At 45.3% G+C, this 288358-nt stretch overlaps 1 protein-coding gene across 1 annotated transcript; it reads left to right on the forward strand.

Moving 5' to 3' along the window:
• The first annotated feature begins 902 nt into the window (after nt 1-902).
• On the forward strand, nt 903-192999 carry DAW1 (dynein assembly factor with WD repeats 1). Its single transcript, XM_078665688.1, has 13 exons — nt 903-1045; nt 36344-36416; nt 65953-66097; nt 103308-103366; nt 104723-104845; nt 114535-114634; nt 118729-118836; nt 130420-130526; nt 133575-133677; nt 153586-153700; nt 175042-175118; nt 186522-186684; nt 192616-192999. Exons 1-13 carry the CDS (start codon nt 1006-1008, stop codon nt 192648-192650), a joined length of 1248 nt encoding a protein of 415 aa, XP_078521814.1. The 5' UTR covers nt 903-1005; the 3' UTR covers nt 192651-192999.
• The last annotated feature ends 95359 nt before the right edge of the window (nt 193000-288358 follow it).

Raw genomic sequence — 288358 nt, forward strand, 5'->3', positions numbered from 1 at the left:
GCCCCTGAAAGAGGGCACACACACAGCCGCCCCGAGTACTTCACAGGTCTTTAAAAGACCATGCGCTTGTTAATGAGGCTTAATAGTTTTTTTCACCCCTCCTAGCCCCTGCATCGCCCCTCTGACCTTTTCTGGAAGAATTAGCCCGTTACACAATACTAAGCCCTGTCAGCTGAAACCCCCGAGGAATCGGGGTTTTGCTTGCAGGAATCGGGAGGCGGGAGGCGGGAGACTAGCCCTGAAATCGGTAGTCTCACGCCCGAATCGGGAGGGTTGGCATGTCTGGTATACTTGTTTAGATAAATGTTTTATAATGTCGATAGATACATTTTTTATTGTTATTCTGGATAATGCACTGCAATTCTGCAAAAATTTTAAGTAATTATGCAAAAAATAAAATTCATTCATTCATTCATTGTTCAACTGTGCTAGGATGTCGCGTAATGCGTGGCATTTGGCAGAGTTCTTAAAGGATCATGGGAAATGTAGTTTTTTAATATGTTTACTACGATTGGCTGCTGTGAAAATTCAAATAAATAGCGAAGAAAGAGAAGCAGGATCCAAGCCTCCAGCTGGGACATAGTATCGCTGTTGGTTCACCTTCAAATAGGGAATGCTGAAAAAGAAAACACATGGACTTCAACGAGAATGATAATACGTCCTAATAGCTTCCGCAAACAAAGTGGACATCTTGCAGTGTGCTTAACCAATTATTACGTCGTAGAGGAGAACATTTGATATGAAAATGTTCGTAGTAATGATATTTCAAAACAAGATGTAGTCTTACGAATCAACCCCCAACTCGCAGCATATTGAGAAACATTTCTGTACGTGAATATTTCGAAAACGTCAGCCGTCAGAAGACGTGGACTGTCCCTTTTCTGTTTTCGGTATAAAATAATGAAACGGGGCGGGGCTAAGTATTACTTTCGCTTCTGCGCATTGTCTCGTCGTGTGTTTGCTGGTCTCCATGGTTACGGTCGATCAGCGTGTTACTGCGGGAGGATGAAACTCAAGCGGTTCTTGCTGCGCTATTACCCACCAGGTCAGTGCCGTTCCAGAAACTTCTTTGGCCTCACGTTACACTCTTGTTATAATTTTGTGTGCAATAACTTGGACAGCGTGCATTTTAGAGTTATTTTGATGGGCATGATTACTTTACTCCATGTATGGATCTAGTATTTAACTTGTCTTGAGCATCATCTTGGGTCCTGGGGAACGAATATAGAAGGCAGCTTGCTGCAGCTTTCTCTATTTACGCTAAAAGGAACGGGTAGTGCACAAATCTCTAACCTGCCTACTAGGCTCTGTGAATACAGACATTTGACCTTAAAGAGGATTTTGCAAATTACTCACTGATATCATTAAGGGGGTCCTTGTTTGGAAGCGATGGAGCGTTTACGCATCATCTTAATGCCCAACCGCCATTTATGGGTCCCGCCGAGTATGTTGGTGAAACATCATCATTTCATGGAAATTGTTTATCAGCAGGTAATCGCCTGCCCTCGTTTATGCGGTGAGGGCTGAGCATATGTCTTACTTTGCATATTTGCGCTTCAGGGCGTGCTTCTGCTGTGGTGTTATGCATCCAAGATAGTGCATGGAAGAGTTGCTTCCGTACAGTTACATACAGAATTGTAGAGCAAAACAGCATGAAATGTGTCTGTGTCCCTCGGACGCCTAATTCGCAGTTACAGTGTTATGGAAAGTGCTTGTTGATGGACCATTTTTTACATTTGATGAAACCGGCAGAGTTACTTACTAATCTGTACTTATTGTAAATACTTCTCTCTCTCTTTTTTAAAACACTTTTTATTAAACCGTTGCTCTGTACGTATTTGCTCTTATAATACTAGGAATAGACATACATCGCTTTTGTGTTGCCATACTACTAAAAAAGACCCTTGTTTCAAGGAGCTCGCAAAGCTCAGTATCCCCCCTAATCCACCATTACACACAGTCCTATTTCTGTTTTCCCCTCCCTCTCTTTCAGTATCCCCTATATTTACTCAACCTACCCCAAACTTTCCTCCATTTTTGTGGGCATCCTCTGGCTCTGTAGATTACCTTATTTGCCCCTGAACACCAGTCCAAGTCAGTTTCCCATTTCCGCAGGACTGGTGTCTGGCTCACTCCCCATCTTTTGGCTATATTCCTTTTTGCCACCACCATTGCTCCTACTTTCAGCCATATTAATGTGTACTTGGGCCATTTTTCTTTTCCCGTAACGCATAGCTATTAACCATCTCGGTTCTGTTGGGATTTTCCATTCAGTGACTTCGGTCATAACTCTTGTCACCCCCTTCCAGAAAACTTGAATATATATACATTCCCATATGATGTGAAAGAAGGAACCAGTTTCACTACATCCTCTCACTCAATATCTAGAAACATCACGCCGCCCCATTTGATGCAGCAGTGTTCTAGATGCATGGGACCAATGGAGTATACATAGCTGGACTAGATGAAATCGGGCCCTTATAGCTACTTCATGTGGGCTCTGCACTGCCTCCTCCTAGTCATCCTTCTCCAAAAGTCCCAGCGCTACCTGCCCTCAAGGTGTCCACCGGATTGGATGAGTTGTACATTATTTTCCTGTATGTTAATGAAGTGGCCTGTGCAAGCATTGGGACCATCAATAACCTATCCTCTAATGGCGAGTAGTCAGGAAGAGTCTCCCCCTCTCTGATATAGTGGCGAATGGCATGGCCTAGTTGCATATATCGGTATCTTTCTGTCTCAGCCATTTCATATTCACGTTTTAATTCCTCAAAGGAGAGCTGTCCTTGTCCCCTCCTTACACCCTCTAACCTTTCAATTCCCAGCATTTCCCAATTTTTAAAGAATTCTCTTAGGGCTCCCACTTCCGCCAGCTGGTCACTGTCCCACAATGGAGTTCTCCCAGTCAATTTCCCTTCCCAGCCTTTATGCTTTAACACATCTCTTCAAGCTTGCACTACCCTCTGAGTTTGTGGGGGAGCTGCTTTTCCTTCCGTCTGCTGGATATGGCTGCCAGGTATCCCCTTTCACCCATAGCCCAGTGATCTACTCTGAAGCTGGATCCCCACGATATGTAAATGCCCAGTCATTCACTATTATCAACTGTGAGGCCCAGTAGTATCTGCATATGTCCGGGACTGCAAGCCCTCCCTCGTATACTCCCCTCTGAAGCTTACAGGGAGCGATTCTAAAGCTACCTCCATCCCAGAGGAGTTTTCGCAATTCAATATTAATTTCTCAAAACACCTTCTTAGGTATATTGTACGGGGTGTTCTGTAATATGTATAGCAACATAGGCTTGGCCATCATTTTAAAAACGACTGCCCTGCCCATTAAGAACACCAGCAATTTCCACCAATGTTCCACATCGTTCCCTAGTCGCTGCATTTGGGGATATATATTATTTTCTAGAAAGTCTTTGTTGGACTTGGCCCTTCTGGCAGGTTCACCCCTAAACTTTTTGCTTTTAATGGTGACCTGGTGATGGTGATTTTTGGGTTCTGCGCACTTTCACTGTGTCCCAGTGGAAAGTGCGTGTGCACTTTGAGTGCATGTGGTGAGATAGGCTTGCCCTCCCATAGGAATGCATGGGGAATGTATGTGTCCCTGGTAGTTCCTGATGCGTGGGGTGTACAGGCTCGAGTCTGGTATGTGCGGACTCGTGTGATTGAATTCTGCAAAATGATGTATGCGGCGTGTGTGTCTAGTATGGAAGTGCCACTTCTAGACATGTGCCTGTCTGTGCAGTGAGTATGCTGGCGCGTGATTGGCTGAAGCTGGCTGGGGAGCCTGGCTCCAGGAAGTCTGGATGGGTCTGCCCAGGAGTGAGTGGAGAGACCAGCATGAGTGATGTGAGGGAGGGCTGCACCTGGCTCCGGAATGGGGCTGGGCTTTCCCCACACAATGCTGGCTCCGCCCCCTGTGGTGCGTCTAACGACCCTAGCCTCCCTAGTGAATGAAAGGGGTGGTTGAGCCATCAAGGGTGATCCCAAAACCTGCTGCGACTGGTTTCTCCCCCACCCTGCACCTACAGACAAAGGATTTAGTAGTATAAGAAGGGGCTGTGTCCCCTTACAATTTGTTCTCCTCCAGGATCTTATCTGAGGGGGCTGCTGCTGTTGCTGGGCAGGACGACCGCCACTTGCATTGCCTCCCGGCCTGGCGGCCCAGTGAGCTGGCTCTGGGCCCAGCCTTGCCCCCCCTATCTGCCTAGGGAGCTTTTGTGCTGGTCCCTGGGCTTTTGATACCCCCAGCGCCTGGAAGCGCTTGCATTTTCCTCCTAGGGCCTGGGAGCGCTTTGTTCTGCTTCTAGCGCATAAGAGCGCTTTATTTTGGCTTGTAGCGCTGGGGAGCGCTTTATTTGTAAAAGCCGGTGCCGACCCGGCATTGGACCCGTTTTGCCGATTTTCGGCGCATTGCCCCTCTTTGGCTGCGTTCGTTATTTATTTACGAGTGCCCACCTCGCTTTATATTTAATTAACACAGGAGCTCACCCCGTGTTGAAATCACCGCCGCAGCCCAGGAGACCATGCCAGGCCGCCGGGCTGCCTACGGCGACCCGGAAGTCCCGCCTCCATTCCCCCAGTGCCGCGCTGCTATTGGCTGCAGCGCGACCCGGAAGTGTTGCCCCCGTAACCGGAAGCGGACGGGAGCCCACCCCGCGCTCCGGTGGAAAGAGAGAGCCGGCGCCTGGTCTTCCCCCCCGGGCCTCTCAAGAGCGAGGGAGAGCCCCGGAGAGAGAGGGAGAAGTGTGGAGAGAGCCCCCGAGGAGCGGGAGCCCTCGTGCAGAGCTGCCGCCGCACAGAGAAGCCGCCGCTGCACGGAGACCCGGTGAGTGGGACCCGAAGTGCAGTGTCGGGGAGGAGGGCGTCGGGGCACATTGCCGGTGCCCGCCCCTCCCCTCCAGTGTGTAGAACCTGTTGAGGCTCCGGGGGCAGTTGGTTCTTTTCGAGTCCCCCAGAGCGGGACTCCAACGTCACAGGGGCGCCCTTGTGTTAGGGCCCCAGAGGCTCCCGGGCGCAGCGTGCATCTGGAGCCCCGAGAGGCTCAGCGCGCCCCTTCGTATTTACGAGCCTACGAGGCTCGAGGGGGCATCATTGTTTGCAAGCCCTGAGAGGCTTTTGGGTGCCATTTGTTCTTCAAGTCCCGAGAGGCTCACGGCGCCCCATTGTTGTTTAAGAGCCCAGAGAGGCTCACAGCCCATATTTAGTTGCGAGCCCTGAGAGGCTCTTGAGTGCCATTCTGTTTGTGATGAGCCCAGCGAGGCTCCAAGGGGACAGTTGGTTAGGCAGAGCCTGCAAGGCTCCAGCGTTGGCCCCATCCTTGTCTTCACAGCTGCCCAGCACTTAGTGGGCAGCTGACTTTGGGACACAGGGCGTCCTAGCCCCAACAAGGCCAGTTGGCCTAGGGACAGTCACAGGTGGTGACTAATGTGATTTTTGCGCAATTGTGTTCTTTGATACACCTCTGAATGTTTTACGGCATCATGTGTTTTCCTTCCCTGCACCTCTGAATGTGTTTTAATGCGTCATGTGCCATGTTCTTACACCTCTGAATGTATGTTATGCATCATGTGTTATGTGCCTATACCCCTACAGGTATTGTGATACTTAGGTGGTTGTTCTCCTAGTACAGGTGGTGCTAGTGAGGTCCTGGTTACCAGTAGTTACTGGTTGTGTGCTACAGTGATTAATATTTTATGTTCTAAGTACTAATTCTACCAAGTGCTAAGTTCTAAAAGTGCTGATTCCTGACAGTGGTCCAGGTGGCCCTGTCTTGTACATATCCCCTGTAAATTCTGCCCGTGCCTGTTGGCACATTGTAAAGTGTGTGTTTTTTATCTAATGTGTTTTGGTATAATACAAAGGCTATTTTTATATATAACCTTGTGTGGAGTTTCCTTTGTTGTGGGCCTTGGGTGTTGTTGCTGGGGGTGCATGCGCAAACACTTAACTCACATTGCCTCCGAGTTTAGCCATACTGCTCGTGCTACGTTACCAAGGGGGTGAGCAGGGGTTATCTTGGCGTGTAACTCCCTTGCCCTGACGTGGAAGTGGTGGTCTCTGACTGACTTTGGCGCAAGTCCTGGCCAGCCAGGGATCCCATGTCTAACAGTCTTCTTCTTTCGTGGATATCTGGATACCCAGGTACGTGAATCTCGTCTTGACTACCAGCTGAGTGGAGCCTACCAGTCTCAGAGCTACTTCCCCCCCCATCAACGGGAAAAGGAGTTATTTATTCCAGCCCTAGCCCTAGAAGCAATAAGCATCAATGGGGGTTATCAGGTCACGCTGGATTGGGGCAAAGTCAATAGTTCAAGCCGACTGCGATGAAACGCAGGCTGGCTACAGGACCAACTGAAGCCCCAGCAAACAAAGTACCTAATCCTGGTCGCAACAGCAAGATGCTGGGCACATTCGAGCAATGCATCGATGTCAATCCCGCAGTGGTGAGGATGAGTCCGTTTCGTAGAAAAAGCACAGAGCCGAGTTGTGCTAGTTCCAATTGCGATGCGCCGGGTTTCTACGCTCAGTCGAGGGGATTGTTAGACCTGTCAGCCCTTAGGGTGGTCCCTCCTTATTTTTCTCCCCTTTTTGCCTTCTAATTTTGTGTCCACTGTAATTTTTGGGTGTTGACCATAGGACTCTGGGTGCCTCATTATTACCAATTAGTAATGAGGTGCAGGTGCCCCTCTAAAATGGAGGAAGAGTAGGTGTTCCTTCTCAAAATTGTGGCCTGCCAACTGTCAAAGTTTTACCTCAGAGCCTGGCCCATTGGTTAGCATTAGAGGGATCTAGAACCTTCCGGCCCATTCTAGTGACCTGGGCCTAGGCTATATAAGGAAGGGTGCTGGGCGGCCATTTTGAGCATCGTGAGGCTGGCTGGAGTGCAGGTTGTGGCGTCAGGGGGATAGGGCACTGAGTGGGTTGACTACTTCTGAGGGTTGCTTCCTTGCCGCTATCATCGCCCCTCTACCCATAGACCTGACCCTGCCTAGGGGTTAACTAGATGAACCTCGCCCTGGTGTCTCCACACTAAGGAAGAAGCTGTCATTTTTCACTGTATTGTCCCAAAGTAACTGTAGGGACTCGGGCTGTTTAAAAAGTACTGTCTCGTTGTCCTGTGGGTGTGAGAGTTGTCCTGTGAGCACTGGATAACTATGAGTAACAAAAAGGGTCTTTGAGAACTGCCCTCCCTCCTCGCTAGCGACACCGCTTCTGCGGAATTGTAGATGGTGAGTGCCTGTCCAACCTTCTTGTGCTGAGGAGCGCTGAGAAGAGACACCACCACTAACCCCCTCCCCCCCCTCCCCCCTCCTTCCACCTTGAGACGATCTTGCTGGGGCCCTGTAAAGCTTTGGTGGGGCAGTGAGTTTAGGTGTGCTCACCTTTGGGCAACGTGATTTCCGTCCCCGGGGAGAGGAACTGGAAATCGATCCGACGCTGGTGCAGCTGCTCCTCGCTGAGGAGATCTTCCCTGAGGGGGCGGCGCGGCATTGAGACGTCTTTCCCTTGGCGCAGGCTCAATGGAGGGCTCGACGGCTTCTCTGAGGGGGCGGCGCCGCGTTGAAGACACCTCGATCCCGCGCAGGCCCAGTAGAGCGCGGCTGTTCAGCGGAGAGGAGTGGCTGCCTGTGTAGGTGGCTAAGGCACGGTAAACTCACTTGGGCATTGTAGCGGAAACGTCCTCTCCCCAGCGCAGGCCCGGTGTGTAAGCGGGCCTTGCCTGCGAGGGAGCGGACGTTTGAATAAGAGACTGCCGGTGAGGGGGTAAGCTCCCCCAGCTGCCTGTGACGGCGATAACTGTCATCAATAACTGCAAGCCACAAGTAAGCAGGGATTTGGGGGCTGGTGCGGGACACAAAGCCGGAGAAATCTCTGCGGGGCCTAGTGAATGGCCTATTCTCCTGAACCCTGATAGCAGATGTAATGTAAGCCAAGGGAGCTTGAACTGATAAAAACTACCCTACTGGATCTAGGGATCTGCCATCCGTAGAACTGCTGCTGGCTCAAGACTAAAGCTAAACAGAAGCCAGGGCATTGCAGGACCAGATCAAGTGCATGGTTACTGACTGAATTTAATGCACGTTCTTGTCTTTCCGGGAGTATATAACTCTGGAACCTGCTTCATTAACGAATCTACCAATCTTACAAAAAGAGATATGCAACATGGTTTCCTTACTGTAGTAATGCCCAATCTTGCTTCACTGAGTAGATGCATTTTGTTTTCTTGCTGCTTATTTTTATTTAAACTGCAAAGTAATTGCCTGAAATCTAGAGTACTAAATGGATTTGTTGAACTCATTTCCTCTGGGGAAAAGGTTCTTTAACTAAATGCAATGTTGGGCTCTTATTGATTCAGGTAATCAAATGTGGAAGTGCTTAATGTGATACATTGCTAACGAAGTAAGCTAAATTAAGGAACTTTTATAAAGCACTCTATTCTTTTCTAACAAAAGGTGTAGTGTCATTTTTCAAGTCGAGGGTCGCTGGGTTACTGGGTGCGTGTGACGCAAGCATAACACTTTTGCCTTGAAGTTAGGCCTTCCCACTCGAGCCAAGCTACCCCAGGTGGACTGGTGACCCCGGGTCCAACAGGGATGCAATGATCTCTCCACACTGCTGCGGTGATGATGCATGGTTCTGATGCGTCGGGGCTCTTAAGGTGATGTCTTGGTGCCGAGTGCTATATGCCGATTCTACTTCTGCAACAGGGTCGATGCACTGGTTCTGCTACACATAGATTGGACATGCATCGATTTCTCTGGGCCAAGTATCTGGGTCCACTTCCAGTGAACCAGGCACAGGTGTAGGGCTAGAGACTTTGATATCCCTGACTCTCAAGCAACGGTAGTCACTTTGGTGTAAGGCAGAGTCCAGCTGTCCTCAGCAAGGTCAGAGAGCAGCAGGGCAGCACATTATAAAAGCAGGCCTTCCAGGTCAGCAGTTCAGCAGAGTGTCAGTCCTCGATGCAGCACAGCAGTTCTTCTGACAGAGTCCAGTTGTAAGTCTAGAAGTGTCTGATTTGGTGGTGTCAGAGACCCAGTACTTATACCCAGTTATGCCTTTGAAACGGGGGTAACTTCAAAGAAGGGTCTTTAAAGTGCACAGTGGTCCTTTCTTCCCAGCCCTGGCTCCAGACTATCAGTAGGGGGTACTCAGCCCTTTTTCTCTGGGAACAGGACACTAGCAATTCAGGTGCAAGTATCAGCTCCTCCCTCTCTTCGTTCTCAGGATGAGCCATCAGAATGCTGATGGGTGCTCAGACAGACCTAACCTTCCTGTGTTTGTGGCTGTCTATGGCAGGTGTCTCCAACCAGTCAATCACAAGCTACCAGTAGCTTGCAGAACCCTTCATAGTAGCTCCCAGCCTTTAGTACAGTTTTAACTAAGAATTACAATAAATAAGTGTTGTGTTTTTTCTTTTAATGGCTATGTTGATTTTACATTATTATCAGTGTTAGACCTGGCATCATTGGCATGAGTCTCTCCTCCATTTTGTCTGTTTGCCTCCTCTGTTTACGATGTTTTTGCTGGTAAATGCTTTGGGCACTGTGCCACTGCTGATCAGTGCCACAGTGCAAGTGCTCCCTATATGAAATTGCTGTATTGATTGAATTCCATGTTTGGCTTATTTGGTTTACTGTCAGTCCCTAGTAGAGTGCACCAGGAGTGCCAGGGCTTGTAAATACAAATGCTGCTAGTGGGCCTGCAGCACGTGTTGTGCCACCCACAAGAGCGGCCTAGTAAAAGTATGTCTGAAGGTCTACCATTGCTAGACCACGTGCAGTCTGGTACTGTCACGCAGACTGCGCAAGTACACCTACTTGCCAGTCCCTAAACCTTCCCATAACTTCATGTTAGTCACCCCTATGGTAGGCACACGGGCAGGGTGCATTGTAAGCATAAGGTAGGACAAGCCTGACAAGGTTGGCATGTCCTAATAGTGAATTACAGCCATATTAGTTTTTCACTAGTGTAAGGTAACCTGCTCTCCATCAGTTAGAATGGGCTGCCAGGATTATTAATGCTATAATCCTAGCGGGCTCGGGGAGCATGGTGCAATGTCAAGTTTGGTATCCTTGAACTCAGGGTTTAATAACGCATCCGTTTGTGTGGATGGTTTTTGGACTCTGTGTTTGAAAATAGCACTTTTAGAAAGTAGCTATTTTCTTGTCCAACTGTCTACCGGTCTCTGCTGGTTCTGGTGTGCGTGTGACAGGAGCTGGGTGGCTCCAGAGGTCTGAATGAGTCAGTGTGGGGTGAGTGGGGCATTTGCATTGAGAGTAGGGGAAGAGTAGCTCCCGATAGCCTGCCCTGCCTGATACAATGCTGGCTCTGCCCCCCTGCCAGGCAACTGATGACTCTGTGCCTGCCTGGGACTTTCCTGGCCCACCTCCTGCCGGGCAACTGATGGCCCTGCCCCTGCCAGTGACAATGCTGGCTCCGCTCCTGCTGGGCGGCTGAGGACTCTGCCCTGCACAGTGAATAGGCCAGGTGCTTCGGCCTGGCAACACCCACAACAAACCCAAGATGGGGGGAAATTCCCCTGCATGGACAAAGGGATCAAAGCCAAAAAGGGGTATAAGAGAAGGACCCCTGAACCAAGAATTTAGATCACTTCTGACAAGGAAACCTGAACCAAGGACAAGAAGCCTGCTGATCTAAGGACTGCCTACCCCTTCTGCAAGAGTGCTGTTTGTTGGGGGAATCCTGCATTGCTTCTTTATTTTTGCCAAGGAACCAGGAGAGAGGAACTGTGTGTGTACTCTCAATCTTTGCTAAGAAAATCTCCAAGGGCTGGAAGAGTGCCAGTCTCCTGTTGAAGTCACAGGGCTAAAGGACTTCATCTGCTTAAAGTGCTGTTTGCTGGAACTTGTGAATCCAGCACCTCTGAAAGAATCCAGCAATCTAGACGCCGACGGACGCCGCCGAATCCAGCTTGACATCGTGAGTAACGGCTCCAGTGTCCCGCTTCCTCGACGCCGGCCGCCGGGCCCGATCGACGCCAGCAACAACGCCAGTGAGTAGTGAGTTCGGCTCCAGCTCCAAGTGACCTCGTGTCTGCACCGCTGCTGATTGCATCGTCTTCGAGCCCTCTCGACGCCGTGAGCGTTGCTCGCTCTTGCAACATCGACATTGACGACGCCGTATCCTGCTTCATCTCGTGAGCGCTGCTCCTGCCTGACTTCGGTCGATGCCGCTGCAGATCGCCCCGACTCCGAGGCCCGATCGACGCCGAAGACGCGACGCCGGACATCTCGACGCCGCTGATCATCGAGTGCTTCACTTTTCCAAGGTACTGTGTGGTTGGGGTCTGTGCGACTCCGGGCTCGACGTAGCGCTCCTCGCGGTCGACGCCGAACCTTTGGATTAACTTTGCCTCGACGTCGTGTGACTCCCGTGTGGGTTACATTGTTGCCAAGAACTGTGTTTTAAAGAAGAAGAGTTGCTTTTGATACTAAAGACTGTGTGCTAAGAAGAAACTACGCTTGAACTATTATTTTTCCTTCCAAGAGTATTTATTAAGATTGTGGTATATTTTTGTCGTTATTTGGTCTTGTGCTAAGCCTTATATAAAAATTCTTATTTTTATAATACTACTGTGTCGTGTCCATTTGTAGTGTATTCACTTTATTACTGTATGTGGTCATAAATGCTTAACGCACTGCCTCTGAGATAAGCCTGTCTGCTTTGCCAAGCTACCAAGGGGGTGAGCAGGGGTTATCTAAGTGTGTGATCCCCTTGCCCTGACTAGAGAAGGTGTGTCCCTATTTGTCAGAAGTGTATACCTCTGCCAACTAGAGACAGCCGCTTCTAACATTGGTGGGTCAGCGGTGAGGATTTGAACTTTGCATTTATGACCCATGTGCAGTGATTAGTGTGCGCTACATAGTGAAAGCAGACCATAGCGCAGCCACAATCTGTTTTGGTTGGATATTCTATTTTTGTTCTCCGCTTTTCCTGAAGCTTGATTTTTGGAACTGCCAGTTTTAACCATGAGTGATACCGGAGTCACTCCCCTTGTTGTTGTTGTGGAGGAATTTGATAGAGCCAAGATAGGGACATACGAAAAGAAGCAACTGCAATACTTTTGCAAGCAGTTTCAAGTTCCTACCAAAGGCATCTCCCGGAAAGGAGACTATTCCAAAGCATTGGAGGCCTGGTTAGAGGCCAGAGACCCCTCTGCCCCGGTGGTGGTACCGACAGAGGAAGGGGAGGAGGAAGTGCCCGTGACTGGGCCTGTATCCCCTCCTGGCAGCAGTGTTTCCTCCAAAGGTCTTTCCCCTGAAGAAAGAGAAGAAAGGGCGAAGGAGCGAGCCTACAACGTGGAAATGGCAAAACTTAAGATAAATGGGCAGTTGGAGATAGAGAATGCAAGAGGCAGGAGAGAAGCTGATTTGGAGATCAAGAGATTAGAGTTTGAAAGAGAGAAGTTAGCTTTTGAGCGTGAGAGAATGGTGAGGGACATGGAGCTCAAAGCTAAGGAGTTAGAATTGAATCCCTCTGGTGGCAGCGTCCCATCTGTGCCTGCAGAAAGTAGGTTTTATTTTCCCAAAGATGTGATCAAAGATTTTCAGAAGAATGAGGATATTGGTCAGTGGTTTAAAGCATATGAGTTAGCATTGTTGGCCCACCGGGTCCCTGAGAAGGATTGGGGAGCGGGGTTGTGGGGTCGCTTTGTGAATGAGGGAAGAGATACCCTGTTAGACATGCCTGTTGAGAATAGGACGTCTTATGCTCATATGAAGGATGCTTTAATGTTAAGGTATGGCCTAACCCCAGAAAAGTACAGACAGGCCTTTAGAGAATGTAAGAAGTTGCCTGGTACTACGTGGGTTGAATATGTGTCATTTTTTTGCAGAGCCATGGATGGTTGGGTAAAGGGCAGCAAAGTGGAAAGTTATGATGCTCTTTATGATTTGTTTGCTTGGGAGCACTTGTCTAATAACTGTTTTCCAGAGCTGCGCCAGCACCTTATTGATAGCAAGATATCTAACCCTAGAAAACTTGCTGAAGAGGCGGACCGCTGGGTCAGTACCAGGGTCCACAAGGGTCCAGTGGGAGACTCAGCCAAAGGTGGGCAGGGTCCCCAGCAGAAGAGTGGGGGGGACAAGGGTAAACAGAGGGAGTTCCAGAAAGGGCCCCAAAGTAATTCCCAAGGGAACCAAGGGAAGGGTTCCCAGCCTCCCCCTGTGAAGAAATCAGAGGTCCCGCCAGGTAAACCTGGTCATAGGGGCCCCCTGACCTGCTTCGTTTGTAAGCAGGTGGGACACCGTTTTTATGACCCTCAGTGTCCCTTGAAGAAGTCTGGTGCACTACCCAGTGCACCACCCCGTCAGTTGGCTAGTGTAGCTCTGGGAGGGGAGGAGATGGTTGCCCATGGTGGGGAGGGTCCCGCGGAGATGTCCCTGGTCTCTCTAGGAGACATGGAATTGGTCCCTCCACCCCCTCTGCCTAGTAACACTAAAAAATATAGGCAGTGGGTGACCATTAATGGCCATAGAGTGGAAGCTCTCAGAGACACCGGAGCGAGTGTGACAGCTGTCAAGTGTCACTTGGTGTCCAGAGAGCAGGTTGTTCCCCACGCATTCTACCCTGTGATAGCTGCTGACAACTCCCAGAAAGAGTGTGAGGTAGCTCAAGTTTCCTTTGAATGGGGGGGAGTTTCGGGTACTCTTCAGGTTGCTGTGAGGCCCGCCATGCCTGTTGATTGTCTCCTGGGCAACGATTTAGAAGACTCCCCTTGGGCTAAGGTGGAGAGGGAGACCCATTTGAAAATGTTGGGTGTGCCAGAGTGGGTGTGTGCAACCACTCGATCCATGACAGCAAGTAAGGGTGTTGATGGGGTTCTGGAGCCTGAAAGTATGGCCCAGGACCCAGCTGTAAAGAGAAGAGGCAGGGGGCGCGGGAAACCGTCCCCCGTAGTTCCCGTGGTCCAGGAGGAGGCAGACCTCGAGGGGGATGCCCTGGAACCCACAGGTGAACAAGTTGCCGAACTGGGAGACCTGCCCGAGCTGACCCATTGGCAGCAGGATGGTGGTCCCTCCAGGGAGGAATTCTGTGCAGAACAGAAAGTGTGCCCTTCTCTTGTGGGTATGAGGCAGCAGGCCTCAGCCCAAACCTCAGGTGATCAGTCAGGGTCACATTTTGTGTACTGGGAGAACGACCTCCTGTATAGCGAGCCTAAGGCTGCTGAGCCTGGGTCAGCCCGTGTGCTGGTGGTACCCCAGCGCTTCAGAGCCTTCCTACTGGGTTTGGCTCATGACGTTCCTTTAGCTGGACATCTGGGGCAGGACAAGACCTATGACCGGCTTGTCACCCATTTCTATTGGCCTCAGATGCGAAGGGATGTGGACATCCAGTGCAAGACCTGTCAGACTTGCCAGGCAAGTGGGAAAAGCGGGCGGAAGCAGAAGGCTCCCCTCCAACCTTTTCCCGTGGTCAGTACCCCCTTTGACCGGGTGGGGATTGACATTGTTGGGCCACTGGACCCCAAGACAGCCCTGGGCAACAGGTTCATCCTGGTCTTGGTGGACCATGCCACACGGTACCCGGAAGCCATCCCTCTCAGGACAGTGACTGCCCCCGTGGTGGGACGGGCACTAATGGGTGTTTTCTCCCGAATGGGGTTCCCCAGAGAGGTGGTGTCAGACCGGGGCACCAACTTCATTTCCAACTATATGAAGTCTCTGTGGAAGGAGTGTGGGGTAACTTATAAGTTCACCACTCCTTACCACCCTCAAGGTAATGGGTTGGTTAAAAGATTCAACCGTACCCTTAAAGGCATGATTATGGGTCTTGAAGAACCAATGAGGCGTAAATGGGACGTCCTCTTGCCATGCCTGTTGTTTGCTTACCGTGAGGTGCCACAGAAGTCTCTAGGGTTCAGCCCCTTTGAGCTTTTGTATGGTCACCCGGTAAGAGGACCTTTAAGTCTGGTCAAAGAAGGCTGGGAGCAATCTCCCAGGAAACCTCCCCAGGATGTATATAGTTACATGCTGGCCTTTAGGAACCAGACTAGGCGCTTCAGGGATCTTGCTCAGGCAAATCTGGAGGCCAGCCAGGAGGAGATGAAGCGGTGGTACGACCAGAGGGCCACTCTGGTAGAGCTTCAGCCTGGACAGAAAGTTTGGGTCATGTCCCCTGTGGAACCTTGTGCGCTCAAGGACAGGTGGACTGGACCATTCGAGGTTGTGGAGAAGAAGAGCGATGTCACCTACCTGGTGGATTTGAAGTCTCCCAGGAACCCCTTGCGGGTCCTGCATGTCAACCGTTTGAAGCCCCACTTAGAAAGGTCCGAAGTGGGCATGCTCCTAGCTACAGATGCTGGAATGGAGGAGGAGAGTGAGCCTCTTCCTGACCTCCTGTATGCAAAAGAGCAAGATGGGTCAGTGGATGGTGTTGTCCTCTCTGACACACTGACCCCTGAACAGCAGCAGGATTGTCGCCATTTGTTGGGACAATTCCCTGATCTGTTTTCCTTGATTCCTGGTGTCACTCAGTGGTGTGTCCATGATGTGGACACCGGGGACAGCACTCCTGTGAAGCACAAGGCTTACAGAGTGACTGACAAGGTCAGAGCATACATCAAGGAGGAGGTCTCCAAAATGTTTGCCTTAGGGGTGGTTGAGTCCTCTAGCAGTCCTTGGGCCAGCCCAGTGGTCTTGGTCCCAAAGGCTGCAGCGCCTGGTGCTTCACCGGAACTTCGGTTCTGTGTGGATTACCGAGGACTCAATTCAGTCACCAAGACTGACGCGCACCCCATCCCCAGAGCTGATGAGCTCATAGATCGGTTGGGGGCTGCCCGGTACCTTAGTACGTTTGATCTAACGTCTGGGTACTGGCAGATCGCCTTGACTGATGGGGCAAAAGAGAGGTCAGCATTCTCCACACCAGATGGGCACTACCAGTTCCGGGTTATGCCCTTTGGGATGAAGAATGCCCCTGCCACCTTCCAGAGGTTGGTCAACCAGGTCTTGGCTGGACTGGAGGATTTCAGTGCCGCCTACCTGGACGACTTCGCAGTGTTCAGCGCCAGCTGGGAGGAACACTTGCTCCACCTCCAGGAAGTGTTGTTGGCCCTGCGCAGAGCAGGCCTCACAATCAAAGCCAGTAAGTGCCAGATTGGGCAGGGTTCAGTGGTGTACTTGGGGCACCAAGTAGGGAGCGGCAAGGTGGCCCCCCTGCAACCCAAGATTGATACCATCCTGGCATGGGCACCGCCCAAAACCCAGACTCAGGTGAGAGCCTTCTTGGGTCTCACGGGTTATTACAGGAGGTTCGTCAAGGATTATGGTAACATTGTGCACCCCTTGACTTTGCTGACTTCCAGGAAGCAGCCACGACTTGTAATCTGGACTGACGCCTGTCAGACGGCCTTTGACACCCTGAAAACTGCAATGTGCACAGCACCCATACTCCAGGCACCCGACTTTTCTAAAGAATTTGTTGTCCAGACGGACGCTTCAGAGCATGGCGTGGGGGCTGTTCTAGCTCAGGTGAATGAAGAGGGCCGAGACTTACCTGTAGCCTTCATCAGTAGGAGGTTACTTCCCAGGGAACAGAGGTGGAGTGCGATAGAGAGAGAAGCATTTGCTGTGGTCTGGGCGCTGAAGAAGCTAAGACCCTACCTGTTTGGGACTCACTTCCGGGTTCAGACAGACCACAGGCCCCTCAGATGGTTGATGCAGATGAGGGGTGAGAATCCAAAGCTGTTGAGGTGGTCCATTTCCCTACAGGGGATGGACTTCACGGTGGAACACCGCCCTGGCACAGATCACGCCAATGCTGATGGTCTGTCCAGATTTTTCCGCCTTAGTGATGAGGACTCCCTAGGGTAAGGGTAGTTCTGCCCACATTTCAGCTGGAGGGGACACGTGTTAGACCTGGCATCATTGGCATGAGTCTCTCCTCCATTTTGTCTGTTTGCCTCCTCTGTTTACGATGTTTTTGCTGGTAAATGCTTTGGGCACTGTGCCACTGCTGATCAGTGCCACAGTGCAAGTGCTCCCTATATGAAATTGCTGTATTGATTGAATTCCATGTTTGGCTTATTTGGTTTACTGTCAGTCCCTAGTAGAGTGCACCAGGAGTGCCAGGGCTTGTAAATACAAATGCTGCTAGTGGGCCTGCAGCACGTGTTGTGCCACCCACAAGAGCGGCCTAGTAAAAGTATGTCTGAAGGTCTACCATTGCTAGACCACGTGCAGTCTGGTACTGTCACGCAGACTGCGCAAGTACACCTACTTGCCAGTCCCTAAACCTTCCCATAACTTCATGTTAGTCACCCCTATGGTAGGCACACGGGCAGGGTGCATTGTAAGCATAAGGTAGGACAAGCCTGACAAGGTTGGCATGTCCTAATAGTGAATTACAGCCATATTAGTTTTTCACTAGTGTAAGGTAACCTGCTCTCCATCAGTTAGAATGGGCTGCCAGGATTATTAATGCTATAATCCTAGCGGGCTCGGGGAGCATGGTGCAATGTCAAGTTTGGTATCCTTGAACTCAGGGTTTAATAACGCATCCGTTTGTGTGGATGGTTTTTGGACTCTGTGTTTGAAAATAGCACTTTTAGAAAGTAGCTATTTTCTTGTCCAACTGTCTACCGGTCTCTGCTGGTTCTGGTGTGCGTGTGACAGGAGCTGGGTGGCTCCAGAGGTCTGAATGAGTCAGTGTGGGGTGAGTGGGGCATTTGCATTGAGAGTAGGGGAAGAGTAGCTCCCGATAGCCTGCCCTGCCTGATACAATGCTGGCTCTGCCCCCCTGCCAGGCAACTGATGACTCTGTGCCTGCCTGGGACTTTCCTGGCCCACCTCCTGCCGGGCAACTGATGGCCCTGCCCCTGCCAGTGACAATGCTGGCTCCGCTCCTGCTGGGCGGCTGAGGACTCTGCCCTGCACAGTGAATAGGCCAGGTGCTTCGGCCTGGCAACACCCACAACAAACCCAAGATGGGGGGAAATTCCCCTGCATGGACAAAGGGATCAAAGCCAAAAAGGGGTATAAGAGAAGGACCCCTGAACCAAGAATTTAGATCACTTCTGACAAGGAAACCTGAACCAAGGACAAGAAGCCTGCTGATCTAAGGACTGCCTACCCCTTCTGCAAGAGTGCTGTTTGTTGGGGGAATCCTGCATTGCTTCTTTATTTTTGCCAAGGAACCAGGAGAGAGGAACTGTGTGTGTACTCTCAATCTTTGCTAAGAAAATCTCCAAGGGCTGGAAGAGTGCCAGTCTCCTGTTGAAGTCACAGGGCTAAAGGACTTCATCTGCTTAAAGTGCTGTTTGCTGGAACTTGTGAATCCAGCACCTCTGAAAGAATCCAGCAATCTAGACGCCGACGGACGCCGCCGAATCCAGCTTGACATCGTGAGTAACGGCTCCAGTGTCCCGCTTCCTCGACGCCGGCCGCCGGGCCCGATCGACGCCAGCAACAACGCCAGTGAGTAGTGAGTTCGGCTCCAGCTCCAAGTGACCTCGTGTCTGCACCGCTGCTGATTGCATCGTCTTCGAGCCCTCTCGACGCCGTGAGCGTTGCTCGCTCTTGCAACATCGACATCGACGACGCCGTATCCTGCTTCATCTCGTGAGCGCTGCTCCTGCCTGACTTCGGTCGATGCCGCTGCAGATCGCCCCGACTCCGAGGCCCGATCGACGCCGAAGACGCGACGCCGGACATCTCGACGCCGCTGATCATCGAGTGCTTCACTTTTCCAAGGTACTGTGTGGTTGGGGTCTGTGCGACTCCGGGCTCGACGTAGCGCTCCTCGCGGTCGACGCCGAACCTTTGGATTAACTTTGCCTCGACGTCGTGTGACTCCCGTGTGGGTTACATTGTTGCCAAGAACTGTGTTTTAAAGAAGAAGAGTTGCTTTTGATACTAAAGACTGTGTGCTAAGAAGAAACTACGCTTGAACTATTATTTTTCCTTCCAAGAGTATTTATTAAGATTGTGGTATATTTTTGTCGTTATTTGGTCTTGTGCTAAGCCTTATATAAAAATTCTTATTTTTATAATACTACTGTGTCGTGTCCATTTGTAGTGTATTCACTTTATTACTGTATGTGGTCATAAATGCTTAACGCACTGCCTCTGAGATAAGCCTGTCTGCTTTGCCAAGCTACCAAGGGGGTGAGCAGGGGTTATCTAAGTGTGTGATCCCCTTGCCCTGACTAGAGAAGGTGTGTCCCTATTTGTCAGAAGTGTATACCTCTGCCAACTAGAGACAGCCGCTTCTAACAATCAGGCTGCAGATAGCAGAGCCTGACAATGAGCAATGCTCTGCTCAGATGTATGACCTAGGTGGGCCACAGAGGTTCAGAATTGAAATACTGAGGTATTTAACTCTTAAATAAAAGTTGTTCTCTACTTAATATTAGAGCATGAGAACAAAATGATGTTTCTAAATGCTTTTAAATGAGAGAAACATGAAATGAAGAGTTAACTTAATCAGTGAGTTAACTCTTCATTTTAATTTCTTCCCCTTTTAAAGTGTTGGATTTACAGACATCAGGCATCTTGCTCCCAGTGGCTGATAGACACAGTGACATATTTATAACTGAAAGTTTACAGTAATTTTCTTTTAAATTATAGTAATTTATAGTGAAGTCAAATGTTTCTATGATGAAACATGTCTTAATGTTTTTCTCTACTTTAAATTTAGCCAATTAAATCCTAATGTTTTGTGAGTATTGTTTCTTCACTTTAAATTCCTTGCATTCATGCACATGACTGTATTTTCCTGTTAGAAATATGGCCTCATATTTACAGGTCACTGTAAAATGCCCACTGTTTGTAAAGACACTTTGACGTGGGAGAAAATTGAATTAGTTTTATATAATGCATAAAAATATAAAGTTAACTCTTCATTTGAATTTTACCCCATTTCAAAGTGTTGCATTTACACACAGCAAACATCTTGCTGCCAGTGGCTGGTAGACACCCAGTCATATTTATAACTGAAAAATACAGCCATTTTTTTTAAATGGGAGACATTTAAAGTGCAGAAAAACTTTCCATCAAGCGCAGGAGCATTTTTGCTTAACATTTTTCTGCAACTTATATTTCTCCCATACATTTTTTTTCTTCATGTTTTACATGTAATAGTGCCACATATGGCAAAAGGTGTGCCCTGTGCCACAAGTACACATGACACAGACTCTTTCACCCCTACACTTATATCTCATTCATTCACACACATGTTCATACATCCCCACAGTGGTGTCTGCTAACAATGCACAAGTCATTAGGCCTTCAGTAGCTCACAACAATTTTACTGATCTGTAGTAGCTCTCACTGCAGAAAAGGTTAGATATCCCTGGTGTAGAGGTAAAAAGTGTGGCTGTCACCCACCCCAGACGTGTATTGGAGACAGGCTGCAGGCACTCAGAGCTGTAAGAGCAGAGAATTGTCCACTTTCTACAAGTGGCATTTCTAAAATAGTAATGTTAAATCCAACTTTACCAGTAAAGATGATGTATTAATACCATTCCAAAGATATAAAACATGACACAGCTACCCTTTTTTAGAAATAAGGAATTGCAGCTTAACAGTGTAATAAGGAATTCACAATTTTAACTTATGAGAGGACTAGGTCTCACAGTAGTGAAAAACGAATGTAGGTGTTTTTTAAAACTAGGACAGACAAAACGTAAAAGTACATGTCCTACCTTTTACTTCCACAGCATCCTGCCCTATGGACTGCCTAGGGCCTACCTTGGGGGTGACTTAGGTGTAATAAAAGGGGAGTTTAAGGCTTGGCAAAAAGGTTTTAGATGCCAAGCAGAAGAGGCAGTAAACTGCATGCATAGGCCTTGCAGTGGCAGGCCTGAGACAGGTTTAAAAGGCTACTTGTGTAGGTGGCACAATCAGTGCTGCAGGCTCACTAGTAGCACTTAATTTTCAGGCCCCGGGTATATGGTATACTACTTCATAAGGGAAATACAAGTAAATTAAGTCTGCCAATTGTGTATACACCAATGTTACCATGTTTAGGGGAGAAGCACATGTACTTTAGCACTAATCCGCAGTGATAAAGTGCTCAGGGTCCTAAGGCTAGCAAAAAGAATCAGCAAAAAGAGATAAGCAAGCAGAAAGTGAGGGGGAAGACCACTCTAAGTATGACAGGTCTAACACATGTCCCCCCTCAGCTGAAAGTGGGGAGAGCGACCCAACCTCTAGGGAGCTCTCTTCACTAAGGTGGAAAAACCTGGATAGATCATTAGCATTGGAGTGGCCGACCCCTGGTCTGTGTTTCACCCTGAAGTCCATGCCCTTTAGGGAAATGGACCACTTCAACAATTTTTGGATTTTCTCCACTCATTTGCATGAGCCACCTGAAGGACCTGTGGTCAGTCTGAAACAGGAAGTCAGTAGCAAACAGGTATGGCCTCAACTTCATCAGTACTTAGGCCACAGCAAAAGCTTCTATTTCTATAGCACTCCACCTTTGTTCCCTGGGAAGTAACCTCCTAGAGATAAAGGCTACAGCTTAGTCTAGGCACTCTTCCTCAAGCTGCGATAGTACTGCCCTGATGCCATGTTCGGAGGTATCTGTTTGAACGATAAACTCCTTGGAGAAGTCAGGGGCTTTGAGAGCACAGGAGCTGTGCACACGGCCTGCTTAAGGGAGTCAAATACTTTTTGGCATACCTCTGTCTAAATCACATTTCTGGGCTGCTCCTTAGAAGTCAGCTCTGTCAAGAGGGCAACGATTGTGCCATATCCCTTGACAAACCTCCTATTGTGCCCAGTGAGGCCCAAGAATGCGCAGACTTCAGTCTGGGTTTTTTAGGGGCTTCCGGGCCATGTTAGTTTCTATCTGGACCTGGAGGGGGCTACACCTTAGCCCTGCCCACCAGGTGTACCAAGTACACAACAAACCCCTGCACTATCTGACACTTGCCTTGATAATCAGGCCTGCCTGTCACAGAGCCCAACGCACTTCCTTGAGGTGAAAAAGGTGGTCCTTACAGCTGCTATTGTAGACAGCTATGTCATCCAGATAGGCAGCCCTGAAGACCTCCATACCAGGAAGGTCCTGGTTCACCAAGCTCTGGAAGGTGGCGGGCATTTTTGTGTCCAGATGGCATCACTCTAAACTGATATTGGTCTCCAGAGCAGAGAAGTCTGATCTCCTCTGCTTCCTCTGTTAGGGTGATCTGCCAGTACCCTGATATAAGATCAAAGGTACTTAAGTACTGGGCATCCCCTAACCAGTCAATCAGCTCATCAACCCAGGAAATGGGACAAGCGCATGTCTTTGTGACTGAGTTGAGCCCTCTATATTCCACACAGAACCTGAGTTTAGGAGTGGTGCCCGGTAGGGCAGCTGTTGGTACCAGAACTGCAGGACTAGACCAGGGACTACTGGAGGCTTTCTTTCACCCCCAATTCCAGCAAGTTGTAGACCTCTCCATTAATGCTGGCTCTCCTCTTGACAGCCACCCTCTAAGAATTGTTCTTGACAGGTAGGTTGTCTCCTGTGTCCACATCATGGGTACCCAGGTGTGTGGCCCAGGGATGAGGGAGAACAGCGAGGAGTACTTCCCAAACACTTGGTGGCAGTCCCTCTGCTTTTCAGGAGTCAGACTAGGGGAAAGGATGACTTCTTCCACTGATGCATATTTCTTCTTGGAGTCTAAGAGGTCAGGGAGAGGTTCACTCTCCTCTTCCTCCTCTCTATATGTCACCAACAGCATGGTGACCTCAGACCTCTTAAAATGGTTTCTGAGGTGATTGACATGGAGAAAGCCTGTGAGGTGCCTAGGGGAATTAAGGTCCACCAGGTAGGTGGCCTCACCCTTCTTTTAATACACATCATAGGGTCCAGTCCAACGGTCTTGGAGGCCCCTGTGCTCCACAGGTGCCACAACCTACACTTTCTGCCCAGGTTGCAAGTACACAGTGGTAGAACCTTGGTCATACCATTGTTTTATTACATCCTGACTGGCTTCTAAGTTGTTTAAAGCTTGCTTCTACAACTTAGCCATTTGACTTCTGATGGCCAGCATGTAGCTCAATACATCTTGGGGAATCTTCCAGGTAGCTTGCTCCCACCCTTCTTTCACTAAACTCAGAGGTCCCCTGACACAGTGTTCATATATAAGCTTGAAGGGGCGGAATCCCACTCCCTTCTGTGTTACCTCATATAGTGCAACATTCCACTAGGTACCCAGAGGCAATCCCTCTGAGAACTGACACTGCACCTACAGTGGCTCCCTCCAGAACAGGATAAACCTGTTGCCTGAGGCAGTCTGGGGATTCATAGGACCAACAATGCAGATGCCCACCCTCTCAAAGGTTGTGCCAATGACTGGCAAAGGATTAGGGGGCTTCAAGCCTCTGCCTTGTCGTCCCACTGGTCTGGTAGTTCACACAAGTTCTACAGAAGTCATGATCCTAGGCCTATAAAAGTGGCGAGCAAGCCTTGCAAAGGTCTTGTCTTGACAGGAGGTGTCCTTACAGGAGAAATTCGAGCTGAAGGAAGGCACAGTATTTGATAGTGCACCACAGCATGCTTGCAATCTTTTGAATTGAATTATACTGACTTTGCTATTTGGAACGTCGTGGCCGGTCCCTGGCTGCTGCCTCTTTTTTCGCCACCGTCAACCCTCTACGGCTCGCCGGACCCGCTGCGCGGGTCCCACAGCGCCTTGCCATCAGTGGGAGCTGTTAATGGGGCTGCACACCTGAGGAGGAACTTTGCGGGCTGTGTTGCGGCGGAGCAGGGCTGCGAGTGTTGAAGCAGGGACTCCATCTCCCAGGAGTCCCTGTGCGCCCAATTTCTTCCACCTGGGCTGCTCTCCCTGCTGTACACGCCCCCCGGACATCTCCCTCCCTATTTTAGCCGACCTCTAAACCCGCTGCGCGGGAGTGCGCCGGGCAAAGCCCGGGCAAAGGGCGGGCCCTCCTAGGCCCTCAGAGGACATCAGAGGTCGGGCGGGCCACCTCTCTAAGAGCTGCATTCAGAGGTGAGCCGGGGTAAAGTGATTATGGGAAAACGTAATATAATCTCCACAACGCCCGCCCCTGTAAGCCCCTCTGCCTCACCCTCCTCCTTTGAACATTTACTGGAAAACGCCCTTACTATGGTCCAGGAGGAAATTGCTAATACCGAAAGGAGGATGTCTTTGGGCTGTGGTACCAGTCACCTGCAGTCTCCCCAAGCTAGTCCATCTAACAATCTACCGCTATCACCAGCAATAACCATCTTGAAACCCATTACCAAGGTAACCTCGCTGGAAATACTGCCTGGGGTTAGCAGTCTTAGCAGTTCTGTCATAACCATCGATTCTCAGCCCGACTGTGTTGTACAGACTGTCATTTTATCCCTGTCTCCGAGCAACAAAACTGGTGAAGGTAAAAGGAATAGGGGTCCCCTGAAATCTACAATAAACAAAAGGAAGCAACCTGCCGCAATACGAACCAACCAACTCCACAGAGTATGTGGACTAGAGGGAAACAGCAGCAATCTGAGGGTAACTTTGTTAACTCTGAAATCCTTCAACCTGCTCAGATGGCTGTCCCCATCGTTGATGAACATAACTCCCTGGGCACACAAACTGACTTTTTAACTGAAAGCATTATTCAATCCAAGCCCAATGGGAATTTCATCGAGACAATTGTGGACACTATTTTTAAACAATTGGAAAGTCAATTGATCAAACAATTTAATACTGTTTTTAAAAGATTAGATAAATTAGAAACTTTAGTCGAAAAGGAAGAGGTAAAAAGGAAAGGGGCGATTAGCCTTGATCAGATGAGGGGTGACCGTCTTTTGAAAGACCTAGAGTCTGCCAGCAAGGTTATTCTGTGTGGTGGGCCCAGTACCAGTAGCAATTCAAAGGGTGGGCCCAAAGCTATTAGTAGCACCCCAATAGTCAACACTACATCTAGACGTGATAATACAGAGCAAATCAAACCTGCCACGAAAGCCAAGCCCACTCCTCCCGCAGCAGTTGGTTCTTCTCACACTACCACCACAACCAACAGCACCCGGCAGGAGGGCCCTATTATAACCACTGCAAAACCTGTGGCACAAAGCAGTAATGACGCCAGGAAGGGACAACCGGCCGTTAGCAACCAACAAAATCTCCGGAACTTGCCCTGCACTTACCACCTGACGCCTGCCCATACGTCTTAGTACTGGCAGGCGTGCCACCCCTTAAGGATGGACAAGGCGAATCTTGGGTCCAGCTGAACAATAAGTGCATCGATTGGCTGACCAAGCATAAGGGGGTAGGTCATGACATTTCAAATGAAATTTTGTCTGCCCGTCGAGTGAGCCGGGTCGGTCCCCTACGTAAAGACTTTAATGGGGACTGCATTGTTGTAAACTTCAGGTGCCCTGGCACTGCTAAATACATACTCAACCACAACAGCATCTATCCGGGTCCATCCACTGTTGTTACTCCCTTGCCTTTAGCCTACTTTTATAGGCCCCCACCTAGGCAACTTTATCCAGCCCCACCGTCTTTTCCACTTTTTAATAGATACACCGCACTAGCAGAAACATGTAGCTTGGACTGACCATTAGGCACTCCACCTAATACTTCTGTCAGTGACCATATTAATAGGCATGTCCTTGCAGGAAATCCGTCTACTTGTTCCATTGTGCCACCATCCAATTCAGTAGGCAGGTGTAGGGTGTCATTCAATACCTTAAAAGGTGCCCAGGGCCACATCCCCGCCACAGCTTCCGAGGATTTAACAATCTTGAGTTGGAATATCGCAGGCCTTAGTGCTAAAATGAATATAAAGTCTTGGACTGATTGGGTAACCAGCTTTGATGTTCTAATATTGCAGGAAACCTGGTGCACGAGACCTCTACTCCTCGAAGGTTATAGCTGCCATAATTTGATCGTCCCTTCCCCTCCCATTGGTCGTGCCAGTGGGGGTCTATCCATTTGGGTCAAAATCACTGCGGGAGTTAATATTGAACCACTCCCAACAAATAACAATAATTTTATGGCGTTGAGATATACCGGCAGGTTGAAGTTATGTCTCATTAACTTTTACAATAATGACTTTACAACCCATCCTATCACCAATTTCCTAAAATTGTTTAATTTATTGATGAAGTTGTGGATGGCCAAAAATATGGCAGATTCGATGGCATCTGTTTAGGAGGTGATTTTAACGCACACATTCACCTTAGAACCCCACCCTGCAAGAGAGGAGAATTACTAGACCTGCTAGATACACGTGACCTAGTTGATGCAATGGAGAAATTAGACACTGGTATGGACAACGCACCCGTCCCCACCTATATTGGGCGTGGGAGTTCAACCACCATAGATTACGTATTTATTTCCTCCCTCCTTGAGGATCTTTTATTAAAATCAGAGGTTATTAGGTCCACGTATAGTGACCATTACCCAATACTAATCTGTCTTAAATCAATTAAAAACCCGGGGAAGAGAATAGAAATTGGGGCCAAAAACTTAACGTCCTCGACAGACCGGCTAAGGGTAGCCTGGAAGGGGATAGACAACCAGGGTGTTTTGGCTAGAGTCATTAAAAAACATCCTACCCTAGCCTCGATTTGTCTATCTACTGCCAGCCCCGGGCCTGATATTGTTAATTCATTTTGTGAGCTCTGCAAGGCTATAAAAATGGAAATTTCTAAACCTGTCTCAGCCCATAACAATAGCAATCCCAGGTGCTTTGATACCTCATGCTCTAAAGCCAACCGGGAACTTAGGGCCACCCTTATTGCTGTGCCACGTGATTTGTCCCTGGTAAGGACTCTGAGATCTAGATACAAACACACTCTAAAAATCCGATCTGAAGAGTTAATAAAAGACCACTGGGACTCTCTTGTCCGCACAGCTACCTTAAGAGATGTAGCGGGTTCTGGAGGGCGGTTAAGAATCTTAGATCATTGGGTTCTAATATTTCTCCTATCAACTGTAACATAACAGGGGATGCGTGGGTTGACCATTTCTCTAAGATCTATGATGCTTCTGCGTCTGGCAACCCAATAGAAATTGTCTCAGCAGTAATGCCCTTGAATATTTTATTGTCGGAGGTGGAGGACGCCATCATTGAAAGTGCTGGGAATAAAGCCCCCGGCCCTGATGGCCTATCCATCGAACAAATCAAATCTGAACCCGACTTTTGGGCACCGTTGTTATGCAACGTTTTTAATAATTTATCCCACACCCCCGTCCCGGAAACATGGTCTAGCAGCACTATCGTACCAATTTTCAAAAAATGGGGATAGACTTGACCCTGGTTGCTACCGCCCCATATCTTTAATTGACAACACGTTAAAAGTTTTAGGCAGGGTCCTTTTTAACAGAATTAGAACCTGGGCGGAAGAAAACACCATCTTACACCCATGCCAGTTAGGCTTCAGAAGCAAAGTGGGCACGGTGGAGCAGTGCTTAAACCTAAACCTGCTTATGGCCAAATACACGATCGCCAAAAAATCACCTTTATATTTTGGGTTTATGGATTTGAGTCCTGCTTTTGATTTTGCTAACGGTTCCCGCTTATGGTTAGTCCTGCTGAATTATGGTTTAGACAAATCCTTAGTTTATTTTTTGGCACATCTCCATAGCGACCTGAAAGCCCGTGTTCGTATTAACAACGATGGTGAAGTTTCAAATGACTTTTTAATCAGCAGGGTGGTCAGACAGGGTTGTGTTCTGCCCCCCCTGCTTTTTATTTTGTATAAAAATGAATTGAGTGATTCTTTGAGCAAATTAACTAATGATGTTCCGCAAGTCAATGGGAAACCTGTCCCCGCACTCCTCTATGCGGACGATGCGGTCCTTATGGGCCGCACACCCAATGCATTGCGAATCCTAATTTCGGGTTTTGTTAAATATATGGCAGATTTGGGCCTCTGCACCAATTTTAAGAAGTCATTCATAATGGCAAGTGGCCCAAAATGTCACAAAATAAGCCAGATCCTGTCAGGGGACAATATTTTAAAAAGCACTTGCACTTTCCCCTATCTTGGTTTGTTATTCTCCAATACCGGATCTTTGCAGCCCCACGTTGCTCAGGGAAGGAACAAAATGAGCAAAGCTATAAACTCTTTAACCTCCCTCCGCCAACCTATCCAGGCAGATGTGATTATATCACTGTTACAAATCTATAGAACGCAATGTTTACCTGTAGGAACCTATGGTGCTGAGGTGTGGGGTTATTCGAACTGTACCCAACTACAGACCGAAGAAAACCGATTCTGCCGGAAGGTTTTGGGGGGGGGTTATTACTGCACCAACTTATGTTTGCCATAGGGAATTAAACCTCCACTATATAGAGGACTTCATAAGATCCAGACCTGCACTTTTCTGGATAAAAATTTGGTGTAATCCTGCTGCCTCCCTGTTGCGTGACATCATTATGGACTGCCGAAATTGTGAGAGGGCTAACTTCATACCCTGGTTTAAGGCCGTGGAAAACAGTCTATCGAGTGTGGGGCAAGGACATCTTTTTAAATCCCCGCAAATGATTGACTGTACACATAAGAACTTAATAAAAAAGGCTCTGTGTGATTCTTACCGAAAAGAGAGGTTAAGGTGCGACTTGCAAAGCCATCCACATCCAGGTATATTTCTCTTGGGGAGCCAAGCGACAAACCTTATGCCCTGTCCCAGGGCTATCTTCGCATAAAGTTAAGCAGGTGGAACAGGAGTTTGTTGTTTCGGTTCAGGGATGGAAGCATTATAAATTTACTTAGCTTCCCGTTAGGCTTTAACAAACATGTGGAAAATCTAAGCTGTCCCTGTAACCATGGCGACAAACAAAGTTTGCTCCATTTTACTTTCTTTTGTGGTTTTTATAGAATGCATACTTTGCACTTTTTAATGCCGTATTGTAGAAAAAATGCCTTGACTGATTTTAAATTAGCTTTTAAAGATTTGCTATTGTTAAAGACGGATGAGGTCATTTTAAGAGTGAGCTGCTTTTTTAAAGCAGCTGTACGGTCTCGCGCCTCTTTGCTCATTGACTGAAATATTTGCACTATGCATATTTTGCACATTGTACATTTTGCACCAATGATTGCCTCTTTGCACATGATAAAGCTGTACATTACTATGAATTTGTAATTATGTGGGTGTTACTTATGTCTTATTTCTGCCGGGTTTTATATGTACTTTTATGGATGTTCTACAATCCGAATAAAGATCTTTTGACTTGACTTGACTTTAGTTTTGTACACTGAACTGGAATGAACAATGACATTAATGCAGTATTTTTATTAAGGGATTTCAAATGCTGCAGGAGATATTAGAGTGCTGATTTGTGTTCTCTGCACATGCTTATGTAAATTACCTTTAAACTCTGTGAACCATCCAATTAAGGAGCCTTTTAAACAGATGGTCATTTCTGAGAGCAAGACATTTTTATTCTCCTTTGAGCAAGGCTCCGAAGCAGAGCTGAAATGCATTGGGACAGATATTTATGCTGGCTGCCAAATTATTTAATGTGTTTAAGAAAGCGCCTGAATTCCCTGGAATTTGGCTTCCATGTTCTTCTTTGCCGAAGGGTGTTTGTGTACATGTATGTATGTGTGTGTGTGTGTGTGTATATATATATATATATATATATATATATATATATAATTTACTGGGTACTTTAGGGTCTGTGCATACATTTCCCCCAGCATTATAGGGATTAAACTCAGTACTGTTGTTTATGCAGATAACATTATTATCTTTGAGTTAACCCCTGTAGGACTTAAGAGAATGCCCTAAATTAGTCTGTAGGTTCATATGTACTAAAGGTTAATATAGAGAAACACGTAAGAGCCTTTCCTTCATTAAACACCATAGGAGCTTCAAATTTTGTTGGCATTTGAATGGAGTGTGGTTGAAGTCAATGACTCACTATACTATTATTGGAATCATATTAACGCATTATGTGAAATTTACACCACACTAAGGGCCTAATTACGACTTTGGCGGTGTGGGAGCAGGCCGCCACGCCACCATCCCGCTCCCACACCACAAAAGTCAACCGCCGCCTGCCTGCCAGATGACCAGATTCCCCCTTGGCTGGCAGGTGGTGCTTTGGCGGTGCAGTTCTATGGTCCATATGTGAGTATTAGAACTGCAGCGTCTAGGGAGCTCCAAAGCCTGTTCCTGCATGGCATGGACTGTGCAATCCATGAAGTGCAGGAATAGGGGTGCGTGCACACGGAGGAGGGGGCACAACATTGGCCCCCTGCATGTAAACCCTATGCACAGGAGCACCAGGGGGCCCTGTAGGGCCTCCTTACTTTCCTGACCGCTACACTATTCATGAAAAGCGTGGAGGTCTGGAAACTGCCACCATATTGTTGACTCAGACCGACGCCCCACCATCGAGGGATAGTGGATCCCTACCAGTTGCGACGGTCCCTTGGTGGTCTACCTGCCAAAGTCGTAATATGGCGGTCAGAGTGCCGGTGCGGTGGTGACCGCACTGCCATCGTAGGTTTAGTTGGTCCATTGGACTGGCAAAATCATAATCCGGCCCTAAATATCTTACTGTAGAGCAGAGGTCTTTAATCTGAGGGTCGTGACCCCTGGGGGGGGGCATGGAATCCTGGGAATGGGGCGTGCATTTTTCTGCCTCACTTCTGCCTGCATTCCAAAGCGTTTGCTCTTCATTTTGGACAAAAACAACCGTCCCAGACGGTTCATTCCGATGGCTTAATGCTTCAGCTAGAGTGTCATTCAGGGAGTGTCCTGTGCTGTGAAACCAAAGCCAGGCATTTAGCTGAACATGCCTTTCTGCCAGTGTGTTGCTACCCTGAAAGAAATGCAAATGTGTGCAACGAGTTAATCTGCAGATGTAAAGGATGCTTGGGAGCCGATCGATTAACTTGAAGCTTTTTGATAATGAACATTTATTCTTTTTTAGAGGTAATGCAAAGAGTTAACAACTGAACTGTGAAGTGCGTGCTTTTGTCATCGTATATACATAGCGCTTACTATCCCTGAAGAGGTGTTGAAGGGATAATTATGTAAAGCATTTGAAGTACATTTGGTCTGTGAATTACTAGAATCTATGGGCCTCATTCACAATGAATTGGCGTAGGGCAGTACCACAAGTACTTCTGCTGCGCTGCCCTACGCCAATTCGAAAGGCAGGAATGCACCGGATTTCCAAGGTATGGGGGCATGTCTGTTTTTTTTACCATCAAACAATTTGGTGCCTAGCACCAATGCAGGCACCCTTGCTCCAAGGGTGTCTGCATTGTTGGCAGGAATATTTTTGTGCAGGAAGGGACACCTTTCTGCACAAATACAATCCATTGAGGCCATTTTCTCTTTCTATGTATGCAGCACACATAGCAAGAGGAAAAAGTGAAGGGAAATAAAGATATTTCTCCTTGTTACACCTCACCTGGGGAGGCACACAGTTTTGACACATTCCCAGGTTTACAGAGCTCTGTGAATGTGTCAAAACCCATGGGAGTTGCGTGGAAAAACCTAATGCAACACCCATGGAACATCCTCCTGACGCAGTGTAAGGTAACACAGCAACCTGCACTGAGTTGCCTTACACCATATAGACAAGGCCGTGAAAAGCCATGCAAACTGGCTTTGTGTGGCCTTGTAGATATGGCTCTGAATTCTGCGCCACTAGAGTGCCACTATTATCCACTGCACCGACCAGGATTTAATTCTGTGGCTCTCTGGTTACACAGACCTTTGCAGTGCATTAACTAATAGAGGTTTCATAATGTAGTATAGTGCAGCTCCCACAGAGTAACAACTATATTTATGTATTACTCATTGAAGCTGCCTGTTATTATATGTAGCTATCTGACAGTAAAAGACACAAAAAATGTACAAAATGGTGTTGATTGTCAACGTGTATGTTTGTTACAAAACAAAAAATAATAGACCTATAGGTTAACCGGAACACAAACTGATTGATCTATGTACACTTTATTTTACCACGCCGCCGGACCCCAGGGGTGTGGGCAGAAGGGCTGTGTTAATCCGCGAGTGATGAAAGGACATTATGAACAACGTGGCCGGCAGAAACCACAGCAATGGAGCGCACACCGCTAGCCCCTCCTCCGGATCGCCCCTCGGGACTCTGGTACTTGTAGTTCAATAGTGGATCACCCAGGTGGGTGCAAGTCGGTACTTGTTGGACTGATGAATCTCTAGACCCGATACATGTCCCGGGTTTTTGGGTATCGCCCGAGACATGGCTTGGGTTTCGGGATAACTTCCCTCATCAGTAGAGAAAATGGTTAGGGGTGGAGGAGAAGGCCGCCAAACAACCGTCAATGGCTTCGATGCCCGAACCGGCACGCAGGGCAGCATCCAGGAGCCCGTCGGCTCAACGCTCAAGGGAGCCAATTAGTAGAAACCACAGCAATGGAGCGCACACCGCTAGCCCCTCCTCCGGATCGCCCCTCGGGACTCTGGTACTTGTAGTTCAATAGTGGATCACCCAGGTGGGTGCAAGTCGGTACTTGTTTGACTGATGAATCTCTAGACCCGATACATGTCCCGGGTTTTTGCGTATCGCCCGAGACATGGCTCGGGTTTCGGGATAACTTCCCTCATCAGTAGAGAAAATGGTTAGGGGTGGAGGAGAAGGCCGCCAAACAACCGTCAATGGCTTCGATGCCCGAACCGGCACGCAGGGCAGCATCCAGGAGCCCGTCGGCTCAACGCTCAAGGGAGCCAATTAGTAGAAACCACAGCAATGGAGCGCACACCGCTAGCCCCTCCTCCGGATCGCCCCTCGGGACTCTGGTACTTGTAGTTCAATAGTGGATCACCCAGGTGGGTGCAAGTCGGTACTTGTTGGACTGATGAATCTCTAGACCCGATACATGTCCCGGGTTTTTGGGTATCGCCCGAGACATGGCTCAGGTTTCGGGATAACTTCCCTCATCAGTAGAGAAAATGGTTAGGGGTGGAGGAGAAGGCCGCCAAACAACCGTCAATGGCTTTGATGCCCGAACCGGCACGCAGGGCAGCATCCAGGAGCCCGTCGGCTCAACGCTCAAGGGAGCCAATTAGTAGAAACCACAGCAATGGAGCGCACACCGCTAGCCCCTCCTCCATCCAAAAAACCCGGGACATGTATCGGGTCTAGAGATTCATCAGTCTAACAAGTACCGACTTGCACCCACCTGGGTGATCCACTATTGAACTACAAGTACCAGAATCTCGAGGGGCGATTTGGAGGAGGGGCTAGCGGTGTGCGCTCCATTGCAGTGGTTTCTAACAACGTGGCCGGCCCTTGGGGTTGTAGGCTGTATGCTGTGTCGTTCAAGAATTATACAATAAAGGTCTGTAAAAAAAAAAATAGAAATGTACAAAATGTTTGGTTTTTTAGCCACACCTTTGACCCAACCCCCATGTTCAGACACTCAGGGCCCTCCACCCCCTCAAACATGACTGAAGTGATCAACATCAGCAAATTAATATAGCCAGGAGTCAGTTTTTGCTAAAATATAAGCACCTGTTTTCATAATGTTAAAAACCTTTATAGAAAAACGGTATGAAAGAAGATTAAAGGATCACTTCCTCCCCATGAATTATAGAAAGCATACTACTTGGACCCTACAGTTCATCATTAACAACTGTAAATTGTATGCTTTAAATAATATGAATGGTGTTCAGCAACCTCCAGTTCCATGCAGCTGTAAAAGCATCCCATGAAATAATGTATGGTTCACCTCGGATGCAGTGCACTAAATTTGCAGCCCGTGCATTACAGCCGTTCTACCCAGAGACACTGGAATTATGTGATGGTGTGGCAGTGTGTCATATTTGCATCATAATCTATCTGCCACATAATCTGCTGATTTTCACAAAAAAAACTTTTTTATTAATCAAACGGTTCCAAAGTTACTAAAAATCAGCAACACATGTTTGCCGCACAGTAAAAGGCACTTTGCAAACCTTGACTGGTCACATTTTTGTTGCTTATTGCTATATTGCTATATTTGGGTGTTAAACTGGTACTAATGAGGTGCAACCACTGATTGAATGTTTCTTTAGAGAAAAACGGGCACACCCATCACATTAGTTCAGAAAGGAGTTATCATCCAAATTAGTTTTGTCAAATTGTGTTTTGTTTGTGAAAAATAAAGTACCGTTGTGCATTTTTGGGTAATTCTTTTTCGAGACTTTTTGTTTGAACTGTGTGGTAAGCCTCTGACACCGAACCACAGTCGCCCCCTTTGGTTTGCTAAACACTGTTTAATATTATTTCCCCACCATAAAAAATCCTTTGCCATGGGAATTTTAGCGGGGGTCTCGTCCAAAAGGTTTGAAGACCTCTGCTGTAGAGCATCATCCAACCTTGTGTCAGTACTAAAAGCACTAGGTTAGAACAGCTAACCCATTCAATTGAAGTATATAATTTAAAGATTATGGCAACAACTTTATATGGAATTGAATGTGTTCCTCTAAATTCTCTGTTTATATACAAGTTAAAGAGTGTATTAAGGGCCTGTTTAGGAGTTTGGTGGTCTGCCAAACTCCAGACGGCGCAACGGTGACATTGCCACACCAGCGTTCCGACCTCCATATTATGACTTTGGTGGTCGAACCACCCTGGACTGCCTCAACTGCCGGAAATCTGTGATCCCTCAGCGGTGGCACGGCGGTCTGGGGCAGCAATATGCTGATGATGCAGTTGCTGCACCATCAAGCATATTACGACTTTCTAGATCTCCAAACTTTTCATGGCGGGGAGCCTGCCATGAAAATTGTGGTAGTCAGAAAAGTAAGGGGGCTCTACAGGACTTCCTGCTGCCCCTGTGCATGGGGGTGTATGTAGAGGGACACATTTTGAGCCCCACTGTGTGCATGCACTCCTGTTCATGCAGGGCATGGACCGCTCAATCCATGCCATGCAGGAACAGGCTTTGGCGCTCCCTCGGCGCTGAAGTTCCAAGGCTTACATATGGACCTTAGAACTGCACTGCCGAGGGGCCGTCAAAGCATCGCCAGCCAGACCACGAGGAAACCCGTAATCTGGCAGGCGGGCGGCGGTTGACTTTGGTGGTGTGGGAGCATGGTGATGTCGTGGGGACCCACTCCCACACCTCCAATTTCGTAAGGGGGCCCAAAGTTTCTACTGAATCTAAGGAACAGTTTATCTATCTAAGCACTTTATTTAGAATGAATACTCTCTGGCTGTGAGTATAAAGCATGTGGGGCTGGTTTGAGATGGGGTTTCAAGATTTATAATGCAGGCCCTTTAGGTATTGCAATTTGCTATTAGTGACAAACTTTGAAATCGGACAAAAGATTATGCCATTCTTCAAAATGTTTCATATGCGTTGCACAGAACTACCACTGAGCTTAGAGCCCCTCGCTGCTTCTGCCACCTTTGTAACGCAAGGATAATCAGGTGGTTATTTATAGTGGTGTCTATTCAAATTTGATGCAACATTATTCATCCTTTTTAAAAGATCATATTTCACATAGATGTATTTTTAAATGTGAGTGCAGGTGGTCTTTCCCCAACCAAATTATTATTATGTTAAATGGTCTCTAGGCACTTTTCGGACTTCACTTCTTAATTTATTGTACACAAACATCACTATCTGCTTAGGATCTTTTGTTGTGAATATTATCACCACTGCTTCCCGGGCTCTTAATTTTGTGTTAAATCCAAACTTGGCATCAGTGGTCTATCAGATGTATATGTATTTTAAAAATTTTTAATTCGGTAAAGAGATCATCACAGTAATGGAGGTCACGATGTCTGTTATCACATTTTAATAAAGAAAGCATTTTTTTTTAATCCAATCCAGACGTTTTTTCCATAAATGAAAAAAGACTGCATTTAACAAAGAACGTTTGTTACTTTTTTAAAGTTTGTTTGAGATTTGGAAGTGGCCTCCTGGTGGACAGGGAATGGAAAAGGGTCACAGGGAGTCCCCTTTTCTTTTTTGAATGTGTTACACTCCAACTTTGCAGTCAATAACTTTTCAGGATTTTTAAACAAGATTACAGTCACAAAACATTGATACATTCCTTAACCCTCCTTCCAAGTAACAATTCTCTATGGGATTCTCAACCCATTTTGTGATTCGGTAACCTGTTACCGATTCACAAAATGAGTTAAGTGCATAACAAATACCCATTGTACAGTTGCACACCGTGTGATTTTGGGAACTGCAGGCTTTGCAACTGCTAAACTGCTTTGAACAACAGGCCCATAGTCTGTAAACAAAATGTTTTTTGTTGTTGCTCTGAATGTTTGTACACTTATTTGATTGTATAATGATGTTATTATGGCTTTCATAAGACCTGGTTGATTAATTGGTTACAAAATTGATTTCATGCTTCACAAACTCATTATTTGATTGAAATTCCAAATATGTTTCCATTCCACCTTCTACAGGTATTATTTTGGAATATGAGAAAGGAGGTGAAGTGAGAACCAAGTCTATTGATTTACTTGATCTGACTCCCAGGTATGTAATTCTTAACACTCCCCTTATTTAATTAAAATTACATGAACAACTAGGCATGGATGAACACTTTTGTTACATAGGACAGGGACCAGCACATAATCTGAGGTCCACTCTTATTACAGTTGTTCAAGATCTTGCACCTTACATTGAGTTGCAGCCGATCATTAGTGCTGATTGTGCGTCAGGCCACAAGCGCATATGAGCTCTATGGAGGATCACTATTGTCAAATGCAATATTTATTATTTATAACTTTGAGAGCTGTTCAAGTAGCTCATTTATAATGTAAACTCTGTCCACTGCAGCATGGAAAGACTGTTGTAAAAGGTATCCCAAATATTCTTTTCAGTAACCTCTGAAGGCAGTGTGCACCAAATCTCTTTGCTTTTCCACATGATACACCTAAACAGTCTTTAAATATTAAGAGTTTCAAATCAGGCATCTTCAACAAGTATCTTGTTAGCTACTGTTGGCTTTCCAGCTACCTGTAAGCAGCGCTCCTGTGTGCAGCCCAGCCTTTTCAATTAGAAGATATTGCTTGGTTGCCTTAATATATGTATCCCATCAGAGAAAAATTTATATTGAAGATGAAAATGTGTCTATGTTCAGAACTCGTAACCTAATAGTTAGAGGAAAAATGGTTGGATTTCCAAAATAGATATTCAAGTCTGATATTTGAGTGATAAATCATGAGGCAGTGGGGAGACGTATTATTAAAATCTTTACCTTGATGCCATGGGCATTGTATCTTTGGTTGTCCTGTGCTAATCATGAAGAGGCATTCCCATATGATAAAGCCTTTTTCATATTACTGCTGGCAATCCTGTGATGTACTGATGTTATCACAGTTGTAATCTTGCATGTGAAAGCAACTACTGTGATCTTGTCTGACATGATCACTATTACCACACTAAAAATATTACTAGATCAGTCAGAATTTCATTGAACGTTAGTAGCTCTTATTACAGAAAAGGTTGGAGACACTTGTTTTAAACTAACACCTAACTTTTCCATGAATGCTTAATTCCAAATCTCAACAACAACCTTGGCAGAAAAAGTTTAATCCTTCGTGTAAATATTTTTTAAATTAAGTTTTCAGTGCACGTTATTACTTCACTTTAAATGAAAAGGACACACCAGACCTACATCATGGACTTCACAGATAAAAACTGTACAAATGGAGTCTGTTTCCTCTCTGTTACTTCTGCTTTAAACCTCTCTGCTTGGGAAAAGCAATCCGCATCTTTCCTTTTATCCTGGTACATGCTTCTTGAACCATCTAGCAAGTCCTATTAATTGCTCCTATAGCTGTGGAAACTGACTTTAAAGTTTGAGTCCTTTTTTAAATGTTGTTTTCACATTTTAGAGTACTAAATCATTTCCTTTATTTACAATGTATTACACTCGCTATTGCAAGACAATTTTAAATAGACTAATAATGCTAATATTGAGAGAAAATCATATCTAGTCAACCAGTTGATTATTCACAGGATACATACACATTATAGCATGTGGATGAGTTCATATCTTATCAAGTATAAAAGGCAGCTAAACATAAATTCATCAGCGATTAATAACCAAGTGTACTGTAAGATATACGCAGTCTTCTGTCATGGATAGTTCATGGTTCACAGAAACGAATTAGTTAATAAATTAAAGCTAAGTATGACCAGAATGTCCTTGGCTGTAGGCATACCCGAAGCATGGAATTGATGATGATATTAATCTTTATTCGATTATACAGAATAATCATAAAAGATACAAATACATGTTAAAAAGGAGTACATAAACACATGTTAAAAGGGAGCACGTAAAACATTTATAACCATTTTTAGACACATACCATTTCAATTCATCCAATTTAAAAAGTTCATAAACGCATAAAATCTGTTTACGATCAGGACCCCGGCCTACCAAATACATAGTTATTACTATGCACACATTATTTTGTTCCAGTATAAGGTGCCTTTTAACTAGCGGATGACCGCCGTCATCACCACCTGGTCCTGAAGTAGTTGTAAGAAAAAAAAAATCAGGTCGAAATTGAGTGAAGCCCCTTTCTTTTAAAAGTGGTAATAGCAGAAGATATCTAGGAAATTCATAGTATTTACAGAATAGGACCAAATGTATTAAAGTCTGGGGGGAACGGTCATCACAAGGACACATTAAAAGGGAATGGGGATCAATCTGACCCAGAGGGAAGCAAATCATCGCGCGGATAGTGCTTAAACAAAATTTAGTAAGTAAGGATCTATCCATGGGGTGCTTAATTGCAGTGAGATAATTTTCGGGGCCACTAACTGATTTCAACAACATGAAAGGATCTAGTAGAGTGTTTCATCAGCACCCGAGCTTCCCTTTCCTCATTGACCTTATTTAAAAGAAAATCCATAAGGACTCTACGATCACCCTTTTTAAGGAGGTGTGGCCTATCAAAAATAACTGTGTGATCGAGGGAGTGGGCTACTTATTTAATGTAATTTAACCACAGTATCTTTAGACCATACGTACATTCTATGCTGTCCTCAATCACACTCCTGTTGAACCACAGGCTCTCATTAGACCAAACAGAAATCCATAGTGACAATGGAGCCAGTTTAACCTGGTCCTCCACGTAGTTTAAACCCAATTCCTCATGGGTGACAAATGAGGAACAATTTGGACGGATCTATGACGTTACAACGCATACTTTTACAACGCATACCATTACAACGAAATTTTTACAACGCAAAAACCATTACAACGCATGTATTTACAACGCATGTTTTTACAACGCAGGTACCTTTACAACGCATACCATTACAACGTAAATATTGGTAAGTATATATTAATTTTTTTAATGTAAATTAATTGAAATTAATATAATTTAATTTAATTTATTTTCATTTAATTAATTTAATTTAAATTTAATTTTACTTTATTTTAACCCTGTACCCCTGTACCCCTGTACCCCAAAAACCCAAAATTGACCCTGAACCCTAAAAATACCCCTTTACCCAAAAACCCAAAACTGACCCTGAACCCTAAAAATACCCCTTTATCCAAAAACCCAAAACTGACCCTGAACACTTAAAATACCCCTTTACCCAAAAACTAAAAACTGACCCTGAACCCTAAAAATACCCCTTTACCCAAAAACTAAAAACTGACCCTGAACCCTAAAAATGCCCCTTTACCCAAAAACTAAAAACTGACCCTGAACCCTAAAAATACCCTTTTACCCAAAAACCCCAAACTGACCCTGAATCCTAAAAATACCCCTTTACCCAAAAACCCAAAACTGACCCTGAACCCTAAAAATACCCCTTAAAAAAACCCAAACATATAACATTTTAAATATAATTATATACTTACCAATACTTACGTTGTAATGGTATGCGTTGTAAAGGTACCTACGTTGTAAAAACATGCGTTGTAAATACATGCGTTGTAATGGTTTTTGCGTTGTAAAAGTTTTGTTGTAATGGTAGTGCGTTGTAAAAGTTGCGTTGTAAAGGTTGTTTCCCATTTGGACCCGTCCTGAGGAGTTTCCTACAAAATCTGTCCTCCTCCAACTGGATTCCTTTGCACTTACGGTACCCCCAAATAGCAGCTCCGTAAGTCAGAACTGGGAGACACTTTATTCTAAATATTTGTAACTGGGGCAGAGCAGGCTTGTTACCTACTGACAATGAAAATCTAAAGAAGGCACAACAGGCTTGGGTGAAATTAGAGCAGCGACTGGAAATACAGGGAAGCCAGTTATTCTGGTGGTCAAAAGAGATCCCCAGGTAAGGTAATGTGGAAACTCTGGTGATGTGTTGTTGTTTAATATCAATCAGCCGCGTCATGGCTGTCCTCCTACCACAGACCATATAATGTGTCTTAGAGATGTTAGTATCTAGGTTTAAGTCATCCATGAACTTCACAAAAAGATCCACCAGGAGTTTTAGCCTGTTAGCCATCCGGGCCATCAACACAGCGTCATCGGCGTATAACAAGGACAGGACCCTGCTTGTCTTTACCCTTGGCAGATCCGCACCGTTTTTACTCAAACATGTTTTAGGCTATTAATATATAGTGAAAACAGTAATCGGGCCAAAACGCATCCCTACCTAACCCCTTGCGGAAAGCCAAAAGGTTCAATAGTTACGCCCTCTGTGCCCTATCTAACATGTGCATTTACAATCATATGCAGAGCTCTATGGAAGTTGATCAGGTCGGCAAGCAGCCCCATCTCCCCAAGAATATCCCAAAGTTTGGACCTGTTTACCCGATCAAAGGCGCTACTAAAGTCCATAAATGATAGGAAGATAGATCCCTGCATCGCCACAACGTATATTTCCCTATGATAAGTTTGAGGTTCAGGCATTGTTCTACAGTGCCCATCCGTTCCCTGAATCCATATTGGACAGGACAAATGACGTCTTTAGCCCGAGCCCAAACTTCCACTCGCTGAAAGACAATACGCCCTACCACCTTTACCACTGAACATAACAGAGAAATTGGTCATTAACAGGAAGGGTCCAGTTGATTCCCCTTTTTAAATACAGGGACTATGGTGGCTGATTTCCAAATCGGAGGAAGACCAAGTTGGGTTGCGGTGTTAAGAACATTAACCAGCACTGAAGCCCAAAGATGAGGTTTGCCCGGGCCAACCTTGATTCCTAGCACAATTTCTATGGGGTTATGGTCGCAGAAAGTGGTTTTGTGGACCACTCCTGGGCTAACCAAACTATCAAGGGATCTTGAAATAAAGATGTAGTCTATATTGGTCCATTTTCCCCACCTCACAAAGGTAGGCAATTCCCTGGAAAGACTGGAACCCCCCAGGCCTTACGTTTCTTAGCCCAGCCTGACCAAGAGCCCCGGAAAGCTTCTGGCCCTCTGGTCCGAGTTGGGATTGCTAATCACAGGGTCTTCTAGCGCAAAAGGGTTACCCTCATAATGGTATTGACCGAGCTTAGCGTTAAAATCCCCACCTATTATTATATTGAAGGACTTAAGATAAGTGAACGATCTGAGCTCAAGGCATGATAGTACTTTAAAGAGCACCTCCAGCTGGCACCCGGGGTCCCCAACAGAATTATAAAATTTCACAAGAAAAAAGTTTAAATCTTTAGAACTAAGAACCCAAAGGATCTAGATGCCGCTATATTTGACAGGGATTGGATATGCTCTCAGATTAGCAGCAAATCTTACTAGGGTGATTAGACCTCCATAAGTCTGTCGACCAAGAGAAGGAATTTCTACCACACAATAGCTTTTGTAACCATCTCGACCAACCGGGTCAGGAGCCCAAGTCTCCTGTAACAGAATTATATCATACTCAGAAGTAAAATCAAGCCAATTAGGGTCTGTTAACTTGTCCCTAATACCTGCTATGTTCCAGCTCAAGATTTTTAATGCGGTACAAAAGGAGGTGGTGATGGACGGAGCATCTGAATCAATTAAACACTCACACCCAGTCAAAAGATCTGGGTTTAATCCATCACCGTGTGAGTGTTTGATTGATTCAGATGCTCCATCCATCACCACCCCCTTTTGTACCGCATTAAAAATCTTGAGCTGGAACATAGCAGGTATTAGGGACAAGTTAACAGACCCTAATTGGCTTGATTTTACTTCTGAGTATGATATAATTCTGTTACAGGAGACTTGGGCTCCTGACCCGGTTGGTCGAGATGGTTACCCCCTTTTGTACCGCAAGATTTTTAATGGGCGCTTTTGAACACTTGATGGTATTGGCTCTGCCGGTAATTAGTTTGGGAGACCCTTCATTGAGCTTAAGGGATGAATCCCAAAGGTGCATAAAGATAAGTCCTGGAGTCAATCGTTTTGGCCCCAGATACTTAGGGGATCAAATATATTACTCACAGGGATGGATAGCTATTTGTGTAGGTGGGATGGCTGGGAGCCTAAAAGGACGATGGATCTTCCTGTCCATGGGAGGGGGGTGGGACTGCAAGCACCGATAGAAAAAGGCAAGCAGAAGAATGTTAATACAGGCTTCCTTATGGTCAGTGCAGCAGAGCTGTAGAGTAATCGCTTGGCCAAGTCGGGTGACCTACAGTTGATTACGACACAGTCCCCCTCTAAAAACGTAGGCATTGGCCCAACCCACCCTACACTCCTAACAAACCAGATATCATCGTAATACTTATAATTAAAGTCAGCATTGTTTGCCAGCCAATAGCATACTTTGTTTTGCAATTGGGTGAAGTTTTCTGTAGCATTAGCATTTAAACTCGGAACCCCTGCCAAGATGGCTGTTTAGGAACAACAGTCCGGCGGCAGATTTAAACTTGGGAGCTGTGCACCTGACTTAAGTCTGCCCGCCGACTCCCCAGGGACAGGTTGGTCCACGCGAGTCATTTGGAAACTATCCGCTGTTCCTGGATTTCTTGCAGCTTGTGTAACTGGGGGAGCCAAAGGCTGGAGGAGCAGCTGGGGTGGGTTGAAAGTGGAGGTATCTGCCCTGTCTGCAACTTGACCTCTGGGCAAAGAGTCTCGCAAGGTATCCTGTACGTGCGTAGTAAGCAGGCAGCCCCCGTAATCCTCCCTCCCAAGGAACAGATTGAGTTCATAGTGTCCTTAATTGGATCGAACCAATCTGCTAGTTTTGTAATGGCTGTCTCCAGTGCAGATATTCTTTCAATCAGAGGAGCAATACTTAGCTGGATCACGTCTTTGAGCTTGCCAAACAAATCTGCCTAGTCCGTAGCAGCAAGATTCAGTCAGACCGAACAAATGGCGCTGGGCTGAAGTAGGCTGAGCAGTGGATATGTTAGAAAGTCCTTTTGCAACCCTCGCTTTAGGTGGTTGTTTGGTTTGCCTCTTCCTTTTAGACTGGGGTGAACATAGATTGTTGTTAGGGGTTACCATGACGAGGTTTACAGGGAGTTGAACCACAGGAGGTGAGCAAGGATGGCTGTTATTAGGCTGGGGTACTGAATGATCTTGTAAGGCAAGCTACAAGGCATGCATAACCAGCCACCCAAGGGAAGGACCAGGCCCCCCAAACTCTCCCCACCCCCAGTGATAACCTGCTCTCTGCCAGGTCATTTTCAGTAGTGATGACCCCCACTACTCTTACCAAAAAGAGTCCAAGGTGGTGCTGTTAGTGAGTTTAGGGCTTGGCCCGGGGTTTTACGTTTTCCATTTATGAGCCTGTGACTATTTTTTTTGTTAAAGGTAAAAAACCGGAAGATAAGACTGAGTTTAGGCCCGACTTGCCCAAGGAACAAGATACACAGTTTAAGCAGTATAAGAGCAGTAGGTGGGAGACTCATCACCGGGCCTCAGGCTTCCAGATTCCTCACAGGAATCCACGTGGGGGGGCCAAGCCCAGTCTCCTCCAGGCGATGACGGCCGCAGACCCATGCCGGACCCCGGTCATGCTTAAATGCACCTCCTGGCGTGGTCTGAGCTCATTGGCTCCTCCAGCCGCTGGGCAAGATGGGGGAAGACGTCCCCAGACAGAGCAGCTAAGTGACTTGTGCAGGAAAGGGCTCTTTTCAAGTTATTAAGTATAGTGCAAAGAGTTTGCTGGAAAGATCCCTGGTTAAATAGATTTTTTAAAGCAGACTCCCTCTGTTGCTGTGCTGCCTCCTAACACACCCTCAGCACACCAGGGTGCCCGCAGGAACTGGAGACCGTCCCGAGCAGCCTTGAAAAGCCAGCTTCTAATTCTCCAACATCCGCAATCTCCACAACGCCCTCCGAAGTGCACGGAGCCTGGAAAGTCGACCTCCGAGCCGGAGGTAAACAAAAGCAGCTGGCCGATTGAATCACGGCTCCATTCGGTGAAGAAATCTCTGCTCGTGCTGCTCGGTGCCCGAGTGCCCGCATTGCCAATCCGCTCCTGTGTGGAGCTTAGCGTCCCGACCGGTGTGTGAGCGTCGGACGCGGTGGGGAGCCGCAGTGCTCAGCTTTCAAGCATGGAATTATCTTTGTAAAAGGTATCCTAAACATGCTTTTCAATTACCTGTGAAGACAATATGAACCAGATATCTTTATTACTTTGCCACATTATATACCTGAAAGGTCTTGAAAAGTTCAGGATAGAGGTCCTTTAAATTGTGTAACCGGGTCCTATAACCAGTATATTCAAATGTAGGCTTCTTAAGCAACCCAGTGCACTTTTACACCAAATCCTGATTGTACAAAGCCAAACAAACATTGTGGCATATTTAGTCACCCTTTTAACCCCGCCGCTGCGCCGAACGTTCCGCGCTGGTGCGGAACATTCTATTGCGTGGGCGGAGCCGGAACGTTCAGCGGACTTGCGCAGCACTACCGAGGTAGTGCACGCGACGTCCGCTGAACGTGGGCCGCAATGAAGGGGTTAAATGGCCACAATAAACATATTTTGGCTTGGAACAAACATTGTCTCCAAGAAACTCACTTATTGACATCATCACTGTACATAGTGTGGTGTTTTTTAGCATTTATGGTCATTGTCTAAAGGGACCTGTCTCGAATCCCTAGGACCATAACCATTGGCTCACTTCGTAATGAGTTACATCAAAATTCTTTATGATTGACAAGTGGTTCCTACAATTGTGTTTTTATTAAGGGCATTCCCTTATATCAGTAAAGGCGTACTAGAGCTTGGATTTATATTCTTTCTGGCTATAAAGTTTGCTTTGTGGTTCCCCACAGCAACATTAACCTTGTCCATACTTAACGATGTTTCATAATACCTGAATAACCTATACATTTGTTTCATAACTGCTTTCTGCCATGGATTCTTTCTCTAGGAACAACATGGACTCTGCAGCAACAAATTGTTATACGAAAACCGAGAACACTTTTTCAGTTTGCTGGAGGCAGAGGACCAGCTTAATCATATTCCGAGTAGCTCTATACATGTTGGGGTTTACTCTTCGGCAAATGTCATTATTGAGGTCTATGACTAGCACAAATATGTTTAATAAGGGCATTTGTGGTTTCCTACTTAATTGGATAATGCACATCATTTACACACATAAGTGCTAGCACGCTCCTTTTGTAAACGCTCACATATTGGCATCTCCTGTATTTTTTTGTGCCATCTCTACAGTTTTATTTTCCAAATGTGCCACATTATGGATTACAATGAACAGTTTGTCCATAAAGAAGAATGTTGCTGGTTATGTTTTGACATTTTTTATTTGGTAAGTTTCTTCTGGTTTTTGGTCTTTGATGGCCATTTTGGTTTTTGCTCTACAATGCCATGGGATGAGATGTAAAAGGCACATTCATTTAACATTATTCTTTTATGATTTCACTATGTTACTAATATATGTAGTTGCAGAATATGTTTAAACTGTTATTGCTTCAGTATGCTATATTACACCAAAAATCCATCTTAAATAGCAATCAGAAACAGGCGTTGTATATGTACATGAGCTGTTACTAGGCATTGTTGACACTAATTTTGGTAGTTAGATAAGTTGTTCTTGCTCCTCATTGTTGTTAGCTTTCTCATGCAGGGGCCAAGCCACAAAATAACTTGTGGAATATGCTATGTAAATTTAAATCAGGGATCAGCTCTTCCCCCGCAGCTCTGCCTGACTGACCCACAGCTTCAGTCCCACGCAGGCAGGGTTCAAGTCCTCTACCTGCTGGGTGCCGAGCTCCGTTTTTTCTGTACTTTTTGTACTTTCTTTTTAAATCTTAAACTTTGTTGTGTCTTGTTTTGCCTTCTGCCCACTGCTTGATTTTCAGTGGCTTGTCCCCCAGCTTCTCCTTCAGCCCATAACTCTGCCTTAGCGTTCACCTTCCCGCCTCAACTCGCCCCGCTCCCGTCTCCCAGCCGCTCGCCCCTCACTCTTCCCCTTCTTAAAAGGCGACCGCTGTGGGGAGCGCGAGCTAGACCCCTGACACTGGCAGCTCCGCCTGACTGACCAACAGCTTCAGTCCCATACAGGCAGGGTTCGAGTACCCTACCTGCTGGGTGCCGCGCTACGTTTTTTCTTTACTTTCTGTACTTTCTTTTCAAATCTTAAACTTTATTGTGTCTTGTTTTGCCTTCTGCCCACTGCTTCATTTTCAGTCGCCTGTCCCCCGCTTCCACCTCATCCCATAATGCTGCCTTAGCGTTCGCCTTCCCTCCTCCCTGTCGCTCGCCCCTCCCCCCTCCCCTACATAAATGGCGACCGCTACGCCGTCGCGCCAATGGTGCGCCTAAGGCAAGCCCGTCTGCGCCCGTCCGTGCCTGGACGGCGCCCAGCGCCAGACCCACTGGCCTCTGCGAGCATCACAATGCAAGACGCTCTTATGACATCATCTTCCTCCACGCACTCAACGCCGTCCGAGGTACCGCCTGCTTCCAAGCCACCCCGAAGCACACCCACGGACCATTCACCTGCTGAAACTGCAGCTTCACCAGCCATGAAACAATAGAACCTTATGTCAGCACTCTCTTTAGTAAACCCAATGGACTATTAGGTCCTCGGATAACATTCAAACAGTATATGTAGATATTTAGATACTCCGACTACTCCAAATTTGAAAACCTCTCCTCTTCTTAGTGGAAATCCACAGTAAAAAAGGTTCATGGACAATAATCATTCCACTACTATTTTATTGATTTCTTTAAGTACACTGTTTTATTGATTTCTTTTTTCTGTTTTATAACACACAGCCGACTTGTGTTTGTCTTATTAAAAAAAAAAAATTCCAAGGCTGTAATACAAAAATACACATTTGTCTTAAATTATACATATTGTTGGACCAGATAAAAACAATAAACGGTGCAAACAAGTAATTTTCCAATTAGGAGGGTGTAGGGCATAATAAGTATTGGAATACATAGAAGCTGTCATTTGAAAACCCAGAGGAGGAATTTCAAGAAAAGTTCCGAAGCAGAAAGAGATCCCGAAAAAAGGAATAGAAAAAGCACACCAAGAACCAAGATGTGTGAAAAGTAAAAATAAATATAAAAATTGAAGTCAACATTAAATGAAGAAAAAAGAGTGTTTCTGAGAAACAGAACTAAAACCAATAAAAAGAATAAATTCAATAGAGAGATATTTTCTCTAAATGGAACACCCACCCTAACAAACGGATTACAAACCGGATAGCACTGTTCCATCTGTACACTTCAACATGATATTCAGATCACCGATGAAGTCCTCAACTCGATAATTTTTGTCATTAGAAGTTGTTTTAACAGAAGATTTCTGTAACAAGGAACAGATGGAATAAATAAAACATCTTATAACACCATTAAAGAATATATCGCGATGAACCGTATCACGCACTACTGTACAAAATGGGGCATTTCTAACAAATAACTAACTAGTCTGCAAAATACACATGAAAATAACCCTGTATTCGAGAGCTTAAAATGTCAGTTTCTTGATATAGAAGCAAGGAGGACAAGGTTCTACGTAGGACCCTTCATTTCTTACGGTTCCTCTTCTACAAATTATACATGAGACTAACCCTATATAAAGAAGTCAATTTCTTGATGTAGAAACAATGAGGATGAAGTTCTAAATAGAACATTACATGTATACCGGCCTCTAGTCCCAGAATTGGGGAGAAAACACCTTCCTCTATCTACTAATTGACATATTTCCCAAAATTTCAAATGTTAACTATAGATGTTGTTGCTCTGGAACCAAGGATTTTATATCAAAATGGTATATCATATATTAAATGGAAAGAGTAGTATTAAGACAGGAGTTGTGTTTTGAAGAGAAGAAACAAGTATCTTTATATTTTGTACTGCCACACAAAAATCCTCAACTAAATGTCAATGCGCCTCTTGTGCACGATAACCAATCCTCCAATAATAAGTCTGAAACACGAAGTATAATCCGAGTGAGGTTGTATAGTGTAAAGGGCAAATCTGCACAATCGTTCTAAAATCAGTTTTCAAACTACAAATGTAGATAAGCTACGTGAGCCTCAAGAGCATCATTAGTCCATATACCTTTAAAAAAGCGATACTGATAGAGATCGCAGGTCACCCGACCAATAATTTCACCACTTAGGTTTTGGGCCCATATACTTTAATTCACTATATACATTGATCAGATGACCTTACAATCTACTACCAATAACCATGAGTCCTTTCGAATGTTTCTAGTGTACCCGACTTACCATCCACCGTTACGGGTACCTATGACCACGATGGGTCAGGGAGCTAGCTGTAAAAGGAAAGGCAGGAAAAATACAAACCCAACTTAAATAACTTTGATATTTTATCAAATGACCACGGACAACTGGGAAGTTTTAAGATTTTATCTTAGTAATCAGTTTCGGAAATCATGAGGTTTACAGTTAAAAGACAATCAATAATCAAGATAATGAAAATCACATAACCATAAAGGAATAATGTAAGGGCAAACATTTGAGGTTTCTAAAATGGTGAGAACATAAAATATGCTAAGCAGATTCCAGAAATGAAATTCGAGAATGGATATTTATAAAGGGCAAACTTATGCATGTATTAGAAATTTATTACTGGGAAACACCTCAGGGGTAGGGAGAGGATTTAGATTAATTCTATACACCTATAGCCATATAATGGAACATGCCAATTTATAGCAACATTTACTTCAGGTCAGTTTGCAGGAGAAGATTTAAACCACTTCTATAATTCAAAGTAGTACAGAGAGTGTGTACTAAAAGGAAGGGTAACATAGGAACATGCTATGAAAAATAAAATGCAAATGACTTTAGGATATGCAATGGTTGCGGAAAGCATGGAAATTTAACATATGCAAAGGTATGTCTTTATTGAAGCAAAGACAGAAAAATAGAAAGATGCGGTTTAGAGTTTCAGCAAGATATTTACCTAGACTGGTGTGAAAACCAACCCTGGCCACGGGTCAGTTAAGGACAGGAAATACCCCAAGAAAGGACAGTCATCAACGGGACAGCAGGTGCAGACTGGACACCCCAGGACCGGACAGGAAACCCAGATTAGGATCAGGACAGGACCACCAGGATACGACCAGCACCCGCAGTTTGGAAGCAACGCCTGCGCTCCACCCTCTCTGCAGCTATCAGTCAGAACCCCGAATGAGTTAGCGAACTCCCCAGCAAAGTGCTCCGCCAGCACTTAAGGTTTAGTAAAACCTTTGAGTCTATGGTCAAAATTCGGACAGAGTGCTCCGCAGCGCTCTGTAAATTCAGTCACCTATTGAGTGCGTTGGGTCAGTGACAGGTCAGCTATTCAGACAAGTCGGACAAATTCCCTAGGTGAACCTAGGCTAGTTATACTGTTTTCGGGTCAGTGTACCACCCCCCAATGTTGCAAAGTGTCAGAATCCCCAATTTCAATTGGTCCTAAGGTAGGATGGGTTAACACACCAATCAGAACAGACTTTTCTAAGGCCTAATTTACATTCTAGGGTACCGCCTAGCAAGATTGGGGTTCCCATGAGAAGTCGCACAGAATACAATGGAAAGAAATACATTGTTAATAATGTAACACATTTCAGTTTCTCTGGCTGGGTGAAGGTGCATCTTCCCAGGCACGTCTTGGCAGCGACTTTCTCTTGGCGCTGTTTCAATGCCTCCTCGCCACTTCTGGTCCTGCGCAGTACTGCACTCCAAAATGGACTCCCAAGCACCCCATCACCCCTCCATGCCGAGGATACATGAAAAGTAAGCGAAAACAAATTAAAACATAGAAATAAATGGATGTACTACATATCATGATTTTGTACTTCAGGTATATCATTTTAAAAATATACTATGCAGTTATAGATTAGAGCAACACACAATAACACGAGAGCAACTGCACGAGCTTCACCACGTTAATACAGAAGCGGCCATTTTTTGGCTATTACGCATGCGCACCCTTTCCCTCCAGAATTTCAATTACGTCACATCACGTGAGTATGACTAACGCATGCGCAGAAGCAAATTTCTAAACTGCGGCCATTTTATTATACAAGGGTTATTCGTATTAATAAAACACATAGGCAAGCGTCACTAATATACACGCATATCAAAATAAAGGGAATTAGTAAACATACAAATGGTATTATAGGATTATAACAGATTCGAGGTTCTTGACTCGAGCAAGTCGCAATGCGAAATCTTGCTCTACCAATCCCCTCTTTGATGATATTTACTATCATCACAAAATAATGGAACCAGATGCCAACTTTTCTTTCACACCTTGTACAACTCTATCTCTTCCAACAGGCGATTCAGTTTTTCTTTCGCATCTTTGGTAGGGTGAGAATTTTTTACCCTTTTGTAAATCTGATTATTCATTTCTTCCAATTCAAGTTCATCCACACTTCTTTTCACTCCTCTCGCATTCATTTGGTACTTCTTTGTGTGTTTGCGACATTTGCAACAGACGAATATGAGAAATAGGATAAAACCTATCACTCCAATTGGCATCAGTACCTTAAACAATAAGCTTCTACCTAAGCTAGCAAGCCAATGACCTACATTGGAGAGACCATCAACCAGTCTCTTCCAGGCACTGTCAACCTCCAGTGGTTTGAGTTTATTTTCCAAATTAGTAATGTTTTTCACATATCTTTTAAGCTGTACACTTTTGTCCGGAATGTAAGTGCAACAATGTTGCGCCTTCAGCATCCGGCAGACTCCGCCCTCTTTTGCTAATAAGGTATCAAGCGCAAGTCTGTTCTGCAAAACCATTGATCTGATCGCAACCATTTCGGTATTGACCAACAGAAATCCATGAGCCTTGTCAGTAGACAACACATCCACTATTGTGGATAATTTGCAAATTCTGTGTGTGTTCAGAACCACTCCCACTCCAAGTATCAGTGCACTAAAAATACTACCCATTATTTCGCCTACGCTTTCTCTTTTGCTACGCACTAAGCCATTAGTGTTTTCATTGCTTCCAGCAATTTCATTCACATGGTATATTTTCGGGAAGACAATGCCAAAATAGCAGCTTCCATACCAGTGATCCGGCAATTTGAAATAAGCCTTGTTTCCACATATATAATAAATTCCGGGAAACACAGGTTCTGACCCATTTTTGAATCCCCAACCTCCAATTACCTTGTAATTGTGTTCACATTGACTGGAACCAATGAAAATGTTATTATAATAACTAGTCTTCTCGCGATGAAGACAAAGTTTCCCTTTCCTTTCGAAATCCAGCAACAGAGCAGGACCACTCCCACCATCTGAGGTGCTTTCCATGTTCTCAGCCCATTTAGGAGTTTTCTGTCCCTTATCATTTGCCTTTCTTTGGAAACTCTCCCTTCTTTTCTCTGCCATGTTTAGAAACATTTTCTCTTGTTCATGTAATGAACAGGTCAAGTTGTCCCTGTGTGCGTCATTTAGGTCTATGGTACCTATAGTCAGAAAGTATTCTCCCATATAACGTGTAAGGTAATTTTTAGTATGTACAGGATTCAGATTTCCACGTATTGGAAGTTCAGAAAATATCACATCTGAGTTAGAGTAATAGTACTGTAACGGTCCTCTTTTGTAAAATAAGCTTGCTAAAATACTACAGGAAATTCCGTAAGTCAAAGGTAGGTGGTGATAAGTCATGCCTTCAGCTACAGAAGTAGGTAGCTTCATGCAGACATAGAAATCTTCTATCTCCATAGTTTCTACATAATGTACTAGCAGGTTTGCGAAAACATTTAAGTGAGTCTGGTTCTTAACTCCATGATAATGTAGTCCTTCCTCATCTGATGCTTCTAAGTCTCGTTTTGTTTGTCTGAGTGCTTTTTCACGTCTTTCTACACTTCGTGTTGTCAGTTCTTCAGTGTCGGTAGTCTGTGTAGGGTCAATATTAGTATTTTTGCTTACCATAAAAGGAATGAAAACTGTTAATCCTATCCAAACTATTATCACTATAGCTATACTACATATACATACTTTGCAGCATGTTTTGCAACAACTGCGACTAGGTCTACCATTCACTCTTGAATCAGACATTTTGCTCAGAAGAAGTTTTCAACCCCTCTTTGTAACTTTGCACAGGTAGCTTACTCTGAGCAACTTTTCAGGTTAGTTCGTCTTCTTCGGCAGATAGATCGGCAATCTGTTCTCCGTCACTATCGTCAGAGATATCAAGATCCTCAAATTCTTCCAAAACTAAGTATGTCCATTCAGGATCCTGGTATTTTTCGTTTAGTCTTTTTATTCGATCACTCCTTCTTTTGGAGCTTTCTCCAGCTTGTTCTGTAATTCGTGGACTTTTCCTTCTGTCTGCAAGTTTCTCTTCTACTGTTTTTATTCTCAGTCTTAGTCTCTTAATATATCTTGGCTCGATATTTTTCTTTTTCTTGAGTCTTTTAGCTGGCACTGTGTTTGGGCTTTCTTCTAATGCTCTTTTATTTTCGTTTGTTTGTGGCACTTCTGCTTCTGTTTCTTCCCTTCCTGTCTGACTAGTCCCAGGTCTTGTATCTATTTCCTCTGCCTGGTTACTAAGCTGGCCTGGTTCAGGTGAATTTTGGTTTTGGCTTTCGAATGTCTCTGTTTCTATGTCCTGAACACGTTCTTCTAGTTCTATCTGATCCTGTTCAAGCGCTTCGATCCCTTGATTTTCTTCTGCTCGAACTTTTATACTAGTTCTAGACTGTCCCTTTTCAATATCTGGAGTTAGCGGAGGAGTGTCGATCACTCGTTCTGTCCCTGTCTGACCTTCTTCTTCGTCCTCAGACTTGACGTGAATCTCAATAATCTGAGGGTCTTCGCCTGTGCCTATCTCGTCCTCTCTATTCCACTCTCTATCTTCGTAGTTTCGCTCTCTTGTTCTGATTGGGTCTTCAGTGAGATCGATTATAGGTATCCAATCATCTTGGCTGGTGCTCGGCTGTTCGTCATCAGCTACTTCAGGACCGACGTCTGCAGACCCCTCAGCTGGACAACCTTCAGCTCCAGGCTCCTTGTCTGGAATTACCTTTTGTGTATGGCTGGCATGGATCCACTTGGGAACGCCTGCACACTTCACTGCTGTCGTGGTTACCAGTATTATCTGGCGCTTTTCTCCCCAGCTCGGTGCAAGGCAACTCGAACGAGTATGCTTCTTGATTCTAACCCAGTCACCAGGAACCAACTTGTGAACTGGAGTTGTCGGGTTGGCGACGGCGTCTTCCCCAATCTGGCGAGAGATAGAACGCACTTGGTCACCCAGTTGCTTGCAGTACTCAAGTACCAAATCATCAGTAATGCTTAACAGTTTGTATCCTGGTACCCATGCTTGTCTCATCACTCTTCCCATTAGGATTTCATGGGGGCTCAGGCCTGTTTTCCAGTCTGGAATACTTCTGAGTCCCATCAGAACAAGAGGCAAGGCAGTAATCCAATTCATTCCAGTTGAGTCACACATTTTTGCCAACCTCGATTTTAAAGTGCCATTTATTTGCTCTACTACTCCAGAAGCCTCTGGACGATGTGCACAGTGCAGCTTTTGTGTGATTCCAAATGCTTTACAGAGCTGATCAATTACCTCATTCTGAAAATGTCCGCCTCTATCTGATTCAATAGTGACTGGAACCCCGAACCTGGGTATCAATTCTCGTAGTAACAATTTGGCTACGGTTATGGCGTCATTCTGATTGGCAGGGTAAGCTTCCACCCATTTTGAAAATAGGCAGACAATGACAAGGACATATCTTTTTCCCTCACAACGAGGCATGGTGATGAAGTCAATCTGAATTCTTACAAAGGGACCCCCTGATTTCCCAATTTTTCCCAGTTCAACTACTGTTCTTTTGCCAGCGTTGAACTGTTGACACGTCAAGCACCTTTGGCAGAGTGATTCTGCTACCTTCCTGAACTTCGGGTTATACCAGGTCTGTTGAAACACCAGAACCATGGCATCCCTACCAGTGTGTGAATTTCCATGTATCAGTCTGGCCATAGTGGCAAGTAGATGCCTAGGTAACACAGGCATACCATTTGGGCCCACAATGACACCATCCTCCCGTCTTTGTCGACAACCAAGTTTCCTCTACTTCTCTCTCTCTCTTCCGATGGCACAGCATGCTGCCACTCTCTCACTTCATCCCAGGTAGGCACTTCTTCAAACACCATAAGTTGGCAGCTGTTTCCTGTCCCTCCCAGTTTGATATTTATTGACATGCAATCCCTAGCACACTGTTTTGCCACTTGATCAGCAAAATCATTTTCCAAAGATACAGGGTCAAGGCCCTTTTTATGAGCAACACATTTGACCACTGCCAATTTTTTTGGTAATTGGATTGCCTCTAAAAGGTCTTGTTCAACCTTTCCATTTCGAATGGGGGTACCTGATGAAGTCAGGAATTCTCTTTGTAGCCATAATTGGCCAAAGTCATGCACAACCCCATAACAGTACTGACTGTCAGTGTACACTGTTATTCTTTGGTTTTTCCCAATTTTACAAGCTCTTATCAATTCTATCAATTCGGCTACTTGTGCAGACTTTATTCCAAATAAACATGATGCTTCTTTAATGCTGTCTAAGGTGACTACAGCATAAGCAGCACTTAGGCCTCCAAGTTCGTGTCTCATGCATGAGCCATCCACAAAGAACTCCTCATCATGTACAGGCAAAGGTGTTTCCTTAATGTCTGGGCGGGGTTTAGTACTGAATTCTGTCAGATTAATGCAGTCATGCTCGTTTTCTCCCCCATCTTCTATAATCATTGAGTCCGGGAGTAGGGTGGCTGGGTTCAAGATATTACACCGAGTTATGGCTACATTTGCAGCACCCACGAGAATCCTCTCGTATTTAGTCAGCCGACTAGGGGTGAGATACTGAGTCTTAGTTCGGGTCAGTAAGATCACAACTGCGTGTGGAACATACACAGTTACAGGATGTCCCATAACAATGGATTCACTCTGTTCTAAACTTGTGCAGGTTGCAGCTACTGCTTTCAAACACCCAGGTAATCCAGCAGCTACTGGATCCAAAGTGGCTGAGAAATATGCCACCGGACGTCTAGTCAACCCATGCTCCTGAGTTAAGACCGACAATGCACAATTGTCTCGTGTGTCACAGAATAGGGCAAACTCTTTAGAATAGTCAGGCATCCCTAAAGCAGGGGCTGTATACAGACAATCTCGTAATTTAGTGAATGCTGTTAAGCTTTCATCATCCCATTCCACTGGGTCCTCTGCGCCTTTCTTTGTCATCTTTATTAAAGGCTTGGCTAGGACTGCGAATCCCACAATCCATTGCCTGCAGTAACCTACAACTCCAAGGAACATTCTGACTTCTTTCTGAGTACGGGGTAACTGCATCTTTTGAATTATTCTGACTCTCTCTGAGGTGACTTTTCTGATTCCCTTTTCTATCTGGTGCCCCAGATATTTCACTGATTTTGAACAGAACTGCAATTTTTCGGGGGCCACTTTATGTCCCTTTTCACCTAGGTGATTTAGTAGGGCAATGGTGTCAATCACGCAATCCCTAGGACTTCTGGACGCCTCTAAGAGATCGTCAATATATTGTACCAGCACAGACTTTCCAGGTAAGACTAAAGATTCAAGGCATTTTTTCAAGATCTGATTAAAGATAGAGGGGCTTTCTGTGTACCCCTGGGGGACATGATTCCAAACATACACGTGACTGTTGAAAGCAAATGAGAAAAGAAATTTGCTGTCTGGGTGCAATGGGATCGAAAAGAATGCGTGACATAGGTCTATCACAGTGAACCACTCAGCATCCCAGGGAATCTGATACAGGAGCACTGCGGGGTTCGGGACAATAGGACAGCAAGGAACCACAATCTTGTTTACCTTTCTCAGGTCCTGCACTACTCTGTACTTGCCACTAGGTTTCTTGATTCCAATTATGGGGGAATTACACGGGCTGCTCATCACTTCTTGTATGATGTTTGCTTCTAGCAATTTCTGTATTTCAATGGCAACTCCTGCTCTTACTTCGGCACTCATCCTGTAGGGCTTTGTATTGGGGTAAACTGCATTTTCTTTCATGGCTATTTATATGGGATCTACATTTCCCATTAATCCTACATCCTTTCCAGTAAAGTCCCATACTTCTGGCTTCACTGTCTGTTGAAGTTCTTCAGGTAAGTCTTGTATAGTCATTCGTTTAATTTCTGAGTCAGGTCTGATTAACATTAATTTGTAGATGCCATCTTCATCTGGTGTCTGAATTTCGACGCCTTTTGGTGTGCAAAAGATGGTACAGTTCATTTTGCACAGCAAATCACGTCCCAGTAAGTTCACTGGGCTGGTGTCACAGACGACAAATCTGTGCATTTCTTTAAAGTTCCCTATTGAGATCTCCATGGGTTCAGTAACTGGGGTACTAATCAATTGATTAGACACACCTACTACCTGGATTGTTTCTCCCGAGAGGGGTAGGTTTGGAACGTCTGCTGTTCTCACAGTAGAACGGGTAGCACCAGTGTCCAACAGAAAGGTGACATCATTTCCATCAACCTTTCCTTCAATGTATGGCCCTGACTGGTCTACCGGCAAGGAGGCGCCAAGTACACACTCCTTGTCCTCCCCTCTCAGGCCCGTCAGTACTGGTCGTCACAGAAAAAGGTGTCATTTAACAAATACTGCGAAGTTGCTGTATTTCTGTTCTCATTGCCTCCCCAGATTTCTACGTTGTCACCCTGCGGTGATTTTTCCCTTAAAATTTGGTTTTGGCGCTCGGGGCAATTTTACCTGTTGCTGGGTCTTTCTTGGTTTTTCATTCTGCGTCTGTGGAATTAAATCAGGGGTTTGGGTATTATCATGCTGTAAATACGGACACTCGTCTCGCCAATGTCCAATTTCTCCGCACTGGTGGCAGGGAAATTTCTTTTTAGCTTCCTCTCTGCTCATTTTTGCTCGGGGCTTTCCCCCACCCCCAGGGTCTTGGTTCGGAGTAGTCTTATTTAACTTATTCAATTGCTTTTCCTGCTGTTCTGCGAGCTTTACTTGTGCCCACATCACCTTTTCCTTCAACGCCTTTCGTTTTTCTGCCATCTCGTCCTCACATTACTTTGCGTACCGTAGGACCTCATCCATTTTCTTGGACTGCCTACAAATTTTATTATCTTTTATCCACTGACAAATTTCGGGTCTTAAACCGTTTACAAACCTGTAAATAAAATGGGTCATGTCCTTCATCTCGATATTATCTATGCCACTGTATGTTTTGAACACCTGCAACAGTCTTTCATAAAAGGAGTGTACAGTTTCGTCCCTTTCCTGCGTGGTTCTATCTATCTTGGTCCAATCAGTTTCCTTTGCAGGCACCTTTTGCTTCAGATGTTGAATTACCTGATCATATTTTTTCATCACTTCCTTAGAGGGTTCTCCTGTTTTAGAGTCCCTCGGGTATTCCTCACTAGGCCAAGCTATGGCTATTTTACACTCGGTCCATAAATCTACAGGGACCACAATGTCAAAGAACCCATCCAGGTCCTTCCGTAAGCATTTTTGCACTTTTACAAATCTTTCCACCTGCCTGTACCAGTCCACGGGTTTTTCTCGCAACTTTGGGAAATCATTTGTAAAGGACACAATATCCTGTCTGGACCACGGAACGTGCACGTATTTTCCACCTGGCACTTCACGCATAGGGTATAACTGCTCTGGCTTGTCAGCTTCCTTTAGAACAAACTCTGGGGTCGCCTGTTTAGATCTAGCCTCATCTTTCTTTTTGGCCCACCTGGCTTTCCATCTTTCTACATCTCCCCATTTCTGCAACACTGTCAATAATTCCTTGACCTGTGCCTTCTTCCCTGACACATTCAGGTTTTCCAAATCTTTGTCTGAAAAATCTGCTCTGTACGGTTTCTGCAAGGGTTTCGATTTAGAAATATCTATTCCCATGCTAGCAGCAGTGTCTGTCAATTTCTGATGGAGTACTCGGGCATTGCGGGTAAGACTTTTGCAAATAAACAACAGTTCTTCCTCAGAGTAGGTATTTAATCTGTCTAGTCCTACATTCCCTGCCATTAATTCTTCTATTTCTACTCTCAATTTGTAGAGATCTAAAGGTTTCGTCTGCGGAGTTTGTTTTTCTAATTCTTGACTCCATCTTTCGATTTCCTCCGGAGTCATCGGCGTGACACTCTTAGTACCCGAAGTCGATTCCATTTGAATCTCCCTCGTATTGAAAGGATTATGTCTTTTCTGCATCCTTTTCCCTGTATTCCTAATGGGCAGATCCAATAGTGAGACTTCAGACTCGCACTCGCTCGTCTGTTCATCTACGATTAAGGGTTCTGGTCTGGGCTGAGCTATGACTGGGGTAATGACTGGAGTTTTTGGACTTCCTTGTCGGTCCCCATACAACGGAACCACTGGTCCAATAGTTACTGGGATTGTCAAGGCTTCAGGGCTTGTATTTAACTGGGAGATTTTCTGAACTATCTCTGCTCTTTGTTTTGCTAGAGCTTCTCGCTCTTTTTCTTCCAATAATCTCTCTAATGATTTGTCATGTAACACCTGCGGGGTTAGAGTGGGAGCATAACTCGGGGCAGTGGGATGTGTCTCACTTGGTCCTTCACCATAATTAGGTCTTGGGAACAAACTTCCTGTACATAGGGATCTTGGTTCCTTTTCATATAGAGGTTGTAAGAACGGCATTCCTGAACCTGATGGTCTTGCCTCACCTTCGTAGGGAGGTCTCGAGAAAAAATCGCTTTCACGGGAGTATCTTGCATCCCCACTAGCTGGTAATCATGGATAAAGATCTCTTGTATCTACGGGTCCTAAACTCTCGGTATAGGGAGGTATGAGGCAACCCCCTCCTACACTGGTAGATCTGGCCTCATCCTGGCGATGAAGTCTTCGAGAATTATCCCCTTCACTGCAAGGTCTATTTCTTTCATTGTAAGGAGGCGGACTTCTCATAAACATATCGTCTAACAATTCATCATCCGATTCTCCAATAGGCACCCAATGTTTGCACTTCTCTGTCTTCTTTTCCCCCCCAGGAGGATCACCCACTGGCATCATTGGAAACAGCCCTTCTACAATCATATTCTGTCTCCACTGTTTCATCTTTTTAGCTCTGGTTTCCTGCTTCAACTTTGGATAAAATTTAGTTAACCCTTTATCCATTCGGGGCTTATCCCTTTCAAAAGCCTCAATCTCCCATTCCTCTAGCGCTTCGTACTGCGTTAATCTAGGTCTGGGATGTAAATCATTCATTCGGGTTCTCAAATTGAATAGAATCCTGCTGTTAAATGTTCCTTCTAACGGAAAAGCCAATACTCCGTCATCTTTCGTGTATTCCGCCCAATTTTCCAACCATACACATGTGTTGTACCCTTTATCAAACATCATGAAAGATGCGGGAGTGTTGGGTGGCGGTATGACAACACCTTCTCTAGTTTTAATCGGCTTGTCCTTTTTGAAGTAATTCTTTACCTTATTTACAAGAGACAATTTTCTTTTGTTTCCGTACATAATGTCGTTTTTAACACCTTTCCACTGATCGTTCTCAAATCCCATATACCGAGGATCAGGTCTGATATGCGGTCTATACGAATGCCACATACGATTTTTACGAGTGACTTTGTTTACAAAATCACTTCCAATCCAAGTGCGTCTTTTATTTTCGTGCGACCAATGAAGTGCACGGATTCAAATATTCTCGACCAATGGGTGCGCGGCCCTTTCGCGAGACAGTTCTCACGCCTCGGCACTCACCCCCCCTTTACGATTCCAGCTCCGCTACCCACCCGCTGCGTCTACCAATCCCAGCGCGGCACAGAGTGACGTCAGAGCAGCTTCGCGACTGACTCCCTCCTTCACAAGGTAACGGAAACTTTCTTTCTTTCTAAAGTGCTAGTGCTTGGTTATTTAACAACAAATACACATTCGCCACTGTGCTCAAGTGTCTAGATAGGAAAGAATTTTGTTTCACTGCAAGTAAACTACTTCCATTTACTTTTCACACACTACGGATAGATCTCTTCTGCCTATCCTTCACACAAGCATTGGAGAACCTGCTACTCGCCTAGACTCATCCACCTTTCGGGGATATATCCAAGGCTAAAGTTTCACCAGTGAGCCCCTTTGCTTTCACCCAAGCTCCGATGAACCTGCTACTTTTCCGGTGTGACCCTTACTAGGTTATGCCACAATAGGAATTTTGCCAATGAACCTCGTTGCTAACATTTACTCAAACATATATTCAGAAAAAAAAACCCTAGTTAGTGCTTCCAGTTCTGCCTAACCTGCACCAACTTTCCTGGAACCAGTGACCTCAAAGCAAGTGGATTCTCTTCACCACTTGCTATTCAATTCCCCGGGGATTTCCAACAACACAGAAGACGTTTTACGAACGAATGGATTAGTACATATATCAATATATTAACAAGAATAACAAATGTAAAACATTTCATAATATTACAAAGCAAACATTCCAAGTGAGTGATCAATTCACCTGAACTGCCTACCCTCGTAGCAGCACTAAGGTTCGTTATTTAGCAGCATCCAACTTAGCTAGTTTAACTAGTCCTACCTAACCTTTAGCTATTCCCTAACCATCCTCTGTGCTACCAGTTAATTACTGATAGAGATCGCAGGTCACCCGACCAATAATTTCACCACTTAGGTTTTGGGCCCATATACTTTAATTCACTATATACATTGATCAGATGACCTTACAATCTACTACCAATAACCATGAGTCCTTTCGAATGTTTCTAGTGTACCCGACTTACCATCCACCGTTACGGGTACCTATGACCACGATGGGTCAGGGAGCTAGCTGTAAAAGGAAAGGCAGGAAAAATACAAACCCAACTTAAATAACTTTGATATTTTATCAAATGACCACGGACAACTAGGAAGTTTTAAGATTTTATCTTAGTAATCAGTTTCGGAAATCATGAGGTTTACAGTTAAAAGACAATCAATAATCAAGATAATGAAAATCACATAACCATAAAGGAATAATGTAAGGGCAAACATTTGAGGTTTCTAAAATGGTGAGAACATAAAATATGCTAAGCAGATTCCAGAAATGAAATTCGAGAATGGATATTTATAAAGGGCAAACTTATGCATGTATTAGAAATTTATTACTGGGAAACACCTCAGGGGTAGGGAGAGGATTTAGATTAATTCTATACACCTATAGACAGGGGAAATAATGGAACATGCCAATTTATAGCAACATTTACTTCAGGTCAGTTTGCAGGAGAAGATTTAAACCACTTCTATAATTCAAAGTAGTACAGAGAGTGTGTACTAAAAGGAAGGGTAACATAGGAACATGCTATGAAAAATAAAATGCAAATGACTTTAGGATATGCAATGGTTGCGGAAAGCATGGAAATTTAACATATGCAAAGGTATGTCTTTATTGAAGCAAAGACAGAAAAATAGAAAGATGCGGTTTAGAGTTTCAGCAAGATATTTACCTAGACTGGTGTGAAAACCAACCCTGGCCACGGGTCAGTTAAGGACAGGAAATACCCCAAGGAAGGACAGTCATCAACGGGACAGCAGGTGCAGACTGGACACCCCAGGACCGGACAGGAAACCCAGATTAGGATCAGGACAGGACCACCAGGATACGACCAGCACCCGCAGTTTGGAAGCAACGCCTGCGCCCCACCCTCTCTGCAGCTATCAGTCAGAACCCCGATTGGGTTAGCGAACTCCCCAGCAAAGTGCTCCGCCAGCACTTAAGGTTCAGTAAAACCTTTGAGTCTATGGTCAAAATTCGGACAGAGTGCTCCGCAGCGCTCTGTAAATTCAGTCACTTATTGAGTGCGTTGGGTCAGTGACAGGTCAGCTATTCAGTCGGACAAATTCCGTAGGTGAACCTAGGCTAGTTATACTGTTTTCGGGTCAGTGTACCACCCCCCAATGTTGCAAAGTGTCAGAATCCCCAATTTCAATTGGTCCTAAGGTAGGATGGGTTAACACACCAATCAGAACAGACTTTTCTAAGGCCTAATTTACATTCTAGGGTACCGCCTAGCAAGATTGGGGTTCCCATGAGAAGTCGCACAGAATACAATGGAAAGAAATACATTGTTAATAATGTAACACATTTCAGTTTCTCTGGCTGGGTGAAGGTGCATCTTCCCAGGCACGTCTTGGCAGCGACTTTCTCTTGGCGCTGTGTCAATACCACCTCGCCACTTCTGGTCCTGCGCAGTACTGCACTCCAAAATGGACTCCCAAGCACCCCATCACCCCTCCATGCCGAGGATACATGAAAAGTAAGCGAAAACAAATTAAAACATAGAAATAAATGGATGTACAACATATCATGATTTTGTACTTCAGGTATATCATTTTAAAAATATACTATGCAGTTATAGATTAGAGCAACACACAATAACACGAGAGCAACTGCACGAGCTTCACCACGTTAATACAGAAGCGGCCATTTTATGGCTATTACGCATGCGCACCCTTTCCCTCCAGAATTTCAATTACGTCACATCACGTGAGTATGACTAACGCATGCGCAGAAGCAAATTTCTAAACTGCGGCCATTTTATTATACAAGGGTTATTCGTATTAATAAAACACATAGGCAAGCGTCACTAATATACACGCATATCAAAATAAAGGGAATTCGTAAACATACAAATGGTATTATAGGATTATAACAGATTCGAGGTTCTTGACTCGAGCAAGTCGCAATGCGAAATCTTGCTCTATCAATACGTCCCGTTAATAGATCAATTATGTATTCTCCTTTCCTTTTTAAATCGTTTAAAACACCATCTGCCTTTATAAGTGTAAGTCAAAATAGTCCAGGTTTGGTTTTCTTCTATATGAAATATAAAGTAAAAGGTATTTTTTAAAAGCTATTAGATTGTGCTACATCACTCAAAATCTAGCAAAGCAAGCTGATGGATACACTCACCCAACCCGAGCGTGGTAACCAGGGTAGATTGAAACCACAACAAACAAAAAATAATAGGTCTCCGTAATATTATTATGACCACACAACATCCCAATTACTTCTCAGCAGTCACCGAAATTCAAACAGACGTGGCACCTTTACTCAAATACAGCTCCATAACAATCATTTTCCAGTTCGCGGTTCCCTTTTTTAAAAGTCCACCGGTGAAAGTCACGTGTCCACATTAAGCTATCCTTCGCAGGACAACACAAATTTATTTTTTAAAGGTAGCGCCATTTTGTAGTATAGCGAACCATATTCTTTGAAACTCAGACCGTGTAACCTTGTATCCGCTTTGGTATATAATTACCATAACGCTTACCCAATCATGCGTTATTAGCACCAAAGTCTCACTCTTATCAAAATGCAGTCATAGTGCGATGCCTCTTTAAAATTCTAATCTTTAACATATTGTTTACTAATTCAAATGTTAAAAAACAAGGCCTCTCATATATTAGCCCCATGTGAAAAGTATTATTCATGTTTTTAAAATCAAGCTACAAATATACAATTTATATTGGCACTCGTGTCCCAAGTGAAGTCCATCTTCACTTTCTATGAAGTCTCTATACTTTTTAAAGTGCAGTTCTTGTGTGCTAAATCTAGATAGTTTGTTTCCAAGGCAGGCAACAACCACCTCAGATGCATACTACTCAACACCCGCTCCGTCCACAGGCACGCCGCCGAACTCTGGGACCTGCTTGACGCATCTTCCCCGGATGTCGTCTTCCTGACGGAGACCTGGATGAACTCCTCATCGGCACCCGACGTTGCCATAGCCAGTCAGGAACTTTCTAGGATCTTATGGCCCGAGTTCATTTAAAAACGTTTGTCCACTCTCAGGTGGAATTAAGCTTGGGAAGTGATTTTTATGATCATCATCATTCATCATCATCATCATAATTATAACCATAACTATTTGCCGGATTCATCCTTGAGGTTCTCCACGGTGTGACCATTTGCCGAATTCTAGGCTCCACTTGCTACCTTGGCTATCATCTTATGGCTGCCCCACTGTACCGGAGAACAACTCCGGTACACACAGTGAATGTCCTTGCTCTGTCCCTGCCATTCTGCATTCCAAGGCCCACGGATAAGGGATGACTGCATTGTCTGGCTGCTTGCAACCTTTGTCCATTTTCTTGTTGGAAAATTGGCGTTCTTTTAACGGGGTGATAGGGTATACAAATAAGAAGTCATCCAGGTAGTTTCCTGGAGGGTTTTGTGCACTGTCCTTTTGATGTAAATACATAATATTTTAGAGTATGAACAAGACACTGAGCAGCCCATTGGGAGACTTCTGTTATAGTGATATTGTCCTTCAAAATCGAAACTCAAGTGTAAAACCCAGTAATAGGCGAAAAGGTATTTGTGCTTGTGATGCTAGCTCCTTGCCCAGCCCCATCCTACACAGAATATTAGTTGATGTCGCCTGCAGCTCCTTATTGCCCTGCCTAGTTGCTTCCCCATGCTGCCGCAGGGTCACTCCGCCTTGTGTGCTGACCCGCTCCTAATGCACGTGATCCTGCACCTACCACCATCATTCACATCTATCATAGCACCTCTTTTGCATCTTCCTGCTCCAGCATACCGCCCTGACTCAGTGCCACTGTCTTTGTCACAAGCGCTGGTCTGAGTTCCTTTACTTTCGTACTGGTTTGCATTTGTCCCTGGTTTTGTCCCCTCTGCTCTCTTTTCCTGCTCTATGTGCATCACACTCAGTCTCCTGGACATTGTCTTCTTTGTGTGAGCCTGGCTCTGCATCTTGTAGCAGCTGTTTTACTAACCATTCTTTTCCTCTGCAGGCTGCTGCCCCCATATGAGCCCCAGGATACTCCGGAGGTCTTCATCCCCTTCTGTTTGCTTTTGGTCTGGCCACCTAACCCCCTCTTCTTCGTAACATAACTTGTAGTCGCTGGCTCCAGCGAGTCTTTCCCTTGCTTTTGTCTTGGGTCTTAATCCCCAAATTGCGAGCTGCTTAGCTGGTGTCCTTCCTTTCCAGCTCAGCCACTGGCCCAGTCTTATAGCTGTGTAAGGGGCATCTGCCCATTAACTACTAATGCCTTTTCTTGATTGGGCTGCTGGAATGGTGCATTGGTCCGTGATTGGCCCTACTTCAAGCCCCACTTGGTTCCTTCTGGCTTTGAATGCCCCCTTCACAGGCTTTACTCCTTTGTTGCCCATTTCTGCACTCCTTTTCCTCTACCCCAAGGAAGGAGCGGGGGACCCTGCTCCTGTGGCCTTACGGACCCTCAGCGGGGTTATTCCTCTGTTCTTTCCATGTCCCTTTGTCCCCAATTTCAATTAGCCTTCACCTAAACCTTCTCACTCCCCTATTACTGCCTCTTTTATTTGGCCAACATGAAATCTGTACTGGTTTGCTACTTGGCAGAAGACTCCTGCCAAGTTTGAATTGGATGTCCATTTGCTAGGGGACATTAGCTCGTAACATTGGCTGCCACCTATGTATGCATGTGGTATTTGTATAGCAGAAACCTAGCACAATTGTTAGATTCGTCAAATGCTGATTGACCGTAATCTGTTTTCAGTTCGCATATTTCTTATCTAAAACTTTCAAACGCCAGTTAAAAAAGATCCTAACATTTGTAAAAGCTTTAGCCTGTAGACACCACACCATTTTGCATTGTTAGCACAATCTCATGATTTTTCGCTGAAAGATAATTTGAAGTCTTCACAACTCTCTTTCGTCATGGATTATCAAAGTTTATAACTATTTTGCGTATTTGTACACTTTTGTTCAACAGCACAGATGTGGAAACATTGGTGGAAGATATCCGTAAAGCTGAGCCGCTCGTCACTGCTTCCCGCACACAACAAGTGAAGCATTTGATTCTCAGGTTGCAGGAGAAGCTTGGTCAACACGACAGTCACAAGTTTTACCTATTTAAGGTAAGCGGTCAGCGTCTGTCAATGCTCATTGCTTTATGCAAAAGAAACTGTGGATTACTTTGAGAGAACCATCATGAGTTTTGGTGTTCTAAGGCTTGCAACTTTACATTTGTTTATTTGCAGAAGCCCACTGCCAGGTTGAAGTCTTATATGTACCTGAGCAGTTTAGATGCCATTTTCTCTGTGTTTTTATTTTAACAGTGTCTTTTTCTTTCTAAAAGCAGCTATGGTATTGTCTCAGTTTCAAAATGTTTGGCTTATTGTGTGCTCTCAATACAATGTTTGGGCCTGGCGGCTAATATTAAAGGTCTTTGTTATCGTGATTTGAAGGTTTTGATGATACATTTCTGTGCCTTTTACACTTTGTGGTGAGTCAGTACAAAAACACTTTTCACTCTATAGCTCTCATTACGAGTGGCCCCGTAATTGGTGTGATATTTATTGTGCCTTGTAAAATGCAGATTTTCCACAGTGTTAATGGGAAGAAAATCATGATTTTATCAAAGTCACGTAGGCTAATATTAGGCATAATCATTTATTGCTCCTCAAACACAGCAGCAACATCAAACTTAGAATTAGAACACAATAGAAACCTAGAACACTGAACATGCATATAGCACAAGAACAGTCAGCCATCTTCCTCTTTTAACTGCTGCGAATAAAACAAAGTCCTATTAGATGAACCAAAAAATCAACTCCATTGACTGTAACCTCCACGAAAACGTCCTTGATATCCATCTTCTTAACTTTGACCTAAACCATACGAATATGAAACAGAAAAAAAAAATAAGTCAAATGGGTTGGGTACAAAGCAGAGGGATAATATTAGCCTCCATGCCTTTAATAAAACAATGATTTTCTTCCCATTAAAACTGTGGAAAATCTGCATTTTATGGTAAGGCCCAGTGGACAATATTATGCATGTTCAACGTTCCTCTAAAACTCTCTGTAGCCCATTTCCCACAGGTTTAAAATATAATTTTTTTTAAATTTGAATCATTTGACCATTCAACCGCCTTAATAATTCCACTCAAACTGGAACCTCTCATAAATGCTTTACTAGCCATAGCACCCCATACAAAATGTGCCCAAAAAACACACACATCCACACCGGCCTTACTCATCACCTGCTTAACCCATCTTGCTAAGGTCAGAGCAAAAAACGCCCCATACGGTTTCCTGAAAGAAATCAACAATTGCGAACAACCAAACTCCTTCAAAGCAACCGTTCTCTTCTTATACTCTCTCAAACAACGTACCACACACACTTTACTATGACCCTCCATATTATGATAAAAAATCGTCCTAGACATTGTCTTTGTCCTTTTCCGCAATTCAAAACACACCCCTTCAGGTTGGTCACTCCTAGAAGTCACTTCCAAAGCTCTAGTATCGGAAACTCTCCTAAAAGAGACCAAACACAAGAGTACTGCTAATTTCCAAGACAAGAACTTGAGACTCAAACCAGAATTTGGACCCCAAACATCCAACTCCTTCAAAACAACTGAAACATACCAAAGAACAGCATACTTGGCCCTAGGCGGCAACTCCAAACAAACACTCTTAACCAACCTTCCAACCAAAGCATGGTGACCAACTGGCACACCTTCAACTAAAACATGCCCGGCTGAAATAGCAGACCTACTCAAATTCACTGTATTGTCAGCCAAAATTCTTATATACAAACTTGATAAATAATTCATGATCTCCACTATAGGTGCTAATAACGGATCCAAACACCCTCAATACACCAACCACACCATATGCTCCAAGCAGACCTATAGACCCTTGTTGTACCTGTCGCCCAGGAATATACAAAGCCTGTTTGATAATCCACACACTTGCCAAACTCTCCTAAAATCAGCCATGCCATTAGCCTCAATTGGCCCGTCATCACTAGCTTGTGTACTTTCCCCTGAAATGAAAGCATTTCAGACTGAAAGCATTTTGACCATGTCTCATTTCATGTTTTCACTTGCCATGTATTTCCCCTTGCACCAAAATCTGCGTGACATTTTAAAATGCAGTCTGTCTAAAACACAAAAATAAAGCAATTCCTGAATCTAGATGAAATTTGAGCTACATCAATGCCACCACACTATGGCATCTCTTTTGTGCCTTTATAGCACCACTCTTTTCCTTTATAGCAACCTGATTAGCCTGAACCTTACGTTCGGACACCTTCTCCATCTTATTTCTCTCCACATTCGTTTTCTTTTGCGTTCTGTTTACTCCTCCTTGACTTGACCACTGGCTACAACCTACACTTACTCTGTAGTCCAAAATGCCCGCTGCACGTTGCATGAGTACGGCGGCCTCTACATGTCAAAGGGAATCCATTTCCAATCTAAATTGAGCCGCTCGCGCTCCACTTGAAAGGAGACGCAACGCGACCCAGACAAAGCAAAGCTCATGCCGGGCATCAGCTTCAGAATGCTGAAGCCCGCTCTTGCGCAGCACAAAAATCCTTTACGCACCTGGACTTCTCAAGAGCTGCGCGTTCCTCTCCCATGTGCCTTGCTTTAAGCAAAAACCCCCAATGGTAAGACCAAACCATTGCTCACAACCTGATCTATTTAAAAAACCAAAGTATTTTCTACACTGAAACACCCGGATAGCTTCTGATTAACTAAAATATACCACACATTAAAACAACGTGATTTAAACAGTTAATAACTTAAAAAAAAACTTTTAATTCATTTAAACCATTCAGACATACCGTATTTTCCGGCGTATAAGACGACCCCCTACTTTGCTTGATAAAATTTAGGTTTTGTGCTATACTCGCCCTATAAGACTACCCCCACTTCCAGCGCAGTCCAACGCAGTCCTGCATAGCCATTTTGAGAATTTATTTTGGGCTTACTAGTGATGCTAGTCCTCCTCCGTGTGTGTGAGCAGTAAGGCTTTATCAGAGGACAGTGTTAAGCGTTTATTAGTCACACTCAAAGACTGAACTCAAACAAATTGGTTGTATAAAACATATTGCTTTAGTCACAATATTTTTATTTAGAACCATATGAAAAACAGTCACTTGTAAAACATAAGGCTGTTTGTCATCAAACATGTACGGTAAACATAAAACAGTGCAAGTGGATTAAACTTTTCATAACTCCAAGCGATTTTTACAGGATTTGCTGACGTTCCCTTTAAAAGCCTTCAAAATCCTCCTCTTCGTCATCTGATATCATAAGTAAGTCAATGAGATCTTGTGGTACATCTGTAAAGCAGTCATCGTATGGATCTGGTAATTCCGTATCAGATGGTGTGGTCTCGGCTTCGGCTTCCTCTTCATCTTGCCACAAGTAGTCGTCCTCCATACCATCTAATGAATTTGATATGTCACACTTCTTGAAAAACTTTATGACTGTTTCTGCATCAATATCATTCCAGGCTTTTATGACAAACTTGCACAAAACATCCAACTGTGGTGCACGCATGTTTCCTCCTTTTGTGAATGTTTTTTCACCGCTAACCATCCACTCATTCCACTGTTCTTGAATGCAATCTTTAAATGGCTTGTTTAGGCACACATCCAGTGGCTGTACCAACGATGTCAATCCTCCAGGAATAACTGCAGCATCTGTTTTTATTCTTGCCAGCCTTTGCTTGGTGCTGGGAGTTAAATGAGCCCTGAACATATCCCACACCAGTAGACTACGTTTTTGAAGAAGTCCACCTGGTCGCCTGCTCCATACATTATCAAGCCATAGCTTTACCCCTTCTTCATCCATCCAGCCTTTTTCATTAACATGTACAAAACAACCAACAGGAAACTTGAGTTTCGGCATTGTTTTTCTTTTAAAAATAACCATTGGTCTCAGTTTGGCGCCATCAGCTGTGCATGCTAGTACCACTGTAAAACTGGACTTCTCATGTCCTGTTGTTTTTATTAAAATTGTTTTTTCACCTTTTGGATGGACAGTTTTGTTTGCAACCATATCAAAATTCATTGGAGTTTCATCCATATTTCCGATACTACTTAGCGCATAGCCGTGTTCATTGCGCAGCTTAATAACGTAGCGATGGAAACTTTGCATTTTGGCATCAAGATCTGCAGGTAATTTTTGTGCAATTTTCATCTTTTGCCTCAATACCAGATTATGCCTTCCCAAGAATCTAGTACACCAGGAGACAGTGGCCTTAAATCTGTTGCTGAGATCTGGGTTAGATTTGGCCCACTGAAGTGCAAACAAACGTATTTTATTTCGTGTCACTACATAACCGCTTTGGTGGTGCTCATTCACCATGTCTGCTACATGTTCTTCGAGTTCTGGCCAATGTGGGGTGCCTCTTCTTAATGCACACTTACCCCTTGGCATACTCCTTAATGCTTTTTCATTTGCTTTCCAGGCCCGAACCATCTTTTCAGTTACTCCATATTGTCTTGCAGCAGCACAGTTATTATGTTCCATGGCAAAATTTACCACTTTAAGTTTGTAACTGGCTTCATATTTCTTTCTTCTTGCTGCTGCTGGAGCCATGATGGGTTCTTGACTGTCAGCCATTTGCATACTGTATGTACTGCTGCTATACTGTATGAACAGGTACAGGGACTGGTACTGTACTGTCTTCACCACCACATGTAAATATCTGCTCACCAGACTGCCTTTCCTGTTTGCAACAACCAGCCAATCACGGCAAGTGCTCTACTGGTACTGGTACCGGTACTTCCTGTGCACTCCTGTGCACTGCATACAAACTCTGTGCTCACACTGCTGGCCCTCTCCAAGCATCTCCTTTCTTTATTAAACTGTACAGTGCAGTTGAGGTGTGTATCAAAAGAAGGTACCTACCTTATGTTAGATTTCAACATAATACGGTAATAAAGATTATATAACTATCAGTCATATTAAAACCTTAAAAAGAAGGGTAGTGTGTTTTTGTCCCTTTCTATCTCCATGGACTGAGGAGATCATGTGGTACTGACACTCCCCTCCTTCCGATGAGCATGAGATTTCTGGAAGGAGAGAGAGATCAGCACATGTGGAACACAGTGGGGGCCGCCATCTTCAGAGCTGCCTGTTATATTTCAGGACCTCCTGCTGCCTCATCCTGCTGCCTCATCTGCCTGGGGATTTGGAGGCGCGTGTGCAGGTCAGTCTAGGCAGGAGTGTTTGAGTGCCCTGTCTTTAGAGCAATCGTGCAGTGTCTGCCATTTATTGCAGTATTATACCTCTACTCGTACCTTGTACGCTTTTATAACCTGCACACTTATCACGTTTTTCTCTTGTAATGTACCGATTGCTACATCATGTATTTTGGTTGCTCGCTATTGTCACTTTTGAACCATGTAACTTAACGTTTGCTTTTTAATTGTTCCTATTACCGGTTCCGCTCCACTGTGAAATACGGTTTGTGTCAGAGCGCTTTACGGTACGGTAACCGTATTGATGCCAAATGAGGTTCCAATATCCCCCCAGCCCCCGCGGTGCGAGGGGAGGGGGAGCTCTGGCACTGGGCACTGGGCACGGACGGCGGATTAGAGCCCCCCCCGCTGGGTCGGAAGCGTGGGCGGGAAATGGTGCTCGAACTCGCAGCTCGAACTCGCATCCAAGATCAGCCCCTCGCTGATTTTGGGTCGGAAGCGTGGGCGGGAAATGGTGCAGCTCGAACTCGAACTCGCATCCAGATCGCCCCTCGCTGATTTTGTTGGGGCAGTGGCATACCGTAGTTTTCTAATCCGAGGATGGATGTAGAAGTAGTCTGACACCTTCAGGAGTAGGCCGCGCTATTGAAAAACACATAAAAACAGACAGTCTAATTTGGCATCCGGCGTATAAGACGACACCCGACTTTCCAAAACATTTTCAGGTGTTCAAAAGTCGTCTTATACGCCGGAAAATACGGTACTCATTTTAAATAAACATATTGAAATAGACTCTCTAATCATTAATTACTATTACAGATCAAAACTATCATGCCTCATACAAACACAAACTTCATTTAAAAAAAATGTACTTTTCTGTGAATAAGCATCAACAAAAGAGGAAGATGGCTGACTGTTTTTGAGTTACATGCATGTTCAGTGTTCTAGAGTTCTATTGTATTCTAATTCTAAGTTTGATGTTGCTGCTGTGTTTGGGGAGCAATAAAGGATTATGCCTAATATTGGTCTCCGGGCCTTGCCATAAAATCTGACTCAATAAATACCACCCATTTATGAGTTTTGGGGGATTAACATGCAGATTTTTGTAGTTATCTCCTCAAAATCTGCATGTTTCCCAAATACGAGATGAACTTTCTTTTGGTCCCATGTTCTTTTTAGTTTACTTGTTTTTTAGATTACTCAAAAATGAAAATAAAAAATATATGCTAATTTTTGTATCTTCTTTAGCCAGCCAACGCATGTTTCGTCATGTAGGTAATAACCTGCAACTTCTTCAAGGCTTTCTTAATTCTTGCAATCTGTATTGACAGTCCTTTACACCGTTTTTACTTCCGTCCCGGTATGACATTAGATTTATTTCTTGTCCATCTTTCTGTCCTTATCAGGTAAGGTTAGAAATAAACCAATGCTTCTAAAATCTAGGTCTTGTGTGCTCCCGTTTCCGCATACATCCAATGTGTGTCTGTTGAGTTTCCCTCCTACAGTTGCTTTTCAGCAATGTACAACGCTTGTACGTTCACAGCGGTGTGGATCGGTCGCGTTATCCTGATTCAACTAACGCGAAAGAGGGAGACTCACCAAGTAAAACCGGTGTAAAGGACTGACAATACAGATTGCAAGAATTGAGAAAGCCCTGAAGAAGTCATGAGTTATTCCCTACATGACGACACACGTGTTGGCTGGCTAAAGAAGACAGAAAATAAAAGATTGCACAAATATTTATTGTATTTTGATTTACATGTAATTGGGGTTGTTATTGGTGTGTGCTCAGCGATATAGTTTAAGTTTTGATAAGTTTCATTTTTTATAACATTTGGAGGGTGCAGGGTGAATCCCTCTTCCTTTAGAGCGACGTAACAGACCGACAGGTGTATTACCCAAGCGCCACTTTTTCACCCTACATACATTCACCCCTTACTATTAACACAATATTTTTGTTTGTCAATATTCTGTCAGTGGTCCTGATTGTGTTTTACAACTAATGGTAACAGACTCTAGAGATTGATGCTTCTTATAGCACTACATCAAATTAAGAGTAGTAAGTCTTTTCCCCTAAGATGATGAATTTGTATGGAGTGAAGAGTCGAGGGTCAGATGAGATCTAATGTTGGCAGGCAGGAATGCTTTGTCTGCTAACCACGTAAGAAGGTTCCTTTTGTTGTATTTGTGGTTTATAAAGCACAACTTAAACTCATATCTGGTTGGGTAATAAATTGGCACAAAGGGGGATAGGAACTAAAGCTACAGTAGAACATGGGCGCCAGGTGAGAGCAATAGAAAAAGGCTGTAACTAGAGCCTGCCTGTTTCTTCGTGGGGTTGTCCTCCGTTACATAAGAAATAAGATTTGGGTACATCCATGCTGCAGTGAGTATAGATATTTAACCTTGAATGGAGACATGCAATGAACTTGAGATAATGTAATCTCATTCTGCCTTGAATTGACAGTGAATCAGATATGTGCTGTACAGATGCACACCCACTGCTTATGGCTTCAGCACCAGGATATCCAGTTGATCACGCATAATAAAAATTACATTGTCTGCAATAGAAATATTTGTGTCTCCAATCTAAGTGCGTGTGTAGTAGCCACTCATTTTCCTTCCACTTGTACGTTGCTCCCGTTAGTGCTTACTCCTTTTGTTCTACTTCATCATCAATGTCTTCTAAAAAAGAACCAAAGTTTCCTCGTCAGATGGAACTTGAAAGAAAAAAAAAGGTTTATCACCAATAAGACATTGCCCTTCACACAGAAGATCTGAGATGACATTAAAATAAAACATTGGTATCTTAGGTTCACGTTGTACCTCCTGAATAGTCAAAAACAATAGTAGCAGATAAGGTCTTTTACAAATAAATGTACCGCTGGAAAGTTCAGTGGTGCTTCAAAATCGTATTTTTGTGACTGTAGGCCGTTAATGTTTTCCGAGATACCCTGTACTATCTACAATAATTTGTAAGAAGACTGAGCTATTTTCGGCCCTGTTGTTAGAAATCCCCCATAGATTATGTTTTTGAGGGGGGTTGGGGGGGGGGGCATGCTTGATTAATTTAAACTGGAATGTCGATTAGACCTCTTTTGAGAAAAAAAAAACTGCTTTCTAGTTGTGGTGGTTTGGTTTGTAGTGCCAACAAAATGTGGTGACCAAATAAACTTGATCAATAGCTTGCGTTGATGGATGTTAAAGGAGTGTGTGTGTGTGTGTGTGCGTGTGTGTGGATGTGTGTGTGTGTGTGTGTGTGTGTGTGTTAGTAGCTGAGGATCGGTATCGGATCTCTGTGTCATGTGGTTATATGTTGGATCTCTCTGTCTTTCATGCATGCCATCGACCAAACCAGGGTTTTGGAAAGTTTAAAAACAGTAAAGAAAATGTGTGATTGCTATTAAATGTCCAGGGATTGGTGGTGATGAAGTCACCAAAGGCAGTAATTCCACCCACCGAATGTTTGGTGGTGTGAAGCAGTGGAGCAGACGTGTACATACAGCGGATTTTCTACCACGCTCTAAGTGGAGGTGCAGATTCTGATGAGGAGAGGGATGAAAGTGGCATCAGTCAGACTGACATAGACTTGAAAGTAGACCACGTGATCTGCTGCCCCGTTTACAAACAGTATCATAAATGTAACGTTTTTGTGGGCAACCCTCTGATTTGCACGTCACACACCTATATTTATTGTGACGTAACGCGCGTTATCAGCTGCTCTTCATTGCCTCTTATTTTAACCTCTGTGTAGGAAGATTATGTTTAATGTGAACTAACGGTACGAGTTGTTCTATTTTGTTAATCCAGGTGTAGATGAATGTTTGGTTAATCTATTGAGATGTAATATTAGTGTTCACTTACTTCAACCCTCTTTGCGCATCTTCATAACGTGGCTTGTTTTAAGCCTTATCTCTTGTTGGCTCAAGGGTATTTCACTCCTTTTTAGGTCTCGGCCTGATCCAGCGCATGCGCTGGTCTGGCCGAGATATCTAGTAGGTGCTCTGGGAAATGCTCCTTTGCCGGCGATCAGCGTACTATCACGCGCACAAGCGCGCGCAACCTGCACTGATCATTTTCACAGCCGCACCGGCAATGCTTGTTTATTATAGCATGTATCTGTGCGCCTCCCCCAGCCCCTTTGACTCCGTGAGTCTGCGGTGCCGTCATGATCTCTTGCTCTGGTAAATTATCTTCCATTCTCGCTGCTCTCTTGTACCTGCAGCCCCAGTGTGCACATTTTATTGGACGTTCGCGAATTTAGCATTTTAAATTATTGTTAGTGAGTAGACATAGCCCACCTTCGCCGCCAGATGCCCCTGGAGTGCGATGTGTGGGAAGTCTGTCGCCCCCCGCCCTCCTACTCACACCTAGCCACCCTACACACCCCCACCTCACACTCCCTCCCATCACCCGCATCTGTCTCACGCTGGAAGTGACAGGCTCACACAATACATGTTAAGAACCAGCGCACGCTGAAGTGACAGGGGGGGCGTGCTGCACAATCACAAACACTCGGCGCATGCCTGTTTGTCACTGTTCCACACGGGGTCGAATACACACCCTCTTTTCATCTGACCGGCCACTTTTCACTGCTTGGTGAGCTTCGGATAAAATATCAGCATCTACCGTTTATTGACTGGCATGTATGGTCTTTTATATGTAGGCACCAGAAATCCTGTGCAGGGTGCTAACATTAACGTGCTGAATTTATAGATCAGACTGCGTTTTACTAACGACAGGGTAAAACACATCCCTGACTTAGGGATGACATCCGGACTACTGTCACTTTCCCTCCTCCTCCACGCCGATAATACTCTTCTAAGCGCAGACCTCATGGCCCACTCTTTTTATTAATGGGTTTATGTCACTTTCTGCGTCTCGTGCCCTGCCTTGTTTAATGAGTATCTTGCATCTCAAATTCCACCTCTGTCAGAGATATATTCCCATGGAGCAACACACCTCAGGGAAACCCTTCATTAGACAGCAATAAACTATATGTTTATTATAGAAACATATAGAGAAGAGAGAATTTCAGAAATGGCGTTGCAGGCAATGAAACCTGGATTGAGAGTACAAAAAGAATCAGATACTTTCTATACAAGCGGATCGTGAACAAAAAGTGGCCATAAACTTACTATACGCTATATGTGTGCATAAGCGAGTTGTGATTGTAACACCCTGCAACGCAAGAGCTTAGGCTAGGACATGTAGTCATGCGTTTTTTTTTGTTCCCTTTATTTTTAGTAACCTGTAATTCTATAGATTTCTTCACATCATTGATATTTAATTGCATTGTACTTTTGTTCATGTTTCCATTGCGAGAGGACCTCTTCTTCCTGCAGTGTAAAACCGTTATCTTCATCTTTAACCCTTTCAAATCCTTGATTCGTTTTTCCTAGAAAGCGGCTGAGGGTTCTCTCCTAGGGTCGGGGAAAGTGAATCCGTCCGCTGCACACATTGACATTGATGTGAAATATGGAAATCCATCCTGAAGTGTGCAGTCCCCGGAATCTGTGTGTTACAAACATAAATAAGTGTTTCTAACTGTAGTGTCCAAACCACACAGGACACAGACTCAGGTGCAAGAGTCACTATGTTAGTTTTAATCACGTCTTCTCCTTTTGACTCTCAGCCTACAACTGCCCTTTCCAGGGCATGACTCCACCTCTTCCCTTTTCCCTCCCTCATCCCGCCTCCTCAGCCGAGGAGGTCCTACTGCCCACAGCTTAATGCACACATTACATCCCCCCTTTCTTAACAAAATGAACTTAGTCCACGCTTCTTTCAAGATCTAACTAGAAGAAAAAATGTCACATAGTTACAGTTCTTCAATCAGACGACTCGGTCTCTTGATGACTCGGCGGGGACGGGTCCAGACCGTCAGATTCTCATCCATCAGAGATCACTCTCGACATCTGGTCACTGGTTTCAGTCTCACTAGGTCTCGTTTCTCCAGGGCCAGTAAGCAGTTCTTTAACTTGAGGAATGCATTTCTGAAAGTGCGCCACATTCCGGGTGATTCTCTTCGCATCCGATTCAGCAGTGATCATGGTTCCTTTTTGCTTGGTGACTACTAGAGGAGTTGCATGATAACAACAGTCTGTTTCCTTTTGCTTTCTTGTTTTACTAGTACCCAGTCACCTTCTTGAATCAGGGAGGGTGCCGCTCGCCGACGGCGATCCGCATAAGTCTTCATCTTTTCCTTCTTGAGTCGGTCATTGACAGATATGTCATCTAGATCAGAGTCTTGTGACCCTGCTCCTTCCTTCCAGTCAATCATGGGTATTCTGGTGCGCACCGGCCAGCCCAACATTAAGGTCGTGGGGCACTTGCTGGTAGTGGAATGTGGCGTGTTCCTGTAAGGTCGCAAAAATTCATTTAACACCATTTGAGTGTCTTTCCGCGACAGTTTGGCCTGTTGAATGGCTTTCTTTAATGTAGACATAAATCTCTCTACCATTCCATTGGCCTGAGGCCATGAAGGTGTAATTTTGCGATGCTTGAAGTTGAGATGTTTGGCAAAGTCAGTGAAATCTTGACTGTTGAATGGAGGCCCATTATCTGTTTCCACTACTACCAGGCGGCGAACACTTCATCCAAGACAGGTATTGTGCTGGTAATGCTTTTGTAGATGCAATGAGTTGGGCAATAGGAAAACGTGAATACTCATCCATGATAACCAGGATGTATTGTCCAGATTTAAATGGCCCAAAACAGCAACATGCTGCCACACACCCTCCGGCAATCGGGACATTTGCAGTGGTGCGGGAGGATCAGGTCGACTTCCACGTGAGCTCTACCATTTGGTCTAATACGGGGAACCAGACCCGTTCCCTCAGTGCTCTCTTGGTGGCCATGATACCTCTGTGGCCTTCATGTGCCAGATTAATAATGCCTCGCCATAAGTGTCTTGGGATAACTATTCGATTGTCTCGTAAGAGCAGGCCATTGGTGGCTACCGACAGTTCCTCTTTCACGTGCTTGAAAGCGGCAAGTTCACGTCTGTCAATTGAACTGTTAGGGGCATTGACATCTAAGTGCCTCCAGTCATTGTTATGTATGCAACACTTGACGTCTTGTAGAGTGACATCTTCAAGAGTGGCATCCAGGATGGCTTCCAGCGGGACGGCTGGTGGCCGGGCCTGATCTACCACAAAACATACATATTCCTCGGCCACAGACGGTCTACACTTGGTTGTCTCTTTGGGGTGCCTTGACATGTAATCAGCAGGGTTTTCTGCTTTTCCGGGCTTGTGCACAATCGTATAAGTGTATTCTTGGAGACGAAGACCCCAGCGTTCTATTCTTGGTGGCATCTTAGCTCTGGGGTTGCCAAAGATAGTAATGCGGGCCTGATGATCGGTGATCAGTGTGAAATGTTTTCCATATATAAAAATGTGGAAATGCTCACAAGCCCACACAACAGCTAAGCTTTCTTTCTCTGGCTGTGAATATGCTTTCTCCGTCTCAGTCAGGCTTCTGCTAGCATAGGCAATTATATACCTTTGCTCATTTTCTGAGTCATATTGAGCTAGAATAGCTCCCAGCCCCACGGGACTGGCGTCAACAGTGATTTCTGTCTTCTTCTTCGGATCAAAATAAGCCATATTGTCAGCTGACTCCACCGCCGCTTTATTTTTGTTGAATGCCTGTTCACAGCCTGCCGACCATTTGAATAGGTGACCTTGTTTTGTGAGTTTTCTCAGGGGATAGCTGATGGTTGCATAGTCCTGGATATACCAGGCACAGTAGCTGGCCATCCCTAAAAAGGAGCGAACATCTCCTGCATCACGAGGACTGGGAGTATCATTCAAAACAGCCACTTTGTCTGGATCCGGTCTCATCCCCGCCTGTGAGAATATATGGCCAAAGAACTTCAACGTAGACTTATGTAACTCACACTTTGCTTTATTTAACGTGAGGTTGGCTTCCATTAATGCATGACAGACTCGTTCTAGGGCGGTGTCGTGTTCTTGTGTCGTGGACCCATACACCAGGATATCAGCACTGTAATTTAGGGCATTAGGGATGTGATGAATTGTTTTTGGAATGGCTTCTCGAAAAATTTCAGCGGCAGAGGACACGCCAAAGGCTGAGTCTCTTGTACCTGAAGAGACCAATATGCGTTGAGAAAGTTGTGATGTAACGCGACTGCTCGTGTAACTCTAGTTGGTGGTAACCTTTATTAAGATCCAGTTTGGAGAATATCTTTGCTCCGTTAAGAGATGCAATCATGTCACTGATATGTGGCCCGGGGTGTCTTTCCCTTTCAATGGCAGTGTTGGGCGCCCTCATATCAACACACAGACGAACTTTGTCAGGTTCGCCCTTCTTCGGCACGACTACCACAGGAGAGACCCAGGGTGTAGGTCCATCCGTCCTTTCAATGATGTTAGCTTGGAGCAGATCCTGTTCGACCGCTTGTTGGAGATGAAAAGGGATCCGTCTATGGTGTTGGGCTACTGGAGTTATTTGTTCGTTAATGTGTAATCGAATCTGACAATGCGCCATCTTTCCCAGGCCAGCAAATAATTTTGGACATTTCTGAACCACATCAAGTTTGTCATCCACCTTGTACAAAATGTCCACTAGTCTCAACCGCTCAGCAGCCCTCTGGCCCTTTAATAACATGGATTTAGGCAGGAATGGTGCGATCTTGATACGTGAGATGCGTTGAAAATTTTCCTAAGGAGGGGAGTGGCTTTTTGGACATCCAGGTGTAAACTCTCACATGAGCATGGCTTATTTGAGGTGGTGACTTCATCCTCTGATATTCCGCCACTGGTATGTAGTTGAGAGAGGCCCCACTGTCCATCACAAACTTGGTCCAGTGCGTGCCAATTTGAATGCTGAGTCGAGGATATTTCTTCAGTCGGTCGGGGTCAGCAACCATACATATATATTCATCACTGGCCTGCGAGATGGGAGACAGTTACCTTGATTCTTGAGAAGAGGTGCGTCGGGATCGGTAGTTCCGACGAGACTGGCAGCTGTAGCCGGATGATCCCGTTGACGAGTCAGTCAGTCAAAATACACTTTATTCGATTTGTTTTAAAATCATAAAAGCCATAAAAACAGCAACAATGTATATACAATTTAAAACATCCAAATTCATTGTATATAGTTCATGAAAACAGTCATTATATACATAGTGTGCAAAAATAGGCAATGCAAATAATTTTAACTGATCATACTACACATTGTTTCCTAAGTTTGATCTACAACAACAACAGTGGCAGACAAAGTCCTTGTTTTAATTCTATATGCTGCCACTAAAAAACTGGCCACAGAGTATGTAATACGAATACTGCCAAGGGACTGTAGGTACATCAAAGCTGGCCTTACTTGAGTAAACCCTGCTTTTTTTAAAATCGGTAACAAATATTTGATCCTCGGATCCCTATATATAAAGTGCAAAACATCATAAAGTGCATAGTGTCCTGAGTGGAAAATTCATCGCATTTACATGGAGGTCCTTTTTCCGGTGAACTCCAAGACTGAAAACAACCCAACACGTATGGGATTAAATTAAATCTAAGTTTAATTAACAAATGTCTATGGAAGGGTTTAGTTACAGAAACGAGGTAGGGCTCCAGAAAAGGGGAGGATAACAGCATATAATGTAATCTAACTGTTGATTTTTTTAATTCTAGTTCCTTCCGAGCCAAACTCATTTTTTCCAACAAGTGTTTTTTAACCCAAGAAATATCCTCCATTCTAATAGAGGATGGCGAATAGAATACGTTTGGGCGACTAAGCTGTTCAAAAGTCTGTCTCACATATTCCAGCCAAGGAATTCTCTTCCTGTGGTCAAGGGACATGAGGTCTTTCAGAATGGCGTGGTTAAGAGTTAGTTCGTTGTTTAGCCATGTCTTTAACCAAGATGTTAGGGGGGCCAATCTGAGCTTGTCTGTTACATACTCTATGCCCAGCACCCTGTGAATCGAATAAGTCGGAGTAGATTGAGGGACAGAAAGAAGTTGTCTTATTGTGGTATTTCAAAACCTGCTTCTCAGGGTAGTAAGAAATTGGCAGACAAATCTGGAATATCAAAGAACAAGTTTATTAAACTTACATGAGGTGAGGCTGCGTCACACAATAGCCGCAGCCATTGTAGGAGACAGTCTGCCGATTTCAGAAAGCTTCAGCGTTATATACATTTCAGAGTTACATAGGAACACAAAGAAAGGGGCAGTCCTGGCTCATGTGAACACACAAAACTACCTAATATGGACATGTAAGATCTGCTTGCTCAGCCAAGTGGGAGGAACTAACAGCTTCAGCATGAAGTGAACACATTCCTATTTGAAGCTAATTAGTAACAGATGCAGACCCTACTGGGCATTTCTGAGCATGCGTTAAAGTGGAGGAGGCTAAATATATCCTGTTACTGGGCAGACTTCAGGCGCAGCTAACAGAAAGGTAGGACAAAGCACATGGTAAGCACATGGCAGCTAAGATGGCTGCCAGAAATACAAAATGGCTTCTATAAAGCGGACAAGATAACTTCTAAATCCAAGATGGCTTCTGCTAACGCTAACCCATTACTGCCAAAATACAACATTATGAACTTGCTTTCTGCCCTTTGGAGCGTTTCATGCGACAAATACCCCCATAGAGGCGCACCATACATGGCTATGGATATGCACTTAGCGTTATATATCTTTATAATAGCCTCCATAGGCCTCGCTCCCATCCTGCTAGCAAATCCCATAATGGCTGAAGCAGCTCTTGCCATGGCAAGCTTCTTTAACTTAATCTGGGGGCCCCGGGTACCTTTCTCATCAAAAGTCACACCCAAATAGGGAAAGTGTGTGACTCTGGTCATTACCTCCCCCTTACAAAACAAAGAAATAGATTTTTCCTACCTTCTGTTGTGGGTTACCACCATCGTGTGGGACTTAGTAGTATTAATTTTCAAGTCCAACTGATCCATAAATGAACCAAATGAATCTAACAGGCGATGTAGGCCCACCCCTGTACGTGCTATCAGGACTGCATCGTCTGCGTATAGGAGAGCAGGTATTCTTATCTCTCCTACACGTGGTACATCCCCCCCACATCTTCCAGGTGTTTTTCAAGACCATTTATATAGATGGAGGGGGGCCAGGATGCAGCCCTGCCGCACTCCTCTCTCTGATTTAAAATGGGTGGTGCACCTACCCTCTCTTGTAACTCTTACTTTAGCAAAGAGTTCCTGATGTAGGGAGGCTATAAAGTTCACAAGTGAATCATCAACCTCCATCTCCAATAAAACAGCCCACAGTTTTGCCCTATTTACTAAATCGAAGGCCGAGGAGAGGTCCATGAATGCCAGAAACAAGGACCCCTCCTTGGCAACTGTGTATTTTGATATTAACAGTTGGAGGTTTAGGCATTGGGCCACAGTCCCTCTTTTCTCCCTAAATCCATACTGCAAGTTCGACAATCCACCCCTCCTCTCGATGTTTTCTCTCAGTTGATACAATAAGACTCTGCCTAGGATCTTAATAGCAGAGTCTAGGAGGGAGATGGGCCTATAGCACCCCGGGTCATCGCGCTGGCCCTTCTTAAAAATTGGCACGATGACTGATGTAACCCAACTATTAGGGAAGATATTGCTGTTAGCAGCTGTGAAAACTTTACTCAGGACCCCCGCCCAAAGTTTTGGTGAGTGCATATAAAAATCACCGGGCACCCCGTCAGGCCCCGGGGCCTTCTTTTTAGATGTTTCTAGAATGGCCTTCTCCACCACGGCTGGGGTAAAGACCAGTGGTGCACACTCCAGAGGCTCCCAGCATTTGGACAGACTATCCGGATCGCTATTGCCATACACTGTACTAAAGTGGTTAAGCCACTTTTCATCTGGTATGACACAATCCATTATCCTGTTATCATTGTCTGAGAAAAAGGGTTGGGTAACGGTAGCCCAAAATTGGGAGCTATCCCGCAGGACCTCTGTGGATGTTAAATTATCCCACGCTGCCTGTTTTATCGCTTGCTTTCTATCCTTAATAGTGGCCTTATACACCCTTCTTGCCTCCGCAATTCCAGCCCTGTCTCTCGGGGTGTTTTTCAGCGCCGTTATTAGCAACCTATGTGCTTTAGAACACTTAGCATCGAACCATCTAAATTTCTTTTCCGCCCCCCGGGTGCATTTAACCGTTAAGGCCTCAGAGACTTCCGCGCAAATGCGCTCGAAGGCTCCCATGACTTCACATGCAGTGGAGCCTTCCTCCTGACAGATCCCCATTTGACCCACAATTTTAGGTAATATTTCCTGCATAAAATTCCCAGGGACTACATTTGAGCCTTCTCCCCTGGTCTGTAGGACATAGGGTTGGACCCGGGATGTCAGATAGTGGGTTAGTGTCCAATCGTTCCCCCCACGCGACCACAAGCAAAACTGGGTTATGGTCACTGTGGGCAGAAACAATTGCGTTATAGGTCTTGACTCTGGATAAGAAGCCCGGCGATCAAAAGATGTAATCGACTACAGAACCAGAAGTCGAACCTTTGTAAGTTACAGTTCTAGCCCCATCCTCCGTAATATTTGCTTCATACAAATTATGGTTAGCTAGCAACTCCTCCAGGGCCCCCCCCCTTAGAATGTTCGAAGTGGGGTGCCTGACTGCTCCGCATGTGTACCTCTTCTTCTACCACACACAAGTCACTGCATAAGTGCACGTTAAAATCACCTAATAAAACCAAATCGAAGTTCGTGTGATTATTCTGACTGAACGTAGATAGGAAATTATCCAAACAATCTAAGTGTTCTGTTTCCTTATCTCTATCCCAAGCATTATAAAAAATAATTAAAAGAACCATACAATTGGGTGAAACTTTCCATTCAACAACAAGAAGATTTAAAGAGTCACAATTGATCTGCCTGAATTTACCTTTCAGGTTCAATGAAAAAAGGAACATAAGACCACCCTTGGCCCTACCAGACCTGCTAGGGACTGCTGGTGTAGTGAAAGTGATAAAACCGTCTAGCCAGAACTCAGAGGTAGTCTCCCAGGTTTCCTGGCAAGCTATAATGTCATGGGCGCTAATGAACTCCAACCATGTTACATCTTTCCTCTTTGCTCCAGCTAATCAGCTTGCATACACCCAATTCTCTCATGATAGGGGGCCTCGTACGAGTAACTTGTACGGGAACTGGATGTCAATCGATTTCCTCGATGTCCGAGAGGGGTGAAAATCGATTGACCAAGGTCAGTGCCTCCCCCTCCTTTGCTTTGTGCGCTGAGCTTGAAAACAACACAGGTCCAGCGCCTGGGTCTCTCCCGGAATTATGTTGTTTCTGTGTTACTGGTCTTGGCCCACCTGCTATTGGGTGCATTCTCCATCTCATTCGCCCTACATGACTGTCCCGGAAACCAGTGACTAAAGGTAGGGGTGGGTAAAAATACCCCAGGGGAATGGGTCTCAAATATTCATCCCCGAGATATCTGACCCATCCCAGAATAGTCTATATGCCACATCTGGGCAGTCAAAATTAACAATAATGCAGTCACCCTGTATTTGCTTGGATCGTTTCCCTATCCACCCTACCCTGCGGGCGAATATTACTTTGCTGGCAATTTCCGTCCCGCCGCTACATGCCCCCACACACCATGTCTTTGCCTTGTTGATTAGGGCAGAGGCTGATTCAACCGTCCCTTCTACCAGAGGGGGTACCCCCACAAAGACTGCAACTAAGGGGGCTGCTTCTGGGGATAGTTCTGCATTTAACTGTCAAACCTTTTGCCCTTTAAGTGGTGGTGTTATATTAGTGATGCTGCCCCTCACGTGTTCTACTTGCTTAGTGCCCCCTGAGCCTGGGCTCGGACTGGTTGTAATTCTTATTTGACATTCTACCCTATCCGTATCGGGGACCCTCCCACAACTCGGTGGGCTAGAGTCGGCTATTTCCATATCATTATTGGGTACAACATCACAAGGCAATTTTCCCCCTGCCAGCTGGGAGGAAATAGTAGCAAAATCTTTAACCAATTTGTCAATTAGGGTGCATTTTATAAGTAACCCACTGAGGCAAGTGTTCAAAGTCTCAACAATGTCCTTTGCAATACCCAGCACTAGGGGTTCGATGCGTGCAATTAACAGGGACTCAAGTTGGTCTCCGAGGGTGACATCATGCTGTGTTTGTGTGGGAACCTTCCCCTCAGTCTTCCTCCTCCGTTTGGAAGTGGTTTTCGAAACTTTGGCCCGCGGTAAAGCAGGCTCCGGCAAGACAGTCACCTGGTTACCCTCTGTAGAAGGGGACCCCACAGGAATTGCGGTTGGATTTACCTTTAGAATGTGCACCTCTGGCTCCAAAGGGACCAATGGGACAATGTCAGTGGAATGTGTGGGCGATAATGGTAAGGTGGAAGGTAGGCCCAGTTCAGATTCGGCATTAGCAATTTCCTTGGTGAGTGCCCCCATAGCTGAAGAGAGGTAAGATATGATGGACTCAGAATGTTTGGATATTTTTGCTTTCTTACCTCCCTGGTCTGTTAGCGCGGGGCATTCCCGCTTGCCCATTGTGTATTCTTAGGGGGGGGGGGGGGGCCCAGCCCTGCCTCCTGCCAAAGACTGTCCCGACCTTGTCCCGGGCTTCTCCCGGGCGGCTCCCGCGCGCGACTCGCGGGGCGAGAGGAGCGTGAGCCTCTTGAAGCGCCTCCGGGCGCGCTGATCGTGTGTCAGGTGTGCGCCGGCCCCGGGTGGTGCTAGGTGGTGTAGTTCCCTTGATGGAAACTACTGCTGTTGCCCTCACGGCGTTCGCGGTCAGCCAGCCGTTCCCTTCACGGCGTGTGGCTGTAGGATGTCAAGCCACTGCCCCCGCAAGCAGCAGAGCAGCAAATGTTGGTCCGTTGTTCCCCCGAGGACTCGTGGAGCGTGAGCCTCTTGAAGCGCCTCTGGGCGCGCTGATCGCGTGTCAGGTGTGGGCCGGCCCCGGGTGGTGCTGGGTGGTGTAGTTCCCTTGATGGAAACTACTGCCGTTGCCCTCACGGCGTTCGCGGTCAGCCAGCCGTTCCCCTCACGGCGTGTGGCTGTAGGATGTCAAGCCACTGCCCCCGCAAGTAGCAGAGCAGCAAATGTTGGTCCGTTGTTCCCCCCGTCTCTGTGATCACGTACTGCTTTTACATGGTGACGCGTGCTCGATGATTGAGAGGACCTTTCCTGATCTCTGTTTGTTCTTCCTGTAAGTTCCACATACGTTCTCGAAGTGGTTCTCCCCACTACACCCTGCATTTTTGACCCATGGCAGGGCACCCGTCTGTGTGGGGAAAATCATAGCCACAGCGGTAGCATTTGAGATGGCGCTCACGCTGTCTGTTGTTTCGACTGGAGCTACGACGTCGTCTGTTCACAGTATGCTGTTGCGTTTTGGACCGGGATGACCTCGGTTTCGCCGGGGAGTACCTGCGTGTGTTGCGAGATTCAAGCCTAAAAGCGTGTTCACGCTTTTCACTTCTCCCGGCTTCCATCTTCTTGGCATGCTCTTCAGCCTGATCATGCACCCATGTCATCTCCTCGATTTCGTCCAGCGAGTAGCTTTTCTTTAACAGCTTCCGCCGCAGTGATTCAGACTGACAGCCTTCGATGACCCTCAGACGAAGGGCATCCTCAGTCGAGAAAGAATCATATGCGCAATAGCGTGCCAATCGTCTGAGACGTGTGATGAAGGAGCACATGGGCTCTTCTTTTTCTTGAGCAGCCAGGTTAAGCGTGTATCTCTCATAGTCAATGTTCCTTTTGTGCAAGAATTTTCGGTTCAGCGCTTCACACACATCAGCATAAGATGCTGCATCGACGGCAGATAATCCTTTATAATTTGGCCGACATCTTTTCCTATTAAATTCCGTAATGCTATCAGCTGTTGACCGGCTTCCGTCGCGTGCGAACCCTTCATGAAATCTTCAAGCCACTCCTTCCAACGAAGACCCATACCTCCTCCTGTTCCGGTGGACGCAGAAACGACATTCCAAACACCCCCATCTGTCCAGCATTGGCTTGCGCCGGACCCGCTTGACGATGTGGTGAGTTAGACCTGCGAGTGCTTCCAGCGCTTGCATAACAATCTCTTTCTCTTGAACTGTTGTTCCTTAGTGCATTCATTTATATCGCCGGTTCTAAAGTATTTTGTATTAAGTTTTACATTAGGATAAAACCAAAGCGAAAACAAAAACTCGCTCTGGTGATTAGCGACTCAGGTGTTCAACGTGCTTTTTAGCTAGTTTGTCTGGGTGGAACACTTTAGCGTGTACAAAACGGAAGGTTTTAACTATTTCAATATTTTATATTGTGCTTGGATTGTTGTGCTTTGAATGCTGAAGGGGACAGTCTCCTGAGCATCAAGTCTGCATATGCAGATTTATTCTCATTTGTAACTCGTAGGGTGAAAACACAACGTTTTATGCAAGGTGGAACGTCAGCCAAGAACGTGGGGCTACATTTCTAAAAAAAAGTAAATAAATCGAAAAAAAAGCAGGAAGATTTGAATTTAATTTTGAATTTAAAAACACTTATAAAGCGCACTTTTACCTAACGGTTTCATGGCGCTAGGACTACTAAAAACCTCAGATGGCAACTGGGAAAGGACTAGACAGAAAAGGCTTGCAGAAAAAGATGAGTTTTTAGTGATTTACGGAAGTCTAGATAGAGTGAGATGGAACGAACATTGGGGGGGAGAGAGTTCCAGAAAGTAGGGCCGAGCACCGCGAACTTTTGCCCCCCCCATCCTCATTTTCCTGAAGCGTGGGACAGAGAGAAGGGATTGGGAAGAGGAGCTAAGCTCTCTGGCGGGTATATACCTGGAAATTGCCGAGTTTATAAAGGCTGGGGCAGTTCCTGCTTGAGCCTGAAACACAGTGCAACCCAATTTAAAAAGAGCCCTCTCCCTAATGGGTAGCCAGTGCAAGTTCTTAAGTAAGGCAGTGGCATGATGGAATTTAGGGAGGCCAAAGATAAGGCGTGCCGCTTGGTTTTGTACCAGCTGTAGGCGTCGAAGAGCATAGGCTGGGACGCCATTGTAGAGGATGTTACCGTAGTCCAGCCGGGACAGAACCGTAGCCATCATGATGAGTTTAAGAGCAGGAACTGAAAAGAATCTTGAAATTTTCCTAATAGTGCGAAGGGTAAAGAAACAGGAAGACACCACCGTGCTGATCTGGGAGTGCAAGGTTAAATTACAGTTTAACGTAATCCCAAGTGTCTTAACAGAAAACGAGGGTAAAGGAGGAGAACCAAGTGCCGGGGGCCAAAACGTGGGGGACCAGGGACTGGATGCTCCACCCGTCAAGACCAACTCGGTCTTGTCTGGGTTGAGTTTAAGATGGTTAGAATTCATCCAGTCCCTGATGAAAATCATAACTGACAGAAAATTAGAAATAGATTTAGGAGAATCAGAAAGATGGAAAATCAACTGAAGGTCATCCGCATAGTTATAAACGGTGACCTCCAGCTGTTGAAGAGAAAAAATGAGAGGGAAAATATAAAGGTTAAATAAAAGAGGAGATAGAGAAGAACCCTGGGGGACACCGCAGTGCATCTTAAGTGGAGAAGAAGAAAACCCATCAAGATGGACGGCCTGGGTTTGGTCCCTCAGGAAGGAATTTAGCCAAGTCAGGGGAGGCCCCCTGATGCCCGCTGCCCTGACACGGGAAAGAAGGATGGAATGGTCAACCGTGTCAAAAGCAGCGGACAAATCAAGGAGGACCAAAGCCTGAGGTTGGCCTTTGTCCATTCCTTCCCTTAAACTATCCAGGACCAAAACCACCACCCTCTCAGTAGAGTGGCGGGGGCGGAATCCGGCCTGACGAGGGGCCAAGTAGCCACTGTCCTCAATAAAAGAGCTGAGGACAGTGGGAACGTGGCACTCCAAAATTCTTCCCAAATAAGGGGGAAGGGAAATTGGTCGATAGTTCATTGGGGAGGTAGGGTCAGCACCGGGTTTTTTTAGGATGGGGATGATTATGGCAGATTTGTGAAGTTTAGGAACTACACCCGTCACCAAAGAGTTATTTAAGAATGTCAAAGGGGGGGCCGGGCAGGCTCGAAAGATTTCTTTCAGAATGGGTGCTGGACAAATGTCTGAGGGGGAACCTGATTTAACTTTCGCTGCCAGAAGAGACAGTGAATCTTCGGTCAGCAGAGGGATATGGTCCAGATAAAGCCGGTTGGGGGGAGGGTCCGGGGCCGGGGGGAGTGAAGGGGGGGGAGGTATATTAGCTTTAATGGTTTCAATTTTCTCCACGAAGAAGTTGTTCAAAGAGTCGCAGAGAGCTTGGGAGGGCAGAGGTTTTAATGTAGTTCTGTCTGAGAGTGCCAGCTCATGTACAGTAGAGAAAATTTCTCTAGACTGACTTCCTGCTGAGAGTATTTTCTCAGAGAAATAGTCGATCTTGGCTGATAAAATAGACTTTTTATAAACATTAAGTAAGAGTGAGTACTGGGTTTTTAGAATAGGACAATAGGAGCGCCTCCATGCGCGTTCGGCTTGGCGAGCAGCAAGCTTCTTACCCTTTAGTTCAGCAGAAAACCAACGGTTAACATTATGGGCGCGCTTCACCGCAACGCGTTTCAGGGGGGCAGCCTGATTACAAGACCTGGATAACCAGGTATTAATCGCATCAACCTGCGATGATGGAGAAAGTGCCTCCAGAATTGGGTTGGAGTTTTGCAAAGAGGAACACAAGGCAGGAATGTCAGCCTTGCTCCAATTGCGAGCCCAGATGTTTTTAGGGAGAGCTAGGCGTTTGGAACGGTGCAAATTTAGGGTAAACCAAATTAAAAAGTGGTCTGACCACAAACAAGGAGTAATAGTGAGGGGGGGACACAGGGATGTTCAGGGACCAGATTTGATCCAACATATGGCCCTTACAATGAGTGGGTGCGGATACATGGGGGGTGAAATTTAGGCTAAGAAGGGAATCTGTAAAGTTCCTGGATGCAGTGTCTTCAGCCGGGTCTAAGGGCCAAAAATTAAAATCCCCAAGAATTAATACAGAAGAATTGTTGACTATTAGTGTGGCCAACAGCTCCTCGAATTCGGCTAAAAAGTGAGGGGTGGAGCCGGGGGGCGGTAGACGAGGACACAGGTTACAGGGATTTGGAAGGACGCAGACCGAATCACTAAACATTCGGTTCCCTTAATGGCCGGGCAGGGGAGGGGTTGAAAATGAAAGTCCGAACGGACGATCAAGGCGACCCCTCCACCTGCCCTGCCCGATGGTCGATCCGCCCGTAGTGCGTAGTAATTGGAGGGAAGTAGTGCAAGAATATTGGGGAGGGAGTCGGGACAGAACCAGGTTTCCGTTAAAAATAACAGATCAGGTTTATGGCTATCTAGAAAATCAGAGAGTTCTAGTTGGTGCTTTACGGCTGATCTGGTGTTTAATAGAGCAGCCGAAATGGTGGCTTCTGAACCAGATGTCTGGGCCGGTTCTAGGGAATGATTAGGACGATTAGGCAGGGAAAGGATGGAGGGGCGGGTTAGGACCATAGGGGAGAGCGAATGGGGTCTGGCAAGGCCAAGGTTAAATATAGTGGACACAGAGGTAGCACTAAGGACACCGTAGTTTTGATGGGCGAGGAGTTCATCTGAGGAATAAGATAACATTTGGGCATAGTGGGGTGCCCCTTGCCCCGGCCGGCCGCGGACGGGCACAGACGGGCTTGCCTTTGGCGCGCCCGCTGCGCGCGTCCGCTGCGCGTGCGCATGATGCTGCACTTTTGAAGCCTAGGAGCGCGGAAGCTGAAGCGCTACCCTAGGGACTGGTCTGCCCCCTCAAGATGGCGGCCGCAACCCCGTCAGCCCTCCGGATCAAGCGGCACTCAGCCGTGCCGGACCGGGACTAGGGGAGCGGCAGATGTAGTTTTGAGGCGCAGCAGCCAGGTAAGAACAACACGAGAATTACAGTTTTAAAATTTCAGCAAATTTAAAATGAAAGTGAGCCCACGAGCACCGCTGCAGCCTTGAACCAGCTGCCACCAGGTTCTGCAAGTCCGCTGCGCGTGCGCATGAGGCTGCACTTTTGAAGCCTAGGAGCGCGGAAGCTGAAGCGCTACCCTAGGGACTGGTCTGCCCCCTCAAGATGGCGGCCGCAACCACGTCAGCCCTCCGGATCAAGCGGCACTCAGCCGTGCCGGACCGGGGCTAGGGGAGCGGCAGATGTAGTTTTGAGGCGCAGCAGCCAGGTAAGAACAACACGAGAATTACAGTTTTAAAATGTAAGCAAATTTAAAATGAAAGTGAGCCCACGAGCACCGCTGCAGCCTTGAACCAGCTGCCACCAGGTTCTGCAAGTCCGCTGCGCGTGCGCATGAGGCTGCACTTTTGAAGCCTAGGAGCGCGGAAGCTGAAGCGCTACCCTAGGGACTGGTCTGCCCCCTCAAGATGGCGGCCGCAACCCCGTCATCCCTCCGGATCAAGCGGCACTCAGCCATGCCGGACCGGGGCTAGGGGAGCGGCAGATGTAGTTTTGAGGCGCAGCAGCCAGGTAAGAACAACACGAGAATTACAGTTTTAAAATTTCAGCAAATTTAAAATTAAAGTGAGCCCACGAGCACCGCTGCAGCCTTGAACCAGCTGCCACCAGGTTCTGCAAGTCCGCTGCGCGTGCGCATGAGGCTGCACTTTTGAAGCCTAGGAGCGCGGAAGCTGAAGCGCTACCCTCGGGACTGGTCTGCCCCCTCAAGATGGCGGCCGCAACCCCGTCAGCCCTCCGGATCAAGCGGCACTCAGCCGTGCCGGACCGGGGCTAGGGGAGCGGCAGATGTAGTTTTGAGGCGCAGCAGCCAGGTAAGAACAACACGAGAATTACAGTTTTAAAATTTCAGCAAATTTAAAATGAAAGTGAGCCCACGAGCACCGCTGCAGCCTTGAACCAGCTGCCACCAGATTCTGCAAGTCCGCTGCGCGTGCGCATGAGGCTGCACTTTTGAAGCCTAGGAGCGCGGAAGCTGAAGCGCTACCCTAGGGACTGGTCTGCCCCCTCAATATGGCGGCCGCAACCCCGTCAGCCCTCCGGATCAAGCAGCACTCAGCCGTGCCGGACCGGCGCTAGGGGAGCGGCAGATGTAGTTTTGAGGCGCAGCAGCCGGTAAGAACAACACGAGAATTACAGTTTTAAAATTATAGCAAATTTAAAATGAAAGTGAGCCCACGAGCACCGCTGCAGCCTTGAACCAGCTGCCAGATGCCGCATTTCTCAACCATTTGTATACTTTTGTACCAATATCGGCATGCCACGCTTTAGGCTATCCTCCTTTATGGTTCCCCTATCTTACAGCTCTACTCTGTGTCTGCTCCGTTTCCTCTATTAAAGTGACGTGTCTGGCTGCGTTTTAGGCTTTTTCTCCTTTTTAGGTCAACACATAAATAAATGGCTTTGTGATTTACAATGCCAATAGCTCAAACTCTAATAAATGCGAGACCTATTGCATTGCAAAGGCTTGTTTTTTTTTGCTGTACTCTTAAAAGCAATCGCCATTTAGCACTCTAAAACCAGTATGTTCGACTCTTTTATCGACTCTTTGATTGAGCACTTTCTATCTGAAGAGGACAGAATTTTGCAGTTCCAATCAGAATTTTTATGAACTTTCTGCACAATCCTGCTGTCTGCTCTGCGCTATCGCAATAAAACCAGCAGATGGCAGTGTTATATCATTGTAGGAGACTAAAATTATAGTTTATAAAGTGCACAAATGTGTACAGAGTTCACATAGAGCTTGTGAAGTTGCAGAAAGAACAGTTTGATTAGCAAAAATGTTTTTTTTCTTTTATTCTTAGATTTCTAAATGGGTTTTCAGTTCAGAGAAAAGACAAAGAAATAACAGAACTGAATTTAGTCAGGCATGCCCTTCCACTCCAGACACTTTAGGAAGAAATTAATCGTCCTTGAAATTTGGCATAATTTAGTTTATTATTGAGGCGAACCAATGTTCGCTGTAAAGAAGCAAATGGGACATTTTGAACTTCATGGTTTTAAGTTTCTTCTAAGCATTTTAGTTGGCAAACCTTTCGAAAATAGATATGTCACCACAAACATTTTCACGTCTCATTTTAAACATTTGTGAAGTCTGACATTCTTTCTTTCTTGAGAGTTCTTGTCTCTCCTCAGATCAACAGATTACTGGGGTGAGTTTTCAGTGATGCATTTCCTTCTCTGTTTTTAGCGTAATACTTGTCAGTAGAGCCGCCCATCCCAGCTTAGATCATGCACTTAATTCCCCATCGAGGGTGGAACGAAGCACCCCAATGTCAGGTGTGTACAGAATCTACACTCCGTTGGTTCGAGAACCTGTTGGTTAGGCCATAAATAAAGGTACCACAGTACAACACAACACAACACAGAGCCATACCTTGTACGGAGTAAAAAAAAAAAAAAAAAAAAGTGCTGCCAAGCAGAGTTCAACTTGGTGTAAAAAAGTACAAAGTGAAAGCCAAGCCCAAGATAACGCTGCGATTATAAGTGCTGCGAGGTAGAAATCAACCAGGTGTAAGCAAGTGCACAGAGACGCCAGAGGCAAAGCGACCTAGATGCAATAAATGCTTGTCTGATAACCAGAAGTAATTAAAGAGGGTTTTCATACCGCAGCACTGGGCACAGCAGCGCAAGGAGAATAGCCTGCTGTTGTGCTTAGGGAGACGTCCATACATGAAGAGGTGAGCCACCAAAGCCCCTGAGCGGGGCTCAGAACAACTCCACAGTTCTTTGAAGAGTGAAAGTCAGTGAGGAGTCCGAAATGTTTCCAGTTATTATTAAGGATGATCCAGAGGCCAGTACGTCACAGGGTCTCAGAGAAAATGAGCTCATGAGTGTGAAAAGTAAGTAGAGGCACAAGATTGAAGGACACAAGGTGATGTCAACATATAAAAAGAAGTTTTTGTTTTAGACGTGGATTTTTGTTTACACACAACGACAAATGTCCTGCCATTAAACAGATATGTAAGGGCTGTGGGAAGGAGAACAATTTTGTGACGATGTGCAAAACAAAGGGAAAAACAAGTGTGTCACAGCTCGGAGACAAAATGGCCTCTGGAACTTTCCAGAAGCGAGATTCGACTCGCACCCACAAGGCACAGCGAAGGTACGACATATTGACACTGACCAAAGTTGATTGTCATCTAAATTATCATCAAACAGTTCCTCCATATCTGTATCAAGTAAAAGTGAATAAGATGGTTGTGCCATGTTGATATTTACTTCAGAAAAGCATGCACATGTTGGACTGGCGCATATGAAGAAAAATGTCAGTCAAAGAAAAGTCGACATGCTAAAGCACCAAAGTCATTCAGACATTGTCAGAAAATTACACTGAAAGTAAATGGTTGTTTGATGCTTTCATCATCAACAGTGGTGCGTCAATGAATATTGTGGCTGAGGAGAAATAATAAATTGCATTCCTTACCACATCTTATACAGTTGAAAACCAAAGTGTACACAAGGGTGGCATCGACACCCTAAAAAAGTGAAGGTTCATTTGTAGTGCCTTTGAAACACAAGAAAACAGAGGTGCAAGCATGTATCCTAGTGCTTCGAGGATCAGTGTCAAGTGCCTGTCCACTCCACTTCAGTACAGCTGCTGATATGGGACTGATTTCTTTCAACTACAACATGAATGCTCACCATGAAATAGTACGTCAATTCCCTTCATTGTTTCCTGATTTGGGAATACTTAAGACTATGAAAGTAAAGTTGAATATTAATGAGGATGTTCGTCATGTTGCTCAATGACATAGGCAACTCTGCCTGGTTAATGTTTACTCTTCCAACTTAGACAACGGGCCTTTTTTGGGGAAGTACTTGTAACTCAGGACTGCAACTACTTGTTGTGTGGTGATTTGGACTGACTCCCCGTGTCAGAGTACTAAGCCTAATATGACCGAAGCTGTGAGACACATGATGCAGGGAGTGGAGTTGGCCCTCACTTGGAGGGCCCAGCACCCACAGGCACATGCATGCTCCTTCTAAACTCCAGCGGCTGACACATGCAGTAGGCCTGACTATTTCCCCACCCTGGTGGAAGCAACACAAAGGGCAATGAACATGACCTACTTGGCCAGATACATGTCAGACCACTCACCTCTGCTTTTGACTTACTCTTTGGCTGGACGAGTTCCACAAGTCTAGTTGTGACGGATGCGGGTGGAGGCCCTCACTACCCAGACGAGAGGGGGGAGACTATCGCAGATGCCCTGACTGATTACTTCACCCATATTTGGGAGAACACCCAACAAAGAATGACGGAATAGGATGCAATGAAGGTGGTGCTCAGGGGAGTGGGAATGGCAGCCGCTACAGGTATCCAACAAACGAGAGGGACCTGACACCGCAGAAAGAAAAAAGGGCAACCCAGGAGAGGGCGCTGCCGCAAGATCAGGTGGTGCACTCTGAGTGGGGGGAAGCAAAAAAAAATGTTAATTAATTGTGGGAAAGCCTAGAAAAATATGTTTGACTCTCTTATAGACAACTTCTGCACATGGAGGGAGATAGAGCAAGCAGGTTACTGGCCAGGATGATAAAGCTGAAACACCACACAGAACCCAAACGGATGACCAGAGATCATGCATGGAGGGAGGTAAGTACATACACAGAAGGTCATAAATGAGACCCTGACTTAACACCTTGGGGGTCTCTGCATTGCCCTGTGATGCCCTGATCCTGTTGGTGGCAGCCTACCTGGATTCGCTGCAAATGACACGATTGGAGGGAACTGACCAGGTTGATTTAGAGGGCCTTTTAACCAAACAAGAGATATTACAGGCCATTGATTCCCTCAAGACGGCTAAAGCTCCAAGTGGGGTAGGAGGATTGCCCTCCAAGTTCTGCAGGTCACTCCTAGAGAGTAAGGCCAATAAACTGCTTTTAGTATACTAGGAAGCCCTAGAGAGAGGGGTGCTTCGGGCATCCATGCAAGAGGTTCTGGTCATGCAGATAACCAAGCCAGGGAAGGATCTGTTAGACGCAGCCTCTTACTGCCCCCTGTCTTTATTAAATATAAATACAAAAGATACTAGGTCAAATATTGGCAAAATATTTGTACCGCTGCCTCCTGAATCTGGTCCATCCTATCAGACTTCCCTGCGCAAACATTAGGCGCCATCTTGGGGGGAAGTGGAGTCAGAGGGCTAGTTTCCTCCTGCACCACCTGACCTTAGGGCATAAAATGATTCCATCATCCCGTACGTGCAGCGGACGCGCCGATGGCTCACCAAAGGCGTGCCAAAGGCAAGCCTGTCTGCGCCCGTCCGCGCCAGACCGAGCCGGGAGGCGGGAAACATTGCCCAATTTGTACAAAAGCCTCTGCCTGTAGGTTTCTTATCCTATACGAGTGAAGCGTTGCATGGGATAAGAACCTTGGCCTCTAACAATCAAGAAACAACAAATATCTGCCCCATTAAACTACCAGTAGTACTAGAAGGGCCCGTAACCTGTCACACTTGTAAGTTTCAGTATTGTATCGAGAGAGTCGGCCTTAGTGAAGATGGCCCGTGAACTTTCAGTGGTCCTAGCTATAACCTATGCAATGTCAGATCCCTGGCAAAACACTCTATTGAAATCTGGAATATTTTGTCAACCTATTCCCCAGATATTTGCTTTTTAACAGAGACATGTCTAACCCCCCACAATTGTCCTGCGATTAATATAGCTATCCCTGATGAGTATAAGTTCATTCATTTGGATAGAGGGGGGAAATTGGGAGGAGGCATTGGAATAGCTTTCAAAGACCACCTAAAAGTCCAATGGCTATCAACGGTTAGCAATGACACAGGGAAAGTGGGTATTTTTAGGGTCTCCATGTCACCTACCGAAACATGGGACGGAGCTCTATTATACTGCCCACCTGTCCCGAAATTGAACTTTGTCAATTATTTGACAGAATTCATAGCTATGCAGGTCCTGGCGTCTAGTAATTTTATTTTATTCGGTGATTTCAACTTTCATGGAGAAGCCCTATATGATCCGGATGTTTTTCAGCTGACCTCAAGCCTATGTGACATGGGTCTGTTCCAACAGGTATGTGGCCCCACCCACAGTGCAGGTCACACGCTGGATCTTATACTTACAAACATGAAATATTTTAAGTTTCATTTTTCTCGTACCTTGACATGGACGGATCACTACCTGATTTTGTTCTCATGACCTCTTAACACCAACTCTTCCAACTGGAAGCCGTCCAATCCTTTTAAATCACAAAGGGGCAGACCTTGGCAGAAGCTTACCCTGGAAGCATTTAAGGAGAGTTTCCCACTTTATAATAAGGATCTCTATGGTCAAAGCTCACAGGATACCTCCGTTCTGCTGGCCAGATTTAATTTAGCCATGACCCAGACTTTGGACGGGGTTGTCCCTGAGTGTAATAAGAAGCCTGGTTCCCAACGAAAATCAGCTCCATGGCACTCAGGGGACCTAAAAACTGATAAATCTTCATGTAAAGTCCTAGAGAGGCGAAGGAGAAGATCTAAGGAGGAGGCGGATAAATTGAGTTCTAAATCGGCCTTAGCTCGCTACCATCTAAAAATTAAAACTGCCAGATGCGCATTTATACAGCTGCAAATAGAACAGGCTGGAAACTCATCTAAGGCACTGTTTGATTTTGCTTCTCCTCAAGCATGTAAACAGTTACCCTTAGAAACACAGGAGCTTTGTGATTCCTTAGCGGCGTATTTTCAAAATAAAATCTCATCAATATACAATAACTTTCCTACCAGGAGTATAAATCATAATAGTTCCACCGGGTGTCCTGATGTTTTTACGTCTTGAATAATTATAGACCGATATCTCTGTTACCTTTGTTGGGGAAGATATTGGAAACCCATATAAACAAACAACTGAGCCACTACTTAGAGACCAATAATATCCTGGACTCTTCGCAGTCAGGCTTTCGGCCGAGCTTTAGTACAGAGACCGCCTTACTGGCAGTCACAGATTCAATAAGGTTGACCCTTGACAAGGGAGGATCCGCAATGCTCATTCTCTTAGACCTCTCCACAGCATTCGATACTGTCTCCCATTGACTGCTTGTGGAGAGGCTGCGGGAATGTGGTGTTGGGGACCTCGCTTTGAAATGGCTAACAAGTTTTCTGGCCGACAGGAGGCAAATGGTCATGTTGGGCCCTTATAGGTCAAAAGAATTCCAGCTAGATAAGGGAGTCCCGCAGGGCTCATGTCTGAGCCCTACTCTCTTCAATGTGTACATGGCCCCGTTGGCCAAGATTGTCCGACCTTATGGGTTTGAGGTTGTATCGTATGCGGGCGATACTCAACTGGTCTTCCCCATCGGATCAAATCTAAAGGAGGAGAGAGTGCGTTTTTCGGCGGGAATGTTGGCTATATCAAATTGGATGGCTGATTCCTGCCTCCAACTTAATTCAGAAAAAACAGAGCTTATGTTTCTGGGAAAAACGCAGGATCTGAATCTGGCAGATTGGTGGCCTGCCCAGTTGGGGATGGCTCCTAATCCCTCCACATCAGTAAAGAGCCTGGGAATACAATTGGATGACAAACTGACTATGAAGGACAATGTCAGAAACATCATGGGCTCTTGCTACTATAGTGTTTGACTACTGTGTAGAATTATTCCATACCTACCAGTGAAACATCGCAGAACAGTGGTCCAGGCAATGGTGGTGAGCCGACTGGTTTACGGGAACGCCCTACTGGCTGCAGTAGGTGAGACCCTGATAGCAAAACTCCAAGTCATCCAAAATACGTCAGCAAGGATGGTTTTAAACCATCCCCGGGGCTCACCATCACTTCCCCTGCTAAAAGAGCTCCACTGGCTACCAGTGAAGAAGAGGTCTTTTTTCAAGATTTGCTGTTTCACTTTTAAAGCTAGTAATGGAATTGGCCCTGAAAACTTACAAAACAAACTTTGTAAGCAGACCTCCTGCCGTAACTTGAGATCTAATGAAAGGGCACTGTTGATGATACCGCGGATCTTGCGGACGCGTTCAGGGCGCAAAGCCTTTTCATATATTGCCCCCAAGTATTGGAACTCCCTGCCAGAAGCTCTGCGCAAGTCCACCTCCTATCTGGTTTTTAGGAAACTACTGAAGGCTTTCTTATTGTAAACCTCTCTTTTGCTTTGGTACATTATTTTTCCTCCTCAGTTTTCGTCTAAGTAAGCGCTGAGATGCCCCTGGGTGAGTCATGCGCGATATAAGAGGCCAATAACATAACATAACATCAGTCAGGGTTTATCCCCCCTGAAGCACCCTTTCCAACTTGAAGAGGCTGTCACATGGCCTTCATGCGCCTGTCTGGACCATTACCAGTATTCCCTTACCTTCCTGGATATAGAGCAGGTGTCTGATTCGGTCAGCTGGGAATATATATGGCTCAAATCAGACAGAGTGGGGTTGGGTTCCAGGTTTGTCACCTGGATAAATCTACTCTACACACAGCTTCTGATGCAGGTGCAAACGGGATGTCTAGTGTTGGAAGTGATCCAGTTGCAATGGGGTACTCAACAGGGGTGTCCCCTGTGCTGTACACCCTGGTGATGGAGCCAGTGGTGTGCAGGTTGCAACAGGTGTTGTGTGGCTTGGGAATACAGGTGGGACAAACGAACCATGTTGTATCGCTATACATGGATGACACCATGTTTTAATTGCGTCGGTTAGCCACATCGGCTCCTATTCTCTTGAATAATATGATGAAATTTGGGGAGCTCTCTGGATTAAACATGAATTAGTTGAACTCTGCATTATTCCCTGTGGGTCAGCTGAAAGTAATAGAGTTCGATCGGCTGGGTTTGCCCTGGAAAACGGACAGTGTCCGATACCTCGGCATGCTCATATCGCACCGGGTACAGCAATGTGATACCTTAAATATGGGGCACGTTATTGCAAATCTCCGACCATCCATTACATTTTGGAATACACTGAAGTTTTCACTGATGGGGAAGATAGCTTCAATAAAAGTGGTTGTGCTGCCCCGTGCCTTTATATATTTCAGGGCACCATTTATGAGATTCCCTGGCTCCTCGCGGAATAGCTGTGGACTGGAAAGTGTTGCTGGCTGGGCTTGCCACGCTAAAGCTGGAATGTGATAAAAGTGGAATGGAAGTACCAGAGCTCAAAATGTATTTCTTTGTTTCTCAACTACAGCACACTGTGCACTGGTTCGATGATGAACCCAACTGGAAGAAATCCCTACTAGCTGGTACATTTGGGGATGCTGACTTGGGGGCCCTATTGTTGTGTGGCAATGGAACACCTGGGACACTCCTACATGTAATAAGATTGGTATGCAGGTGTTGGGAGCGGGCGGTGCGCGGAGTGCTCCATAGGCCACCCTCTGCACTGGAGATATGGAAAACGTGGCCTTTTGTGCAAATTGCGCAGACTATGGCCATAGACCGCTGGTGGTAGGAGGGATGTTTCACCTTAGTTGATTTATACCCGGCAATCTATTTTATCACCCTGTAGGAAGAAACTGAGACATTTGACCTGAGAAGTAGTCAGTACCTCCAGTATGCCAAAGTAGTGGCTACGGTTTGAGAAATATGGTCAGGGTTTCCTGACACCCAAAACCTACACAGACACACGTTGCACTGCTGACATTGGCGGGTGGTTGGAGACTTATCACACACATATATAGTGCCTTACGATCCGATAAATTCAGGACTTCCTGTAAAGCTGAGGAAACATGGCAACAGGTTAGTAAGTACCCAATAACAGCGGAGGAGTGAACTAGGATACGCAGGGGAGGGGTACTGGATATCTCTGTAAACGCAAGTTTAAACTTTCTCAATACAATATAGTACATATTGCATACCTCTCACCTAAGCAACTGCATGCAATTTTCCCCTCAGCGAATCCTGAGTGCGTACACTTTGGGAACACACTAGCGGACTTTTTTCATGAGGTATGAAGCTTCCTTCAGATTGTGCATTATTTGAATGAGGTCCTGGGACACCTGCATAGAGCTACGGGCTGGCCGATCTCTAGGTAACTGAAGCAATGTCTACTGGGACTGGTGCCTGCAAAGAAAAATAGGAATCTCAGTAGAAAATGTGCCCTCCTTGGACTGACTGCAGGCAAAAGATTCATGGCCATTACATGGTTAAGCCCGAGGCTTCCCCAAGACGGCAGACTGGTTGCAGAATATGACGGAATGGGCTGAGAAGGAGGAGGCAAATTTGAAAAAAGTGAAGCGTAATGATAGGCTGGTGGATGATCTGCTGGCGTGGGGTACCATGATTACCGACCTGACTGACGACAGCGTCGCTGCCTCACTGGCTGCGATGGGTGTGAAGGGAGAGGGGGATTCCCAAGTGCTGCACCCCCAGAATACGGTGGGGGAGCAGAGCCATAACCATGAGAATGGTCACTGACATGGAGAGGTGTGAGTAAGCAGGGGGTCGAAATGTTGGGGCTAAACTGTAATACATTGAATCGTCTGAAGGGTGAAAACTCCTAATGAGAAGAACAGGGGGGTAAATAAACGCACACTGTTGGGGCAGACGCTCTGATTACTTATGCACTGAAAATGGCTATACTGTGGGGGGCCGAGCTATTGGATACCATCATAATGAGTAATGATACTGAGGATTACTTGGAAATGTATAATACTGAAATGCTAATAAGAAAAGATATATAAAAAAAAGATCCCACACTGATAACAACTTGGATAACTCAATCATCCACACACAACTCAGCATCCTCATCAATCTCCTTAGAAAGCGAGAAATATCTCCCAAAGGTAGGTTATGAGAAAGAAATGAACAGAAAATGTCCACATATTCAAATTACCATTGGAAACCACTGCATCATCTTCATACTAGACAACAGAGTGCTGCTAAACTACATTAGTGTAGAAGATCTGCATTGAACCAAGTTAAAAGTCTACGCCTGGATGACGAAGAAACCAATACCCTGCTTAGGGAATTTCATGACAACACTCACACTCGACAACCCACTGTAGAACAACTTAAACTGATCACAGTACTGTGCATGGTAGAAAATACACCTCAAGCAGTGTGCCAATACCCTAAGTTGTTCACTGGATTGTGGAAAATGAAAGATGTTACTGTGCAACTATACATTAATGAAGTCAAACCAGTGGCCCAGCATTACAGAAGGATACCATTCCACCTACAGAAAGCAGTTGAAGTATAAATACAAGCGCTCCTGAATGTAGACATCATTGTGAGGACGTAAGGGCCAATGCTAGTTTTGTACCAAAACTCAACACACAGGGACAAGTTTGACTTTGTGTAGATATGAGAATACCCAGCACTGAAATTGAATGAGAGCGGTACACCCAGTACCACCTCTGTCAGAAATAATTTCTCTCCTCAAAGGAACTCATATATTCCCGAAACTGGACTTGGAAGGATATTGCCAACTGGAGCTGCATGAAGACTCGAGATACATCATAATTTTACCACACACCTAGGCGTATTTCGATATAAGCAACTTCATTTCGGGGTTTCATCAGTGGCTGAAATATTTCAAGAAGTGATAAAACGAGTAATCAGTCCAGTTGTGAATACATTGAACTAAGTGACGATATCTTAATATTCTAAACAACAATGGAAGAACATGACCTAGCATTGGAACGAATATTTTGAGCACTTACAGAAGCCAACGTAATGTTAAACCCAGCCAAGTGTGAGTTCCAGCAAATTCAACAAAAAGTCTACGCCCACATCTTTTCCAGCCACATCATGAAGCCTAATCCAGGTAAAGGCACAGCACTAAATGAAAGACAAGCTGCCAATGATTGGGAGATTTCAGGTCATTCCTGGGGATGGTGAGCTACTGTGCTTGGTACATCAATGATTACATGATGATCAGCATTGGCCTGAGAGAGCTGACGAGGAAAAGTCACAAGTTCGACAGGACCCCAGACTATGATGACTAAACTAAGTTTGCTGTCTGATGTTTCTCAAGTTGATTCTTGAAACATAAAATAAGCGTTCTTAAAAGAGCTGGAGACTGTCTTGTCCTATTTCTGTTTGTATAATATTTTCAATGATTTAAGGTTGCTGTTGACCTGACCGAATTGTGCTGGTGACGAAAAGTAGAAATTGTAATATGTTCCCACAATTTAGATTTTCAGAAAAAAAGGTACATAAACTTAGCCTAGGGTTCAAGATACTGATGTTCAAAGTGTTTATTGTTTCCTTTCTCAGGTTCTTAGAGCGCACATTCTTCCATTGACCAATGTGGCATTCAATAAATCTGGCTCAAGGTATGTGTTCTTTTTCATTAGGCAATGCAATGCTTTTCAGTGTTTAGTAACCATTTTGTTGGTATAAACTTTAACCTGTTTGTATTAGACATCACCTTACTGATACAGCCACACTTCCATGTCACTGACTACGATATTTTGTTGCGCCCAGTGGACTCCTTGTGGTATTCTTTTACCATTTAACCATGCATCCAGGGGATGGGCTTGTACCGCTTCTAGGTGGCGTGGATATAGTATGCTCTGATTGCTTAACCGCCTCTCCAGAGAATCCCTTTTGTCTCGCTTCTAGTATTTTCTAGTTGCTTAAGTGTACCTTCAGAGGTTGGATGTTTTATTGTTCCTGGCTGGACTCCATACAATTTTCTCTGATTGATTAACCTTGCCTAAGAGCTTGAGGCATTATGATTTGTCGACAAATGAAAAGCTTTATGTTATGTTATGTTACTTGGCACTTTTAACCCCTTCGACGCTCATGACGAGCTCAGCTCATCATGAGGTACACCTCTCGTACACTCATGATGAGCTGAGCTCGTCATGAACCGCGGGTTTTAGCGAAATGCAGCGCACCGCGGTAAATCTGCACCGCACGCATGCAGTTAATGCGCACGACTACTCCGCAGAATGTCCTGGCGCTACGAAGGGGCCAGAGACAGAAACAGAAACAGAAACAGAAACACAGACAGACATGAAGCTCTCTACTGAAGTTGGAAAAGACAGGTTTTTAGATTTTTCCTAAAACTAAGGAGATCCTGTTTATGATCCATGACCCTTAATCATGATGGTTTTTTCTACCTTATTACACAGGATGCCTCTATTCTCACACTCTTTGCAACACTTCATGCTTAAGACAGTGTTGCAAGCCTCAGCATTTTTTGAGCAGGTCTTTGAACCCCATGCACCTCAACCAAGATGTCACACAGGACATTCTACACACATCACACTTCCAACCACACATTTCCAAAAGGGCACCTAGTGGCTGTTAAAATTCACAGCACAGCACCTTTTTAGGACTGTGAGGCACGCTACAAATGCTGCTTTTTTGAATGGATATGAGCCTTATTATACAAATCCAAGCTGCATTACATGCCGTTTAATTTTCTTAATTTTTCAATGTGCCTGAGAAGTGTTGCCGGCCTCCATATCTTGTCTGTAAGCTTTAATGAATGAGGTTGATTAAATAATGTTCTCTACGTAAGAAGTGTTATTGTTCTGTTTCACAGCATTTGAATCCTGCATTTTAAGCCGAAAGATTTCATTTTTTTTACCAGGTTCACAATGTTTTGTGATATGTGTTTCAATTGTACATTGCGGAGGTTGTCTTTCTAGTTTGCATTATGCTATATTGAATTGTTACAGCTTTATCACTGGAAGCTATGACAGAACCTGCAAAGTGTGGGACACCGCCTCTGGAGAAGAGCTTCATACATTGGAGGGACACAGAAATGTAGTCTATGCGATTGCCTTCAATAATCCCTATGGGTGAGTTCATTCTCTAAACAACCACCTTCTGTAAAAGAACAATCTGTTCTTATTCTACTTCAGCTATAATTGAATGCTTTTGCATACTGGCTTTCTAGTACCGGCTTAATGGGAAAAAAGTTGGAAACAGTACTTGCTGCACCAGTATTCTGCTTGCTCACTTTAACAAGTTGACTGCGGCGCGAATTCCGCCGTGGTGCTGGCATTCTAATCAGTGGGCGGGGTTCGGACGGCCCCCAGCCGTCCTCCGCACAGCCCACCGTCAAGGGGGACAGCCGGGGTCGTCCACAGCATTGAAGGGGTTAATATTATGTATACCACAAATAGGGGTAATCTGGTAATTCTAGGGATCTGGGTAACAAATAAGATATGCAACACAATGATCCCCTTGGAGAGGAGAACGCCTATCCTTCCTATCTAATGAGAAACATAAACTAATTATTATCAGTAAAGTATATCGATACAATTTATTAATCATGCAATAATTCAATATAGTACAATTTTAGTAGAACATCTCAGTAGAAAATGTCATGTAGGCGCACCACAAACGATGCAGTGCAATGTGACATACGTGAATAAAGTGCATTAGTGCTTAATTAAACTATATACTGTCTAGGAACTGATGTGGAAAATTACAAATACAAAAGTGAGTCAACAACGTCAGTTCTCTTGTAAAAGTCGACGTTTCAACCCCACACATAATTTATAACAGGGTCATCATTAGGACCTATTTTTTTTATCTTTACACTACTGCCATTGCAGTTTTCGGATCAGTCAATAGAAGCATCATTGGTGGTTCTCCAACTAATTCAGGCCACCACAGCAGAAGAATAGGCACATTTTAAGCCTTTGTAGGGTCTTATGGGGCGCTACTTTGTCCTCATTCGTGAGTACTAAATGAGCAACTACGTCACTGTACCAAAAAATGCTTTTCTTTTTCTTTCTTATAAATGCTTCTTCATGCTGCGCTTTACGTTTTCCTTAGAGGTCCGATGCCCCTGTTCCTCTTGGGCACTTTGTGTGCATTCATAACTGGGGCTGCATATGTGCCAACTTTCTAGCAGCTCTGCTTGCTCCCCCTCCAGCACAGCAGTTGTGTGCTAATCTGAGAGTGCACATCATCACACCACCTCTGTCACAACCCTTCTGCACAGTTTCTGGAATATTCAAAGATGGTAACTTCCTGTGGTCTATGGCAAAACCTTCTCTGAGAGCCTCAGCCCTGCCCCCTAACTGACACAGCTGCCTGATCCCTTCCCACCAAAACATCAAAAGGTGAGCCCTTCCTGTGTTTGGCTGCAGAGTTCTGACCTTCCACCTTTGTTTCTGTGGGCTTGAGCGTGCCCAGGCAAGGTGCAGTGTAAAGAGGTAATTAGCCCATACAGCTTTCCTCCTCACCTCTTTATTTCCTGGGACTGGGCCAAGCAATGTCTAATGACTCTGTTGTGTGGGGAGGTCTTTGATCCTCCTGCTGGCTAGCAGAGTAATTAATTTGTCCCAGTAGGGGGAACAAAGACCTAGAATCTGATTATGGCTGAGCCTGGGAATTATAGTAGTTCTTCAAGAGCCCAAAAATTACATATAGCACAAAAGTGACAGTGGGTCTGCATGCGTTGTAACTGTTGTTGTTCTTTTTTTTTTTTTTTTTTTTCTCAAATGTTTTTATTGAATCAGTTTTCGCATATACAATGTACACAGTTGTCTGTCTTGGGCTGCTCTTACAATGTATACTTGGCCCAGTGGTACCGAAGAGAGAGAGAAAAGAGAGAAGAAAACGGAGAAGAGAAGAAGAAGGGGGGGAGGGGGTGGTCTTATTGCTTCAGATACTCGTCTAGGGCTTCCCACATGTCCCCTTTGGCTGTGTGGTTTGCTGCCTTATGTTTGGCGGTAATGTTGTCTGCCCCTCGAAGGAAAGTTACCCAGTTAAACCAGCGTTTGAAGGTGGCTTTGCTGGTAGTCTTCCAGTACCCCAGAATGGTTTTTACAGCAGCCGCCAGGAGCACGTCGACTAAGTCCCGTATTTCTTTGGATTGGAGCTGTGGCTCTAGGAATCCGGTGACTATCCCTGCTAGCCCTCGTTGTATCTGGCATCCCGTGATTGTGTCTATTAGGTTGTATACTTTATTCCAGAACGCTTTGACTTTGGGGCATTCGTATATCATGTGGGCTAGGTCCCCCCTTGCTTTATGGCAGTTCCAGCAGACGCTGCTGTCGCTCGCCCCTACTCTTTCTAGTTTCGCAAGTGTCCAGTGTAGTCTGTGTAGTATCCAGTATTTTGTTTGTGCTAATTGTGGTGTAATCTTGTTTTTGGACGCCGATGTCCATAGTCTGGCCTTCTCCTCTTCATTTAGCGGTCTCTGGATGGTCTCTTCCCAGAAGGCTATTGTTTTGTTGTTAAGAGTAGTGGTGCGTGGTGTGATTATTTTGTAGATCTGCGCTGTTTGGTGGCCTGTCTTGTTTAGGTTCTGTGCATACTGTATGATGGTTGGTGTGTGTTTGGAGAGGTTTGCTTTGGTGATGGCTGCTTTGATTCTTAGGAATTCGTAGAATTCCCTGTCTGGTAGGCTGGTTGTACTTTGGAGTGTCTTGTAGGTGAGTGGATTGTTCCCTACCTCTAGTTGAGCCGGCATTGTGATTCCTCTGCTGAGCCATTCTCTGCTATCTAGCGTTTTACCTTTGTACGTGATTTTGGTGTTGTACCATATTGATTCCCATTTGGTGCCTCTGATGCTTACTTCTAGTTCTTTGTCTAATCTCAGTAGTGCTATTTTTGTGTTTCGTAGTATTGCGTTTTTGGCTTCTGGGTGTCTGTTTGCCGTGAGGGCCATGATCGGGTCTGCTCCTCCTAGAATGCCCCTTTCCAGGTCCAGCCATACCGGCATGTATTCTGGTATTGGTGCAACCCAGTGTAGCCCCTGCTTGGCTAGGCATGCCGTTTGGAAGGCCTTGTAGTTTGTGAGGTTCAGTCCCCCTTGCTCTTTTTTTAGCCTGAGCTTCGCTAGGCTTATTCTTGGTTTTTTCCCTCCCCATAGGAACATGTTAATGGCTTTGTCAATTTGTTTATGGAAGTCTGTGGTTAGAGTTAGTGGCAGCATGGACAGCAAGTAATTTAGCATAGGGGTGATCATCATCTTGATTGTCTCTATTCTGCCCACCAGCTAACGAATTTGGGTCCCCATGTGTCTAGCTTCATCTTGATCTTTTTCAGCATTGCCTCCTCATTGTGCTCTAATGTTGATCTGAGGTCTTTCCCAAAGAGAAGTCCTAGATATTTTAGGGGTTTTGTTTGCCACGCCAGGCCTGACGTGCCTAGGACTGCTCTAGTGGTATGGCAGTTCATTGGTTTGCACTCAGATTTGTCCCTGTTGAGTTTATACCCTGAGACATGTGCATATTCCTCTATTGTTTGTACAAGTGCCTCTATTGACTCTTGTGGGTTGCTTGTGGTGATCAGGATATCGTCCGCGTAGGCCGCCAGTTTGAAGGCTTGACCTTCTACTTGCACACCCGTGATCTGCGTGTTTGTTCTGATCATGTGGAGAAGAGGCTCTAGTGCCAGCAGGAATAACCCTGGTGACAGGGGGCAGCCTTGTCTCGTCCCCCTACTTAGGGTGAGTATTTCTGATGTTGCTGAGTTAACCACCACTCGAGCCCGGGGGTTTTTGTACAGGGACATAATCATTCCTCTGTATCTTTCTCCAAATCCGAATTTGCGCATACATTGGTCTAGGAAAGGCCACGAGACTCTGTCAAAGGCTTTTTCTGCGTCTAGTGCGATCATTACAGCCTTCTTTGGGCTGTTTGCCGTGCGATTTATTAGGTGGCAGAGCAGTCTTGTGTTGTCCTGTGAGAGTCTATTTTTCAGGTATCGCACTTGTGTTTTGTGTATGAGGGCGGGTAGGTATGTATTTATTCTTGCTGCCATTACTTTCGCGTAGATTTTGCAGTCAACGTTTATTAAGGAGATTGGCCTGTAGTTTTGTGGGAATTGGGGGTCCTTCCCTTCTTTGGGGATGACAATAATGTTTGCCTCCGCCATTGAATCTGTTATTCTCCCCTTCTCTGCACATGTCTGGAAGACTCTAACTAGTATGTCCTTAAGCAGCGGTTGGAACTTTTTGTAAAAGGTCACTGTGAATCCGTCCGGCCCTGGGGCTTTGTTGGGTTTTAGCGCGTCTATGGCCATCACTACCTCTGCTTTTGTTATGTTTTGGTCTAGCGCCTCACGTTTCTCACTGCTTAGTTTGGGTAGGTCAAGTTTCTCGAGAAGGCTCGCCCCCCCGTCCGCCTCCAGTGCTGTGTCTGCGGTGTATAGGTCTTTGTAGAACCTCCTGAAGGTTTCGAGGATTTGTTTGTTCCCTGTGTGCGTTATGTTGTCTGTGTCGGTGATTGCTGCAACTGAGTGCTGCCTTTGTTTGGCTTTTAGGTAACCTGCGAGTGCCCTACCTGCTTTGTTGGCTGAGCATAAGTTTATGGATTTGTATTTGTTTATCCATGTTGTGGCTCTTTCGCTTAATAATCTGTTGAGTTCGTACTTTTTCTTCGTTAGTGCTGTAAGTGTATTCCTGTCTTGTATGTTTGTAATGTGGTTGTTTTCTAGTTCCTTTATCTGTTCTTCCAGTTCCCTAATATTTTTGTTCCTCTTTTTGTTCATTCTTGCCTTAATGCTTATGAGTTTCCCCCTTATTGTGGCTTTGAGTGCATCCCACAGTGTCCCTTCCTCTGTGTCGTTTGTGTCATTAAATTGGAGATATTCTTTGATTGCCTCTTCTATTTCGGTTGCGTTGGCGGGGTTTTCTAGTATGTCGCTGTTGAGACGCCATCCCCTGCTTGGTAAGTCATTGTGTTTCCCGCTTATGGAGAGGGAGATGTGGGCGTGGTCTGAGACTGTTATTGGCCCTATCTCCGTTTTGTCAGTCTTGTGTGTGTGTGTACTTGACATGAGGATATAGTCTATTCTGTTGTACGAGTTGTGTGGTGTTGAGTAGAATGTGTATTCTCTGGCACTGGGGTGCTGTAGTCTCCATGGGTCTGATAATGCAAGCTTGGTGCATAGGTTTTTGAGTGTGTTCTGTTCTTGTGTGGCGTGGCTAGGCCTGTGCGGGTGCCTATCTGTGGCATTGTCCATCGCCTGGTTCATGTCCCCTGCCGTTATCAGTAGTTCTCCCAGTGGGATCTTGCTAAGTTCGCTTTCTACCTCCTCCCAGAACTTTTTGTTTGTAGCGTTCGGCCCGTAGATGTTTGCTATGTGCATTGTTTCCTCGCCTCTCTTGATGCTTGTAACTAGCCTCCTGCCTTCCGTATCTGCTACGCTGTCTAAAATCTTGAATTTCCCTTTCTTGCTTATGATGGTGATCACCCCTCCTTTTTTGTTGACTGCTGGAGAGCATGCCATCTCACTTATCCAGTTTGCCGTAAGCTTGTTTGCATCCTCTATGGACACTCTAGTTTCTTGGAGGACGTACACATCTGCTTTGAGCCTGTTCAGGTAGTCTAGTGTCTTTCGTCGCTTGACGGGGTGGTTGAGGCCTTTGACGTTAAGCGATACTATCTTAATATCAGTGGTTATCTGCGCTAGGCCTTGAGTGTTGTGTGTGGTCATGGTGTCTCTGTTAAGTAGCTGCTCTCTGGGTTGGAACCTATGTTTGACCGCTGCAGTTGGTGTGAACCTGCCTCTCGCCACCAGTCTTTGGGCCCCCCCCCCCCCCCGGTCTGGAATGGGATAGGGAAGTATGTGCGAGTAGAAGAAGAAGAAGAAAGAAAGAAAAAAAGAGTTGATAGCCCCACCAAGTTATGATTGTCTGCGCTTCATGGCCTCCCCCCTGCCCTCTCCCCCTCCTCCACCCCCCTCCCCCCTCCCCCCTGTCAATGTACTGTAAACGTGCGACAGCAACGGTTCTCCGCCCTCCGCCCCCCGGGTACATTAGATCTCCCCCCCGCACCCTTCCGTGCTGTGCGTTGATAAAAGGATATCCTGCCGCTCCCTGATCCATGGGCCAGCCCAATGTTCTGAGAGTTCTTGTGTTCTTGGCTGGAACTCTTACATTCTTCATATCGTGTTCCCTGAGGTAGATGTCCTTTATCGCAATTCCTTAGTTCTTATATCCATTTATCATGAGGTAGGTGTGTCCTTCCAATTGAGGTAGCAATGTTCATTTGAGGTAGGTATCTGATCGGTCCCATATCTTGCCAGTGTCTATCATCGGCGACCAGCTATTCCTTTTTCTCCTGTCTCCGAGCCGTCTGATGAGGCTCTTCTCTTTGCCGTTCCCGGGCTTTTTTGTTCCATCTCTTCTTGGTCTGGCTCCTGAAGATATCTGCGTAGCTCTGCTGGGTCTTCGAACAATCGTGTGCCTTTCCTGTCTGATATCTTCATTTTTGCCGGTCCAACAAAGCTGCACGTTATCTTGGCCTTCTTCATCGTTTCTCTTAGTGCCAGGAACGCCTTCCTTGTTTCTACCGTGCTTTTAGAGAAGTCTTGGGTGATGATTATCTTTTTGCCCTTCCAGTTGAGGGGTTGACCCTTTCGTGCAAAGGCAAAAATGGCGTCTGTGTGGTTAGCTCTCAGCGGTTTGCAGATGATGGTTCTCGGGCCTTTCATGTGCAGCTGTCTTGTAGCTGGTACTCTGTACGCTTTGTCAATTTCGAATGATCTTTCGAAGTTTAGACCAGTCAGCTTGGGTATCAATGTTTCGAGTAACGCTGCGCATGAGCCCGCTTCGTCTTCCTCCTCTTCTGGTACACCTAGGATTCTGATGTTCCCTTTCCTGTTTTTGTCTTCTAGCTCCGCGAGCGTTCTCTGCAGGTCGCTGGAGATCTTGGATATGTAGCGAACATCTTTTTCCATGGTGTCCGATTTGTCTTCTATTTCGCTGATTCTCCTTTCCGTCTCACCTACTCTGCTCACTATTTTGCTCTGGTCTGCACGTATGGCTGTAAGCTCTAGTTGGACGTTGTCCATGGAGATCTTTGTGGCTTTTGCCAGGTCGTTGGCTTCGGTTATTTTTTTTAAGAGCAGGTCCATCGCTGTCTCCGTGTTTTGCAGCGTCTTCAGTTTGATTGGCGACTCTAGATCTTTCCTAATCTTTTTGATATCACTGGTCGTCAACCCGCCCAAGCCTCTTCTTTCTTGATGAGCGGACAACCTTCCCTTTTTTGTTGGTCTGTTTGTTGCGCGCTTTGTGACGGGCTGGATTTTGCGTTGGTCGTGGCTTTATCCGCCTTTGCGGCGCTCCCGAACGTGAACCTGTTGGGCCACCTTATTTTCCTTGTTCTAGTTTTCCCTGACGCCAGGGCTGCTGTCGCGTTATTGTTGCCACCCCTTCTGCTTGGCGCCGGTGCTTCACCCCGGCCTCCTACAGCGTCTCTTCCCCCACCCGTTTTCCGTGGTACCTTCTAGTGCTTCTGGTACGCTCTGGTGTGGGCTGTTGGGTATGGCTTCCCTTCCCAGGGCCTTCCTGGTGCTCGCCTCGTTCGTTCCGTTCTGCACCTTCCGCCTTCCCCTCTTGCAGCTGGTGGCGCTCGATCTTTTTCGGATTTTAACTTCGCAGTGCCTGACAGACGCAGGCCTCTTGTTGTTCCCCCCGTTATTGGGAGGGCCGCTGTCAGTCACGTGGTCAGTAGGCTTCTGTGCTTGTCCGCCGGTGAATGCCTCTTCTGTGATGGCTGCTGGCCGTTTCCCCACTCTAAGATGGCCGCCGTTATTTCCTCGCGCTTGTGCCGCCCCTAGCGTCGTGCCTCCATGTGTGGCTTTTCCGTTCTCGGGTGCAGGTCCCCAATGAATGCTGGCTTTGTCGCACCGCCCTCCTGTTGGTGCGTTTATGGTTATGTTTATGTGGGTTGCCCCTCCTAAGATGGCCGCCGTTGGTTTGTTGTCACCGTTTACGGTGAATTGCCACGTTTTGTTATTGCGGGCGGCCCGTGATGGTCAGTGCTTGCAGGGAGACCGGCGCTTCGCTCCACCATGCCTTGTTTGCCCGGCTCAGCTTGGCTCCTCGCACTCCGATTTAGCGCATGCCATAGGTGCCTGGTTTTGCCCGGCTCAGCTTGGTTCCCTGCCCCTCCTAAGATGGCCGCCCTTGTTTTGGTACACCGTTTACGCTGAGAAGCCGCGTTTTGTTATTGCGGGCGGCTTACTTGGTGATATTTGCTCCCCGTGATGGTCAGTGCTGGCAGGAGATCTGGCGCTTCGCTCCACCTTGCCTGGTTTGCCCGGCTCAGCTTGGCTCCTCCCACTCCGTTCTAGCGCATGCAATAGGTGCTTGTTTCGCTCTCGTTCCGCTTCACCGCTCCTTCTCCTCAATGTTTGGCGGCTTGTACTTTGCTCGATTGTGATTCCGCCGGCGAGCCACGCTGCACTCCGTGTGTTTCCCTGCTGGCTGCCCTTCTGTTGTTTTGCTTTAGCAGTAAGAGACGCTTAAGATGGCCGCCACTTTATGGCTCGGTCCTTTGTCTTCTCATCCTTTATTCTCTTACGTATGTCCTGGTCTGGCTTTCGTTCGATTTGTGCTCTCACCCTCGAGTACTGCACCTCGCGTCCAAGCGTTTACTCCAACTCAAACCTGGTGCTGTTTTCTGGAGTCGTTGTGGGAGCGTTGTGAGTTTTTATGGCCCCGCCATCTTGGACTGCTTCCTCGTTTCCCCTGTCTCGGGGGATTCTTGGCTTTTCTGCTTTCCCCCTTGGTGTGCCGCTCACACTGGCTGCCTCCCTTGCTGCTCTGCGTGTTCATACACACCTCTTGCTGCTTTGTGCAGGAGTTTGATGCGTTTCGACGTTTTCTCGCTGCTTTTTACCCCCGGGGTCGCGGAGCTCTCGAACTTAGGCAACCGCCTGCGTTGCCATCCAAGCCACGCCCCTGTAACTGTTGTTCTAATATTGATATATGACCGGTATCTCTAGGTCTAAGAATGGTGAAACTGTGCGGTGTTGCAGGCTTTGCCCATAAGGTATAATGCAGTGAGCACACAGCCTTTTCAGTATAGCACTAAAAATGTACAGTCTGAATGCCCACTCATATTATATGACCTACAGGAGGTTTACACTATCTAATCCCTGAAGGGTATCACCCATGCCTGGCTACCTGTGCGCAGATACTGGGCTTAGCTAGAAGGTAGTCTCTCACAGTCATCAAGCACACGTGCACACCAGCCTAGAGCCTCTTACCCACCGGCACAGCAGTGGAACTTATCTTACCAGGCAGACACTGGCAGTTAGCGTTCTCAGTCCATTTATAGAGACTTTACAGTGTGTGAGGCTCATCGTAAAAGTCCCAAACAGTGTAATCCGAACACAAAAAACCCAGGGGAGTTAAATGGATGGAAGCCATTTCCTACAGTCTCCTCTTGTATGCCGTGGAAGGATAACACCTCATTCAGCTAAAACACTCTGAGGCAAAATGCTCCATGGCTGGACACATACAACATGAGGGAGGAAAGCCGATTACTCAAGAGTAATCAATTGAGATATACAAAAACACCCAATCATGTGTAAGAGGTTGACCCAAAATCCACTGTAAGCACATGTTATGTATTGGAAACAGTAGGTCTTTCTATAGACCACTAAAGCTGTTTGTAGCCCAGGCAAATACCATTGAAACCCCCTTCATGTATTCCTTCAAAGAAATATACGTTTGGCAGTCTTATGTTTTTGTTCATTGTTTGGAAATCTTTTTTTTTCTATAATATTTTAGAGACAAAATTGCCACTGGATCCTTTGACAAGACCTGCAAGTTATGGAGTGCGACAACAGGCAAATGTTTTCACACCTTTCGTGGGCACACTGCGGAAATCGTATGTATTTGGTTTCTTTCTCTAAAGCTTTCATCCATTGTTTTAGGTCTATCCCATAACTGCACTTTGGCTCCATTACTGCACTGGTTTAACTGAGCATGAATGTGTTATTTTCAGATTTTTACAATGTTTTCTATACTGTGTTATTGATTTGTAAACATATGGACTTTATGCTTTTCTACCGTGAGCATGATTTATATGTTCGCCCTTTCTTGATTTTCTGGGAGATGCTTTCGCTTAATATCATGCCTTTCTTTGTTCTATATATATTTAACCATTTCTCATCATGAAGGGTTGCCTGTTTGCAATTTACAGGATAGATCTGTTGCAGCGTGCCTGGTCTTGCAATGCCCCCCCCCCCTCACCTGCCTCTGTCAAGTGCGTGGAAGCTGCCATGAGTCAGTATTGCCTCAACATAAAAGACAAGAAATAAATCAGACGTAGTTAAACACAACGTGAAGTACAATTGCTGGCAGGGTGTCCCTGTAAACCCACATGAGGGCTTTCTTTGTTAAAACAACATCGTCACACCCTGCCTAATTTTAGCATTCACACAGAGCCTGAAGGTGGCGCTGCTCACTAGCAATTTATGTAGACATCCTCATTTAACAGCGCATTGTAGCTTTTCACTTTCTTTGCTATGTTCACGCGTTTTAAGTGCTATAGCAATGTTGGCAGGATTGTATGTGACGTTCATCCCCCGAAAGTTCTGAGGTGATCTTGGGCAGGGTTATACTACTAGACTGACTGCACTCCAGCCCACAGGATCAGTTGCTGACTTTCACATCATTGTCTGTTAAGGACTGTGGAGCTCTAGGGAAACTCCTTCGAGTCCAGGAGACGCCATGTTTTCTGCAGACTTGCCCATTTGAGAGTAAGAAACCTTCCTCGTGGGGGTGTACTCACGTGTGGACATTGTTTGTCCTTGTTGAGTTGTTTGGGTCCTCTGCTTAAAGCTAGCAATAGGACAACAAGTGGTAGGAAAACTTCTTGGGATCTGATCTCCTCAGATTATAATAGTTGAATTGAAAATTCTAGGTTATTAACGCTCAATTCCCGAAGGACTGGTAGAATATTCTAAAACGTTTTAGAGTGATCCCTGCTTAAAAAGTAACCCCTAGGGCAGGTGCGTGAGACCGTAGTATTTTAACATATCTGAGCAGCTCGCAGCCGCTGAGCTCACGCTGTGATTCACGAATCCTCAAAGGTATTTTTGCTGGGCCCAAGTCAGTCTCTGAAGAGCATGGTGCTGTGTTGTTCCAAGAGCTGTCAGGAGCAGATGATTGGTCTTATCTTATCTTATCTTAAGGGGAATTTCTATAGCGCTCTGACACCATGAGTTTCCTGGTGCTGATTGGGTGCTGGGAGATAAGAGGGAGGTAGTCTAACCGGACTGTGTGAAGACACTAGTTTTCAGGAGTTTTCTGAATTCAAGAAGGGATTTCGAAGATTTAAGCACGGGGGACAGCGGGATCCAGAGTTTGGGGACCAAGTGAGCAAATCTACGGCCGCCTAATTTTTTGAGTTTGATTGGGGGGGCGACTAAAAGCTGACGATGAGAAGACCGTAGGTTGCGTGCCGGACAGTAGAGGGTGATCAGGGATTTAAGGAAGGCGGGAGAGGTCCCGAACATAGCTTTAAATGTCAGGCAGCCGATCTTAAAAGCAGCCCTCTGTTCAACCGGCAGCCAGTGGAGTTTGCGAAGTAACGGTTTCGCAGACTGCCTCTTCGGGATTTTATAGGCCAGTCTGGCCGCCTGGTTCTGCACAATTTGGAGCCTATGGAGAAGGAATTTGGGTAGGCCATGGTACAGAGAGTTTGAGAAGTCCAGGCGGGAGAGCACCAGGGCAATCAAGACTTGTATCAGGGCCTCAGATGTAAGGAGGTGGGCGACTTTCCTGATTTTTCTTAGCTGGAACATACATGATGACACAACAGCACCCACCTGGGGTTTGAGGGAGAGCTCAGTGTCAATGATAACCCCGAGACTCTTTGCCGACCTAGCCGGAACAGGCGGGGAGCCAAGCTCCACCGGCCAAAACTGTGGGCCCCAGTGAATGGGGCTGTTACCCGGGAGGATTAGCTCTGTTTTCCCCGGGTTCAGCTTGAGCTGGTTATGATTCATCCATTGCTGGATGTGTAACATAACCGCTTGACAATTGAGAGCTGCATTGGGGGTGTTGAGGGGGAAGATAATTTGCAGATCGTCCGCATAGTTGAAAACAATGATGTCCCATCTCTTCAAAGAATGGATGAGCGGTTGGAGATAAAGATTAAAAAGCAGAGGGGACAGGGATGATCCCTGGGGCACTCCGCAGGTGGATGATTCCTTAGCGGCCATGAAGGGGCCTAAACGGACCGCCTGGGTTCTGCCCGACAAGAAGGATTTAATCCAGGCAGAGGCCAGGCCCCGAATGCCGGCCTGCTCGACACGGTGGAGAAGGATGTTATGGTCCACCGTGTCGAACGCAGCCAACAAGTCCAATAGGATGAGCGCCTGGGGCGCCCCTCTGTCAGCATTACCCCTCAGAGAGTCCGTAACTGCCAGGATCACAGCCTCGGTGGAGTGGGCTGGTCTAAACCCGGCTTGATTAGGTTTGAGGTAGTTGGAACACTCGATAAATTGAGAGAGGCAGCTGGTGACATTGGTGCAGCTGAGTTGCGAGCACGTGAGGCAATAAGTATCCCCCCTCATGTAGTGGCAGTAGAATAGCACCACACACTGCTGCTCGTCACATGGTACAACCTGCTGAATGACTGTGTTCCTTTCCAGCTGACAATATGTTGAAGAGGTGCAGCCAACAACGAGATACAAAATACCAAAACAAGAAATAGGGTCCTACTTTTCTGGAAGTGTGAGTGCTTGGGGGGGGGGGCATGGTTCACCTTTTCTGAGAAGTTTACTGATAAGACAATGCTGACTGTCTTAAATGGAAAGATGACTCCTACAACTAAGCGCTATATAAATGCAATTACAATACAATACAACAGGAGGAGCTGTATCGTGAAATGAAACACTACTGAGGTCTATAGCGACTTCATCTGGAATATGCACTTTCATATGCCTGGTACGGGAAGCTGTAGAGAACTAGGATGGCACCTCATCCTCAGAGGCATGTACATTCTCTTTGCCACAAGACAGTCCTGACAATGAGGTTAAGCTGTGATATGGGCAAAACGAAAGGAGAGTCAAAGGGACTTTTTCATGTGCACCGAAGCTGCAGCAAGTAGCCTTGTAAAGGAACAGTAAGATGGCAGTCCCAGAGGTGATGCTCGCATGGCATGTGTCTCCAATGGGGTGTTGGCCTTTCGGCAACATCTTTAATACTCAACAAGCTTGAGAGTTGGAATCATTTGGACGTAAATGCAGAACGTGAGATGCAAATCATTTGATCCCAGACACTCTCACAGAATGTGTGCTCTTTCCCCAATCCTCACAAATGACCCCCCCCCCACTGCCTCCAAAACATATGTGCAATGGCACCCCTCCGTTCCTAGCCGAGACGTCCCTGATTTAATAGAGTAGATGCCAAGTGGCACTCATCATCGGAGAGCCCCTGTACCCCTGACTCCCCACTCAATGCAAGTCTTCTTCAAGGACAATCACAGTGTGATGGTGGGAGATCTCCTATTCCCTGTATGTGTGGTGCTCGAGCATCAATGACCATGACTCATATTTTAAGTATCTTGAAGTGGCGTAGCTAGACCTTTGGCAGCCCGTGGCAGTCCCTTTGCTTGCCACCCTGCGGCCGCATGTAAGAGCGTGGGTGCTGGTAATTTATGGTGGCAGGTAAGAGCGGGGGGAGGGGTGGCAGGAATTGCCCCCCTGATACTGAACGGACCATCTTCGCTTCTATTACACACTTTTGCAACTTTGGTTTATTGGGCACTAGTTAATTCTGGGGTGTATAGCCATTCCATCAGATGGAATATGTGTGCATTGTTGGCAGAACCGCTACTTCGCTGCAATAATTGGTCGTATGATATTGTAAATTGAATTTACAGGAGTGATTCCAAACATAGCAGCATAAAAGTAATTCACTAATGTCTTGGCTGTATGTGATATTTAGCCTACGTTATTTTTTTCATTTCAGGTATGTCTATCCTTCAACCCCCAAAGCACCCTAGTCGCAACTGGAAGCATGGACACAACAGCAAAGCTGTGGGATATACAGACCGGAGAGGAATTTGTCACGTTAAGTGTATGTTTTCTTCCTCATAGTGGTTAATCATAGTGCTAATACGTGTGAGATTCAACTTTCTTTCACGATCTTCTTGCTGGAACCCACTTCCTAAAATAATAACAAGATTTGTCAGTTGTTTAATCATTTGAGAACAACATATCTTTCACGATAGCTCCGGAAGTTTACATTCTGGATTAGAAGACGTTACCCACCATACAGTATTCACCACCTTTCTTAACTGGTAACCGACCACGCACATGCCCAGTCACTGCATCTCTATGTAGAGCTACATGTGGAGAAAAGAAAAAACATCTCGATTTTTAAAAAAAGACTTTTGTTTGAATTATTTAATCATACACACTTCTGGGCAGGAGAATTGACGCATAAATCCAAATGATTACAGAATATCCAAACATCATTGCATTTGATTTCTGTAGATAAACTGATTGTTCTTTTCTCTGGCAGTGGATTTTTCATAGATCAAATAGATCTAACTGTAGAAAAGGAAAGGAATTTCAGAGCCTTGTGCTTTGCAGTACAGACACTTTGATTGTGGGATTCTTATGTAGTTTATTCCAGTGGTGTGATGCGCCTGGAGGAGGCTTCCTCGAGACCTTTACTCTTGTCAGGTTTTTTCAAGGACCGGTACCTTAAATTTCATTTGTATCACTGTGGCAGATCAAGGACCATCATAAACGGTTCTACTTGAATGCAGTAACTGCTTTTGGTCTGAAATGTATATTTTAATTAGCCACCGTGATGGATTCGAGCTTCTCTTCGTCCTCCACACATTCCTGATATTTGTGCAATATGTGGAGGGTTTTTTGAAAAAATCTTAAGGGATAGAAAAAGGTAATTTTGCATTCTAAACAAAGTTGGCTTTACATACAAAAAATGCAAGCTGCAACTGTATGACAAATGATTGATGCATGGGGGAAATGTTACTTTAGGAGGGTATATTGTCCTGACTCCGGAACCATTCTTAAAGTGAAAACAACATTTATCCACCTATGCTGGCAAACTCCTTTGTTGAAGTCGTTTGAAGAGGAAAACTTTGGCTCTATTGTTCCTACAATATAAAGATCTAAGGGTAAGGCCTAAGTTCAGTTTCTTTAGAGGATAAGTACTGGTAGTGGATACCTCCACCTCTACACTCCATGGCTGTCAAACCTTAGCTCAGTGTGCTAGAGCTGCCCTGCCTGGGCTGTAGTCTGGTTCCCTTCCCATGTTCCTGTTCTAAGCTAGACTCATACGTGTCTGCTCTCCGCTTCACTATTAGTCCTTTTAAACCATCGGCCTATGTGGCTATTGCACATGATATGTTTGACAACCAGTAGTGCGATATGCTACTCGTATGGCGGATGCTACTTCTTGGCTCTAGCAAAGGTCTGCATTATCTGGAGTGAACATTTGCCAAGAGACGCGAACACTGCCTATACGAATCAATGCATATGGGGTCACATGAGAGGCTCATTTGCAGGCTACAGGTCCAGCTCTGTGTTTCAAGGAATCAGGGGGTGGGCGGGGGGGGGTCGAATCCATTTCTGAAAGAAGAAACCAGCCTTCATTTTGAACAACACAGCTGCAATGATTATGATTGGTACCCTGGGCCCTGAACTAGATGGCCCCTCCCTTCCTCGCTACCCCCACACCCTATACTTCCCCGTCTTTCCAACTCTCTCTCCTTTTCCCCAATCCTAACTCTCATCTTCATTTTAACCTATCTATACATTGTATTTGCTCTTCATACTTCTGCTTTGCCCCTCTTTGCAAATGTGCTATATACACAAACAAGCGTTCAGAGTTTTAAGGAAGAATTGTTCAAAATAAGTCTCAGAAGAGAATCACAATAACAATTTGCTCCCTCCCTCTAATTGTAGTTTTACAGTGACTTGAAATATTATAACAGTTCAATGCATTCAACGTTGTACCTACATTTTAATGTGAGAGGAGTGTGAGAGCTATGCAGTATTTTTAAGTGAATAATAATAATTAGCAAGTCAGCAGGAACCTCAGCCATGAGATGGAGCAACTGGTCTACTAGTGCATGTTCTACCCCGACCTCTGTACGGCACTTTGGTTGAGCCAGAAAGCCATTTACCCCACTGTGTCCAGTCTAACCCTATTTCTGCAAAAGTGGAACAGTTGCTTTACTATATCATTTCAACAAGCAGAAAAGCAATGGAGGTGAAACACTGCTTTTATCAGATTCATTTTATGATCTTTGATGTAAAGATGGGCTCTCCATCCACACCTCTCCGAAGAGGAAAGCTATCTATGTGGAGCTTGACGGTGTCCAAAATGGTCAATGAAATGCTTTCTCCCTGAAGACCAACCTTCAGCTTGACCTGTTCACACAATTGAAATCTAGTTCAAGTTTCTTCAAAATCACACATAATGCTTGTTTCTGTTGGAGAACTTATTTAAGAAAAATAAGCTCAATCTGAAAGCTTAGTGTGTAGTTCTGATGCATTTCTGAAAGCCTTCTTGAAGATGTGAGAGACTGCATTTACACAAGATCCATTCATGTATGTTCCGGTAAACAGTCAAAATATCGACTACAAAATATCGAATGGACATAATATCGAGTTTTAAATATAGATTGGACAAAAAATCGACTGGACAGAATATATACATCAAAAATACCGTTTTTAAGGTAAGTAATGTAATATCGAATGTTAAAAATATAGACAGTTAAAATATCGAAGTATATAATATAGGTTATTAAAATTATCGAATTTTTAATAATATCTATTTTTTTATAGTGTTTTTTATGTTATGTGTGAAAAGTGTGTATTTATGTTATAATTTATTTTAATTAATGAAATTTGTTTTTTTAATTTTTGCGTAATTTCATTCTGTAGCGGGTTGTGGGTTTATAGGGGAATAGGGTGGGAAGTAATTTAATTATAACTAATTAAATATGTAAATTTATTTATTGGTATTCATTTTAATTAATTTATATTTGGTAATTAATTAAATTTTAATTGGCAATTAATTTTAATTAATTGATTAATTGCTAATTATGTTAATTTTACTAATTTATTTTCTGTAGTGGGTTTATAGGGGAATAGGGTGGGAAGTTATTTATTTATAATTAATTAAATAAATCAATTTATTTAATTGTATTTATTAGAATTATTTGGTAATTAATTTTTAAATGTTAAATTATTAATTGTTAATTTGTAATTAATTTGTATTAATAGTTAAATAATTGTAATAATTATTTTTAATTTGTAATTTTAATTGATTAATTATTATATTATATTAAATTGGTAATTACCTTTAATTAATTTTTTATAGATATTAATTTATATTTATTGAAATAATATATGAAGTATTTAATTTCACTACTATTGCACTCTCTGGAGTGGGAATAGTAATTTTTACCCCTACGCTATCCAACGCTTTCCCTACTGTTGCACCCACTGGAGTGGGAATAGTAATTTTTACCCCTACGCTATCCAACGCTTTCCCTACTGTTGCACTCACTGGAGTGGGAATAGTAATTTTAACCCCTACGCTATCCAACGCTTTTCCTACTGTTGCACTCTTTGGAGTTGGAATAGTAATTTTTACCCCTACGCTATCCAACGCTTTCCCTACTGTTGCACCCACTGGAGTGGGAATAGTAATTTTTACCCCTACGCTATCCAACGCTTTCCCTACTGTTGCACTCTTTGGAGTTGGAATAGTAATTTTTACCCCTACGCTATCCAACGCTTTCCCTACTGTTGCACTAACTGGAGTGGGAATAGTAATTTTAACCCCTACGCTATCCAACGCTTTCCCTACTGTTGCACTCTTTGGAGTTGGAATAGTAATTTTTACCCCTACGCTATCCAACGCTTTCCCTACTGTTGCACCCACTGGAGTGGGAATAGTAATTTTTACCCCTACGCTATCCAACGCTTTCCCTACTGTTGCACTCACTGGAGTGGGATTAGTAATTTTAACCCCTACGCTATCCAACGCTTTTCCTACTGTTGCACTCTTTGGAGTTGGAATAGTAATTTTTACCCCTACGCTATCCAACGCTTTCCCTACTGTTGCACCCACTGGAGAGGGAATAGTAATTTTTACCCCTACGCTATCCAACGCGTTCCCTACTGTTGCACTCTTTGGAGTTGGAATAGTAATTTTTACCCCTACGCTATCCAACGCTTTCCCTACTGTTTCACCCACTGGAGTGGGAATAGTCATTTTTACCCCTACGCTATCCAACGCTTTCTCTACTGTTGCACCCACTGGAGTGCGAATAGTAATTTTTACCCCTACGCTATCCAACACTTTCTCTACTGTTGCACCCACTGGAGTGGGAATAGTAATTTTTACCCCTACGCTATCCAGCGCTTTCCCTACTGTTGCACCCACTGGAGTGGGAATAGTAATTTAAACCCTACGCTATCCAATGCTTTCCCTAATGTTGCACACACTGGAGTGGGAATAGAAATTTTAACCCCTACGCTATCAACCGCTTTCCCTACTGTCGCACCCACTGGAGTGGGAATAGTAATTTTTACCCCTACGCTATCCAACGCTTTCCTTACTGTTGCACTCACTGGAGTGGGAATAGTAATTTTTACCCCTACGCTATCCAACGCTTTCTCTACTGTTGCACTCTTTGGATTGGGAATAGTAATTTTAACCCCTGCGCTATCCAACGCTTTTCCTACTGTTGCACTATTTGGAGTGGGAATAGTAATTTTTACCCCTACGCTATCCAACGCTTTCCCTACTGTTGCACTCCATGGAGTGGGAATAGTAATATTAACCCCTATGCTATCCAACGCTTTCCCTACTGTTGCACTATTTGGAGTGGGAATAGTAATTTTTACCCCTACGCTATCCAACGCTTTCCCTACTGTTGCACTCTTTGGAGTTGGAATAGTAATTTTTACCCCTACACTATCCAACACTTTCTACACTGTTGCACCCACTGGAGTGGGAATAGTTATTTTTATCTCTACGCTATCCAACGCTTTCCCTACTGTTGCACTCACTGGAGTGGGAATAATCATTTTTAACCCTACGCTATCCAACGCTTTCCCTACTGTTGCACTCTCTGGAGTGGGAATAGTATTTTTTACACTTCTGCTATCGTACGGTAATAATATTGGATATTATTTCATTATATTATGTTACTATATATATATGTTTTAACAAATATGATTGTAAAAAAAATTCTTATAACTTTTATTAATTATTTAATTATTATAAGTTAATTTAAGTATTTTAAGTATATTTTAGTAATTAATTTTAACTATTATTTAATTTAACACTGTTTTTAATAAAGTCAATATTTTAATAAACTATATTTTTGTAAACGATATTTTGGACTCGATATTTTTGTACTTACCTGTTTGTAGATACAAACTCGATATTCTGTCTGTCGATATTTTGGCATCGATATGTTTGCTAGTCGATATTCTGTCCGTCGATATTATGTCAGTGATCCGTATGTTCCCTATGAAAAGTCCCATAATTTTCTTTAATGGAGGCTGTTAGGGAAATGAATGGGATATTTGCCAGAATCACTATGGTTGTCTTGTTTTTCTTTATTTTCTTTTTAAAGTTTTAATTTCAGCACCAAGCCAGTTAGATGGTGTATACTCTCCTTTAACAACAGTGTTTTTTGATTTTTTGGGAGTTTTATATAGCACAAACTTGACCCGAAAGTCTTAGGTATCAGAACGTTTTACATGAGCACCAGTTGCGTTACACAAGAGCACATTCATTTTTTGTTGTTGTTGGGCGCAGGGAGATTACGTGATTTGCCCAGAATCACAGGATGTTGAGCGTCGGTGCCCAGCCTCCAACCCGGTTCCCCGGGTTTGAAGTAGACCGCCCTAGCCGTCAGACCACATCCTGTCTCCAGGTGTTGTTGCCTGACAACAATATAGAACATTAACAGTATTTCATAAACCCCGACTCCCACCCTAGAAAATGCCATAATCCTTTCAAAACCTAGATACCTAGAGCCCCTTTATATGCCTCAAGGCACAACCATAACACTTGCCATTAATCCATACCCTAAACATAATGCTTATCCTTTCCCAAAGCATGTCTCTAACCCTAGACCTAATCTTGTGCATAACCCAACCTCGAGACTAACTCCACATTTTAACTAGCCAAGAGCCTCCAAACAATCTCAATGCCATCCTTAACCTCAACCTCAACCTTAACCTACAACGCTGAAATCGCTAATTACGAAATATAACAATTCTGATGTGTGACAGATTTTTATTATAATTCACATTAGGGGCATAAATCACAGAGTAAAGCACAATCTCACTAGTATAAACCATAATATGCCAACCAACCTCATAATCATAAACCACACTTTAGAGGTATAACACAGGGTGCATAAAACATACTACATGAATTAAATTTCCTAGCACCAAAATCACATTTAGCACATAAATCACATTAGGGCCTGGCACCCTATAAATCTAACTGTCCCCCTGGCCAACTGGCCATCCAAAAAGGGGGCTCAAATGCCCTATGTCCACAAAGTCAGGGCTGCTGCCTAGGTAGCGAAAGTAAAGGGTGCACCACTGCGCAAACCTAAACGTTGCAGCTGCCCAGTACTTGCTGGGCCGCTGGGAAACTGTGGGGCATAGGAGTGCATCTCACTCCTGACTTCCCAAGACCCCAAAAGAACTGTGCGCCTAAACGGTGCAGCTGGCACTAACTGCTGCGCAGCTGTAAGTGAGGGAAAGGCCTGGCACCTCTGGGCCACCGCTGTCCCTCTTAGGGACTCTCTCAAGAATTGCACACAAACTTTGCAGCTGCCTGCGCTGTTGCGGCGCAGCTGTGAGGAGGGAAAGGGGGCCCTGGCATCTCTGTGCCCTAGGGGCCCCATTGGGGTGCTGTAAATAAATGTGTCCCAACGTTGGAGCCACACAGGGCTCTGTACACAATAGGCAAAACGATGGAGCCACACAGGCTCTGTCATAAACTTGTCCCATGGAGCACACTGGCTCCTGAAATAACAAAGGCCCATGACTGGGGCAACCACAGGCCCCTCTGGCCCAGGAAACAACTCTGCCCATCATTGGAGCGGCCCACTGCACACACGGGCTGCTCTGACTCTGTGCCCCACGGGCACTACAATACCCAAGATCCGTCGCCCCCACGGAGCCCTCCTCACCGGCTCTGGTCGGGGGAGGCTCTTTCTTCGTGTGTGCTCCTCTTTGCCTGGTCCCCTCCCTGGGACCGGAACTTCACTGTGGAGCCTGGAGGCTCCGTCACTCCTCCCTTCACCCGGGCCCCCTCCTGGGACCCGGGTCTCCACAGGGATTCTTCTCCTGCTCCAGGCTCAGTCTCTCCAGCCGTGTGGGCAAGGCTCTCTCTCCACTCACAGGAGCCCCGCTCTTCCGACCACCATGGCTTCCTCTGGACTTCCATCAGGCCTCACGAGGCCACGCCCATGTCCCAACGAGGTTGCCTCGGGCTGCGGCAGTGATTCTTCGTTATCGGCAAAATGAGGGGTGGGCTCTCTCATAATTAAAAATATAAAGCGGGGTAGGCACCGCAATTATGAGCGAGGTGGGCACCGAGCAAATTTAAATAAAAATAAGCACGTCGGCCATGCGGGGTGGGCACTCGCATTGGAAATAAGGCAGTAAGCGGGGTGGGCACCCGTGCTGCAATGATGAATGCGGCAATGAGGGGTAGGCTCTCTCAATCTAAAGGGGCAAATTAAGATAAAGCGCTCAAAGGCGCTAAGGGTAAAGACACCCAGCCCCAAAGGGTAAATGGAGCAAAAGGTACCAGAAGTCCTGGAGGCATCAAGGGGGCAATGTAGGGCCCAGGGGCCAGCACACAGGGCCCTCCAGCAAGGAGGCAGCATTTTCTTTTGACTACGACTGTAGGGCAAGGGGAGAACGAGATACAACTGGTTCAGGAGCACTTTGTTTTGCTCAGCTCCTCTCTCTCTTTCACAAGACAAGCCAGGGACATCAGACGCACCACCGGAGGTGGAGCCAGCATTGTGGAGGGAAGGCATAGCCCTATTCAGGTCGCAGGTGCAATCTACATGCAGATCACCCCATTCACCACCGGGCAGACCCATCCTGGCTCCTGGAGCCACCCACATCATCCAGCACCTGTCAATCACAAGCCAGACATGCAATTCACTTCAGGCAGGCAGACACACTGCACACAGAAATGCCAACTAAAAGTGGCACTTCTCCACCAGTCACAATAAATCCGCGCACACCATTGCGCAGCATTTATTCTCACGAGTTCGCACATACCAAACTCGCCCCTGCACTCCTCTCATATCAGGAATTACCATGGACACACATATACCCCATGCATTCCTATGGGAGGGCAGGCCAGTCTCACCACACATACACAGAGAGCGCACGGACTTTACACTGGACCACAGTGCTAAAGTGCACAGAGGCCTAAAATCACCAATACCAGGTTACAGAAAAAGGCTAGGAGAACGCAAAAAAGTTTCGGGATGAACCTGCCAATAGGGCCAAGTCCAACACAACCCCCTTTCCAGCCAAAGAGCAGGGCAGACCAATCACTCCCTTGATGGGCTTCCCTGCTTTGGGCGATAGAACACGGACGCTGGCCCGCAACGGCTAGGAGAACGCAAAAAGTTTCGGAGTGAACCTGCCAAAAGGGCCAAGTCCAACACTCACTAATCGCACAACCTCCCCCTAATGAAGGGGCCTCTTTTTCTCATACTTTTTCTGGTTGAATGTAGATAAGCAATTGGCTTAGAGTCATTAGTGACTGTAAAAAAAAAGCGTGCACTGGAAAACCCAATACTGGTCTCCACATTTTGCTAATAGCCAGGAGAACTATATTAACAAAATGTCCTCTGATCTGTTCAATATCCTTATGTTTATTTGGACATATCCAGCATATGTACATTTAATCTAAGGACTACACCCAGACTGGTGCTGAAAGTATAGTAGTACAACTGCATCAACAGTAGTTTTAAATCCCTGATTCCATCATTTTTACAACTCTAAAGTCTGAATTTAATTTTCGCTTGAAAGTACACATCCCAACAAAGTTCCACACACACATGTGTTAGGGTCCCAGAAATGTGTTTATTTAAGATACATTGCATAGTCATTCCATACAAAATCTTAAATCTCTTGGAAAAGCCCTTTTTGGTTGGATATGATATTAAAAGAGAGCTCTTAAACTATTATTGTTTTTATGTGGTACTTGTGTATTGTTATTTACGTCCTCAGTTTCATCCTATTAATTCAAAATATTCTCTCAAAGTGGCAATGGATTCAACTTCCTTGAGTTTTACTGTTGGGTTGATGTTCATTGTGATACTCGTCAGGGTTTCCCAGACACCCTTCTCTTTAGTCACCAACATTGATAATGCCAGGGATGGGAACTGGACAGATATTTTAATGTATTCATTTTAATTAACCCCAGTCAAGCATGCATATGTGCATTATAGCATTTAGGGGCTTTCCCTGTGTTGTAGCAGAGATAATTTCTTTCGCCTTTTTGACATGCCCTGCAGACTTTTCCAGTGGCGACCAGGTCAACCAACTGTTCAATTTGTGCTCGTGGGATAAGAATTGAGAGACCTAAATGGGAAGGTAGTATACTTAGACGTTGGTAGCTGGTCTCTACCCCATTGGTTGTTTTTATACTGCTTCTTCACAGTCTTCAACTTTTGGAATTAAATGAATCATTGTATTCTTTCTATCATTATTCTCATCACCTTTGTTTTCTCCATGGTTCCACTACCAACTGTGGAGTGGAGTGGAGTCTCGACACAGTGGAACTTTAACTATGCGTCTTAGTCCACAGTGCCATTTGCAGGCTTCACCACTCTTCATGTCCCATTGAATCTTATCCCTAGTGTGTGAAGTGTATCCTGCATCTTGTCTTGCTTATGCTGAGTTTAACTCTGAAATATTACATTCCAATTGAGGCTCATCAGAATTGATATTTGGGACCTGGCGCTTTGAGAAGAGGAAGGCTATTTTGAGCTTTTCTCCTTTCAAATATGCATGGTCTATTGTGAAAGCCATGCATATGGCTTAATGTTCTGATTTGAAAGGAGTAGCTACAGAACTTGCTACCTCCCCGCCATACCCTGGTTGTTAGAAGCTCAGGGGTTCTGTCATAGTTGAATAGGTATCCACACATACGTTTCACTAACTTTCCAGAGTGCACAGATTAAAGAAATGTGGAATGCATGTATTTCAACTACACTAATTTCCCTCTGGAGAATGTGGGAGCCCCATTTACTCAACATCTTCAATGTATTCAGCCACAGTAATGCACTTGCTGTGCCATGTGCATTACTGTGAAAGTAAACCCTGGTCTTGTGCTCTCATAACCATAGTATGATATGTTTCAGCTGGAACCACAGAACAATTCAGACTCCATCACTTGCATTTTAGTGGTCCAGCCACATCCTGTGCAGGTAATAGCGGTGGGGCCTGGTTGGTATTCGACAGCCGACCACGAGGAACAATTAAATAAAAAAATAATTTGTCCTCGTCTGTCAAAATCCTCCCACCTGGCGGCCCCAACGCCCTCCGCTGTTACCTGCACAGGCCGCGATGTACTGGTCCTGGCACACTTTGTGCCGCTTCTCTTCCTGCTTCAATTCTCCGACTCTCCATATCACGCTTGATGAGAAGTTCCTGCTAAGGAACAGTGTACTGGTGAAGAAGACTAACACCCAGGGCTGCCACCAAGCTCATTCATAATGTTCAGAGAAGCACAAATCACCCAGAGCTAAAAAGTTCATTATTCACAGACTGCCTTGGACCATCAGCTCGCCTCACAGACCTGTACAAACAGCTGAGATGGATTCCAAGGGAACCAATTCTGTAATTCACATTCTGTAAGAACCTTGAATGAAAACTTTGGAAACAAGAAAGGGCCATACACGAGGAAAAGTAATTTGTGATTTTGCACATGTTGTGCTCAAGGTGCACAAAATGAATTTGTTTATGAAAATAAAAGTCCTTAGTAAGGTCCTCTGAAAGCACCCTTGTAAGCTTTCCCTCCTGCCGTTATTATCCTACAATTTTCTTTTGAACTGTGAGAACATCATCTTGTGCTCTGTCAAGTAGAACACCAAGCTATATTTCACTTTACTGCGGATAAATAACAGAAACGAAGCAGCATCGTTGCTGTCACGGGGGACCCGCACAGCGGGGCATGAGTTAGCTGAGTTAGGGGGCTCAGCTTTGAAAAGCTTCCATAGGGAACCTTCAGGCGCAGAAATCTAGTTCTACAAATGTCCTTTTTTGCCATTTTCCCTCCACAAAGGCTGCTCAAAAGTAATTATAGCTTCAGTGACTTTGTATCACGGTTAATATTTTGTTCTAGATCTTACCCTGCTAATGTCTATGCGGCTTATGCAATGTAATTGACTAAATAATAACGTTTCAAGTTTAATCGTCTTTATTGAACATTAATGAACTCATTTTTCCTCGTTTCCTCGGAATGATAATTAGAACGACCATGCTGTACTCTTTTAGGCATTTCAAGCATTGACTATTGCACAAGATTAATATTAAGTTATTCTAGTTCATTAGACCTCTTGTAAAGGAGATCTGTTTTAAAGTATAATTATCTTTTTAACAGGGACATTCTGCTGAAATTATCTCGTTGTCCTTTAACACCACCGGAGAACGGGTGATTACAGGCTCTTTCGATCACACGGTGTCGGTGTGGGACGTGACCACTGGCAGGTAACAGCACGCTTTGAAGTCCATTTAACTCAGGATGTGTGATGAAAAAACACAGGCGGATTGTTCCTATGGTATATTGTGTAAAGTAACATAACTGCACCCTGTGAACTGTAGACCAGAAATTGGGAGCGTTGTTGCACGGCGAAGAGTTGCACAGCAGATGGTAAAGCAGCTAAAATGAACAAATGAAGTCATGTTGTGCACATGGGTTGCCATGTTCTTGTGTTCTGCTAGGTGCTGAGTTTTTCAAATTATTCTAATTTTTTCATGTCTATTTTTTGCTTCCAAATATGATGAAGTAACTTCTGAAGATAAATGAAATTAGGAGAATTTATTTTTACAATTTTTTCGACACTTTTTTATTATGAAAAATGTAGGTGAGCACACTTCATTATTTTATGTTGTTAATGATGGTAATCGGTAAATATCCTGCTGAAAACCATAAAATTGTGCATCTGTCTCTTACCCTTCCTCATCCAACACATTGCTAAGTGCTGCGTCCCATAACACGATAACCACACCTCAGTGGTGATCACGTACAACATGAAAACCCTTCTCACATAGGGTCAAAACTCAAACAACATTCTTCAGCTACACACCTCATATGGTGTAGAATGCTATTCATGTAGGCAAGCACTTCAGCACTTCACATAGTGGTAGTAAGTGCTATATAAATGCTGCAATGCAATACAATACAATAAGGGTCATAGGTGTCCATGAACCATGTGCTAAGATTAGGTCCGGTGACTTAACTCTCTAATCAGAAGAATCTATCCAATGTACTAGGCATGGTCGTCAGTTAGTAACAGCCAGGGGCAGTGGCTGTTGTTCAAGGCTTGCCTGTGGGTATCTGGGCCACTGTCTTGCCACCTATGGTCTCCTAGCATGATAGTAATATGGAGGAAAAGAAAGTCAACTGGGCTATAAGAAGCCATGTTTACTGTAGGTTAGACTCATCTCCCTATACAGTAAGTGGAATGCAGTTAAGGGCCTTAGATACAAACAATAGATTACCTCTTTGTTGTAAAAGGGAAGTAACAATGTGTGTTATCTCATTCATGCTACACCTGGCATTTTAGTGAATCAATGTGACATACCCTCGTCAGTGGCATAACAATAATTGAGGGGGCCCCCCTGCAAGGTACGTGGGAGGGCCCTCTCCGGACTCTATCAGGAGCTCTCATGCCACAGTGATGTGATGAGGGGGCCCCCTGGTGCTTGGGGACTTGGGGACCCCCTGCGCACTGCGGGTGCTGCGGAGGCTTGTGTTACGCCCCTGACCCTGGTTGGAACTTCCCAATGCCCCGCTTGAGAATGAAAGGCATCCTTGTATGGTGATTTTTGTAGTGAGGATTGAGTGACTCAAGTGCTGGAGCTCTCCAGAAGATTGATGTGGACTTTATTTTCTAAGACAGTTTGTTCAGAAATTCAGAAAACATAAGTTGACCTTTTTGACTCTATTAAGCAATACTTGAAATAAAAAAAAAACCTGGGTTGATTTAAAGTGCCAAGGTCAGGACAAGTTCAGGAAACCTTCAAACTTGCTCTTAGAATTATTTGGGGTTGTTGAGTTGTCCACCTGTAAAGGCCAAAGAAAGGTTAATGGCTGACTATAAATAGGAGCAATCAGAATACTGAAGCACACCCAGTTTTTTGTTTTACTAATTGGCTTCCTTTTAATTTTATCCAGTTTGGCGTGCATCACCCGTTAGGTGTTCCGTTCCATTGTCACGCATTCCATTTTATCTTGAAAATAGATGTCCCACACTTTGCAGTTCATTTCGAGTTGCAAAGCTGTATGTACTTAGTGTCACTAATGATTCACTTTCACCATAGTTTTTCAACATTTATCCAAGTTTATTGTCATGATTTATCCAAGTTTCATTGTCACGCCAGGGCCAAGTAATTCATATGAACTTATGCGTATAATTACTTCATGATTGCCCATCCAGGCCTAAACATGCGCAATGCTCTGAATCTCAAGTCCTCCACATTATACCAGAATTACGTCACACCCAATGCATTTCGGTAAAACCTTTGTCAGGGGTATCTATAATATTAAAATATACATGTATGAATCACTTACTTTTTTTTTTTAAAACCCAAACATCATGACTACATAATATGTGCAATGTGACTTTGTGACTTTAACTAAACCCATTGTATCTCAACTCATCGTCAATGCCCCATGACACTCGTAATAATCTTGATTTGACCAAACATGATTAATAAAATCACCCTCTTCTACTAAATCATCAAAAGAATCCTCTCAGTGACTATCAAAACCACAAACATCCTCCCTACTACAGCCTCCCTTATCACGTAACTTTTACTCAATCCCGATGTGACCCACCATCTTCTTTTATCTTTTTTTATACATAAGCCATCCGGCTCTTCTTCCCCTAACAAAACTTTCTCCTCCTAGGTCACCCCCATTCATACCTGGTGTAAAGCTGCCGCATAGCGTCCTCCATATCAAACCTCCATTTCCCTCGTCTACCTGCCCTTCACTCCATTTAAAAGTACGTAACCCTCCCTCCTCTGCCTCATTGGTGTATTTAATCACGTGTCTACTATATTCTGTTCACCTCCCACTGTTCCTTAACGAAACATCACCTGGTTAAAGCCGTATCAGCAGAAAAAATATAAACCGTGCATCGTAAACATTTCCCCTCCCCACATAAGTATATGTCCTTGTAATACTGTCATAATCTAATGTCCCATTTGTTGCATGAAAAAAGTGACTCGTGCATGATCCAGCAATCCTCAGTATTGATGGCTTAATGAGATGATTCTTGGCGTGACCTTGATGTTATCCTTTTAAGCCTAACAGTTTTATTCGCGGGGTGCTAACAGGTTGGAACGGTGGTAAATTTACAGCAATCAGAATACTGAAGCACACCCAGTTTTTTGTTTTAGTAAACAGGGAGATCGATTTTAAGGCTCTATCCTGCACCGATATGTTAGTGCTGCAGCCTGAGGGTGGAATCATGAACTTTGTTGAAGTGCTTTTTTTAATATAATTTATTTTCTCCCTTTTTTTAAAAGGAAGATGCAGACGTTGATAGGACATCGAGGCGAGATCAGCAGTGCTCAGTTCAATTGGGATTGTTCGCTTATTGCTACCGGGTCAATGGACAAAACCTGCATGGTAAGAGACAGTGCTTAATGTGTAAAAAAATAAGTTCTAGGACCCAAAGGTTTGCACAGAAAACCACGTCTGTCATTATCGAAACGTCCGGGTACTAATTATCAAGGCTACATAGACCTGCTTCCACTTCAGTCCTCGTTAATCCTTCACAAGACACTCTCTGCCTCTTTATCTCACTCTTGCAGATTTCTTTTCAACCTTGATTTTTCCCTTTGTAACTATTGTTACGTTTTTCTCTTCCTCCTAGTTTCCCATTTTGTGTTTTTCTCTCTTGCACTGGGTCAAAGTCTGATGAGGAAAAATAAGTGTTGGTTCCAAAGCATGAGTGCTGGTAGGCCTGACCTGCAACCAGTGTCTCAAGCTAGGCACTGGTAAGAGGGCAATATCTTTAGAATGTTTTCTGAGAGCACTTTTGTCATCCTCCCAGTTACAAATGTTTAATTTCATGGAGCATATTGGTAATTGGAAGTTATTCTATGATATTCCATTACTCAAAGATATACCATAATAACTGTAGTGTTCAAACACTTAGCCGTTTACAGCAAGCTTTGAGGTAACCATAAGTTAATTTTCTTTGAGCTCACAGCATGGATGAAAAAGGTAAACATTTGACAAGAATAAAAATTATAAGGATATGGTTCAGCCACAGGATAATCATTAATGGTTTGATATGAGATGCCATTCCTTGTTTCTGAATTTTATTTTTAATATGTTTGAAAGCATAGTAGAAGGCATAGAGAACCAGCAAATATAATGATTCGTCAAACAAATAGAGAAGAGGCTAAAAGATGAGTGAACGGAATGATTATAGTCATCATCTAAAAGTGACATGGCACATTAGAGCTGCTTGATGTAGTGCAATGCTTATTGTTCTATTGCAATGTGCAGGGGAGCGACGTTTAATGTTTAAATAATTGATTCATCATAAACATATGTAAACTATCTTGATAGTTTCATTCACTTTCACTGACATTGGAATGGTTATTGTTTTTTAAGACATCTTTTATTGCTTATGTCTTGATGTAAATAATAGGGAGTTGTTTGTTTTTATAATTTTGTTGTCTCAAATTTGGGACTAAAACAATAAAGGATTTTGTCTGTCTGGCACATTAGAGCGTTTATAGATAAACAATGAGAGAGAAGACTGCAAATCCCAGTCAAGTTAGAATTTATGCATCTCAGTCATAGCTAAAATATAATAACAGGAGCCTGGTTGTTGGTCATTGTATACTTAATTTTTCGGTGCTCAGTGTTTTCTCACATTTGTTGGGGGTTTCTCTAGCACAAATCTACTTTAGTTTGAGAAATGAACTTTTCTTGAACTGGTTTCATTGTCATAATTCATTATATTGTGCACACGTGTGCAATCACTTTCCTGGATTTTTACCGTCCTGGCATACATTGAACTAACCCTTATTTCTTTGGCCAGAGGCTTCCGGCTTATTGACAGGGTTGAGATCCTCTATGATGGTTGTCTCATGAATGGATTTTATGCCACAGCTGGCTTGTGAACTGCACTGGTGTTTCCTCATGAGCCTGATTGGTTTGTGTACTTTGTTTGCTCATGGGCTTTGTCGGAAAGGTTGGCAGTTAGTACTTATATGGGATGGTCTGAGTAAACTGAGACATGTTTTAAGCTTTCAAAGGAGAATCTATGTTTTTTGTATGGGAGGCAGCGTTTTTGTGATCTTTCACTTCCTCGGTATTAGCTAGTGCTTCTTGTTTCTTTGATTCACTGATATTGAGAATTCTTTTTCATTCCCCACAGAGCGACCTTGATTTTAGTTTATTAACTTGGTTGCCTGCTCCATTGTTCTGTTGCTGCAATTTTTGCGTATGTATACTCATAAGGTTTTGTGATCTAGGATTTCCTCATATCTTGTGGCTTTACCAGAGGTTCTTCTCCTTTCAACCCCACTGTTGGACTGACTGCATGCATCATCATCAAAATAACTTTATTCAGTCTAATTAGACCATAAACATGCATAGTAACATCATACCATAAAACTAAATGTATCCGAATACATAAAATGATTAATAAAAAAAGCAGAGTATGGGTTAGTACTATTTCTAGCTGGTTCACCGCTACATTCATGACCTATACATGATTAAGACTTAGAATTAACATGTTCTACACATTGAGCAAGTATATAGACCATACAAACAAATCAGGGTCAAAACAGGACATACTTAATAGGACCCCACACCAAAATGGTGCAAAACAATGGTTCACACTTAAATACATGAACTTGAGATCCAACCAACAGATCGTTCCTAAGTCATATATGGTTAAAAACAACCATGCATATTGTGCAAAATAGGCAAATGTATGAGCCATCCAAACTGTTGAAGGCCAGGGCGGCATATGCTTGTTAAAACCTCTTAAAATAGTAATGAGAAAGCAGCAGATTACAATACAGTGCATTACATTCAGAAGCAGCTGGACCAACAGGTCAAATACACATGCATTGCAATAAATATAAAGATAGAAAAAACAACCAAACTGTTCAGGACCAGAGCTGTGTATATACTTGTGAAAACCTCCTAAATTAATAATAAGAGAGCAGCAGATCACAATGAAGTGCATCACTTTTAGAGCTGGTTGACCCAGGAGCTAAAAGTGCATAACGTATGAGAGATCAAACCGCTCCTAGTCCTGTGTCATACACCTTCTGCAGCCTCTGAGGTGAGTACAGGAAGCAAGTGACATCACCGGTGACATGCACATCTGGAAGTAACTGAAGATATACAAGAGCGCGCTTAACTTGGGCAAAATTCAAGGATTTCAACAGTGGTAATAGAATTGTCCTGCGAGGAGCATCATAAAAGCCACAGAAAAATAAAAAGTGCATAAGATCCTGAGCAGAGAAATAGTCACATGTGCAGGGACTCAACTTCGCTTTCTGGTTACTGAGCTTTGGACCACCCAGCAACAAATGAAATTGATTAAACCGGTATCTTGTGAGTAGAAACTGATAATGACAGTTGGGCACCTTTTGAAATGGGGTCTCTAGTTGGCAGTGGTTTGCACCCTGTCCAAGAAAAACCCTCACTGTAGTCAGGGTAAGGGAGTCCCACAGCTAAGATAACCCCTGCTTACCCCCTTGGTAGCTTGGTATGAGCAGCCAGGCTTATCTCAGAGGCAACGTGTAAAGAATTTGTACATACACACACACACACACACACAGTAACACAGTTAAAACACTACAAAGTGAGTTCACACCAGCTTAGAAGAATAGCTAATATTTTTTGGAATAAAACAAGACCGTAATGACAAAACTCCAACATACACAAGCGAAGATATCTCTTTTAAAAGACTAAGCAAGTGTAGTCCATAGAAATCAATGGATGCATTAGTTTAAGCACAAAGTACCTTAGATTCGTAAAAAATCAAACAATGTACAAAGCGCAGCAGAGGTGTGGTGCCGTAAAAGCTACGCAATGCGTCTGTTCCTTACTAAACAGTAGAGGTGATGCGCCGGTTCTTTACTGGCAAGGGAGATAATGCGTCGGTTCCTAATGGTAGGGTAGGGAATTTGTTGGTCTGTGGATACGCTGCCTCGGTTCCTTACTGTCGTGTGGTGTAAATGAAGAATCGGTGCCCAGAGACGATGCCCCAAAATCCAGACATGCTGCATCAATGTGGCAGCGGTGATGCATGCTCTGCCTAGAATTTGCAGCCGGGAGGCAGGCGCTGCATTGATGCTTCATCCGTGAGCAGGTGCTGCATCGGAGCGGCTGCCACAGACATCGGTGACATGGAACTCGCGCTTAGGTGATTTTTCTGATGCACTGCAGCAACGAACTGGGGCCAGCTGTGAAAGTTGTGGTCGATGCTTCCAATGGGAACCAACTTCAGTGCAGGTAGTGGCGATGCGGCAATCTTTTACAGCGATGTGCCGAGTAAACAGGTGCTGGGAGTCGATGTTTAGATTTTCTTCTTCGATTACCTGGTTACACTTCCAGGGGCCCAAGAACTGGATTTGGCACCACTTTGAAAGTCAGGACTCTCAGCAGAAGAGCCCAGACACTGGTAGGTGAAGTCTTTGATGGCCCAGACTTCTTAACTGGAGGCAAGCACACACAAACCCTTTGGAACCTTGGAAGCAGGATAGAGAAAGCAAAGTTCAGTCCTTTCACTCCCAGGACAGAAGCAGCAAGGAGCAGGTCAGCACAACAAAGCAACATGCAGAGTGGCTGTTCCGGCTACAGCATCCAGCTCTTCTTTTTGGCAGGATGTCCTCAGTCCAGTGTTCTGATTTTGGGGTGTCAGAGGTCCAATACTTACCCCCTTTTTGCCTTTGAATTAGCCAAATTTAAATGGAAGTCTTTGTAGTGCACAAGACCCTGCCTTTCCCTGACGTGGCTCCAGACACACTACGGGGGTGAGGGAGGGGGGTGGGGAGGGGGTTCGAGACAGCTTTGTGTGAGAACAGGCACAGCCCTATTCAGGTGTCTGTGACAACTCCTCCCACCACTGTAGCTCAAGAATGCCCATCAACATGGTGATGGCACATCAGGATATGCAATGCACACATCAGCACTGTGTGGGACTGTCTAGAGTGGATGCACCAGTGTCCAACTGTCACCCAATCCAGACATGTATTCTACAGACAGGCAGGGGCACAGAATGGTTAAGCAAGAAAATACCCACTTTCTAAAAGTGACATTTTCAAACATGCAATTTAAAAACCAACTTCACCAAAATATATATTTTTTAAATTGTGAGTTCAGAGACCCCAAACTCAAAAATCTCTATCTGCTCCCAATGGTAAACAACACTTAAAAGATAGTTTAAGGCAATCCCCGTGTTACCTTATGGGAGAGATAGTCCTTGCAAAAGTGACAAACAAAATTAGCAGTATTTCATTATTAGAGCATGTAAAACACAACAGTTCTTGTCCTACCTTTTAAATGCATTGCACCCTGCCCATGGGGCTACCTTGGGCCTACCTTAGAGGTCCCTTACATGAAATAGAACGGAAGGTTTGGACCTAACAAGTGAGTGCACTTGCCAGGTCGAAATGGCAGTATAAAACTGCACTCACAGACACTGCAGGGGCAGGTCTGAGATATGTTTGCAGGGCTACTCATGTAGGTGGCACAATCAGTGCTGCAGGCCCAATAGTAGCATTTGATTTTCAGGCCCTGGGCACCTCTGGTGTACTTTACTTGAGACTTACTAGTAAATAAAAATAAACCAATCGCCAATGCAATTTAGACAGAGAGCATATGCACTTTAGCACTAGTTAGCAGTGGTAAAGTTGCCAGAGTTCCAAAGTCAACAAAAGACTGTGAGAGAAGTAGAAGTAAGAAGGCAAAAAGTGTAGGGATATCCTTGCAGAAAGGGCTAGATACAACACAACCCCCTTCCACCCTAAGGCAGAGTAGACTAAGGAATGCCTTGATGGACTTCCCTGCTGTATTGGGGTTACACGACTAGCTGCAGCTACCAGTTGGTCTTTGTGGATTTCTTCCAGACATTAAGACAAAGGGAAGATAGGTGTTGGCAGAATTGGCTTTTCTTACTTAACAAGGGGTAGAAGCTGTCACCTACCACACTTTTACATCACAAAGACCCTGCCTGGACACACTCACAAAGGGTTATTGACTGGTGTTTTGTGTCCCCAGACATGCTGGGTCCAGGGCAGGGAGGAAGGGGATGCCTGACACCGCCAGGGGGGTCGAAACCTCCATGAATTTTCGCCTACTTCAAAGTGGGCACCAGGTATAAAAAATGGACCCTGTGACCCAACTCCTAAATCCACCTCTGTACTTTTTGAAGACTCCGAAGGACTGCTGTGCTGCTCAGCGAAAAGGGCTGCTACCTGTTGCCCGGCTGCCTGAGTGAAGGCATGGACCTGCATCTTGAACGCAGGACCACCAGAGGAACTTCAACTGCAGATTGGCTTGGCTCCTGATCCGATGTCTTTGTGACAGAACAGGCTTCAAATACCTTGAACAAGCAACTGGAATCAGTCTGCTGTGATGCATGTCCCTCAAGTGCTCAAGTGGTGCCATCCCAGTCATGGACCCTTGGAAGTGGATCTGAAGGTGCTCTGCCAGCCCTGCTGTTGTCCTGTGGGCTGAACCAATGAAGCATGACCCATCCTCTCACAACACTGCTTGAGAACTGCTGCTGTGCGACGCATCTCCGATTCACATTGCAGACTGCAATCTCCTCGCAACCGCTTCTGTGCGACTCATACTCAACACAGGACTTCGCATCGCAAACTCCTCATCAATGGCATCCGTCACGGCGACCCAGGCCTTCGCATTGCACCTCACAGTCCCCTCGGAAGTGCCGCTTTGCGATGCATCTTCCAAAATGGATCCTGCAACGCTTTGCAAACAGAATTTATGGTACTCTTGTTCAGCGTGCCTAACTGGGTCCCTGTATCCAGCCTGTGTTCCATCGCGGTTGGCCTGAACTTGGGACTTTGTCCCGTTCCGGCACGACCAGATAACCGCAGTTGGTGATTTTGACTTTCTAGACATTATTTTTACTTAAAATATTGAAATTGCATATCTCAGGTTCTACTGATTGGACTGTTGTCAATCTGATCTCAATTGATTGATCACATTTGACTCCATTTTACCAAATTTGTGTGAAATTGTTCTTGTGTTGTGTTTTCACTTTGTTACTGTTTGAAGTTTGTGTAAATAATTTACGCATTGCCTTTAACTTAAGCCTGAATGCCTTGTGTCAAGCTATCAGAGGGTTAGTCAAAGGTTAATTTAGCATTTGCTTGTGTTTCACCCTGACAGAGAATGTGGTTGCTGATTGAGTAAGGTGCCACCCCTTTCAAAAAGTGACCCAATTTCCAACAGACCGTAATACCAGCATGGTTGTCTCTCCAGATTCTATCTGGATCTCTGTTGTGGTACTCTCAATCATTTTAAAGGTACTTGTGTGCAGTTTTTACTTCATGGAAGGCAATGGGTGAGTATCTGTCTACCAGAGGACATTCCCATCTGTGTTAAATCTGTATTTAGTTGATATTCAGTTTCCTCTCTGGCTGCTGTTACTGACACATCTTTCCCTATGATTTACTCTTGTGATCCTGCCTGTGGCAGGACATGAGCCAAGACTTTGCCCATATATCTGTCCATGCCTGAACTTTCTATGGTATTCTGAGGTTCTGAGGTTGTTTTAACTGGAAAGCTGCTTGATTCAGATGCAAAGTCTCATAGTAATAAAGCAGAGGCTTCTTACCTAACTCCTTCGCTGATGGGCTCTCTGCTTTCGCTGGACTTGGCATGCTAGTTCATGACACAGTTACATGATAGGAATGGGCCAGTGCCATCCGTCATTATGCCCCTCTAATAACACATGCTGTTCTCATTTCTAATGAGTGTGTGATGTGCCCAGAGTCACCATTAACAGCATTTCAACCTTCGTTGCCAACTGGGCAAATCACTTAATCTCAATATTCTGACTATGTGTAATGTAATCTGGTGCTCATATAAGGCGCTCCAATGCCCTTGGGTCAAGTTAAAGCTATATAAAACTAAAAACAAAAAAATCTTATTAGCTGCCAATCATTTGGCAGTTTATAAACACTGATGTATTTGGCAGTGAAGATGTTCTGCAGCTTTAGCTGTCACAATTTTGTCCGCTTATTTTAAATGACACGGGGAGCTCACCAAGGCATTCACTGTCTGAAAACTTGCTGATGGGGGTAGAGAGGTTGACAACACGTCTCCTCGGGCTGGGACATGGATCTGACCATAGTGCTACTTTAGCCACACTTCCATTACATGGATACCGGCATGGAGCTGCTGCCTTCTGCTGGTGCTCTTGCCCTGCTAAGATACCCACTGTGGCCTGCTCAACCCATGCCCGCATGGCCAGTAGCGGGCAACGGGTGTTTTCCCGGTGGGACGCAAGGATGGGGGACGGTTTTGGACTGGTGGGGGCCGTTTTTGTTACCTGGGGCTGGTTTTTCAGCAGTGCTGCAATATCGCCCCCCTGTAACAAAAGCGCAGCACAGTTATTCCCAGCAGCCCCCTGCTGGGGCCGGTCCGACGTAATTGCCAGAGCTGATTTGCGTTCTCAGTCCGACCCTGGCTCAGCCTGCACTTATTCTCGATTTATTTCATTGGCTCTCCCCCAGTCCATACTTGTAGCTCTTCATATTTTGCCTTATCTAGTCCGAAACGAATCATTAGAGTTCTGGATTGCATAAGCGTGGGGAGACGGGGAGGTAGATAATGACGATAAATATGCTGTGCAGTGAGAGCACAGTGTGTTAACAGATTAAAAATAGGTAAAGCATTATACCGCATCTTGTGGAGCTGAGCACTGGGTGATAGTGCTGGTCTGTGCATTCTCTTGTACTCTACAGACATGGCTAGGGAGGCTTATCTGCATGGTTCTAGTCCACCACGTCGCCAGTTCGATTCTCTCTCCTTTTAGGTTTTCTTCCACCCGCCTCCACCCTCCGTAGGTGGCCACACGCTACTAGGCACAAAACTGATAATTTGCTAACTCCTCATAGGCCTTGGATCTTAAAAATGTTCTGCTCTCTGATTCCTAAGCTGTTAACTCGCATTGGTGCCAGAAGGCTAAAAGAATCCCCTATCAACCTCGGTCGATAGCAACTCTAAAGGTTCCAGATGGTGAACAGTCACGATTGATGATGTCTAAAATAAAAAAACAATGTACTATCAAAATAAAAGTACCGGAAATCAGGAGAGAACTTTAATATATCACTGCATGCGGTGCGTTTTAAGGATGACATTTTTCTGGAAATTTGAGTCATTGGGAAATAATCCCCTCAGATTTGTGCGAACAGGACCTAATTTCCTCAATTTCATATTTGTAACTGAACTTTGTCAAGCTGGTGCATCCTTTAGTGTACATGCAGCACAAGCCATATAGCTCTCTGTCAGATTTCCATCAGACATTCTTTGATAATGTCCAAAATCCTTGCTTTCATTAATGGGGTCTGAAAGATGCTTTCAGTGCTGTTGATGGAATGCTTGGTATAAGGATTTATTAAGGAGACTAGCTAGTATTCCATATTGCTTTGCCATATTCAATTCCCTCTTTGTTGTTTTTTTCTCCATCATCGACTGGCCTTCAGTTCTCCTTGCCAAAGGCTTTCTCAGGTCTGTCCCATTATGATGAATCTCTTGGTCGACTGGATGTACAGACCTATTGTTCCTTGTTTTGTCTTTATGCAGATTTATTGTAAATAAGTGATATTTTTCTCTGTTTTGATCTATATTGCCCCTTAGAGGACGTAGAGCCAGACAAATGCATAATGTAACAGTCAAGCTCTCTTCTGCCAATTCTTAATGGGTTCCGATGGTAGTTTGCCTGAGTGCTCTGTTTAATTTAATTTCTTCAGATGTGCGAATTCAGAAAAACCAATAACTCATCTGTTAACCCCATCTTTTCTGTCCAATAGCGATCACAACAACGTTTGACAGTACCTACATCGTCCTGAAAAACGTAAAGTAAAATGTTGCAAAAGCATGACGTGTAAATTCATGTTAACAAGCATTTACAATGCAATGGTTTTGCCTTTGTTAAAGTTAGAGCTATTGGCATTGCTCTTGACATTATATTTATTTATGTTTTTTTAACATAAATAAATGGCATTGCCATTTACAATGCCACTAGCTTTATCTCTCGCAAATGACACACACAAACACACACAGAGCCCCCCCACACACACACCCATACAGAGCCCCCCCACACACACCCACACAGCCCCCCACACACACAGCCACACAAAGCTTCCCACACACACAGCCACACAAAGCTTCCCACACACACAGCTACACAGAGCCCTCCACACACACCCACACAGCACAAGCAGGCAACAGGGGCACACGGAGGCACAAGCAGTGGGTGCATCGGTGGAGCTGAGTGGTGGGTGCATCGGTGGAGCTGTGTCGGTGGAGCTGTGTGGTGGGTGCATCGGTGGAGCTGTGTGGTGGGTGCATCGGTGGAGCTGTGTGGTGGGTGCATCGGTGGAACTGTGTCGGTGGAGCTGTGTGGTGGGTGCATCGGTGGAGCTTGAGTGCTACCTCCTGCACCATCAGTAGCAGACATATTAAAATGGCACAGATGGTCGCTTTGGATCAGCCAATCTGTGGTGGACATTTTTGAGTTTCTTAAAGCATAAGAAAATTAATTCAAAGATAACCATCAAGGATGCGCTCGCCATCGCGGATCCATCTGGGAGAGAGAAAAAACCATTGGCAAAGTCCAACAGATTTCACAAGCAAGACCTACGGGCTTTGTCAATGCCTGTTGACAGAAATATAGGCTTTGAAGTCAAGACATGTTAAATGATGTTGGTTTATAAACCAGTTCTGAGTGTAACATACTTGACTTGGGACCACTTAGCAGAGTTGTAACTAACTGCTCCCCTACCCAACATATGTCAGAGGCAAGTTATACATCGGTAGTCTTAAATGTAATAAATACAAAGTTTGATAATGGCAATATCATACTGGAAAATGTGGACTAAATAACAATACGGATTACTAAATTAAAACACCAAAGCTTTTATTGGCAGTTTATTTCCTTGAAGTTTGTCCACATCTGATTTACTTCCTTACAAGCACTTTAAATGAACTCACCTACAAACGGTCTGGAGAAGGTCTTTAACAATAGTGCTCTCAAGGATGCAGCGTTTCTATAGGTTCAAAGGGACACAGTTACTGACAACTGAGTGAAGTAAAGACGACGGCAAGCGTTTCAACATTGACTTCATTCTGGTTGCCAATGACAAGGAAAATTTTCAAGGCCTGCCTCTGCATAATGTGATCAGGTCCTGACAACGTTTTCCATACAACTCACCATTCATAGAACGGACACACAGAGACATAAGACCAGAGGATGAGTGTAACCCGCAAAACACTTGTAAAGTGTTGTCGTGGAAATGAATGAAAGTAATTGGGCGACCAAAATAAAATAAAATACAAAGTATGTCATTGATAATGTTCTTTTGATGCGGGTTCTACCGGAATAGAAATTCTTAAGGATTTGTTGAGAGCAAGAGCACGAGGAATCTTCACAGACGGAATGTCCATTCTAAACATGCAAAGGGTGCTTCCATTAACTCCAGCACATGCTTTGCAAAACTTTAAAGCAGAAGCTCCAACTCGCAAGCATAGAGTTTCACTTTTACCTCTGCCCCTCCTTGCTCAATGACAATCAACGCTCTCTAAAGTCAGCCTGCTTAAACCGAAGTACGGCCGCCGGGGTCAGGTCTGCGGGAGGACATGACGAGCGACGAGTGAAGGTAGGAGACAGGGGGAGAGAGGTTGGGGCAGGAAGGCAGGGGAAGAGAGGAGGGAAAAAAAAAAAAAAAATCGACTCACCTGCACCTTGCGACGGCGGCACTTCTCCGGTCTCCCTCTTCGGCATGGGAGACCGGCAACGTCGACAATCTCTCTGGCACTTCTCCGGTCTCCCTCTTCGGCATGGGAGACCGGCAACGTCCTCCGCATCTCCCGGGGTTCCCTCCAGGCCACGGGAGCCCCGCGGGCGCCGCCATACTTCTTGCCGTCTTCCTTCTTCCCCCGGGCTGCGGGGGGCGGGCACTTCCGGCCGGCCGCGCTAGGATTGGCCGGCCGGCCAGTCACGGGGCGGGAAACGGGGGAGGAGAGACGCAGAAGTGCCGGCAATGCCGGACCAGACTCGGGGGCGTTCCCGGCGTCGCGTGACGTCGGCAAAAGCCAAAGAATGTCAGGAACGCCCCCGTGTCTGGTCCGGCATTGACGGACAGGCCCCTCATCCAATGGCTAGGCTCCATTTACGGAGCCAGCCAATGAATGACGAGGGCCGACCCAAAGCACACTACAGTTCTCATCAGGTTTTCGCCTGCGCGAAAAAGATGCGCAGAGCGCATCTTTTTGGCGAGGCAAAACCTAAAAAGGCAGAAGATGGCACTTGTTTTACGTTTTAAGTGGCTTGCCTTGCTGGTTCCTTCCCTTAGATTAGACAGCCAGTCTTTCAGTCAGGCTGCAGAGAACGAACAGAGAGCTCTTTTTCACGGGCAATGGTATGTTCATTAATTACCACCGAAAAGAAACAACATTTAGGTCTGGTAAATGAAGCAGTGGATCTTCAATTAATTAGGTGTGAGCGTGGCCTTGTCACTTTTACACCCTTTAGTCAAAGTGTTTATTTTATATTTGATTTTATTTCGATGAATCCAAGCCTTTCTAGTTTAATTGGTCTAACAGGGCGACTTGGTTACATTATCGCCTTCTCACTGTAAATCACTCCTGCAGGTTTTTTCAAGCTCCTTTAAAATCGTAAAATGTGTTGTTAGAATAATATCAATTTTAAACAAGTTATCCCTTTGTTAAATACCATCTCATTGCTCTTAAGAGTTGTTTTTTACCGAAGCCTTTCTTGAAGGACATTTCTAATCAGTAATCTGATCCCTGAGGTGGACACTTATCTTTAACGGCTGGTGCTTAATGAGTTAAGCAGGCGAGAAATGCAAACCTGAATCCCAGCTGCATGAAATCCCCTTGGATGAGATACAGCTGGCCAGAGATGTAATCTTCTTATCATAGAGCATATTAAAGCCTTCTTTGTTCACTTTCCAATCGCTAATAATAGTATTAATCTTATTTTATTCTGATATTGGTCTATGTGTATTAAACTTTCACAAACCAACTGCCTTTCTGCTTTCTATCCATGACACTCCACGTTCAAATGTTTATCTTTTATCTGCAAATGAGCACTCTTATATCCATTACATTTCACGTGTTTCCTTCACATATGCACAATCTTTTATTTTAATTTATTTTATTTTTTCTTTCTTTTCTATTCTCTAACTTTCTTTTCTTTACTTTTCTTTTTTTTCTAGAATTTGTATATTTTGGCAGGATGTTCCTACACCTTATCTTGACACAGTAGACTATCTCACTTCTGTATAATATTGTGCATGCAATCAGCCGCGGCCGGTAGTGGGAGTACCGGCCGGGCGGTGACGTGGGAAGGGGGAGGGGCAGGGTGGGGGGTAGTAATGTATGGATTACGGACTTTAAAAGGTAAGTATACATAAAAATAAATAAAACGAATTTCGTTGCACACAGTGCATCACCAAATGCGATGCAGTGTGTGCAACGAAATTCGTTTTATTTATTTTTTATGTCTACTGACCTTTTAAAGTCCGTAATCCATACATTACTACCCCTTACCCTGCCCCTCCCCCTCACCAAGTCACCGCCCGTCCGGTACTCCCACTACCGGCCGCGGCTGCATGCAACTGATTTATTGCCGGTAGTTTGAGTACCAAGGTTTAACTGAAATCACTTGGTGACCGCCATGCTGATATGTCTGCTCTGTCAGGACAGCATATGTGAAAATGTATAGGGCCTGATTTGGAGTTTGGCAGATGGGTTACTCCGCCTTAGTAGAAGTACATTATATCCTATGGCACTTGTAATAAGGCGGACAGGATATCTGTCACGTTTGCGACGATGTGCTTGCCTACTAAACTCTAAATCGGGCCAATACTCTCTTTCATGTGCCTGTCATACTTGTAGTTTTTGCATGCTTTAATTGGGGTTGAGTTGGTGGTAGCTCACGGTTCACATCTCAGATTCATTTGTCCTTTCTTCCTTCTGCTATTTTATGCATACTGTCACATTTATCTTTATGAGCGCATTACACAAGCTGCTTGGTTAATAAATGTGCCCGTAATACCGCATCCAATATTACAAATACCCAGAGAAATGACCACCCCATTACCAAACTAATATTTGTTTTGGGTCCGGAATGTGGAATTAACGTACAGCATCCAGAATTTCTGGACTGTTCACCCCAAGTATTTCATGGTTTCAGTCTTGTACCAGTTACATATTCCACATGGTGGAATATGTGATGGAAAAAGCCAATGATATAACCAAATAATATCAAAGTGTGCAAAATCCCACCCTATAACATTATGTGGCACGCTGCACCCAGTAAAAATCTTGCAGAATGGTGTTTCCTCAGTATGCAGAAACACCATTATGTACAACTCATGAGGTCCAATGTTTGAAAAATGTTGGATAATTTTTTTATATATCCTATTACCTCCTAGAGACACTTTTTCATGTTATTCCTTACTAATTGAGGTATTACACCTCTATACCAGGCTTTTTTCCCAGTAAATCCCTATTTCGGTCTCGCCTATACAGCGTATGCTCTGCAAGAAGTATTGTGTACAATTACAACTCGCCCACAGCATACCTTTAGTTGTTTTCATTGTTAGTCTCATTGGCAATCTTTTGATTCCTTACCTGCCATAGGCTTCCCTTCCTTTCTTGTGTTAGCTCCTCCCTGGAGTATGGCCCAAGTACATGTGTTCTTCTTTGTCTTTGTTCTTTCTCTTCTTTGTTCTTCCTCTTCTTTGTTCTTCCTCCTCTTTTTGCAACACACTTTTTATTTTATTATATAAGCATTTCAGTATTATTCCTGGACTTGTAATGTGCTTTCCTATTTTTAATACAGGCATATGACTTCTTATCTATGTTGCTTTCTCCCTATCTGTCGTCTCTATTGATTCTTTAGTTACTTACCACCACAACTGTATAACTCTATGCCACTCTATTTTACCATACACCACTTTACACCACTCCACTTGCTCTACTACACTCTACCCTACATCACTCTACTCTGTGCCACTCCACTGAACTTTACGCCCCTCTACTCTACTCTATTCCACTCTATGCCACTCTACACTACTCCACTCTATGCCATTCTACTCCTCTCTGCTTCAGTCCACTTTACACCAGTCCACTCTTTTCCACTGTACTCTATGTCACTCTACTCTACTCCGCTGTAATATACACTGCTCTGATCTACGCCACTCTTTACTACACCACTCCATCCATTGCTACTCGATTCCACTCCACTTCACGCTAAGCCACTCTACTCTATGCCTCTCTTCTCTTCACCACTCTATGCCATTCCACTCTATGCTGTTTCACTCTATGCCGTTTCACTCTATGACCCTCTACTCCATTCCACTCTACTCCATGCCACTCTGTGCCACTTTACTCTGACACTCTATGCTACTCTACAACACTCCACTCTGTGCCACTCTCCTCTATGCCACACCATTCCACTCTGCACCACTTTCCTCTATGCCACTCTATTCCACTATACTCCTCTCTAATCCACTCTGTGCCACTCTGTCACTTAAGCCACTCTGTGTCATGCCACTCTGTCACTCCACTGTACCCCACTCTCCTGTATACCACTCCAGTCCCCTCTACTCCACTCTACTCCCCCAATGCCACTCTACGGCACTCCACTCTATGCCATTCTACTTCACTCTGTGCCCCTGTAATCTATGCCACTCCACACAATGCCACTTTAAGCCATTCCACTCTATGCTTCTTGAATTTATACCACTATATACCACTTCACCTCTTGCCACTCTACATTACTCCACTCTACACCACTCTTCCCTATGCCACTCCATACCACTCTACTCCACTTAATGCCACTTAAGCCGCTCTACATCTACCCACTCTACTCTACACCACTCTATGCCACTTCACTCTAAGCCACTCGACTCTACAACACTCTACTCTATGCCACTCTCCTCTGTGTCACTTCATTCCACTCTACTCCTTTCTTTTCCACTCTATGCCAAGCACCCTAAATTACCCTACACCACTCCACTCTAGACCACTGTCCTCTAGGCCCCTCCATTGCACCATTCTTCGCTACACCACTCCACCTAATGCCACTCCACTTCACTCTGTCCCACTCAACTTCACTGTACACCACTCTACTCTGATACTCTACTCTATGCCACAATACTCTATGCCCCTATTCTCGACACCACTCCACTCCACACAGTGCCACTCTACACCATTCCACTGTGTTGCACCCTACTCCACAGCACTCTACTCCATGCCACTCCATCCCAATCTGTGCCATTTCTCTATGCCACTCCACTTCACTCTATGCCACATAAGCCACTGTACACCGCTCTATGCCAATAATACTTCTTTCTAGGCCACGCTCCTCCATGCAACTGCATTCCACTCTATGCCACTTTATGCCACTCTACGCCACTCCACACAGTGCAACTCTGTGGCATTCCACTCTACTATGTGCCACTCAGCTCAATCTCACTCCACTATCTGCCACTCCATCAATGCCACTCCACTCTACTCTATACCTCTCCAATCTATGCCACTCCACACCAATACATTTTTATGCCACTCCAATTTTCTCCACAAATTGCCAGTCTATGCCATTCCGCTTTATTCTCTGCCAATTTACTCTATGCCACTCCACGCCACTCTATGCTACTCTACTACACTCACCCCTCTCATTACCACCTCACTCTAAGCCACTCTACTCTATGCCATTCTACTCCGCTGCATGACACCTTTTGCCACTCTACTCTAAATCACTATACTCCACAACACTCTACTGCACTCCACTCATTGCCACCACTTTCCACTTTATGCTACTCCATGCCACTCCACCCCACTGTACACCACTCTACTCCACTCCACTTATTGTCACCCACTCTATCCCACTCTACTCCATTCTATGCCACTCTGCTCTACGCCTCTCTACTCTGCTTTATGCCATTCTGCTTTATGCCACTCCACTTCACTCTACTCAGATCCACTCTATACCACTCCACTATACGCCACTCTACTCTATGCAACTCCACTTTACACCACTCTACTCTATAAGACTGTAGGCAAACCCACTGTATGCCTCTCTGCTTCACTGCATGCCTCTATATGCCACTCCACTCTCCGCCACTACACTTAACTCTACTACACTCTACTCCGCTACACTCTACTCTGTGCCACTCTACGCCTCTCTACCTTATGCCATTCTAAGTCACTCTGCTTCACTCTACTCTACGCCACCCTACTCTATGCCTCTCTACTTTACACAGCCCTACTGGATGCTGTTCTACTCTACACCATTGTACACTACACCACTTTGCTCCCTCAATGCCGCTCTGCTCTATGCCACTCTTCTCTATTTGCCACTCTACTCTATGTGCCGCTCTATTTATGCCACTCATCTCTAAGCCAATCTACTCCACTCAATGCCACTTTATGCTATTCCACTCTGACACCATACTCCACGCCACTCTTCGCCACTCTATACCACTCCACTCTGTCACACTACACCACTACACTCTATGCCATTCTCCTTGTATGCCACTCCATTCCAGTCTGCACAACTTTCCTCTGTGCCATTCCATTCCAATCTACTCCACTCTATGCCACTTAAGCACACTATTCCATGCCATTCTACTCTACTCCACACCACTCTGTTACTTTACTCTACACGACTCCACTGTACACAGCTCTCCTCTATGCCACTGCTTTCTGCCTGTTGCCACTCTACTGAATGACACTCCACACAGTGTCCCTCGACACCACTCTACTCCACTCCACACTACTATATGCCACTGTCTACATCACTCCACTCTATGCCACTCCATCCCACACGATGCCAATAGATGTAATTCTGTGCCACTCTACTCTGTGCCACTCTATTCTGTGCCACTGTACTCTGCGCTACTCTCTTTGCCACTCTGCTGTATGCCACTCCGCTCGATTATGTGCCACTCCACTATACACCACTCCACTCTCCGCCACTCCACTCTGTGCCACCCTATGCCACTCCACACTGTGCCACCCCTCTCCAGTTCACTCCACTCTACTTTACACAACTCCACCTAACACAATCCCACCCTATGCCACTCTACTCTACTCCACTCTATGCCACTTTACTCCACTGCATGTCACTCTATACCACTCCACTGTACCCTACTCTACACCACTTCACTCCACGCAACTTCACTCTACGCAACTCCATTCTACATGATGCCACTAGCTGCCTCTCTGTTCCACTCTACTCTGTGCTGCTCTACTCTACACCACTCTGCTCAATGCCACTGTACTCTGCACCACTCCATGCCACTGTACTTCACTCCACTCAACGCCACTCCACACGATGCCACTCTGTGGCACTCTAAGCCACACCACTGTAAGCCACTCCACTTCATTCTACGCCACTCCACTTCACTCTATGCCATTCTCCTCTACGCCACTCTCCCCTATTCTATACCACTCTACATCACTTCATTTTACTCTATGCCACTGCTCTACGTCACTCTACTCTATGCCACTCCATTCTACTCCACTGCACTCAACTCTGTGCCACTCCACTCAATGCCACTCCACTCTGCCAATCTGTTCTATGCCACTATACTCACTGTGTGCCACTCTATGCCACTCTACTCCACTCCATTATATGCCACTCTGCTCTTATGCCTCTCCATTCTACTCAATGCCGCAAGGGTGCCTGAGTTAGCACTAGGGAGCAATTTATGCACCAGCGCTGGCAGAAGTCATGAATGTTCCTTATAATGTTAAATACAATGCATTCCTGCCCTTTCACACAGCACAGTAAGGTGGTGTGTTACATGAAATATTGATAAATCTCGCCTAAGTACAGTTCGATTGTTTTTAACCCTGTTTTTCAAAAGCACTCCCGCATCCTACTCTAGTGCTTAATTTGAGTCCGTGGTTTTTGGTGCTCGGCACCAGCACCTAATGGTCCATGCAGGCACTTATGACAGCCTGCCGCATGCTGGTGTTGTCAGTCTAATTTAGAGATGAGCACAAAAGCAGTTGTTTATTAGTTCAATACACATCAAAATTACTAGTACCAGCCGCCCAGGCCATTTTTTTATAGCTTTGGAGACATAAAATAGCCTAAATTGTCACCCTTGTAGGAGTGCCATGGTTAGTAGTTGTACTGGTTCTGTCACTTGCAGCGCTCACAGAGGCGATGGTTGGTGCCAGCTGCAGTGGTCTCATGACTACGCCCCTGGCGCCTATTTGTTTACAAATGAAGCAGTGTCCCACTCCGAGACGTAAATATATTTTTCATTAAACATATTAGGGTGACCTTGCACTTCAAATGAGGTAGATCGATTTTTAGGACTGCGCATCTATGTAAGCGGTAAAACATTTGAGAACGGTGTACCTTTAAGTTGATAGCTCGGTTTAATATACCAAAATCCCTGTTAGTCATCCCCCGGTTCAACAAAAAACGATCCGGCGGCCAGAAATTTTCGGTACTCGCACCGACTTTCTGGAATTCCCTTCCCCCCCTCTCAGATCCTCTCCCTCCTACACAGAGTTTCGTAAAGCTCTTAAAACCTTTCTGTTCCAGCAAGCTTTCAGCCTATAACCCCCGATGTTCCCCTCAGCTTTGAAATCCTACAGCGCCAAGAAACTGCCTAGTGAATGTGCGCTTTATAAATTGCTAAAAATTCAAATTCAAATATAGCTACAAATCTTGCCCATGAACTTCAGGTCCATCTGGAGCATACTAGGATTCAACTAGGAATGATGATGCGGGGTTTTGTAAAGATGTGTATCACCCTGGATAGTTCATTGAGCTGAGGGAGTATGATTTTGACTTCTAATGAAATCGGACCGCAGGGTTTACTAAGTTTTTTCACATCTTCCAGCCTGATAGAGTGTTAAACATTTGAATTGTATTTGTTGATTGATGTTGCTTTTGGGCACCATTGTATCTAGCAGCTGATTATCTGGGTTGTATTTTAATACTTCTACATAATTTTTTTTTTTTGTAAGTTAGTGTGTTGGTGACTTGGTGGGAAGAGCTGTTGTTGGTGCTCTCTTTAGAGTTCCACAAAGTTTAGATGCCTTATAAAGTTAACATCCCTAATGACCATCTGAAGAACACACTCTACTGCCCTTCCAAACTCAAATCTCTCAATGCAGAAGCAGAAGGTGTGGCTATGCGAATTTCAACTGTATTGTTTTGCTTTAAAATTTGGTAAACAGTTTTGCGGTCTAACTTCTGCTAGCTTAATATGTTTTTCTCTGTATTTTCTTTGGTCCTGATTGAAGCTCTGGGATGCTGTGAACGGGAAGTGTATGGCAACACTCACAGGGCATGAAGATGAAGTATTAGATGTCTGCTTTGATTATACAGGACAGTTTATTGCAACTGCTTCAGCTGATGGTAAGTGATCTGAGTTGTTTGCTGATATAATATTTGAAACAGTGGATACAGCATGTTTGATTATATATTTCACTCCATTTATGGAGCAATTTTCAAGTTATGCAGAGCAATAGAGAAATGTATTGTTTTTGCCCACGAGGAATCTTACCATAGAAACAAGGTGCATGGGACAGTTGTGGCTATGTATATTTTAACCTTAGAACTCTGCCTTTTGGCTCTTACTTTTCAAAGAAAAGTTAATGACGAAATCTAAAGACATTGTAACTTGAGTATGGACCACAGACTAGTAAAGGTAAACTGCAGCAAAATTAAGTCACAAATATTGACATTATTGCAAAATTAAGACCTTACCCAACTTCATATCCTGCATCTGTACAAGGAAGAGGGAATTGGTTTAGAAAAGGGGTCCCCAACCTTTTCTGCAATTAGAACTACTTATGTTCAATTAAAATCATCCTGTGCTACTAATATTATTTGTGTCTCAACAGTGGCCACATTAGACAAGATTACATTAGGTTCCACAACATGTAACATTACCTGCAGTGATCGCCTTGGTGCAGGGTTGCCAGCAGTAACGTAAAGACGGCTTGGTCGTTTTGGAATGCCTTTATGGGGGTAATACATAACAGCCATAGCTGCAATGCCCCTGGCACCAAGGCAGTAATACCAGTAATAAGTCTCTGCAAACTGTGCCTGGTTTATTACCGCTATAGGAGCTTTAAATATATTATGGAAATGTAGCCATTTTTCTCCAAAGATCAGCTATTGAGTTTTGCAAATACGCACATATGTCTTCAATATACGCTTTTCAATGTTGGTATATATATTCAAACAACCAAAAGTTTCTAATGTAGTAGGCCTGGCTGTGTAGAGGAGAGGTACTTACAAGTAGCTGGAGAGCTACCAAGTAGCTCATGAACTACTCATTGGAGAAGCCTGCCATAGAGGGACTGTTCAAGAAATTGAGATTTGTATTGTCTGACAGATGATGCAAACAATGAGCCTAAGAGGCTCCGAAATACATTCATCATTTAAAAATACAAGGGTTGTATGAAGAATAAATTTTGCAGACTTTATTCTGATAACATGGCTTCAAATGAAGAAATTAAGTTATGTGTCAAAATCAGCATTGGGAACCTATTGTTAGCCATGATGTTCTATTATTGTTATTATTAGCAGTGTTATTATTAATGATAATATTAATTTATTATTTATATACTGCAGACTTCACCGCATGGGTAGTGGAGCGCTTCAATTAAAACCATTTGCAAAAAATGTATTATGTCTTTTTGTACCTAAAGACATTGTATTGAATTCTGCTTTGCCCTGTACCGAATTCAAAGAATATCATCAGAGAAATATATTGAGAGGGGAAATGGGGTATCTTGATGGTAGCCAATACCATATGCTCAACATGAAAGATTTATTGCGCCTCACGGGGGGCTGTAGCCTTGAGCCACTCTACACAGTATGCAAGCTTGGAGTAAAGTTCTGTACTCATCTTTCTGAGGTGTCTAGCCCCTCAGATTTCCTAAGTCGTTTTCTGTTTTTTAATGCAGTACCTTTCATGTACGGAAAGATCCCGTACCTGTAAAGTTTCAAGTTCCTTCCAGATAGTTTACGTGCTAATTAAACACGTAAATAAGTAAAAGAAGCAACATTATGCAAAAAAGGTATTAAAGTGTTGCAAAGAGCAAAATAACAATTCTGGGGCCTGTCAAAAGTAAGGAAATTATTATGACTAAATGAGTACAGAGGTAAAGATTAGGAAAACCTTTAGCAGAAATTATTTATTAGTAATGCAATTGTTTCTGTTAAGCCAACCTTCTAGTAATCATAGAGATCTAAGACCTAAGTGATTTCCAACTGCTCACATCTCTCACGCCTGAGGAAGCTACTTTCTTTGCTCATCAATGACAACAAATGTCTTGCTGAGCTACAGTGCAGGGGCTGCGGGAACTTGGTGGAGTCTTTGGTGCATGTTGTATGCCTCTGCCCTGCATTGCTTGCTCAGCGCAGACTAAAACTGAGGCCAGAGTGGAACAGATTGGGAGTCTGGTCCTCTGGGCAGGCAATTATTGCAGCATTGATCCCAGAGAACACTGCTTTAAATATAAGTGTTACAATCTTTATTCACCGTGCATATCGCAAATTTAACCAGCAACTTGGAGACCCGGTACCAATCTCGAGGAAGTGCATAGGTGGCTCTATATAAAACCTGTGTTCCCTGCCCCTGCAACACTATGGAATGTGATCCCGACCACTTGATACTGACTATAGACAACTGATAGCTGCTTTACTGAACTGTTCTTATTATTTGGGTCCCTATGCAACTCAGTGTCTTACTTGTAATGCTTAACAGCAACATTCAGTTCCTTTTTATATTATTAATTGTTTTTAAAGATATTCTGCTGCTATATGGTTTTAAAATACGCAGTCATATCATATTTTGGTCATTTTAAAATCTCATTTTTGTACACATATGGTATGTATGTTCTGCTTTTATGATTATACTTTTTTAATCAAATAAAGTTATTTTATGTAAATGTCTTGCTGTTGCAGCAAAGGTAGACCCAGGTTAGACTACACCAGTGCAATCCATCTGGGGCTTAAATATCAATTAGCTAGACTACTGGACCTGCGGAATCATATTCCTTTTGTGATTTGTAATATTCCTCGTTTCACCCATGCTGCTTCCATTTTAAAAACTCTTCATTGGCTCCCTTTGTCTTACAAAGCATTTAAATGTATGCATATCTTTAACAAAACCATATTTGATCATTTCCTGCTTTTAGTAAGAATTTGGTACATCATTATATTCTTAGCCATACTCTTAGCTTAAAGGTGGCATCTCTCCTTACTATTCTAAGATTCAACAGGTCCGCATTGACAGTGAGTGGCCCTTCCTCCACAATTTAGAACTCGCCTGCTCCTTATGTATGGACTATTCTTTCACCAGTGGTCTTCTGTATCACTTTAAAAATGTATGTCTTTCGTAGGATTAGCGCATTGAAACAGATATGGTGAGCATGCACCTTATAAATGAGTCACAACCTAACATGAATTCTTTAGCCTTTAGCATTTTACTCACAATTGTCTAAAAATCAAAATGGTTTCACTCATCTTTATAACTGTCAAAAACACTGTACAGATTTAGCACCCTATTCATAAAAAGGTAAATTCTGAAATGTTTTGGTGTTTGCATACAAGTCCTGCAATCACTAGTGGCCCTCATGGGCAGCAGCTGCAGCATGTGCTGTACCTGTTCAAGGCAGGAGGCACCACAATGTTGTTGCACGCACGCCACCTAAATTCACACAAACCTCTACGCTAAGGATGGGATCAGCAAAGGTTGTGCCAGCACATTGTTTTTCCTTTCTCTGTGTCTCTTTAGACACTTCCAACCACTCCTTCTGACATTGTTATGGTAAATAACATATTTTTTGCCATACTTGTTTACCAAGGACTGTTGATGCTAATTATTAGCAGTGAAGAGCTCATATTTGCATTCAGAAAGGTATTCTTGCTCACTCACCTGCTAGGCTGTTTACCGCATGATTGCCAACAAGAAAGAAGAAGCATTTGAATTGCAATAGGTCTCGCATTATTGATAGTTTGAGGTATTGGTGTTGCAATGATAATGCAACGCCAATAGCCCATACTTTCAGTAATGCGCAACCTTATGCATTGCAAATGCTTCCATAGTGAGCCAGGAACCAGCATTGTATGTCTCAGTGCATGCTCCTAGAGGTCCCTATTAGGCAAGGCACCAGCACTGCTTGTCTAGGTGCAATACCGCAAGCTGATCCTAGTGGTCCCTAGTGAGCAAGGCACCAGCATGTTGTTGGACTTGGGCCTTCTGGCAGGGTCACCCCTGAACTTTTTGCCTTGAAATTATAGTGATTTCTGGTCTTTGCGCACTTTGACACTGTGGCGCAGTGTAAAGTGCGTGCTCTCCCTGAGTGCGTGTGTGAGATTGGCCTGCCCTCCCATAGGAATGCATGGGGAATGTCTTTGTCCCTGGTAGTTCCTGGTGCGTGAGGTGTGCATGGTCAAGTTTGGTATGTGTGAACTCGGGGGAGTGAATGCTGCGAGATGGTGTATGCCGCATGTATGTGTCTAGTAGGGAAGCGCCATTTCTAGACATGGCTGTACGTGTGCTGTGAGGGTGCTGGCGTGTGATTGGCTGGAGCTGGCTGGGATGCCAGGCTCCAGGAAGTCTGTGTGGGTCTGCCCCGGTGGTGAGTGGGAGATTAGCATGAGTGATGTGTGGGAGGAGTGTACCTGTGTCCTGGATGGGCTGGGTTTTCCCCACACAATGCTGGCTCCGCCCCCCTGTGGTGTGACTGATGACCCTAGCCCTGCCTGTGAATAGAATGGGTGGTTGGGCCATCAACAGTACTCCCAGACCAGCTGCGACTGGTTCTGCCCCCACCCTGCACCTAAAGACAAAGAGAAAGGTGTATAAAAGAGGGGCTGTGACCCCATGAAAAGGTTCTTGTTCCCAACTTGAATCCTACCAGGGGCGTGCTGCTGCTTGGGCCCAGGGGGAAGGCTTGCCTCCCCTGGGCCCTGCCCAGCCCCTGGACTCCTGAAGGACTTTGCTGGACCCTCCTGGCTGTGGGGGTCATTTCATAGGGCCCTTGGTGCTCTCTGTGCCCCTAGCGCCCTGGGAGCGCTTTATTTCTCCTTTCTGGGCAGAGCGCTGTCGTTTTCCCGAGGAGGGAAGCGCTCCTGCCCTTTGCGTGTCCCTCACAGGAGCCCACCCTGCTTTATGCCGGTATTGGCTTTATCTTCATAATTGCGGGTATTCTCTCATTTATTTATTTAGGTTGCGAGTGCCACCTCGCTTTTATATTTATTTGAGACCTCGAGGGTGCCACCCCTCGTAAATACCCCCGAGATTCACCGCCGCGGCCCGAGCGCCGCAAAACAGGAAGTCAGGCACTACGGTGCCTGATGCGGGGCGGGACTTCCGGTTTGCCGGAGGAAGTCCCGCCGCCGCGCTGTGATTGGCCCTCGTCTGCAGGGACTCCCGACGCGTCATCTTGGGGCCGCGCAGGGATTGGCCCGACCTCGAGGGCTTCCCCGCGCGCACCCGGAAGTACAGAGAGCCCGGCAGGGAGCGGACGGGAGGCCACCCCGCGCTCCTGCCCGGCCAAGGAAGTTGTGTCTGTCCCCAGGGCTCCCCAGCCTGAGGAGAGCCCCGGAGAGAGGGGGAGAAGTGTGGGAAGGGAGCCCCCGAGGAGCGGGAGCTCCCGTGAAGAGCCGCCGGGCAGAGAAGAGCTGCAGCACCAGAGACCGGTGAGTGCCTGCCCCTCCCCTCCAGAGCGAGGCTCGTTGTGTGCCGAGGCCCGTGGGGCCTCCCCTAATGCCGAGTCCCCCAGAGGGACTCCGCCTGTGTTCTGGGCCCGAGAGGCTCTTGGGCCATATGTCGTTTCGTGAGCCCTGAGAGGCTCGAAGCCAGTTCCGTGTTCTCGAGCCCAGAGTGGCTCTCCAGGTGTTCCTAGGTCCCCGTGGGGGGACCCCACTGCCCAGATGGCCATCTCGAGTCCCCAGAGGGGGGACTCCAGCGAAGGCCCCCCACCCTATTCACGAGCCCAGAGAGGCTCAAGGGGCATTCTTGTTTTTCGAGCCCAGAGAGGTTCAGGTGCCCAGTATTCCGAGAGCCAGATGGCTCTGTGTGGCGCAGTGTTCCGGAGGGGCTAGTGAGAGCCCCTGGCGAGTTCTGACTCCAGCTGCCCAGCAAGTAGTGGGCAGCTGCACCGTGTAGGTCTTTCTTCCTCCCTAGGGACATGTTCTGGACTTTAGGAGTGAGGCGCACTCCTTCATCCCTGGCCTTTCCCCAGCTGCGCAGCACTTAGTGCCAGCTGCAGCGTTTAGGCCCCCTGTTCTGTCCCTCAGCTGCCCAGCAAGTAGTGGGCAGCTGCTACGTTTAGGTTCTGGCGCAGTGGCGCAACCTGGACTTTGTGAGTTCTGCGCTAAAGGTTTAGATGCTGTTATGATCTATGTCCTATTGCTTTTGGGTGTTAGGAAATGTACAATGTGTAGTATGTTTTGCGCACCCTGTGTTCTGCACCTCTGAATGTGTTGTTGATACATTATGTGCCCTGTTCCTTACACCGCTGAACGTGTGTTGATGCGTCATGTGTTCCTTACACCGCTGAATGTAGGTTCTGCATCATGTGTTTTGTCCCCAGGTCTATGCCCCTATGTGTATTGTGATACTGAGGTGGTTGTTCTTGCTAGTGCAGGTGGTGCTAGTAAGGTCCTGGTTCCCTGCGTGACCTGTTCCTAGGGTGGTTAGGATTGCGTAGGGGGGACTTACCAGTTACCAGTGGGTACTGGTTTTGTGCTTTATGTCCTATTTTATGTTACAGTGATCTTCTGTTATAAGTGATCCCAAGGGCTTGATACTAAGCTTGCCCCCTGACCAGAGTCCCAGGACCAGTGGACTCTATGGTGCCTTCCCTGCCAAATTGATGGGACTTGTCTGATCTCCCTGGGCCCCTGGGGCCTCGCTGAAGTGTGCCTCGCTCGTTCCCCTCGGCAGCTCGTGCCGGCAGCCCGTCCAAGCCTCGAGCAGCGCCGCTCTCCCCTGAGCCGCGCCGCTTCGCTGGGTCGCCCGCATCCTGCCTCCCCCTCCTCTCCTGAGCCGCACACATTGGTCGCCCCAGAGAAACGCTTGTACCATGCCGGCAGCCCGTCCAAGCCTCGAGCAGCGCCGCTCTCCCCTGAGCCGCGCCGCTTCGCTGGGTCGCCCGCTCAAGCTTACTAAGGAGGTCACTCGCATTATCCCGTGCAACCAGGACGGAAGGTACTGTCTGATAGGCTATGTTCTAAGTTCTAGGCCTACAAGTATTGTATTGTTACTTCTAAAAGTGCTGATTCCTGACAGTGGTCCAGGTGGCCCTGTCTTGTAAATATCCCCTGTAAATTCTGCCCGTGCCTCTGGCACATTGTAAAGTGTGTTTTATCTAATGTGTTTTGGTGTAATACAAAGGCTATTTTTATATAACCTTGTGTGGAGTTTCCTTTGTGGTGGGCCTTTGGTTGTTGTTGCTGGGGTGCGTGCGCAAATACTTAACTTACATCGCCTCCAAGTTTAGCCTTGCTGCTCGCGCCACGTTACCTAGAGGGTGAGTAGGGGTTATCTTGGCGTGTAACTCCCTTGCCCTGACTTGGGAGTGGTGGTCTCTGACTGACTTTGGCGAAAGCCCTGGCCAGCCGGGGATCCCATTTCCAACATTGGTGGCAGCGGTGGGATAAGGATTTGTGTTTGCGTTGTACCTTAGTAGCAGCTGGCTGCACCACAAAACTCTGCATTTTAGATAAAAACATTTTGGGGATTATTGTATGGAGTTTGCTAAAAATGTCATTTCTGTGGAAATGTGTTTCTTGTGCACTTTGAGTTAGGTGTCCCTAGCTCGGGAGGGTAGATCATCCCCCTAAGTGCAGTGTGTTTTCTGGATTCACCAGAAGGGTGGGATCCAGTGGTGGCAGCATAAGTGTGTCCAGTGCATGTGTCCCCCGTCCCTGCCCTGGAGTAATGGTACCTGTGTCAAGTGTGGTCAGGTTGAGAAGTCAGGGGTGGTAGAAACTGCCTTACCAGTCTCGGGAGGGGTGTGTGTGGATGAATGGTGTGTGGCACTGGATGTGTTTGTGAGTTCTCTGGATGGGGAGCTTGCTGAATGCTAGTTTTGTTCAGATACCTAAGTCCTGTGTGTTGAACTTTTCCCAAGAACGTCTGCAGATAGTGGAGCCTGCTTTTTGATTTCTGTGGTCTGTTGAGAGACAGAATTTTGGAGTTGGTAATGTTCTGGGAGGAGAGAGGCATAGGGGATGGAGTGATTCCAAAAGGAGTGTCTGAGGTGTCTTCCAGCCCTGCGTGGTGGAAGAGGTTCAGTGTAGCCCAGCTAGGTCTCGGTGTAGGGGCTCACGTCCTGTCTCAAGAGGAGAAGGAGTGGGTGGGACTGCATGTCTCCAGGTGCCCGAAACCCAGTGTCAGGGCCTGGAATGTTTCTAGAGGGAACATCAGGTCGGGGGCCTAGGCTGTACCAATAGGTCATTTGAGGAGGATCTTCCAGAGTGTCTGGAGAACGTGGAACCTCTGTAACCAGGGTTCCAGTAGTTCTGGTGTCTGGCAGTACCGCTCCAGTTGGGAGGGTGCAGAAGTCCAGATGGAGGGGTGCGAGGGGGATAGGTTCCCCAGTGGAAGAACCAGTGGGTCAGGGGCCAACCAGAAGGGTTGTGTCGCCAGGGAGTGACCATGGTGATGCCACTTCTGTCCTGAGTATCAGGCAGACTTGTACACGACACATTAGTTGTGTCACCCTCAAGGAAGTCCTGGTGCGCCAGGCATCTGACCAAAGGGTACGTCCCTCGGTTGGGGAGCCAGTAGCCGGTGTTTCCGGATCTGGACGTCAGGGCAACTGTATGTAGTGTCCTGAAGTTACAAGAGGGAACTCCTGCCTGATGAGAAGGAACCAGGTAAGCTGTATGGGGTATTGACCTGCAGTGGTTGCCTTGCTGCTGAAGGAGGAGAGAAAGTCTTAGATTTTTGTTTTCAACTTGTAGAAGTCCTGGTGCGCCAGGCATCTAACCAAAGGGTAGCGTCCCTGGGTTAGGGAGCCAGGTTCAGGTGTTGCCTGTCCTGGACGGCAGGGCGACTGTAGCCAGTGTCCTGGCCGGTTTGTCTTCTAGGGGTACCCCTGTGAACACAGGTGGGGCTCATCTTAAGTGAAGAGACCCTGTGTTTCCCAGAAGGGGTGGTACAGGCCTAGCAGGGATCTTTAGGGTTCTTGGCTGAGTGTTGTGGTACTACCCTGAGAGCAGGTGGGGCCTACCTTAAGTGGAGGGACCCTGTTCTACAGTGGGAGGGTGCAGAACTCTGGAAGGGGGTCAGAGGAAGTCTGACCCCTGTGCATCCGGTGAATTTGAATCCCAGGTGGTAAACCAGTTGAGGGAGCTGTGACTCTGTCATGACCAGCCTGGTGTCCTGTAGGCACCGCACTAAGCCGCGTCTGCCTTCGGCCGCGCAGTCTATGCCGCTCGCCGTCCCCGTCTCGACGCGGTCCGCGAGCCGCCGCCTGTGCCGCATCTGGCAACCCGCAAAGTGCAACGCCTTACTACACCGATCTTGTGCTGGTCTGACTGTGGACACTGCTGCTGAGGAAGTCAGGTCCTAAACTGGTGGGAGAGTTGTGTTCTGGAGGGTGCTTCAGAAGTAGAGGTAGGGTGGGGCAATCGTGCCCGTGACCTCTGGTCAGCCTGAGGGTGCGGACCCTAGGTTGAAGGATCAGTGGTAGTTTGGAACTACACTGAGAAAGGAAGTGGAGAATGGCTATTGTAGGCCAGGGGTTACCACCCCCCACTCTGTGGATTGGCAAGGACCAGTGGTATCTGGGTGGCCTAGGGCCTGGTCCTAGCCGTGGACAGCTAAGGAGTACCAGTGGGGTAACCTAGTTGGGCCTGTGTTTTTTTTTAAGGATGTGCTTGTCTTATGGATCAACTTGGCGTAGAACCGGAGGGTGTCCCTGCAGTGCGGGCCCGCGTCCGTGTTCTATCGCCCCAAGCAGGGAAGTCCATCACGGTGGTGATTGGCCTACCCTGCGTTTTGGCTGGAAGGGGGTCGTGTTGGACTTGGGCCTTCTGGCAGGGTCACCCCTGAACTTTTTGCCTTGAAATTATAGTGATTTCTGGTCTTTGCGCACTTTGACACTGTGGCGCAGTGTAAAGTGCGTGCTCTCCCTGAGTGCGTGTGTGAGATTGGCCTGCCCTCCCATAGGAATGCATGGGGAATGTCTGTGTCCCTGGTAGTTCCTGGTGCGTGAGGTGTGCATGGTCAAGTTTGGTATGTGTGAACTCGGGGGAGTGAATGCTGCGAGATGGTGTATGCCGCATGTATGTGTCTAGTAGGGAAGCGCCATTTCTAGACATGGCTGTACGTGTGCTGTGAGGGTGCTGGCGTGTGATTGGCTGGAGCTGGCTGGGATGCCAGGCTCCAGGAAGTCTGTGTGGGTCTGCCCCGGTGGTGAGTGGGAGATTAGCATGAGTGATGTGTGGGAGGAGTGTACCTGTGTCCTGGATGGGCTGGGTTTTCCCCACACAATGCTGGCTCCGCCCCCCTGTGGTGTGACTGATGACCCTAGCCCTGCCTGTGAATAGAATGGGTGGTTGGGCCATCAACAGTACTCCCAGACCAGCTGCGACTGGTTCTGCCCCCACCCTGCACCTAAAGACAAAGAGAAAGGTGTATAAAAGAGGGGCTGTGACCCCATGACAAGGTTCTTGTTCCCAACTTGAATCCTACCAGGGGCGTGCTGCTGCTTGGGCCCAGGGGGAAGGCTTGCCTCCCCTGGGCCCTGCCCAGCCCCTGGACTCCTGAAGGACTTTGCTGGACCCTCCTGGCTGTGGGGGTCATTTCATAGGGCCCTTGGTGCTCTCTGTGCCCCTAGCGCCCTGGGAGCGCTTTATTTCTCCTTTCTGGGCAGAGCGCTGTCGTTTTCCCGAGGAGGGAAGCGCTCCTGCCCTTTGCGTGTCCCTCACAGGAGCCCACCCTGCTTTATGCCGGTATTGGCTTTATCTTCATAATTGCGGGTATTCTCTCATTTATTTATTTAGGTTGCGAGTGCCACCTCGCTTTTATATTTATTTGAGACCTCGAGGGTGCCACCCCTCGTAAATACCCCCGAGATTCACCGCCGCGGCCCGAGCGCCGCAAAACAGGAAGTCAGGCACTACGGTGCCTGATGCGGGGCGGGACTTCCGGTTTGCCGGAGGAAGTCCCGCCGCCGCGCTGTGATTGGCCCTCGTCTGCAGGGACTCCCGACGCGTCATCTTGGGGCCGCGCAGGGATTGGCCCGACCTCGAGGGCTTCCCCGCGCGCACCCGGAAGTACAGAGAGCCCGGCAGGGAGCGGACGGGAGGCCACCCCGCGCTCCTGCCCGGCCAAGGAAGTTGTGTCTGTCCCCAGGGCTCCCCAGCCTGAGGAGAGCCCCGGAGAGAGGGGGAGAAGTGTGGGAAGGGAGCCCCCGAGGAGCGGGAGCTCCCGTGAAGAGCCGCCGGGCAGAGAAGAGCTGCAGCACCAGAGACCGGTGAGTGCCTGCCCCTCCCCTCCAGAGCGAGGCTCGTTGTGTGCCGAGGCCCGTGGGGCCTCCCCTAATGCCGAGTCCCCCAGAGGGACTCCGCCTGTGTTCTGGGCCCGAGAGGCTCTTGGGCCATATGTCGTTTCGTGAGCCCTGAGAGGCTCGAAGCCAGTTCCGTGTTCTCGAGCCCAGAGTGGCTCTCCAGGTGTTCCTAGGTCCCCCGTGGGGGGACCCCACTGCCCAGATGGCCATCTCGAGTCCCCAGAGGGGGGACTCCAGCGAAGGCCCCCCACCCTATTCACGAGCCCAGAGAGGCTCAAGGGGCATTCTTGTTTTTCGAGCCCAGAGAGGTTCAGGTGCCCAGTATTCCGAGAGCCAGATGGCTCTGTGTGGCGCAGTGTTCCGGAGGGGCTAGTGAGAGCCCCTGGCGAGTTCTGACTCCAGCTGCCCAGCAAGTAGTGGGCAGCTGCACCGTGTAGGTCTTTCTTCCTCCCTAGGGACATGTTCTGGACTTTAGGAGTGAGGCGCACTCCTTCATCCCTGGCCTTTCCCCAGCTGCGCAGCACTTAGTGCCAGCTGCAGCGTTTAGGCCCCCTGTTCTGTCCCTCAGCTGCCCAGCAAGTAGTGGGCAGCTGCTACGTTTAGGTTCTGGCGCAGTGGCGCAACCTGGACTTTGTGAGTTCTGCGCTAAAGGTTTAGATGCTGTTATGATCTATGTCCTATTGCTTTTGGGTGTTAGGAAATGTACAATGTGTAGTATGTTTTGCGCACCCTGTGTTCTGCACCTCTGAATGTGTTGTTGATACATTATGTGCCCTGTTCCTTACACCGCTGAACGTGTGTTGATGCGTCATGTGTTCCTTACACCGCTGAATGTAGGTTCTGCATCATGTGTTTTGTCCCCAGGTCTATGCCCCTATGTGTATTGTGATACTGAGGTGGTTGTTCTTGCTAGTGCAGGTGGTGCTAGTAAGGTCCTGGTTCCCTGCGTGACCTGTTCCTAGGGTGGTTAGGATTGCGTAGGGGGGACTTACCAGTTACCAGTGGGTACTGGTTTTGTGCTTTATGTCCTATTTTATGTTACAGTGATCTTCTGTTATAAGTGATCCCAAGGGCTTGATACTAAGCTTGCCCCCTGACCAGAGTCCCAGGACCAGTGGACTCTATGGTGCCTTCCCTGCCAAATTGATGGGACTTGTCTGATCTCCCTGGGCCCCTGGGGCCTCGCTGAAGTGTGCCTCGCTCGTTCCCCTCGGCAGCTCGTGCCGGCAGCCCGTCCAAGCCTCGAGCAGCGCCGCTCTCCCCTGAGCCGCGCCGCTTCGCTGGGTCGCCCGCATCCTGCCTCCCCCTCCTCTCCTGAGCCGCACACATTGGTCGCCCCAGAGAAACGCTTGTACCATGCCGGCAGCCCGTCCAAGCCTCGAGCAGCGCCGCTCTCCCCTGAGCCGCGCCGCTTCGCTGGGTCGCCCGCTCAAGCTTACTAAGGAGGTCACTCGCATTATCCCGTGCAACCAGGACGGAAGGTACTGTCTGATAGGCTATGTTCTAAGTTCTAGGCCTACAAGTATTGTATTGTTACTTCTAAAAGTGCTGATTCCTGACAGTGGTCCAGGTGGCCCTGTCTTGTAAATATCCCCTGTAAATTCTGCCCGTGCCTCTGGCACATTGTAAAGTGTGTTTTATCTAATGTGTTTTGGTGTAATACAAAGGCTATTTTTATATAACCTTGTGTGGAGTTTCCTTTGTGGTGGGCCTTTGGTTGTTGTTGCTGGGGTGCGTGCGCAAATACTTAACTTACATCGCCTCCAAGTTTAGCCTTGCTGCTCGCGCCACGTTACCTAGAGGGTGAGTAGGGGTTATCTTGGCGTGTAACTCCCTTGCCCTGACTTGGGAGTGGTGGTCTCTGACTGACTTTGGCGAAAGCCCTGGCCAGCCGGGGATCCCATTTCCAACACATGTCATGTGTGCAGTACTGCAAGCTATTCCTAGATGGCCCTAGTGAGCAAGGCACCAGCACTGCATGTCTAGGTGCAGTACTGCAAGCTGCTCCTAGAGGTCCCTAGTGAGCAAGGCACCAGCACTGCTTGTCTAGGTGCCGTACCGCAAGCTGCTCCTAGAGGTCCCTAGTGAGCATCATAAACTTATGGTCACATATGGTACTGCACACTGCAGAAGATATGGTAAATCCACCCTACCCATAGTGCATTGCATACAAGACAGTACCACAAGTACATTCAAAAAGCTATGTCCCTATATACAATTAGTAGTTTTAAAACGTGACAAAAGAATTATTATATTAATTGTGGATTAGGTTGTACTCTGTGGAGCTGATGAAGGGAAACTTATAGAAGGTCAAATTTAAATGCGAGATGTGCTAGTGAGTAAAGTTACCACTGCCAACCTAGTTTAGGATGAAGTGGGTGTCCTGTCTGAAGTCCTTTAAGAAAATAGTGCCTTGAGACTGTAATTAAAACCTAGGGCGTAACAACACATGTAACAGGGGGTGTCCTCATGGAAGGTTACAAGTAGAGACAAGGCGGGACGAAGGAGGGACTACTAAGCCTAATGACCAATGAAAAGCCATTATATACAAAGGACAGGAGCCAATTACAAAAAAATGGGCGGAAAGTAGGCGGAGCTTTATGCCCATATCCTGAATACAGTATGTCTTGAAGAGACAGCTCAAGTGCTGCCTAGGCGAGACCTAAAAAGGCAGAAAGCAGGAGCTACATTTTATTTTGCATTTCACATGCCTGCCAAGCTGCACTATCTTATATGAGACCATCAGCCGTTCCTGGCCATTCGGCCAACAGCATTTTATATTGTGGGGCTTGTAGTTTTGCTATTAACACATTCATTATGAGCTCAAAGCCACTGCACACAAAGTGTTGTTGGCTAACATACCAGAATTGGCTGAAGGTATACATGACATGGAGCCACTTGTCAGCTATGTTTAAATATGTTTACAATCTCACCTATTTAATTTAATAAACAATTGAATGTGAATCATTTTGCCTTTTGTGTAGTTCAAAGTTTTGGAGCTTCGCAACACAGCAAAGGTACAACATGGGTAGCAGCAGTGCAGCCTACCCGAACACAAAGAATCAGTAAAGGCCTTGAAGACAATGATTTATAAGAATTGGAGAGCTTGTGTGACGAAATGTACCTTCGAATCATTCTGAAGACTGACCGCATATTCAATTGTGGAACATGGAAAAAAAGCCTTTCTTGAAACAAAACAATATGGCTACCATTAGGAGTTTTATTTCTTTGTGTAATTCTGGTTCGCATAATCATAAGTTGGTCGCTCTTCCAGCACCCAGTTTTCCTGCCATCAGATTCGAATTTAACACCTGGAAATCCAGCTGTTAAGATCACGCTCATACATCAGTACGTTCCTGTCAAAGTTGAAACCTATCTCTGCCACTTCTTGTTTACTATCGGTCGTCCATCGCTCCCCTACTCTACAGAACATTAATAAATTATCCTATGCGTTTTCCAAGACATGGGTGAATAAATATAATATTTGATATATCATACTTATAATTCATAATTTTCTAGAAATTAACTTAAAAAATGTGTCTTGAATATATGCGCCTTCCTCTGTCCAAAGCGCAATCTTATTCAACGGAAGTGATCAGATTTCCACTACCAAGTTAATTACATATCACATTAAAAGTCGATAGCGGTTTAAAAGGTGTGTACGTTTTAATTTACAGAGATATATTTTGATTTGCACGTTAGCATGTTGCCTGCGCTTTCATTTATACGAAAGTACTTTGACACGTACTGCTATTGGCAGATAGGCCTGTGTGGTGTGAAATGCTATTGATTTAAGAAGAAGAGGTGTAATTGAGGTGATGGTCTGTAGGAGAAACGCATACATATATTTACATTTCACGCAGAATACCGGGTTTAATACAGTGCTATGTACACGTTTCCTCCTCGAACATAAATTGCAATATTAGGATGTACGGCCGTTAAAAGTGAAGGTCTAAAAATCCCTATTATTTGATACTTATTTCTGGGGAAAAAAACAAATATAAGAAGGCAAACATTCACGTTTATATTATTCAGTTCACAAGTTAAAAATTGTCTCTTTCCAAAATGTAGGTGTTAAGGATTATGCATGAAGTAAAACAAAATCGTCAACCTTCAATATACATGCTTCTGCACGTTGCCTATTCTGTGTGCGATTGGAGGTTCCAGAACTGCTACATATGCAAGGGACAAGCCAGAAAAATATCTCCTTTTCTAATCATATACCAATTGTCACAGAATGAGCACAACAAGAAGGACCAGCACATTGTCCATAAAGCTATAGGTTGGCCTGGAAGTTCTCTGTGGACTTCCATAAAACAATTTAAAACATTAAGGGTTGTCTACTGAAGCTCACCCTTCCAATGGATGTTAGGGGAATGACTTAAAAAAGTTTTAAACCAACATTTTCAAAACCTATTTCTCGCCTTTTAAAACCAATAAAAACCTATGCTTTTCTGAAGCTTTTTGCCAAAGATGTTCCTCTTCGTCAAAAAGAAAAAAATATTTGTTTTCCTTGCTAATTAGTATAATCAAAAAGAAAACAAGCATTTGCAATGCAATAGGTCTCGCATTAGGAAAGTGTGAGCTATTGGTATTGTAAATGACAATATTTTTTAAATATGTGTTGGCTATGAAAATATATAAATTAATAGCATTGTTATTCACAAAGCTAATAGCTTACACTTTCCTAATGTGAGTCCTATTGGCTATGGCAATGCTTGTTGGTAGCAAGCAAGGACAGTGCTGTTGTGGTGCTAAGTTATGCTGTTGTGGTGCTGAGTGATGATGTGGTTGAGCTGAGTGATGTGGTGGTGTATTAGAGTGATGTGGTGGTGTCCCTGAGTGATGATGTGGTTGGGCTGAGTGATGTGGTGGTGTATTAGAGTGATGTGGTGGTGTCCAAGAGTGATGTGGTGGTGTCCCAAAGTGATGTGGGGGTGTCCCAGACTGATGTGGTGGTGTCCCAGAGTGATGTGGTGGTGTCCCAGAGTGATGTGGTGGTGCCCCTGAGTGATGTGGGTGTCCCAGAGTGATGTGGTGGTGTCCCCGAGTGATGTGGTGGTGTCCCCGAGTGATGTGGTGGTGTCCCCGAGTGATGTGGTGGTGCCCCTGAGTGATGTGGTGGTGCCCCTGAGTGATGTGGTGGTGCCCCTGAGTGATGTGGTGGTGCCCCTGAGTGATGTGGTGGTGTTCCTGAGTGATGTGGTGGTGTCCCAGAGTGATGTGGTGGTGTCCCAGAGTGATGTGGGGGTGTCCCAGAGTGATGTGGGGGTGTCCCAGAGTGATGTGGTGGTGTCACTGAGTGATGTGGTGGTGCCCCTGAGTGAGTGGGAGAGAAGAGAGCGAGAGAGAAAGCTGGAGGGACTGAGGGAGAGAGAAAGCTTGGGAGAATGGGATGGAGAACATGAGAGAGAAAGAGAGAGAGAGGCGAGAAAGAGAGAGAGAGAGGGAGAGAGGAGAGGAAATGAGAGAAAGAAAGAAAATGTGAGAGGGAGACAGGTTAAAAGTGAAAACGATGGAATGATTCTAAGACTGAGTGAAGAAGTGATAGAAAGTGGGGGCAGTGAGAGAAGGAGAGATAAAGTGAGAGTGGGCTGAGAGAGCAAGAAGGAAAGTGTTGAATAATTCAGAGGCTGTGGAATGGAGCAGGAGACAGAGGCCCACAAAGACAGCACGCGGACATCAAAGGAAGCGTGGGAGGGAACTAGCATATGAGATGTGAGCGATAACGAAAGTTAATTGTTGTAAGAGGGGGAGCAGGAAGTGAGGCCGAGCGCGCGCTGGCGAAAGCAGTCTGCTGCTTTCAAGTCCATGCTAGATGCCAGCTTCGCGCTTGAATGCCTCATGTGCACTGGCCATAAACCGCATTCCAGAGGTCTTTGTTGGTAGACTTTTCTTTTCTCCCTACTATAATCTCGCATAGCGATTGCTTACGCAATAGCTAGGCTCAACCTAAAAACGTGAAGTTATGTACACATGTAAGCATCTTCAAACCGGCGCACATATGCGTCATGACGCTACAGCCATGTATATATGTGTGCATGCTCCACCGTGTATGCACGCACATGAGGCATGATGCAGCTGCCATATTGTTCTTTTATTTACAGTTAAAAGATGTTGGACTCCAATCTTGGAGTAAAAAAAAAGAAAAGTTTAGTAACATGACCCCAAAACACTGCATTATGTAGAAGCTCTACAGCAAGATGCAGCCATCATGCCCTCAATAAATAAACAAATTTAAGATGTAAATAGAAAAATAGTGATGGGCGGGTAAACAGTGGAGGAGCAGGTGTTGGCATGGAGGATCAAGTCACAGGTACAACTTTCTTTACTTTTGTTTTCCTGGTGTTTAATATAGCGCGAATTTGACCGGAAGGTATAGGGTTTCAGAGCGCTTTACATGAGCACCAGTTGCGTTACATAAGGACACATTCATTTTTAGGTCTCGCTGAGAACGCGCATGCGTTCTCAGCAAGACTTAAATAAGACCTCTAAAAAATGCACCCAAAGGTGGATTGCCTACAGTGCATGTGTGCGGGCGTGTGTACATCATTTGGTAGCCTGTGAGCCTCGGCATCAGACTTCAAAGGAATCCGCTGCCCCGCCCCCGCCACGCAATGCCGAGAGCTTGTTTTGTTAGGCACGGGAAGATTAAGTGATTTGCCCAGTATCACAAGATGTTGAGCGTCATTGCCGAGACTCGTACCCGGTTCCCTAGATTTGAGGTCGACCGCCCTAGCCGTTAGGCCACATCCTCTACATTCTCATGTTTCTCCTTTTACTTTCTCTTTCATTGCATTTGGCTCCTTTGGTAATCCACACCCACCACCCTTCAGCAACAGTTTGCACTGTGGTCTTGTAGGGGCTGCATGACGCTTTCAACTCAAGTGCTTGGCTGTGCCTGAAGGAAGATTGCTCTGCTTGCTGCCTTTGCTGTGCCTCTTTTGGGTGTGTTATCCAAGCTAACACTTCTAGCGCATGAATGGGGAACTCCTTACCAGTAGACGGTGGTAGCTGGAAATGCCTAACTTGATGAGTTAAGGCTGGTTCTAGAGATTTGAGAACCTGTGCAAACCTCTGCCATTCAACCACATGAGCGACAAAAGTATATTGATCTGAGATTGATGGGCAGTGGTTCTAAAGTGGCTAAGAGAAGGACCGGGGCAACTGGCAAGGGCCCCATTTTAAAACGAAAAAGGCGCCTTCCATGGCTTGGAATTCGGAGTGTGTTCATTTTGATCTTTTGACTGAACAGCAACTGCTTATTCAATGATATGTTTAAGGAATGGTAGATTTGTGATGGATTGGAAACTATCAGGTTTTATGGGTTTGGTTTTGCTTTTTTTTCTAGTAGTGGGTGTATTATTCCTGTTTTCATTGCATCGGGAAAATGCCTTGTACAAAGGGTGCATTGACTTTTGTGTTATGTGAATGCTTTTCTTTAGAGGTATTTAATAATGGTGGACGGGACAATGTTTCCGTGCATAGTGGATTTAAGGGATGCAAAGGTGTTCTCAACCCTGCATGAGGAAGAAGGTTTAAATAGGTGTGCTTTGGGACATTGCATAAAGAGATGGAGGAGACAGGAGTATTTTCTTTTGTGCAGTTGAGGCTTTAAAGACTTTGCATTGTTTGGTGACTATTTAGTTGATTGCATTACAGTTTTCAGTTTATTGTAGTTGTATGGAGGACTGACATCAAATTAAGGAAGTGCATGGTAGCTTTGATTGTTTTGCCGATATCCGATTTCCACACAGAGTCAATTGTGGTGGTCTGTGAGGTAGATAGGAGAAAATGGACAGTGATTAGTTATATAGAGTTAATCTTAGTGGGCTCCTATTGAGAACATGACTAGAACTATACGAGAAGGTCAGAGAGGTGAGCGAGATCGTTCATTCTATCTGGACATGCTCTCTGCCTGCTGCAAAGAATAGCATTTAAGGTATTTTCTGTAGGCATATTGTTTACATTTGTTACCCTCAGGATGTTATGCTGTACCGGTTTCTACAGTTTCTGCTCTCATTGGAGACCTATACAGTGGCTGGGGCAGCGCACCCTCATTCAGCATCTTCCTGAAGAGGAAACTGTAGGCAGCCCCATCCTTCTGACGCTGGGCATAATTGAGAGTGAAGGTACATAGGGGCATATTATCAAGAGACATATCGCTGCTTTTTCGGCACATAGTGCCGAAAAAGCACCGATTTTTTTACTCACTATTTATAAGTACTCGCTAACAAGCTTTAGCGCGAGTTTCCTTGAGTTAGCTGCCTTTTTCTTTGTACTTAAAATGTCAACGATATTTATCGCTAATGACATGCAAAGTAGGCGTTCCACACCTAATCCTCATGGAATCCTTCGCCAACACAAAATCCCCCTATTATCAATGCGGGTCAAGCGATAAAAAAAGCTGCGTTAACTGCGGTTCTCGCCGGAATTCAACACCTGCTTCAAACTTGACTAAGCTATATTCACAATGGGAGGTGGATTGACATGTTAAGCCCACACTCCCTTATCAGCAAGGTTTTCAATAGCGCACTAACATTATCACTGCTTTTCACACGCAAATGCCGATTATCGCCGTCTATCGCTGGAGTGTACATCGCTATTGTGCATTGCTAATACGCCGCTAACACGGCGATGTACTCCAGCGATAGACGGCGATAATGAAAATCGCGCTAAGCGCGATTTGCGATCATTATCTCATGTCCTTGATAATTTGTCCCATAGTGTCTGCATGCCATTCAGATGTCTCGATATAGGACTGACTGGTGGTGCAGCACGTGTAGGCATGCAAAGCCAGGGGGTTAACAGGGGGTGTGATTTTGCAATTCAATTGTTGAATCTGTGTGTAAACGTCTGCCTGATTACAATTTTGATTGGGTTCAAACTAAATGTTTAATTAATATTTCTATACAGTGTTGATTACAATTGCTCAAAAGCTGAAACTGGGTATTGATTTTTAATAACACTGAGGGGGGTTTAAAAACGGATTGAAAGGGGGATGCTCAACCCCACGTTGAAAGTTTTTTTTTCACCACTGTAACCTCTGAAAAATTGGATCTAGAGGCACCATTTTGTCCTCCCACCACATTGCATTTTTGAGCCACCATTTTGATCAGTCGTGCTCACGTGTTTGTGGCCAGGTGGGAGAGGTCATTCTGCCTGGGGGGCATAAAATGCAGGATGTGATGTAGAAGCGCCGGCTGGGCTAAAAGCAGGTGTGATTATCGCAATTTAATTGTTGGATCTGTGTGTAATATTCTACCTCATTACAATTTGGATTGGATTTAAATGATTTTTAAAATAAATATTTCAAAACACTGTTGATTACAGTTGCTCAAACACTGACATTGAAACTGTGTGTGGATTTTAAAAAATACTGAGTAGCTTTAAAAACTATTAATTTGAAAGGGAGGTGCTTTGCCTCACTTTGAAAGTTTTTTTTCCACCTCTCTAAAATTCAGAATAATTATAGTGTGAACGTTGTCCTAGGAGATTAAAGCGCTTTACAGCAGAACCAGACTACTTCACACTCATTTATTTCCTTTTTAGGCACAGGGAGTTTTAAGTGGTTTGCTTTATAAACGTAGTATATGCGTGATATGCATGTCCTATGCATTAAAGGAAAGATGTCCCTTTTTTTATAGGCTGGCACACATTACATTACATTACATTACATCCTAAAATTAGCAAAACGACAGGAAATCACTAATCTCACACCCAAGGTTTCATCCTTGGAAATCAGTTAAGACAATGCAAGAGGGAGAGGTATGGGTCCTGTTGGTCCTTACAAAGTAACATTTTATAGCTCAGTTCACAGTGGTGCGCCTTGTGACAAAATTGTGAACTGATACTTAACTGTTGTTTTTTCATATATTTAGCCACTAAATACCACTAGTTCAGTGTGGCGTTATAACTTCTTTCATCGCTTTAGTGCATATGCAGAATGCAGTAAGGTGTTGCTCTGAACAAGACAGAGATGTATTGACAAACTGCACACAACAAATTCAATGCTTTTTCACGTTGTCTTGAGAAATCCGTTTTTATTAAATGTTTATTGCATTTTTTTTAAGAAAGCATGAATTTAGATCAACACTGTAATAGTGTTTAATACAGATTGCTTCGTAGACAGTAGCTTAATTGTAATATTTAATGGAGCGGTATAAATATCCAAACTGAAAAAAGTGTCTTTGACGTGTCTATTTTCCACAGGTTCCGCCAGGGTGTATAGTGCAACAACTAAAAAGTGCATCGCAAAATTAGAAGGCCACGATGGGGAAATTTCTAAGGTATGTTTATCCTCTCTCTTTATGAATTATTAAAACAGTACTACATTGTTACACTGACGTTTTTAACAGTTGGCAAGTAAGCGGCCTGCCAAATGACAATGTTGGAAGAATGGAAATGTCGAACCGTCGGTCAGGCTGTCCAAAGCCGGTAGTACTTCTGGTTGGCCAACGGCGTCTCCATCGTAATGGCAGAGGGTCGTCTCCCCACTTGTAAGAGTCATTCAGCGAAAAATAAAATTATAATTTTATTTTCCGCTGACTGACTGACAGACCCGAAGCCAGTGTAGGTCGGAACGAGGCCAGACCATGACAGGGGGCCGAATGATGGGCACTGTAAAGTGCACATGTCTGTTTGGCTGGCCTTCTTAAGCCACCCAAACAGACATGCACACTTAGGTTTCTCCAACCCAGCTGTGTTGCACAGCCGGATTGGAGACACAGCACAGACTCCCAGGCACTGTCTGAGTGACAAACCAGGCTGCTCAGACCAATCCTGGCGCTGCTCTTATGCTATTGAGGGCAGTGCCCACATTAGATGGGGAGCCCATGGGCCCCAGTAAATGCTGGGAGGAGAGCCGGAGAAGAGCACCGAGGGGGCCAGCGTCGATAGGTGAGTTTTTAAAAATTATTCATTATTCCCCTAATTCCCCCCCCCCCCGATCCCCCCAACACACATTTAAGCTATGCAGCAATCGAGCAATCGGCACTGTATCTGGCATATCAGTTTCATTAAAATCTTGCCCCATTTATTATTTAATTTGCTACCTTTCTCACTTCCCAGGAGCATCATAATTGCAAGAGTGCTACTCACTGTCTCAGGGGGAAGCATTTTATTATAGGATGCTCAACATAATTGTTCAAGTTTCTGTTTGACAGGCAAAATGAGACCTTGCGAGCAACCCGAGCGTAGAAATCACCAAAAAATCACGATGACTCAAGCCATCGCATTGAACCTGCTACGTGTGGGAGAAAAGTTGTAGTGAAAGGAACTCCTATGTATATGCTCTCATGTGGTGCTAGTTTCCTCACTTTTTCTTCAAATACTTTACCTGTCTTACTTCTGAATCCCTCTAATGCAGGCCTTCTACAGGATAATGGTGGTCACCTTTTTTAAAAGTAGTTTTTGTTTAATTTTATAGTCTCAAAATTCACAGTGTTTATTCTACAAAGCAAAAGGCGAAGGTCAAATCTTTGTCTCTATTTGTTATTTTGGAAAAGGCGTCAGTGGAGGCGATTATTCTGAATTAGAACTTGGTGAGACCCTCTTATTTTCATGAAGCTCTCAGAGGAGCACCACTATTACTGTGATTCTGAATATCAATTGACTTCAAGACATGCAACATACAAGGACTATGCCATACTACCCCTGCCGCCATCCCCCAGTGTACTGAAATCCACCCCATTGAATTTCTCTAACTTATATTTTCACCTGCTTAGAAGTCAAAAATAGAGTAACAAGAATGCTGAACATTGACACCTCTGTTCTAGGGGTCCCGATTTCTGTAATGTTTGGCCTTTACTTCCAAAACCACCAATAAGACCTCTAGTAACCAACATCCATTATCCCACATTGTAGGTATTACTCACACTTTTCTCCTCAAAAGCAACAAAGGTGGAAGACAAAACAAATCCGGATGACTGTATTTAGACCCACTCATCCCTCTCCACCCATTCACGAGGGTACACACCTGCAGATCCTTTAATTATCTACTCTTCTCAAGAGATTTAATACTACTTTATCATTAGATTCTTCAGTTTGAGAGCAGATATATCAGCTGGTTTGGTGAAAGAATGTCATACAGTGGTTCTGTATTCTTTGTGCATTGCGTAATTACTACTATTGGAGCTGAGTGGGAGAATTCACAGACCTGCTCAGGGACTGTACAGAGGATTTCCACATGATTTTTGAGAAAGGAATGATAGCTTCAGATATGGTGTGGTGGTCATGGCAAGACAGTTAATGCTATGGTGTGCTACTTAGATCTTCTTGACTGCACCTCACTTCACCCTGCCTAAAGTCTCCATGGGAAAGTCAAGAGAATTCTCTTTTTTTGTATGTATGCTCTTTGTATCACATGGTGTGGGAGGGAGGTGAAGAGATAAAAGAGCCTTTGATGTCTGTGGTTAAACAAAAGGGAGGAGTTACATAAGAACTACCTAGTTTGAAAGATATGACAGTGGCTTCCCCCAGCAGTGGGCTTATACAATCTACTGGTGAAGGCAGCATCAAATGTGTGAGAAATGTGGTTTTTGGTTGACTGGGGTGTGAGCCCTAGTCAAGCAGCAACCACCATCCTTATGAGGGTGAGGAACAAGCTAACCCTACATTAACCTGTGCTCAACCCTCTGGTAGCTTGGCACAGAGCAGTCAGGCTTAACTTAGAAGCAACGAGGAAAGTATTTGTGCAGCACTACAAACCGTAACAAAGTGAAAACACCAGAGAAAAGGACCCCACACCAAGTTAGACAAAAAAAACGTATTTTCATAAATAAAACAAGACCAAAATGACAAAAATCCAATCAGTGGAATCAGAGATATGTAATTTTAAAGATTTTAGTGAAAATAGCGCCAAAAAGCACAAAGGACCATATGTGGATATCTGGTCACTCTGGACCGGGACAAAGTAACAATTTTAGGCCTGGGCGGTAAATTCCGTTCCGCTCGCAGAATTTGCGGAATTTAGGTAATTTCACGTTCCGCGGAGAACACAGAATTGCCAACAATTCCACGATCCGCGGCTTCGTGGAATTTTTTGCTTGTTTGCGCTTTTCAAAATGCTTGTTCGTGAGATATTTCCTCCCGAGCACGCAAACAACGTTCACGAACAGGAAAAGAGCATCGTGAATGAGCAGAACTCTGTGTGCACGCGGAGATTTTTTACTGTCTTGCAGAGCTTTGCGTAGCACGACTACACAAATTCCCCCCACCCCTTCACAATTTCAAGGTGATCCTGATGCTGCGTAGCAAAGCAACAGGGACCCAGTTAGGCATACTGAACACAGTACCATAAAACCTTGTTTGCGAAGCACTGCGAGGACCCATGTCGAAGATGTATCACCCAGCTGAAGCAATGCTTCGGTTCTGAGATGTGGCGAGGCTGTGATGCAATGATCTGCGTTGTCGTTGAGGATCCCGTCACTGTGACTTGCGAAGTGAAGTCCAGTGTTGAGGATGCGGCTCCCAGTTAAGGTGATGCGTCGGGACCAAGGAGTTGCGATGCTAAGTCCGGTGTTGTCGATGAGGTTGCTGTTGACGAGAGATGTGATGGTCTATGCTTAGGATGCGTTGCGCCATGACACTTCTGAAGGTGGGGCGGGCTGCAGCGGTGATGCAGGGCTTTCCGTTGGGTACTGCTCAGGGTTGTGCAGCACAGCAGAGGAGATCTGTCAGTTTTCTGAATCCACATAAGCTAGAAGAGCACCTTAAGCCCACTTCCAAAGGTCCAGGACTGGGGTGGCACTACTTGGCAGGGTAGACTTGCAGATGGCAGTCCCGGTTCAGATGCAAGGTTGTTGGAAGCCTGTTATGTCCTGAGGCTTCAGATCAGTATACCAGCCAACAAGCCTTTGGGGTCACTCTGGGTTGAAGAGATGCAGGCCAAGTCCTTCTCATCCAGGCAAGAGGGCATGAGGTCAGCCGAACAGGGTAGCAGTTCCTTCAGAGCAGCAATCCAGCACAGTGGCAGTCCTTGTAGCAGCACAGCAGTTCTTCTTCCTTGCAGAGTATCCACACGTCCAGAAGTGTGCTTAAGAGTTGGTGTTTGAGGTCCAGTATTTATACCCAGTTGTGATTTTGAATTGGGGAGAAGCTTCTAGAGGCATGCCTTTGATGTTCATAGATGCCCTGCCTTCCTGGCCTTGGCTTCGGACTAACTACAATTGGTATGCAGCCCTTTGTGCGGAAACAGGACACATCCTATTCAAGTGTAAGTGGGGCTTGATCCACTTCTCCCTCTCATCCTGCCAGTGGTGGCCCATTCAGTCATACCTAAGCTCCCCATTGTGTGAATCTGTCCAGGAGTAAATCAAAAAGTCTAACCGTCAACTGCACCCAGTCAGGTGACATTGAGTCAGGCTGCAAGCACCAAATGGTGAAAGCTAGAAAATACCAATTTTCTAAAAGCGGCATTTTCAAAATATCTTAAATTAAAAACCGATTTCTCAATATTTTAGGATTGTCAGAGAAACCAACCAAACTGATCACCTGCTCCCATTCGAAAATTACGCTTATAAAATGGTATAAGATAACTTCAATGTTATCTTAGGGGAGAGGTAGGCCTTGCAGTAATGGAAACAGAATGTAAGGGTTTTTCACTACCAGCATATGTAAAACTACAGTACATGTCCTGCCTTTCAAATGCATTGCACCCTACACTCTGGCAGGGTCTACCCTAGGAGTGACATATGTATTAAAAGGAAGGTTTGGGTCTGGCAAAAGGTTTACTTTGCCAGGTCGAAATGGCAATTTAAAACTGCTACACAACAACTGCAGTGGCAGGCCTGAGACATGTTTAACGTGCTACTTAAGTGGATCAGTGCTACAGGCCCACTAGTAGCATTTAGTTACAGGCCCTGGGCACAGGTAGTGCCAATTCACTAGGTACTTAAAGTAAATTAAATATGGCAATTGGATATAAGCCAATCTAACTTGTTTGAAGGAGAGAGAACAAGCACTTTAGCAGTGGTAAAGGGCACAGAGTCCTAAGGCCAACAAAGACAAATTCAGCAAAAACGGGTAGAGTTCAGGCAAAAGGTACAGGGATAACCCTGCAGAAAGGGCCAAGTACAACAAAATGCATTCCTTCTTCTTTTCAAAGACCTAAAAAAATCACCAGGGTAGAAGAAACCAGTATCCCTTAATAGAAGTGGGGAAAGACCCATCAACCAGAAAAACAAGCACTTGGCCACTCTGTATAGGGAAGTGCCCCTTTTGTATAGAGATCCCCTGCACACACACACTTTTTGCTCCAATGCTGATGGTTATGACTCTGAAAGTGCACTGGAGCCTGCTGCCCAGGCCCCAGTGCCTGTGTCCTTTCCCTAAAACTGAAACATGTGAATTGTTAACCCCAATTGGCAAGGACTTTAAACCCCTTATAAGTCTCTAGTATATGCTACCAGTGGTACCCAGGGTATGGAAGTTAAAGGGGTCACCAGGGCCTGAAGCACTATTTGTGCCATTCTGAGTGCCCCAAGTAAACAGATGACAGCAGTCCAGTCATTGCATACTGCAAGAGTAGTGCAAACTGCTCAAACTCAACTTTGCCCTCACTATGTGTTGCAAGCTCAATGCAGTATTTTTAATATATGCCAGTCACCCCTAAGGAAGGCCTCCTGAGCCCAGGAGCCAGGGTGTATTATATTAAAGGGAAGGACATATAAGTGCAAGCTTAAATGACCCTATAGTGCCCTTTTCCATTAAGGGCTACTATAAGGGATCACTGTTCCACAGGACAACATGGGGTGGCACCCGGGCAACCTTGAGGTAGCAGCTCCATTAAGGTAGTGCTGAAATATGTCATGTTTGGTATCAAGCAACGTGCCATATCACCCCTGACACGATTCTTGGGTTGAGGACGATGTGGCATGCACCCAGGTGGCTACCTTAGATGTTGCCCACCTGGTTCCCCCAGCTTTTCCTGTGCTGCCACCAAGACATTAATCTGAACCCCCTGCCAGGAGGTGTGAACGCTCCCAGGAGTCAGAAACAATAACCTACAGGGATGGAGGTCACATCTCCTTCCCAGACCGGATGGCTAGTGATGTGGCATATCAAGGTGGTGAGCTTGAAAGCTTACACTGCCTGTGATATGCAACTAGGCTGCCTCCCAAAGGAGGAAACAGCCCTCCCCCTGCCCCCATGCAAATTTGCCCATGAGCAGGTGGAAAAATTGTGGAGTCAAGAGTGGAACACCCCCTGATTGGGTGGGCACCCCTGAGGGTGGGCTACCTGTCTGTACAACTAAGAAAGGTTTCAGCCATTTTTAAAAGTGGCAGAATAGAGAGTTCTAGGTAGGATAGGTGACACACCACTGGATGGGGTCACCTCATGGGTGGATTAGCTGCTGGGGCTAGTACCCTATTGGCCACTTTCACCCACTCCCCTAACACTCCTAAATCTAGGATTGGCACCAGCACCTCAGTTCTGCTCTGACTTGAAGCAAAGGACACAGGAAAGACACACGTCTCTACTACAGTAGCTGCATAATCCAGAGGTGTGATACGATGCACTTGTGACAACCTCCCTGAACTGCATGATTGTGTCTCGTCCCACACTAAAGACCAGTTCTTCCAGATAGAGAGACCCCTTTGCCAGCCGAAGGCAGCTCCAGACTGCCATGGACTAGTGGCACTAGTCCCCTGCACACCGCAGGTTCAAGATGGTTGGAACCTTTTCTGTCCCTGAAGCTGTGATCCTGAGGCCAGCCAACTAGCCCTTAGAGTCACTCTGTTGGTCCTGGGATCAAGATGCAGGGCCTGTCCTTTTCACTCAGGCAGCAGGGCATCAGGGCAACAGAGCAGCAGACTTTCTGGCAGAGCAGTACAGCAGTCCTGAGTCTTTCACAGGTCCATGGGTGTACTAAAGAGTTGGTTCTGAGGTTCCAGTATTTATTCCTGGTGCCCACTTTGAAGTAGGAAAAGGTTTTGGAGTTTTTCACCCCCAGAGGTGTTTTAAATTTCCTATCTCCCTGCCCTGGCCCCAGCTTACCTGGGATCACAGTAGACTAGGTGAAACCCATTCTGAGTGTGCTCAGGCATAGTCTTTGTGATGTGCAAGTGTGGTAGGTGACAGCTCCACCTCCTTATCAAGTCAGAGATAGCCCATCCTGCCAACACCTATGCTCCTTTGTCTCATTGTTTGGGGGCAATATACAAATACCAATTGTAAGCTACACCGAGTCATGTGACCCAGAAAACAGGCTACAGGCACCAAATGGTTGGGACATGAAAATGACAACTTTCTAAAAGTGGCATTTTCAGAAATGTGACTTAAAATCCGACTTTACCACTAAGGAGGGGTTTAAGTTCCAATTCTTTAGACACTAAACTTGACCATCCTACCTGTTCCCAATTGAAATCTATCCCTTATTAAATGTTGTAAGTTAACCTAATGTTATCCTAGGGGGGAGGTAGGTCTTGCAGTAGTGAAAAACAAATGTAATAGTTTTTCACTATCCGGATATGCAAAAGTTAAAAACGCATGTCCTACTTTTTAAATACACTACAGCCTGCTCTCTGGGCTGTTTATGCTCTACCTAAGGGTGATTTATATGCATTAAAAAGAAAGGTTTATTTTTGTCATGTCAAAATGGCACTTTAAACTGCACACACAGGCTGTAATGGCAGGCTGAGACATTTTAAAGGGCTACATAAGTGCATGGGACAATCAATGCTTTAGGCCCACTAGTCATGTTCAATTTACTGGTGATGTGTACACGAGGGTGGAGTTTACTAGGGGCTTACAAGTAAATTAAATTTGTCAATTGAATATTGGCCAATTCCATCATTTTTAAAGGAGAGCGCACCGGTACTTTAGCACTTTTTAGCATTGGTAACATGCACAAAGTCCTAAGGCCAACAAAACTGAGATTAGTAAAAATGTAGTAGTTAGGCAAACAGTTTGGGGAGGAGCCCTTCCTTAGGCTGACAGGTCTAACACCTCCACTCAATGCCACTCCACTCCACAAAATTCCACTCCCAGCCACACATTGCCACTTCACTTAATGCCACTCTTCTCCATGCCACACAGTGCCACTCCACTCTTCTCAATGCTACATAACTCCATTCTACAAAGTGCCACTCCACTCCACTCAATGCCACTCCACTCAATGTCACTCCACTCAGTGCTGCTCCACTCTATACAATTCAGAAAGGGGGGTGATGATGGACAGAGCATCTGAGTTAAACAGAACACTCATACCCAGTCAAAAGATCAGGGCTTGATCCATCACCGTTTTTTAGCTCACTGCACCATCCCAGTTCAGAACCTGGCTATATGCAAATTAATCTGACCCTGGCCCAGTGCATCATGGGAACAGGGCAGACCAAACTACCAAGCCAATTCTTTACTGGAAAGGAAACAAGCTTCCGGGGACCGGTTTCTGGCATTACAGCCGTCTTCGGCCCGGCTTGCTTTAATCCTGATGGTGCAGTGAGCAAGGGACTCACATCTGAGCATACCCTGCCACTCCTATAGTGGCCAAAACGATTCAGAAAGGGGGGTGGTGATGGACAGAGCATCTGAGTTAAACAGAACACTCATACCCAGTCAAAAGATCAGGGCTTGATCCATCACCGTTTTTTAGCTCACTGCACCATCCCAGTTCAGAACCTGGCTATATGCAAATTAATCTGACCCTGGCCCAGTGCATCATGGGAACAGGGCAGACCAAACTACCAAGCCAATTCTTTACTGGAAAGGAAACAAGCTTCCGGGGACCGGTTTCTGGCATTACAGCCGTCTTCGGCCCGGCTTGCTTGAATCCTGATGGTGCAGTGAGCAAGGGACTCACATCTGAGCATACCCTGCCACTCCTATAGTGGCCAAAATGATTCAGAAAGGGGGGTGGTGATGGACAGAGCATCTGAGTTAAACAGAACACTCATACCCAGTCAAAAGTTCAGGGCTGGATCCATCACCGTTTTTTAGCTCACTGCACCATCCCAGTTCAGAACCTGGCTATATGCAAATTAATCTGACCCTGGCCCAGTGCATCATGGGAACAGGGCAGACCAAACTACCAAGCCAATTCTTTACTGGAAAGGAAACAAGCTTCCGGGGACCGGTTTCTGGCATTACAGCCGTCTTCGGCCCGGCTTGCTTGACTCCTGATGGTGCAGTGAGCAAGGGACTCACATCTGAGCATACCTTGCCACTCCTATAGTGGCCAAAACGATTCAGAAAGGGGGGTGGGGATGGACAGATCATCTGAGTTAAACAGAACACTCATACCCAGTCAAAAGATCAGGGCTTGATCCATCACCGTTTTTTAGCTCACTGCACCATCCCAGTTCAGAACCTGGCTATATGCAAATTAATCTGACCCTGGCCCAGTGCATCATGGGAACAGGGCAGACCAAACTACCAAGCCAATTCTTTACTGGAAAGGAAACAAGCTTCCGGGGACCGGTTTCTGACATTACAGCCGTCTTCGGCCCGGCTTGCTTGAATCCTGATGGTGCAGTGAGCAAGGGACTCACATCTGAGCATACCCTGCCACTCCTATAGTGGCCAAAACGATTCAGAAAGGGGGGTTGCTCACTGCTCCATCAGGATTCAAGCAAGCCGGGCCGACGACGCCTGGAATGGCAGAAACCGGTCCCCGGAAGCTTGTCTCCTTTCTGGTGAAGAATTGGCTTGGTAGTTTGGTCTGCCCTGTTCCCATGATGCACTGGGCCAGGGACAGACTAATTTGCATATAGCCAGGTTCTGAGCTGGGATGGGGCAGTGAGCTAAATAACGGTGATGGATCAAGCCCTGATCTTTGGACTGGGTAAGAGTGGTCTGCTTAATTCAGACACTCTGTTCATCACCACCCCCTTTTCTGAATCATTTTGTCCACCATAAGCGTGGAAGGGTATACTCAGACATGAGTCCCTTGCTCACTGCTCCATCAGGATTCAAGCAAGCCGGGCCGACGACGCCTGGAATGGCAGAAACCGGGGTCCGGAAGCTTGTCTCCTTTCTGGTGAAGAATTGGCTTAGTAGTTTGGTCTGCCCTGTTCCCATGATGCACTGGGCCAGGGACAGACTAATTTGCATATAGCCAGGTTCTGAGCTGGGATGGGGCAGTGAGCTAAATAACGGTGATGGATCAAGCCCTGATCTTTGGACTGGGTAAGAGTGGTCTGCTTAATTCAGACACTCTGTTCATCACCACCCCCTTTTCTGAATCATTTTGTCCACCATAAGCGTGGAAGGGTATACTCAGACATGAGTCCCTTGCTCACTGCTCCATCAGGATTCAAGCAAGCCGGGCCGACGACGCCTGGAATGGCAGAAACCGGTCCCCGGAAGCTTGTCTCCTTTCTGGTGAAGAATTGGCTTGGTAGTTTGGTCTGCCCTGTTCCCATGATGCACTGGGCCAGGGACAGACTAATTTGCATATAGCCAGGTTCTGAGCTGGGATGGGGCAGTGAGCTAAATAACGGTGATGGATCAAGCCCTGATCTTTGGACTGGGTAAGAGTGGTCTGCTTAATTCAGACACTCTGTTCATCACCACCCCCTTTTCTGAATCATTTTGTCCACCATAAGCGTGGAAGGGTATACTCAGACATGAGTCCCTTGCTCACTGCTCCATCAGGATTCAAGCAAGCCGGGCCGACGACGCCTGGAATGGCAGAAACCGGTCCCCGGAAGCTTGTCTCCTTTCTGGTGAAGAATTGGCTTGGTAGTTTGGTCTGCCCTGTTCCCATGATGCACTGGGCCAGGGACAGACTAATTTGCATATAGCCAGGTTCTGATCTGGGATGGGGCAGTGAGCTAAATAACGGTGATGGATCAAGCCCTGATCTTTGGACTGGGTAAGAGTGGTCTGCTTAATTCAGACACTCTGTTCATCACCACCCCCTTTTCTGAACCACTCTATACAATGGCACTCCACACAATGGTACTCCACTCTGTGCCACTCCACTCAGTGCCACTCCACCCAATGTGACTCCACTCCACACAATGTCACACCACACAATGCTATTCCCCTCCACTCAATACCACTCACTTCCACTCCACATAATGCCACTCCACTCCACACAATGTCACTTTATTCCTCTCCACTTCACTCTACACACTGCCCACTACACACCACCCAATGCCACTCCATGCCACTACACTCCATGCAATTCCACTCCACTCCACCTCACACAATGCCACTCTGCTCTACTCTATTCCAAGACTGTGAATGCCACTCCACTCCACACCACACAGTGCCACTCCATGCCACGCCGCTCCACTTTACTGAAGTGAAGCCCATAGATATCACATAGGTGAGACCTACTGGCTTTGCCAATGCTCGTTTGTACTTATGGGAACTTCGAAACAAACCAGCTGGGTATGATTATTGGCTCTTTTGGTTGTTAAATTGCATGTTTCTGAGACTGAAAGTTCAGCTTTAAGTAAGCATGTCGTGATTGTGGGAAAATGGTGAATTAAATATATTGGTGAAGATCAGGTATGCTCAATCAGAATTGAATTTCATTCATATTTTGGTCACAAGATTGAGACCGATAATCATGCAATCAAACAATTTGTTAGCTTTTTTCTTGATCTATATATAATGGCGGTCTCTGGGTGAATTAAATATTATGAGAAGTAAAACAGTAGGAAACATTTGATTCAAGACTAATAACCATATTGGAAATTAAATGCATTTTTATGCTCATTTGTCATATATTTCCTTTTAAGATTTGCTTCAACGCCCAAGGCAATCGAATACTAACAGGCAGTGCTGATAAAACAGCTAGACTTTGGGATCCAAATACTGGACAGTGCCTTCAAGTACTGGAAGGCCACACAGATGAGATCTTCTCATGCGCCTTCAACTACGAAGGAAATACAATAATTACAGGTAATGCACTTTGAAAGTTTTATTTTTATTGAAACATTGAAAATAGGCAGAAAATATATTTTTCCCCAGTATTTTCATGTAGCTTTTCTCTTATCCTTGACAACATTGGTTCAGTTAATATTTGTATAGAATACAATAAAAACTAAATTGCTTAATAGTACAAATAAGATATAGCTTATTAACCAGATCGTCATTTAAAAGGATGGTAGGTATAGTCCAAATGTAGTGATTGAAACCTCTTCCTTTCAGGTTATTTGAAGATCTGTGCAGTGCTAATCATTGATCTAGTTCATGGAATATTAAACAGTTTAGGGTACTGAGGTTAAAAACACTATTGTGAATATTGACTGCCACACAATCTAGGTGTAAAACAACTAGTAACCCATGCACTTCCCATATACAAAAATGACTAACTGCTCTCATTCCTGTGGTTTCAACTCTTTCTTGCTTTTTCCTGTTGGAAAACAATATATCAAGTGAGGAAATAGATTTAAACTTTCAGACAGCTGTATGCTATTCATAATGTTAAAATGCATGTATCATTCTATTTCTGTAGCAGTTATCTTTCTAGCTCTTGAGTCCACATATCTACATTTTAAGGAGAAAACTACCGGAGTATTGTTAGAAATGGGATTCCTGGTTGGCTGACGTACGCACTCAGGCCAGGCAGGAATCACCACTTTGGTCAGGGTAAGCTAGATACTCACTAAAAGATAATGTGTGCTCACCCTTTGGTAGCTTGGCACAGAGTGGTCAGGCTTATCTATAGAGGCAATGTGTAAAGTATTTGTGCAACACACCCGCACACAGTAACAATGAATACACCACAAAAAAACTCCATACAAGTTTATAAAAATAGATTATTATATTATAAACAAAACCAGACCAAAACTACAAAAATCGAATTTGAGATATTGAATTTTAAAGGAATAAATGCAGTATAGCCCTTAGGAGCAAATAACGCAAAATACATAACATTAAGTTGCCCGGGGCAAAGTCAGAGTTTGGGTCGACCGCGATGGAGCGCCGGGCGGCTGCAGGACCCAATCAGGCCCGGTGAATTAAGTGCCTTTCCTGGTCGCAAACAACACGATGCGTCCATGTCGAGTCCTGCTGGCTCAGGATGCATCGATCTTCTCCACGCAGTAAAGATGATGCGTCAATTCCGAAGACGGGTGCTGGAGTTGAGAGGCATAGAACGAAGCTCCGGATTCTGCCATGCAGTCGAGGGGATGTGTCGGTCTCACCAAGCTGCAGCGGGGACAATACACCGATCTCTGGAGGCAAAGCGCTGGTTCCGACTAGATGTGCCGATTTTATTCTTGCAAACGGGTCAGTGCGCTGGTTCTGCTACACGCAGACAGGAGATGCGCCAACATTATATGTGGGCCACTTCCAGTGAGCCAGGCACAGGAAAACGGATAGAGACTTTGATATCCCTGAGTATCAAGCACCAGGAGGCAAGTCAACAAACCCTCAGAGATCAATTGGTTTGAAGGCAGAGTCCAGCTGTCCTTCGGCAGTGTCAGAGAGCAGCAGGGCAACAAACAGAAAAGCAAGCCTTCCAGATCTTCAGTCCATTTGAGACCTCTAAGCAGCATTACAGCTCTTCTGGCAGAGCTTCAGTTACAAGTTCAGTAGTGCCTGATTTTAGGCAGTCAGAGACCCAGTACCTATACCCAAAAGTGCCTTTGATGTGGGGGTGACTTCAAAGCAGCTCTCTGAAGTGCATAAGTATCCCTTTCAGCCCAGTCCTTTCTGCCAGGCTATGTGTGTGGGGGGAGGGTAATCATTCCTTTATGTGGGGACAGAATACTACCTATTAAAGTGAAGTGTTAGCATTGCTCTTCTATCCTGCCCAGTCAAAGCCATCAGAATGCGTAGGTATGTAGAAGGGTACTCAGGCGCATTCCTATCCTTCCTGTGTTGTGGCTTTCAAGAGGGCATGCACAAAGTGTAGCAGTCACCCACTTGTATTGGAGACAGGCTATCAGGCACACAAAGCATAAGTGCAGAGAAATGTCCACTTTCTAAAAGTGGCCATGTTGAGGGGAGAAGCACATGCACTTTAGCACTGGTTAAGTGCTTAGAGTCCTAAGGCAATAAGAATCTGCCAAAACAGGAGGTAAAAGGCAGAAAGTCTGGGGAAAGACTACCTGAAGGATGACAGGTCTAAAAAATATCAACTGTAACGTTCCAAATGCAAATCGGCATAAATGTATTGCGGAGGAGTATAATGCTGGACCCATATATAATGATCTAGGTGTGGGAGCATCGGGCCTTATTTTTCCTGACCCGTAAAATTGATGGAGGATTGAGCAGTGCTTGGTGGCACAAGATGACTACCACCGTTTTGTTCCATCCTCCCCAGCCTATTATCTGCCCCTATCTCGCACCAGCTCCTCTCTCCCATTTGCCACTTTTTCAGAGTGATGATATTATTAGCTTTTGACGTTTAGTTTTTCAAAATAGGCCCAAGATGTCAAATACTATTATTTCTTACAGAATACATTCATATTTTGTCATACATGATATTACAGGTAATCCAAGCACAGCTGTACTTTCTCCAAGGCATATGTCTCTAGGTATGACGACTAGGCCTTTTTTCAGGAGATGCTATTAAACCATCTTCACAGAAGTGCACTCATAGTAGTCTGAGCGGTACACCAGGGGGTGGTGATAGACGGAGCATCTGAACCAATCAAACACTCACACCCAGTCAACAGATCTGGGTTTAATCCATCACCGTTCTTTAGCCCACTCTGCCACCCCAGTTCAGACATGGCCATATGCAAATCAGTCTGACCCTGTGCCTCATGGGAACAGTCCAGCCCGAACTGCCAAGCCATGCCTTCCCTGGACCGGATTCAAGCTTCCTAGGACCGGTTTCTGGCATTACAGCCGTCTTCAGCCAGGCTTGCTTGAATACAGTGGCAAAGTGAGCAAGGGACTCACGTCTGAGCATACCCTGCCAACTTATGGTGGCCAAAGCGGTACAAAAGGGGGTGGTGATAGACGGAGCATCTGAACCAATCAAACACTCACACCCAGTCAACAGATCTGGGTTTAATCCATCACGGTTCTTTTGCCCACTCTGCCACCCCAGTTCAGACATGGCCATATGCAAATCAGTCTGACCCTGTGCCTCATGGGAACAGTCCAGCCCGAACTGCCAAGCCATGCCTTCCCTGGACCGGATTCAAGCTTCCTAGGACCGGTTTCTGGCATTACAGCTGTCTTCAGCCAGGCTTGCTTGAATACAGTGGCAAAGTGAGCAAGGGACTCACGTCTGAGCATACCCTGCCAACTTATGGTGGCCAAAGCGGTACAAAAGAGGGTGGTGATAGAGGGAGCATCTGAATCAATCAAACACTCACACCCAGTCAACAGATCTGGGTTTAATCCATCACCGTTCTTTAGCCCACTCTGCCACCCCAGTTCAGACATGGCCATATGCAAATCAGTCTGACCCTGTGCCGGGCCGAAGACGGCTGGAATGCCAGAAACCGGTCCTCGGAAGCTTGTTTCCGGTCCAGGGAAGGCATGGCTTGGCAGTTCGGGCTGGACTGTTCCCATGGGGCACGGGGTCAGACTGATTTGCATATGGCCATGTCTGAACTGGGGTGGCAGAGTGGGCTAAAGAACGGTGATGGATTAAACCCAGATCTTTTGACTTGCTGTGAGTGTTTGATTGGTTCAGATGCTCCGTCCATCACCACCCCCTTTTGTACCGCTTTGGCCGCCATAAGTGTGGCAGGGTATGCTCGGACGTGAGTCCCTTGCTCACTTTGCCACTGGATCCAAGCAAGCCGGGCTGAAGACGGCTGGAATGCCAGAAACTGGTCCTCGGAAGCTTGTTTCCGGTCCAGGGAAGGCATGGCTTGGCAGTTTGGGCTGGACTGTTCCCATGAGGCACAGGGTCAGACTGATTTGCATTTAGCCATGTCTGAACTGGGGTGGCAGAGTGGGCTAAAGAACGGTGATGGATCAAACCCAGATCTTTTGACTGGGTGTGAGTGTTTGATTGGTTCAGATGCTCCGTCCATCACCACCCCCTTTTGTACCTCATAGTAGTCTGAAGCTTGCTAAAGAAAAGTCTTTAACTCTTTGCATATAAAAGTCTCGCCTAGTTGACTCATTGTTTACCATTCTTCAGCCTTACTCAGATGGACATCTACAGTGGAATAAGTCCACAATCCATGTAGAATGAATACTCAACTCCAAGCTAAACTTATCAACGGGTATTGATTCCATCAATGGGCATTGTCTCCATGCTAATGCTACTAGTGAGAGTACATTCACATATACAATATTAAGACACCCTAAAACTGAGGGAGGCTTCTCTTTATCCCTTCACTCTTTTTTGTCAAATACTACTGAGCGCACCATATTTATGATACAGGCACCACTTGCATGTATGATGTTCCTGGCTGCATGCCTTTTAGTCAACTACATCTGGCAGCAGGTGAATGGGTCGCGGATCTGGACCGTCTCTTGGAGACCACTTTTTGGAGAAAAAAATTATTTCCTTTTTTTTCCTATCTTCACAATTCAGTGTACAAGGGAGTCACCCCCTAGGTCACAACAGGTTTTAAGACCTGTAAGGACTGTCACAAACAGATGCCCGACATATGCCCTGGGTTTATGTGTGGCGTCTGTGGTCGGGCCACGACTCCAAGACCTGCAGAGACTGCATGTCGATGAACCTGAAGGCTATCAGAGAATGAGAGGTGAATCTTTATGTTGCCAAGCACAAGAAGGCACAGCGCTGGGACCGCTCGAAGTCCAAGAGTCAAACCTGGTTCCGCTCCTGCTTCCCAAGTTGACCAAGCTGTTCTAGACGCCATTATTCTTTGTGCTCCAAATCCTTCTGTAAACACAAAAAAACATACGAAGCCGAAGCGGAGTTCCGCTCCTTTATGCCATTCCTATTCACCTGATGAAGTGCATGGATAATGTCAGCAGTCCCGTTCCTGCCCCCACAGTCGGCTGAGTTTGGAGCCTGTTCTGCAGTTGGTTCTGGCACAACCCTAAGTCCGGGGGCCTTCAGCCACGCTGCGCCAGATCAAAGAGTTCCACACAGCTATGCTTTGGCTCTTCAGATCTTTACGGACTTCTAGTGGCGTGCTTTCGGGCCTTCAGAAGCCGACAGGCCTTCCACCCATTTAGGACATGCATGCTTAAACAGGCAGTTCTTACTGGCGTAATGAAACTTGAGTGGGCCTCCCTGCAAGATACGTGGAGGGTCCCTCTCCGGATTCAATGAGGAGCTCTCTGAACAGAGTGTTGTGTTGAAGGGACCCCTGGAGCTTGGGGCCCCCGCACTGCAGTGGCTGCGGGGACCTGTGTTACGACCCTGGCAGTTCTGTATCAGGAAGCACTAATGAGGTCGTTTAGACACAACTGTGAGTGTTGATATAAAAACGGGCAAAATCGTTATTTTCACTTGTATTAACAATTGCATCCATTCAGAAGTGAACACGAATTTTGCAACTTCAGGTGTTTGCGCAATTACTTGCCATCAATTTCTACCTGACGCTAATTTCCTATGTAGTGTACTGTACCATAGTTTACAACAGGCCCAAATACCAGTTCGGCCAGCTGTTCCCCATTATTTATCGTTTTTGAAATACACCCGCTACCCGGCGCTGTTGAATCTGTTAACAGTGCACAAGTTTAAATAACCCTGCCAACATGAAATACATCCGCTACCCGGCGTTGTTGAATCTGTTAACAGTGCACAAGTTTAAATAATCCATCCAACATGATTCCACCATCGGCAGTTGGTTGTGAATATTGTGCCGCGTTATGCAGAAGATAAGCTGTGGGAAACATGTTATTCCTGTCTCACAAAAATCCTCATTGTGTGTATTATTGTATGAACACGCGTTTTGCATTCTCTCTTAAAATACTTTTTTTTCTCATTTCTAGGAAGCAAGGATAACACCTGTAGAATTTGGCGCTGACAGAAGAAAGACTGTGGCTTTTGTACTGAGAGCTGAATCAGCACATTGAACAGACGGTTCTAATTAGCAAAACGTGACTGTGTTTTGGTCCCTGGCGCTTAGGACTTCTAAAAGTAGGACTGTTACGGGCACACTGCTCAGCAGCTGTTCTGTGAGGACCGGCCAGCTGCGGTGGCTTGGCACCTGGCAGGAGGCCCGGTGTTTCACATCACAGGTTTATTCCATCTCGCAACAATTTAAGAGTGTTTCATCAAATGTGTAGGGCTACAGACATTTTGTTTTCTGTACTGATGCTTTGCGTGTAACTTTTTATTTGATATGCTTTTTGAATAAAATTAAAATACTTGCAGTTTTTGGAGCGTGTTTTTGTGCGTGCACACTTGGGTGTTTATTTGTATGTCCACCCATGGAAGAGGTCAATTTGTAACCCTTGCTTTATAAACAAAGGTCGCAATACGAACATGTTTACGCTTTGGTGACTGGCGATGTAGCTAGAAGTGCACCCCTCCCTAAGAAGTATTTGGACCCTTCACAAATACTTAAATCATCAAGAGTGCACTTTGTTACCTATTGCAATAAGCAGAACAGATGTTTTTGCGTTATGCAAACTTGATGTGTTACCTATTACAACAAGCAGAACAGATGCGTTTTGTGTTATGTAAACTTGAATTTCCCTAAAGGAAAAATATCTCGGTGAAGTAGCTAAAGTTGCACATCCTCCTCCCGCAGTTAACCTCATTTTCAGCCGTAACCTGTGCCGGTAATTTGCTCACACCTCTGAGCTGCCCTCAGTATAGAACCTTTGAAATCTCCCAGAAGGACAGTCACTGAAATGCTATGTTCACACCAACCCTGCCCTAAAAATAGGACGTCCATGACATTTCCAAAAGGTGCTTGTGTTTTCTGGGAGAGGAAGTTGGGTGGAGGATTGCGGAATTGGAGAAAAGAAGAAATTATCTTCAAGTGTCATAAATAACACTTCTATTTTCAGAGCCTAAACGAGAGATGCATTCCTTTTCGATGGACGCTGGGTCAACCTCTAAATCCTTCTCTATGTCACAACTGAATCACTTCAAAATCGTTGTAACAATAGATGACACTGCAGTGCTTAATTTGTAAACAAATAAGTGTCAAGGCCTTTGTCAGGAGGCCACTGCAGCTTTCACCGCCCATTGCCCCTGCCAGTGCTGCCAATGACAATACTTGCATAACTACTAACCATCACACATGTACAAAAGTGACAATTCAGACTATTCCAGGCCCCCAAAGTAGCTTGGGTGGCAGGTATTAGTCATTGTTAATGTATATTAAATTAAGAAACAACTGTTATGTTATCGTACTAGTCTCTGTATTAGACAACAGGTCCACCTTGTGGTAGAATGTCATAAGTCCCAGTGTTGACAATTAAGAGGCGGGTCAAATTAAGCACTGGGTGACTGAACAAATACTACTCTAAAGTTCTATAAACTTTGATTTGTTTTAACTCTAAAGGCAGTAGCCAAAGAGGGCTCTTTGAAGATAGATACCATCTCTGTGAGATCCCACCGATGAGGATTTGCTGTCACGAAAAAGCTCAGAGTTGGGAAACATGAATCTTCTGCCCAGCAGCAATGCATCTTGGTTGGATTGAGTTGGCAGGTTTGTTCCCATCCTCTGGAGGTCTTTTAAGACAAAACTTTCTAAGTCCCAGGTCTCAGAGGTTGTAGGAGAAGTCCAGCCAGATACAGCCAAGAGATCATGGACCTCAGGAACAGCACTTGGGGCCAGGACTCACTCCAGCAAACACCAACAGCAGGTTCCAGGACAGGTGCAGTTGGACCTAGACAGGTGGGTGTTTGCAGGATAGTCCTATTGTAGCTTGTTGTACCCAAGTCTTTTGAGCAGGTCAACCTCATGACTATTGGAGTCCACTTCTTTGTCTTGGGTACAAGAAAGCAGGGTCAGCCCTTTAGGGATCTTCACAGGTCACAGACAGAAGGTCCAGTCCTCTTCTGATGTTTCTCGGATACAGCAGTGTTCAAATGGCACGCTTATGCTTGGCACCTGCTTGTAAGTGAGGGTGGCTCCCGGCCCATCCCTAACCAATGGGGTAAAAGTTACCAAGGGTTATCGTACCCACTTTTGTAGCATTTCCTGTGTACCCTACTGCAATAATACCACAGTGCCCCTCTCTGCCTTAATCCAAGATGGTAAAGCCGCTGTACTCTCATGCTGAGTCTGTCTGCCCACCCAATATTGTGACCAGAAAAAAGAGCAGCCCCTCCTCTGTGGCAACTCTAAGCCAGTTCTGGGGGCAGCTCGCATCTCGCTGGTTTTGGTGTCTGGCTGACTGAGGGAACAAAAGAAGGGGCCCGCCCAGTATGCTGATTTACTCATATTTAAAAGGAAGGTTTTGATCAATAAGATGACATTAAAAATGACCAAAATACAACAAGTAAAGCTAGAGATAAGTTTGAATTGAAAATAGAGCCAAAAAAGCAAAACCACCAATGGTGGTTATCTGATAACGCTTGACCGCATGAAAGTCAAAATGCGGACGGTGATGGATCGCCGAACAGCTAAAGGGACCAGATTTGTCGTGGTGAACAGGTTTCCTTCAGACTTGGAAATGTTTATGTTGAAAAAGTAGTCCCAGATGAGTCATTGGTGGGGCAAACTAGAACTGAAGCAGGGATCTTCGTTGATCCTGATAAAGTCCTCTATGTTTGAACTTAGAAACTTTTCTGGAAATCAGATCTTCCACAACAGGGCATACAAGCAAGCTGAGGCTGACTGGCGATTCAATATCAACGACTCCGGCTTCAATGGTGATAGTAGTCTTTGAGAAATTAGGCTTAGAATAAATTTATTAAGTGGCCTTAAAAGGTAAACCTATTAAAATACCATTAGTCCCTTAAATTAAGAGATTGTTAGTCAGTCTCAGAACCTCGGTCTCGACCAGTTCGCTGACCCAAATTTAAAAAAGAATAAACTAATCTGATTGGACAAAGGAGTTTTTATTTTCCAGCCATTTTTGTTTGTGGATCCAAAATCTCTGATTGATTGGTCTCAAGAAAAACGATTTCTCTTGCAGCCGCCATTGCAGGATACTAGGCACAATCGCCACATTAAAAAAAAAATCAGAGGCTACTTAAGGGACAGTGTCTGTACCGGCTGGACCCATGGCCTAGCTGTGGAGAGCTCTAAAAGCACCCATAAAGTTTAAAATGAAAAAAGGCCCTCTTTGCTGTCAGGGAACTTAGAACAGACACACAGGCCTCCCCTTTCTGAACTATGAAAGTGTTTGATCCATGTTGGGTCATCTGCTGTAGTTCATGTGGCCTGGGCCAACTTTGCAAACTATAAAACTAGTGCACCTATGTAAGGTGCTGCTGTATTTTGCAGACTTTGCACAGAGTTTTTGAACTTTGAAAGTCATGTTGCATTCCCTTCTATGGCCTAGGAACTCCGTATTCAGGGTCTCATTTACCTAGAATTGGCTTAGGGCAGTACCGTAGGTCATTTTGCTGCGCTGCCCTACGCCAATTCAGAAGGGCAGTAATGCACCGTATTTACAAGATACGGTCCATTGTTGTCCTTTTAGCCAGCGCCTGCACACATTGCAGCCAAGCGCCTATGCAGGCACCCTTGCACCATGATGCAAGGGCGTCTGTGTTGTCGGGATGATTGTTTTGTGCAGGAAATGACACCTTCCTGCACAAAAACAATTGCAATAGGTGTTTTCCTTCTTCAATGTGTGTTGCAGAATGCAACACACATGGGAAGAGGAACAAATGAGGAGCAATTTAAACATTCCTCCATTATGCCTGCTCTGGGGAGGCGTATGTTTTTGGTGCTGCCCCAGGTTTATGTCATGTTGTAAATCTGGGACAGTGTCAAAATCCTTGGGCGTTGAATGGGAACACCCACAGCTATGCCCATGGAATGCCTCCTTGACATAGAGTAAGGCAAGGCAGCACTTTGCTCTGCATTGCCTTACTCCATATCTATGAGGTCATGCAAAGCCACATAGGGTGGCTTTGCGTTGTCTCACAGATAATATTGATGGGCATGCGCCACCAGATTATCATAAAAAGTGACTCTTGGTGGTGCAGGCCTCTTGTAAATGAGGACCTGAGTTTTGTTGAGTCGTGGATTTTTTTGTGTGGATCTTTACATAGCGCGAACAAGATCCAGAGGAATCAGAGCGCTTTACCTGAGCACGAGTTACGTTACAGACGGACACATTCATTTTTGGTAGGCACGGGGAGATTAAGTGATTTGCCCAGAATCACAGAATGTTGAGCGTCCCTGCCGAGACTTGAACCCGGTTTCCCGGCTCCGTAGCTGACTGCCCTAGCCGTTAGGCCACATTCTCTCCCATTCAAATTAAAGTCACCAAACTATCAATGCATTTGAACACAGTTTAAAATTTAAAAACAGAATGATGAGCGCATACATTTTTGGTTTAGAAGGCTACTTGGGCCCGATTCTTTTTCTGAGGTATGTTTATAGTGCTCTATGGGGCCTATTTACTAGCCCAGTGCGTCGCCATAATATAATGTGCCGGTGGTGCACAGTGCAGACCCATATCTACAAGGCCACGGGAAGCCACCCTGGCCTCGTAGATGTGGTGTAAAACAATGCAGCGCAAGTCACTGCGTTGTCTCACACAGGCCGGGGGAGGTGTGCCATTGGCATTGTGATAGATGTTCCCTCTCAACATTAATGGTATTTCCCACGTTCCCAGGTTTACAACAAAGCGTGAATTTGGGAATGCATCAAAACTGCTGCCTCCCCAGAGGAGGCATAAGAGTTGATTTTGTGAAGGGAGTTCCTCCACAAACAACCTGATGTCAACGTAGACACCCTTGCACCATGCTGCAAGTATGCCTGCATTGGCTCTAGGCAGCCACTTGTGTGCCAGCACAGTGGAAGAAGACAGGAATGCACTGTATCTCATAGATATTGCTCATTCCTGCCCTTTTCTTTTGACGTAGGACAGTACAGCTAATTGACGTGCAGCGCAGCCCTGCGTCAAATTGTAGTAAACGAGGCCCTACGACTTTTGTTACGTGCACATGGTCCACCCAACTTGAACCCAAGACCATGGACCTGTTATGACTAGTAACACGGGCAGAAAGGCTTTTGAAGCCCATAGACCTTTTTGACAATTTTAGGGCAGTCAGTCAAGATTTATTGGTCTTCAGTAAATCATTTTTTATAAAATTCCCAAAATGCTTCCAGGATCTGATCCAACTGTTTTACTTGTATAACTTTTGATCAAGAACTGCCTCTATAAAGTTCTCATTAACCTTTTATTTTTTCAGTAGAGCTAAAATGTTACCCATTAATTCACCCTTCAGTTTTTCTCACACTGTGTTTAATTGAGGATTTTATTACTTTTTCTTTATCTTGATTTGATAGTAACCATAGAGTATCAGTATTTTTTAGATATTTACCACATGGGCAGACTGAATCATAACTCATTATCGAGTTCAAAGTATGGTACTAATATTTGAGACTAGGTTTTACAAAGTAAATGAAGGATGCTACAGCAGACACATAAACCAAGTTATAACTCACAAAAGGCCAGTGCCACACCAAAACCTTTATTTCTAGTCCAGTGCCAGTCACATGTAAGACTCCTGACTTGTGATTGTCTCTGCGGCAGATAATAAAATGGCTTTCCTAAAGGTAAAGCTGGAGATCTCCTGGTTATGTGATGCTTCTGAAAGGCCAGTAGGATTTGGAGGGTGTTTAAACAGAATATCGGAAACAAATATATCATGGAACAAAATATTGTGAAGGTACGTTTCTATAGGTAAGCAGTAGTCATGTTGACAGAGCCCTGCACCAAACTGCAAAATGCATTGACAGGAACAGCTGTCACAGTGGTTCTTTGCAATGCTTTAACCCCTTCGACGCTCATGACAAGCTCAGCTCGTCATGAGGTACACCTCTCGTACGCTCATGACGAGCTGAGCTCGTCATGAACCGCGGGTTTTTTTGAAACTTCAGCGCACAGCGGGAAAATGAGCCGCACGCATGGAGTTAAGAAACGAGCACCAGCTTTGCGATCCATTCATGATTTGGTGGGCGGAGGTGCAGTTGAGGCAATTAAGTAAATTACTCCGTAGCCTTGACTGCAATACCTCTAAATATAAATTGGCCCCTCAATCAGGTAATCGTCCTGCAATCAATGGGTGGTCCAACTATGAGTATCGCTTTTTTTATTGATTAGATCTTTTTATTGAAAGATAACAAACCACATTGCAATCAAAAGTATTTCAAGTAGTCACGTAATAAACCTGATGAGAAAAAGGCTGTATATCATCAAACTGGCAACACATTTGTGGAAATAGAACAAAGGTAACAGACAACATTATGACTATCCTTAGAATTAAAAAACACATCCGTGAAAGACAGACTACAGCTTACCAGGAGCAACATACCACAAAGGTGTGTGATGGGATGAATTGGTCCAGCGTTTAGATAATAGATTGTTTGGTCGAAATTCAAAGCAGCATTTCATTGTTTACATTTTATCATTACAAAATTATAACGTACTTGGTAAGATCCATCTTCTGCATATTCACAAATCAGACTTCGGTTTAGCAATGTGTAACTTTTTAAAAGTGTGACTATAATTTCACAGCAAGGGACCTTGATTGTTGGCAATCAGTTAGGTGCGTCACAAGCATTCGTGGATCCTGTGTAGAATAATAATAATAATAATGTCACTTTTTGTAACGCCGATCTAAGTAGGAAAACATGTTTTCTTCTGAAAGCAGATTTATCTTGCTATGGAGCCCATTTCTAGCTGCCCCTAGTGATGCGGGCATGGTTAGGTACCTAATTTTAAATGAAAAATCCTGCTTTTCTTTTTATAGAAATACATTTAGTGGCAGGAGTGTTGGACTCTGAAAAACATGGGAATCAGGACAAAGAATCCCCTCTACCTTCCTCATGTAAAGGTCCTGCAATTAATTCATCATTGCTTTCAATACTGCTGGGATGGAACTGTCCTGACCATGGTAAATTGACGTTCAGCCCTTCCTTGAGTAATCCAAATGCATGAGCAACTGGTGTCCTGATTTTCTTTATGTCCCTGCACACATGAAATCTTGTGTGTGTGCTTAGGTCTGGCCCGAAACTGACCACGATACTCAGGGACTGGCTCTGATATCAGGAGGGGTGCCAAAAGCATACTCTAGCAAAGACAAGACTAGTTCCTGTGTCATCGGGACAAATGCAATGTAAGCTGTGGTGCCAGCATACTTTTTTTAAATCAGTCGTTTTGGACATGCCTGTTTACCCAGGGGCGTAGCTAGAGCTTGTGGCGCCCGGGGCTATCCCTCAGTTTGCCACCCCTGGCATCCGCAGCCCTGTGATTGTGTGAGCTTAAGTCTCGGACTCGAATTTTGAATCTCACCTCACTGTCAAATTTCGGGCCCAAATATTTCTCACATGTATCATTTGAATGCTAGTTTTACATTGGTCTATTAACTAGTGCAAGTAAGTGTTAACTATCTGAACTCGCAGTTGTAGAGGGCTGCGCACAGCACCCCGGTGCCATTCGCTTAATTATACTGGTGTGATTTTTTTTTTAATACTTTAAAATATTTGTCAACCTGCCGGACTGTGTGTCGCACAGGCTCTCCCGAGTCTTGCCTAGCAATCATGCTATTAGGCACATGCTCACTATGGCGGCCGGAGTCCTTAAGTCAGCTGACACTATGAATTTATGGTATAGGCCTGAGGCAATTGAGATCTGTGTTAGGGGCCCCCACACCCTGTTATAGTCTGGATTCAGGTCCCATGTGGGACAGAGTGAGCAGCATGGATTTTAGTGATTCTTCTCTCCTGGTGTATTATTTGAGCTCTCTCCAAACAGCCGCAATGCCACATGCTTCTGTGTGTATACAGAGCATGTGGAGGGTTATTTATTGGCGCCCTACCACTGACCTCTTTCTCTGTAGATACCTTTACTACAACCCTCCAACAGTGCAACTTCATCTATTCGTAGCCCCTCCCCCTCATGACCTCCTCCTCAGACTCCCTCACTACCACCCTCCACCAGTGCCCCTCATCTCTCTGTATCTACCACCATCCCCCCATGACCTCCTCCTCGGATTCCCTCACTGTCACCCTCCAACACAGCCCTTCATCTCTCCAAAGCCTCACTACCTCATGACCTCGTCCTCGGATTCCCTCACTACCACCTTCCAACAGCGCCCCTCCTTTCTCCAAAGGCCCTCCTCCTCATGAGCATGACCTTCTCCTTGGATTCCCTCATTGCCACCCTCCACCAGGGCCCCTAATCGCCCATTGCCCAGCCACCCCATGACCTCCTCCTTGGATTCCCTCATTGCCACCCTCCACCAGGGCCCCTCATCGCTCCATAGCCCAGCCCCCCATGACCCTCTCCTTGGATTCCCTCACTGCCACCTTCTACGAGTGCCCTTCATCGCTCCGTAGCCCAGCCCCCCCATGGCCTCCTCCTTGGATTCCCTCACTGCCACCCTCTAACAGTGCCCCTCATCACTCCATAGCCTTTCCCCCTGATGACCTCCTCCTCGGATTCCCTAATTGCACCCTCCAACAGTGTCATTCATCTCTCCGTAGCCCCTCTCATATTTGATTTCATTTGTTGTGTAGCGCTACTCATAGTTTAGGGTGTCACAGTACTTTACATCATGCACACATTAAGCAGAGACAATGAATCATAAAAGTATGTACATCATCCTATAGGGAATGACACATAAGCCAATGAGGATTACAAGGTGTAGGAATCACGTCATCCATACTGGTGGGCAATATGTTTTAAGAAGGTTTGGTCTGGAGAAGCACAAACAGAGGATTGAAAGTATACCCCAGTGTTTGCGGGGTTGGCTTTACTGATTAAAATGTATATACATCAAAACAAACTCTTTATAGCAACATTAGAGTAATGAAAGAGTAGGGAAATTTTAACTATATTGAAACACACAAAAAAAGTTCTAAGTATACCATTCAGGTTTATATGCAGCTCTTTGATGTCAGTTTATAGGTCACTATCCTGTTTTAGGATTGTAACTTCTGTACTGCAAGTAACCCACTGAGCTATCCATATCCACATAAAATACAGTTTATCTGAACAATAGCCACTCATTCCCTTACCTCTGTTCAAACTCTGTTCCACAGCCGGATCTGATAAACAGCTGAATGGGTCAGCCTGACGTCACTGCGAGGGCTGAATTCTGGCCTTGCACTTAAATTCACCATTCTATATAATTAAAGACATCCATCGACTTCGGTCTGCAGGTGTAAGCAAGGCTGGCTGCCGGCAGATTCCGTCCGTGAGTTACAGCGGGTCCCGGCCACGGCAATTTGAATTGGCCGCCCGGGTCCGGCCCGCCTCTAATGATAGCGTGCTGGTATCCGCTAAGGAGAGGTGAGCGCGTAACCGTGGTTGTGGTGGAGCGCGTGACTCGCACGAAGGCTGGCCAATCATAATTCCCAGGGCCGCCGCCATCATTGGTAGCGCTTTTGCGTGCTACCAGACGTCCCTGGGACGGGATCAAATCCGATTCAAACGTCGGGGTAAGACCGATGCGCATGATGCACTGCAGGCTGCGCATTTACAAGGTGCGCTCTTCACACGGGGGCCGCGCGGCACTGGCGGCCTTTATAATTAATTTTATTATAGAATTTAAGTGTCCCCAAATGAATTATAAATGCCGCCGCCAGTGCCGTGCGGCCCCCGCGTAAAGAGCAAGTGCACCTTGTAAATGCCAAAACCCCTAAAATTGTGCCGCATGGGGCGGACTGCCCCCCTCGCCCCCCCCTAGCTACATGGGTGTGTTTACTTGTTCAATGTGAGAAAGTGATGCCCACAGGCCCGATTGTGTACACTTCTGCTCACATCTCATGTCCAGAGTTAGCATTTGCTGACATCCCTGTCTGTATGTTGAGTGAGTGTGTGTGTATTGTGAATGGTAGCATGAAACGAAATTGTTTACAAGTTTGCGAATACTGAAGCCAGTGGGGTCCATTTTGGATTTCCCGTGGCTTGATGGAGGGTGTAGCCCTAGACACGGAAGTGTGGAGTAATGAAGAACAATTCTATATGGTAATCTTTTTAGCAGGGGAATGCTGATTGGTTCCTCCTGAGAACTGTCATTTGGTTGATGGTAGGGGAATTGGAGTGATTGAGGAGATTCACTTGTGAAAAGGAGACATGTTTCTGGGAAGGGCCTGTTCTTTTTGTCTTCCCCCTTGAATGGCCCATCCAATGAAGGCTTATTACAGCAAGGTGTAGACCTTCAAACATATTGTGCTCATGTTGTGGGTATTCCCAACTAGAGCAAGTCTAACCCATACCTGCTAGGAGAGCCATCACATAACAAAAAAGACATAGGGCATAATTTACGAAATGCATTTTGTAGTATGTAAAGTAATATCACAACGGTACTACTTACTACGAACTGCGATTCACCAACCTACAAGTGTCAAACTCTTCCTCCACCTCTCCTAGCTTTTCTTTCGGGAGATCTCCACACATTTAATCTTAGTACTTCGTAGTACATGTGGGAGGTCACTTTTGGGAGTTTTGGGATAATAGGGAAAGTTGGCTGCAAAATGAGAGGGGTTTAGGGAGGAGTAAGGATGGGGTTTATGGTGGGACATGCTAATACACCCACACCCAAAACAGTAATCCTGTTGCTATTCACAAACTACATTTCTAAAGTTACTACCACCCAACCAGCCAAAAAACAGTTGGGTATGTACTTCAGCTCAGACACGAATGCGTCTAGCACCACATATGGCCACTCACAAATACTGCAAATTACTCCTTTGGAAAACACTGGAGGCAGGGAATAACAAAAAGCGCATAGAAAAAATGTTGAATGAGTGAATTAATTCAGCTATTTTAACTTTAGTATAAATTATATACATATCATTTTTGTTAGTGTTAAAAAGTTATATTGTAGTAAAGTTCAATAATGTATACATTTAAAATGCAATAATTACATTTTTTGAATAACATAATTGAACTAGATTTTTATTGTTTTATAAAAGAAAATGTTAAATTAATTAAACAAATAACTTTAGTCAAGTCAAATAGTTTATTGTATATGATTACCTAAAATTGTTACAATGTACACTTTTTAAAAAAGATTTTTTTTTTTAACTTAATCTTCCATTAAATACTTCTTTTCAGTGTCATGGTTACCAAGATTTTGAAATATGAAACAACAATATAATACACCTAAAATGTAATCTAACAGTTTAAAACGATATGTGCGAGTTCTAGTTAAAAACTTTCAGATTTGCGCAGTGTCCGAAAAAGTCCTGGATTACTTTCAGCTAGATCTTATTCAAGATCTAATGTCCAGTTTATCTTTGTCATATATGCGACGCCCCTGCCGTCCTTGATCATGCTTTATTTGTGGCCTCTAGATCGGCTTGCATTAAAAGGTTCCTTACTTTTGCTAGGTATTTGACTCCCCGGCAAGCCAAGATAATTGAGGATCCTTCCAGCCAACGTATCACTGCTTGCCTGCAAGTGTGAATATTCAATTCGTTAAAAATTGGTCTTAAAAGCCCCCTCCTTATGTCCTTGACTACTGGACAAGCACACAGCAGGTGTGTTAGCGTTTTATTACGGAAGCCGCATAGTCGACAGTGTGCGGTTTGGTGGTTTCTTTGCCAGGACGGTTGTAGATCTTTCGAGTCATGCATGCCCAAGTGGTATTTTGTGAAACTCTTTTTTATCTCAGTACTAAAATGTGTCAATAAGTATGCCTGAGGCTTTGTTGATATATAAGAGTTAATCACGGTCCACCCATGTCTGCGTTTCGAGGTTGCTATTTTGACTTCCAGGAAGGACTTCTTCTTTGATGTTTTATTTACCAATTTACCAAAAGCTACCTGCTCTAACGGACTATCCCACGTTGTTTGTATATCAAGTTCCGCCAGTGATTTTTTCAGGTATGCTCCCCATGAATGTGGCATGTCTTGGTCCATCTGGCTTTTGATTTCTTTCCAGCAAATGTTGTTCAATGATCCTTGCTCAGGTGTGCAGAATTTGTGGCATGGTTTCACGAAGTCACTCATGCTCTGTCATTTCTGATTCTGAAGGCCGAACTCCAGTTGGACCTGAGTTGGAGCGGCGGACTTTGGTAAATTAAAAACAGCTTTGTAAACCCTTGTCTGAAGATTATTTAGCAGTTCCGCCTCTTTACTGCACCAAACTACTAGGGCGTATGACAATGTCTGTATGATTTGTGCTGCCGTTATTTTTAGAAGATGTCCATAGCTCGGGCATCCCATTTTAAAATTCAGGAGTTTGTACGCAAAGATTAACTATTGTGCTTTTGCCTTTAAGTCCACTTTATGTTCTTTGTGTGTTGAGCTTCACCCTAGTTTTAAGCCAAGGTATTTGTAGGCAAATTGATCTTCTATTGGAGTCCCTTTAATGTGCCATATGAACTTGTTTTTTTTTAAGTCAGCAAGGCGTACAACTTTGTTTTTTTCTTTCTTTATTTCCAAGCTGTCTCTGTCTAGATGGGTTACTAAGTTGTTAATCGCTCATTGTAGCCCGATAGGGCTTTGGCTCAGTACCACAATATCGTCTGCGTATTGTAGGAAGGGTATTGGCTCCTTGACTAGATGCGGCGGGTGGCAGTTGTCTGATTGCATGTGTTTACTGATATCTGCCATAAATAGATTAAATAGGCTCGGGGCAAGGACACAGCCTTGTTTTAGCCCTTGCTCTGTGCAGGTACTGCTGGTGGTGTTAAGTCCATCGCCTAGTTTCCCTCTAGCCCAGGTTTCGCTGTGCAGGGCTATTATTGCATTCAGTAATTTGCTCCGCAGCCCCCATGCTCTTAATCTTTCCCAGAGGCGATTTCTGCTTACTTTGTTGAATGCAGCTTTCAAATCGACAAAACATGCAAATAGCCAAGTTTTTTTTTATTGCCTTTTCGGTTAGGAGAGCCAGTGTAGCCAGGTTTGTCAAAGTACCCATCCCTTGTCTAAAACCAGTTTGAAACTTTGGAATTATGCTAGTCTCGTCCATCCAATCCTGCAGATGATGTAATAGGCATGAACCTTATAGTTTGGCCTCAACGTCAATCAGTGATATTAGTCGGTAGTTTTCTGGTTTATTATGATCTCCCTGTTTGAATATTGGGTGGATAATGTTCCCTTTCCATGATTTGGGGATGTTTTTCTCACTATAGATCAGATTAAATAATGGCGCGTGTTTGAATAGTGCTTTGGGCAGTCCGTTCGGCCCTGCCGCCCCCTCTGTTTTCAACCTTTTTATTATTCCTCTCAATTGTTTTTTGTTGATTAGAAGATATTGGTCATTGTTACTTTCTGCTTGACCTACGTGTTCTGCTACTTCCGGTTTTTGGTCCTTTGAGGGTTTTGCCATTATGTCCTTATCATTCTTCGCACTACTGTACTTATTATGTACGTGCTCCATCCAAGTTTTTTCACCAATTCCCGCTTCTTGTTGTAAATTTCTTCCCTTGGTCATCTTATTTATAATGCCCCAAAGTACTTGCCCACGGTAGCTGTGTCCACATTTTTTCTTTGTGTTCTATCTTGGCTTCCCTCAGAATTTTCCTGTAGTTGTTCTGTAGCTCCTTTAATTTGTTCTTGTCTCTTTTCTTACCCATTTTTACCGCCATGGCTTGAATGCGTGCCTCTTTTGCCATCTTTCTCTTTTCGTCTCGTAGGGCAAGGTTAAATAATGGATCCTTTCTAATGTTTATTCTTTTTGTGTTTCTGTTGATGGCTGGAAAACTTTGGGTAAGAAAGAGGCATAGTTCTTCCCGAGTTGTTATTCGATTTTCTTCTATCTGCGGCCCTATTTGAGTCATATGTTCTTTGAGGGTATCCCTTATATTTGCCATATTTGTACCTTGCCATTTTAGTTTCCTCAAGTTAAACTTTTCTACATGTTGTCCTAATGTGTTTATTTTCTTTACCCCGGCTAGCTTTATATTGAGCTTTGTAATTTGCGGGTGATGGTCACTTTCTATACGTGTGGGAATTTGAAATTAGTCTATCCTTGTGACTAGATTTGAACTGATGATGGTGAAACCTATTGTAGATCGTCTTTTTCCATTGGAGTACGATATGGCTGAAGGTCTATCTCCTGCGGTGTTGCCATTCAGGATTGACAGGCCGTACCTTTCTAACTCTCGCGTTATGATTTGATGTCCCCAGTCCTCCTGCCTCTTTATTTTATTTTGTTTTAGAAGGTTACAATTGAAATCTCTTGAAATAATCAAAGGGCAGAATTTGTGCGACTTTTGCAATGCAATAATCAGATTTACTAGTATTGTAAATTTTTCCTTCTGCTTCTTTTTTTCAGGGTGAACATATATGTTGACTAAACTTTTATTTAAGTTGCGCTTTCCGGTAACTTTTGTAACTTGCAGCCAGTTTGCCCCGGCATCTAACTCTTCTGTGTGCCAACCATGTTTTTGTGATATGTATGCTGATAAGCCTCCCCTCGGGTGACCAAATCTTGTGAATTTTACTGCTAGGATATGATGTTCAATGTAACCGGATATTGCAGTGGGTTCCATTATCCACGTTTCTTAAAGGAGTATAATATCTTGTTGTTCGAGGAAGGCCAGAATTTCGTGGTCTTGACCAATTTTTTTGAATCTGTGGACGCTCCATGAACAGATATTTATCATATTCTGACTTCCATCCTTCAACTCACGGCCCTGCTCTCTAGCCTGAACAATCTGTCCGCACCTTACATCAATCGTTAGAGAGTTTAATTGTTCATTAGGTACGCACATTGCTCAGTGCTTTTGGCACCCAAGACCTGTCCGTTCCGTCAGCTGTGAGGTATTTTAACTGCCTTCCAGTTTCATTGCCCTCTTTTGAATTTCCTAGCCCTGATGGCGTAGTGGCTCCTGCTCTTTGTAAGCATGTTTTTTGCCTTTTCACAGATGTGTCTTCCAATTTTTTAACCCTCTGGTTTATTAAGAGGGGGTAAGGAGACCTTGGATTTTTGTGCGGCGTCAGAGTAATTCCCCAATGTTCAAAAGTTGTTCTGGTAGCGTATATCCTGTCCACTAGATCCTTTGAGGACCAGGTAGTCAAGGTCTCTTCAATGTCTGGGTTTTCCGGGGAATTCTTGAATTCCATGGCTAAAAGGTCTTGCGAGGGTATTCCATATAGTTCTGGAATTTCTTTGAACAACCTTAAAATGTTCCCTCTGTTTAGAGTGTCTTGACTTTCTTTTGTGCAATATTCCGGTACAAATGTCAACTTGGAAGTGTTCTCCCTCTGGTTATTTTCAGAGCAGATGATACTTCCCGAACTATCCACTCTTCCTGCCTGTATATTTTTGGTATTCAGAATTTCATTATCAGTCTGTCTTTTTTGGCTTGTTTGTTCTTTGTTGAGCTGTTCCTACAAGATTTTGGGCTATTTTTCTTCTTTTAACCCATGCTCCAGTTTTCCCACTTCTATATGTATTGCTGGTCCTTTTGGCTTGCTGTCATTGCCAATAGAGGGCCACTTACATGATCTACCTTTTCTATTTATTGTTATTTTGATTGAATGTTGGCTACTGTGTTCTATAATGTCTGTTATCACGTTCGCCTTGATGCCTGGTGTTATTTCCCTTCTTCCCGGTGGTTCTCGTTTTTTTTTTTGCACCCTTTTCCCTCCAATCTGTTTGCCATCCATTCTCTGGTCTGGTACCTCTCTTGTCTTTGGTTGTAATCCTAGCCAGGGCTTGCAGTATATTTTTGGCCCCTTCTCTCTTTTCCGTGTTTAGGATTTGTTTTGGTTGTCTTGTTTTGTCCTCGTTTTCCCTGCTGTCAGCTTCTGAACCACCTTCCTCATTTGGTCTGGTTCTTGTTGGGTCCTGCAGTGTTTTTTCCGCCCCTTCTCCCATTTCTGTGTTTTGGGTCTGATCTAATTGCCTTTTTAAACTTCCGGGGGTTGGTTCGGGTACTTAAGTCGACCGATGGTTAGATGTTATATGCGGCATCTGCTTATTATTCTCTTTGGAAGTTTTGGCCCTAATTCTTAATTCTTTTTGCTTTGTGTTGAGTCTGTTAGAAACCATTGTATGATTTGGTTGATCTGCATCTGGTACTGGATCTTCCGTTACACCTACTATCAATCCTCTGTTTTCTTTCCTTTGTGTGGTTTGATTTGTGAAAATGTGGACATTTTTCTCTAATTTTTTAGTCAATTGAAAATTGTGTTTTGCCCTACCCTTTCTTGCGTGTTTTTATTGTCTTTTTGTGAGTTTTGTGATTTTTGAGGTATCAGTCGAGCTCTGAGTAACTTCGATTTGCTGGTCCCTTATTTCAGATTCCCATGTTTCCACTTGTTCTGTTTCTCCTTTATCAGTAACTTGTGTCCCCTTGACAGTTTGCTTTCCTTTGAACTCAACCTTTCCCTTGTCATCTCTTAGAGTTACTCCTTTTTAATTGACATTTGTTGTTGATTGTACTGCCCCAAGGATGTCGCTTAATATGTCTGGCAGTTTTTGCCAATTTATCGATTATTTTACCCCAATTGAGCTGCTGGATGTGATTGCTTGGCTGTAGATCTGGAGATCCCCCGCACTTTACCAGGGAAGTAATTGAGTCCAGCTTGGTGTTTATACCTGCAATGTGACCAGCTATTAGATTCATAAGGTCAATCTGGACTTCCATTTTATCTGACTGAAAGTTCAGAACCCTGATTGCTTGTTCCAGTGTACTTAATAGAGTTTTACTCCATGGCACCGTATGCAATTCATCAAGGGAATTTCCAGTATCCTTGGACTTGTGATCACTCCTGCTTACAGACAAGATTGTTCTTGGAGATGAAAAGTTTAATTGGTTTAGGTTTGTCGCAATTCTTCCTTCCTTCTGTGTTTTCACTGGTTTATCGATCCTGCTGACTGATGCAATTGTAATTGACAATGACAAGTTTAATTGCTTTTTTCCAATGACAAGCTTCCTTCTTCCTGTGCGCTTGTTTGTGGGTCTTTTCTTTGGATCCGATATGATGGAGTAGATTTGCTAACATTCCTACTCTTCGCGATGCTCCCTTCTATTTACCCGGTGATGCAATATTCCCTTCAATTACCTCTGTCAAGGATTCCTGGGTTTGGTTGTTAGTTCCTAGTATTTGCAACATGTTTGCATCATTTGATATTGAAAATGAGCTTGCCCAGGCATCCAGTTGTGTTTCCTGATCATCTGATTTTATTTTTTTTGTTTCCTCCCTTGCACTTTATTGTGCTCCTTTGAGCCTCTCCCTGGTGTTTGATTTGTTGACGTGGTGACGCAGTGTATTTGTGCTATGGCTGTAACCTGGTTACTTGCTTGCGCTTCCATGATTGATTTCTGTAAGTCGGAAGTTGTTTTTTGTGTGTCAGGGTACTTGCCTGTCGCTGTATTGAAGGGGGCGTTGTTATACTGGGTGTAAATACACCCTTTTGCTGTTGCTCGACTGTTCCTGAATTATCATAACCTTTGTTCTCCCTTTTTGCTAGTACTATGGGAGATGGCAAGCATGCTATATCAGTAGTTGGTGCGTAAATGGCGGCCATAGGGTCCTTTAGAAAGAAACATTTCTGGATCCCGGTTTTATTACCTGGACTAGGGGATATTGTTTCCCCCGTTGGTGCCGAGACTAGCCTCTCTCTGAGACTGTGGGCCTTGCTATTTGTGCTTATTTCTGGCCCTTGCTCTATTGCTTTTTTTGTCTTGATTTTATTGTTTTTTTTCTTTACTTGTGTTCGCCTGCCGAACTTTCCCAGATCACATATTTCTTTGTGCAATTACGTTGTTGGCTTGTGTCCCCTTATGGCCCCACTGGTGACCTTTGTTTTGTTGCAATAAGTGATGGAATTTAGTGTTGGGGTAAAGCTGCAATTACTAGACCAATTTTCGCAGATCTGCCGTGCCGCTGGGGACCTTTGTTCGGTTGCAATAGGTGGTGGGAATTAGTGTTGGAGCAGTGCTGCAGTTGTTAGAACCAATTCCGCGGATCTACTGCGCCAGGCAGTGTGACTTCGGTGATGGCAGCCTTCTGAGTATTATTGCGCCGATTCTTTCACTACTCCCGCTGCTTCTCCCTCTGCATTCTGTCACTCTAAATACCCCCCCTGGCCAAAACCCCCTAGCAAACTACCAATTACCTCACATCACTGCCGCTGCTCAGTCCTTTCACCTGCCCTCGCTCCACTCTGCTCCACTTTGCTCCTCTTTGTTCACACCGCTCCGATACCCTTTGCTCTGATCCAAGCACAGAGCACAGAACTCAGAGCGCTGACTCCGGCGCTTAATTTGCAGATTCCAGAACCTCCGCCACAGCCTCCAATTTACCTCCAATTTGCCCTGCTCCGGGCATGGGGCGCAGGGCACAGAATACAGAGCAATTGCTCCAGCGCTTTTCTGCTACCTCCTCAGCCTCTGCTTGCTCTGCCCCAAGCGTAAAGCACAGAGCACAGAACGCAGAGAACACCGCCTTTTCCCGGCCTCCCCCACAGCCTCCTGGGCCGAGGGTCGGGGTCGAAAAACCCTCGCACCAACGCACCAGCAAGGCAGCAAGGTGAGGTAAGGCAAGGCAGGCTCAGCAGGGCGGGTATCTTGTCTTATTCAATGTTCTTTTATTATAGCGTCTTAAAGTCCCCCTTTTGAGCCGAATGAAGGAACAATCCAATACCTCTTAGGGTTTGAGGTACAAACAAAAGCGGCAAGGGCTCCTTTCTGCCAATCTTGCACCAATCTAGCGCCGCACTCCCCTCTGGGCGCTTCAGAGGTGGCGGCGCACGCTCCTCGCACGGCGGATGTTGTGGCAGGATGAGGAGGAGGCGGCAGCAGCCTCAAGTCCGAGGTGGAGGGTACTCAAGGCAGGTTCAGCAGGGCGGCTTCAGGGCGGCTCGAATCTTAGTCGCAGTCCTCAGGTCCCACTGCCGCTGCCGCACTCGCTCCCGCTCCGTGTGATTCCGTGTGCCGGTCTGGAGCAAAACCTGTACTGTCTCTCGAGTCCGTCAACCTCTCCAATCCAATAAAAATTACACAATAACTTTAATGACATTTAGTAAATTAACAAATAAATATTAATATGTTAGGGTGGACTGCTTTTTTTTTATAGTTCATTTAAAAGTAATATTTCTAAAATAAAAGAAGACATTGGAATTATTTAAATATTTAATAAAGAATGTATTTGATGAGTTAATGTGCTGTAGCAATTTTTTTATTGTCACTAGGTTATCAATCAATATTTTAAATTAATTTACAAATGTATTTTACATTGAAATATTTTGATGAGTGAATAAACTGTAATTATTATTTATTATTTAGAAGTTTTCTATAGCGCTAACAAGACCCGAAGGTAGCAGAGCGCTTTACAGTAACAGGTGTGACAGGGTGAACAACAAGACATGTAACAAGTAGAGGCAGTCCAATATTGGGGGAGGGAAAGTGCGTAACAGTGGGACTTTTGGTGTAAGGATACATAGCTAACACATAGTTCAGTGGGAGATCCTGGTTATCTGGGACCTAGGGAGCGGATGAGGAACAAGGATTTGAGTTGGTTCTTGAATTCCGCATAGGACGGTAGAGTTCTGATATGTGGAGGGATAGAGTTCCATATTTTGGGGGCATTTCCAGTGAAGGAGCAGTCCGCAGTTTTCTTCTTTCTGGTTTTTGGAAGGATGAGCAGCAGGGAGTTGGAGCTTCTCAAATATCTGCTTTGGCCTGCTTTTTTGAGCTTGGTTGCCAGGTACTCAGGTTTACCGGTGTGGAGGGCTTTGTGGGTTAGGCAGGCCGTTCTGAAGGAGCTACGCATTTCCACCGGAAGCCATTCAAGTTCTTTGAGTGCTGGGGAGATGTGGTCGAATCTTTTGCATCCTGTGATCATTCTTGCTGCCGCATGTAGTGTTGTTTTTAGTGGCGCCAAGTGTGATTTGGGGATACCTGTAAGGATTGAATTCCCATAGTCCAGTCTAGATAGGACTAGAGATTGTGTAGCTAGTTTAAGATCCTTGTTGGGTTTTTCCTGTCCTTTAACATAAGTAGGTCTGCACCCCGGTGGTGGAGATCTCCACCTATGTGAAAAGTTACTAGCAGTATCTTTACACTTGTAGATTTGCACTCAGATACTTTCACTGGCGCCCTCCAGGTTCCAGGGACTGATGGCACATAAGTCTACACTTAGCTGTAAATCTACAGTCAGAAGTGGTGACTAGCAGAAAAGTATAGATGTACACATAAGTGCAAGAGTAAATTTGCACGAAAGTAAGTCTACAAGTGTAAATTTACCTTTAATAACCCCCTGTGTCTTCACTGCAGCCAGAAAATGAAACTTGAAAAGGAACTACACCAAACTGGTATCTGGACATCTGGAATTTAGACAGTGGATTCACATACCCTGTCTGGAAACTGTGTATAAAACCTCCACATGGATCCAGTGCCAAGCTTCTACACTGACACAAGAGGGTTCTCTGACGAGTCCTCAGAAAGATGCTGCGATCCAGGGCTAGTGCTGTTGATGCCCATGGCCTCATTTATGAAAAGTGACGCATCCCTACGTGAAAACAGCGAGGCGTCACTTTTAATTGCACCCTCCTTGCGACATGCTGGATGCGTCATATTGTAAATCTGATGCATCATGTCGCAAGGAATTACAGATACATCAGTATTTCTGACGTATCTGTAGGCGCAAAAATGACGCATTGCTGGAGTGTGTCACAAAAGTGACGCAACTTCAGCAATGGGTCATTTAACGTGGGCAAGTCCCATTTCAATGTGCCTGCGTCAGTCTTATGCCTGCTATGAGGCAGGCGTAAGATATTGACGCATTTCACTGCGTCACTTCTACAAGGCTTACTTGCGGCAGAACGCCGACCCTGCATACATTATACCTGGCACAGGTATAATGTGGTGCAGGGGTTTACAAAGTGACACATCTACCTAGATGCGTCACTTTGTAAATATGACGCAACATGCTGGATTTTTTTATGCCACTGGTGCGTCACAAAAAGTGACACCGGCGGCGTAAAAGTGACGCAAGGGCTCATAAATAAGCCCCTCAGTCTCTTGGAGGTGTAGAGACATCACTGCAAGTCTGTGCATTTAACTGAAGAGTTCTGGGACTGCCTGAGAAGTAGGGGCTTTGCTGTCTGCTAAGTGTGGAGAAGGGGCAACTTGTTCTGCAAGTGCTGTCTGCCTAAGAAATGGAAGTTCAACCTCTTGATGCCGAAAGAGGAGTAACCCAGAAGAAATTATCAGTTGTGGAAGTGGTCCCAAGGGTATCCCGCTTCCCTGCATGGTCAAGATACGCCAGTGTGAGCCTGTAACTCGCGAGTTTGGACCATCACACAGGGGGATCAGATTTCATGTGCAGACTGCTGTGCTGCACCCCTTGGACCGTGACCTTGTTTCACTGACCAAAGGAGGAAATCCCTCAGCCACGTGGTCTGGACAGTTTCTATCGGCCCGACGCAGGGTGAAGGAGGCAGGCTGCTCGAAGAAGCCCCTGTGACTGTGAGCATGATTGTTCAAACCATTCAGTTGAACACTGCGCATTCACTCTTGGAGATTCCAAGGGGCAGATTTACAAGCCCCTTGCGCCTCTTTTACGCCGCCATTGCGTCACTTTTGTGACGCAGCTTTGGCGCAAAAGATGCGCCATGCTGCGGGGTATTTACAACGTGATGCATCTGGGAGATGTATCATGTTGGAAAGCCCTGCGCCAGAAGTAGGCGTTCCTGCTCTGGGGGGGGGGGGAGGGGGGGGCGTTCCGGCGCTGGAACGCCTTCCAAAAGTGGCTGAGTGTAATCTACAAGATTTCACTCAGTCACTTTTGAGCCCATGCTGCGTCAAAACCCTGCACCTGCTTGAAGCAGGGGTAAGGATTGACGCAGCATTGTAAAGATAAGCCCCCCAGAGCATTGCAGGAGCTGTGTCGCGCTTGCGATGCAACTCCAGCAATGCGCCGCCTTTACAGCACAGATGCGTCACGCATCTGTGCCGGTTTTACCCCATGGTGCGGCGCATTGTAAATGCAGCGCATCCATGGTGGCGGAGCGGTGGCGCACAATAACTGGCGCATCCCTGCTGATATGCAGGGATGCGTCAGTTATTGTAAATCTGCCCCCCAGTGCATTTCTCCTCAGGTAGTGCTAACGTCTAAACTAAACATTGACTGAGAACTTGACTAACATATTTTTTTAGATTATGGGAACCTGCTTAACATAACTGCTTAGTCAAAGCATACATACTCACCTTTGTTTCCCAGAATTCAGGAAAGCTGCTCCATTTCACCATAGTGAACAGAAACATTGTCTTAAACTAAAACGTATGTTTGCCTGCGTGGTAACTTCTGTAGCTTTCATTGAATGCCTACTCTGTAGTGGTGTATATTCCTTTTATATAGTATTGATATGTGGTGTGATTGAAGTACCTGGGCTGAACCGTCACTTATTGTGCTTATTGTTTGCCTGTGCGTGTTCTGATTTTCTTCCACCCACACTATATCTCTGAGACTCTTTAGTTTGCTTGCCCTTCCTGTCCAAAGATTGTCGTGTGTTACGGGTGTACTTTGCCAGGTTTTCAATCCCCCCCCCCACGGCCCCCCTCACTGTTTCAGCTAGGGTTACTGGCCTAGTGGACTTGAGTGGCGGCAGGGTCACTGGAACAAAGGTATTTGTTTCACTCTTATGTCAAAACTATAAAGCTATTTTAAACACCACATTTGAATGCAAATTAATATAAGACACGGCGTTAACAAATAGACTTCAGAATTCATCATCTTTCTATAATATTTGTTTGGATTCAGGCTGTGTGATTTTCATTTTTATTGTTCAGTTAACGATAGAAATATTCTTACAAATAAATACAGACTGTCATTAAAATTGCGCTTCAAGTATCATATCCATGTGCGTGTAAAAAATTGCTGTGAGGCTAAACCGTATATTTCATTATTGGTCAAAATTGCAAAATGTGTTTTGCATTTTCCTTTATTTAAATGCTTGCTTACCATACATTTCAGCTGGTTTCCTAATGCATGTTGAGTTGTTGTTTTATAAAAAAGAGGACAGCATCATTTCAGTTCAATATCTCATTATCCTCCAGGGGTTTAAAAATCCATTCTCTACTTATAGCCTAAATCTCAACATAATTCATTGGACACAAGGGCTTAGCGCAGCCCTCTAAGTCCTTTCCGATCAGATTTCTTTCGATGGCACTGACTACAAGCCAAAACAAAATATTCCTCCTTTATGTACACAAATGTATGGTTTGTAAATGTACTGCCCTGAAAAATTGCCATTTATCTAAAAAATAAGTACTTGACCCAGTGGCACGGCCTAATTATTTTATCTTATCACTTACTACATGAGTTCATCCATTAGTAGTAATCTTTTGCATTAAACCTTAATCCCAGGGAAGGTTATAATATACAATATGCTTTTTCGTGATAGTGGATAACCATTTGTTGTCAAAAGCCAACCTCTTCTACCCAGTAACAAATCATGGACTCCACAGTACAAACAATGAAGGCCTTATTCACAAAGGTAAACTTACGCTTTTGTGTATTCACAAACTGCATGTGGAGGTTTATGACTTCCCGTCCATATCTGAACGGATTTCTCTGCACCCAGAGACTCCACAATTGGGGCAGAGGGCTCTGCACACACACAAGTATAAGGAGTGCCGAGTTGTAAAACTTCACGCACAGTTTATGAATAACAAAAAGTAGTAAACTTACATAAAAGTGAAGGTTTACCCTTGTGAATCAGGTTCATAATGTCCTACTTTACACATCAAGCTAGGTCCAGGATACATCAGGGTCAGTTGAAGCTTACAACTATATAGCTATAGAATTCCCCACCAGGAGCATGGCATTTCCCTGCTCAGCCTCTGGCCCAAACTAGTGTAAGTGGCAGACAAACACTCCAAGTGACGCAGCATCATCCTAATGATGGGGCATGGACACTTAGAAACCGAAGAAAACAAAATGCAATTCGTATTACGAGCGGCAGGATCACATGGGGCACCACAAACACTCTACTAAGCAAAGAACCTCAGACAAGAATCGTGGAATCAGCATGAGAAAGAAACCATAACTACCAGACAAATTAAGAAGTACAGGGAAACACAGAAAAATAGGAAAACGACTTGCTACAGGGAAACTCCAAACGACGCCTTATGACACCTTGAAACACGTCCCCAAGACCCAACCTGTCACACAGCCAATCAAACAACGACGACTCAAAAGCTGGTGTCTTCCATTCCTCGCTTATATCATAACATGCACCTCTCGATTATTGTAATGGGTGTCCATTGCGTAATGGAACATATTTTTTTCAATCCTCTTTAATCCCAGCACAGCAGGGCATCATTTTCACAACAGGCCTCTTTTGAACCTCTCTTACACCACAAAAACAGGCATTTATATTAATGAGCAGCAGATCTCTTACAACACCCTCTCATCCTATGACAACAGGCATCTTTTGAATAAGCAGAGTCTCTTTCAACCTACACTCGGACATAGCTTCAATCTTGGTATTCGGGGTGGGGGGACACCCCCACCCCCAAATCACTGCATCCTTACCTTAGCATTTGGATCTCGAGGCCCTGAGTTGAATCTATTTTGCCTGTGTTGGTGTTTACAGACAATTTATACGTATTCATGTTTTGAATCAGGAACCTAAAGATAATAGTGACTGATTACCAATAAGCTAGTATATATGCACCCGTGAAAGCACTTCTATGAACATGTGAAGATTTACTACTTTTGGAATTTACAAACATTAAAAGTAGTAGGCTTGGAAGGATGCTGCACTTTTCGGTTTCAAGGCTTAGTGGCAATGCCATGTGACATTTTGGCTGTGTGGCATTTTTGGATTTCCAAAATACATATAGCACAAACACTACACTTTGTCATTGGGAAAGATCGCTATGCAGTTATATTTTCTCCCCCACAGGGAGAATCCCTTCCAATGCACCAAACGAAGTCCTGGGATGTTTCATTCACCTTCCCTCCCTGGAAGGGTATATACTTCAGCACTTTGCTGAAAAAAATCTCTGACAATTTTCAAGGTTGGAAAGGATCAGTCAAGAGTTTGAGAATGCCTGCAAACCCACACGTTGGTGGGCATTCACAAACTCTCAAATCAGATCTTAGTTGATCCTCCCACACCCAACTCCTTTCATGGTGTTTTTAACTAGATAATTGTACAAAGTTGTGACACACAATTATATAGTAATAAATGCTAAATATCCTTTGGTAGATACTTGACAGGCATGCATTTTCGGTCACAAAATTGGCTTAGTGAATTGGCGCACAATGTCAATATATTATTTAACGTTTTAATTGCACCCCGGTATAGCCAAATCCCCCTTCTGGAAGATTTTGTTTATTTTACCAACAAAATCTGAAAGAAATTTGGGGTTTAACAATTTATCTAAGAACACAATTTCTAATAACATTTGTTGGATATTTAAGGGTCGATTCCGATTTCGTTCGTAATGTCTCCAAATCGAATTCGTGTTTGCCGAATTTGATCCGGAGCCCTTATTTCCGACCGACACGTTCCCAGTTCCGAACGACTAAGTACGTTGCATGGAAACCATTAGGGCTGACCGAATCTGTTCCGAAAGGCATTCAGAGAAGTCGAGCCTTTCCGGAGCCGAACTGTACGGCTCTATGGACTTGGTTTCTGAACAAGCGAGTACTATGACTGATTCGAACAGCCTTTCCGATTCGGTATGCCTGGAACAAAAAGGCTGCTGGATTTGGTCTTTTAGGTCCCGTTGCGGGCCCCCTTCACTCGGGGCCCTCCGAAACAGGCCCATGGGGGTACCCAAGGGCCCCCTTTCCGGCCATGCACAATGGGGCAGGCATCATTGGGTGCCCTTTAATTCAAACTTCAAGTTTTTCAACCTGACCTCTGTGCATTGTTGCCCCCTCAAGCAATTGTAAATACTTCACAGTTTAGCTTATAACATTTGATAAACTCAAGATCATGTAAAATAACAATGACCAAACAATAAACTTTTCAAACATCGATGAATGTCCTTGTTACATATGCTTGTTTAATTTGTTCAAATCACAAATTAATTTCTTTTGTAGAATTTCATTCTTTACATCACAAAGTTAATATTTCAAGAGAACCGCCCAATGCATTTCAGGACCCATGGGCCCTTCTTCAGGGGCTAGTCTGTGAACATAATAAACAAAATTCTCCTGTAATACAGAACCCATGTACAGGTGAAGCAGTCTTAAAAAATTTATACATAAAAAGTTGTCATGTAATCAGATAGAAACTTCAGGGTCAAACCATGCGAATGAAACAAGGATGTGAAGAAAGATAGAATACAAACCTGTGAACAGACTGAAAGAAAGCGTGAAGTGAGGATATGCCGGGAAACCAACTTACAACACAAACGGATACACTCAACCTAATGGTACAGAAAGCACTCCAAACTCAAAGAACCGAACCGATATACCTGTGATGGTGTTCAGACAGACTTAACACAAAAGCAAATTGAAGTGCTTGCAAGTGAAATACTAAACAAACCTTTAATTTCGTCCATACGAATAAAGCAGGGTTATTAAGTCTGTGAAAAAAATGCAACATCTCAATGATATCGTCCTCAATGCTATTTTCTAGACCAACGATAACACTGTACATAATGAAGGTGGTGTGGCAAACGCAGTAAACTAATCTTCTTACAAACTCCAGACCGTTAAACGCCAACTTCCCCGTCTAACCGACCTAATCAAACTCCGCGGCTGGTGAACACGACGCATGCTCAGATGACGATGTATAAACATATCGAAATGGATGACGGACTGAAAACAAAATCTCCAACAACAATGGGCGCCATATTCAAAAGTTGAAACGAAGCGTACTGACGCCAATACTGTACATAATACAGCTGGAGGTCACATATGAACCCTAATATGATCCAAATGCGACACAAACAAGTGAACGGTGGTACTCTATGAAAAAAATACAGGGTGAAAAAAGTGTACAGAAAGGAAGAAAGAGAGAGACATAAAAAGAGAAAAAAAGGATACAAACATACAATAAACCCTTAGTACAATATACACAAAACATTCATTTGATGAATCACATGGCCCATCTGATGACTCTATAATGCATACATCAAAACTAATAATGAACAAGCAAATAAAAAAGCAGCCTGTGATGCTTTCCACCAAGTGTGGAATCACAAAAAACACCCTAAATCAACTTTATCATTGATCCCTTTAGGATCTTGGGTATTACGCCTCCTTATCCAGTAAATTTCCCTTTGAAGTAGAGTTCTAGTGAAATCTCTCCCGGGTGCAGGTTTAACCAGCTCTATAACCTGAAATTTGAGCTGAGCAATGGTGTGGCGACTTTTGGTCCAGTGAACAGCTAAACTACTATTCATGTTACAGTTACGAATAGTACTTTTGTGCTAAAAAATATGTGTTTGGATTTTTCTCTCAGTTTTGCCTATGTACAATAATCCACATGGACATTTAATTCCATAAATCACATTCTTGGAGTTGCAAACAGCATTATGTTTGGTTTTAATAGTCTCCTCTGTCTGGGGGTGCTGTATGCTGTCGCTACATATCACATTAAAACAGTAAACAAAATTTTGGCACCGTCTAGTACCTCTGAAATTTCCATGATTTCTGTAGGTTTGGGTTTCAAAATTTCTTTCAGGGTCCATGATCTCCTGTAGGCAAATATGGGTTTGCTCTTAAAGAGATCTTGAAAGTCACTTTCATTGGCTAAAATGTCCCATAGTTGATTAATGATCATTTTAATCTGCCGAGAACAAGTGGAACATTTTGATACAAACACTTGTCTATTAGCTTCTGGTTTGGCATTCGTTTCTAAAAGACTGTTCCATGTCCTGTTGTCCACCTTCAAAATTGCTTGGTCCAAGATAGACTCTGGGTAGCCTTTAGATTTATATCTTTCTTTGATGATGCAAATATTGTTTTTTAAAGAGATTTTGTCAGAACAGATCCTTTTAGCTCTGAGGAACTGGGAGTATGGAAGATTATGAATTAAGCTTTGTGGATGAAAACTGGTAGATAGTAAGGCATTGTTTTGTCGGTCGGTTTGTGATACACTTCGGTGTGTATCTTACCATTCTCCATGTTCACTAATACATCCAGAAACGGTAAAGATTTTCTGTTTGTAGCACTGGTAAATTCAATGTTCTCATCAAACTGATTTGTTTGATTAATTTTGGTTTCCAATAATTCCCAGCTGTTATTCCACAGTAGAAAAATATCATCCATGTATCTGCAATACAATAGCAAGTTCTCGGACCATTCTTTGTCATTGTAAATAAAAGAATCCTTTAAACGTAGCCATGTATGTATTCGCATAGGCCGGAGCCCCGACAAAGCCCATTGAAGTGCCTTTCAATTGCAAAAAATATTGACTGTCCCATTCAAAATAACTATGATGAAGGCAAAAGTGTAGTATTTCCAGTATAAACATTTTGTCTGCGCCTATAGCACTTTGTTTCAATATAGCCCAATTTACTGCCTCCATACCCCCAGAGTGGGGGATGGAGGTGTAACGTGCTTTAACATCCAGGGTACAAAGAATGGTGTCCTTGTCAGGTTTGACTGTACTCAGCTTCTGGAGAAAATGGGTGGTGTCCTTTACATACGAATTCCAAGCCTGAACAAAAGGTTGCAAAAAGTAATCTATATATTGACTAATAGGCTCAAAGATGGTTCCGCACCCCGTGACAATTGGTCGAAAAGGAGAATCATACAAATTCTTATGGATCTTTGGTAGCATGTATAATCCAGGTCTTCTTGGGTTAGTGGCAGTAAGGTAAGATCTGGTATTAATCGTGATCCATTCCATCTCAATAGCTTTATTCAATATAGTTTCAAATGTGGAAACCAAAATTTGCATGGGATCTTGATGCAATTTGAGGTAAGTACTAGAGTCTGAAATGTCTTCCATTACTTTTGACACGTAGAATTGTTTGTCTAATATGACAATTGCTCCTCCCTTGTCTGCTTTCTGTATAATAATTCTGGTGTATATTCCCTTTCTCCATGATCACTAATACATCCAGAAATGGTAAAGATTTTCTGTTCATAGTACTGGTAAATTAAATGTTCTCATCAAACTGATTCATTTGATTAATTTTGGTTTCCATATAATAAATGATCTTGAGTTTATCAAATGTTATAAGCTAAACTGTGAAGTATTTACAATTGCTTGAGAGGGCAACAGTGCACAGAGGTGAGGTTGAAAAACTTGAAGTTAGAATTATACGGTTCACGGCACGTGCAGACAGCCTGCCAGCCCCTGTAGCACACCTGCATTTGATTATTTTAAAAACACAGCAACAATCAGAATTGAAAACAATAGGAGTGCATTAGGAGTGCTCCTTTATGTCTATCTTCAATCATGGGGTGCCCGCCACAGGGTGCAAGGTTTCCCCTAGTCACCCCTTTCTTCAATGGGAGCCTTTGTTCTTGTTCGGAACACAGGCTCCCATTCTAGTCAATGTCAGTCTGACCGAATCATATCCAGATGCATACGGATGCATTGTACTCGTTCGGTCGGATTCCCCCGATCTGAGTCATATGGAAAGCATTCCAGAACAGTTTAGGTCGGCATGCTTTCCGAATGAGATCGTAATCGGGCGCAAAGTGTCTGAAGCTCCAAACAATAAGAAAGTTGTACAACATGTTTCTAACCTCTCATGGGTGCTGTACACCTTTCGTCATCTCACCTCTCCACCCTGCAAGTCACTGCTTTTTTAGTTGGGAAATTTGGGGTTCACACCCTCCCAAATATTGCTCACTAAACTAGGCCCCTGCCCACACTCAACCAGTGGCAGGGCATCTTGACAATTGTGGGTAACAATTCTATATTAACAGGATATCTCACCAAGCGCATGACACTTTCCAGCGGAGCCTTTGGTCCCAAATGTAAATGTAAATCCAGTACTTGTATAGCGCACGAATCACCCCAGAAGGGGTATCTCAGCACTGGGGGCCGTTGGTAAGATTACGCGAGCTATTGCCCAGAGTCGCATGGTGCTGGGCAGACCCCTGCCGCCAGAGCCAGGGATTGAACCGTGATCCCCAGCATCCAGTGTCAGTCGCCCTGGCCACGGCACCACACCTCTTCCCTCTGACTATTTTGTCAATCCTAGGTGGTGCTCTATTGATGTTCGTATCACCTTCTGTTGCCACACTTTCTTCAGAAGAGGTGTTAGTACTTTTTTTGAAGAAAACCCTTCTGTGGGCGTATACCTCAGCCCAGGTATACACCTCGTTTAACTTGTAGTCCAGAGTATCCCTTTTATATTTTCTTAGTTTCCCTTCCGGTAATTCCTTTGAATATACGTCCAATTTGGTGTTCATGTCCTCCAAAACTTTGTTCCAATCTTCTGGGTCCATTCTTGTTTCTAGATCGGTTTGTATTGCTGCTATTTCCTCAGTGATTTCTTTAATAACTACTGCCAATTCTTCATTTAATAGTAAGATGAGGTTTAAAGAGCATTTATTAAGTACCGCGTAACAACGATCCATAAAGTCTTTTATTAGATGAAACCTAAACAGCATGGGTTTTATGGACAATTTTAACCCTCTCGGGATCCTTTTAGCACGATGATACTGCACTAGTGTGGAGGCATGCAGGCGCTGGTTCCGTTGCCTCCTGGTTAGGAATTCCAGTTGTTTGAGTTGCTGCTATAGACTACTTCCCTGTACATTAAAAGTTCTGACATCTTGAATAAGAGAATAGATTTCAGATGTTTGCTTATTTGTGTAAACCAATGTACTTGCACGATTGTCCGTGAGACTGGTGATTGCGTCAAAAGACTATGGGGTCCATTAGGATGGCGGAAGGACTTTGTCCGTCCGCCACGTGTGCGGCGGTCCCGCCATAGCAATTATGATGCGCCCGCAACAATGGCGGGCGCATCCAGCATTTTTAACATTGTGGCGGGCGGTGCTCTCAGCACCGCCCGCCGCAATGCTAAAAATGCACGTTGTACTTTTCAATGCACAACATGACAGGCACCGCGCGGTGCCTGTCATGTTCTACATTGAAATGCTGGGGGGTACCATAGGTACCCCCCATTTGCACCCCCCCTTCACACTGGGGGCCCGCAACAGGCCCCCAAAGCAAAGACCGTATGCCTTTCTGTGGCGGCAAGGCATACCCCGAAGCCCATCCTAATATGGCTGGCGGTGTCTGATAGACACCGCCACCATATTTGGCCTTTTCTGCCGCGGTTGCAAGGTCTTTCCATCTGCCGCGGTCCCCCCGCCATTGTAATATGGTGGGGGGTAAATTGCTGGCAGACGGTGACGGATGGCGGACAGATCGCCACCGCCTGCATGGCGGTGGTGATCCGTCTGCCATCCTAATCGGCCCCATAGTTGGGTGCTTCCTTTAAATGAGACAGTAGACTTAATGAATTAATATAGACATAAAGGAGCACTCCTATTGTTTTCAATACTGATTGTTGCTGTGTTTTTAAAAATAATCAAATCCAGGCGTGCTACAGGGGCCGGCACGCTGTCTGCACGTGCCGTGAATCGTATAATTCATACTTCAAGTTTTTCAACCTGACCTCTGTGCACTGTTGCCCTCTCAAGCAATTGTAAATATTTCACATTTTGCGGACTATTTTTCTGTTTTATCAGCCTTCCTTTGTTTGCCATACCAACTGGTGTAAAAGTTTATGCTACTTGACACAGTGGCATTCAATTCATCATCACACTTATGGTGGAGTCTATTATTCATTCTTGTCTAGCCTACTGGGCTTCGTTCAAAACTAAGGATGATCCAAATACCAGTGTCATATATATTTCTTAAACAGATATTAGATTTTCTCAGGGAGTACGGAGGTTTTTTTTTTTTTTAACAATCTGCACACTTTTTACTGTTCTGGTGGATCTTTGCTCTACCCGCACTACCAAATCAAGTGGAAAGAGAAAACAAGCATTGACAAAGTCAAAAGATCTCGCCTATGCAAGAGCTATTGCCTTTGTCAATGTGCTTTCACTATGTTGTACAGCTGCAGTGCAGCATGGATGAAAGTAAGAAAATTAGCACTATGACACATACGTAGCACTTTTTTCCATAACTTTTAGTTATGCTGCACAGCAGTTCCTCTACCAATAGCTCTTTTGCTGGCCAATGCTTGTTTTAATATACTCTTATCCAGACCCCACTCCCCATTATGCTGTTCCGTTTGAAGCAACTCCTGTTTTAGATATTTTCTTCAAATAAAAATCTTGTTTCAATGCAATTTCATTTTTGGAAGGTAAAGAGACACATGGAGAACCACTGATTGTTCCAAGATCACACAAGGTAGGGACGCCAGAAATAAAATTGAGGTGTCCTGATTCCAGTCATCACTTGGTAACTATGGCTGTATAAAAGGACTCTTTCATCTTCGTGCCCAAATGTGTTGCTATATTTTTTATTCTTTTTTAAACAGTTTTATGAAAAAGATTTATAATGAAAAAGACTAGATCCTGACCAGGGAACGGGCCCTATGTTCTTTGTACAGTCTCACAACAGTCCTCATCGTGGATTTGCAAGTAGGGTAACAGACAGTCCATTATTTTGGCCGTCTGTCCGTTGTCCGTGAAGGATTCTTTAACGGACATCATTTGTCCGTAATTTTACTGCTGGTGGGTGACACCCAATCATTTGAAGCCTTTCAATCAACAATGGTTGCTGTGCAGAACAATTAAAGCTATCTAGGATTGGCTTGAAAGCCATTAGCCCATCCTAGAACTTGCTGCGTCACTGAAGGACTGTTCTTAGTGGGCCTGATGCTTCTGAAGGGGAATCACTGCGATTGTTAAGCTTAAATAAACGTGTAAGGAGTTTCCTCCCTCGCTGGTCTTTCTGTCTCCTCTCACGTTTGTTTACGTTTTATAAATGCCTTGGGCCTCATTTATGAAAAGTGACACATCGCTGCGTGAAAACAGCGATGCGTCACTTTTCACTGCGTCCTCCTTGCGACACCAATGATGCGTCATATTTACAGTATGACGCATCATGTCGCAAGGAGTTACAGATACGTCAGTATTTCTGACATATCTGTAAGCGCAAAAGTCACGCATTGCTGGGGTGTGTCACAAAAGTGACGCAACTCCAGCAATGCGTCCTTTCACATGGGGAAAGCCCCATGTGAAAGGCCTTGCATCAGTCTTACGCCTGCTGTGAGGCAGGCGTAAGATTTTGACGCATCAGCGTCCTAAAAGTGACGCAGTGAAATCTCATAGATTTCACTGGGTCACTATTACGAGGCTTTTTGCGGGGGCACGCCCCCTCTGCATACATTATACCTGACGCAGATATAATGTAGCGCAGGGGTTTACAAAGTGACACATCTGCTTAGATGCGTCACTTTGTAAATAGTGCCCAACAGGAGGCATGTTTTACGCCGCCGATGCGTCACAAAAAGTGACGCATCGGAAGCGCAAAACTGACGTAAGGCCTCATAAATGAGGCCCCATGATTACCCTTCAGACTATGCTTCAGTCTCCAGTGACAGGAGAGAGTGAGCCATAGTCAGAAGGGGAATAACGACATTTGTAAAACGTAAACAAACGTGGGAGGAGAGAGAGACCAGGGAGCGGGTCTCCTCTATCCCTGGTCCCTCTCTCCTCCCACGTTTGTTTAAGTTTTATAAACGCTATGATACCCCTTAAGACTATGCCTCAGCGGAGACATTTCCTCTGCTTGCCATTGACTGGCTGGCTGGTGATTTAAGTTATACAATATATGCTTATTGACCAGTCTGCAAAGTATGCTAATTGACCAGTCTCCCAAGATATAGATTTCCCCAATTGAAGCAAATAACTTCATAAATTCATTGCATATTTATTTGGCAGAATATAGTTTGTAAATTATTTATTTTATGGGACAATAAAAAGTTATCCTGAAGTTCAAGGATCTTTGAGCTATTATATAAAAAGTCATGTTTTTGGTGCTACAGTTGAATTCCTGAATAGAACAGTAGAGGCAATCAAATGCTTTTGATCAACTAAAAGTAGTGAATATGCACCTGCTGGAGGTTTCCTATGAACAGGTGCAGATTTACTACTGGCTTCTCAAACATTTGAAGTATTATGCCAGAAAGCTGTAACGGATAGGGGTGGTTGGATCTTGCAGAATTTCACACTGCGGAATTACGTGTTACATAAAAACTCTGTGAGATTATATGGACTTCCACCAACAGGTGAAAATATGCATGTTGTGCTGCGATTTAGCACCGGTAGAACATTCAGTGCTGAAAAATCAGCAGTGTGCAAGAGCATGCATCCATTCGGGTTGATTTTGCTGCCGCTCCAGTTGAAAATCTACTCAAGAAGCAGCCCTCTGACCGTGGCCGCCTGCTTTAGAAAATCTCACCGGAGGTCCTCCCAGCGACTGGAAATCACGCTAGGGGTTGCCAAATCTCGTTCATGCCCCCTTACGCTTGCCAGCTCACACTTCTGGAGACTAATGATAGAAAAGAATTACACTGTGCCGTCATTGGTGGAATTTGGCCAGAACTACGTGTTATAATGGTAACGCAGAGTCTCCAAATTGTGCCAATTCCGACAGTGAAATTACATTTTCCACCCGGGCCTAATACAGGGGGCTTGTTTCCAGGCATACTACTTGGAATGGAATGTGACTTAGGCCCTATCCTCCCATTGTTATAAAGGGGAACTATGTATAGTGAACAATTCTGTACATACAGCTCAGTGTCTAAATGCACACTTTTGCATTTTTGTTGTTTTCTCCACGGGAAAGCATTTACCCCTTGTCCTACTCACGGATCAAGCATTTTGGTTAATAAGGGATCAGAGAGAAGTTTGTGAATGTCAATAAATTCATGTGTCTGTGGGTGTTCACAAATTTACAAGGCATGTCCAATTCTGGTCCACCCACTCTTCATCCCTTTTCTGGGGTTTGCTGCTATGAAATTCTTCGCACTGGTGGCATTAATACAACAATGTAGGCCTCTCAGGAATCCTTCTGTGAACTCCTGACAGTTATAAATGTAGCTATCGCTGAAATTAGCTTTGTCAGTCAGTTCCCTATTATGTAGCTCAGAAAAGAACATTAATACATATTGCACAGAAAAATAAAAGTGCATTATCCTTACTCATTTTGCACTTAAAGAAAGAGAAAAAGAAAACATTGAGAACATTTTGGGACACACATATCCAGATTCTCAAAGGTCCCACGGAACACAGCACAGCAGCCAAAAATGTTTTGCTGCGTTGTGTGGCAGGAAGAGAGCAGGAGAGCATCATATTCACAGAGATGTAGCTCTCTCTTCCCCTCTCCCAGATGCTGGCACTGATTTTAGCTGCTGTGTGGCAGGGACACACCTTAGTGCCATAGTATTAGAGTGCATGCCTGAGTCTACCATATGTTTTGTACAGGAAGGGTATCCTTCCTGTACAAAATACTATGGCTAGACAAGTTTAAAACCTTTCCCGAATTTGTATGTGATCCACCAGAAAGCTTATAAAATGTTCCTCTTTATCACAATCAGCCTTTACTCACATTAGGCCCATTTCAATAACTCCCATGGAAAACATGATACTCCCTAATCATGATCCTGATTACCATATTCTCGGTCCTCCAATGGACCTTTTTGTTGAGCTAAAAGGGACTAGAATACTTGTAACTCTTTAATTTCTTCCCATGTTTCCATGGCTGAACACATCGATCTGCATTCTGTGTCATCTGACTGTTCCTTCGAAGATTCCCCATTAAATCCATAAGAATTTAGGGCACAATAGTGCGCAGTCTCATCAGCGTAATGATTTCCGACTGTCACATAATCATGACCAGTCTGGTGGGTGGAACATTTCACCACTGTAATCCAAGCCAGCAGCTGTAGTACCATCAGTAGGTTTTTTACGCACTCTCTGTTTCATATTGGTGAACCCAAAGAGGTCATAAACCCATTTTGAGACCACAATAGCACAAAATCATGGACCACCCCATAACCATATTGACTATCCTTCAATATGGTTACCCTCATTTGTTCAATAATGATGCAAGCCCTTAAGTGCAATCAATTTAGTCACCTGTGCTGAATACACTCCTTTCAACCACAATGCTTTGACTACACCTACCACAGTACAGATTGCATCTGCAGCTCGCAAGGTGCCTCCTGAATCTCTCAAGCAAGATCCATCCACAAACAAAACTTGATCTGACTCAGGTAACGGAGCATCTTGGATATCAGGACGTGGTTTGATACACAATTTAATCACGTCAAAACAAACATGATCAGCTTCATCGCTCACAACTTTGTGCCCTGGTAAAGGCATCAAGGTAGCTTGATTCAAACTTGTGCATATCATCACAGTCACATTTGCAGCACCCAAAATCATTTGTTCATATTTTGTTAACCGGCTACTTGTGAGATGGTGAGTTCAGGTTAACAACATCTCAACAGAATGTGGCACATACAATTTCAAAGGATGTCCCATCGCACTATGTTCACACTGCTCCAAACTCACACATATCGCAGCAACATCTTTCAAACATCCAGGCAATGCAGCAGCTACAGGATCGAGAGCAGCTGAAAAGTAGGCAACAGGTCTGCGGGCAGTTCTATGCATTTGCAGTAGATCTTCAGGCTCACTGCAAAACAATGTGAAACTCTTGTTAAAGCTGGGCAATCCCAATGCTGGAGCTCAACACAAACTGTCTTGCAGTTCTAGAAAAGAGCGCATGCCTTCCTCATGCCATGGAACAGGCTCAGACACGTCTTTGTGTGTCAATCTCTGAAGTGGCTTGGCTATCAGTGAAACATTTGATATCCACTGCCTTCAATAACCAACCATTCCTAAAAACATGCAACTTCTTTTTGAGTGCTAGGCGGATTCATCTTCAAGTCCTCCAATGGATCTTTTTGTTGAGCTAAAATGGATTAAAATACTTGGAGAAAGTGAAGCAATTACTTTATGAGGACCTGGAATAAAGAAATTGCCAAACACAAGCCTATTTCATTACATTTCTCAAACGTCGAAACACAAACCTTGAGACAAGAACAATGACTAAAAGCATGAGACAAAAGCGATAAAGATAACTCATATAAATAATTTATCTACAGCCTCTTATGAAAGAACAGATCATGAAATTGTATTTCAAATCAGATTTAATAAGTTTTTATTACATTTAGTCTCACAATACAGTACAGGAAATAAACGTTTGCCGCTTGCCTATGGAGAGGGGGAGAGAGAGAAACAAAGGCAATTCGAGTTTCAATTACCAAATCATACAAACCAAAGCAAGGCTGAGAGGTTTAGTCTGTCTTCAATATAGATCTGGCCAAGTCAGAACGGCAGCACAGCGTGCCGTAAAAGGAGTCAGTTAACCCTTCTGCCGAAAAGTTTTTTCTGCTCAACTTTACCAGCCGGTAAAGTGCAGATTCAGAATCGCAGTTCAGGAAAGTTTAGTTCAAGGATTTGGCATTAAAGGAAATCAAGAGTCAGTCCGTCAGCATGCCAGGCAGGGAAATTGGCAAATGACAGCCAGCCCAGCTCCTCCTCCAAGGGGGCAATTATACTTCCACAAGTTCACGGTTCACACCCACAAAGTATCTTTTTCAACAGTACATAGGGTTCTCATTGGTCACTCGCAATGGGCCACTCATGAGGTGATCAATACATCGCCAAAATTCTGGAATATTAAGTAATCCTTTTGCGAATTCATTAGATTTATTAGGTTCAACTTGTATTACATTTCCATACCTTCCAGGGAAGTAGGTGGAACTTCACTTTGCTCACAGTTAGTCCATTCCCAAGCGCCTTTACTGGGTTTGCAATAATATTGCTACATTTCTGTCAAAAGTGTTGCCTAACAAGAAGTGAGTCTATTGTTAACCAAAACAAAAAAGAAACTTCATGAAAAATTCTCACAGTGGCTAAAGTGACTGCTTTGTATGATTTTACACTTGGGCAGGAAAGAAAAGCATTTGAGGCCTACATGAAAATTAGCTGAATCACTGTTGTATTATTATTATGGTAAAACACACATTAATAAAGGCAAATTCGACATCCCTAGATGAAATCAATTAATATCTGTTAGAGGCTTCATGTCAATATTAGGTGCTACAAAAAAATAATATTTTTATAACATAATTTGCATGTTATCGTTTTCAAACCATATTATTAATGTGTCACTCTGAAATACACCTTTACCTCCTAAACCTTACAGAAAGCTGCAGGTTCGCATAATATTGATTATTACTAGATAAGCATTTTAGCATTTCAGGAGCTTCAATATGCAGACATTTTATTTCATTTTCAATGCATATGGAAAATATTATCATCACAACAATTTATATGTTAGCCATATTTTGTTTCTCACAACACGTAAATATGTCTATGTGTAATTGTCATTGTTTCTTTCTTTATTTGCATTTCATTATATAATTTTCGAACACCCTGCATGCTTCTACAATGCAGTATGAGATCTCACGTTTTTCAACTTAGCCAGTTACCATGTCTTTGTCGAAAATTATTTGTCGTGAAAATCTTTTAATAGTGAGAATTGATAGAGACAACCGTCTTTTAACATTTACATTCCATCATATGTTTACTGGGCAGTGCAGCACACATGCAAAGACATAAACGCAAAGAGAAATGAAAACATTTCTCCTTTTAACGCCTGCTCTTTAGATGTGTTAATTTGTGGCACTAAACCCTGTCTAATAATGTTAGTCTAGGAAGGTAGGATCCTTCTGCATGGTTACCCACAATTTCTGTCTGGTGCTATGCTGGTTTTTGACTAGTCTGACTGGGATCCTGTTATCAGTACCCCAGCCTATCTGCTTTCCCCCTTAAATTGTTGTGGTCAGATTGATAGTGGGGTACCCTTATAAGTCCCTAGTGTATGGTACTGAGGTATATCCAGGGCATAGGTACCCCAGAGGTCTCCCTTGGGTGGAAACATGTATTATGCCACCCATGAGAGACCATTCAAAATGTAACTACAGGCCTGCCATTGCAGCTGGTGTAAGTTGATGCTTGCACCACTTACTAAAGATATAGGTTTCCTATATCTAGGGTCACTGCACTTAAAACCTATAAGTCACCCCTATTGCAGATCTTTGCAATCCTGAAAGCAGGGTGCTTGGTTCTAAGAGAGAGGGTGCCCCTGTATGAACAGGACACCCCTGCAGCCTACGGAGTCCATTCTCCCGGGTTGTCAGTGAAGCAGCCATATACTATATAGATGGGCAACGCATGATTATGCAATGAGCATTTCAGAAACGGCTGCAATAAATCCTATCATATTTGGTATCAAACATGTTGGAATCATACCCCCACACCATAAACGGGTGTGGGAGATATGATTCCAAGCACTGAAAAGCGCCATCCGTTAGGCTCTCAGTGTTCTCAGTGCCAACCTTCTAGACCCAGCCAACAAAAAATGGTTTCTGCGGACCAGAGTCACATTTCTGACCTCCTGCTGCTAAGCCAAGTTCGAGCAGAGGAAGGTGGAGCAATAGACATCCTGTCACAGGGAGGTGTGACTTTCTCCCAGACAGGATTTAGTGTATTGGGACCGGGTGGGTGCGCCTGTCAGTGCCAGAAAGTCTGCATGAGGGGCACACTTGGTGACCCCGTGCATAGTCCAGTTCAAACAAGTTCTGGGAGCCATTGGGTCCCGCTGTGGCGTGAAACTGGACAAAGAACCCCTCCCCTGGGAGGGTCCCCATAATCTACCCAACCCTTTCCCTAAGTTACTTAAGGGCTTACCTGGGTGTAGGTCCCTAGATTTGTCGTGGGTTAAGATTCAGATCAGACACTACTTCTATTTCTACTGTCTGTGCACTCTGGACTTCGCTGGACTTAGTTTGGGCCTGACTTCATCTCGCTACTGAAGGAGCTGGGATTCTTATCTAGGTTTTTACCGTATCAATTCTCCAGAATCCCAGGACAGATTGACTGGACCTTTTTGTCTGCTACGAAGTGTAATGGGGAGGTTTCCAAACTCATAATTAAAACAGCTTTGTAAATCAGCAATCAAATCCAATTTAAAGAACCACTGACTACGAACTGAAGTTTAAGAATTTATTACAAAGCCAAAAATAATTGGACATACAAACACCTCAGCAAGAGGTTCAAAAGGTAAGCTGGCACTGATACAAACATAATCCCACGAAGGAGTCTCAGACGACTCAGAATAAAAAGTAAAGTCAGTTCAAGAAACATCAGGCATCCAATAACAGCCCCTACTTGAAGTCTGGACTGCATTTACAAAAAGAAAAGGAAAAGGTTGATCTGTCCCTACACTAACTCTAAGGTGACATCCCTACTTAACAATTCCCTTCAGGCAAGAGTAAAGGTGTCAGCCGTGAAGACTCCCTAAGAAGTACATTCACGTTTATTAGGTAAGTAGCCTAAACTATTGAGCTCGTTCTACGATGCTCCTTCCTACCCCCACTCTGCCCTAAGTTCCCTCAAGTGCTATCTAGGATTGCCTACATCCTGCTCTGGCAACCTCCTAACAAAATTTGCTCTCCACCCTCGGGTACTGTCCCCAATACAAAACTCCCAAATTCGTAGGCACGCCTCTGGGCAGGTATCGGTTTTCGGATTTTTCCAGCATGGCATTCTTCCATCAAGCGTCCGTTGAGGTGTCCTTGGATCCCAGGCACCTTCTCCGCCAAATGTTGCAGACGGACATTCCTCTGGCAGTTACTCGCCCGCACTCTTACCGGCCTAACTTCTAAACAATGGATCATTCTGCCTAACGAGGTCTGTGGCCTTGCACCTGCAACTGAAATATGTGAGAAGCAATCTAGTGTACATTCAAAGTTACAATTCAATATTCTCTGAGAAAAGCACCTTTCCCAGCAAGAAATTATTTCACAAGAATAACCAAAGCTAAGTAAAGAAATCACAGCTAGGCCTCTACTGGCTTCTCTATGTCCCAGGCCTTTACACATTTAAATGCATTTCGAAATGATTCTACACTATAAACAATGCACTCTATTTAATTACAAAAACAACATTACATTTGAACTCTAAACATAAGCTCTTTTCCATGTTAAAGCGTCACATTCTGTCTCCTACACGTGCAACTCTTAACATGGCACGTTTACTAATTTAACAATACACACGTTTAATAACATTTTTTCCTTATATAAAGCATCACACTCCTGTTAAGGCTCTACATTAATCTGCAAACGCTATGAATGTACCCTTCACACATTGCACTAATTCCTGACCTAATGTTACATTTCTAAAACACATATTAGTATTTCCTCTAAATATGCGGGTGCTGACTACAGGCGATTATAATGCACCCCTACAATTTTCAAAATTAAATGGCGCTCTCTCACTTCCAGTCTGCTGCATTGTGTGTGTCTGTGCATCATACAGGAACCTTTCAAGGCCTGTAAAGCATCTAAGACACTTGAAGGAATCTCCCTTGGAGTGAAGGAGTCACTCACCTGCATTTGCAGGCATAGCAACTAAGTTGACCGGTCTTCTGATCCTGAGCTCCTCCGGACTCCAAAGGCTCTGCAATACAGATGGTGGTTTTCCACAGCTACTGAGGCCTGCCCTGCTCCCTCACCAAGTTTGCGGTCAGTATCCCTTTTGGGGGTTGCAATAACCAAACCCCTGTGCACCAAGTCAACTTGCAGTTCCAAAGGCTTGTTGATGTCTTTCCAAGGAGAATATTCAGCCACACCACATCGTGTGCATCGTGGCCTGAATCTTTTGGTGAGCTGCTCGAGGTCCTCTCGCGACTCCAGTGCCTCCGGCCTGTAGGTCCACTTGAGGGTCACAGTTGTTTTTGTTGGGCTCCCCTGATTGCTCGGGCATACTCTGACTCCCCTGATTTTGGTGAGTCCCCTGGACCTGGCTGGTCCCGACGTTTCTCCTTCTTTTGATTCCTGCATTGGTTGCATTTGCCAAGGCTTGTTTGTGCTCACGCCGGACACCGACCTCTCAGCCCTCGACATCCTTCTTGTGACAGTTCATGCATGGCTCCTGATCCTCTTCAGTATTCCCCGGCCCTTACAGTTGCAGAGTCAAGATCTTTGTCACCCATCCTGCAACACCAGACACCAATTCACACATATGCACCCGGCTTCCCTGGTGTAGGTAACATGGAAACTAGGGCATCCACGGATGGGGTGGCTCTTTAACCTTCTGTCTTCCTCAGGGTCCACTGGGAAGGGTCCTTAATCTTTAAAAATCCAACCGTGACTTGCACTTAGAGTTGTATGGAGCACGCGGTCGTGTTCCCACATGCTCTCCGTGGGGTTCCTATCTACTTACCTTGGGTGGTTCAAAGGGTACCCAGCATTTCTACGTCCTCTGGACATCGTCCTGACTCGAGTCGTGGTTCTTATACCACTTTCTTGGTATATGGTTTGGTCCCCCCCAGGGGTCCACTGTGTGGTCCGTGCTACTTACTGTGTTTCTTTGCTACAGTATTGTGTGCATTGTGTTTATCTCCAGGTTGGAGATATTGAAACGTACTATGGAGTATTATATAATAAATACATATTTTTATAAATACTTAGGGGCCGACTAGGATGGCGGACGGACCTGCGTCCGTCCGCCACCCCAGAGGTGGCGGGACCGTCCGCAGGGGCAGTGGCGGTCCCTCCGTGCGAATTAGGATGTGACCGTCACCCTGGCAGTCACATCCTGTATGTTTAACATTGCGGCGGGTCCTGCTTGAAGCAGCACCCGCCGCAATGTTAAAACTGCATGCAGTGCATTTGCATGCACAACGCGGCAGGCACCGCGTGGTGCCTGCCGCTTTGTGCATGCATGGTACCCCCCATGTGCACCCCCCACCCCCAAACACCCTGGGGGCCCGCAACGGGCCCCCAGAAGCAAAGCTACACATGCTTTTCCACGGCGGAGAATCCGCCGCGGAAAAGCATGTTTCCTCACCCATCGTAATTTGGCTGGCGGTGTCTTGCAGACACCGCCATCAAATTGCAGTCAACATCCCGCGGATCAGCGGCGGACGGACTTGCCGCCGCCGCTGATAACACCACCATCCTAATGTGGATGGTGGTGTTTTGGAGGTCCGCAGCGGTGAATCCGCATCCTCCGGCCCGGCGGTGGCTTCCGCCGGCCCGGAGGATGCGGATTCACCGCAATCCTAATAGGCCCCTAAGTGTGTTTCTTTTCACTTAATCTATACAATAAGATTGCATTCTGGTAAAACAAGCTGCTTTACACTCCTTCTGGACTAAGCCTGGAGTCTGCTCTCCACAGCTACCGCTTAGAGAGCTTTCTAAGATTGTCTAAGACCTCTTAAATCACCATAAGGGTTGTCTGGACTGGTGCAGGGTGCCCACTTACATTAGTGGACATCATATACCAGGCCAGCTTCACACAGTTAGTAATATAGGGTTTTGCGACAAAAAACATAGGGGGTTGCATTGGAATGCCCAAGTACCACACAGGTAAGGCTCATTGATGCAAAGTAATGCAAAGCAGCGTTTTGCTTTGTGTTACTTTTCTATTCAAACCAACGCTAATACCCACTAGCATTGGTTTGTTAATCCCCAAAAAGGTTTAGCATTGGGTTAGTATTACAAAATCAACACTAACCCAAAGCTAACACTTTGTGAATCAGGGCTCCAGTTCCATAGTTTCAAAGATCTGTTGCAGAAGCACATTTAGTACATCTAACTGATATATGCGCTATTCTGATAGCTAGCATTTCTGGGCTATAATAGGGGCACTAAACAGTAGAAATTGGTATCTGTTAGATTTGGGGGTCTCTAGTTGGCAGAGATAGGTACCTTTGACAAATAGGGACCCTTGGTCTAGTCAGGGTAAGGGGGTACACTCCGAAATTACCCCTGCTCACCCCCTTGGTAGCTTGGCAAGAGCAGACAGGCTTATCGCAGAGGCAGTGTGTAAAGCATTTGTGAACACATACAGTAACCCAGTGCACACAAGTTGTAGTATAAAATAAGTATTTTTATATAGACTTAACGCAAGACCACAAACAACAAAAATGCACAATAGTGTACTTTAAAAATGCTAGAATTAACTTAGTTAAGATGTATAATGCAACACTTTGAGTTCAATGTACCTTAGGATGCGTACCACTATACAACGAATGTGTTGCATGGAAGGTTATGTGTCGGTTCCTTACATGCAAGAACGGTGATGTGTCGGGTCCCTACTGATGCGTAGGGAATGGGTCGGTTCTTCTCTGCAAGGGTAGATGATGCATTGGTTTCTTACTGTGCTTCCGTTGCGATGCGGCCCTCAACGCCCTGATGCAATGAAGATCCGGTACAATGCGACAAAGATGGCATCTTCTTCTTGATGCGACACGATGCGTGCTTGCTCGACGGCTGTGCGGCGACTCGACGATGTTTCAGAGCCGCGACAGGACCTGCGGCACGCTTCCCGGTGATGCAGCGGCGTCTGAATGGATGTCGATCCTCTACTCCGGGGATGCGAGGCGCTTCGGCAATGATGCGACAACTTCACCGGTGACATGCTTTCCCAACAATGCGACAACAGCGGCTGCAGCTGCGACACGCTTGTTCGATGATGTGGCGGCATCTGGTGCGACATCGATTTTATTTTTTTTGAAAATATATTTTTATTGCAGATGTAGTGTGACATATTTATACCAGTCATCAATTTTATAATCAACGTTTGTTATCCGTGAGACAGTGACAGTCAAATTACACAGCCATTTAGCCCACAACCCAGGGGTCGGGCGGCAATTCTCAAAGTTGTAATGCATGGGTATGCTTCACAATAATAGAGCCATGTCTAGCTAATAGAAGGATTCCTTCATCCGCTTTTCTTTTCTCCCCCCAAATTCCCAACAAACAAACTAGAACTACCCCTGGAGCTTTCACTAACGATCCTTCTCTGTTGTTCCCTCCAGCTCCTCCCTCCCTCCCAGAACCCTCCCCCGGATATGAGTGGTGGTGTGGGCGCTTACTAGTTCGTTTGAGGTATCTCAACTGAATTATCGCTGGGTCAGCAAAACTACGCGATATTTGGAACAATCACGTGGATGTGATACCTACTCTTCCTCCTCTGTCAACTGGCGGTCCTTCAGGGATTGGACCAAGGCCTCCCAAGACAGAGCTACCTCCAGCGCCTTTTCGTGACCTGAGCGGGTGGCCTGCCGGAGCCCCACCACACTCTCACAACTAGCCCACTTGCAAAACTCCCTCCTCCATCGCTCAAATGAAGGGCCCTCTTTCGCCTTCCAATGCCAGGTAATTTCGCGTTTCGCCAGCAAAAGCCCTAAGTCAATAAATTTGCTGGTTACCTTGGTCTTGGCCATGTGTGGGAACCAGTGCAGCAAGCAGGTGGCCATATCATACTCTATTCGTCTGTCTGTGATCACGGTCAGAAGCTCCCCTACTTCCTCCCAGTAGCCCTCGATGCGTGGGCAAAGCCATAGCATGTGTTCTATCTCTGCACCCTCCTCCTGACATCTTGGGCACGCCGCATCCTGGACATGGAAGTATTTCCGGGCCTTCCCCGGTGTTAAATAGGCCCTATTCAACACAAAGTACTGGATTAGTTGGAAACGCGCATTTCTTGTGCCCTTCCATGCCCGTTTAAGGATTTGGTCCCAAGCGGTATCCGGTATCTGCTGACCTATATTTTCTTCCCATTTCGCTTTAAGGGCATCCAAAGGACGCATGCCTTCCCGGAGCAACCGGGATTGGATGCAGGTTACCGCCTTAACCGTACCCACCGCCATCACTACGTATTGGCAAGCAAGGGTTTCCACCGGTTCCATTTTCCCGGTTTTCCAGTGCTTCTGAACTACAGTCGTGACCGCAGCATGAAGCAAGAAGTCCCCCCCTGGGAGCCCAAACGTTTCCTGCAGCACTGAGAAGGGCACCAACTCCTGGTTCATATACAGGTCTCCCACCACCTGAACCCCCATCTGTTCCCAGTCCGCTAGCGGGGTCCAATCCCCACCATGTGGCAGTGCTGTCAGCATGCCCAATGGTATCTCCGGTGCGTACGGGTGGGGAGTCCCCGTTCGTCGCTGTATCCTATTCCAGCAAAGTCTGAGGGTCCGTTCTTCCCCCGTCAAGTCCCTAAGGTCCAGCTTTTGTTGCAGAACTATGTAGGCTTGCACATGACGAGGGATCCCCTGTCCCCAATTACTCTCCGGGCCCCGATATTCCCTCGCTATATTCTGCGTTAAGACCTGCAATTGGGCCGCTAAATAATAGAGCTCAAAGTCTGGCACCGCCAGGCCACCCTCCGACCTGGGCCTCAGCAGTGTCGCCAGGGCTATGCGCCGCCTACCGCTGCCCCAGATGAAACCCCCCACCAACGACCTCAGTTCCCTAAAGATCCTTGTTGGGATCCAGATCGGCAGTGTACGGAAATAGTACAGGAGCCTGGGGAGTGCCATTCTGCCCATGACCGACAGCGGTAGCATCGCCCAAAACTCCATGCATTTTTTCAGAGCTCTAATACCCCGGCCCACGTTACCCTCCAGCAGATCCTGGTCTACATGATAATTCCGGACCTCTAATAGGTGATGCATGCTGGTTCCCACTTAAGGGTACCCAGCTCAGCCGGCGGGGAAAGACTCCGCCGCATCGGAAAGAGGCAAGTCTTGGACCAGTTCACCCGAAGACCGGAGACCCTCCCAAAACTGGACAGCATAGAGGTCGCTCCCCGTATGTCCTCTTCTGCCTCCCGGGCAATTTTCACCCCGAGTGTGCTGGGTATGCTCAGACGTGAGACCCAGGCTCTCCACACCACTGGAGTCAAGCTATCCAGGCTGATGAAGGCTGATAGCCAGAAACCGGTCCTTGGATGCTTGATTCCGGTCTGGGAAAGACATGGCTTGGTAGTTCGGACTGGACTGTTCCCATGAGGCACAGGGTCAGAGCTGATTTGCATATAGCCAGTGTCTAACCCAGGGTGGTGTGGAGTGCCAAAAAACGATGGATTTAGGCCCAGATCTTTGTACTGGGGTGAATGTATGACATTGTTCTACATTCTGTCCATCAACTGTGTTTTTTGCAATTTTCACCCCGAGTGTGCTGGGTATGCTCAGACGTGAGTCCCAGGCTCTCCACACCACTGGAGTCAAGCTATCCAGGCTGATGAAGGCTGATAGCCAGAAACCGGTCCTTGGATGCTTGATTCCGGTCTGGGAAAGACATGGCTTGGTAGTTCGGACTGGACTGTTCCCATGAGGCACAGGGTCAGAGCTGATTTGCATATAGCCAGTGTCTAACCCAGGGTGGTGTGGAGTGCAAAAAAACGATGGATTTAGGCCCAGATCTTTGTACTGGGGTGAATGTATGACATTGTTCTACATTCTGTCCATCAACTGTGTGTTTTGCAATTTTCTCCCGGAGGAATAGCAGCAGATCATCAGCATACAATGAGATGTAGTGTGGGCCGCCCCGATGCACCAGCCCATTATAGAATCTCCCCAGCCTCGCCTGTGCCGCCAAGGCCTCGATCACCAGTGCAAACAACAGGGGTGACAACGAGCATCCCTGTCTTGTGCCTCTTTGAATCGGGTATTGATCTGAGATCACCTCGCCCAGTCTTACCCTAGCTGTGGCTGAGGTGCACAACACCTTTGTCCATTTTACAAACCCGTCTCCCAGTCCGAATCCATCCAAGACTTTGTATAGGAAGGCCCATTCCAGGCTGTCAAACGCCTTCTCTATATCCACAGAGAGCACCGCTGCGGAGCTCTCATCGGTCTGGTTATCTGCCATGACTCTAAGAAGTCGGCGAATGTTCGAAGCTGTGCACCTCGTGGGGATAAAGCCCGCCTGATCCACGTGGACCAGCGATGTCATGTTTGGCATTAACCGGGACGCCAATATACGGCTCAGGATTTTGTAGTCCACCGACAGCATGGATAAGGGCCGATATGAGGCCACATCCGCCTCTGGCCATCCCGGCTTCAGAAGTGGGACTATCAGTGCCTCGCGCATCGATCCCGGCAGGCGACCCTCTTTAACCGCTTCCCGATAAACCTCCAACAAGGCGGGGGCCAGTGCATCAATATATTGGGCATAGAATTCGACGGGCAGCCCATCAGGCCCCGGCGTTTTATTCCTGGCCATGTGTTAAATTGCCCCACGTATTTCAGCCAGTGTGATGTCCTGACCCAGCCCATCAGCGTCGTCCTCCTCTAAGCGTGGCAGGCAGATTCCCTCTAAGTACTCCTCTACATCCGCAACTGCTTCCCCTCTCCTGCTGCTATATAGAGCTTCATCATAAGTAGCAAAGCGAGATAGCACCAGCTCTTGTGAGTGGGTCAGGGTACCATCATCCAGTGCTATCTGCATAACTGGCCCAATCCGCTGCACCGGGTCAGCCAGTCTAGCTAACAGCGTGCCAACCTTATCCCTCTCTGCATGCACTCTCGCCAGGTATGCTCTCTGGTCAAAACATCGCAGCCGTTTCGTCTCGGCCGCTACTTTCTCTTTGGCCTCCAGCAATTGCTCATGTAGGGATGGCAACTCGGGCCTCCTCCGCTCCAGTTCTCTCAGGGCCTCGTCCGCCCTCGTTACGTCATCTACTACCAACTTCCTGGCTCCCGAATACTTACTGATGCATAGCCCCCTGACAACCACCTTAAAGGCATCCCATTCCACTGCCCTTGAACTTGTTGTTTCCCAATTCTCCCTAAAGTAATTGCCAATACCCTCACCCACCTCCGTCTGAAACACCTGGTCTTCCAGAGTCTCAGGGCGTAGGCGCCACGTCGGGATCGCTGTTCTTGCCCTCCGCCAGTCCATTGACATCAATAGCGGGTTATGGTCTGAGATAGTTCGAGCAAGGTACTCGGTGCGTACTGCCATACGAGCCATCAGAGGGGAGCACAGTATAGCGTCAATGCGTACGTGCAGGTCATGCACAGATGAGAAGAACGAATAGTCCCTATCATGAGGGTGCTGAGCCCGCCACACATCAATGAATCCCCAATGGTCCTGCCAATCGGATCTAGTTTTAGCTAACGTCCGAACCGGTGTTGCCGTTAGAGGAGGATGCGACCTATCTAAGTCCACATTCGAGATAGTGTTAAAATCTCCTCCCACAATGGCCGGACCAGCTAGCAGGGGTGCCAGCGCTCCTGACAGTGTAGCTAGGAAGCGAGCCTGCTCAGTATTCGGGGCATAAACACTGCACAACACAACATCTCTACCATACAACCTACCCTCTACAGCCACAAAGCGGCCCTCCTGATCTAACACCTGTCTAGTGACCTGGAATGGGACTCCTGCTTGGATCCAAATGAGTACCCCCCTGGCAAACGCAGAGTAAGCTGTACTGAAGACCTGTCCCCTCCATCTCCGTTGTAAAGCCTGGCCCTCCACCTTGGTAAGATGTGTCTCCTGCAAGAGTGCTATGTGCACCCCCCTCCTCAATAAATAGGCATGGACTTTATGCCGTCTAGTCATAGTGTGTAGGCCTCTCACATTCCAGGTGATGCACTTCAACTCACGTAACGTCCCCATCACTGTAGTTCCGCACCCCCGCCCTCAGCACAGTAGCAGCACACACTCCATTGTCAAACCCCAGAAATTCAACACCCCAAAAAAAATCTGCATCCCACCCCCCCAGGACAGGACCCAAAAAAGCAGACCCGATCCAAACAATCACAATAAACATACCGTATTATCCTGCAGTAGTCACTACAGGTTGCCTTAAGGGCAATAGGGATATGGTTCGGCCCCGACAGTCAGCAGCTCCACCCCTGCCTCCAGCCCTACAACCCCAAACAGCAGCATGCCCAGCTATAGCAATCTGATATGTTACCAGGGGCCCCTTCCCCTCAGAATGCAGTCCATAGGCATATTGTGGTATTGTACATCTACAAATCATCCGCCGACCTTGGTGTCACCTCCGGTCCCTCGGTACTGTCTACATCCAACAGTTCAGCTCCCGATTGTCTTTTGTCCACATCCGAGTCGGAACCTCTGTTCGATTCCTCTCTCTGCGAGCCTGTTATCGCCGCCGTTGCCGCCAGAGCACCTTGTTTGTCAGCTGCCAACTGCGCCTGCAGAAGGGCCAGTTGATTTTTGTTCAGCTTCCGGATACGTTGCGATTTGCGTATCCTTGGCGGTTTCGGTTGGCCTCGGTCCTCTTTGCTCCTGCGATCAGTACCTGCTCTATACGAATCCAGCCACGTCCGGGGTGTCGTCAGGGGTCAGGAAGAAGTGGGTCGACCCATCCAGAATGACTCGCAGTTTAGCTGGGAACAACAGCGAATATTGGATCCCCTCTTCTCTGAGTTCCTTCTTGACGGCTAGAAAGGAGGCCCTATGACGCTGCACGTTCTGTGTATAATCCGGGAAAAGCGTGACAGTGCCATTCTCCACCTTGAAGGGTCCCGTCGTGCGTGCTTTCTGAATCAATAAGTCCCTATCTTTAAAATGAAGGACTCTAGCGATCACAGGTCAGGGTGATCGGCCCGGTGAGGGTGGCTTGGCCGGGACCCTATGCGCCCGCTCGAGCGTAAAAAAAGGAGAAAGGCCCCCCGGGGCAACCTGCGTTCGGAACCAGTTCTCCAAGTACTCCACCATGTCCGTCCCCTCCACTTTCTCCGGCAAACCGACCACTCTCACGTTGTTCCGTCGGTTACGACTTTCTGCATCCTCGGTCCTCCTTTCCAGTGTCGTCAGGCGCTGCAGGGCATCCTCCAATTTGCGTTCCACTGTCACCACTGCCGGCTTCAGGTCTTGGATCACCAACTCCGTCTCTTTCACCCTGTCCGCCAGTTTCGAGTGGTCGGCTTTCAGGAGTCCCAGCCCTGTCGCAACCTGCAAAATGTCAATATGTAAGGACTCCTTTGACGCTGTGATCGCCTCCAGAATTGTATCTAACCGTTCATTCAGCCTACGTTCCACCCCCGAGCCCTCGCCGCCTCCTCCGTCATCCTGGGTGTCAGCTTGTGCTCCAGAATCCTCCGCTTTGGACTTCGGCTTCATCCTGGCCTATGAAGTCTGCTCAACCCACAGGAAAGGGCTGTCCGCGCTCCCAGGAGCACCCGTGGACAGACCGGGCCGATGTAGTCAATAGCGTCCTTCAGTCCACGCCAGGTCGCACAATTCTGTGTTCAACAGCGGCCTACAGCTCCAGATCGGCCGTTCATGCCGTCCCGAGTGCCCTCGGTGACCTCGCCCCGGTATAAGTCTATGGACAAGAAACCTTCAGGCACCCCAATGACCGCTCTCGCTCTATTGGCAGGGTGCCCAAGTCCCAGCAGATATTTCGGGCTCCCCCTTTGCAGCAGTGGCCGTCTATATCTGCCGTCAGCACTTTGTAGTCTCCAGCCACAGGCGTTCAAGTTTAAGGGGAGGTCTACTGTCCACGTGGGCCCAGCGAGTCAACAAGGAGCTCAGAGCAAGCTCCACTATTATCCCTCAGCCCGTAATTTCTCTGCGTCCTTTCAGCGCGTTCTTCAGGCTTCAGCGCTCGTGGGTAGGGCAGGGAGACCTCCGCTGCGAGAACCGGCCGCACCACAGCGCCTACGTCACCCCTATAATGTCATCTGCCACCAACTGTACAGAAACAATGTTCAGGGTGCGCTGCTGGTATAAATGCCGCGGGGCATCAGATGGCCATCACCCATTCCGCAGGCGCTTTCACGGCCGTCTCAACACAGTTCCCCATGCTAATCCCCAACCTGCCTGGGAGGAGGTACGTTACTCCAGCGGGTCTCCTCAATGCCATGCACCCTGCTGTGAGGCCGCTCCTGCCGTGGCCACAGTGCCGTGTGCCCGTTCCAGCTCTCTCTGGTATTATTCCAGGCTCAGTTCCCAGTCCACTCACTCACCGGGGTCACAGGAGTGTTGTACTCTACTGCCGTCCGCCGGCACCGGCACGTCCCATAACGCTGTCCCTCATCTCCGAGCCGCTGCAGGTTGCTGGCGCCGATCAAGCGGGCAGTCCGTGGCGATGTCCCGGCCTCGACCGATGTCCCGGGCCGTGATTCAAAGCTCCCCGCCGGTCTCGGGTCGAGCGCTACACAATCGCCGCACTGCGCACAGCGGCATCAGCGCTCAGCCCCCGTCAGCTGCAGAGCCCTCCAGGGCAGGATGTCAGGGCAGTGCTTCCGATCTGGTCCCGCTGATGGCCGCCATCTCAAGTCCGCCCTCAGGCCACTCTCTTCCTGGCAAACTCCGGCCCCATACATCCAGCCGGGGCAGCCCCCCGGCTTCGGCAGCAAGGTCGCCAGTCACTCGTCATTTCCAACAACCAGCGCACCCCACGCCTTGGGCCCTGGGCACTCGTCAGCTGGCTCTTCGGGTCTGGGTCACTGCCTTCACCCGACGACTTCCGCCATCTTGCGGGTCATCACGGTCGCCTCCAACACTTCGCTCGGGTCCGGCAGCCCAGCGGAGCCTCCTGTCGGTGTCACAAACAGCTCAGGATGTTCCCCTGGCGTTCATACACGGCCACCACTGCTGTGAGCTGCGATCAGAATAAATTAAGCGGATAAACGGTGGGGTCGGGCACGGAGCTCCCGGCTCACGCCGCTGTCCCCATCTGCGCCGAAACCACGCCCCCATCTGGTGTGACATCGATCCTCTTCTCCGACGAAGCGAGGCGCTTTTGCGTTGTGAAGCGACAGCGGCAATTTGGCGACACGCTTCTTCTTCGTGCATCACACTTCCAGCTCCTTGCAACACACAGTCCCTCAGAAAGCCCAACACAACTGCAGGCACTTCCAAAGAACTTTTGAGGAGCTGGTGGGTGAAGTCTGTTGTCCCAGAGACTTCAGGAGGAGGCAAGCTCTTTCTCAACCCCTTGGAGATCCTTCACAAGTTAATGAGGGTGCACACAAAGTTCCTCTCTCCTTTCCTTGGCAGTCAGGCAACCACTGCAGGCCAATCCCCCAAGTAGCACTTCAGCTTAGGGATAGTCTCTCCTCAGTCTCTCTGGTTCCTCTCCTCAGCAAAGGTTTCTTCTTGTTTCCCAAAAGTGATCTAAAGTTCTGGGGTCTGGGTCCCCCTATTTATACACAGTTTCTCTGTTCTCTGAAGGCAGAGAGGCCTTTGCCTAGTCCAAACCAGTTATGGTCAGTCCTGGAGCACTCTGTTTACATGACTCCTTCTTTCCTTTCACAGTGCAGGGCAGGGACATCAGACGCACTACAGGAGGTGCAGCAAGCATTGTGGAGGGAAGGCACAACCCTATTTAGATGCAACTCCTCCCACCCATTTACATGCAGATCTCTCTATTCAGCCCTGTGCCAACTCTCCCTGGCTCCTGGAATCCCCCAGCCCCTGTAACTCAAACTCCAGACAAGGAATACACAACCTAGCAGAGGCAGGCTTGGAGGGTTAGACAAGAAAGTACCTACTTTCTAAAAGTGGTATTTTCAAACACAGAATGATAAAACCAACTTCACAAACACACGTATTTTATCATTCTGAGTTCAGGCATACTAAACTCGAATTTCTACCTGGTTCCCTGAGTCAGTTAGGATTATAAGATGTAATAATCAAACTACCCATAATGAAAAACGAAAATGGCTGTAATTCACTATTAGGACATGCCACATACATCAGAGCTTGACCTACCTTTTACCTACAATGCACCCTGCCCTTGGACCTACCATAGGGGTGTCTGATATGAAGAAAAGGGAAGGTTTAGGGACTGGCAAGTGGGCGCAATCGCCCAGTCAGCATGGCAGTCACAGACTGCACAGAGGCCCTGCAATGGCAGGCCTGAGACACACTTTACAAGCTGCTTCCGTTGGTGGCACATTCAGTGCTGCAAGCCCACCAGCAGCATTTGATTTACAAGCCCTGGGCACTGTACTAGGGTCTGACAAGTAAACCAAGCCAGCCAATCATGGAGTCTCTAATCCATACATCAATTTACAATAGAGAGCATATGCACTTTTGCACTGATCAATCAATCAATCAAGCATTTGTATAGCACGCTACTCACCCGGATGGTCTCAAGGCGCTTGGGGGGGGAGGGGGTCCGCTACTGCTCGAACAGCCAGGTCTTGAGTTGCTTCCTGAAGGAGAGGTGGTGTTGGGTCAGGCGGAGGTGGATAGGGAGGGAGTTCCACGTCTTGGCAGCCAGGTAGGAGAAGGATCTTCCTCCCGTTGTGGCTCTTTGGATGCGGGGAACGGCGGCGAGGGTGTGGCTGGTCGATCGCAGCTGGCGTGTGGGAGTGTAGAAGGTGAGGCAGTCGTTGAGGTATCTGGGTCCTTGGTTGTGGAGAGCTTTGTGTGCGTGGGTGAGTAGTCAGAATGTGATTCTCTTGCTGACTGGGAGCCAGTGCAGGTCTTTCAGGTGTCCGGAGATGTGGCTGTGTCGGGGGATGTCCAGGATGAGTCGTGCTGAGGCGTTCTGAATGCGCTGGAGCCTTTTCTGAAGTTTGGCTGTGGTTCCGGCGTAGAGGGCGTTGCCGTAGTCCTGTCGGCTGGTGACGAGCGCCTGGGTGACCGTCTTCCTGGTTTCAGTGGGGATCCACCGGAAGATCTTCGTAGCATGCGTAGGATGTTGAAGCATGACGAGGAGACGGTGTTGACTTGTCTGGTCATCGAGAGGGAGGAGTCCAGGATGAAGCCCAGGTTGCGTGCGTGGTCCGTCGGTTTGGGCGCGCTGCCCAGGGCAGGTGGCCACCGGGAGTCATCCCAGGCGGAGGTTGATGATCCCAGGATGAGGACTTCTGTCTTATCTGAGTTCAGTTTCAGGCGGCTGTTCTTCATCCACTCTGCTACGTCTTTCATCCCTTCGTGTAGGTTGGTTCTGGCAGTGGCGGGGTCTTTGGTGAGGGAGAGGATCAGCTGGGTGTCGTCGGCGTAGGAGATGATGTTGAGGTTGTGTTGGCATGCGATGGCCGCGAGGGGGCTCATGTAGATGTTGAACAGTGTGGGGCTGAGCGATGATCCTTGTGGTACGCCGCAGAGGACTTCGGTGGCCTCTGATCTGAACGGGGGGAGGCGGACTCTCTGTGTTCTTCCGGCGAGGAAGGAGCTGATCCACTCCAGAGCCTTCTCTTGGATTCCGACATTGCTGAGGCGCTGCACTAGGGTGCGGTGGCAGACAGTGTCGAACGCTGCGGAGAGGTCCAGGAGGATGAGGGCTGCTGTTTCCCCGTTGTCGAGCAGGGCTCGGATGTCGTCGGTGGCTGCAATGAGGGCGGTCTCTGTGCTGTGGTTGGCTCTGAAACCAGACTGCGAGTGGTCGAGGGATCCATTCGTCTCGAGGAAGGCTGCCAGCTGTCTGTTGACGGTCTTCTCGATGACTTTGGCAGGAAAAGGAAGAAGCGAGATGGGGCGGTAGTTTTTGAGTTCGGTGGGGTCCGCTGAAGGTTTCTTCAGTAGGGCGCTGAGTTCGGCGTGCTTCCAGCTCTCTGGGAAGGTGGCGGTGTCGAAGGAGGCGTTGATGTGGTAAAGTGCCCAGAGTCATAAAACAGCCAACGACAGGTCAGAAAAAATACAGGAGGAAGGCAAAAAGTTCAGGGATGACCCTGCAAAAAGGGCCAAGTCCAACAGTATCTAGTATAAAGTTGTACTCTGTGCCAGAGGTTAAGCTGCAAAATGTTGACATATGTGTTAGGACTTTCTATGTTTCTTTAGTGTTGCATGCAATATAAGCCTGATTGCATATAAAGAGTACTCACTGAACATTACATTTTGCCTTCAGCTGCTTTGAGCCTGATTCACAAAGGTAACGTGCATGTAGTAAAGTTATGAATGATGTGCCTCCTCACACATGGCGGAATCTCTACACTAAGGGTGGAATTTCTGCACGGGGCACTAGAGAGACTGCACCATGCAGAGATTTCACCCTAGTGCGGAGACTCAGCACTCGTAACCTTACTACACATAAGTTACCATTGTGAATCGGGCCCAGCGAGTGCATGATGAAGGTGAAGGGCCTAGAAGCAGACAGTAGGCCAACCTGCAACTTCCTCTATTTTTTGCAGCTAAAAAAATTACGGCTTTAATTGCCATGTTTTTTTTCTTACTGTTGCTGACTAGACCAAGAGTACAATTTTCAATCTCTGACTTCAGTGTAAGCGCGGCAGCTGAAGGCGGGCGATGAGTTTGTATGTCCCCAACTTTAGGAAGAAGAAAGAAAAATAGAAGTAAGCACCTGCAGCCACTTTTAAACATAATGTACTGTTCATTTATCCTGTTCAATGATATTGCAGTAAAGGATGAGATGAACCCCTCGTCGATTCATTAAACGTCATCCCTAGAAAAGGTATATCAGGTATTGGCACAAGGGGAGTGATTAGACACACAAACCTGTTGAAGGCTTAGTTTATTAACAATCCCCTAATCTACAACTCAACCATGCTATTAGAAGACTAATTACAAATAATTTAGGCAAACTCTAGTAGTGTAGGGATGTGTGCTAAAATATGATCGGAGCATATTTGACCTCTACTTATATATGTATAATTATTGCTGGGCTGTTCATAATATTTCCAATCATTCTAATACCGTGATTTATAGACAAATAGTGTATGATAAATAATCATATAGTAAATAACTAACTATTTCATGTGCGTACTGATTTTGGGGTGTGGGGTGGGGCTCAATATATACCACATATGAATAAGAGTTTCTCAGACTGGTATGTCTAGCAAGAAACACTCCCTTCTACTTGAGTTTAACTCACTGAGGGCAGGATGAGAGACACCTTTCAGTTCGGCTTTTATCCAAATAAGCTGTATCTCTCTTTTGGGGTTTGGTGAATCTACTGTGCAACCCCCAATAATCTGGGAGTAACACTACATTGTAATACATTTTTTCCTAAAATCTGATTATTTTATAACACATAACAAAATCGCACGTACAATAAAGGTAAACTTTACTTGTATACAACACATGATATGCATATTTTAGAATTGTGTTGCCCAAAGAAAGGCTAGAGCCTTATATCCAGCACAATTGTCATGTATGAGAAAAATATTGGACATATCACTTTCTTCTATTCTTGTCACCTGTGGGGAATTGCTGAACCCCAGATCTAAGTAAACTTCCTCGAGCATCCTCTGTTGTTATGTACAACTTTCTCACCTGTGTCACATCAGTCCAAACCGGAGCAGCAAGATGGAAAACTAATAGCAAGCAGGTCACCACACAGCCTGGCAATATCATGCCTTGCCACTTTCAAACACTACTCATTTTTGCATCTCAATTTGTATGCCTGATTCTTCTAACCAAGTAAAACATATTCTTTCTTCCAGTTCTCACTTGTAAATTATGACTGAACTCAGTTTCTCATTTAGAATTCTATTTACATATCAGGATGCCAATAGGAATATCAAGTTAATTAAATTAAACTTTTTTCCCAAAATACCGGTGTTTCTAATACATTCTAGTTGTACTAGTTGTATATGGAATCTGTTCCCAAAGGTATTTTGGAGCAAGTGAAGTAGTACTCTTGTAGTACACTTTCACATACATGTTACATGACTTGGCAGATTAGCTTATTAACAAGTAACTACATTCCTTTGTGAATTGTCCTAGGACATTATCTAGGAAAGAAATAATTAAGACATTATGAAGTAGAGCCCATTGAATCTGTTTATTAATATATTAAACTATAATTCTATCTGAGCTTTAAAAGTTGAGTCAGCCTGAGCACGCTCACAACCTGGTTCAATTTATGAATTATAGAGAGCTGAATTAGGCACAACATAATCAGAAATTGAGTGAATCATACTATTACCAATAGCTCAGTCTGTTGGGGTATTGTCAATGATTTTCCAAGTCTCCGGAAATATTAGTCTTAGAACCTTCAAGAACTCTATGTCATGTGTTTAGGAATTACCTGCATTTGAAATTAATGACCTTCAAATCATATGCACTTTTTAAAGTGTTTTGTGTGGCTTGAAAAATGTTATGATCAAAAAATGTATGTCATTTTGAGAAATGTGTCACAATAATTTATAAATCCTATCCTTCACAAATACCTCACAGATTGAAGTATAATGTAAAGTGTGAGGAGGGATGTCACAACTCACTCGAAGTTGCAGCTCTAGTGACTCATAGTCCGTCATCACACTCTAAAATGGTAATAAGTTGCATATTACACTCTGCACAGCTCTGTATATATGTGTATGCGCCTTTCCCCCCAAAATTCATCATCCTAAACTCTTTTGCAGAACCTTTTCTGCTGATCTATCAAGCGGTGGCCAAGTGAAAAAGGGGTCCTAAAGTATGATTTCCCATGTAATTTCCCATAGGAAACTTTGTTCTCAGATACAGAAAAAAACAGCTGACTGGAATGACACTACATTTTCCAATATGTTGGAGCTTTACTCAGAAAGCATGCTTTCTGTAAATTCGTGTAAATCCATTTAGACGTTTCGGGAAATTAGTGTTAAAAGAGGGTTGGGCATGAAGGAATTAAAAAAATTCGTAGATATGCTCTGACTGGCCAATTTAAAGGGGACTAGTCAATCCTGATTGGCTGGTTACAACATGTTGTGGGGCCCGATTCACAGAACTAACTTAAGACAACATCCTAAACTTACTAACATTTTGGTATTCACAGAAGGCACTTACTCATTTTGGTATTCACAGAGGTTACTTACTCATTTCGGTATTCACAGAAGTTAGGAGTCCTAACTTTAGGACTCCTAAATGCCTTCTGTGAATACCGAAAGTCTTAAAGTTAGAATTTTTCTCAGTTTAGGAGTAGTAAAGTCAGGACTCCTAACTTTTGGACTCCTAAACTGAGAAAAATCCTAACTTTAAGACTTTCGGTATTCACAGATGGCATTTAGGAGTCCTAAAGTTAGGACTCCTAACTTCTGTGAATACTGAAATGAGTAAGTGCCTTCTGTGAATACCAAAATGGTAGTAAGTTTAGGATTTTGTCTTAAGTTAGTTTTGTGAATCAGGCCCGTGGCAACCATTACAAGCCTGGGGACATGGTCCTGACTGCATTGTAGTGAATGCATGTTTTTGAGGGTTACACAAAGGAGCACAGATAAAGGCTGCTAACCGATTTTAGCCACAATATAAATCAATTGTTAGTGCCATTATACTGAATTTAGGAAATCTAGTCACCACTCAGATGATTGTACCCTGTGAAAAATGCTCACCCTCTTCTGGGATTTGATGAACTATGTTCGAGAGAAAATTGTTTTTCTCATGATTTTCTCATAGAGGTTATGGAAGGTGCAACAGAACCTAAAATGAGAGCATGTTTTCTGTAAGTTCATACTATATCCCTCAGTCGTGTGAGAACAAAGTCTGATATTTTGAGTAGAACATGTACTTTGAAAAGCAACAGCAGCCTGCCATTTGATACTGTGACTGGACTGGAGGCTTGTATTATTCAATCACTTGCCTGTTTTCACTGTACAGCAGCCACGTTTCAGTAGTAAAACACCAAGTTCAAAACACAGCAAGGATCTTCAATAACCATGGGTCTTTTAAAAAAAATTAGCAAGTGACATTAAGCACCAGTAACATAACAGCCAACAGTATTGGAGCACCGTAATTTTGATTCCATCCTAAGATACTGTATGAGTGCATCATAATCATGCATAGTTGGCACTCAAATATATTCTGTGTGATTAATGTTACTAATGGAACGTGAAGTATTGCATATTTAACGCCTTAACGGCGTCCGTTATTTTGCGGAAGTGCGGTACTTCCGCAAAACGGGCGGGGCCGCGTCGGCCATTGGACCGACGGGAGCACTGGGGAGGTAGTGCTGCCATCGGCCAATGGCCGACGGCAGCACAGAACGGGTCAAAGGTGCTCCAACTGAAAACTCATGATAAAATAAACAATGTGTTTAAATATGTGATTAATAAAGTTTTCTGTAATAATGACATATTCGTATATTGGGAGAAAAAGTGGCCACTTTCTGACGTACTAATGAACACTCATGTTTCTAAGGAGATAGCGCACCCAATGCTCCTCAGATTGAGGGCCAGATTCACAAAGATGCCTGGTAATGCAGTGCAGCACCCAAAGATGATGTGCTGTGTTGCGTGACAAAGAGAGAGCATGAGAGCCCCATACCTACAGATGTGTCACTCTCCTCCCCTCACACTAGCGTGGTGCAGAACTTTGCTACCAAACGCCACCCACACTCCTGTGGCCCACAGTTGCTTCCATCTGACAGGAACAAAAACAAAATCCGCCCAAAAGGTTTGTCCCAGATCTTGGCCATATGTTTGTCTTGAAGGGCGTGAGCCACCTCTTCATTCTATGGGGGTGCTGGAACCCATGAATCCATTCAAGTTTCAGATGAAACGTTAATCTCCAGGTCCTGCTTTGCACAATCAGAGCAAATAATGTAATAAACTAGCCTTCTGTTCCAAAATATGGTTCAGGAGGTTGAATTCCAATCTGATCTGGCATTCAGGGGCTGAAGTTGGGGGCAAAATTTCGTGAACAGTTTATATTGCAAAAAGTAGAGCCAGGATCCAAGTTCTGAAGGAAAGGCTTTGTATCCATAGGAGAGGCAGGTAAAAACTTTTACGCCGCCTTTTTGTCACTTTGTGATGGACAGGCGATGTAAAAAATATGCGCCCTATTTACAAAGTGGCGCATCAAAGCAGATGTGTAACTTTGCAAGGCCGTGCGCTGCATTATACCTGTGCCAGGTATAATGTATGCAGGACTGCGCCACTTCTAGGACGCCACTGCGTCAAAACCTTACGCCTGCCTCACAGCAGCCGTAAGACTTACGCAGGCCCTTTCACATTGCTGGAATTGTATCTGTTCTTAGCCACACTCCAGCAATCGTACATTAAGTACGGTGCATCCATCATGTCGCAAGGAGGGCCTAGTGATAGCTGTCATATCACTGTTTTGTCACAGCAATGCAACAGTTTTCATAAATGGGGCCCTTTGCTCTTATCACCTTTGAAAGTGGCTCTAATGATGGGCATGGAAGATTTTTACTCAATTTTTCAAAAGAGAGTAAGGAAAGAGGGATTTTGGAGTCAAGATGTTTGAAAAGGGCTTTTATAGCTTCTCTTTATTGAAGATGAACTCCTAGATATACGTAAGAGTTAACCTCTTCCAAAGAAGCCTCCATTCCAACGTTATTTCAGATGATACAATAGGGGGTGGGGTCGCACACTACTCACACACCAGTGGGATCGCCCCTAAGGACTGTGGTAAGTGTAGTTTGTGTTCCGCGATGCATCTTCTTTCGATTCTCTGCTATCTTCGCTATCTTCGCCATCCCTGGACACATGTTTTGGGGTATTTACCCCTCATCAGCAGGGAGTAGGCCGTGTTCTGGGGTTGCCGGTGGCTGCCAAATATTGCCAGGTTTAGTACCACGCAGGCGCGCAGGTGCGGGGTCCCAGGCTCGTCAGCCAACTGCTCGAGGGAGCTTTAAGATTACAATTAGGGGTGGGGTCGCACACTACTCACACACCAGCGGGATTGCCCCTAAGGACTGTGGTAAGTGTAGTTCGTGTTCCGCGATGCTTCTTCTTTCGATTCTCTGCTATCTTCGCTATCTTCGCCATCCCTGGACACGTGTTTCGGGGTATTTACCCCTCATCAGCAGGGATTAGGCCATGTTCTGGGGTTGCCGGTGGCTGCCAAATATTGCCAGGTTTAGTACCACTCAGGCGCGCAGGTGCGGGGTCCCAGGCTCGTCAGCCAACTGCTCGAGGGAGCTTTAACATTACAATTGGGGGTGGGGTCGCACACTACTCACACACCAGCGGGATCACCCCTAAGGACTGTGTTAAGTGTAGTTTGTGTTCCGCGATGCATCTTCTTTCGATTATCTGCTATCTTCGCTATCTTCGCCATCCCTGGACACGTGTTTCGGGGTATTTACCCCTCATCAGTAGGGATTAGGCCGTGTTCTGGGGTTGGCGGTGGCTGCCAAATATTGCCAGGTTTAGTACCACTCAGGCATGCAGGTGCGGAGTCCCAGGCTCGTCAGCCAACTGCTGGAGGGAGCTTTAACATTACAATTGGGGGTGGGGTCGCACACTACTCACACCAGCGGGATCGCCCCTAAGGACTGTGGTAAGTGTAGTTCGTGTTCCGCGATGCATCCTCTTATTTTATTTTTTATTTTGAAAGTTTTATATAGCGCGAACAAGATCTTTGCAGATAACAGAGCGCTTTACATATGCAAGGGAGGGTGGGTACAAGAGGGAGCATAAAATACACATAGTAATAGCAATCGGGAAAGGTCGGTAATACAGGTGAAACAAAACAGCTGTGCACATGGATCGAGCACGAATACAGATCGAAACAGAGTCTTAAAAGATCGGGAGTGGGAATTCAGGTGAATTTAGCCATGAGGATAGCTTTAACTTCTTTCTTAAAAAGAAAAGAGGAGGGGATGAGCCTAGTTTCAGGAGGTAGTGAGTTCCAGATCCTCGGCGCCATTCCTGAGAAGGAGCGTTTGTACGTTCTTTGCTTCCGGAATCTTCGAGGTTTCAGCAGAAGATTCTTTGCGCTTCTGGTGGATCTCGAGCCGCCTGAGATTGTCAGCTTCTGAGTGAGGTAGCTGGGTGAGTTCAGGTGTATAGCCTTGTGTGTCAGGCAGGCAATTTTCAGGTGTATTCTGGCTTCAAAAGGCAGCCAATTCAGGGACTTGAAGTCAGGGGTGATATGTGAGTGTTTTTTTGATCCAGTGATGAGTCTCGCTGCTGCGTTTAGTGAGGCTCTCAGGGGTGCAGTTGTAGTTAGGGGGAGGCCGCTGAGGGCGATGCTGCCGTAGTCTATGCGAGGGATGATTAGCGTTTGTACTGCGGTTTGGAAGTCTTTGGCTGGGAGGAAGGGTTTGAGTTTCCTCGAGGTATTTATTTGGAAGTTCGCTCCCTTGGTTGCATTGCTGATATGCTGTTGCATGTTGAGACTGGCGTCAAGTATTATACCTAGAGATTTTGCTGAGTCCACGATGGTCGGCTGGACATTGAGTGCAGTTAGGTGTTTCAGCCAAGTTTGAGTGTTGGATATTTTCGCAGGAGGTGAGATCAGAAGGAACTCAGTTTTCATGGCATTGAGTTTGAGGAGGTTATCGGCCAGCCATGCTTGGGTGCTTCTGATCGTTGAGTTCAGACGCATGATGTCTTTGGGGGATTGTAGTTTGAGGTACAATTGAGTGTCATCGGCGTACATGTGGAAGTGTACATTGGAAGCTTGTAGTAAGGAGGTGAGAGGTTCCATAACTAAGTTGAACAAAGTAGGGGATAGGCAGGAACCTTGAGGTACATCTAATGATACAGGTACTGGGAAGGACATCAAGTTGTTGCTCTTGAATTTCTGAGATCTGTTGTGAAGAAATGAGGTGAACCACTGAAGAACAGTCCCTGAGAGACCCATTGTTGTCTTTAAAAGTTCCAGTAAGTTCTCATGTTTCACAGTGTCGAATGCCGAAGAGAGATCAAGAAGGATAAGCAGGCAGGAGTCATTGTGATCTAAGATTTGGAGGGCATCGTCGATTATGTGAGTCATAGCAGTTTCGGTACTGTGCCCTGCTCGGAAGCCTGATTGGTGAGAGTTGAGGAGGTCAAACTGTTCTATGTGCTTTGTCAATTGTAGTTGAACGCATTTCTCCAACAGTTTGGCAAGAGTGTGAATGTTGGTGATAGGGCGGTAATTGTTTAAATCAGTGGGGTCAGCTGTTGGTTTCTTTAGTAAAGGTGTTACTTGTCCCACTTTGAGGGAGTCAGGTATCATTCCTTGCTGAAGTGAGCTATTGATAATTTTAGTCCAGAGTGGAAGGATGAACGGGGTGAAATCTTTTACAGCGTTAGCGGGAAGAGGGTCACTGAGGTGATTTGAGGGTTTCAGGGTGCTGAGTAGGTTGCCAATTTCTTCTTCAGAGTACGTGTCAAAGGCTGACCATGTTGCATTGTTTTTTGGTTCATTGGGTGTTGTGTAGTGGTGTTTGGAGTAGAGGTTTGCGTCAATGAGGAGATCGCTCCTTATGTTGTCAGTTTTTTGTTTAAAGAAAGCAGAGAAGTCTTCACAGGAAGGTGCATTGGCCATGGTGTCGGCTGCTTGGGGTTGTTCCTTGCATTGGGATCGAATTATCTCGAACAATTTTCTTGGACGGTTTTTTGCTTGGTCGAGCTGGAGTCTGAAGAAATCCGACTTTGAGCGCTTTATTTTCCTGAAGTATGCGTTTCTCTTTTTCTTCAGAATTTTGAGGTGCTGTGCCGAGGGAACAGATCTCCATGTGCGCTCTGCCATTCGCATGGCCCGTCTGTCTTCATTGAGACTCCCGTTGTACCAAGGGTTAGAGATCTTGGAGGTGTCTCTTTTCAGTTGCATCGGTGCAGCCTCATTGATTATTGAGGTCATAGCGTTGAGGTGTTGGTCAGTTAAGCACTGAACGTCTGTAACGTCGGACGGGGGAAGTAGGAGATTGCAGCTGTTAGGGGGTACGGTGTTTGGCTTGAGTTTCTTCAAGTCTCTTTTCCAAACTTTGGGCTTGGAGGATTGGACCGGGATCCGTTTAACTTTTTCGTTAATGTAGAAGGTGACAGTATGGTGATCTGACCAGTCACAGGGTTGGATTGAATCAAGTTGAATAGTGCCTTCTTTGGAGATGATGAGGTCAAGGATAGATCCTTTGTCATGGGTCGGGCTGTTGCAAATTTGGGTGAGGTCGGAGGCGCTAAGGTAATTTTTGAGGCTATTGACCACTGCGTCACTACCATCATTCCAGTGAAGATTGTAGTCTCCAAGGTAAATTTGTGTGTTTTGCCGGCCTGAGTTGATTGAAATAATGTCCATGAGTTGTTGGGAGAACGTGAGGTTGTCCCCAGGAGGGTGGTAGATGATGTGTAGTGAACAAATAGGTTTGTTTTCACTGATGACCTCAAGGCAGAAGTATTCACAGGAGGTAAGAGAGGGGGCGGAGACTTTAATAATTGCAAGGTTGCTCTTGTAGATGCAAGCAATTCCACCGCCTGTCTTCCTGGGTCTGTCAAGTCGAATGATGCAATAGTTAGGGGGGACTAGGATGTCCATGAAAGGAGCAGAGGATTCAGTTAACCATGTTTCAGTAAGGATGGCTAGGTCAAGGTTCAGAGAGATGATGAGGTCCGCGACCTCCGAGGAGTGTCTTTGGGCCGATCTACAGTTGAGAAGTGTGCATTTGAGCTTGGGGGTGCAGAGGGTGGGTGGGTGATCTTGAGTGAAGGGTACCCTAGTGAGGTTGTTGGGGACAGAGCTTCTGTTGTTCTGCATGGGGTGCCTACGAGGGTTAGAGAGAATCGTAGGAATGGGCAGATGTGTCGTGGCCATGGAGTTTGGGCGAGCCGAGACATATGTACGGTGTAGGGTGAGTATGTCGAGGTCCGATAGCGTCCTGATGGTGCGTCGAGGGCGGTTGGAGGTGTTGCGAGAGGGGATAGTGGTCCACTGGGGGGATGCGTGTGGTATGAGGGGGCTAGGTTGTACGGTCGAGAGCGGTGTGAGGGGGCTAGGGTGTTATGTCAAGAACGGTGTGAGGGAGCTAGGATGTTAGGTCGGGAAGTGGAGATGGGAAGGGGGTGTCTGGGGCGTGTGAAGAGAAACTCTCTGAGGGTGTGGAGTTCTTCTCTCAATTGTAGGAGGGTGGCCATGATAGTGTCAAGCGTGGGGTTGGGTACGGTATTGGGGCTGGGGATTGATGGAGAGCTAGTGTCTGTGTTACTGGAGACGGGGGGGAGAGGGGAGGGGGTGCATGTGAGGTGGATGGAGTTGGAGTTGGAATTGTTAGTGAGTGTGTTGCTGATCGGGTAGGTGGCGATGTCGGGCGGGGGTGGATGATGGGGTGAGTGAGAGAGTATTAGGGCTAGGAGTGACGGGAGTGAAAAGTGTGAGAGGGGTGATGGGTTGGGAGAGAGTCATGTTGTGTTGGGTGCTGTCAGGTGATGTTTGTTGTTCTGGCAAGCTATTCGGGGCAGTGGGGTGTTGGTTCGGTGGGAGCGTCTTTGAGGTGGGTGGGGGTGGGAGAGGGGTAGGGAGGACGGGGGTGTTGGTGGCGGAGGGGAGAGCCACCATTGGGATAGAGGGCTGTGCTGTATCAGTACTGGTGGGTGGAGGGAGGTGCGTGTTGGTGGTAGGTGCTGGGAGGTCGGGGCGTTGGAATTGGGGGCCAGGTGTTGTGGGATCTGAGCGTTGGAGATGTATTCTATGAAAGTGGGGAACAGGTTGTCAAATAGGTCCAGGTTTCTGTCTGTGGGTTGAATTAAGATAGTACCGTTATTGTAGATAGTGATGGATGCTTTCGCTGGGTAGCATTGGGATGGTGCGGTGGACAGTGTAATGCCGTGAGCAGTTTTCCTGGTGGTCAATATGGTGAGTAGGGTGAGGAATGTTTTTCTCCATTGTGCTCTGCGTGCAGTGTATAGAATAATATCGGTGCTCTTGGCTCCATTGATGGGGGAGTAGTAGGTGTCTAGGAAGGGCGTTTCAGGGTGTGACTTCAAGAAGTTTTGCTTAAAACGTTTTGCGTTTTTTTTTGGAGAGCTCTGGGGGGTAGTTAATTTTATAAGTGTGTTTGGCCGTGAGTTCCATGTTGGGCAAAAGGGGGAAGAGGCGGGTGAGGGGGGGGTGTGAGGGTGAGCGTAAGCAAAAGTTATGGTGTGAGCTGGAGATGAGTGCCGCTTACCATAAAGGGAAAGAACAGAGAGATATATAAAAATATGAGGTAGCACTTGGTGCAATACAAAATAGAAGTGCAGAGGGTGCAGCTTGAACAATGTACAATATAGGAGTATAGTACTAATTATATACTGGAATAGAATGCAGGTGTGCACAAAGAGCTAAATGAGTCAAAAATGAGCCTAGAGAGCAGCCAGACATAAATGAGCTAGCGAACAGCGCAAGAAATACATGTAGAGGTATAATACTACAATAAAACGGCAGACAATCGCTAGTTGAGAATAGACTAAAGAGGCCAGTTCTTGGGGTGTTGTCATATGTGAGTATGACTAGGCCATGATGGCCGCCAAAGAGAGAGAAGGAGAGACCAATCTAAAATGGCCGCCAAATTGTGGTGCATACAGAGTTCAGTTTCCCTTTCTATTCAGGGTAGGTCGCGTTAGTCCATCTTCCATGTTGCTAGAGAGGGAGGATAGAGTTCAGCTTCTATGATGCTAGAAGGTGGGAGAGGAGCGTGGCTTATATTTGTTTTGCTGATCCCTGACCGCGTTGGTATGTAGCCTCACGGTCATCCGGTGGGCAGGGGGGCGATTTATGGCACCAGTTTATGGCCCCAGCCATGTTGGCCAATGGAGAGTCAGGCGATCGCAAAGCCCGCGCAAATACAGAGTATAGCGCAATCAGTTCAAAATTCCGGGCATAGAGTAAAGCGATATCAGTTTAAAATTCTGTGCAAGAAGTAAAAAACCGGCATGAGGGATTAAAGTGATTAAAGTAATACATTGCGTGCCGAGCTCCGGGTAGAAAGTGGTAAATCGGCATGAGTATCTAGCATGGTGGATTTGCGTGCAGTTACCTTCCAAGTCGCCACAACCGATGTTCAGATCAGGCGCCTCCACGTTGCGCAGTGGCTGCCCAAAACACGCAGCTAAGGTACTCCGGAGCCGCTCTAGGTGCTCCGTTCTCGCTGATCCATTGGAAGGGGGAGAGGGGGGAAGTCTCCCGTCTGAGCGCCCTCTGACATCCACGCCGGATCGGTCCGCGCCGATTCCCATCCGCCTGTCTCCCGCCCCGGCGGCTCCACCGACCCAGGGGGGAGGGGGGGTGGCGAGCTCTCCGGGCGTCACCGAGGCTCGAGGGATCCAGCCTCCAGCCCGCGAGGACAGGCACCCAGCTCACAGGGTCATGCAGAATACACAAGCAGGCTCACCGCTGAGCCAGCCACACCGACCTCTTGGCGCATAAACGTCAGGTCCTCCCGCTGCGGTCCATTCCAGGGTCCCCTGACCGTCAGATGTAGGCGGTCATTGCAGGCAGGCGGGCATCTCCGCCCTCACGAGTCGTCTCCGTCCAGAGTCCTCCAGGCGTCCCGTGCGTGGCCCCGGGTTCAGGCCCACACCCACCAAGTCCGGAGCAAGCGACGGGGATCTCAAGCGGGTCGGACACCTCCACTGGCTCACCACAGCTCAGCTCCGGCCGTCCCGGTCCACTCCAATGCTCCGCCGAAGCTGCAGAAGTTCCAGCCGTCCATGTTGCAGGTATGTGCTTTGTATCGATATTCCTGTTACTTTTAAATCCAGTTACTCGTGTTTATTCCAGTTACTTGAGTACGCTCCAATTATATGCTTTCCTCGCTTTCCTTGGTGCGTGCTATCGGGGATAGTTCAAGGAAAGGGATCCCCAGCACTGGGAGCTCCGGACTAGAGCTCCTACCAGGCGGCCATCTTGTGCCCTTCTTTCGATTCTCTGCTATCTTCACTATCTTCGCCATCCCTAGACACGTGTTTCGGGGTATTTACCCCTCATCAGCAGGGATTAGGTCGTGTTCTGGGGTTGCCCGTGGCTGCCAAATATTGCCAGGTTTAGCACCTCTCAGGCGCGCAGGTGCGGGGTCCCAGGCTCGTCAGCCAACTGCTCGAGGGAGCTTTAACATTACAATTGGGTTGGTAGGGTCGCACACCACTCACACACCAGCGGAATCACCCCTAAGGACTGTGGTAAGTGTAGTTCGTGTTCCGCGATGCATCTTCTTTCGATTCTCTGCTATCTTCGCTATCTTCGCCATCCCTGGACACGTGTTTCGGGGTATTTACCCCTCATCATCAGGGATTAGGCCGTGTTCTGGGGTTGCTGGTGGCTGCCAAATATTGCCAGGTTTAGTACCACTCAGGCGCGGGGTCCCAGGCTCGTCAGCCAACTGCTCGAGGGAGCTTTAACATTACGATTGGGGGTGGGGTTGCACACTACTCACACACCAGCGGGATCGCCCCTAAGGACTGTGGTAAGTGTAGTTCGTGTTCCGCGATGCATCTTCTTTCGATTCTCTGCTATCTTCGCTATCTTCGCCATCCCTGGACACGTGTTTCGGGGTATTTACCCCTCATCAGCAGGGATTAGGCCGTGTTCTGGGGTTGCCGGTGGCTGCCAAATATTGCCAGGTTTAGTACCACTCAGGCACGCAGGTGCGGGGTCCCAGGCTCGTCAGCCAACTGCTCGAGGGAGCGTTAACATTACAATTGGGGGTGGGGTCACACACTACTCACACACCAGCGGGATCGCCCCTAAGGACTGTGGTAAGTGTAGTTTGTGTTCCGCGATGCATCTTCTTTCGATTCTCTGCTATCTTCGCTATCTTCGCCATCCCTGGACACATGTTTCGAGGTATTGACCCCTCATCAGCAGGGATTAGGCCGTGTTTTGGGGTTGTCGGTGGCTGCCAAATATTGCCAGGTTTAGTACCACTCAGGCACGCAGGTGCGGGGTCCCAGGCTCGTCAGCCAACTGCTCGAGTGTTGCGTCTGGGCGAAATAATACTCGTGGGCTTTGCCTTCTGTCAAGTTCACACTACGTCGTCCCTTCCCTTAACAGCACTGGAATCTTGAGGATGACGTAGGAGATTTCGCAGAGACGCAAGAGACCAACTTCCCATGTAACTAACTATAAACTTGGCTGACTCTAATTTACAGCGAAGAATAAAACTAGAAATTTGGGAGGAGGGCCGGTACTGGACATTGATGTGTAGGATTTAACTTGCTGTCGACCTGCGAAACAACAAGTGGGAAAGATTTATTAAACCAGTTCCTTACGACCTCCTTTCTTAACTACTCTCAAATCTAGTGTGGTCTCTCTTCTCAACATTAAGAGCAGTTAACTCACTAAAATGACTCCTACCTGCGATCAGAGCTATTCAGTCCTATGTCCAGTATTTCTTTGTCTTGTACAGTCATGGAGTCATCTGATGTTCTTGTCAGGTGTTCTTGGATTGGATTATGATTATGGTCTTTGCATTAAATTCTAAAAACAAAGAAATATACCTTTATCAAATATTCTTATAAACATTAGGTTTTATTCCCATCGACACCTTGACTTACTTGCAAATGCTTTCAAAAGGGTGATATAATGTGGGTTCTGTGGATTCTCTTGTGTCCCAAAACCTGTTGTAAAACACGAAGAGAAAGAAGGCACTTCCCATACAAACACCTATCCAGTAATCTTTTGACTTTGACTAATAAGGAAACAAAACCTAAAATAAACATTTACATTACAATGTATTCTTGCAATGATTTTATCTTTGAAAAAACAACACTTGCATTAAGTTCTCTTCTATTAATCATGTCCAAAAGGTTCTTTTAACCAAAGCTTCTCTGGTTCCTATCGTTTTCCCTTTCTTGTAGAAAACGAAAAATGTTCCAAAAATTATTCAAGGCTTTCTTGCGTAGGGCGCCTGTCCTTAAAGATTAAATATACTTATCTCAGGTTTATTCTTTGTCTTGACAGGGTTCCGAATTGAAGGATGTGCCCAAGAGAAGTTTCTAGGAGCCGGATTTCTTCAAACAGGTAAGACAGCCGAGTAGCCTTCAGAGGCGACCTTCTTCTTGCTGAAGCGGAAGGCAAAGCAATTTATGGAACCCTGGGTGCGGTTTAAATAGTCGACCGCACCCAGGAGATAACGTGCGCATGTTACATTTTAGCCGCTGCAAGTGGAAATACTCAAAGCGGCTTTAACGTGAAGAACGCCAGGACTGGTAAAGGCCTTTCCAAGTGCAGAGCTCGCCCAAACCTTCCGAAACAATTACAAAAGCAAAAGTCACATTAACAAAAGAAAACATGAGTTGTCACAATCTCTGTGTTCGGACTTGGGCGCTTATATTCACATCAATCAGCATACCAAGTCTGCATAATGCATCGAAGCTAACGCCTTTCTAAGTATAATCTTTAAACACATTACTCACAGGTAGTGCTGGTGCACGGGAAAGGGGTGTTTTTTTTTTAGAACTCAGATCTTAGGTCACGGCCTAATAAACCACAGATGAGGGAATCATGACAGAGGGAGCTTTAACATTACAATTGGGGGTGGGGTCGCACACTACTCACACACCAGCGGTATCGCCCCTAAGGACTGTGGTAAGTGTAGTTCGTGTTCCGTGATGCATCTTCTTTCGAAGACCCTCTGGTGTGTGAGTAGTGTGTGACCCCCACCCCCAATTGTAATGTTAAAGCTCCCTCGAGCAGTTGGCTGACAAGCCTGGGACCCCGCACCTGCGCGCTTGAGTGGTACTAAACCTGGCAATATTTGGCAGCCACCGGCAACCCCAGAACATGGCCTAATCCTTGCTGATGAGGGGTAAATACCCCGAAACACGTGTCCAGGGATGGCGAAGATAGCGAAGATAGCAGAGAATCGAAAGAAGATGCATCGTGGAACACAAACTACACTTACCACAGTCCTTAGGGGCGATCCCGCTGGTGTGTGAGTAGTGTGCGACCCCACCCCCAATTGTAATGTTAAAGCTCCCTCGAGCAGTTGGCTGACGAGCCTGGGACCCCGCACCTGCGCGCCTGAGTGGTACTAAAGCTGGCAATATTTGGCAGCTACCGGCAACCCCAGAACATGGCCTAATCCCTGCTGATGAGGGGTAAATACCCCGAAACACGTGTCCAGGGATGGCGAAGATAGCGAAGATAGCAGAGAATGGAAAGAAGATGCATCGCGGAACACGAACTACACTTACCACAGTCCTTAGGGGCGATCCCGCTGGTGTGTGAGTAGTGTGTGACCCCACCCCCAATTGTAATGTTAAAGCTACCTCGAGCAGTTGGCTGACGAGCCTGGGACCCCGCACCTGCGCGCCTGAATGGTACTAAACCTGGCAATATTTGGCAGCCACCGGCAACCCCAGAACATGGCCTAATCCCTGCTGATGAGGGGTAAATACCCCGAAACACGTGTCCAGGGATGGCGAAGATAGCGAAGATAGCAGAGAATCGAAAGAAGATGCATCACGGAACACGAACTACACTTACCACAGTCCTTAGGGGCGATCCCGCTGGTGTGTGAGTAGTGTGCGACCCCACCCCCAATTGTAATGTTGAAGCTCCCTCGAGCAGTTGGCTGACGAGCCTGGGACCCCGCACCTGCGCGCCTGAGTGGTACTAAACCTGGCAATATTTGGCAGCCACCGGCAACCCCAGAACATGGCCTAATCCCTGCTGATGAGGGGTAAATACCCCGAAACACGTGTCCAGGGATGGCGAAGATAGCGAAGATAGCAGAGAATTGAAAGAAGAAGCATCGCGGAACACGAACTACACTTACCACAGTCCTTAGGGACGATCCCGCTGGTGTGTGAGTAGTGTGCGACCCCACCCCCAATTGTAATGTTAAAGCTCCCTCAAACAGTTGGCTGAAGATGCCTGGGACCCCGCACCTGCGTGCCTGAGTGGTACTAAACCTGGCAATATTTGGCAGCCACCGGCAACCCCAGAACATGGCCTAATCCCTGCTGATAAGGGGTAAATACCCCGAAACAGGTGTCCAGGGATGGCGAAGATAGCAGAGAATCGAAAGAAGATGCAGCGCGGAACACAAACTACACTTACCACAGTCCTTAGGGGCGATCCCGCTGGTGTGTGAGTAGTGTGCGACCCCACCCCCAATTGTAATGTTAAAGCTACCTCGAGCAGTTGGCTGACGAGCCTGGGACCCCGCACCTGCGCGCCTGAATGGTACTAAACCTGGCAATATTTGGCAGCCACCGGCAACCCCAGAACATGGCCTAATCCCTGCTGATGAGGGGTAAATACCCCGAAACACGTGTCCAGGGATGGCGAAGATAGCGAAGATAGCAGAGAATCGAAAGAAGATGCATCGCGGAACACGAACTACACTTACCACAGTCCTTAGGGGCGATCCCGCTGGTGTGTGAGTAGTGTGCGTCCCCGCCCCCAATTGTAATGTTAAAGCTCCCTCGAGCAGTTGGCTGACGAGCCTGGGACCCCGCACCTGTGCGCCTGAGTGGTACTAAACCTGGCAATATTTGGCAGTCACCGACAACCCCAGAACATGGCCTAATCCCTGCTGATGAGGGGTAAATACCCCGAAATACGTGTCCGGGGATGGCGAAGATAGCGAAGATAGCAGAGAATCGAAAGAAGATGCATCGCGGAACACAAACTACACTTACCACAGTCCTTAGGGGCGATCCCGCTGGTGTGTGAGTAGTGTGCGACCCCACCCCCAATTGTATTATTTCAGATGATGATGCAGATGTTAAGACCTTAATTTTTGTGGCATTTACTGCCGGTCTATTTTCCTCACAATAAATATGTAAATGGTTCAATGTATATAGAAGGCGCGTCTGTGTCCGATCCAAGAGGACCGTATCGTATATAAGAGAGCAGGGATGGGTTGCTTGTTGAGTTTTGGTAGACAAGCGCCGTTTGTGGTCAAAACTGCTTCCAGATCAGGAAGGTATACATTCAAACCCAATGGTGTCAATACAAAGCCATGTTTCAGCCTTCTCTGGACCAGAACTTTATCTGTAAGGGAGGCTTTGTTTACGGTTTTGATTTTGATCCAATTAGCTGTGTAAAGTGATTTAATTGCATGCAATAGATGTGATGGTGTCTTCATATTTTCAAGTTTCTGACAATAGCAATCTTTGGATGGAGTCAAAGGCTTTTCTAAAGTCGATAAAGCTCACATAGAGATTAGTATTATAATTTAAGGCTCTGATGGATCAGGACAGAGAGCACTACTATGTTGTCAATTGTGGAATTACCTGGGAAAATCTGTTTGATGTCAGGGGATACGCTTTAATTTTTCTGCCCAGCCGGAAAGTTCTTGTAGTAAGATTGATGCATAATACTTAGAATCCACATCCAATAATGTAATTAGCCTATAGTTATCTGGATCGGCCTTTGAGTCCCCTTTTATGTACTCGGTGTAGTCATGAGCCTTTCCAATAAGCAGGAGCCGAGCCTTCCATGTAGCAGTGTTTAACCAAGTTATTAGTGCCTCAGCCCCATAGTTTTGATAATGTTTGAAGATTGCTGTTGCTAGAAAAATGGGGAGCGAGGCGGTGTTGCGCCAACTTGCACTGATGACCTCAAGGTTCTTCGTATTGTCCCATAAGTGTGGGGCTCTTGTTTTACCTGGTTTTCTAGCTCCGATACTTTATTGAGCCCTAGGTGTAAAGTGGTATGAAATTCGGGGGGATGCATTTCATTTTTCCAATATTTCAGTATATAAAATGCTTCCATAATGAGGCCAAAGTAGATGCATTGATGTTATTTCTTGAAGTGAGCAGCGCATGTCTTTCGAGATCGTTAACAAGGAGTATCCATTGTTTTTCTTTAAATTAATACAAAATAGGTAAACTGTGGGTTAAGCTGACCTTTTGAAACAGCATTTCAATGTGCAAATAAACAAAAGGGGAGCACCTATTGGTACTCCTCAGCTGGTTTTGAATCGTACCCCCTTATAAATATAATCAACTATATTTGTAATCCAACCAATTTATTTTCATGGGGTGCATGCCTTACCACAGTGACAACCCTACAATTCCACCTCGAAACTGGTGATGCAGAAATTACCTCCTCATCCACCATGCATTACATCAAATGAAAGGCTAGTTTCAACCACTACAACATATTTTAATATGAAAATTCTGTAGGCTGCAATTGTGAATGTGATCTTTACTTCAGCCTAGTATGCATTGCATTCTCCTTCTCAGGTGTCCTCTGTGTGTTCTTTATTTGCCCTGCATTTATCCTCCATGTATTCCAGATCTAAGAGCAATGTGTCAACTTCTAAGACTTTTTAACTAGGAAAACTCTGTGGTGCCAATGTGTTGATGACGACATATGTCAACTTCTAAGACTTTTTTACTGGGAAAACTCTGTGGTACACAATGTGTTGAGGACGAAAAGCATCTGATAACAGGTGGCTATGGGTCATCTACAGAAAAGTAGCAGTTTGCTAGGGGGACATTGTAACATTCATCCGGTGAGTGATCTCCACAATCTTGTTTTCCTCGTGTCATCACAGTGGGAACTCAGATCACTTGATTTTCAAAGTCCTGCTTCACTTGGTCCAGAGACTTTAATTAGAGATGGGTTTTTGGTGTGTGTGGTTTAGGTTGAAGAGGTAAGCCAGGCACGCAGGGAGTTTTTTAATGTCAATTGTTGCCGATGAGCAGATGCGTAGGGTATGGCAGGTATGGTGATGGTTTACAAGCCACAATAAGGTTTGTTACCTTGCTGGGTGGGCCAATCCGCTCTGGGTGGGCTTAGTGGTGAACGGTGGGGATTTTGTTCTGAATTGAGGTATGCAGAAATGGATTTTGTATAGGCTTTAGAGAGGGGATTTGAAAAAAATATTCTGCGAGAATTGTTGGAGAGTTGTTTGAAAAAATCAAGGGTGGTCCTTTTAAGGTTTAGGGCCCTAGGCCCTCATTCAGTGGTGTCAGTGACACGGACACCTTTCGTTACATACGTGTACCTGGCCCCTTTATTGGCAGGGTCACCTGACCAGTGACACCTGTGATAGATGGGTGTGGGGGGAGTGTGGAACCCCGCCCTCAAGGAGTGGCTGGTGGAAACACATTATTTAGATACACTAGAACGTGACCAGCCAGTCACTACAGTCCTGAGGAAGGAGGGGGATGTACTGTTTAAGATTAAATCTGTTTAGTGGGGTCTAAAAGGCAAGTGCCAGCGAGGGTTTGTTTTATTCTATTGTGTTGCGCACGTACCTCATTTAAGCGCACTTTTCCACATTACCCTGTAGTGCGTATCATGGGGTGCACAGTCTCACTAGATGTATCACAAACCTTCTCCACTTAATGAAGTACAATGGACATAGAGAAATATTCCTTTTTGAGCAAAACACAGCTATTGCTTCAAATAGTTGCGCTTTAAACCTTAATCTCTTTTCAGAATATCGTAAATTTGTCCCATGGCTGAACTGACATATAATTGAGATTTTTTTTTAACTTTCTCTTATAGCACCTCATCTCGCTCAGAACCCGTAACCTGAAGGTGGTTTCCTAATTTAATAATCTAATGTTATTTTACATTGAAAAAAGAATTCAATCTAATGTTTTCACTTACAAAGATGTTGAAACACGCTCACTGTTCCTGTCAGCCGTCTCCTTCGTCTTGCTCCCCTGCGCCTCTCCTCTGTCTTTGACCTGAGCCAAAGAAAAAGGCGCCATTTCGATTTCTATTGTCGCACAAGTCGCGAGGCCTTTCCCAAATGCGAGGCGTTTGGGTGTCTAGGGGTTGGTAGGGCCTGCTAACTATATATAAAGGCATTGATATCGCTGAGGGCACTCTCAGTGAATGGAAAATGGAATTCATCCTGAATACAGCCCTGCATATGTCTTTGAAGTGTGTCTGGTCTCTTGTACTTGAATGAGCTTTCTAATCTGAACCTTGTCAGGCTGTGATTCATAAAGAACTGCTGTGCATTAGAAGGGTTTCTAAAAAGCTTTAACTGCACTGCAGATTCTAACCACGCAGAGAAATGTCGCTTTCTCTACAAAAGAATATCACTGTCTATCATTGTTCCATCTGCTGCTAGAATTGTCATTGTTGTTCCTTAAGAAAAGCAAAAAAAATATTTTCCAAACATTTAAGCAACATAGAACTAAGCAGTCCTTAATTCCCAAGGACACTTCTGTGCAAATTCTCATGTTAGTGTATAGTAAAATTATGGTATTTTTAAAATATGTTTAATATGGAATGGCACATGTAACCGTCAGGCAGCATAATGAGGAAACAGTCCCCAGTAGCATTGGAATTGCTAAGTGAGTTATGAGTCGTATAACACATACAGTAGCTACGGTTTTGCATATCTAACCTCTAACTGGGGACTTTGGAGGAGATTTTCAATTTTATACCCATAGCTGTGAAGTAAATGTTTTTTTTCCAGCAAATTTCGAAAGTTTATTAAATATACATTAAGGTGTAATGACCAAGGATAACCATACCAATAAATTAACTGTGTATGTTAGATGGTTAGGTAAGCGTGGTTTACTGGTGGTTGTGTAGATATGTCTGGAAGGCAGTGGCGGCCATCACAGATCAGTGGTAAGGAGAAGGGGGTGGGAGGAGGGGTGGACACCGGGGGAAGCGGAGGAACAGCCACTGCTTGTGGTTGAGTGGTAGGTGTGGCAAATGATAATTCCCATTTAGCACGTGGTAGCATACCCATGTTCAACATGTCCTTGGTGTGCAACAAAGGTTGAATACAGGGCCTGGACCCAGACCAGGTCCTGTGAAACCCACCTTGCAGCTGACCACTGGTGCATGCAACCTTCTGTATGTGTAATAGTGGCTTGCTACAGGCAATCAACGTCCCATGACGCCAACAATCAGCTGTAAATGCAATGTACAAGTTAAACCCAATTCTGGTATCTCAACCTTCATGCAATCCGTCAAACGCTACCAAAGAGATTAGTACATTAAAGCATTTTTGACCACCACTTTAACTTTACCTCCATTTCTTATCAGATGTGCATGAAACCTGCGATCTCTGCACTGGGTGCAACCAGACATCCCAATAGAAAACTTAACATAAAAATTAAAGACAAAATGTTGCCATCTTGTCTAATTTCATGCTGATTCATTAAACAGTACCAAAGTTTTTAATACAAGAAAAATGTTTTTGCTTCCCTGTTAACTTTTCCAGGCTTGACTGATATACATGAAACTTGCAAAACTCAAAGAAGAGTAAATATGCTAAATGTTTGCCTAGTTTCATGTGGCCTCCTATATTGTATTATACACTTGGGGTCTTATTTACAAACTTTTGGCGTAGGGCAGTGCCACAAGCCTTCCTACCGTGCTGCCCTATGTCAAAAGAAAAGTGCAGGAATGCACCTTATCTATGAGATATGGCACATTACTGTCCCCTGTTACAGCTCTGGCGCTCAAAGGGCTATCAGGCACCAACTGAAGCACCCTTGCACCATGGTGCAAAGGTGTCTGCGATGTAGGGATGATTGTGTTTGTGCAGGAAGGGACACCTTCCTGCTCAAAAACAATAGAGGTGATTTCCTCTTTCTATGTGTGCTGCTGAGTAAAATAGTATTATTTATTCTCGTTTCAGCTTTTGACGCATTCCGACGTTTACAGCTTGTTGTAAATCTCCGAATGTGTCAAAGGCATGGGTGTTATGGGAACACCTACTGTAATGCCCATGGCACACCTCCTCATTGTGGTGTGAGGCAACGCAACAACTTGCGCTGTGTTGCCTCACTTCATTCCCACATGGCTATGAAAAGCAATGCAGGGTGACTTTACGTGGCCTTGTAGCTATCGCTAAGCCCTGTGTGCCACCCAAACATCACAAAAGTGGTGCTCCGGTGGCACACAGGGCTTGCAAATATGCCCCTGGGTTTTGATGTTTACTCTTCAAACAGGGAAGTAGGGATGTAAGCCTCTTTTCTATCAAAAATCTTAACTATGTGATAGAAAGCTGAAAGTAGGTATAGATTTTTGGCTTTGTAATAGTAATAGAAATCATATAAGAGGAAGACCCCAAGTGGCTCTTGCCTATGACATCATATAGTCTAATCAAAATCCAAGATGGCCGACAAATATAAAAAACATTTTAAAATATTCTGATTTGTGTCGAATTTGGTACAAAATGCATGTGCACACGCCAGTGCATGTCATGTGCATTCCCACGTTGGATCTAAAATGTGATGTCATCAATTTAAAACCAAAATGACCACCAAAAGCATGTAGCAAACTTTAAAATTCAAAACTGTTATGCATTTGATGTAACTATTCATACCTAGTGACAATTAATATGTATTATATATTTCTATGTGCCTTTCTTTTTTTTTAGCTTCAACACATCTTATGTAATGCCCAAAATGAGTAGCATGTGAAACCAATAACTTATTGCAACACCCACAACCAGTTGTCCAGCTGTCCAGCATGATGTAGTTTTTTCAACAAATTGTTCCATCTGTGTTCTTTGTCAGGACTTCATAAAGACTTATTAGCCCAGCAAATGTTACACATCGACATTATGGATCTGGATATATTGTCTTAGACCATAACCTGAACATTTTTTAAGAACTATAATGCATACCTATGAATATCGAACTAGAACAGCTGAAAGATAGTTCTAGTATTGAGAAGACATTAAGGACAAACAATGCAGTCTGGCATATATTGTAGTTTGACAAGTGCAACAATCTAAAGCTGCAACAGGCTCAGGAAAGAAAACATAGTGGTGCTGATCTATATGGTAGCCAAGGTAAAACACGTTCAGTAATTCCAGTTCCAAATTAAATTGATCAGTGATTTCATTTGAGATGTCATCAGTGATGTCACTGACCATGTCATGAATGATGTAATATGTGACATCATCAGCAGTGGATTGCGGGTGCGCGATATATACTTAGTACAACTAACTATATAGGAGCAATTTCAATGGTTTTGTATGAGTAAAATGTCCAGCTAACTATAACACCACTAAAACCTATAGTTTTTTGAGTGAATTTCAAAGCTTTTGTAAAAGCTAATTCCTAACTATATAACTCCTGAAACCTATGGTTTTTTCAGTGAATTTCAAAGGTTTTTTTAAATGCTAATTCCTAACTATATAAGGCCTGAAACCTATGGTTTTTTCAGTGAATTTCAAAGGTTCTTTTAAATGCTAATTCCTAACTATATAAGGTCTGAAACCTATGTTTTTTTCAGTGAATTTCAAAGGTTTTTTAAATGCCAATTCCTAACTATATAAGGCCTGAAACCTATGTTTTTTTCAGTGAATTTCAAAGGTTTTTTAAATGCTAATTCTATTAGCGGATAACGTTTAAATGTATTAATATCCTAGTGGGACCACCTGAGCAGCCCTAGGGGGTCAGGGTGTTCCTACCCTGCCCCCTTTTTGTGTTCTACACGTTTGTTTTTCTGCTTTCTTGTGCCTAATTCCTAACTATATAAGGCCTGAAACCTATGTTTTTTTCAGAGAATTTGCAAGGTTTTTTAAATGCTAATTCCTAACTATATAAGGCCTGAAACCTATGGTTTTTTCATTGAATTTGCAAGTTTTTTTAAATGCTAATTCCTAACTATATAAGGCCTGAAACCTATGGTTTTTTCAGTGAATTTCAAAGGTTTTTTAAATGCTAATTCCTAACTATATAAGGCCTGAAACCTATGTTTTTTTCAGTGAATTTCAAAGTTTTTTTTAATGCTAATTCCTAACTATATAAGACCTGAAAGCCCACCAGGAATCTCCAGTACGCACCAGGGGACTGCATTGCAGAGAGGTGTAATTAAGCCACGGCCCTTTTTACACCTCTCTGCAACGCAGCCCCCGTGCATGTTTGAAGAGGGGGAACTCATTCCCCCCTGCATACTGGGGGCCCCTGGGGGCCAACTAGCCCACCTGGAACCTCCAGTATGCCCCAGGGGGCTGCATTGCAGAGGTGTAATGAGGCTATGCCCCTTGTTACACCTCTCTGCAATGCAGCCGCCTGGCGCGTTTGCAGAGGGGGAACTAATTCCCCTTGCATAATGGGGGTCCCTGGGGGCCAACTAGGCCACCAGGAGCCTCCAGTATGCGCCAGATGGCTGCATTGCATAGAGGTGTAATGAGGCCACACCCTTTTTTACACCTCTCTGCAACGCAGCCCCCGTGCATGTTTGAAGGGGGGGAACTAATTCCCCTTGCATACTGGGTGTCCCTGGCAGCCATCTTGTGCCTTGTTCGAACCAAGGCACAAGAAAGCAGTGAAACAAAGGTTTGAAACTCGCAAAGGGGCCAGAGTAGAAACACCCTGACACCCTAGGCCTGCTCAGGGGGTCCCACAAGGACCCCCAAGGAAAAATAAATATATATATATTTTTTTAAAGTCGCGGGGTACAAAAAAACAATAAAAAATATAAAACAACAATAAGAATAAAAAACAGTTCTTTTCAGAACTACCTCCAATTTATATAAAAATGCTACATTTTAAAAAAAAACTCTGTCTTTCTTTTTTTCTCCAGGGTACGCCTACCGGTACGTGTACCGATACGTGTACCGGGGCGCGCACCCCCTCAAAAAAAGAAAAAATAATAGTGTGTGTGTGAGTGGTGTGTGTGTGTGGGGGGGTATCTGTGTGGGGTGTGTGTGTGTAGGATGTGTGGGTGTGTGTGTGGGTGTGTGTGTGTGGGGGTGAGGAATGTGTGTGTGGGTGTGGCCGTGTGTGTGTGTGAGGTGTGTGTGTGGGGTGTGGGTGTGTGTGTGTGTGTGTGGGGTGTGTGTCAGAGGTGTGTGTGTGTGGGGGGGTGAGGTGTGTGTGGGGGATGTGTGGGGTGTGTCTGTGAGGTGTGTGTGTGTGTGGGGGGGAGTGAGGTGTGTGTGGGTGGGGGTGTGTGGGTGTAGGTGGGGGTGTGGGGGTGTATGGTGTGGGTGTGGGTGTGGGTGTGTGTGTGTGTGGGGTGTTTGGGTGTGGGTGGAGGTGTGGGTGTATGAGGTATGGTGGGGGTGTGTGTGGGGGGGTGGGTGTGCGGTGTGTGTATGTCGGGGTATGTGTGTGGGGCACCCCCTCAAAAAATAAAAAAATGAGTGTGTGTGTGGTGTGTGTGTGTGGTGGGGTGGGTGTGTGGGGGGTATGTGTGTGGGGTGTGTGTGTGTAGGATGTGTGGGTGTGTGTGTGGGGTGTGTGTGTGGGTGTGTGTGGGGGGTGTGGGTGTGTGTGTGAGAGGAGTGTGTGTGGGTGGGTGGGTGTGTGTGTGTGTGTGAGGTGTGTGTGGTGTGTGTGTGTGTGTGTGTGAGGTGTGTGTCAGAGGTGTGTGTGTGTGGGGAAGGGGTGAGGTGTGTGTGTGGGGGATGTGTGGGGTGTGTCTGTGAGGTGTGTGTGTGTGTGTGTGTCTGAGGGGGGATGAGGTGTATAGGTGTGTGTAGGTGTGTGGGGTATGTGGGTGTGGGTGGGGATGTGTAAGGTGTGTGTGTGGGTGTGTGGGGTGTTTGGGTGTAGGTGGGGGTGTGGGTGTGTGAGGTGTGTGTGGGGTGTGTGTGGGTGTGGGGGGTATGTGTGTAGGATGTGTGTGTATGTGTGGGATGTGTGGGTGTGTCTGTGAGGTGTGCGTGTGTGTGTGTGTGGGGGGGGAGGTGTGTGTGTGGGATGTGTGAGGTGTGTCTGTGAGGTATCTGTGTGTGCGTGTGTGTGTGTTGGGGGGTGAGGTGTGTGTGTGAGTGAGTATGTGTGGGATGTGTGGGTGTGGGTGTGGATGTGTAAGGTGTCGGTGTGGGGGTGTGGGGTGTTTGGGTGTGGGTGGAGGTGTGCGTGTGTGAGGTGTGTGTGGGGAGTGTGTGGGTGTGTAGGTGTGGGGTTGTGTGCGTGTGGGTGTGTGTGGGACGTACTTGTAGGTACCTAAAACAGCCACAGAACCAAAAGCTCTTTTCAGAGCTACCCTACCTGTAATCACTCAAAATGATTATTTTATTATTTATTATTATGATTATATAATTTTTTTCACTATTTTCCCCCATGGTACGCTCCCCAGTACACTCCCCGGTGCGTGTACCGGGCGCTCCCCCCGTGAAAAGCGAAAAAAAAAATGTTGTTTTTTTTTTGCCCCGCGGGACCCTTTAATGGCCCCCACATCAAACCTAGGGGGTCAGGGGGGGTCTACCCTGCCCCCTTTTGGTCATTTCCCCCTTTGATTTTTGCCACCTCTTGTGTCTCAATCCTACCGAGACACAAGATGGCGGCCGCTGCGGACTGTTTCGAATGTTTACAGACACCCGAGAACCAATCAGCTTCCCGTGCGCAAGTCGCGTGGCGCGCCCTGAGCGCTCCCTGGTGCGCGTACCGGGGCGCGGCCATAGATATATAAATTTTTTTAACCTAAATTACTCAAAATCCTCTGGAGCACATATCTTGAGCACATATCTTGAGACATAGCAAAGGCACATCGGGCTACCAGTCCCTACAATTTTGCCAAGTTTGGTGAAAATCCATTCAGCCGTTCGAGCTAAAAGTGCGACAGACCGCCCTATGGAAATTAACATGGGGAAAACACGTTTTGGGACCCCCCTTTTATCTCGGCCCCCGCTTGACGAATTTCCCCCAAACTTTCAGGGAAGGACCGGAGCGCCGCGAGGCAAAGTTGCTAAAACATTCAGGCAGATTCCTCAACCGGCGCCAAAGTTAATCCCAATAGAATGTTGCGATTTCCCTATGGAAATATATATATATATTTCTATGGCAAAATGAAACCCCTCATTTTGTTCCTTTTCAAATTAAATGTATTAAGTGTTACCACTTTATTCCAATCAAGATGACTTCAGGTGTGCCATACTTTTGTCATAAGTAAGACTGTTAGCGTTCTAGTTGTTCTTTAGAACACTCTGGGACATTCTGTCATTGGGCTATATTTGGGCTACATCTGGCTGATATTTGGGCTACATTTGGGCTCTTTTGTCTCTGGTGGCCATCTTGGGAGACTGCATATCAGAATTTCTTTAATGAAATATAAGAGGATTTGAGAAGTCACTCAAAATGTGCCCTAATTTTTCTTTCTTCAGCACTAATCATAATTTCTATGGCAAAATGAACCCCCTCATTTTGTTCCTTTGCAAATTAAATGTTTTAAGTGTTAACACTTTATTCCAATCAAGATGACTTCAGGTGTGCCATACTTTTGTCATAAGTAAGACTGTTAGCGCTCTAGTTGTTCTTTAGAACACTCTGGGACATTCTGTCATTGGGCTATAGTTGGGCTACATCTGGCTGATATTTGGGCTACATTTGTTTTTATTTGTCTCTGGTGGCCATCTTTGGGCTACATTGGGCTACATTGGGCTACATTGGGCTACATTGGGCTACATTTGGGCTCTAACATATATAGCCCAATGTAGCCCAATATATATTTTTTCAAAGTTAATTTTCGTAAAAACCACTGGAGCATATATCTTGAGACATAGCAAAGGCACAATGGGGTACCAGTCCCTACAATTTTGCCAAGTTTGGTGAAAATCCATTCAGCTGTTCGAGCTAAAAGTGCGACAGACCGCCCTATGGAAATTAACATGGGGAAAACACGTTTTGGGACCCCCCTTTTATCTCGGCCCCCGCTTGACGAATCCCCCCCAAACTTTTAGGAAAGGACCGGAGCGCCGCGAGGCAAAGTTGCTGAAAAATTCAGGCAGATTCCTCAACCGGCGCCAAAGTTATTCCCAATAGAATGTTGCGATTTCCCTATGGAAATCAATCCTAACTATATATACCTACTGGCGACCGCCAGTAGGTAATATATATATATATATATATATATATATATATATATATATATATATATGCTTGCTTTTCCTAAAATCCAATTTGTTTGCCTTGAGGAATTCATTTACTCTCCTTTCATGACTGTGAGTATTTTTAATAAGTGAATGTTATCATAAGTATGTAGCATGCCTTTAATGTCTACAGGCACACATATGAATACTACAATTTAAACTGATTTAAATTTCGAGTTGTCATGTTTAGTCGTAAAGTGGAAAAATAATAATGATATGTATTAGTTAACAATTGTATGTGATATGGACATTTTACATTGAGTCCCTGACATCACAAAGTTATGGAGGTATGTTTTTCATTTCTATTTCAATGGAGGTATTTGTGTTCAATGGAATTAGGGCATGTTCACTGGAGAAAGTCTAGTTGTATTCACTAACCAAAATGTTATAGTTAGGTCAGCGTTTTCATAGGGAATTGTTTTTTTCCTAATAACTTTGGCACCATTTGAAGAATCTCCACAAAACTTGCCAAAAAGGTGCTACATTTAGATTAGTTTGTGCATGGAAAGTTTCAAGGTGAATTATCAGGCAAAAACTGCTAAACGGAATTACACCAAATTTGGCAGGAAGCTAGATCTTGGTCGGCAGATTGTGCTTTGTGTGATTTGGTGTAAATCCGTTCAGAAGTTTATTAGAAATTAACATCAAAACATATTTGTATATTTAGACAGTTGGGTTTGATAATCCAATTTTTCAAAAAGAGCACTCTGATTGGCCCCAAGATACTGCCCCCCTAGGGCGCAGCATAAATAGCTGCTCCCTGTGGGCAGGAGCAAAGCTAGCTCCCGCAGCATGCTGGGACCCAGCTGGAGCTGCTGGGGCCATTTGGCCCCCCTGATGGCTGCCAGCTTGTTGTGTGTGGATGCCCAAGGTGGGCTCTGGGGCACCCACCTATATTAAAGCGAGGCCCCGGGGATGGGGTCCCCAGGACCATAATAGGTCCTGGAGGGAGGTCCTCTTTATTGAAATGTTGGCCCCAGGGGATGAGGTTCCTGGGTCCTAATTAGGCTCAGGGAGGGAGGATGCGTGCCCCCTCCCTTTACTAATTACTCGGCTCTTGGGGATGGAATCCCTGGGACCTAATAAGGCTCGGGGAAGGGGCCAAACAGCCCCCCTTCCCTTTATAATGTAATACAGCCCTGGGGGGTGGAGTTTTCAGGGCCTAACAAGGCTCAAGAAGGGTGGGCTATGCAGCCCGCTCCACTTTCATTCAACTTTTGGCTCTGGTGATGGAGTCCCTGGTGCCGAATTTGGCTCAGGAAAGGGGGTATCCCATCCCTTTTTAAATTACTCAACTCTGGGGGATGGGGTCCCTGTGTCCTAATAAGGCTAGGAGGATGGTGTGATGTATTCCTATAGGTTCTGTATCGATCCCCCTATTCCTGACCCTGTTCTGGTTAACAAGTTAACTAGCAGCCATCCCATGATGCAGAAACCGTTATCTGATTAAGCCACACCACGGCACAGGAACGCGTTATCTGATTAGGTCATAACGCTTGCCATCTAATTAGACAAGCAATATTCCTCCAGCCCCTGATAAGGCATACGGAGTTCTCAAAACAAATCAAACCTATGACAACCTGGGAAAAACCCTGCGGCCATTGTTTACCGAGAACTTCAGCAAAGGAATGTGCTAACGACCAGTTCGTATGACATCCTTATTGACGTATCTATGTCCATCCTTACGTCAATCTCGGCACCTTACAGGTATAAATATTACCGATATTGCCTTAAGCAAACACACGCGGTGGTGATGAGATCGGAGCGGCGAGACTTGCCGAAGCCCAGCAGAGAGCGAAGCCCACTGGCGCTGCCCCGCCTTCCTGATGCGCTGAGAACGAGACGCTGCCTTTCTCCTGCCGAGAAATCCAGCTCCGGCGCTTCCGAGCAGCCCTTGCAGGCAGCCTGGAATATCGAGACTAAAGATGAGAGATACCATCCCTCAATCATCCTAGATTCAAGGTACGGAACTGAATAACCCCTTGCAGAGAATTCTTGAATCAGTCACTTGGCAAAACAAACTTAACTTAAACTGCTACTTTCTATCCCCGCCCACGTATTAGGCTTAGGTCAGGTACACTGGGGTAGGCGTAGTTAGAAGCACCAGTTGAGTACGATTAGTCAAATGTTTATATGTATGTATCTATTTTATCCATTTTAAACCACCATATGGCTTAGAAACCATATAAATGTTTTTACAGTATTATTTTATACTTCTGCTTTTATTGTATGCACTTTACTTAACCATAAGTATTGCAATAATATCGATTCATTTCTCTTGTACGAGAAAAGAGACTGATCAATAAATAATATCTTTTATTGAACACGCCCGTCTCTTCCTTTTCTCTACAAACTGGTGAAACTAAGAATGCACGTACTGACTGAGTAAAATAAGTTGTCTTTTGTTTTCACACGACTCTAGAGATACACTCTTGATTAGGGGAGAGCAAAGTTGTCATGTTCTATGGTTGTCAGAAACTAAATCCCTTCTTGTCTATCCAGGGAGGTTCAACTCCTCCTTGCCTATTCGAGAAAGTTTCTAGTGAACTCTGAGCTAGCTGGCAAACCCAAAACTTTAAGTCTAATATCGACAATAGAAGACCTAGTTAACGTCTGGTCTAGGCCTATACTATTGAAGGTATTATTCCAATGCGCAGAGCCTATTGGGATAATAGGAACTACACTACATGGCGCCCAACGTTTGGAAAGGCCATAAAACTAACGCAAGACATTAGAGTAACTCAGTCGTGCTCTTTCACTCAGACCCTTTTTTCCCATAATACTCCAAAGACGTCTGGAGTGGGTGAAAGGTAATATCCGCCAAACCTCGCAGGAGGAAACTCCTATGTAAGGTTCTTGGTTTAGTCAACGTTGAAGGATACACTGTTCCAAAATATTGTGCATCTAATCTTTGTTTCCGTAAGAAACCTGATCTGCAAACAAACAGAAAAACCTTCCTGTCGGTAAAATGGTAGACAGTGATGATGAAAGAGAGAGAGTTAGATTAGCTGCTGAACTAATAGAAGCTGATAATACTATGCAAGAAGCAGACCCGGATATAAAACTCATCCCGGTCAACATAAGAAGATCTATAACGTTAAAACTTATAGACAATGGTCTGACACCAAGAGGTGGTACAGTCATATTCGTAATTGAGGCACACGAATATCGGCAGACAGAGGTATTCTATTCATGGATAAACTTTCCAGCAGCAAATGCTGTAACAAAGGAGTTCCACTATTATAAAATAGAGGAACCTCCTAATGAGTACACTCCTTTCGAGGAAGTAGAAGTACCACTTAAATTCCAAGAGCACCTGCTCTTGTTTAATGGCGCCCTAAAATATAATAATCACATCACCAGACTCGGTCCACTAGGTAGACCAGGAGCAACGTGGCCGGTCCTAGCCGGATACACACCACATCCAGACATCGAAAGAATGTCTGCAGCAGATGTTTTAGTACAACTAAAACAATTAATTAAAATATATAGACAACTAGTCCAATATGTAATGCGGACTTCAACAATCCAACCAGCAATTAAAAATCCACAGCTGACCCCTCATCAGGGTAACACAAACAAAATTACACCACAGAACATACAGTCCTGCTTAGGTAAAGTACCAGCTAAACGGGAACAAATACCATTCTGGTTAGCACAAAAAATCACCCAAATAGAGGCGGTGTTTCCAGACACCACCCCTGTGGATAAACACAGGATTCTGACTATCTGTCTTCCAATGGGAATCGCACCACACGTGGAGGACTGTGACACTTGGGGTACAGTCTTTGCTTCCATTTACACAAAAACACATGGAGTTCCATCCATGTCAGTAATACCAGATGTGCTAAAACAAATTCAAGACGAATACGGTCCAGAACCCGCTTTAACTCTTGGTATGAAATTACTAAAAGACTTCAAGCAGGTCTCGGCAATATTACTAGCCAACATAAAAGGAGAAGCAGCGAATGTGGCGATCCGCCAGAGGTTAAAAGAGACAGATATAGCAGACCAACCAGCTGAAATTGCCAGAATTATAGAAAAATCCTATGAAGAACTAGGTAGAGATAGTTTGGGTGGAATACCAGTGAAGCCCCAACTAATTGAAAGTCCTGAAAAAATATTTATTAAAAATAATCTAAACAGTCAAAAGACGAACTGGGATGGAAACAAACAATCCAATTCAAAAGAAAAAAGATTCCAGTCCAGAGGAAGGTCTCCTCGGCGGAGAGAAAGATCTCCGGACCAAGGACCCAAGTCTTCCCAAAGGGAGCCCTCTGTGAAAAAATACAACCTTAGAAATAGGGATAACATAAAGAAACCAGATAGATATCAAGATTTTAATACACGTCCCTCTCAATCTTTTCAGACTTCCTCGCAGAAATCGGAAAGAAGAGGACGATCGGAACCCAGGGAAGGGCACGTCAAGTCCAAAGACAAGGAACCTGCTCATCCAAATAAAAAATTACAGTTTCACAAGAAGAAGGTAGCCAGCATTAAAGTATTCAACAATGCCGAGAATACTGAGGACACAGCTGAAAAACGGAGAGTGGGCTCAGACAATGCTAGACAGCGCAGCAGAAGTGAGCATAGCACGCAAAGTCCTTATGAATCATCTGGAGACAGTGGACACGAATTAATACATTCAAGTGGAAACTGCAGACACCAGAGTTAGCAAACCTCACAAAATATATGAAATAACTTTACGCATAGAAGGGGATAAGACTAGAAAAATAAGGGGCCTTTTTTGGGATAATCTCTCCAAGGGCTATGACATCCTTCTAGCTGAAAAAGATTGGCCACCAGAGTTTGTCAGGGAGTGCCCACACGGCGAAGAAATAAATATGCCTGCCTTCTCAAACCATATTCCAATTCATAAAAAATATACACTTGCAAGAAAGTGGGCAGTAGCTCAAGCTCCTGCTTTATATAAAAATCATGTGGGATGGGATGAGGAATCTCCTCCACACAAAATCCAGTTAAAATCACAACCTACTGCACAAAGGCAGTATCCAATCAAGCAAGAAGCTAAAAAACAGGTAAAAGAAATTCTAGATCAACTAGAATACCAGGGGGTGATTGAAACTTGCACCTCACAAATGAACAACCCTTTGTTTCCTGTCTCCAAACCAGACAATTCATATCGTCTAGTTTTGGATTACAGACACCTTAACTCATGTTGCAAAACTTTTGCAGTGCAAAACTCGCATAGTGCTGCACTAATGAATAACATAGTGCGCAAAAAATATAAAACAACATTAGACATCTCTAATGGATTCTTTTGTCAAAATATAGCACCAGAGAGCAGATACTTATCAGCGTTCTCAATAAATGGCGCTCAAAAAGAATTCTGTCGGCTACCCCAGGGGTACAAGAACAGCCCAGGATTATTCTCAGCGAGGGTAACAGAGTTACTACAAACCTATGATGACGAAGCATTATCTTATGTCGACGACATATACCTAACAGATGATGACTTGGATACTCACTTGAAGAGAGTGAACACCATAATACTTGGGTTCGCAGCAGAGGGTTACATATTCAACTTTAAAAAATCTAGAATTGCCCATCTAACAGTCCTGTTCTTAGGATATGAATTATCAAGTGAAGGCAAAAGCCTGGCTGACAATTTCCTAGAGAAATGTGCCGTACTCCAAGCACCTAGAACACTAAAAAACCTACAGTCAATTCTAGGTTTCCTAAATTTCGGAAGAACATACATTGCAAATTACGCAGAAAGGGTCAAACCCCTTTATGATCTAATAAAACCAGATTTTAAAAAAACCTATTGGACTCAAATACACACAGAAATTCTGAGATCCTTACAAACAGATATGTTAATTAAAACAAAATTAGAAACACGTGATAACACACGCAACCTTGTGATTCGAGTCATCCCAGGAAGATGCGGATTCACATACCTGACCTCTAACGAGGGAGAAAAGGTACCAATTGCATTCAAATCACACTTGTACACAGAAGCTGAAAAGAAATCCAGCATTAAAGAAAACATTGTTCATGCAGTTCAAACCGCAATAGCTAGAGAAAAAGATAAAGCTGACGGTAGACACATCACAGTCAGAACAGCAGAATCAGCCTTTGAGGCATTAACAACCCCGTGTAATTTACCAACAACAGCATTGAATCCGGAATGGATACAATGGGTGAATTCCATTACAATGGACAAAGTAAAATACTACTTTGATCCGGAACTAAAGGAACTAAAATATCTAGAATATGAAAAAACATGCCCTCTGCCAATCGACATTCTGCCATTACGACAGTACGCTTGTGTAATCTATACAGACGGACATGCTCAACCCTCCGTTTGGGGAGAACAAGCATACAACCCCACATGTGAGATTACAAAAGAAGTGTGGCGCGGAGGTATACTAAGACCTCTATTAACAAAAACACACTCAGTAGAAACTAATTCAGAACAACAGACTGAAATAATAGCATTGAAAATGGCGCTAGATAATGCAGATCGCGAATTCCCGACACTCATAGTGTCCGATTCATATTACTGCGTCAAATCATATAACAACGATTTACAGAAATGGATTCAAAACGGTTACAAAGATGACACAGGTGCAACAATAAAGCAAAAAATGCTCTGGGAACAAATAGTTCTGTTACAGAAAGAACTACCAAAGACTCACGTGATACACTCACTGAGTCATCAGCGTGATGGCGTTCACGTTGCAGGGAATTCATTGGCTGAGAAAGCCACAGCGGTAGCAACTGAATCGGCTTCCGTAGCTAGGAAAAAGCGTACAGTGAAATACATTGACGGTGAAACAATGCTGGCGGTGAAAACGTCATCAAAAGCCGACTGCTCAGCTTTACCGATCAGTTACCCACTCAAATATACATACATAATCGATGCGAACTCCGTTCCTTTTGCTCGAATCCCTGGAGTGGGGGATAGAGTGATTCCAAACATGGACAGGAGAGACTTGTTAATAGCAGACGCACATATGGGCGAGGGTCTAAGACACCTCAAACTAAAAGATTCTCTGGAAGAATTACAATCAGTATACTGGTGGCCAGGCATGAGCCTGCAGCATCACATTTTTGTAAAAAAATGCCCGGGCTGCAACAGAGATCGCAGCGGCGAGAGGAACGGGGTAATACCATGGCGTTTCACTCAATAAGGGCTAAACAATAATCAGTAAAACCGGTGTAAATAATGCGTCCCATTAACAAACAAAGACTAGTTTCCACTTATAATGTAGACCCCAGCACTCGGCTGACGTCGGGACTGTTATACAAAGATTTGCGAGTCTAAATGGCATATACGCTAGGAGCATGCTACGTTTGACCAATGTTTTCACTTTAGCCCTTAAGCTTGTGGGGAAGCACGGCCAAATGAGCATAGCGGAGCGGGATTCTTCTCACTTCCTTCCTGAGGGATACGGGATGGTGTAAAGAAAAAACCAAGGCATAAAGCTGTCTATAACAGAAAAGATATTAGGTTCGGGAGCTGGGTGGGTCAAACATCTAATAAGTGTCCAACATAGTCTAAACAACTTGCCAAGAAATTCTCTGAAGGGATTCAGTCCGTACGAATTGTTGTTTGGAACTAGGATGTTAGTCTTAGATCTTGACAGTCAGACTTCAGTGGTGAAAGAAAAAGGCTTTGATATCAAAGACCGTTTGACTATTTTGCAGGACTTAAACGAAACAAGAAAAGACCTGAGCAACATAAAGTTGAAACAGCAGCCAACAACCACTGAAGAACCACCACCTGTCCCAGCAAGACCTGTCTGGATTCCAAAAGTCGGGGATCTAGTCAGAGAAAAGATTGCGGTAAAGAAGGAATTTGGGCCTTCTTACAGAAAAGCAGTTCCTGTCTTGTCCATCAACGGGACAAGATCAGTTGTACTACCGCCGCTTGCTGGTAAAAAGGAGAACCGAGTTGTATCCATCGACCTGGTAAAACCACAATCATGTGGCCGATAACAAACAGTAGGCCAAGTGGACTCCCGATAAGTAGTAGAACACCGAGGTTTGCTACAAGTACAGAGGTGCTGACTAAAAGGCTAATCACATTCGAAACGCCTTCAGAACAACAACAAGGACTATGCAACAATGCAATGGGCCTCATACCTCTGAAAACCCAAATAAAAACATTTAGTAGAGACACCCAACCTACAATGAAGTAACAAATGAATATGCTGAAGCTGCAAGAAACAGTAATCCTGAAGCAATTGGAACAATAGACAGAACGGCATCCGGCTACTTCATAAACTTCAACGATTCCTCTGAAGACCTCAGTGAATCAAAGACACAGCCATCAACAAAAACCCTTAAAGACAAAGCTAAGGAACTTTTGAAACAACTGAAAGAAACCTATCTGATTTCTCCATGGATTGAATTTTGGGTGTCCTTTGGTGTATTTATCCTCATAGTTTGGCTCATCATGGTACTATGCTTGGGACGCTTCATTGAGGGAAAATATGCAAAAATGGACACAGCAAGCCAGAAAATCAACTTGATCCTCAAGCCACACACGTCTTCACACGTCGAGAAAAGAGAACTTTCTTCAGTCAACTTCACAGCCAATCCAATACCGGGTGGGGTAGCATGGGACAATACTGACTATGAAATTTATGGTCCGGTTGAAATCCTCAAATATCCACACCAAATCAAGATCTCATTGAGTGACTTTGTAAAACCAAACTCATTTGCTGATGATTGGGACTTTGAAAGTATAAATGACATGATGTCTGACCTAGTGATGTCTGCTAAATTTACCAAACATGATTATTTGCAGGGTTCGTCTAATTATGATAGTATGTACTGCTACAACCACTATGGTAACCATTTTCTACATAAATCTGCACAACCTAGAAATGTTTTAAATTATAATCAATGGGAACATTGTGCAACCCCTCCAAAAGGAAGCTCAAGAACCGTTTATGACAAATATTCATATTTTTCAGGGTTCAATACAAGTAAAGCTGAAACATTTTATTTTAAATTGTCAAATAAGACAGGAACAAAAACCATGCTTACAAACACAAAATTGATATATTCGGACTCATTTTTTGAACAGATGAATACATTTGGTTTTGATTATTGGGACAAAAATGTGGAAGTAAAAAGTGTTTGGGGTACAAGAGAATGGCAAGTTCAGGGTATAGAATCATTGTTTAGAGCCTGCATGATCCCAGAACAAATTATATTCTTGAATGACACTATTCAACAAACTACCTGTCTTGGATTAGCCAAAATCAAAGACTTAAATAAACCGTCTATTCCAAAACCAACAATGAACAGCAATAACTCTGCAGATGAAGAGATAGACGTAAACTATGTATTAAACCAAAACAGAACAAATCCTGATTGGAAACAATGGTTAATCTGGCCCACAGATACTAATAACTGTCAAGACAGATTCCTGAACAAAACACATGGGTTCACATTGACCAGGCCAGACCCTAGATATTCCCAAAGACAACACCCAGGGATAATCACCACCTACAGTGTGGGAAAACTCTGCCTTCAATGGCTACAAACTTCCACACTGACAGAAATTAAGCAGCACCTAACTTTACTTACTGATGGTGCTGACTTGCGTGATTTCATTATGGGACCGCGCAAACAGCGTCAAAAACGCTTCATAGCAGCCTCTATATATGCAGCTTACAACGAGGCCTGGAAGATAACTCAAATTGAGACAGCAGAAAGTATACGGGAAATTGACCGTATTAATTTGGAAAAATCGCTTTCTGTAGTGGACAATGGGTTAATGACTGTCCTCCAGAATTTTTTCATTGGACAGTATTGTGTCTTCAGCAATCGACATAATATCGCAAGACTTACTGTTGTTACAACACGGTCAGTCTCAATTGCGTTCTATTGTACAGCTTGGCTGGACGTTACAAAACCTGCGTTCAGGCTATGTGCCTTGGCGTTTAATCAACACAACGTCACTATTCAATATCTTTAACCTTACTGATAAACAAATCAGTATGGCACAAAAGGGTGCTGATTATACAATCCTGAGCATTGAGAAACTCGAGAGATTACCATTGACAATGTCAGAACGACCTGTCATTGAATGGATAATACATGGGATAATTAATATTCCGATATCTACTTTCAGGTTTCAATACTACCAAAAATATATACAGGCTGGCATGTACGAAAAATTGGGAAAAGGGTACATTAAGACAACATGGAACTTGCCCTATTCACATGCATGTGTCAGTAATAAAGGACAGAAAGTGTTTCTTAGTGGCAATAATTGTGCAATGTCTCTAAGCGGTACACTTCTGTGTAATGGAATTAGTTTGCATGGAGCCTGTGAAGGGAACTCAAATAACCTTTCATGTCACCAGCTAGGCACACCTGCAACACAGATAGAACCATTCTTTAAAAGACTCTATAACGGGAGTTACATCCTAATTGTGGATCGCAGATGTTGTAGTCTACTGCCCGGGGTTCCTTATCTCGTAAGTACGACTGCGAAGGTCATGTGCTGTGGACGCTTATTGTTCCCCAGCTCCTTTCCAGACAGGGAGGCAAGGGCATGGCCTAACTTGAAAATTACTTCTATTCGAGTTGATACTTTAAGCAGAATGAAAACAGTGCTTCTTCAGACGCCGACCAGGCTCACGTCATCAAAAGAAACGTATGATCTCCTAGTCGCAAGGACGACTGCAGAGATTCACTTATTGTTATCAACTAATTCCCCCATACATTTCGCAGAAATCCTGAATGAAATCTTAAATATTTCTGATACCAGTGGAGTCTCAAATGTATTTAAGACATTGTTTTCAGGAGCATTAACACCATTCAAAGCCATACTGGGTATTTTTCCAGACTTCGTCCATTCGATTTTTGGCGGAGTTCTCCTCATTTTGGGACTAATTGCAGGAATCCTATTCTTAGTCCTTATATTTCGTTATGGCAAACCATGTCACAGACAAAACACCTGCGACAAGGGAAGAAACAATCCGAGCCATTGGATACCGGGACCGGATATCAAAAATCCTGGGACTAACCCGGCTTAGAGACCTGAACATGACTTGGTTTCTTTCATTTCGGCCGATATGGCAAAGATGCGTTTTACCTGTACTAAGGTGCATGCTGTGCGGAGAAGAATGCGTGTTGGACACCTGTCTGACGCTACAATCGGATGCGCCAATGGATGCAGAAACATTGTTGGGTCCGGTAACGGCTCATGCATTGTGCTGCCCTCAACGGCTGCCAATCCTGATGACGGCATTCGTGGAAACTTCACCACTACGATTAAGGGGTAGTGAAGTTCAAGATGAAAGCAGCATCGATCAGGTACGACCTTCTGTCAGCAATACTAATCAAAACGTCAATGGAGACAATCATGCACACGAATGCATGGTCACATCTTTTTCCGAGTTAGTGGAACTCTCACAGGAAGCTGTTGACAGCTTTTTCAGCAGTCTCAATGATATGATGTTCTCACCAGAGCAGAAATAATGACTCTTGAACAGGCTAGCACACGGCGTTCCCGACACCTTGAATTTGGCCTTCAACTTTAATAATAAAGTAGCAAGAACAAATTTTTCCTCCAG

This window comes from Lissotriton helveticus, chromosome 11 (genome assembly GCF_964261635.1).
Source record: "Lissotriton helveticus chromosome 11, aLisHel1.1, whole genome shotgun sequence".
NCBI classification, from domain to species: Eukaryota; Metazoa; Chordata; class Amphibia; order Caudata; family Salamandridae; genus Lissotriton; species Lissotriton helveticus.

Coding starts and splice junctions, on each gene's coding strand:
- DAW1 (XM_078665688.1), top strand. CDS start 1,006: ATGAAACTCAAGCGGTTCTTGCTGCGCTATTACCCACCAG. Junction 118,837..130,419: donor AGGAATTTGTCACGTTAAGT/GTATGTTTTCTT, acceptor TCTTTTTAACAG/GGACATTCTGCTGAAATTAT. Junction 153,701..175,041: donor TGCAACTGCTTCAGCTGATG/GTAAGTGATCTG, acceptor TATTTTCCACAG/GTTCCGCCAGGGTGTATAGT.